General features: G+C 39.1%; 9 protein-coding genes and 1 pseudogene across 18 annotated transcripts; 4 read left to right on the forward strand and 6 right to left on the reverse strand.

The window, feature by feature from the left end:
• The first annotated feature begins 2,291 nt into the window (after positions 1-2,291).
• LOC132097013 (uncharacterized) lies at positions 2,292-5,971 on the forward strand (annotated as a pseudogene).
• Positions 5,972-12,421: 6,450 nt separating this feature from the next.
• olfml2bb (olfactomedin-like 2Bb) lies at positions 12,422-18,245 on the reverse strand. Its single transcript, XM_059502090.1, has 8 exons — positions 17,845-18,245; positions 17,140-17,406; positions 16,833-16,940; positions 16,030-16,191; positions 15,402-15,591; positions 14,019-14,462; positions 13,741-13,917; positions 12,422-13,320 (listed from the first exon to the last, which is right to left on the reverse strand). The coding sequence occupies exons 1-8, from the start codon at positions 17,989-17,991 to the stop codon at positions 12,722-12,724; spliced, it is 2,094 nt and encodes a 697-aa protein (XP_059358073.1). The 5' UTR covers positions 17,992-18,245; the 3' UTR covers positions 12,422-12,721.
• A 4,151-nt stretch (positions 18,246-22,396) lies between these two features.
• Positions 22,397-37,830, forward strand: si:ch211-267e7.3 (ADAMTS-like protein 2). 5 transcript variants are annotated; one of them, XM_059502091.1, is made up of 18 exons: positions 22,412-22,718; positions 25,938-26,080; positions 27,971-28,046; positions 28,263-28,365; positions 28,682-28,827; positions 29,015-29,138; positions 29,388-29,468; positions 29,560-29,735; positions 29,864-30,296; positions 31,723-32,065; positions 33,135-33,241; positions 33,322-33,448; positions 33,587-33,800; positions 34,857-35,012; positions 35,103-35,273; positions 35,494-35,670; positions 35,975-36,119; positions 37,290-37,830. In XM_059502091.1, the coding sequence occupies exons 1-18, from the start codon at positions 22,620-22,622 to the stop codon at positions 37,409-37,411; spliced, it is 2,943 nt and encodes a 980-aa protein (XP_059358074.1). In that variant the 5' UTR covers positions 22,412-22,619; the 3' UTR covers positions 37,412-37,830. The 5 variants fall into 5 exon arrangements, with proteins under 5 accessions (XP_059358078.1, XP_059358074.1, XP_059358075.1 ...); XM_059502092.1 differs by having other exon boundaries at positions 33,138-33,241; XM_059502094.1 differs by having other exon boundaries at positions 22,575-22,718; positions 25,943-26,080.
• Positions 37,831-37,970: 140 nt separating this feature from the next.
• si:ch73-14h1.2 (putative defense protein 3) lies at positions 37,971-41,062 on the reverse strand. Its single transcript, XM_059502096.1, has 5 exons — positions 40,882-41,062; positions 40,531-40,723; positions 40,210-40,334; positions 39,898-39,992; positions 37,971-38,307 (listed from the first exon to the last, which is right to left on the reverse strand). The coding sequence occupies exons 2-5, from the start codon at positions 40,721-40,723 to the stop codon at positions 38,145-38,147; spliced, it is 576 nt and encodes a 191-aa protein (XP_059358079.1). The 5' UTR covers positions 40,882-41,062; the 3' UTR covers positions 37,971-38,144.
• Positions 41,063-47,193: 6,131 nt separating this feature from the next.
• Positions 47,194-94,793, reverse strand: LOC132096630 (glycogen debranching enzyme-like). 2 transcript variants are annotated; one of them, XM_059502098.1, is made up of 34 exons: positions 94,713-94,793; positions 91,000-91,146; positions 86,497-86,707; positions 86,226-86,395; positions 85,459-85,662; positions 83,756-83,937; positions 83,543-83,654; positions 83,327-83,453; positions 83,130-83,232; positions 82,959-83,056; positions 82,720-82,859; positions 82,223-82,410; positions 80,773-80,896; positions 70,622-70,785; positions 70,440-70,541; positions 70,189-70,344; positions 68,154-68,304; positions 67,855-67,979; positions 67,429-67,541; positions 66,435-66,569; positions 61,306-61,436; positions 61,037-61,173; positions 60,750-60,883; positions 59,495-59,670; positions 59,186-59,288; positions 58,607-58,832; positions 57,788-57,899; positions 57,560-57,695; positions 57,314-57,426; positions 56,657-56,868; positions 48,177-48,274; positions 48,001-48,088; positions 47,785-47,918; positions 47,194-47,329 (listed from the first exon to the last, which is right to left on the reverse strand). In XM_059502098.1, the coding sequence occupies exons 2-34, from the start codon at positions 91,076-91,078 to the stop codon at positions 47,212-47,214; spliced, it is 4,602 nt and encodes a 1,533-aa protein (XP_059358081.1). In that variant the 5' UTR covers positions 91,079-91,146; positions 94,713-94,793; the 3' UTR covers positions 47,194-47,211. The 2 variants fall into 2 exon arrangements, with proteins under 2 accessions (XP_059358081.1, XP_059358080.1); XM_059502097.1 differs by lacking the exons at positions 86,497-86,707; positions 91,000-91,146; positions 94,713-94,793 and having other exon boundaries at positions 85,459-85,556; positions 85,624-85,662; positions 86,226-86,327.
• Positions 94,794-94,799: 6 nt separating this feature from the next.
• Positions 94,800-108,890, forward strand: frrs1a (ferric-chelate reductase 1a). 2 transcript variants are annotated; one of them, XM_059502104.1, is made up of 16 exons: positions 94,800-94,862; positions 102,310-102,543; positions 102,667-102,806; positions 103,458-103,552; positions 103,688-103,832; positions 103,917-104,099; positions 104,179-104,277; positions 104,424-104,571; positions 105,506-105,619; positions 105,911-106,026; positions 106,214-106,300; positions 106,651-106,748; positions 106,872-106,930; positions 107,054-107,197; positions 107,484-107,542; positions 108,533-108,890. In XM_059502104.1, the coding sequence occupies exons 2-16, from the start codon at positions 102,321-102,323 to the stop codon at positions 108,623-108,625; spliced, it is 1,803 nt and encodes a 600-aa protein (XP_059358087.1). In that variant the 5' UTR covers positions 94,800-94,862; positions 102,310-102,320; the 3' UTR covers positions 108,626-108,890. The 2 variants fall into 2 exon arrangements, with proteins under 2 accessions (XP_059358087.1, XP_059358086.1); XM_059502103.1 differs by lacking the exon at positions 94,800-94,862 and adding an exon at positions 100,967-101,898.
• On the reverse strand, positions 108,695-116,261 carry si:ch211-153l6.6 (uncharacterized). 3 transcript variants are annotated; one of them, XM_059502102.1, is made up of 4 exons: positions 116,142-116,261; positions 110,102-112,523; positions 109,727-109,815; positions 108,695-109,502 (listed from the first exon to the last, which is right to left on the reverse strand). In XM_059502102.1, the coding sequence occupies exons 2-4, from the start codon at positions 112,410-112,412 to the stop codon at positions 109,407-109,409; spliced, it is 2,496 nt and encodes an 831-aa protein (XP_059358085.1). In that variant the 5' UTR covers positions 112,413-112,523; positions 116,142-116,261; the 3' UTR covers positions 108,695-109,406. The 3 variants fall into 3 exon arrangements, with proteins under 3 accessions (XP_059358085.1, XP_059358083.1, XP_059358084.1); XM_059502100.1 differs by lacking the exon at positions 116,142-116,261 and adding an exon at positions 114,199-114,509; XM_059502101.1 differs by lacking the exon at positions 116,142-116,261 and adding an exon at positions 114,199-114,509 and having other exon boundaries at positions 108,695-109,529.
• An 8,263-nt stretch (positions 116,262-124,524) lies between these two features.
• On the reverse strand, positions 124,525-145,057 carry palmda (palmdelphin a). 2 transcript variants are annotated; one of them, XM_059502106.1, is made up of 9 exons: positions 144,929-145,057; positions 142,592-142,643; positions 142,380-142,460; positions 142,162-142,280; positions 139,453-139,567; positions 135,593-135,617; positions 135,364-135,480; positions 131,662-132,492; positions 124,525-125,033 (listed from the first exon to the last, which is right to left on the reverse strand). In XM_059502106.1, the coding sequence occupies exons 2-9, from the start codon at positions 142,634-142,636 to the stop codon at positions 124,993-124,995; spliced, it is 1,374 nt and encodes a 457-aa protein (XP_059358089.1). In that variant the 5' UTR covers positions 142,637-142,643; positions 144,929-145,057; the 3' UTR covers positions 124,525-124,992. The 2 variants fall into 2 exon arrangements, with proteins under 2 accessions (XP_059358089.1, XP_059358088.1); XM_059502105.1 differs by lacking the exon at positions 124,525-125,033 and having other exon boundaries at positions 130,973-132,492.
• Positions 145,058-174,676: 29,619 nt separating this feature from the next.
• Positions 174,677-191,260, reverse strand: plppr4a (phospholipid phosphatase related 4a). The gene is made up of 8 exons (XM_059502107.1): positions 191,173-191,260; positions 190,812-191,043; positions 184,628-184,813; positions 181,119-181,248; positions 180,663-180,858; positions 179,205-179,262; positions 178,898-179,071; positions 174,677-177,838 (listed from the first exon to the last, which is right to left on the reverse strand). Exons 2-8 carry the CDS (start codon positions 190,887-190,889, stop codon positions 176,336-176,338), a joined length of 2,325 nt encoding a protein of 774 aa, XP_059358090.1. The 5' UTR covers positions 190,890-191,043; positions 191,173-191,260; the 3' UTR covers positions 174,677-176,335.
• Positions 191,261-193,743: 2,483 nt separating this feature from the next.
• Positions 193,744-227,483, forward strand: plppr5a (phospholipid phosphatase related 5a). The gene is made up of 6 exons (XM_059502108.1): positions 193,744-194,313; positions 204,781-204,913; positions 206,913-207,163; positions 210,081-210,257; positions 223,158-223,292; positions 226,667-227,483. The coding sequence occupies exons 1-6, from the start codon at positions 194,110-194,112 to the stop codon at positions 226,694-226,696; spliced, it is 930 nt and encodes a 309-aa protein (XP_059358091.1). The 5' UTR covers positions 193,744-194,109; the 3' UTR covers positions 226,697-227,483.
• The last annotated feature ends 60,875 nt before the right edge of the window (positions 227,484-288,358 follow it).

Below are 288,358 nucleotides of genomic sequence, written 5' to 3' on the forward strand. Positions count from 1 at the left end.
ATCTTGTGTAACGGGAGTGTCCTGAGACGCTCATGGAATGTCAGTGGAAATCCTGGATGGGATGAAGGCTGATTTCTGCAAATCAGTAACTGTGTGTTGATTCAGCTGCACCCAAATGTGCCCTGATTTACAATACGTTTTAGATATAAATCATGTAAATAATTATAATAATATGTATAAAGTACTGTATCAATTTCCAAATTAATTTTTTACGGGTGTTTAACCAGTATTTAGAATTTTACACTTCATTGAGTTGTGTTTTAGAGTTAATGTAAATGTCCGTAGAATTAATGGATAATGAATGAGCCGAGTTACTTTAATGATTTACTTTTCACAATGAAGTGCTTTGGATAAATCCATCTGCTAAATGCAGAAATGTAAATGTTAAAATTCAAGTCTATTTCTCTATTTTTATTTTTATTTTATTTTTGTGGAAAAATATATATATTTTTTTTTATCAAAAATAATCTGGAAATAATAATAAATAAAAATAAACAGTTTTTTTCAGGATTCTTTAATAAACACAGTTTTTAAAAGGTCAGAATTGATTTAATATTTGTAACATTTCTTGAAAAAAATGCATTGTACATAGAAATAGTATGCTATACTATATATACAATATAGTATATTGTATACAGAGAATATGCTCATTTGCATCTGGAGTCCCTAGAAAGGGTTTAAAATAATAAATAAATAAATATTAATAATAATAAAAAAAGCAGTTCAATACAATTTGTTAAACCTGTATATAACTCTGATTTATTTTAAACCAGTGTTTAACCACCATTGTCATGGGCGCCGTATAGGGGGGAAAAGTTAGGACAATTCCAAGGGCCCCTGACTGACAGGGGGCCCAACAAATAGGTAAAAACTAATTCACTTTTTTTATTATATTATACACTATATAAACCATCATCATTGAGTATATTTCAACTAATAATAAAATGAATGATGTTTTTGATTTTACTTATTTTGGCAATACAAGTTAAATATCACCATTGACCAAAAAATAAAACATCCATATTGACCTACCACCCCCCTGTATCTGCATGAAATGGTTTGGTCCTGCCTTAGCGCACTCATCAGTGACGGTGTTTCGTTGCAGTCAATCAATGCACGGCACGCTAGCAGTGTTAATTTAATTAACGAAGACAACAACGAAAAATATTGCTTAAAGAACATTTTTTATGTGACTAAGACGAGACGTTGATGATCTAAAAATAATATCTGATGACGAAATTAATGCTGTCATTGGATTGCGATCGGATAAGGGCCGTTTGTATATCTAGTCAGTATAACAGCTGCAGTGGACTGATAGGCTAATAAAACGCGAACTAGCAATCTGAAACAATGGCCTCAGCACCCGAAGGGGTAGGGATGAGATGACCAGACGTCCCGTTTTTCCCGGGAGTAACAATTTGTTGTCAATTAACTTAAAGTTAGTGAACAGGTGGAATCACGCTGATAGAAGTGCTCTCTCTCTCGCGCGCGCGCACGCTCCACAACCTCAGTTCTCACATACACCGCGTGATCAGTTCTCTTTCATCATCTCGTGTTCGAGATCCACCTATGGGAAGGGCATCCGTACCTGACCTCTGCAGAAGCATCCAATTGCACCAAGTCTGGCTAGACAGACAGAAGCACGCAGCCAATGCCAGGTAAGGCCCCGCCCCCTTACCTAGGGGTATAATAATGGCTGCAGTGCTGCTATTCTCCAGTTGACATTCACTTCTCGCAATCTCTGCATTGACACAGTTCGGTTGGATTACGCTGCTCACCTTCGTGTCTTCAGGAGGACTTATCGATTAATCAGCCTCCGCCAGACGTGACTGTCGTCTTCTCAGCCTTCTGCTGTGTTCTGCATTCAGAGCCGCCCGTGCTCTCATCGTTTTCACCTGCTCCCACGGCTGCCAGCCACAGATTTTTCCGATTTCTTCTCCGGTATGTCGCTTTCTAAACCTACCACTTCTCCGGGGAATAGCCTATCACGGGCCTGCCTGGCCGCGTGTGGAGTGCTAATTGCTGCTAAGGACCTTCACCCGTTCTGCGTGGTTTGCTTGGACCTTAAACACGCTCAAGAAGCCTTGGAGAACCCGGAAAATTGCAGTCATTGCCTTATGCTGCTCAAAAAGCTTTTACAACGCCGTCTTAAAGTTGCAGCGACCTAGTGCGCCGAGCTCGGCTTTTCTGACTCAGATGGGGGACACGGTGATGACGACGCGCTACCGGGGGACTCCCGGGGCTCCTCCTCACTTGTTTGGGCTGACCAGCCCAACCGGCCGGTTCCGGCAATGAGGATGATGCGGCCCTTCTCGGGGACTCAGAGGACGAGGACCCAGGCTAGCAGCCACGCAGCCCTGCCTCAGTCCATCCACCTGGAAGGGTGTGAGCGAGCAGCTGCTCGCCTCAACATTGAGTGGCCGACTCCACAGAGCACCACCGACCAGGAAGGGGGTATATTTACAACGGAAATGTGTTGGGACCTCCTCCCGGTCCGAGGAAACAACTCTTCCCCGTCCTTCCAGCGTGCGCTAAGCATATGAGACACAATTGGAGCGACCCGCTCGACTTCAAACATGGCCTTTTGGGCCTTGAAGTAAAGGATATGGCAGTTCATGGTATGGGTGACCCCCCCACTATCGAGCCTTCCGTCGCCAGGCACCTTAACCCCGCTCAGGGCGGGCTGTCTGCTCCCCCTAAGCCAGTCTTGCCCAACAAGATGGACCGTTTTTCTGCCTCAGTTCACCAGGCCGCGTACAAGTCCTCGGCCTTGGGTGTCAGGGCCCTGAACGTCTCGTCTCTCCTCTCCTCTACGCTTACCAGGCGGAGATTTTGGACGAATTAGGGCAACAGCTAGAAAAGGGAACTCCTTCTCTACCCTTGTGGAAGGAGATCCTAACGGTGAACGACCTCGTCCTTCGTAACGCTCGGCAGGCATTAAAACAAACAAATCAAATGAATTCGTTATGGAGAGAGGATCTGGAGAGAGGAAATCTGTCTGAACCCCTGCATGTTGCCCCTGGTGTGTCCACTAGATGGTGCCATTGCATCACAAATAAACCAGCTGGGCTTACACAGCTCCGCTGCGGCTCGGATGGGAACACTCGCGAGTCACGAATGGGCTTGGCAAACTGTTTCGGCTCCCGAGTGGGTGATGCGTACTATAATGCAGGGATACACACTACAGTTTGCAATGAAACCCCCGCATTTCAACGGCGATCTCTCTTCACACACGGAAGAGAATGCCTCACACATTCTGAAAGAGGAAATATCCTCCCTCCTAAACAAGGGAGCGATTCAGGTGGTGCCCCCCAGTCTGATGAATCAGGGATTTTATTCTCGTTATTTCCTGGTCCAAAAAAAGGACAGCGCTCTCCGCCCTATTTTGGACCTTCGTGTGTTGAACAAACATTTGTGGAAATACAATTTCAGAATGCTGACTCATGGCTCACTCGCCCGTGCCATAAAACAGAACGACTGGTTAACATCGGTCGACCTGAAAGATGCTTTCTTCCATATAAGCATTTATCCACTACACAGGAAGTTTCTTCGTTTCGCCTACCAAGGCACATGTTACGAATCCACAGTTCTGCCGTTTGGGCTCAGTCTAAGCCCCCGGTGTTTCTGTCTGTGTGCGGAGGCGGGTTTAGCACCCATGAGAATGTCAGGTCTGAGGATTCTGACATACATAGACGATTGGCTCATCATAGCCGAATCGAAAGAGAAAGTGTTGCAGGACACCTGCCATGTGCTCACGCATATCACATCTCTTGGGTTCAGAGTGAATGTGAGCAAGAGCAATTTTACACCCAGTCAGAATGTCATTTTCCTGGGTTTGGAGTTGAACTCAGTCTCCATGCGAGCGCGTCTCTCTCAAGAGCGCATTCTCTCTCTAGTGAACTGTCTGTCGTACCGCTGGGACTCCTGAGAATGAGAGCGTTCATGAAATGGGTTTTGTCACTACATTTCAGCCCGACGCGCGATCTTTGCCGCTCTGTAATAGTGACGCACGCCTGCTCGGCAGCCTTGCGCCACTGGGAGAGCGCAGACTTTTACATACAGGGAACGTAAAAGTCGGTTATGATGCGGAAAGTTGTGACGACAGATGCATCCTTAACAGGCTGGGGCGCCACCCAGGAGGGCAGAACGGTGAACGGTCTGTGGCCGAGCAGACTACGTTCAGCGCACATAAATTATTTATAGCTTATGGCCGTATGGAAAGCTCTGAATCATTTACTGCCTCGCCTGCAGGGACATCATGTGCTCGTACGCTGCGACAATACCACGACAGTGGCTTATATCAACCTTCAGGGCGGCGTGCGCTCGTCAAAACTTCACGCTCTAGCTTACAAGCTTTTAGTGTGGAGCAGACGGGTTTTCCTGTCGTTACGCGCGACTCATGTTCCGGGCCTTCTAAACAGAGGCGCGGATCTTCTATCAAGGGGAAACCCAATCTACGGAGATTGGCGCCTTCACCCGCAGATAGTGGATATGTTATGGATGAGATTCGGACAGGCAACCGTAGATCTATTCGCCTCGCGCGAAAACTACCATTGTCCTATGTTCTTCTCGCTAAAGGACGTGGACGCGCCCCTCGGGGTAGATGCACTGGCCCACCCGTGGCCCAGAGTGCTGCTGTATGCCTTTCCTCCCCTGTGCCTGATAATTCCTACACTGGCCAGGGTGAGAGAGCAGGGCCTGTCTCTCATTCTAATAGCACCCAGGTGGCCCAAAGCACCATGGCTGGCAGAGATAATTCCTCTGTTATATGCCAAGCCGTGGCACCTCCCCCCCCGCACGGACCTATTGTCCCAAGCGAACGGGGAGATTTATCACCCGCACCCGGACAGGGTGGCTCTTTGGGCTTGGCCCGTGAGAGGACGAACCTAAGCGCACTAGGGCTTTCGCCGCGTGTGATTGCTACTATACAGAATGCCAGGGCCGTTTCTACGTGATTCTTGTATGACAATAAGTGTCAAGTTTTCGAAGGGTGGAGTGATGGGCGTTGTCTCACATCTTATCAGTGCTCAGTTCCTGATATTTTGTGTTTCCAGGGAGGTCTTTTTCCACAATTAAGGTCTCTTTTGCTGCGATTTCGGCCTGTCATGTGGGCTTTGAGGGCTCAACAGTCGGGCAGCATTCTCTAATCCACAGATCTATGAAGGGTGCCCGTCGCCGCTTGCCAGTCATCAGGAGATCTGTTCCTGAGTTGGACCTCTCCATGGTGTTGGAGGCTCTGTCTCAATATCCTTTTGAACCTCTTGGAAGTATTTCCCTAAAGCTGCTGTCCTTCAAGAGGCATCAGCCAAACGTGTCAGTGAGCTACATGCACTTTCGGTTAATCCCTTGTGCACTAAATTCTCTCTTAGTGGAGATATGGTTTCCCTTAAGCCAAATCCGGCCTTCATGCCGAAGTGCTTCCCTGCGTTCACTTCCGAGATGTTGGAGCTGTCCGCTTTTCACCCTCCACCTTTTTCCTCCCCGGAGGATGAGAGGCTAAATGCTCTGTGTCCCGTCCGTGCTTTACGGACATATATGAACAGGACCAGTGCTTACCGGAAGAGCGACCAGCTCTTAATTTCATGGGCACCCCCTCATGGAGGGAATCCTATTTCTAAGCAACGCCTCTCACATTGGCTTGTGAGTGCTATAGCTTTGGCGTATGAATCAAAGGGAATGCAGCCACCAGGGGACATCAGAGCCCATTCCACAAGGGGCATTGCCACCTCTTGGGCTTTGTTTAGGGGAGTGTCGCTAAAGGACATCTGCTCCGCTGCCAGTTGGGCTTCTCCTCATACCTTTGTGCGTTATTACCGGCTGGATGTCACCAGTATCTCGGTAGCACATTCGGTTTTAGGGGTGGGGTCTTCTTAGCCCTTCCCTGCAACCCCATTGGAAGTTATGAAGAAGGAGTGAATGGGCCGGCTGGCCATGCACATCCCTGTCACTAAGCATGTTTTTACATTCCTTTTCTGGGTGTATTTATATGCACATTGATTATCATGTATGTGATGCTAAAAATTTTCATGTGCTGCAAATGCAGAGCAGTCACGATTGTGCATCAGTATTGCAGGTTCATGAGTATGGGACGTGTCAGGCACCAACTCTCTGGGGTGATCGTCCTTCTCTGGCTTTCAGAACCTCACTGTGAGTGTATTGGGCAATCGGGGAGCTGTCCACGAACACGAGATGATGAAAGAGAACAATAGGTTATCGTAACCCTGGTTCTCTGAAACATCGAGTGGAGAGATCCACCAGCTTTGCCCCGCTTGCCACACGAGAAGCGAATATTCTTACCGGAGAATAGCAGCGCTGCAGCCATTATTATACCCCTAGGTAAGGGGGCGGGGCCTTACCTGGCATTGGCTGCGCGCTTCTGTCTGTCTAGCCAGACTTGGTGCAATAGGATGCTTCTGCAGAGGTCAGGTACGGATGCCCTTCCCATGAGTGGATCTCTCCACTCGATGTTTCAGAGAACCGGGGTTACTATAGTAACCTATTTTTCTCAGCACTCAAATACACACACAGCAGTCCAAATGTTTACCGTGTAGAGTCACTCGTAAATACAGTCGGTTATGGATTAAGTGAACGTAAATAGGTGTGTGAAAACTGAACGTGTGTCAGTATTTAATGCATGCCTTCCTTCTTAAAAGGACAGCATTCCAAATTAGATACCTATGTCATTAATTTTAACCAACAAAAGACGTAAATGTATACATGTTAAGTAAAACCTACAGTATCTGAAAAATGAGTTTAATTTGTATCTCTATTGTATTTGCCTTATTGTGCTTCTTTAATATATATATATACAGATATACACGCACGCACACACACACACACACACACACACACATATACACACATATATATATATATAATTTCTCATAAGCTTAACTGATTTGGTCTAAAGGGAGAAGAATTAATGATTATTTTAATTAGAAAACTACTTATAAATTAGCTACCAGTGTGTTAATGACTTAGCATCATTCCAGGGACTCCAGGGAGGCATACGTGCCTTTCACCCTGTTACGACTTGATGAACCACTGAAACGATTTTGGAAACATTATTTTAAGGTAAAAAATGTTACATAGTGTTGCTTTAAGGACATTTTTATGGTGGCTTTTAATTTTGCATCAAATAGCTAACTGCATACTGTATGCAGACTTGCATTTACAAATCACCAGCAGTAAATATTGTGCTAGTACTAGTATTGAACTACAAGAAGCAAGACAGTTGCAAGCCTTTGATTAAAGTTATGTAAAGCTTTTAATGGGACAGTTAGGTCTTAGAGATGTGGTGACAACAGCTGCGCAAAGGGGGCCCGATTAGATTTTTTTGTCATGGGGCCCAAAATTCCTGGCAGCGCCCCTGACCATTGTAAAACACTTAATGTCATGTTCTGCTTAAATTTCATTTAGTAACAATTTCCAGAGTTGGAAGCCCTTTACAGAAAAAGCGTTTCATCCTTGTGAGGTTCTACGATAATCAATGTGAAGTTGAGAGAATCATCTCTTATGCAGTCATGTCTGCAAGCTCCATAATTTTATTTTTTTTCTGCTTTTTAATTAAATGGAGCTACTGTAACAGGTGACTGACCATGGAAACATTGGAAGTATGGAAAAACAGAGTAAATGTACAGCTCTTTAGTTTTGTGTAAGCTGTCATGCAGAACGGTGAATCATCTTTCCATTTTAACTTCCTGGCTGATGGCTAAAGGTTATTCACGTCATTTTTTATCATCCATCTTCTGTCTAACCTGAAATGTTTCCCAGTCTCAGCTGAAACATCACTAGATAAGGATTCTGAAACACTCCAATTTACAATAGAAATACTGTTCATTGCATGTAACGAGTTTTCATACAGTATGAAAGGCTGACTGAATGGTCAGCAACACAGAGGCCCTTCAGGGGACTGTCCCAGATCCTTTTCCTGTTCAGTCTCGACACATCTGGCTACAGATGCTGGGCTGAAATATACCATTGTTGGGTGCATTGTGTTGGAAGGAAAGACTGTGTCCTGCCACTGCTTCTGCATTATCATGTTTGGATAATGCATTACATTCAGGTTGGAATAATTTACATTTTAAAAAATTGTTGTGAATATGAATGTTTTAAAAATCGAATGCTACCTACATGGTTTTATTAAATTTTCGGAACTATTTTGTGACAGTGTTTAACTGAGTAATGCAATGCATTCATGCCCACTTACCCACTCTTCATTTTTTTAAATGTAGTTAATTATATTTCCTTTCTCTTACTTACTATAACTTACTTTAAAATAATTTACAAACTGAAACTTGTTCTGCAATGTAGTTTAATATTTTATCAACACTTGGTTGTCCGTCAGGTACAAATTGAACATGAATTAAGACTCGAGACACACTCACCCCAGAAAATAAAATGCCTGAACCTGAAATATGCCTTAAATACCATATAAAAAACACACTAAAATTGATTATAGTTTGAAGTAGAAGAAGAAAAAAGCTAGCTTTTTATGACTTCTACATCCTGCAGTGCTCAGTGCTAGTAAAAGCATGCCTTCCTTTCAGCCCAGACGAGCATAATTGCATTCACTTCAAAGAATTATCTGTAATGCCTGATCTAATACAGATACAGCGTGTTGAGTTCCCCTCTGAAAGGTCTCCAGGAATGTTGTGTTTGATGGCTGCATTAACAGTCCGATGAGGTTTGGTAAAAGCATTCTCTTGATGCTAATCTGATAAATCACCATTGAGTCTTACAGTGAAAGGAGTCCTAATGCCATGCAGGGATAACACTCCCACAATTAGCCCTATTCAGACAGCTCCTCTGAAGTTTCAGACCTGATTTTCAGCCTTATTTCAAGCCGATGACTACTAGATGAGAAGACGAATGTGTTTCTGTGTGATGATATGCCAGAAAGGGGCTCATGGGAACTCGAGAGGGAAAATCACCATGCCTGATTTCAATCACTGGACTTTTTGAGTTTCCAGGAGTGGCAGTTATACTATGAGGGTTATATGCATGCATGTAGTTTTCTTTAATGCTAGTGACTGCTTATACAACATACAGTTATGTCTTTAAAAAAACTAAATCAAGTCTGGCCCTACTTTCAGCAGTTTCACTCAGGTGTTTTTCACAATAGGAAAAAGACACTCACAACTTCCATTTCATGCTGACTTTATTATGCACTGACCGTATAAGTAATTAATTTGCAGACTGACTGTAAACAATGTGAAACAAAATCCTAAACCGAATGAAATTTTACAGGCCTGGATGACCAGTTGTTTTGTCTGTGAGTCAGAGAAGAAAAGATACAGTTCCTTCTGATTCAAAGCTAAAGAAAAGAAGCTCTGCTCCCAGAACTTAAACTGGCTGATTGAATGGCCAGAGCACATTCACATACTGTACGTATACCACTGTTACAGTGATAGAAAGCACAGACTGTGACCACACTTTTTTGGTAATAACCCAGCTGCTCTGGGAATGAAAAGCTGGACCTAAAGGCTTTGTTGGAGAGCATTTGTGAAAATACAGCCATCCAATAATGCGCTGTTTTCCATAAGGGCTTAGTGTAATTTGCTCAGAGTTTCTCCAAGACCAATGACCTAGTGAGTATACATGTGCTAAATATCTTTAGTGACTGTAATCCTTGTAGTTTGAGACATAAGGACTAAATAGATTGATACAGAATGTCCTTCCCCAACATCCTATTTCACTTGGAATGTGTCAACACAGGAAAGGACATTGTAAAGCCATTTCATACAGTCAATAAAGACGCTCTTGAAAGCCTGAAGCAGTTTTTTTCATGGCCTAGTATTAGTGGTCCATGAAAGCCACCTGGTAAGTTTGAGTTTGAAGAGGCCCACAGTAAGAACCAGTTAAAAGCCCAAACATATTTCTAGGAGCTCTTGACAGTATGCTGGGATTTATGACCTCCCATTCTCATCTTACCTTGTTTTTCTGCACGACATCTTTAACCTCATTCGTCTGGAGTTCAGCTGAAGTGTGCTAGAGAATTATAGCTGAATTGGCCTCTGGGTCATTGTCTTTGGCCTGTTATTGTATGTTTTGTTGGCTCCAGAGGATTCCCCAGGCAAGTCCAGTGGCCCCCATTACTGTGAAGACATGTCTTTTTAAGAGAGTGCATGCCTGATGGGCTTAGATACGCCCAGAGGGAGAATTTCTCACTCCGGCTCATTGCATGACAACAACATCCCCTCACCATCCTCTCACATGTTAAGGGTCAGCACTCTGAGGAGCTTCTTAATATGTTCCCTCTTTCTTTCATCTTGGTCTTTCTCTACTTTTTCTTGAAATATATAAGGCAAAAATCGATAAAGTTCATTCATTTAAAGAGACTGTTCACCCAAAAATGTAAATTCGGTCATCTGCTCACTTTCATGGTGCTCCAAACCCCTAAGACTTTGGTTAATCCTCAAAACATAATGAGGATGTTTTTTTATAAAACCTTAGATGTTTCTATCCTTCCACTGAAAGATCAAGGAATCATAAAATCAATCCATATGAAGCAAGCCATTAAATAAAAGCCTAAATTAAAATGTAATTAAATTAAAATTTAATTAAAATTAAACATTTAATTTATGCATTTACCAGACGTAAGACGATTTTTACCTTTCATGTATCTATATAAAGTGTTTTTTGATGACCTTATAACCTTAACCCTGAATCTTCATTGAGGAAAAATGGTCATGACAGTTACTAATGATTTCTTTGGTAGACAGATTGATTTCGTTGTCACATGCGCTTACCTCAGTGAGGGTCATATTATCACTTCTTCAGTACAAATTAAAGCATGTGATGCTGAAATTCTGGCCAATTGGTGAGTTACTGTTTTCTTGGCTGAGGAAAGGTACATTTAGGGGTACTAATTTTGGACTTTGGTTGACATAAGTAATGTGCTAGGGCCCTAATTGTCTAGGGTTCATGGTAAAATGATACTGAGCTATCCAAAAGAAGGGCCTGAACCAAATGAATGACTCTACAGCAGTCAGGACAATATAACTATGTCAGAGGAATAAGAGCAGGGAAGCCCATTATCAACATGAGTGAATTACTGTGTTGGCTGACATCAGAGTTAGTTAGCATAATGAACTCTGTGGAGTATAGCGTGACACCATCAGCTCGCCCAGACAGACGGTGGACCTGGCCAAAGTAAAGCCTCTGTGGAGACCTCTTGGGTTTCAAGCCCTACTGTACTTTTTCAAAGCTCTGCAGATGTGGCCGCCATTCAGAGCCCTGTTAATATAGTTGTCTGAATGGTTCCCCACAGCCCGACTGCACAGCCAACGTTTTTCTCTGCCATTCTCATAATGCTTTAAGGCGATTTAATCCAAAGGTTGTCATGTAAGTCATATAAAGTACTTAGAGTGACTGTCACTGGCATATCAGAGCTGTCACTTCATCTTGTCTAACACTCAGACTCTGTCAGCGATTGAGCAAGTTTTGTTTTTTTCACTCAAGAAGTCATTTTCTCAAACCAGACTGACATTAATGGAGCAGCTTTAACTCTCACGGTAAGATTTCCCAAAAGGAAACTGATTGCACATGTTTGATAAGGAGAAAGACTGAGCATGATGTTTTCATTGAGATTGTTTCAACCAAGCTCAATGCAAATAACTGTGAGTCTATTAATAGCCTTCTATCATAACTGATATTCAGATCACAGGTCTCTATTAGATTTGTCATATATTATATTATACATTATAATATAAAATATACATGGTCTGGTCAAATGAAATAACATGGTAAACATGTAAGTTACTATTTTCTTCCAACTATATGTTTGCATTATTGAAAATGGTTTATAGTGTTGTCAAACATACAGTACTTGGTACCAATTCCAAAAGGTTTACTGTTAAATAAGATTCCTAAATAAAATTCCTCCCAGTTTTTTGCTACTGTACCCATATATGTACAGATAACTACAGAAGTTTTGATTTTGACAAAACTAGTGCTTTGTAATGGTGATGTGTTTGTCAATTCCACAAGGTGCTGTCAAGCTCAAGATCCTTCCTCTTTCTCATCTGTTTTTCTCAGGAATTCCTCTGAAGGGAAATTCAAGGAAGTGGAGATTACAGTAGAGTTTGCTGACAACAGATGTTATTTGAAGTATCAGTCCTTAAGAACAATGCACAATTTAATGCACAATATATGGTCTTTTTGTGCAAAATACATTAATGCAGGTTAGTCCAAAGATACAAATGTTTGCCGTTGTCATTTGTTAGCTTAAGGGGATTTTATTTGTGGCTGGCATCACAAATCCCTCTTACTTTACTGAAAGAAATTTACTTTTTACTCTCTCATTGAGTATATTGTTTCATTTTGAAGTATGCCATAATATGAAAGTTAAATGAGTTGCAAATTAAGTTTTATGCTGACCTCAAAAGAAGCTAAAGCAATGGAACTTGAAACAACAGGATTAAAAGAACTTGCTGTAAGGTTTATTTTTAATTACATTATATACACTTTATATGAGCAGTGAGAACCTTGTCATGAATAGCTCAATCCCATTTTTACCCCTTTGAGATCAATAAACATTCACTAAAAAAGCAAATACAAAGGACATGCAACAGACAAAATGACAAAATGAAATATCCATAAAAATATTTGTCATGTAGACTGATCTACAACCCACTAAGACACATAATCATTTTACTATTTTATACAGAAAGTGCTGCACGCAGTACATTGATAAAGTTTTCAAGTGTTTAAATTACTGTTAATAAGCAAATATTACATCATAGGTCACCTGATGGCCATTGTCCCATGCATATAGCATACGTTCCTTAGGATTGTAGTCAATTTGTGTGGTGTAAGTGTAGTTGTTTACAAAAGGGAGACGAGGAATCATCTGGGTGTGTGTGTGCGTGTCGAATGCATAGGAAATATTGGCATGCGTGTGCTCGAAACTGTCCACAGCATACAGAACACCGCAGATGATGAAGCAGTTTCCATAGAAGTTCCTCCTCAGGCCCGTCCTCCAGTTCTTCTCTTGGTGTAAGTCAGAGGGTCGGAGCTTGCTCAGGATGATCACTTCTTGGTGAAATCCTTCTTCGTCCAGAGCTGGGTACACTAACCATAACCCGTTCTCATCCACACCAAAGTCAATGTCTGAATGTCCTCCCCAACTCCAGGGAGCCTCCTCCTCCTCTAATACTGCGTCATGAAGGGTGGTCCAGGCTGCTACATACCGGAGACGAAGATCAAACCTGATTATATCACGAGAAAAGGCTCTGTTGTAGAAGAAAGAGCCACCGTAGACCACATGGCCAGTGCCAATCCAGTTATAGGGGAGTTTGTAGGAGTTGCTAAACTGCCCTGTGAGAAAAAGAAAAGAGGAACAAATGTCATATACTGCAGAGGCAGTTTTGTTTAAAACGGCTTAATATTTTTGTGGAAACTATGCTAAATATTTTTAAGATATTTAATGAATGGAAAGTTCAAAGTAACAGCATTATTTAATAATAAGTGTATGTTTTCTTATTATTGTTATTATACTGAATAAAAGGACACATTTCTTGAAAATAAACAAATAATAAGTCTGACGCTTATGAACAGTACTGTATATGTAAATGTGTTATTATTTTGAATGAGTCTGGAGTCTAACCAAGAGTATAAAGTATTATAAAAATATATATGTTTTTCTGTACAGTACAAAAAAGGAAGATATACAGTATGCTTCAAATGACTAGCCAAAGCAGCCAAATGCAGCAGTTTCTATTGTACAAATACATGTACCTTGTTTAAAGGTGTCCATATCACGGAATTCCAGCAGCTGGTTTCCATAGTAGTAGTCAGTTACATATATAACTTTTCCATTGCCTTTCGGGTCTTTCATCCATGCACCTTCTTTTTTGCCGTATGAGTTGTGTGTAACAGGATCAGCGATGCTTGCTAATGTGTCCTTGCAGATCCCTGTAAACAACAAATCCAGAAGGGAAGAATCTATATATCACAGCCCCTCTAAACTCTTTTAAGTTCGTTTTCTTCCAGTCTGGATCTGGAATCAAGCTTACCTTGTTCTTTGGGCTTCTTTGGAGCTTGCGTGCTTGTTTGAGTTGTAGCTTCATCCCAGCTAAGTTTGGATCTCTTTGCAGGTGCTGTAACACTGGCCAGATGAGGCACTGCAAGAGGAGTTGCAATGGTTGTTGCACTGATGCTTGGTGGCATTGTGGTAGTTAAAGGTATTGACGTTGGCAGAATTGCCCTTGCTGTTGTAGTTGTGCCTGACTTCTTGGCTTTAACAGTCTCTCCTTCGATATGCCTTGTTACATTTGGCATATTTGCAGCAGTAGGGTCTCCATTCTGTGTGTCGAGGTTCACTGACGGTGTGGGGGTCACTGTTGCAGCGGTTTCAGGTCTTGTAACAGTCGCAGGCAGCTCATGCTTATGGAGCTGGTCTTCAATTATTAAATCCACCGAGCCATCACCACTTACAACCTCATGCGCTGCAGTGGAAACTGTTGAGGGAAGAAACATAAAATGCTTAGTTTAACTTTGGCATACTCTTTCTTGTTTGTAATCTGAAAATGCTGCTGACTATGTAAGGGTAATTTATATTTTTTAATTCACATATTTATTCAGCCAAAACATACACATATAAAATTGACCAAAAGTGACGGTAAAACATTTACAATGTTTCAAAGAAACCTATTTAAAATAAATGCTACTTTCTATTCATCAAAGAAAAAAAAACATTAAGTTCCCACAAAAATATTTTGAAAACAACATTTCTGAAAGATTTTTTTTTTACTTATTTTTTTTAATCAAATAAATGCAGACATGCTGAGCATATGAGACTTATTTGAAAAATATTAAAATACAGTAATGTATTTATATGCAATAATGCTATATAAATATATTAATATTTAACAACAAATTTGAAATATACTGTTGACTTTAGTTTTCTATTGTATAACTTAATAATGTAAGCTGTAGTGCATTATTGGATTGTCGTTCATTTTAAGTAAATGTTAAATAAACAGTGTTGACACTTATTTGCATATATCTTTTTGTTTTAAATCAAATTGCACTTGAAATCAAATATTATCATTAATTTAAGAACTTGTTGGTTTAGTTTATGGTTTAGAACTTTTTGTTTCTTTTGTAGTATCCCTACAGATAAAATAATTGGGGAAAATACTTCCGGAACCAAGGTTGTTGAATGTTAATAATGTTAATAAATAAATAAATAAATAATATGAGCGGTCACTGTGTAATGATTATAAGTGATGCTGAACTAGCATTTAGCTTCTCAACATTTTTCATCCTACAATTTAACCCTAAATACAAGAGCTTATCGTTGACCCTTTTTAGTTTTTTATTCTCAGTCGAGAGCTTCAGCTATAAAAGCTGCATTTCAGTCATTATTACAATGAAATGAGCTGTCGAACACTCACTGTGCTCTTTCCCTTCATTGTCCTCCATTGTGTTGGCTTTGTAGAAGGTCATGCTTTTAATGGTCATGCCATTGGGACCTGCTTTGGTCTTTGCAGGTTTATGCGGCTCCTCTGGACCCTCAGAGTTGCTTCTCTTTAGCACAGGTTTGTTGGAGCCCTGACTCCCAACAAACTTTTCCTCATATTTCCTCTGGCCAGGAATAAATAGTGAAATTGTCCGTTAAATTATTATCTTCAAAAATGAATATAATTAAACCTGATCACATTACTGCATCAAATAAAAGCATCATTAATTGTCTCTTTCCAAGTCGCCCACTTTGTGGCTGCATAAATGTCCTGAATGAGAAGAAGGGGAATTTGTGGCCTATTAATGTCTTGAGCATGTTTTGGGAAAGTTGTACGGTTTTGATCGACTATTTCTCTACTGACGTGTCTTCCAGACTCATTGGAACAGTGAATTTGACCACTGTTTCCATTGGGCAAAGTTCGGTACTGGTGGTAAAGTGTGTGACATTTGCAGTGTGTATTTGTGCATACATGTTGGCAGTTGTCATCTGTGTGAAGTGAGACTAATAAGAGCCTAAAGGGTATTTATAATGGATTAAGCTAGTGTGTGCTGTATCTGTACCTCACTGTGAGCAAAAGCAGCTGCCACATTCTTCTGCAGTGAGGGCTCCAGCACGCTGAGACGTTTCTTCTTCTCTTGTCGTTGGTTGGAGCGAGGCCCCTTGCCTTGTGTTTTTTCACCTTTCACGTTCCCTTTCTCCTTTGTCAGGTTTCCGGAAAACGACTGTAAGGAGAATGTAAACACAATAGAGGTCCATGGGTGGCAGTTCCGCCCAACCACCTGAACTCAATTTCCCTTTGTCCAGTAGCAAAATTTGAAAGCAGTGATTTTTGGTGCCATGGTAAAACTGAATAGTGTATATAAAGCAGTGCGGTTGTTTGAGGGAACAGCATAATCAAAAATAAATACTGCCATACTCTGTACTTTGTGTGTGTGTGTGTGTGTGTGTGTGTGACTGGATTTGTTTTCCTGTGGTGACACTAATATGGAAAGAAGGCTCTAAATTATATATTCTGAAATTGTGTCAAAAAGTGTGTGGATATTATATTCACTCTAACAAAAAATGAAGGTTTCAAAAGAATATGTATATATATATTTTTTGTTTGTTTGTTTTTTGTTTTTGTTTTTTGTTAAAGACCTTTGGTGCAATGGAAAGTTTACATGGATGGTTTCTAATGAAAGCATAGATGGCAATAAAGAGCCTTTATTTTTCAAGCATGTGTGTTAATAAATGTAATGTATTTTATATTATTATAAGCATAAGATATAAGATATAGCTTCTATCAGAAGTACTGTTTAATGATCATAGATGCTTATATTTGCTATTAATTAATTCTGAGAACAAGTATCAGTATTGCACTCACTTTCTCTATGTTATCAACCCGTTCCAGAAGTTTTGTTGTGATGGAATGAAGCTTTAACAAGTCCATCCCATAAAATGCTCCCTCAAGAAGGTCCATTATGGTTGAGAGCTGAAACATCAAGATATAAAAAGTGGATAGAGTGGGTTAATAGAAGTTCTTTATAATATTGACTAATCTATGTCTAAAAAAGACTAAAAGTCATCTAATTAAATAGAACTGGTCAGTATTTTTAAGAATCATCTATTAACACCAGTGCATGATTGTTTCTGTCTCACCATGAATCCTGATTCAGTTAAAAAGCCTTTACCTTGATATCGTCCCGTCCAGCTTCTTGGAGCTTCTTGAATCTGAAGTCTCCCTCACAGGGGTTGAGGGCTGAGGGAGGGGCGATGCAGGCACACTTCTTACAGCTGGGTCCTGCAGTTACTGTCTCCACTGTGTAGAAGTCCTCAGCTTTTGCATGGCCCTCTTCAATGCGTTTGCATGCGCTCCTGCTCAGAGGCCTTACTACACACTTACACTGACAGTCTGAGCCCTCAGACAGAGTCTTCACTTTATCATAGTCTCCAATGAGCTATAAGAGTAAATAATGACAGTGAATAATGTTTTTTTTTCTTGTAATAGTTTAACATTTTGGTTTATATATATTATTATATTTATATACATATTTTACTTTTTTTTTTTGGCCAAATATCACTTTAAACAACTAGTAATCAGCCTATTAGTTAATAGCCTATAAATTCCAATAATAATCAAACGCATTATTACTATTATTTTTAACACTTGTTTGGTCAGAAATCACCTTATTTAATTTTAATAATAAAACATGTTTAAATAGAATCAAATAATATTATTATTATTACATTTACATAGAATATTTGGTCAAAAAGCACTTAATATAATTTAGTATTTACATAGAAATTTCAATAATAATAATAATAGAAATACTGCAAAATTCTCCTGTGATCCTGATATCATGTGATCATTTTAATATTTAATCAGGAAAAGTTACCTGTGTTAAGATGTTTTCTTGATTGTCCATTTCATCTTCTAGAGTTGGACGGTTGTCTATATTGTCAGCAGTCTGTTGCTCCATCACTTTGGCTCGTGTTAAACAAAACGAGCCCCAGCAAAAAATAAAAAACAATAATGCCATCATGCAAATTTATCAGACAAGATGAGTTGCCAATTTTAGTAAGTTACAGTTAAGTCTTTTCTTTTGGTGCTCGTCCCAGACAAAAATGCAATTATTCTTTAACCTATATATTTCCATATGTCAATCAATAATCCATTAATTACTGAATATGTAAAGAGTTTCCCTAATGACGTCAAAATGGTCCTAGGTTTGGTTAAAATCAGTTGCTTATGGTTTCTACAGACGGAAAGAAGACCTTCTTTGTGTTGGACTGCCGGTGATGAATGGATATATGAAAGGTTTGCTGTAAGTGAGTGGGGAGGAACCTAAAGACAGGGAGGAGTTCTGCCACTAGATCAATGACCCAAACCTTTTACTGCCTCACAATAAAGAACAAATTAATTAATAATGTTAACCCGCACACGTATAAATGTAAACATAAAATACTATGTTCATGACAGGCTAAAGTACAAAGCACATTAATTAATTATGACAACATGTCTTAATTATTAAATAATTCTCTAGAGGTGTTAGATAAATTCATTAGTTATTCGCGAGTCAAAAAAAAAATGCATCTATCTATTTTAGCAAGACATCAAGATTTACTGAATGAAATTCTCCCAAAGCCGAAGACGCTGCATCTGAAGTAGTGCTTTTTCTCCATCTACTGGCAATTGGATTAATTGCAAGTCCTCAAAAGTCTTTTTTTTATTTAATTTTCAAAAATAAAATAATGTTCCAAATATTCACCAAACCTTAATTTGATGAAACCTTAATTTATGAAAAGGTATTTTTTTTATTTATTACATTGAAACTGTGATATCATTTCACTCAATTTATCATTTTTATTCGGACACCCTTGCTACAAACAGGACCATGAAACAGGATATGCAACTAATTTGTCATTTTAAATCTTATTACTCTGTCTCTTCCTCTCTCACAGAAACATTAATTCATTTCTCATGTACACATGCTCTCACCACTGCATAAGAACAGTTAAATTAGGGCCCCAGACTGTCCTAAATCTCATAGTGAACTGTCCTGGATTACCAAAAGCAAACAAGAACACATTAAATATGTATATAAATTTTGCCAATTTCAGAAAAATGACATTTGTTTGTATAAAGTGTTTGGGTGACATCACAATTGATTGCAGAAGTTGAAAGTGTGTGTGTGTGTGGGGGGGGGTTTCCCAGATGACCTTAATTCACCCTTTTTTCTCCTCCCAGTTTTAAAATGTATGTTTTAGCAGAACTAATCTACCTAAACAACTTATTAAAGTGGCCACTCCGAATCTACAGCATGACTTCACTGTCCAGTTAGGTTCATCAACAATTACCCCATCAAGTTTGGTCAGAAATCTTGGTGTAATCGTTGATGACCAGCTGACTTTCAAAGACCACATTGCAAAAACAGCTAAATCTTGAAGAAAGATAAGAAAGATCAGGCCCTTCTTAACAGAGCATGCTACACATCTTCTTGTCCAGGCCCTTGTAACTTCTAGGCTGGACTACTGCAGTGCTCTTTTGGCTGGACTTCCATCATGCCCAGTCAAACATTTACAAATGTTTCAGAATGCAGTGGCACGACTGGTCTTTAACAAGCCCAAACGAGCCCATGTCGCACTTCTCTTTATTTCCCTGCACTGGCTGCCAGTTACGGCTTGCATCAAGTTCAAGACATTGATGCTTGCATATAGAACAGCCACAGGCTCAGCACCTGTCTACCTTCACTCACTATTACCAATCTACATCCCCTCCAGAAGTCTGAGATCCACTAGTGTGCAACGCCTTGTGGTGCCATCACAAAAAGGCACAAAATCACTTTCCAGAACATTTTGGTTTACCGTTCCTGGCCTGTGGAATGATCTTCCAACCCCTATCCGGAATGCTGAATCCCTGACAATATTTAAGCGACAGCCGGAAACTCAGCTCTTTCGTCACTATCTGATTTCATCTATCATGTCTAGCTTGTACTTATTTGAACAATGCTTGAAACTTGGTATGACGAGCACTTTCTGTGTCTGTTTGCCTCTTTAAGATGAATCACTTGATATATTCCCCAGTTGTAAGTCACTTTGGATAAACAGTCTGCTAAATGAATAAATGTAAAGGAAATGTACATGTAAGTGCATAGAATTTGTTAGTAATGAATACCTGAGCAGGATACAAACTCAAACGTTCAAAGAGCATGTGCAAACATGCACATTTTTCTAGCAAAACATATAAAAAAAAAAAATACAATAAAATCAGCAGAAGACAATGTCTGTAAGGGTTCAAATAATAAACGAATAAAAAAATGAATTTTTATGAATTATTTAAACACTTTCTGGATGTCAAAATTTGTAGAACATGCAGATTAATGAAGTACATCAGTGGATATGTTCTCTTCTAAGATGCCTGTGAACCTGAGGCAAACTGACTTGATAAATATCACTGTGCATATTTCTAAAAATAAGAAGACTAGAAGATTATTTCTGAGAAAGTTTTTTGTTGTTGTTGTTGTTAAAAGCAACAACAGTCCAAAGTTTAGTCATTCTAAATGCTTTATTTGTAAATAAGTCTCTTCTCTTTTGACGGGGTAATCTATGTATAATTTCTAAATCTGCTTGCATTATAAAGGCATATAAACACCTTACACTGTACTTGATTGCTTTACGATCCAATTATTAATCCAATACTGTCATAGCTGTCTAACATAATGATAGTGTCATGGATTTTTAAGTGTCCTGGATACTCCAAAATACCTGACAGATAGCTCTTTGTGTTTATTCATTTGATCATTACATTTCATATTATTTTAGTGGGAATGTCCATATGTCAGTGTCTGTAAGAGAAAAATTCCTCTAGTTTGGCAGCTCCATACAAAAGTCTATTGTGAAGGTACAATGCCCTTCAGCAGTGTGAACCAGCACTGAAGCTGTTCTTGTCATTGACTCAAACCTACAAGTATGCTGCCATAGGTCTTTAATCAAAAGCCATGTTTTTCATCACAGGTGTCTATTGTTCAATATATCAAGTATCTGCAACAGCCTGGCAATGTTCCAGTGTGTTCCAGATGTTCCAGAGTTTTCATCCTGTGTATGTCACTGATGGATCCTAAAAATACATCCTCATCCATTAATGGCTGTTTAAAGGAATAGTCCACCCAAAAATGATAATTTGTTGAAAATGTAGATAAGTTTGTTTCTTCATCAGAACAGATTTGAAGAAATTTAGCAGTACATCACTTGTTTATCAATGGATCCTCTGCAGTGAATGGGTGCCATCAGAATAAAGAGCTGATAAAAACATCACAGTAATCCACAAGTAATCTACACCACTCCAGTCCATCAATTACCATCTGCTGTTTGTAACTTTGCATGTTTTATCCAGAAGCAACATTTTGACGTTAAAAACGTCTTAATGGATTTGTTTATTATCAGCTTGCAGCTTTTGCTTTACAAGATGTTGATTGATTGACTGGAGTCAAGTGGGTCATATGTGGATTATTGTGATGTTTTTATCAGCTGTTTGGACTCACCCATTCATTGCAAACACTGGTGAACAAGTAATGATACATTTATGTAGGGGAAAAAACAAACAAACATCTACATCTTGGATGATGCCTGAGGTTGAATCAATTTTCAGCAATTTTTTCTGTTTTTACTGTAAAGTTAACTAAGTTATATTATATATATTTAGATGTTTTCTAAATCTATATAATAGTGTAATATAAATATTAATATAAAGTTATGCAGCTGTAATTTTTCAAGCCAACTGCACAGTCTAGGAAATCAGTGGTACCACACAGGTTCTTTGGTGGGGTGTCTGAACATGCTTTTGTTGTCAGAATCCTAAATTTATTGTTGCATGAGAACATAGCTTATGTGATTGGAATACAGTCAAAGTTGCAATAATGTGCATTTAGATTTTCCTCTTAACCTTTGTGTCTGTTAGTTACAAAAGGCTTTTAACCAGAATTTTCTGGTGTTGGTACTTTAAAACAAAACAAAACAAAACAAACAAAAAACACTATGATTATTATGATGAATATTTGAGGGCATGAATGTTTAGTGCAGTAGATTTGCTGTGAAACATTAGACATTAGTCAACACGATTTAAAGGTTAATTTGCATTTAAATTGGTGTTTAGATCTACATTTCTCTCACAACTGACATTAATTTATCATGTTTTCTATATGCACAGGGGAAAACATGCAAATGACCCTTTAAAATCCTATGATTTCACCTTGTAAATATTGTCTTTGCATTTCTTTGTTTGCAACTCAAATTAATTGGATGTTTTATGAAAAATATGGCAATAACATGAAAGCTGTGATCAGGTGATAAGGCTGCTACAAAATGCCAGGTGATTCCAAGTGCCTTTGTGTAACTGTCCTGTTATTAGTAGTTCACTCAGACTATTCACATGACTAATGTAGGCAGACGTCTGTTTCTGGATCCTAGTAGAGATGGATGCTGTACTTTGAAATCTACAAGGTCAATCACAGTGGGTCTGACCAGCCCCCTTTTCTTTTCTTCCAGCAGGTTGTAAAGCCATTAATGCATCAAGGGTTTCATTCACCGTTAGACCTCAAAGTGCGAGCCCCTCTCTCTCTTTAGTCTTTGGTTAAGATCAGGGGGGCGAGGTCTCCTTGTTCTCAAATGAACCATGTACTGTCTCTGGACTGCAAGATTGGGACATATTCTACTACACTACTTTGTCTTACACTTATGGATTAATAATACGGCAGCAGGTGCAAATGTTAAGGTAAATCGCGTTCATTTTTGTACAGATCGCTGTGAAACACTCTTTGAGCTTGAAGTCGAAGTCTTGATGTTCTAACGCTGGTTTGAATAAGCACTCAGTTACAAATGCCGGTTACAATGCGGGAAACGAGAAGAACCACTGTGGCGGGCTTAACATCAAACTTTCACCCTAAAACACGGCTTTGACCACGAGCACGAGCACGGCATTGCTCTTTTAAACCGCGTTTTGTGCTGTTTAGGGTTCTGAGATCAAAGCCCAGCTGGAGTTTTTATGTCTGGAATTTCCCATATTAAAGCTGCACATTATTTTTTTACGATTTTGATAGAGATTTATTAAACCGCGTGCACTTTTTTTATATATTTTGCGAGCGTATTTCAACAATTCGTGAGCTAATTAATGAATTACAAGTGAATAAATAATCTTGAAAATCTTTTTCACTTGGCTTCTGGACTCTGTGCCGGTGACAACTTTTCTTTCTGTCTGTTGCATGTTTGAGTCAAGAGTGAGTTGAATCGAGGTGAATCTAGTGATGAGAACTCCGACTCATTTCCGCAAATCGGTTCTTTCGAACAATTCAGTGACCACGTAATTACGTCATCAAACGGTCCCGTGTTTACGTACTCTTCTTCAAAGGTAAACATTCATTCTCTACTAACGGGGAATGTTCTCACACTTTACGATTTTTTTCTACATTAGGCTACATAAATACTTAATGATTATGGAACGTTCATATAACTTCATTAATATTTAATATACATTCTCACAATGTTGAAAAAAAAAACGTTCTGCGATCAGCATTCTCAAAATGTCCTTATGATGTTGTACTTGATGAAATAAGAAACTTTTTTTGTAACCTTAAATAATGTTCTAATCATGGGAAGAACATTTTAACGTTCTTAGCTAGCCCGAAAAAAATAAACATTCCGTTGTATTTTGGAACAAAAGTTTGTAACCTTTAGATAACAATCACATAACCTAGCTGATCACAAAAAAACAAAAAAACATTTCAGCTTTTTATAAACATTTCAAAGCATTTTTTAAAGTAACATTAGGCCTACATTTGACCTATTTTTGTTACTTTGTGTTGTTGCAGCCATGATTCATCTCTTAACATCACAACAATAGTCATTTAGATCGTTAAAAGAAATAGAATTTATACCGAATGATTCTAAAAATAATTTACTAATTTATTTATTTATTTATTTTAGTTTTTTTTCTTAAAACAAACTCATATATATATATATATATATATATATATATGTTTATAAAGCTGTCATTAAATTCAATCAAGTTGTACTGGTTAATATTTCTACCATTAAACTTACATTTCACCCAATTTGAAAGAGCCATTAGAAGTTGTTGACTAGATAACCGTTTATTCAGTCCGATTCATGAATGAATCATTCAAAGAAGTGTTGAATCAGATTCTACTGATTCACTGAAAAGATTCGAATCAAAAGAATGTCAATGTGAAGCTTTAGATCGTTTTCTGGTAGTAGTCCGTAAATAGCTTATTGTCATTCCCTCATTTGTTTGGTCTAACATTTATGAGCCTTATTCATCCGTGCTGTTTGAAAGCAATATTACTGTTGTGCGATAAAAGATGTTTTGATGCTCAGTTCAGCACGTTTATGACCGGTTCAACCTGACTGGCGCCGTGTTCAAGCATCAGCAAACTAAACACAACTGAAGTGACATGTCGAAACTCATCGGGCCCATGTGGTCTCCTTAGGGGGTCTCCGTTTTAGGATGCATTAGAAAGTGGGGAAAAGTCTATTGTATATTTAGAATCTAAACATCCAGAGGGCATTCAGATAAGAAACATATGGACATGCAGACTCTTGTTTGGACAAGATCCCCTTAACATCCCCTGCGTTTGGGGCGGGGGACACTGGATTTGCTCTTGCCAAGCTATTTGGGTTTGTAGAGGGGCTTCTAAACTCCCTTACAGCTAAACATACCATTATGCATTTCTGCAAGCCTGCTGGACAAGTAAGTGTTCTTGCTTTAAGATCATACTTTACTGTAAGTCTATATTCTGCCGTAATTGTGTTTCTAAAGAGACTCAGTCATGAAAAAAGACAGTAAGTGGACATCTATGTCAAAATGTCACTTTCAGACAAGTGGATTTCAAGCTTAAACATACCATAACTTTCCAAATGTCAGTTGAGGATTAAACAGCACACTATTCAGGATGGGTCAACGGGTGCATAAAGCTCTAGGAAGAAAATGGTCTTTGTGTAAATCCTCCTCCTTATACCAAAATCCGAACGTTGACCATTAAAGCTGGTTTGAGGAGATCTAACTCTTCTCTTTGAGAGCTTCACAAGACTTTCCATGGAGCCGTGCCTGTGTTGTGTTAAAGTTCACTGAGGCACGGCTTGAAGAGGAGCGATTAACCTGCTGTCTAGACAACAGGAGTCTGCTTAATTTGCCTACAGTCACTGGCCCTTTCATCTGGGCCATTAGGGGGGCTCCATTCACCTTCGACTCCATCTCTTCCCTAAAACTGCCCTCCACTGTGCTCTCTCTCTCAAGCCACAAAGTCTCTCTAAACTTTAATGTCTAGGCTTGTCTGGGCTTCTTCGATGAAAATTCATAGACAGCCAGTCTGTTTTAGATTTTAGCCAAAGATCTTTTTTTTACTGTCCTATTTTTCTTTTTTATTCTGCCCTCTATTTTCTATTCTCATCAGACTCTATTCTGCCCTTTCATTTTTACTACTTATAAATCAAACAAGCTATAAATACTTTATTTATTTACTTTATTAGTGTTAAATTTGCAAATGTGTTGTCTTAAGTAGCTTTCTGTCTTAAACCATGTAATAAAAAATGTTGTTTTTAATACTTCAGTGTAAATACTTAAGTAAACAAGATCCCAATGTTATCTATTTAAAAATATATACAAACTTTGCAATATGACAAGTGGTTTTAATTCTAATGTCTCTATATTCTGTATTACATAACATTTCTACCGTTCTCTTTAAATAAGGTGCAGTTTTTAATATTTTACTATAAATGCTTGAGTCCAATATAGGAAACAAGATCTGTACTACAACAACATTTGATTAATATTAGTGCCTTGAGAGTCATGACCGCATTTACCCACGAGTTACACAGAGAATTGCTTGTGTCTGACAATAATTACCATTGTTTACAGATTTTCCATGTTATCATGCAAGTGTGCAGCAGTGAAGCACTGTGTCTCTGTCTTTGCCAGGACAGCAGTGAGGGGAGGGAGGATTTCCAGAGGCAGCCAGACGAGGTAGCACAGTGGTGGGGTGAATGGAGCAGCTGGTCCACCTGTTCCCGTACCTGCGGAGGAGGAGTGCGTTCTCAAGAGCGTCACTGTCTGCAGCAGAGGTACACCGCTCACAGATATTACACAAGCTCATTTAGATCCAGCTCACCCGAGGAAAAATGACCCTCTGATTCTGTACTAATCAAAAGTGACAGGTCTGATGCATTGTGAGAGCTGTCAATTTGACCCTGGTCTGAACCCTCTTTTCACACCGGGTAATGTCACTCACGATCAACTTGAAGGTCACAAAATTCATTTAATGTGGGATTATTTGGCCCTGAATGCACAGTTTCTCTTTCATGTTGTTTGACTTAATTAACATGATTGATCTGCATCTTGTTTACATTTTAATTTAAATTATTTCATTTTTAAATGTATTTTTACATTTGTAGCTAGTCAATTTATTTAAATGTATTTTCTGTTTTAGTTTATTTTAAACAAGAAAATATGAAAACTGATTTTTTTTTTCATCCATTAAAGATAAAACTTGTATAGATCAACATATCCCTTAATCAGCCTATACAAGAGCACAGACTAAACCCGAGTGAACCCTCACATGAGAAAAGGGGGAAATGGGAGAGAATCCCCCCTTGACTAATATCCTCCAGAGCACCTAGAGGAATGTCATGTGGAATGAACATCAATCCACTGGCCCACATGACACAGGGCATTCTGCTCAGAATGACAAACATATACATAAAATGGCTTTTAGAGCAAATGGTCAAACATTTCGGGGAGATTCCACTGGAGATAAGGGCCCTAACTGAGCCAGTCCAGCTGGCTCCCATTAGCACTTCCCAGTATGGTGGAGGCAGTGAAAGGTGTGTGTGTGGGGGGAGGGGACAGAGAGAGCTAGAAAGATGAGGAGAATCATGTATGGAAACGTTTAGAGGGATCCCAGTGGCATATGCTGTGGATATGGATGCTGGTTACCAGTATGGGATGCTGAAGTACTCCTGTTACCGGTTAACAAGTTTACTGCCTAAAACTATGTGGAATTAATCTGAAATATAAAATAAAATAACGAAAATGAAACTAAATAAACAAAAAAGTTTTTTGGCAACTAACTGAAATACAGAAATAAGTTGAAGCACTAAATTTAGTAACTGGAATGAAAACTAAACAACTAAAAATACTTAACTAAAATAAATAAAACCCAAATTGTAATATTTAGAAAAGAAACACAATAAAAATGACAAAAGCACATAACAAAAAATAAATAAATAAATAAATAAATAAAAAGGAAAACAGAGAGTAAATAAAAGCTAATTAAAAATATTAACTATAACAGTATATCAATTATATTAAACTGGTCCCCAGCTGGGTAAACCATCCTGGACTGGTTTGGTTGAGTACTGGTGCAGGCAGTTTTTATTCAGTAGTAATGATAGAAAAGTAAATTAAATTCAATTAATAAATGAATGCATTTAGCAGACGCTTTTATCCAAAGCGACTTAAATTGCATTCAGGCTAACAATTATCTCCTAACATGTGTTCCCTAGGATAAAAGTAGAAAAAGTACGGATTTTCAAAGGATATTCATGTTTGATATTGTATATTTAATTGTGAAGCTCATTTCCTTTTATGCTTACATTTATATCGCCTTTGCACTCACTTAAAATTTATCTTTAAAAACAACTAATCATTTATTAACTGTTAAATACAATCTATCTAACAAGTCTGAAAATGAATATCATTTTTTTTATGTTGAGTTGACTAAATTCACTGATTTAAGTTGGAAGTGTTTTATTTTATTGAATTTATTTGTACTATTTTTTAAGACAAAATAAAAAAGTTATATCGGCTATGTCCACTGTAACAGTAAAATCATAATCAACTCAGGTAGGTGCATTCGTATAACTTTTAATATCTTCACATCATTTCATTAATGAGTAAATATTGAACGTCCCATCAAGATCTGGAGGACTTATATACAGAAAACCCTTTTTCAGACTGACGTCGACCCAGAACATCAACAGTTCCTTCTGCGCTGGACCGTCCAAACAGTATCAGCTGTGTACAAATCAGGTATGGCCAAACGTTTATGAAGATGTTTGTGTACACTGTAATTAAAGGATAACCCATAGTAATGTGATTGTGTTGTTGGGTGGAATACTCCATCCAAGCCATCTGGCATAACAGTGCATTTTTACACATGTTGGCTTGAGCTCTAATATCTGCAGGCTGTTTGACCTGCTGCCTGGCTCACGAGCTGTCTTTATTGTTGTCTGGATGTTTGCCTAGCCGTGCCCAAAGAGCAGAATCAGCTTCAAACAGCACCAGTGCTCTCAGTTCAATGCCAAAGCCTTCGGCAGGAAGCACTATGAGTGGGTCCCACTTTATCCGGGTAAAAAAACGTCCCTCAGTGTTTTCTTTTTCCATCTCTTTCTCTATGTTTTTTTTTTTTTTCAAATCACTTTAATTATCTCTGCTTCCTTGTCTTTCAGCCTTTCAGTGTTTTAGACTCTTCTGAATTTCTTGTCTTGGCCCCTGGCCAGCTCTATTATAGCTCACAGATGCCCCTTTAGGATTATTTCCTCAGCCAATAGTCCCTTGTTATGTACAAAAGAGGCCTCTCAATTCCATAAAGACCTATTATCTCTAAAGGAATTCTCTGAAGCCTAGATCGTAATGATGTTTTGCTGGTGTCACCTCCTGTTCAGATGATTACATCAACATCTCCAACAAGCCATGTGACCTCCAGTGTACCACAACCACAGGAGAAAGACAGCTGTTGGTGCCTGCCCATGACGGGACGTTCTGCAGGGATGGGATCTACCAGGGGGTTTGCATTGAGGGCCATTGTCAGGTGGGTCAGAATAATATTTGGTGCAAAGATTATTCCAAGCTTCAAGTAGCCAAGGTCATGTACAATAAGTTGAGAAGGCTACATTAATGCTATATATTAAGGATGCTTGACATTCTAGCCAAAGCAGTTTTATAATTGACAGTTCATGAGAAATCAAGTGTTAACTGTTCTATTCTCTTGGTTGCAGGTGGTAGGGTGTGATGGGAAATTGTATTCCAGTAAAACCATAGACAAATGTGGAGTCTGTGGTGGAAACGGAGGTTCTTGTTATCGTGTCTCAGGATCTTACCGGAAAGGGATCACACAGTTAGGTATACCTTATGTTAGCATTAAGAGTTGAATAGACCAGGCCAAATTTGTTACCATTTATCCATTTATTTATAGATTAAAGGGATAACAAAAATTGATGGATTCAGCCAAAAATTCTGTCATTACTTGTTGACCCTCATATCATTCCAAGCTTGAATAACTTTCTTTGTTCTATAGAACATAAAAGAAAATATTTTGAAGAACAGATGACAGATAATTCCAATTGTATTCATTTTTAATTGTGTCTTTAGGTTATGTGTTCATAACCAATATACCGGTTGGTGCTACTGATATCCAGATCATAGAGCGGCGGAAAACTGAAAACATCTTGGGTACGAGTTTCTTGGCTTGATCTGTCAAAATTCAGATGGGCAAAGAGAACAGAGAAAAAAACGATTAAATGTATCTTTGATCATGTTCTAGCTCTGTCTGATGAAGCCGGTCACTTCTTCTTCAATGGGAACAGCATGATTGACAATCCACAGAACTTTCATGTTGCTGGGACAGTCTTTAAGTATAGGAGGCCGGCTAACCTCTTCTCTGATGGCTTTGAGTACATCATGGCTCAGGGTCCCACCCATCAGGCCCTGAATGTCATGGTAGGTATATAGGTATGTAAAATCATCACAACCAAGTTTTTATTTTTATCTCATATGTTAATATCTCAGACAGCTGGTATATAGTATCATTTTGTCTTTTTTTAAGTTCCTGTTTTCTCTTTGTTCAGTATTACAACCTCAATGGAAAGATGCCTCACATCACATATGAATACACAGTTCCTCGAGCTCCGGAGCTGAGGGTGGCACCTCCCATGGTCTCTACACCTGAGCAACCTCAAATAAGCAACCTGATGTCAAAGACATCCAAGGACCCCTCAGCAGCAGAGCAGAAGGTGAACACGTCCTCTACGGAGCTCTCCTCCACTCATAATGAAATTGAGGCTCGTAGGGGGTATAGAAAGAAAGGCAACCAGAGCACTACACTGGGACCTCAAGATAATGTGGATGTGCATGTGGGTCATGAGGAGCTGCTGTGGGAGCTCAAGGCCTCTGTAAACTTCAGTGAGATGCCTGGTCTGGTATTGTTTAGACCTGCCAGTGAAGTCCTCCAGAACGAGCTAGATGATGAAATGCACCGTCTTGAGGCACAAGGTAGTTTTGGTAAGTAAGCTTTAGGGGAAACATTTTGGGTTCATTCACTGGCATTTCATGTTGCTTTCACTCTAGAAGATTTGGTACGGACTGACTGGGTTTTTGTCTGACCATAAAGTTTTACTTCATTTGATTTGTGTAAAAGCTGTTTTGCTTGAAACCTGCTTTTGGGTCTTTTAGGGAAAAGGGTGTTATTTTCAAAGGAACTACAGTATGGGTCATGATTGACGTAAACATGGGAAAATTATGACAAAAAGAAAAAATGATTTCAAACTCAGCTACTGTAAATGTAGTTTAAAAAAAAGCAAAGTGTGAAAGCAACATCAGTGTCAGAACTTGAATTTAAAGAGGTCTATGCACTGGAACAGAAAAAAGGCTCTGAAAAGTGTTCATATTACAATAATTAGGTGTACTGTACAATAATTCAGTTATAACTTAGTCTGGTTAGTTGTATTGCAGTTTATGATGGATGTAGCTACAGATATAAAATAATTTATTATTATTAGCTATATTAGAGAGTTTATTAAATACATGCTTAATATGTTAATATTATTTTTACTGTAAATGCTTAATATACAGGTGCATCTCAAAAAATTAGAATGTTGTGGAAAAGTTCACTTATTTCATTAAATAAACTCAAATTGTGAAACTCGTGTATTAAATAAATGCAATGCACACAGACTGAAGTAGTTTAAGTCTTTGGTTCTTTTAATTGTGATGATTTTGGCTCACATTTAACAAAAACCCACCAATGTAACCCACTTAATAAAAAACAGTAATATTGTTAAATATTATTACAGTTTAAAATAACTGTTATTTTTATTTGAATATATTTAAAATGTATTTTACTCCTGTGATGGCAAAGCTTACTACAGTCTTCGATGTCACATGCCCCTTCAGTCACTATAATTTGGTGCCCCTTTACAGTAAAAATAATATTAGCATATTAAGCATGTATTTAATAAACTCTCTATTATCAATATATTCTTAATATTTTTGTTGAAAACAAAATACTGATATATTTCAGTATTCTTTGGTGAATATATGTATATATATATATATATATATATATATATATATATACACACACACACACACACACATACACACACACACACACACACACACGATTAAGTTGAAAAAATAGCATTTGTGTAAAGAAACCTTTACATTATAAATGTTTTTACTGCCTTTACTGTCACTTTTGATCAGTTTAATGTGTCCTTAATCTTACCGAACCCAAATTTTTGAATTGTAATTTATATTTTGTTAAATACAGAGTACATTTTGTGAAAGTCATCAAAAATATCCATTTAATATTTAGTTTATGTACTGTATATATTGTACAGAAATTGAATACTATAAAGAAAAGTCTAAGACTAAGTTGTTTTCGATTGATTGATTTCACACTTAAACATGCTTTGCTGTTGTCCAGGCCCTGATTCCAACCTGATTGATGGTGATTCGTCTAGTTCCAGTGACTCCAACCACACATCTACACCGGTGCTGAAGAGTCTCTTCTATGATGGAGCGTCTTGGCCCTCAGGCTCCAGACAGCCATGTAAAGACGGTTCTGCACTCACAGGTTGTGCCGTACTCAAGCTCAACTCTTCACTGGACAACAGCCTGACACTGGAGATCTACCCAGGCAACCTGGACATGCACAATCCAGATGAAGAGTCTGAATTTGAGGCCAGGACTAATGACTCAACAAGCCACCGGTCCAACCTTCTCCACCTCCACCAGGTGGAGCCAGTGCAAACCCCCCACAGGGAGAGGTCAGATGGAAGGCATATGAGTGGATTGAGCCTTTAGATGAATGCTCGGATATATTTATTGCCACGGTCTGGCTTGAGTTGTTATGAATGGAAATGTGCGCCAATCTTTCAAAATGTCACTGCATCCTTTCCACAGATGTGCTTGTTAGGGTAGAAAAAAGGTAGAAAGGTTTTGTTTTCCCAGCCTTCAGTTCTCAAAGGGCAAGTTAACATGAAATTACGAAAAATAAATTACCCTTTTCTTAAATTATGGATATTTAGGAACTCAGGGATTTACATTTTCTGCTATAGAACTGTATTGATGATAATGTAGACCAGTGAATCAAACTCTTGTTCAGACGTAAGCAAACACACAAAGTGTGAAAACGTCAGGGTAGGTAATTTCAAGGGCTGAGTTATAAGTGCACTCGTTTTAGCCCATGTACTGTAAAATAACAAGCTTTAATTTTTTTAAGTAAAATTTTTGGCTTTTCTAGCTGTATTTGGGCCTTTTGAATTGAGAAGAGAACAGAACTGGGAAAGGACCACAAGACAACTCAAACGTGGACTGGCCAATTCCAATCTTACATTATTTACTTAAATGGCATATCAAATCTTGTAGCAATTTCTCAGGTGTATATTTTGTCTTGTCATAAATATTCATTATTATTATTATTTTTTTTGTCCAGTCGATATTTTGACTGGACTGACCACAAAAGAATGAACATTTTCTTTCAGGGCAATTATTTTTTATATATATTTCATATATGTAACTTTTTAAAATATATAAATGTACATTTTTGTTTCTATATTAAGCTTAATTTTTTGGACAAAACAATTTACTTTGCAAAACCATTTTTTAACAATGTGCAGAATTATATAGCTATAATGTAACTAATTTATCTGTTACTATTAAGTGAAAGCAACAAAAATTGTCAAATTTTCGTGTCAGTAGTTGAAACTCGTGAAAAACATTGTTTTAACATTAGATAAGAAAAATATAATATCTAATATTTTAATTGTGTGACAAGTAAAAATAAAAAATGAACCTGATCACCATCTCTTTTTTTTCTCTTTTCTCCTACTCCAGCAGTAATGAGTTTGAGGTGGAATCTCTAGATCGTGATATCAGCATGTCTGACAAGTACCGATGGAAGGTTTCTGCGTATGCGCCCTGCAGCTCAACATGTACAACAGGTGAAATCACAAGCACACACAGACAGTGCGACACTTTTACAAACCCACAATCAACCTGACACTATACACTGTGTCTGTAGGCATAAGCACATCTTATGCCTTATGTGTGAAGTATGACGGGTCAGAGGTGGATGAGAGCTACTGTGATGCCTTGACCAGGCCGGAGCCCACACATGAGTTCTGTACAGGGAAAGAGTGCCTGCCCAGGTTTGTTACTGAAAACTTCATGCGATTATTTGATTTCATTTGCTTTACTATAGGTCAATTCATAGGTGTAGATGTTTGGAAGCCGCAGATGCTGTTGATGACAGATCTTAATTTGTTGTATTCTGTATTCTGAGGCAGGTGGGAAACTAGTCGCTGGAGCGAGTGTTCCCGGACATGTGGAGAGGGGTTTCAGTTCCGCACGGTGCGCTGCTGGAAGATGATGGCGCCTGGATTTGACAGCTCTGTTTATGATGAGCTGTGTCAGGCTGCGGAGCTGCAGAAGCCTATCACACGCAAAGCCTGCAAGAGCAAAAGCTGCGGCCCGCAGTGGGAGATCTCAGACTGGTCTGAGGTCAGTGTGTAAAGGCTTTGTTTAAATTCATGTATATTTGTCACGTGGATTGAATATTAACCGCCAAAACTGATGCCTTTATGCACGTTTAGCTACTTTGATTTTATTTCAGTTTATTTGTGTATCATTTTTCACAATATAAAATGCTCCAAAGCAGCTTTATGAAGAAAACCCTTGTGAAAAAGAAGTAAAGTCAGCATGCTTTTAAAAAGAGCACCTATTACAGAAATATTATACTTTAAAAGAATATGCTGTAACACTTTATTTTAAGGTGTCCTTGTTACACATTACATGTACTTACTATTAAAATAACAATTAATTGTGCATAATTTCATGCAAGTAACCCTAAACCAAACCCCAAACTTAACCCTAACCATATAGTAAATGCATATTAATATTACTCAGTACTTACATGTATAATTACACTGTAACAAAGACACCTTAAAATAAAGCGTAAATCGAGTGTGAACTGATTGCAATATTAATTGCAAATTACTTCATGAAATTACTTCATGCATTTTGAAATATTTATTTATTTATTTTATATTTAAAATTTTAGTTAATACTTTAGTATAGGGACCAGTTCTCACTATTTACAGGTTGCTTATTTGCAGGCCTATTAATAACATATTAGCTGTTTAATAGTACTTATAAAGCACATATTCTACATGACCATATTCTACATCCCTAATCCTACCCAATACCTAAACTTAATGACTACCTTACTAACTATTAATAAGCTGCAAATTATAAGCTTATTGAGGCAAAAGTCATAGTTAATGGTTTGTTAATAACGAGAATTGGACCTTAAAATAAACTGTGTATTATATATTATAATAGTTTTATTCTTGTTTTAGTTGTATATTGTATTTCATTTAGTAAACTAATCCTTTACTAAACTAAAGTAATTATTTTGAAAAAGTTTTTAGATTTTATTATTTTTCTGTTAACGATGATCATGTTTCAAGTAATGAATTTTTTTAAATGCAAAAGTTTTAGTTAAGACCCAAATATTGTGTGAAATGCGACAGTAATGGTTGTTTGTCATTCTGACAGTGTTCAGCACGGTGTGGCGGTCGTGGGGTGAGGAGCCGTGAGGTGCGCTGCTCCATGGAGGCCAGACTCTGTAACGAGTCCACCAGACCGGACAGCCAGAGAGAGTGCGAGGGGCCGCCCTGTGACCGTAGATGGACCATCTCTGACTGGGGGCCGGTGGGTTTTTGAAAATGTCCTGTACAATATGAAAGTATTAGATTGTCCATTAAACATGACGTTATGTGTCTTTGCTTCTCCCTCTCTAAGTGCTCAGGGCCGTGTGGGGAGGGCAGGATGAGGCGCTATGTGGTGTGTAAGAACAGCAGTGGGAAGGTGATTTCTGATGGCCAGTGTGATCCAGAGCTCAAGCCGCTGGCCGTGCATCCATGTGGAGATAAAAACTGCCCCGCCCACTGGGTGGAGCAAGAGTGGGAACAGGTGAGCTGCCCCTATATACAGCAGTTTATGGTAACTTTTCCCATCCATCTCCTATGCATTGTTATTTTAGCATTATTTCTATGCCATGATAGTATTTATCAATATTTTGAGTTTGCATTTTTATATTTTCAGTTTTCATTTTAAGTAATCATGTTGTGTGCACTGCTCCTATTTGTTTAATGAGCTGGTCACTGCAGTATTTTGTCTTGAACATTCCCAGTGTAATGCCACATGTGGCCGTGGGGTGAAGACGCGTCAGGTGGTGTGTGCAGGGCTGGAGGGTGGCGTCTTCAAGGAGTTCCCTGAAAGGATGTGTGACAGATCCCTCAGACCTGCCGACAGTGCGGCCTGTTTTGAGAGACCCTGCTCCAAGTGGTTCACCACATCCTGGTCCCAGGTTAGGAGGGGTGTGGCTTCTTATTAAATTTTTTATCTTCTACAGAATTCAGGGGGTTTATGCCATGTTATAGTGTATTCATTGCATTGGGATGTTGACACATAAGTTCATACAGTGAAAATTATTATATACTATGTATTACACAAAATATTTCTTATGCCATTTAAAAAAAACGTGTTCTTTAAATAAAAGTGACTTTTGCACATCACTTTGAGAGTCATCAGTGCAAATAGAGATCGATCTGTTCTGGATAATGGCTCATTGAAATGTTTGCCTCTCACGTGTTTGTGTCTTTGCCCTACAGTGCAGTAAGACATGTGGGATTGGAGTGCGTGTGCGAGAGGTGAAGTGTTATCAAGGAGAAGAACTGGGGCATAGCTGTGATGCCACACTGAGACCAGAGGCCAGGCAGAGCTGTGAGGTGCTGCCCTGCACTACTGAGTCACCAGGTACAGCAGGTACACCAGTTTACAGCAAACCACAGCACTACACATACAAACTTACTGAGCTCTCCCATCTAAGCTTGGCTACGCATAGCAGACTTTCAGCAAGACAGGCCTTGAGTGAGTTGAAAAGAAATCCAATCTATCTTTATTTGGAAAGATGCTGTAAGGACGCACCCTGGCATTGCTGTTACTTGATCATGCCAGTTCTAAGTAGTTTACGCTGTACCTTTTAATGAAACACAGCAACGAGTGCGTGTTAAAATGCTCAGCTCAATTAAAAGCACATGTGAATTCATCTTTGCTCTACACAAGCTAATTCCTGTGAAATTTAGGCCAGATTAATGCTTTGTTGTTTTTAATCTTTGCAGAGCAAGTGCATCATGCATGTCATCAATTTGGCAGCTAATTTTGTGTTTTTGGAAAGCAATTACATTATTTGTTCAGCATTAGAGATTTAGTAGGCAGAACATGGTACAGTCCTGTGCTTGCTGATGTTCACTGAGATCTACTAAAGCATGTTTCTTGACATCCCTGCAAAGATTTGCCTTACAAGGCTGAAGTGTGTACACTGTCTGTCTGTCTGTCTATCTATCTGTCTATCTGGGATTTTAACATGGGAATAAATATAAATATTTAAATGTTTTATATTCTATTATTTACATTATATCTGCCATTAAACGTTTATTTCAACATTACACAATTCTTAAAATATTTAAATATATAATATTTATATATTTTATTGCTGTGTTTTTTATTCAGTTAAAGGGCAAAATAAACAAATAAATAAATGTAAATATTTAAATGTATGATTTAAAACTAATATAGCTTTCACTGCTATTAGACTTCTAAAAATATATATTTCAATGTATTTATTATGCTATTAAAGTAGTATTTTTTTTACATGAGAAGAATAAATATATTTAAATGCACGTATGTATAACTTTTAAACACTGAAACATTGAAAAAATAAATTTGCATATTTTATTTATTCATAGTATTTTCTTAGCTATTGTAATTTGAACATTTAAAAATTACTGAAATATGAAATAAACACATTTTAATAAATTATTTGATATTTATTTTGTATTTAATACGAATTCATTCATGATGTAATTATGTTTTCACATACTTCATGTGTTTTTAAACGGTCTACTTTGTATATTTTTCCCCAAGCTGAGGATGATTGTCAGGATAAAGCAACAGCTAACTGTGCCCTTGTCCTACGGGTGAAGCTGTGCACTCACTGGTACTACAGGAAGGCCTGCTGTCTGTCCTGCAAGAACAAGAGCCAGTGAAGGCTGTCTGGCTCCTCACTGTGACCTTGCAGTTAATGTGAAGACCCTCCTCCATATACTGGACGCACTGAACACAGAACTGACCATATCCAGCCCTTCAACCCCATTGCTGTCAACCTCTAAAAAAGGTGCTATATCAAAAGGCCACTGGCCCTGGTCATGGTCCTGCAGGGACCTGGTAAAGGCAGCTCCTGTAACTGGACTGCAGAGGAGCCGTGGGTCTACTGATGATAGAGACACACTGTCCTCTGATCAAACAACTGTAATGTGTACTGTTGAAGCCGTCATTCTGCTCGTACACACTTCAAAATACATACACACACATCGTATGATATATGTACAAAGTTTTTTTTATTATTTTGTTTTGGTTGGTGTTCATTTTTGCTCTAGAAGAAGTAATAAAACTAAAGGGGTTTTGAGATCTAAGTGGTGTTTTTTTCATACATGCATGTCATTAAATATTCTTAACATTTGATACAAATCCATTTGTGTCATACAAACTTCATTTTATACAGTAAATATAAACATAACAGTAGGTTACAATGAGGCCAGTATTTTGCTGTAACAAAATAAACATTTATATTTTAGAATGTAAAATCAATATATAATTAAAATATTATTTCTCATTGTACTTCAACAAATATATAACATGACTGAATATGAAACTAAACGCCAATGACATTGAACATTGTACATTGAACAGATATGATTTCTGAACATTTTCACCCGGTTTTTAAATAATTGCCAGCAGAGGTAAAAGAAGAAGATAGATTGTGAGAGACACTGATGGACTGGAGTCGTGGGGTGAGGTGACTGTTGTATTTGTGCCCACGAATCTAACAGGATCACTTTGAACATCAACCCAGAAGAGAGAGAAATTCTGCACAAATGTTGCCCTGAAAAGGCCAGTAAATTTCATTAATTCTATGACAGAGAAAAAAATGTATACCAGAAAAGTCACTGTATTGAATAATTATTTGTTGAAAGCATCTTTCAATGAGGCAAGTGAACTGAAAATCCTCCTGCAGAATTTTGAAAGCACTGTTTTCTAAAAAAACAAACAAACCTTAATTTATGTGTGTGTGTGTATATATATACACATACAGTATGTATGTATATATTTAAAGTGGATCAAAACCTTTCATCAAAGTTGAAACAAAACCAAAATGTGTTCTTAAGACAACACTGATATATATATATATATATATATATATATTTTTAATCCACTTTAAATGTTGACTACTATTTGTTTGTGTGTGTGTGTGTGTGTGTGTGTGTGTGTGTTTTAAACCTTCATCCTTCCCTCGGGTCATTTTGACCCAGAATTTTCTTTTCGATTTGTTAAAAAATGTATTGTTCATCTGAGTGGTCTTTGTGACTTCTGTTCCACTTGAATTTGGAATACACAAATACAGGTGCTGGTCATATAATTAGAATATTATTATTTTTAAAATAATTAATTATATTATTACGTTCAAAAAGTGATACTTGTATATTATATTAATTCATTACACACAGACTGATATATTTCAAATGTTTATTTCTTTTAATTTTGATGATTATAACTGACAACTAAGGAAAATATTCAGTATCTCAAATTAGAATATTGTGAAAAGGTTCAATATTGAAGACACCTGGTGCCACACTCTAATCAGCTAATTAACTCAACACACCTGCAAAGGCCTTTGCAAAAGAGGCTGGCTGTTCACAGAGCTTTGTGTCAAAGCATCAACTTTTTGATAATAGTCTAATTATATGACCAGCACCTGTATAAAAAAAAAGATTTATGTGAATGTAATTATTATTATTATTATTATTATTATATATATATATTTTACAAATCCTTCCCCCATGGGCCATTTTAACCCAAACCATAGGAACACATAGAGACACATTATAACACGTGTTATAAAACGTTATATTATTTAATACAATAAAAATCACCAAAATAATAATAATAAAAAAGCTACATAAATATTAGAAAAAAAGATCTAAACAAACTTTCTAGACCAAAAAAAATAAGAGTTCTGTATTAGTTTTATAAATTTAGTTATATCAGAACACTAAAAAATATTACAAAACAAAAAAGAACAATGCTGTTCAACTCTGCTATTACACCAAAGGTTGTAAACTAGTGCTGTCAAACGATTAATCACATCCAAAATTAAAGGTTTTGTTTACATTATTTATGTATGTGTACTGTGTATATTTATTATGTATATATAAATACACACACATATAGTATACATTTTGAAAATATTTACATGGATATACATTTATATATTTATATGTTTATATTTTATATTATATATAAATATATTTAATGTAGAAACAACAAACTTAAATATATACATGGATGTGTTTGTTTTAAATATACACAGCACACATACATATGTTATGTAAAGAAAAATTTATCGCACTTTTGTAAACATAATAAAAAGTAAGCATTAGTAAAATAAAAAGAACAAAGGTGAAATAAGTTTTACCTGAACCGAATATCTGTGTTGTTGTTGTTAGGAGCTTTCCATAGAGCCACAATAGTTGATTTGTTAACATTTGAAGTGTGACTGACAGCTGAGCCCTGTAAGATAAAGAATGCCGGTTCACATCAGTGTGTACAATACTGTCTGCATTTCCAATGTAAATATGTATCCAGACACTTCAGCAGAGATAAATAACAATGTAATGCAAAGCAAAACTTCTTTCTTGAAAGGAGTTTCCCTAAATCATTAAGGTTTGAACGACATTAGAGTAAGAAAATGATAGTAGAATTGTTCATTTTTACATAAACATCTTACCGCTGTTCCACAGCTGAGTAATTGAGCATCGCTTCCTGTGACTGTGAAAGTTCCTACTGGACCCGTCTCATCCCTGGCCTGAAGAAGAAAGCCCCTGAACCCAGTCTCATTGGCTTGCAATGTCACTGCCAATGAATAAAACAGTGATGCGAACTGTGAACTTGGGAGAAACTAACTCATACATTAACTGAAAATCACAAGACAGTTAGATGCTTAAAAGCCATTGCCAGGATGGATCTAGTATCATGTGTTTGTAGATACCACTTTGTTTGATATTTTATATGAAATTCAATTTATGTGTTTTCAGGTCCTGTCACAAACCTTTGATCACCTGACCCGCTGTGTAGTTTGAGACATCTGTGGTGACTCTATATGGAGGTTTTAATATAGAGGCAGTATTATTTCTATGATTAGGAGTCATAGATGTGCATGCCAGAGTCACCGCTCCATTGATGTATGCAGTTACAGCATGAAGATTCAGCCCAAAAACCAGGATGAGAAACTGTTTATTCATCTAAAACAGGATAAATCAAAAAGATTTACATTGTAATGGCACATTGACAGCAATTATAAATGATAACATTGACAATAATTACCATTTTAATTGAAAAAAAAGATGAAGTGCACTATTTTGGTTCCAGTTAATGTTTAAACCATGCAAGAGTTACTAACCTTCACAAAATCAAACAGCGATGTTGGGTTGCTTTCCAGAAAATATCAGTTCAGCTGATGTGTGTCAGGAATAAGAGGGTTTATATACGCTTGATACCAGGAAGGTAAACAATGAGCAGACAGGAAAACATCCTTATTGATGGGGGAAATCATAAAGTAAAGGGAGTGGATATGTGAAGTATGAGCCAGTGAAAATGGCGAACTAAATAAATGTTTTTTTTTTTTATTATGTGGAAATAAAATCTTGTACAGTGCTCACATAAAACTAACACATGAATGTGCAATCTGCTGTTATAGATTATATTCCATTTAAATGCCACACGTGACTAAATAAGAATAAGATTAGAATAAGATAAGAGGTCGGATTCATCACATGTAAATGGGTTGCCAGGTTACTTGGCCTACTTTCATTCAACTAAAAAAACAGACAGGCCTACAGTATATTACCTTTGTAGAACCATGTGTTTATATATATAGCACATCATTTAGCATTCAATAAACCAGCAAGAGTCAATTTTCAGCAGTTTTAAGATTCATTTTTTTTTTCAAATAAAGTTTTAAGAGGTATAACATAAAAACAAGCTCCAAAATTTAACAGCATGGCAAATTTATTTTTACATTTTATTTAATGTGAATTACTGAAAGATATAGGCCTCCTCTATTTTTAAAAACAGAATCTATGTATTTATTATTACAATCCAAACACAAAAGGAAAAACCTGAAAACTAAAACACAATATAAAGTTTGGACACATGCAACGCATTCACAGTCACAAACAAGAGTTTTTACACCCACTTGAAATTCAATCAGTCTGTATTTATGGGATAGATATTTCCTATTGCCTTCAAACTACTCCACGGTCCCACTGCTGCTTCTGGAGGAGCAAACATCTCACTCTTACACAGTAAGTTTTACTTTGCTAAGTTTGTCTTTGAATGAGAATCTAACTGCTGAAGAATAGTCAGTAATTTAAGTTAAAAAATAAATCTTTAATGTTTAATCATTTTATTGGTTACACTGCTTCATAATTGATGGCTACAAAAATATATGTAAATCAACATTTTTATTTTTTAAGTTCTCAGATTTCAAATACGATTTCGTGCTGTTTGATAAATCAATAAATCAATCAATCAATTCAGACAAATAAGCATTTGTTGTTTTTTAGATGCACGTTGAAGTTATCCTGCTGTTGTGTTTGTGTTGCATGAGGAGTGTCACAGCTTACTCCGATGGGCGAGTAGAGGATTCCTGTCAAAGCATCACCCAATCACACTGACCAGACTGATTTTTTCCTTACAAAGTATCTGTGAACAGTGCCACATTCACACCAGGACAAACCATCACTGGTGAGGGCAGTTTCTAAATGCTGCTGCTTCTTAATGAATTTTTAAGTATTAGGTTTTTAATTCAAGTTTATTGATAATCCATTGTTAAAGGAATAGTAAACCCCAAAATTTTAATTTGACACCCTCTGGCCATCCAAGATGCATATGAGTTTGCATCAACAAGTCCTATGCAGTGAATGGGTGCTGTCAGAATAAGAGTTCAACCAGATGGGAAAAACTACACAATCCAAAACATGACTCCACTCCATCAATTAACATCTTTTGAATTCAAAATCTGGATGTATGTAATAAACAAATGGATCATTAAGGCATTTAAAATATAATATTGCTTTGCTTCATTATAAGTTATTTCATCTGAATCAGGGGAGAAATACACACAGATCAAGCACTGTTTATAAGCAAAAACTGTCCAAAACAGTTCCAAACAAATATATTGGTGGATTTTGATATGAGTGGACAACACTGGATGCACTTTTTCACTGGAGGAAGAGTATTAAAGAGTGGTATTTTGGCCAGAAAAGACAGTTTAAAGTTAAAATGATGGGGTCATGTGAATTACTTATTGTTATGCTTTTATCAGCAGTGCACCCATTCACACTGGTGAGCAATGATGGCCTGATGGTGAGTGCATTTTCAACAAATTTTCATTTTAGTATGAACTATTACTTTAAATGAGTGAGATTTTTAAAGATGGACAAGTATATATATATATATATACACACACACACACACACACATATGTATGTATATTTATTTAGCTACACTAACATAGATTGTTCAAAAACTATATTTCTTTTTTAATTTATTGGGATTTTCTTTAGATTCTCTAAACAACTCTATCTTAACACTTTGAAATTATGCTGTATTATTAAGCGTAATTTCCAACAATCTCGTGGAAATTTGTAGCCATTTAACATTTTGGTGAATTTGTGGCTTATTTGTAGGAATTCAAACAAATTTGTACAATTTCATTCACGTTTTTTATGTTTACATTATTATTTTTTTTTTTATTTGAACAAATTCATATGAAATCACCACCTTGTAAAACAGCTGTCAGATGTACTTGGTCATTTCATGGTCTCATATTATCACCATTTTCTCAGTGATGAAAGCTCATGATTATGTAAGCAGCAGGGGTCAACAGACCTGGAGAGGTCAATACACATCTCTGTGTTTAACTCTCAGTAACCCTGCAGGCGGCAGAGAATGCCTCTGAATTCCAAGGCTTCATGTTACAGGCTCGAGAGGTGGATGAAAAAACTGCAGTGGGACACATTACATCAATAAATATCAACCAATCCCATGCTCTGAACTGCTTCAACATGGAGGTGCTCTATTGTTATTTTAAGATGGAGATAATGAATTACATTTCTCATTCCTATTCAATACAGACATTTAAATATTAGCTGCGGTATTTGCTTTAACGCTAAAATGAGGCATGAGTCATGGAAACGCTCTGATTTTGGCCTTCAGAACTCAACTCTCAGCCAAGCATCTGCAGACAAGAAATCCCAGTTTGAGGCTACATGGGAAGCACTGGCAAACTCCTCCTTTGGTGATACTCAGTGCTTGAATGTGTTTAACTTTTGTTTAAAGAGCCAAATCCACTCGTAATCTTCTCAAATGAAACACTTGATCATAATTCTCCATTATTTCAATGGCCTTCCAGTGTGACATTTGTCAAAGAGTATAAATTTTTTTGGACCTTTGAGTGGTACAAAACGAGCCAATGGTACACAAAGTACCTTGGGTCTGCGGGATTTGCATCGCGAGCTCTGCCCCGCAGAGTGGGTATATAAGGAGCAGCACGAGCAACTCGCATTCAAGCTTTTGCTTCGGAGCCGAGCACATCGCTTGCTGCTTTCACCGGAGTGCTACAAGCAAGAGCTGGTGTTAGTGTGACGGCGCGATTCAGCGGTTCATCTGGGTTTCCTGCGACAGCTCCTGCGTTCCCCTGAGTGCTTCAACACCTCTGAAAGAGCAAATTTCTTTTACAAAAGAGATATGGGCCGATTTGTGTCTTTTTAAAGATGTCATTTCGCCCCTGTGTTTCTGGGTGCGGTCGATACATCGCTCCTCGTGACGGCCACGAACGCTGTGTCACGTGTCTTGGCTTCCAGCACGCTGAGACTGCGTTTGTGGGTGGCTCATGTTCTCATTGCGGGGGCATGACCATCTCGGCGTTGAGATTGAGACTCGATTACCTTAAAAGGTATAGAGTCCCCTCTGCCACACCCCGTTCTAGCTCCTCTTCTCGTAAGAGGGCTACTTTGGCTGGTGGCCAGGGTGATCTGAGGGTTACTGTGTGGGCTTCCCTGACGAGCCAACCTCCTCGGGCCACACCCCCCTCACATACGCCGCAGCCGGTTGAGTTTCCGGATGAGTTTGCTGGACCCTCTCAGACTTCTGACATCTTATTCGGGGCTCGCGAAGAGGAGCGTATGTCGATCGCCGCACCACAAGGTGGGCTTGAGTCCTTAGGAGATGAGGATTCGGCTGCGTTGCCTCCCTTGGGAGTGCCAGCGTTGTACGAGTCTGATCCCGAGCTGACGGCCGTGCTTTCCCGGGCAGCGGAGAGCATCGGGCTTGAGTGGAATCCTCCACCCTGTCCCGAGCGCTCAAGGCTGGATCATTGGTTCCTGGGGGCTGCTCATGCGGATCGCCAGCACCCCCCTCTGGTTCCTTTCTTCCCGGAAGTGCACCAGGAAGTAACCAGTTCATGGAAGGCACCTTTAACTGCCCGAAACCGTTCTGGTACTTCCTCCGCTTTCACTGCCCTCGATGGACCCCGGGACCCCGACTTCAGTGGCATGTCAATTGCCTCGAGTTGCTAGCAGTACCGCTTGCTCTGCACCACTTCAGGGCCCTGCTGAAGGACAAGCACGTTCAGGTCCGTTCGGACAACACTGCGACCATAGCGTACATCAACCGTCAGGGTGGTCTACGCTCCCACCGCATGTCGCAACTCGCGCGCCATCTCCTCTTGTGGAGTCACAAGCATCTGAGGTCGCTTCGCGCCATTCACATTCCTGGCAGGCTCAATCGTGAAGCCGACGAGCTCTCATGGCAGCAGTCTCGCCCCGGGGAATGGAGACTCCACCCCCAGTCAGTTTAGCTGATTTGGGAACGCTTCGGAGACGCTCAGGTAGACCTTTTTGCCTCTCCAGAAAATTCCCACTGCCAGTTGTTTTACTCCCTGACCGAGGGCACTCTCGGCACGGATGCCGTGGCTTCGGTGAAGAGGGTCGGGGACCTGCAGGCATTTTCAGTTGACGAAGCGTGCCTGGAATTTGGGCCTGCTAACTCTCCGGCCTGGGTAAATGCCCAAAGTTCCCACCACTCCTTTTAGGGATCAGGTGGTGAACTTGCAAGCGCTGCCCCTGGAGGAGGCAGACCCAGCCCTGGCACTGCTTTGTCCAGTACGTGCGCTCCGCACCTACGTGGACAGAACTCAGTGACTTGGGACCTCAGACCAGCTCTTTGTCTGTTACGGAAGCCAGCAGAAGGGAAAGGCTGTCTCCAAGCAGAGGTTATCCCACTGGATAGTGGATGCTATTGTCCTGGTTTATCAGGCTCAAGGCTTATGCCATGCCCCCTAGGGGTGAGAGCTCACTCAACTAGGAGTGTAGCTTTCTCCTGGATGCTGGCGCATGGCGCCTCGCTAGCAGACATCTGTAGACCTGCGGGCTGGGAGACACCTAACACATTAGCGAGATTTTATAATCTCCGTGTAGAGCCCGTGTCCTCCCGGGTACTCGCCCCTTCGGGCCAGTAAAGACCTGCTCGGTGTCAATCCGCTTGTTGCACCATTCCACTCCACGGACTGGATGCGTGCGCTATTCCCCTCAGGTGAGTTTCTTCAGTCAGAACCCTGGGTTCCTCCAGCACTGTTGATGTCCAACACTTGCGTACATGCCCTTTGGTCAGCCCTGTGTGGGACTAGGTGCATCCATGTGTTGTGATTCCCCTTTTCTGGGCACGTGTGTATGTCCACAGTAAGTCTCTCCGCAGCATGTGTCTTTCCCTTGGCAAGCCCCTTGCCAGCTCTGTCGTTGAAACTTCCACCCTGCAGGCTGGGTACCTCAGAGTTCTTATGTATCACCACCTTGGTGGATACCTGCCTTCTGTAAGTCGTCCCACGGCCAGGCAGCCTGCTAGTATACATCCAGCTGGAATATGCTTCCCAGTGCTGGCCTCACGACAGGGTGCTATAACTCACACGGGTCGCTGGAAGACAGCCATGTGGCTTTTGTAAGGGACCCCATTCGTAACGTTGAACGTGACCGACTGAAAGGGAACGTCTTGGTTACATATGTAACCCTCGTTCCCTGAAGGAGGGCGGAGCTCAAAACGTGATAATAAAAGTTTCTACAGCATTCATAGAATATAGCAACGCAATAACTGTGGAGAATACTTAAATGTTATGGATATGTAATAACAACGAAAATGTTGGTGCTTTCTGAATTAAAAACTACAGTTATAGTTTAAAAAAAGAATATTTTCCAGATACCCAGTCTTTAAACATTCTTTTTATTTTCTCATCTATCCATTTTTAGTTTTCCTAATTATTCATTCATTTCGAAACATGCGAACAAAAACACATAGTGAGTTTCAAAAGTAACCTTACATCACAGTGAAAGATGTTTGTGTGAAAAGAAGTAGGACCATTACTACACATGAACTAATCATAGGTTATACTAGACATTCTGAACATTCTGACAGAATAACATCAACATTTTAATAATGTACCCCAGCTACATAAAATGCAAACTCACAGTCTTTAGTAGTCTAGTAAAAGCTGGATGGCAAGGGAGGGGAACATGAGGAACAAGGAATTCTAAAGTACAGGATGATGCGTTGAACTTTACACACTATCTGCTATGAGCTCTGGGTGGTAATGTGTCATCAGACCTGGTTAGGTTAACAGCACTCAAACAAGATTACACAGGAACACTTGTGGAAGATAAGGGTGCATGATCTCTGCTCACAGATCATGAAGAACCTCAAGCACGGCAGCAAGAGACCAGGCCTGAGTTTCACAGCTAAAAGGACAGTACTGGCCATTCTCATTAGTGAGCTCTGGCAGTCCCTTCCAGGATGACCTGAGGAGCAGAAAACAGATATATACATGGCCACATCATGTAGATTTGATCTCCATGTACAACATAAGATTTAATATGGCATTAACCATGTGTTTTTACAAGCCATTATCATTTTGCAATCATTTATTATTCCTTCAACACTTAAAATGTTAAGCATAGTTCCCCAGTTGTCGAAAATGTTTTATCAAGATTTATAAAGTATAGCAAAAGTTTTGTGAAAATCTGTAATGGAAATGCAACTATTGACAGACCATTATATTGGCATTATATGTGTTGAAAATGGGTGTTTATTAATATTTACAAAGTTGTATCTCATTTGCTAACTTCAAATTTTACTAAATATTTGTAATATTCCAGCTGTAAGTCATGACACCGGTGTTTTTAAAACCCATTTTGGTCAACCAATGATATTGTTTACTGTTTCTGAAGGCAATTACTGTTCATGTAGCGTTTACCTTTCCATGTGGAGATAATGGCGAGAGAGGACATTCTTCACCAAATACACTGTTTTGTCATAGGTGTCTTTTCCAAGCTTCTTTGCAAAGTAGAGCTTTGAACGGAGGAAGTAACCAATAGGCCAGAGCCACTCCTAATGAGGTAGATGTATAGAAATTTTATGAATCCTAAAAAAGCTAAAATTGGGCTGATGAAGCAGTACAAATGGATCTTACAGGGCCTTGATGGTAGTTGAAGCCTCTGGCGAGGTTGTACTTGTCATTTTCCAGAGAATTGTCATAAACGCCACAGTAAACCTTGTCACTGTTCAAACAAACAAATCATGAGTCACACACGGAAACCAGGAATAATGTTCCAGGTAATGCAATATAATTCATTTAAGGACTCTCACTCTGGGTCTAAAGTCTTCATTCCAAGAGGGCCAAGCAATTTTTCTTCTGAAATGGTCAGTGCTTCCCAAGCATGCTCCACAGTAAACAGCTCTGGAGCCTAGGAAGGAAAACCATTAGAAATATACGAATTATTTATAACTATTAAAGCTCACATATCGTGAAAATACAACTTTTTCTGTGTTTAAGTGGTTAAGTAAATTTTTTTGTAAGCCTTTCTCTGCAAGCTTGTGAAAAAGGGACGCTCAGATTTTGCTCCCCGTGACGTATAAAGGGGATCTTATGTTATTACATCACCTTAAACTGCAAGTTTCCACCCAAGGCGCCACCATTGCATGGCGACAGCGTTGTACCAATTCTAATGCCATTATGAAAGTTTGAGTAAAGCATGCTAACTGTTCTGTCTTTGACTGCATTGATGAGCACAGAACACTATTTAGAGTCCCTGCCTCAGAGGAGACAAGAGAGCAGTGGATTTATTGATTTATTTACTGTCTATTACTCCACACAGATCTAATATAACCGTGATTTCTTTCCCAGCTGTTTACTTTCACAGACATAACTGACTTTTTGGTAACTATTGTATGTTGTTAACTAAATTTTGTTTATTTGACAGTTTAAGTGCAATAACACATGAATGAGAACTTAGTTTATTACTTGCATGCAGTGTAACAGATGCTTTTTGTGCGAGTGCTTCAGATGTTTGGGCTCAGTGCAAATGCATTTGCGTACATTTGTGCGCCCATGGCCGTGCTGGTCTAAAAAAAAGAGGTGTATTTAGGCGCATTGCTATTTTAAGGAGCTGAAAATAGACTGTGCCATAGACAAACTAAAACCTGGTCTAAAGTCTAAATTCAATGGCGCAATATTCTTTTGTTATTCAAAGAGCGTGTTGGTAGAAAATGTGCCTCTGGCGGGTCCAAAGTGCGCGTTGACTTCGCTTATTACACACAGGAATGTGCATCACACAAACATGCCAAATATTAAAAACAAAAGGATTACAGTGTAAAAGAATATTATTGTGTAGGCTACATAAATATAAAAATGTAAGTGATGGATAGTCATTGCGTGTATTAGAATTAGGCTACCTATTTGCAATTCAGCCTTTTACTACTTATAATGATGCATGAAATTGGCTAATTGAACAATCGTGCTAATACACACACATATATATATTGACTGAGTCATCGTGCAGAGCTATTTGAAAGCCTGCATCCAACGCAGACGACTGAAAGATTGACTGACCACTTAACAGGTAATTTCAGCAGAACATCACTTGTTGAACTCCTCAGTTTAATCAGTGTGTTTAATAAGTCAGTGTATTTTATAATGTTACGTATTATGTATTATGAGGACACAATCACTGCTACTTCATCCCATGCCTTCTTCACATCGGGACGCTTTGGTGGATTCCTGCTTGTCCCGTAGATGATCTGCTCGCACGCTTTAACTTTGCGCACGAGCAGATCGGTTTCTTCACTTGAGAAGCATTCTGCTTTTCCACCAACAAAATCCACCATGTAAATAGCGATCCGCCATGACGCGAGCACATCTCGTTCTTAAAGGGAATGGGAGATGACACTCTGATTGGTTTATTGAATGTTATGCCCATTACTTATTAAGAGAATAGGGTACAACTCATTCCAAAAATGCGTCCCGGCACACGGACCGTTTTTCCATCGTTAAAATAGAAAAAGTGGATTTGGACACGCACTGAGTGCACCTGCCCCGTGCACTTTACACTTTGCTTTTAGATCATTAAAATGGGGCCCTAAGAAATATAACAAATAATACATATAGCAAATACATAAGCAACCAAGCAAATACATAAATAATATATAAATAAACAGGCGAATAAACGAATAATAAAATAAACAAATAAGCAAACACGCAAATAAATAGTAAATGATGTTTTATTAACAAGGTTCGAGAGGAGCATGATCAGATAATCATCCAATTTGGCACAGGTGCATCTCGTTTAGCTTACCATCTTAACTAGCACAACAAGTGAATATTTATGCAACCTTCCTACCTCCTGTCCTACAACAGTTTTTCAGCATTCGGTTTTGCTCCTTTGGCCTTAATATCACAGACTCAATTTTGTACTGGGGATTTATTTTCGTATCCTCTGTCGCAATCTGCCAGCCCTAAGCATATGCCTTTACACTTCAGCTCCAGGCTCCGTCAAAGCCGCCACTCTGCTCGACCAGCCACATGCACTCTACAAAGCCGAGGCTTAATCTCTCTTCCACCAGTGAAACTTCCAACTTCTTCCCTGACATCCCTGTATCATTCGGCAATGCAAATATATGGCCTTAACCTCCATTTCTTTCCACTCTACCTCCGGATGTAGATGCTAGCGTGAGGCTGCCTCCGCTGGCCGCTCAAGCACAGCCACCTTATTTTTAACATTCCACTTTTCATTTTCCCCATCAATGGCCAGCAGCATCCGCTGCAGATGCCCAAGCAAGCATACTGGCCTCCTACCTAATTTTCATCTTTCTTTTCCTATGGTCTTCCCCAAGCAGCAGGGGCTAATCCGTGCATGAGGCTGCCTCCGCAAACGGTTACGGCCCCTCCTTATTTTCCTTCTAATTTCTACTTAAACCAAACCTAAGTATACTCTATTCACAATGGCCCCTCTACCTACTCCACTTCCTGCGCCTAAGACCATCAAATCTCAGATTCTCGCAGAAGTTTGGCTTTTTCGGTTTTCAGAAAATCGGCTCAGAAATTACAATAACCCCTAAATTCAACCCCAAACTCCACCTGACAATCTCTGATTTGATTATACTTGATCGCAAAACTATCACTTACTTTATTTAATGAAGTAAGATGGACCAAGAAAGGAAAGGCCACTATATGCAATTTTTTTTAATCTCCCATCTCCAATTCAACCTTATCAGGCTCTCTTTTCTTATGTCCAACTCTGGAATGCTCAATCTAAATCTGCACTGAACCCTCTCTTCGTCGACGACTCTAACCATCCCATTACATGTTTTTGGTTCCAAAAACCCTTAAAACTGATCCTTGCTCAATCAGGCTTACCCCCAAAATTTTTTCCAGCCACTCATTTCGCATCGGCGCAGCAACTTCAGCAGCTCAGAAGGGCCTCTCACAAAATCAGACAGAGTCCCTCAGTTGTTGGTCAGTAGTCACTTTTAAAAATGACATCAGGTATGATCAACTCCATTCCAATAAAGGCAGCCCATGGAGCCCTGATCAGTTAAAAATTTATGCATTTTAAATCATGTTGTTTACTTGATTAATCAGAGGCTCTCCTTCCCAATGCAGTCAGTTATCGCTACTTTGGTCAAAGTAAGGGCCCTCCAGCCGTCGTTACAAATCTCTTCACCTATTCAGCATCGGACATGGCTCTCCCTTTCAGTGCAGCAGGGCCGTGGCTCCCTTTCATCGCAGTGTGAGCCTTTCGTCTGTCATTGAGTTGCGCTGCATGCTCAATGGTGGACGGGGTTCTCCCTCCGGTTGCAGCAGAGACACAGGCCCCCTTTGGTCTTTCTGACAGCCCTCCATCCGATGCATCAAATCAAGCCTCGTATCCAGTCTCAAGGGGGACTCTCCCTTCCAGTGCAGCAGAGCCGCAGCTCCCTTCAGACGCAGCAAGAGTCCCTCCATCAGTTGTGTTTCATTGCTAATTCAGCATAAAACGGGGCTTTCCCGTCCGGTACAGCAGGGCCTGCTGCTCCCTTCGGTCACAGTGTGACCCCTCAGCCTGTCGTTTTGAGTCATGTTGCGTGCTCTGCAGCAGACAGGGTTCCCACTCCCGGTGCAGCAGAGTCACAGGCTCCCTTTGGTCGTTGTGACAGCCCTCCATCCGATGCATCAAATCACGCCTCATATCCAGTCGCAAGGGGGACTCTCCCTTCTGGTGCAGCAGAGCCGCAGCTCCCTTCAGATGCAGGGTCAATCTTCAGTCTGTCATTCTGAGTATGATGCATACTCTGCGGCGGACTGGGGATCTCCCTCCCGATGCAGCAGAGCCGTCAGCTCCCTTCGGTCGCAGTGGGAGCCCTCCATCCAATGCAGCAAACCACGCCTCATATTCAGTCGCAAGGGGGACTCTCCCTTCCGGTGAAGCAGAGCCGCAGATCCCTTCGGACACAGCGAGAGTCCCTACATCAGTCGCGTTTCCTTGCTTATTCAGCATAAAACAGGGCTCTCCCCTACGGTGCAGCAGGCCCGCGGCTCCCTTCGGTCACAGTGTGACCCCTCCGTCTGTCGTTTTGAGTCACTTTGTGTGCAGCGGGAGACCCTCCGTCAGTCGTGTATCTTTGCCTTTTCAGCATCAGACTAGGGCTCCTCTTCTGGAGGGAGAGCAGACCCACGGCTCCCTTCGGTTGCAGGGTGAACCCACCGTCTGAGTTATATTGCATGCTCAATGGCGGTCAGGGATCTCCCTCCCGGTGGAGTAGAGTGGCTGGCTCCCTTCAGTTGCAGTAGGAGCCCTCCATCCGATGCACCAAACTGCGCCTCGAATCTCTTTGCCTATTCAGCATCTGACGGGGCTCTCCCTTCCGGTGCAGCAGACCCACGGCTCTGCAGTGTGAGCCCCCCATCTGAGTTATGTTGCATGCTCGATGGTGGCCAGGGATCTGCCTCCCGATGGGGTAGAGCCGCTGGCTCCCTTCGGTCGCAGTGAGAGCCCTCCATCAGATGCATCAAACTGCGCCTTGTACTCAGCCACAAGAGGGACTCTCCCTTCTGTGGAAGCATAGCCGCAGCTCCCTTCGGATGCAGCAAGAGTCCCTCATTTCATATCCAGCATTGAGCCAGATGCAGCAAGAGTCCCTCATTTGATATGCAGCATTGTGCTCCTCTCATAGCAGCACGGAGAGCCGAGCCGCAGCTCTCGTCAAGTACTGCATGGGCTCTCCTGGTCGCTCTGCGCCTTCTCTCTTCTCAGCATAAAGCATTTAAGCTTCTTTTGGGGAGTTCTTTGGGTTTGGGCTATGTTCCGGGCCCGGACCCCTCCCCCAGGACAGCACGCCAAAATATGCTTACTATTTGCTATCAGATTAGATTTAAGGGTGAACTCGTGAAATTATGCTTTATTAACAAGGTTTGGGAGGAGCACAATCAGACAATCATCCAATTTGGCACAGGTGCATCCCATTTAGCTAACCATCTTAACTAGCAGAACAAGTGTATATATATATATGCAGCCTTCCTACCTCCTGTCCTACGACAGTTTTTCAGCATCCCTCCTCAATCCCAACTCCTCACTTCTAATCTATTTTTATCCCAAATTGGGGATGGGGGAGTTATAATAATAATAATAATAATAAATTTTATTTGTAACGCACTTTACATCAATTCAATGACCTCAAAGTGCTACAATGCACATAAAACAACAAACTATATACTATAAACTTTAAAATTAGCGTAAAAAGAAAACAAAGACATAAAAATAGCACTTTTAGCCGTAGGCTTTTCTAAAAAGATGGGTTTTAAGTCCTTTTTTAAAAGAGTCAACAGTTTGTGGGGCCCTTAGATGGACAGGGAAAGCATTCCACAGACTGGGTGAAGCTGAACAGAAGGCGCGATCGCCCATAGTTCGAAGGTTTGTCCTCGGAGGCTGGAGGAGGTAGGCCTGTCCAGAGCGGAGATGGCGTGAGGAGGAAAGGGGGGTGATGAGTTGTTTGAGATATAAGGGGGCAGTTCCATTGAGGCACTTGTGGTTCAGAAGGGAAACTTTGAATTCAATCCTGTACTGGACAGGAAGCCAGTGGAGGGATTTTAGGATGGGTGTGATGTGGTGGTACTTCCGCACCCCCATCAGGATCCTCGCAGGACAGTTCTGAATGTATTGCAACTGCTGGATGTTCTTACTTGGGATCCCGATGAGGAGTGCATTGCAGTAGTCCAGCCTGGAGGATACAAAGGCGTGGACAAGTTTTTCTGCATCAGGGAGAGTGAGTATGGGACGAAGTTTGCAATATTCCTGAGGTGAAAGAATGAGGTTTTGCATAGCTGTTTAATGTAGGCCTCATAGGTCAAGTGAGGATCCATTCTAACACCAAGGTTTGTGACTGAGGATGAAAGATGGATGTCATGGCCGGAGAAGGTGATGCTGGTGATGGTGGATGACCAGGTCTGATGTGGAGTGCCAACAAGAATGGCTTCCGTTTTTGAGCTATTGAGTTGCAGAAAGTTAGCCGTCATCCACGCCTTTATCTCCTCCAGGCAGGTGGAAATTGTGGAGAGGGCTGCAGAGGGGCTCGGGTTTGTTTTAATGTAGAGTTGAGTGTCATCAGCGTAGCAATGGAAAGATATTCCATGCCGGCTGATGACATAACCAAGGGGGAGCATGTACAGTGTGAAGGGGGTGGGGCCAAGGACTGATCCTTGAGGGACACCACAAGTGACAGAGTGTGTGTCCGATTTAGCACCACCCAGGGAAACATACTCTGTTCTGTCCATGAGATATGATGTAAACCAAGCCAAGGTAGTATCAGAGAGTCCAATAGAGGAGTGGAGGCGGTGTAGAAGGATATGGTGATCCACGGTGTCAAATGTTGCAGTGAGGTCGAGAAGGATGAGAAGTGATGGAGATCCAGCATCAGCCGTCATCAGTAGGTCATTAGTGACTCTGACCAAGGCAGTTTCTGTACTGTGGCCAGAGCGAAAACCAGACTGGAACTTCTCATAAAGACTGTTAGTTATGAGATGGTTGTGGAGTTGGTCGGAAACTACCTTTTCCAACACCTTTGACAGGAAAGGGAGGTTGGAGATGGGGCGGTAGTTAGCAGGAACTTCTGGATCAAGGCTGGGCTTTTTGAGTAGTGGCTTGATGACCGCTTTTTTCAGAGACATGGGGACATGGCCGGACCGAAGAGACTGATTGATGATATTGGTGATCATGGGACTTATTGCAGAAGAGTGACTTTTTATCAGGGCTGAGGGAAATGGATCCAGGTCACAGGTGGATGGCTTCATCTTCCTTAGCAGGACTTCAATTTCATGCTGAGTGATATCCTTGAAACAGCAGAGGAGCTGGGTAGTCCCAGATTGAGGGTCAGTGGATATTACTGGGGGGGTAGAAAAACTAGGGTGAAGAAGGGGGGGAGGGAAGGCGGGGAAGCAGATACAGTTGGGGGGCTGGAGAGAATGGAGAGTATCTTTCCTACTTTTGTTTTAAAGAATCGGATGAAGCTGTTGCACCGCTCCTGCATATTATCGAAGTATAGGGGAGTCTGGGGTTTGAGGAGATGATTTACAGTTGAGAAAAGTTGCTTGGAGTTTCCAGGGCTATTGTTGATTATGTGGGAGTAGAACCGGGACCGTGTGTCACTGAGGGACTTGCTGTAGGCCTTCTGATGTTCCCGGTAGGCTAGCTTGTGAACAGCGAGTCCTGAGTCCTTGAAACGCCGTTCGAGGACACGCACTGTTCTCTTTTGTAGCAGCAGCTCCTTGGTGTACCAGGGGGCTGAGCATGTGAAGGTGACGGTTCTGGACTTGACTGGGGCATGGCGGTCCAGAAGTGAGCTGAGTGATGAATTGTAGAGATCCACAGAATTAGTGACTGAAAGGGGGTTTGCAGCAAAGAGATGGCAGAGGTCAGTAGTCAGGGTGACTGGGTTGATATTTTTAAGGTTCCTAAAACAGATTTTTCTGCTGGGCTTACTGATGGGGAACAGAGTGGGTAACTCCAATGTGATGGCCTTATGGTCTGACACGCCCAGATCGTGCACCGAGAGATTGGTGATGGAGGTAGAGTTGGTGATCAACAAATCAAGAGTGTGGCCTCTGGGTTCTTTGGGTTCGGGCTATGTTCCGGGCCCGGACCCCTCCCCCAGGACAGCATGCCAAAATATGCTTACTATTTGCTATCAGATTAGATGTAAGGGTGAACTCGTGAAATATATACATTTGCAAATAAATAAATAAGCAAACAAAAAGACGGAACGTGCCTCTGAGATGAAACAGAGCTGCTAGATAGCTTAGATAGCAAATAGATAGCTTAATTCTGATACATGCGATGACTATCCATTATGACATGTAGGCATTTATATATATATAATTTAATTAGCCTACAAAAAAATCTTATGCATTGCAATCCTTTAATTTTTTATATTTGGCATGTCTGCGTGCTGCTGTGCGTCCCTGTGTTTAATAAGTAAAAATTATTGCAGACTTTAGACCAGGTTTGAGTTGGTTTATAGCGTTGTCTATTTTAAGCTACTTAAAATAGCTTTGCGCCAGCAATGCGCCTGAACACATCTCTTTTTTTAGACCAGCACGCCCATGGGCGCACAAATGAGCGCAAATACATTTGCTAATTAAACGACGTGTCGCTGGACGGGAAAATGCGAACGATGCCGGAATGAAACTAGCAAACACACTTGCGCTGCACCTTGCGTCGCATTGCGCCGGGTGTATTATAAGGCCCATTGGCTTTTTTTTTTGCCCTGAGATCTTTCAGATCCAATCAAGTGTGTTTTGTTTTAGAACAAATCCTCACCACCACCATGGCAATGGGAAAGTTGGGTCTGAGCTGATAGTCACACCAGGTGCTGGAGGCTCCGTAGCTGTCTTTGTAAATCCCCCGCTTATGAACCAACTCGGGATGCTTCTCATTGGGGTCATTTGGGTCATGGGACACATAGAACATCTTCTCAAAATTCTGCTGGACTTTTCTGTCCCATTCTTCATAAGACATAGACAGCTGTTTGCCTACAGTTATAACATAAATGTTTGTGATTAAGAGATTCTGTATTTGCACATTTGGAGTAAATTGCAAATATTAGATTTGATCCAAAGCATAGGCAGATATATTTTAAGGCAGCATCCTATGATTTGAAATGGAATCTCGGTAAGTGATGCTCACAATTATTTCACAATTATGAGTTCCTTACATTTTTTTTTACTTTTCTGAGTCAAATTAAATATAGCTGCCATTACTCTCAACTTGTCTACCATCATGGATTAATTTTTTCACTGAACTTGTTGAATAACACATTTAAGAGGGCAGCATCATTTTGCTTTCAACCTTTTTGTAACAGACTGCACATTGGGAAGACTGCACATAGGCCTTAAAATGGCTGTGTAGAAAGGCAGATAGCTAAGTTTTGGAACAAACTTAACGTAATGAGAACTAGTAAGGACCATCTGAGCTTACTGTCTTTGTGTATGGCCACACTATTGTAAGGAAAGAGCCCTTGTTTATGTAGATCCACCAGCCAACGCAATGTAGATTTGCACAGACCCACTATTTCCACTGCTGATCCATCTCTGCATTAGGAACACAAGAGTTGTATTAAATGATGGCAACAGACATAGAAAGTGAGACTGAGAAAAGAGATCCACTTATAAATGGCATCTTATAAAAAGAATATATTTGGCTTTAAGAGATTTCAACACATGCCTGGGTGTAGCTGGTATCCCTTTGTTGCGGGCCCTCTCGCTTTCTCCCATTTTGTCCATCCAAGTCCCACAGTTGAACCGATTTCCGCCATACACAAAGCCAGTGTCGGCGTTCACCTTGGCCACAATGTTAAAGCCTGAGAAGGTTTAGAATAAAATAGATGAAAAATTTCCCCAAAGAATAATAATAAAAAAAAAAGTCATAAAAAATGTTTTAAAAAGGGTTTACCTTCGTCTCTTATGTTGTTGTCAATATGTGGTCCAGCGTTCCTCTCTCTGAACTCTATACCCTGCATGTGGCGCTCCATGGCTTCATGAATGACCTCATACAGCAGCTGATCCTGTGACATCACCGAAACAATACAATACAGGTGACATCTGGGTAACAGTAAAACCAAAATGTTCAAAATTGCGTTATATAGTCTATTATAACTACGATTATCGGCTTGGCTGAATATTGGTGCTGATATTAAGCATTTTTTTTGGTTACGACTAATGGCAATTTTCAAAACCAATTTGCAGATAAAATAATTTAAAAGCATTTAAAGAAAGCTTTTGTCAGATACTTTGTTATTCTTAATTTTGACATGTATTTTCATTTTTACAGCAGACATAGTATATACCAGTTCAAAAATATTGGTTATCGGACTTCTTGATCTGTAATAAACGGCATCGGCCCTGAAAAACATATTGGTTGACCCCTACTGTAACTACAATTGTAAATTTTTTTAAAAGAAGTTAATACTTTTAGTCAGCAAGAACACAAAATCTATCAAATGTGACAGAAATGTTTTCTAACATTAAGAATGTCTTAACAATGTTGCACTTTTTTCCCCTGCATTTCTGCATTTTTTATGACAGGACAGTAGAGATATTACAGGAAGTGAGTGGGAGAGAGAGAGATGGGGGGTGGGAACGGGAAAGGTCCACAAGGTGGGACTCGATCTCGGGACACCTGAAAGCGCAATTGCACCATATGTCGGTGCACTGCCCACATGGCTATCGGCGCCAACCATGTTGTTGTTTTTAACTTTGGTGGTGTGCTCACCACAGTGCCAGCTGTCAGGGGTTTGGATTCATCTGTGGGATACATCCTGGACACAGGGCATTGGAGGATGTCAGTGCCGTTGGGTACCATAGTACAGTAGTCCTGAATGCACTGCAGCCACCACCATACCGCGTCACGGCAATTAAAACGGGCCCCTACACCCTCTCCCAGCAGATTAGGAATCAGTCCATGTCTCATTGTACCAGCAAAAGCCAGGATGATGTTCCTGTAAAGCAGAATGAAGAGGAAAGAAATTAACTGAAAGGGAGAAATCTCAAGAATAAAATGATTTGATCTGTTTCTCAAATCCACAATCATCCATGGAGGGGGGAAATGATGCATCACACATCGTTCCCAAATGATTCTGGGTTGGTTGAGATTGATATTTTAAACTAATAAATTAAGCATGTACTAAATTTATACCTAAACTTGCCAAAAATTTGTCCATTTGCACTGTTGCTGAAAAACTGATATGCTTTGAGGAGCATTTTTGAATATGATGGCAATTCTCTGAATCAATATCAAACTGAGAAGTGGCTAAAGATTCTCATGCATTCTTGGTCTCAGTTAATTGAGTACCTGGCCTCCATGTGACGACCTGTGACCAGCATTAGTCCTCGCAGGGCGATGAATGTGTCCCTTCCCCAACAACGGAAAATTCCAGCAGAGAAATGAGGCAGGCCTGTGTAATGAAGAAATCATCGAGACCAGTAATAATAACAGTTCAATGTACTAAGTCACTGTTAAGTTTAATCCTACAATCCTGTGTTAGCAGCCCAGATACTTTCGCTACGCTGTAAGCAACACTTAACAATTCATATCCTTTGCCAACTTGTTGAACTTCATTCTGACATATTTAGGGTTTTCTGTGGGTTACTCTGGAGTCACCTGCAGCCATGGAAACACAGCACTGCTCTTTCTGCTTTGTGATCTCATTGACACGGTAAGGCACATCATTCAGGGCTGGTGAGAGAGGTGGAAGAGCTGGAAAACGTCCAACAGCACACATTTGGACTGATCCAAGAGCCAACAGCTTCACAAAAGATGAGCCATTCTGCACAAAACTAACAAACACACGCACACACACAATATAGGTAATTTTATAACAGCCCACAGAAACCTCTAAAATCATAGACACTTGAGCATACTTTCAATCATAACTTAAAATAGATTTTAACATAATTTTATATTAATGTAGGTAGGATTGATCTTGGCAGACTGAGATATGGTACGCTACTGAAACATGCTAATAATGACAGGGATTAGGATTTGTATTGCTTCTGCAAATTAAGGGAGATAGGACCATAGCAGATCTAGACAGGTGGTGCTGGGGAAGAGGAGGGCTTAAATAAATTCACATGGCACACAGTACTGAGATGGACCAGGTTCAAAGTAAATAGAAAGGTTGCTATATAACAGATTAATTGCTGGCTTGTGAGAACCAATTAGCTACTCATTTCAAGGATGGATTTATAGTAATAATCATGAGGGGCTTTTACACAATGTACTTCTAGAAAATGTTCTATGTTATAGGGACTAGGATCTAGGAACATTTGCACTGGCAGCAGGTAGCAACTCTGTAACAACTGACAGTGAAGTCTTTATTCACAACATTTAAAAACATAAACAACCAGTTATTGGAGGACACCTTGATTGGAACAGTTTTTGTTGTTTGTCATGGGTTTCATGATAACAGAGATTGAATGTAAAAGTACAATTTACATGATTAAAATAGCAAAAAGTTGGGCTAAGAGACAAAGTCTCCTATGACAACTTGCAGTGTTACATATCATCGAGATTGAAAAAAGAACACAACACTGCAGAAAACAGGTAACTGCCATTATCACTGTTTTCCATGTTTGTGAAGTAAATATGTTAACAAGGCTTTTTAAAAATGCTGGGTAACCGGTGTTTCGTATGCATTTGTCCAATCGGCGTACAATTACATCACTGGTAGTTCCTATAGGACTGTTTTAGACCCTATTCTGAGGAGCCAATTTAGTTCCACTAAACGGAGTTCCCAGATCTAAAATCGGTCCTAGTTCCTTTGGTGTGAACCTGCCAAAAAAATGTGTATTTCCGCTAATAGTATTTCCTTGACACAAACACCAGGATGATCTGTCTCAGTCCTCGAGACACTGACCTTGACATCTGTTTGAAGGTCACATCAAGTGCAGTAGTGTAGGCCCCTACCAGGATGGCATCAAAGTAACAGGGAATGAGGTAGCGAGGGATGTGCTTCAGGTATGCAAACATAGCCTGGAACCACTGACCCACCTAAGAACACATTAGTGACTAAATTAACTACTGGACATAAGAATAGGAGCAGCAATTGGTAAATCTGGATCTTTCCACAGAGTTTACCCACAGCTAACACCCTAAGATTATCAGCTACATACAGTATTTATATCGATCACTTGAGTCATTTACCTCGGCTAGTGTGCCCCCGCGTGATATCAGTCTATTGCTCACATAGTCAATCATCCAATCCCCTTGCCTTAGGTTGTCACAGAATGGGTGGCCAAGATCATTTTTGGGTCGAATGTCTGCCATCACTGACAACAGACCTGTGAGAATGAAATGACAAATTTTTTTGACAGTTATTATGATTTCTTAAAGACACCTGAAAAGATTTTAATTGCACAAAATACAAACCTAATTTGTTTTCTTTATGTGAAAAATGCAAGTTTCATCTGTACCTTGCAGACCACAGTATTTGAGTGGCTTCCAGCCGGAGACGTCGTAACAGCCCCCTCCATCTTCTTTCTCCTCTGCATCACAGCGAAACAGAAGAATGTTCATATCAGCTAAAGTCATCTCAGACATTATCCTGGAGTGGAGAATACACACAAAAAGCGTCTTGAGAACTCATAAGTGAAAATCTATATAAGAGATCAAGACTATAAGGGTGCAGTAGCTCTTAAAGGGATACTCCACCCAAAAATGAAAATTTTGTCATTAAACCACTTACCCCCATGTCGTTCCAAACCCTTTAAAAGCTTAGTTCATCTTCAGAACACAATTTAAGATTTTTGGGATGAAAACCGGTAAGGTTTGTGATTGTCCCATCAAGCCATTTTGGAGAATATCTGCTGAATGCAAGCAGCTTACGTTCTTCTGTGTCAGGCACGACTCAAGGATACATTTTCTATGTGCATTTACGTTTTGATTTTAACAAAAACAGCACATCTTTGCAGCGCTGCTGATACAGAAGAGCATAAGCTGCTTGTGTTAAGCAGATATTCTCCAAAATGGCGTTACGGTGGAGACGAATTGTTAAATGAAGTCGTTATTTTTGTTTTCTTTGCGTACAAAAAGTATCCTCGTCACTTCAGAAAGTTACGGTTGAACCACTGAAGGCAGATGGACTATTCTGACAATGTCTTTCATACTTTTCTGGACCTTGACAGTTTATTTTACTAGGCAGTCAATGGGACAGTCACAAACCTCCCTGTTCCCTATCAAAAGCTACTCTCGATGCTGCACTCAATAGCGCTAATGAGAACATTCTTTGTTCGACCGGTTGTGAAGCATGCGTGTCAAACACGCCAAGAATTGGCTTAAATAACCTCGGCAGGTGACGTCACTGATAACGTGCACCTGCAGGTTATAAATAGATTTGAAACGGAAACATCCTCAGGTTTCTTTGTCTTCAGAGACCGCATTGTGTGTGGGTGTGTGTCATGCTGATGAAAGTATTAGTTTAAAAGGAAGTTTGTTGAGAGTTAAAAAAAAAAAAGGAAAAAGAAAGTTGAACTATTCTTGCTGATTCTATAAGAGATGCGTGCCTCGCTCTCCATGGCCGATCTCTGAAGAGAAATCGCATGTTTATTGTTTGAAAAAAAAAAAAGGCTGCTTTCGCGTTCTAGAGTGGCAGTTGTAAGCACCGCGGTTCACTTCCTATCCGCGCTAGGCTCTTTGCTCTCACGAGGAACGAGCTGCTTCCCGCTCATTAAGATCGCGCTCCGCTAGAAGATAGGACGGTTCTCGCGCCCACCTCCGAAGTGTGCCCAGGCAATTCTTTGGATTGGGCAGAGGCTGCTGTAGCTCTTGCTCCTGTTTAAATGGACATTGAGAGTGCTCTCTCCTAGCAATCCTCTCGCGATTATAAGGACATGAGGAGTTACTAAGAAGTGACTCGTGCAGTGACCAGATTAAAGCCTTAAAATTAGATTTTGTACATTATGATTTCATAGGTGAGAGAGACGCTGGCTGCTATCTCTCCCCTATTGGAGCAACATCATTTAAATAAAAATATAAATTAAAAAATGATGGTGAAATGATGATGATGATGATGATGAATAACAAATATATATATATATATATATATATATATATATATATATATATATATATATATATATATATATATATATATATATATATATAGTTATACCAAACGTACTGTAGCAACATCTACACTTGGATGGAACCCATTTCATGCTGTGGGTCAGACTAGTGCTGCCTTTTTTTAATTAACTAGTGCTTTGTTTCTCACTCACTGTGCTCAAGTGTTGGGGCTGTCAAAAAATAAATAAATAAATAAATAAACAGTCCCGACCCGATCCAGCTCCTCTGGGGTAGGAGGTTCAAAGCAAGAGTGTGGCGAGTTGTGCGTCCCCTCATAAGACTGGGGAGCAGCTGGTAACACTTGGCAGCCGCAGATGGAGCTGGACTAAAGTACGGTCATCAAGACCAAATCAAGGGCCTTAAGCTGTGCCCAGGACAAAAGGTGTGTCCCCTCAGGGAGAGCCCTGGAAAATTCCATCAGAAGTGTAAGGCTCCTTCCTGGCACCCTTAGGGGATCACTGAACAACCTCCACCACCAGTGGTCTCCAGCATCAGCATGTCGTCCTAGCTCATCTCGAATCTCTGGGGTTGAGACTCAACGCCAAGAAAAGCGTTCTCTCTCCGGTTCAGAGGACAATGTATTTGGGTGTGGTATGGGATTCGATCACAATGCAGGCACAGCTGTCTCCTGCATGCGTCAAATCCATTCTAAATACCCTAAAGAACATCAAGCTAGGCCAGAAAGTCACTGTTCAGGTCTCATGGCAGCTGCATCCACGGTGATACCTTTAGGCCTCCTGCACATGAGGTCGTTTCAGTTGTGGCTCAGAGCCAGGGGATTTCATCCAAGGGCCAATCCCCATTGGCAAATAAGGGTTACGTGCCAGGGGCTTTGTACCCTATCTATGTGGTTCAGACCCCGGTTTCTGACTTTGGGTCCCACTCTAGGTCCGTGTTGTCATCGCAAGATGCTAATGACAGACGCTTCCCTCATGGGCTGGGGAGCGGCCTTAGTCGGCTGTCCAGCCCAAGGGATCTGGAGAGGTCTTCTCCTCGAATTGGCACATCAATTGCCTCGAAATGAAGACTGTATTTCTGGCCCTGAAATACTTCCTCCAGCAGTTGAGAGGCTACCATGTCCTAGTGCGGGTGGACAACACATCTGTAGTCTCTTACATTAATCGACAGGGCGGACTGCAGTCGCGCCGCTCGAACGAGTTAGCGCACCAGGTTCTGCTTTGGGCACAGGACAAGTTCCTGTCCCTCAAGGACCTCTGTGCTTCACAGGAGATGGCACAATGTCCCCTCTACATCTCTCTGACTCATCCAGCTCCCCTGGGTCTGGACACTATTGCCCATGCGTGGCCAAAAGTGTGTCTTTACGCCGTTTCTTCGATTGCTCTGCTCCCAGGAGTCCTGGCCAAGGTCCATCGACAGGGGTCTCGCCTCTTACTGATAGCGTCCCGTTGCCCGACCGGAGTTTGGTTCTTAGATCTAATATCCCTCCTCGATGGCTCGCCATGGGCGATTCCAGTCAGGAGAGATCTTCTCTCAGGCACAGGGGACAGTACTTCATCCCCGGCCTGAGCTCTGGAACCTTCACGTCTGGCCCCTGAGGGGGACCAACTAGAGAAGCTGGCCTTCCAGCCACAGTAATAGAGATTATTCTAAGTGCTAGGACTCCCTCCACTAGAATAACTTATGCCTTCATATGGAGTGTTTTTGAGGGCTGGTGCATGACACACCATGCAGACCCAGCTCACTGCCAAATTGTTTCAGTACTGGAGTTCCTTCAAGAGAAATTGTGCTCAGGCACATGCCATAGTACTCTCAGAACTTACATGGCCGCAAGTTTGGCTTGCCATGTTTTGATTGACTAGGTTTCTGTGGGGAAGCACCCTCTGGTCGCCCGCTTCATTCATGGGGCTCAGAGGTTGAGGCACCCACTAGAGCTACGGCCCCTTCAGGGGATTTAACCGTAGTGCTCGAGGGGCTTGCTGGCACCCCTTTCGAACCATTAGAATCAGCGCCTGCCAGGCTACTGACTCTAAAGATGGTTTTTCTTATGGCCATTACCTCTCTAAGGAGAATTCCTACCAGTCCTACCATCCTGTTCCTATTTTGCCCCTAAGCGAGTCAAAGCAATTTTGCATCCTCACCCTAATTATATTCTGAATGTTCCTTACTGCAGTACGTGCTCTTCAGACTTATGTCCACCGCACTAGCTAGTGGCATAAGTCAGAGCAGCTTTTCATATGCCATGGGGGCCGCAACCGGGGGGGGGGGGGGGGGGGGGTTGTCTGCCTCCAGGCAAACAGTTTCACACAGGGTGAGGGATGCTCCTGCTCAAGTGTGTGATGCAGCAGGTTGGTCATCTCCGCACACATTTGTCAGGTTCTATAGTTTGGATGTCCATCCTACTCATTTCCAAAGACTTCTGTCCTCCGCCATTTACAACACCGGAGGAGGAAAGACTTCACTTACTGTGTCCAGTATGTGCTCTTCAGATTTACTTCCACCGCACTAGCCAGTGGCGTAAGTCAGGGCAGCTTTTCATATGCTGTGGGGGCTGCAGTCAGGGGTGCGGCTGCCACCAGGCAAACAGTTTCACATTGGTTGAGGGTTGCTATTGCCCTAGCCTACGAGGCGCATGGTCAAACTTCACCTCTAGGAGTTATTGCCCATTCAACCAGTTGGGTTGCATCTTCAATGGCTTGAGCAAGAGGTGCGCCCTTGCAGCAAGTGTGTGATGCGGCAGGTTGGTCCTTTCTGCACACATTTGTCAGATTCTATAGTTTGGATGTCGATGCTACTCCGGGCTCGAATGCCCTTGAGTCCACATCCCAGAGTCATGTCTGAGACCTCTTCGATGTTTGTGCGCATACTACACAACTTTGGGGGTCCAGACACTTACAGTGCGGCGGCGTTGGTATTCTCGTTCCCATTAGCGCTATTGAGCGCAGCATCAAGAGTAGCTTTTGATAGGGAACGTCTCGGGTTACTTGACTGTAACCCTGTTCCCTGAAAAAGCGGGAACCAGATGCTGCGCCTCAATGCCGCACTGTCGACGTGTCCGGACGTCTCTTCAGACAAAGGGGTAACCTGAGGATGTTTCCGTTTCAAGTCTATTTATAACCTGCAGGTGCACGTTATCAGTGACGTCACCTGCCGAGGTTATTTAAGCCAATTCTTGGCGTGTTTGACACACATGCTTCACAACCGGTCGAACAAAGAATGTTCTCATTAGCGCTATTGAGCGCAGCATCTCATTCCTGCTTTTTCAGGGAACAGGGTTACAGTCAAGTAACCCAAGACATTTTCATCCAAAAACATCTTAAATTGTGTTCTGAAGACGAAGTAAGCTTTTAAGTGTTTGGAATGACATGGGAGTAAGTGCTTAATGACAAAATTTTCATTTTGGGACAAAGTATCCCTTTAAGCACAAAATAAAAAAAGGATCAGGATGTCCAATAGCTTTTTTGGTGGAAACCTTGATTCATAATGGTGGAGAGTGTAAATGGGGATGAAATAAACTCACTGTGTCAGTGGACTCTTCAGTATGTCAGGTGTGTTTGAATCAGGCAGACTTCCTTCTTTATACAGTGGATTGAACTGAATGAGATGGTGCCTTAAGACCCTAACCAGCTCCTGAGATTTGGGGTCCAGACTCACCCTGACAAAGAAAGACACTTCACCTTTTAAACTTATAAAAACAAATTGCTACTGTTCAAAATTTTGTGGTATGATTTTTTTAAAGAAATGTAGAAGTTTAGGAAGGCGTGGATGAGTATTAACTTTTATAAAGAACATCTCTTTGGGTTTGAGACTTTAGTCTTTATAACTTTACAAATCTTATACGCATGAACAGCTTGTAACACTCCAAAGACAAAGGAAAACTAGAAATCGCATCATATGACCCCTTTAATTAGGACAACTGTTTTCAACATTGAAAATAAGAAATATTTCTATAGCACTATATCAAAATATTCAAATAAAATTTGGAAGAATCATGTTACACTGAAGAGTGAAGACTAGAGTAATGACTTATGAAAATTCAGTTTTGCCGTCACAAGAATACATTTTTTTTTTGTTATTTTAAGGTTGAACTGCAATAATATTTTACAAAAGTATTGTTTTTACTTTTTTGGTCAAATAAGTACAGCTTTGGGAAGCATAAGAAATTACTTAAAGTATCTTCCCAACCCCACACTTTTCAAAACACTTTCAGTTGTTTGTTGTTGACCTCAAATATTGTGTTTCCAATTAAAATCCATTTTAGCAAGACAACTATCCAATAGTATTAAATGTCAATCCCAGTGTAAAAATGTCAATTGTCCTCTTTAGCCTATTACTTGTTTAATTTCTGTATTGTCAGGCCTATGCAGTTTAAGTTAATGTAGTAAATACATTTCAATGGCATTTTTGTTTCTTTTTGTAAGAATTTTAGAACAATGTTGGATCACGTCTTCATTGCAGAGTCTAGGTAAAATCCTAATTCACTTCATGGACAGTAAATGCTTTTGAAATCTAACCTGAAAGCAATAACGCTTCCAGGCGTCAGCTGCTCAAACACGATCTCCTGCACATATTCACCGTGTCCTCGAGATGTCACCCCAGCTTGCCGCACCACCTTACTGTCCTTCAGCTGAGAAAAGACAGAGACGCAAACATAGGAACTTCTGAGACCAAAAGATGAGACTGACTTGTGCAGTGTTGACAGTACAGGCAATCAAAAGGCCATGCAAGTCTGGGTGGCAGACATTTACAACCAGGCAGGAAAGGGGAGGTTTACCAGAACAAGTTGTTGCGATGAAACCAGAACTCTATGAGGGCTGTGGTCTTTAAACTGCAGGGTAGGGGTTGAGCTTAGCTGTTTTGTGAATGAGTGTTCTCAGTGGAGGGCATTGTGTTGGCTTAGGACACTAATAATTAGAGCAGTCTCACAGTACTCAGGTTACCTGGATGTGCTCTTTAATCTCCACCGTGTACCCAGGCATGCCATTAATGCTCTTCTCATCTTTTTTGTAGGAGTCCGTCTGCCTCTCTACGGTACGCACCTCCAGCACGACCACCTCTATCTTACCTGTGAGATTTCAGAACGATTTCAGGGTTATGCTTCCAGTCAGGCATTAGGAAAGGACACAATATTGAGACAGAACAGAACCTCAATGAGGGCAAGCGAGAGAGGAAATCTCTTCCCGTTAAACATAAAGAAGGTTCAGCCTCTCTGATAAGTAGCATGGGATTTTTGACACACCTGGGATGCACATTGGTGGAACCTCGTCTGTGTAGCATTGGTGTTTGGGGTTCTTGAAAGCAGTGTGGCACACAGCCACCACTGACTGGTGTGTACTAGGACAATGTCGGGTGACCGCCACAATGTCCTCATCCACCTGGTCTACAAACACCTAAGAAAACACACAAAGACATATTGATAAGCTTTTGAAAGGTTATTATAGTTTTGCATATCAGATTTATTTTTATTTTAACGTGATAGTTTACCCAAAAATTACAATTCTCTCATTGGCATTATATCTCACCCTCATATCGTTCCGAACTCGTAAGATATTCGTTCATCTTCAGGAACACATTAAGATATTTTTGATGAAATCCAAGAGCTTTCTTACCCCGCATAGACAGCAATGCAACTACTATGTTCAAGGCCCAGAAACATAGTAAGCATTTTTAAAATAGTCCATGTGACATCAGTGGTTCAACCTTAATGTTATGAGCTATGAGTATACGTTTTGTGTGCAAATTTCTTCTCTTCCATGTCAGTCTTCGGAAAGCGTTCACGAGAGTATCACAACGCATGTGTGTGATGCTGCTGACGCAGGAGCTGGTGTCCTGAACTAGAACATCCATCTCTCTTAGTTCATTGTCTGTATATTCTTTTTTTAATAAGTAAGACTGAGAAAAAAATCCTGTGGAAATCTTTATACATGTTTACAAAGACTGCTTTATGTACAGCGTTTGAACCTCTACATCAGAACACTGGTTTCCAAAGATGAACATGAAGTTCTTATGTGTTTGGAATGTCATGAGGGCGAGTAAGTAATGACAGAATTGTAAAATATTTGGGGTGAACTATCCCTTTAATGCCATTTACAAACTCACATCAAATCTTTTAAAATCATTTATAGTTTACAATTTTATATATACTGTACTATTTAACATTAATTGCCTAACAAATATAATACATAATATATAAATTGTTAAATACTATCTATAAATCTCAAACATTTATTTAGCTAATTAGTTAGTTCCAGCTGATTTAATTACCCAATTAAATTTTTTTATTTATTATAGTACAGCAAATTTTCAGCTGTATTTTAATACTATTTATTTCTAATTCTGTTCACTTCTTATTTTTTGTTTTTAATATAGTTTGTAATTTTGGGTTTATTATTAAACATGCATATTACACATATGTAACAACTATGGTTTTGTTTAATTCAGTGTTTCCCAATCCCAGTCCTCATGCCCCCCCACTCTGCATATTTCATATGTATCTCTTATCACATACAACGTTTGTTCTATTCGACCATATGTCCTCTGTGATGTGGACATCACCGGATGTGATGAATGAATGTTCAAAAGTGAAGTAAACTACAATGGATTTCCCTGCAGGGAGTAGGGAGCAATGAACACTGTGTAGGGATCATATCAATCGGAACACAGTTCATGCACTTAGCTTTCCAATAACGAGATTGTTATCTGAATCAGGACTGGGAGAACCAAGTTCATATGACAGTTCAGCATCTTTCATTATTATTAAATAAAATGTAATTTTAATGCACTCTTAATTTCAGTTTTTTTTAAGCTTCTATTTAAGATGTAATATTTAAATGCATATGTAAACATATTATTTTAATGTGTTGGTAAAACCTGCTAGATGAACTTTAAAGAAATATTGGCAATGTTAATTGTGTCACATGCCACATCGCCATCTGCAGGTGTGATGCCTTCAGAACTACTCCTACTCATGTGCAAAAAGCTCATTACACCAAAACTATTATGACTATTTTGGTTGTTTTTAACTTTGTTAATATTTCAACCATTCACCAGGTGCACTGTTTTATATTTGTGTTTACTTGATTTTCATTAAGCTTTTAAATAATTAGGGTTTTATCTTCATTCTTATTTTTATACATTTACACACATATGTGCCCCAGCTGCAGCCCTTCTGCCAAACCTGCACTAATGCAGACTTCACAGTGTACTATTACTAAATAGTCAATGTGGCATAACTGTCAATGTGGTCCTATAGGAGGAATGCAGACTGCATTTACCTGGTTGAAGCCTTTTGATGCCAGTTCCTGGTGTAGCCGGTTGAGGGCCAGCTTTCCGGCGATGATTCCTGACTGCAGGTTGACCTCATCAGGGGACGAAGGCTTAGTTTGAGGATTCCATTTGCTATAGAAGCGCTCCTCTGATACCACTGAGATCTGATGGCAGATACAAAAAAATAGGACTTTTGAGATGTGCTCAAAAAATTTACTCAATCCATGTTTTGTGAGTGTGTGTGAAGTCAATCTCTTGCCTGGTGGGGTACTAACTCATCATAGCCTCTGGTGCTACCAGTGGCACAGCAGGCCATAGAAACAATAGCAGAGCTGGGCAATAAATCATATACAGAGCGGATCTACAACACAGAGCATCAAAATAAGAGCTCATTGAAGTGGCTCCACTAACCCACTGTAATATGTGTTTGAAATGCTATACCTGAATAGGGCACTCATTATCATGTGTGACGTCTAGAAACATGGCATGGGCAATACTGGGCACCAGAGGCCTGAAACTGGGCTGAAGGAAAGCCCCCACAGGTTCCCCTCCGTACCGGTACACCAGCCTACCCTCCTCATGACTGTCTCCAGCGCTCATCGCCTCTGCAAAAACACAAAGGATGGCACTATACAAAGTATGAACACTGAGTGAATATGTGCTACTTATTTCTCGCAAAAAAAATAAATAAATCAGTATCAGTATTCATTTATTCATGTCATCGCAAACCTGCATGACCTTCATTTTTCAAAATTCTATATTATACTTAAATGTGTAATACGTAAATGTGGACCAGATCAAATCGATTATTTTAAAAGATCTAACAAAAAAAAGCTATGAATGAATCTGTTATGAATTAGACATTGCCACCTCTCATGATCACACCAAGGAGAGCTAGATTTTTAATAAATAATGACTTCAAATCAGGACCATTTTTTACGCAAATCTTTTGTTTGACATCATAAGACTTTGAATATAGTGTGCATTTCATTTGGAATACTTTCACATTTTTTGGTTAGTTTTAAAGGGTTAGTTCACCCAAATATAAAAATTATGTCATTAATGACTCACCGTCATGTTGTTCCAAACCCGTAAGACCTCCGTTCATCTCCGGAACACAGTTTAACCCTCTGGAGTCTAAGGGTATTTTTGGGGCCTGGAAAAGTTGTCACGCCCTGACATTTGTGCTTTTTACAATTTCTTCTACACATCTAAATGGCTAAAGTCTAATCAGCACAAACTGGGCTATAATAATATGTGAGCAGCATGTATGTACATGATTGTGTTTTTGAGAAAAAAAAAATTATGCGTGGTTAGTGAAAAACTAAAAATGTTAAATCACTTGAATAAGGCAATAAAACGTACTCGGTTACTTACGTAACCTCGGTTCTCTCTAGAAGAGGGAACGAGTACTGCGTCTTAGCTAAGACGCTACGGGTCTCTTTTTACGAAATACAAAAAATTATCCTTAATTTTGAATTTTTGCAAAGCACATTTGCAGCAGTACACAGCCATAGGTGAGACGGCTCGCTCGCTCATTGGCTGCTCTGCAGCAAGTGCACAGCCTATCGAGCGCAGGCTGATGCAAGACCAATTAGGACGCTTCGCACCCATCACGCCACTTCCCGCCGAAACGGGTGTGGCTCAACCCTATAAAAGGAGCTCGAAAAGGCTGACTCACCTGATTTATTTCATCGCCGAAGCGAACCAGAGTGAAATGTACGCACGGCAGAGAACGCAGTACTCGTTCCCTCTTCTAGAGAGAACCGAGGTTACGTAAGTAACCGAGTACGTTCTCTTACAAGAGTTATCTCGTACTGCGTCTTAGCTAAGACGCTACGGGAACCCCATGTAAAACGCCGTGCGCGCAGGGATCACACACCAATAAACCTGAAGCAACGCCCAGGATTTACAGTGCACAGTCACCCGAGGGACTCACAGAGAGTCCAGGACAGGAAAGGGGGGGGAAGCCCTCCGTCCCATATCTAGCAGCACACGTAGATGCGGCAATATAACATCACACAGTCGAGGCAAGGCCTGACCAATGTGGCAATGCGGGTGTAACGCAATACTGCCCATATAACAGTTGGCAGCACATAATGCTCCCGAACTCAGAATTCCCATCAGGGCCCTGATTCGGCTATACCGACAGCAGCCTTGCTTGCAAGGCGGGAACCTCCAGGTTATAGAACCTGATAAATGCAGACGGCGAGGCCCAACCTGCCGCCATACATATATCCTGCAAGGAGATCCCAGTAGACCACGCCCACGACGAGGCGACGCCCCTTGTGGAGTGTGCTCTGATGCCCAGTGGGCACTGAAGGCCCCTGGAAGCGTAAGCTAACGCTATGGCGTCAACTATCCATCTGGATAGAGTCTGTCTCGAAACAGCCATTCCCTTGGAACGTCCATTGAACGAGACAAACAGCTGCTCAGTCTGTCTAAAGACAGCGGAGCGAGACACATAAGCTCTTAAAACTCTAACAGGGCAAAGAAGACTCGAGTCTCCATCCTCTCCTGACACCGACAGGGCAATAACCTGAGCCCGAAACGGCGTGTTGAGGGATGTCGGCACATAACCGTGCCTAGGTTTGAGTATGACCTTTGAGTCATTAGGCCCAAACTCCAAGCGCGACAGGCTCACAGAGAGCGCGTGCAGGTCACCCACACGCTTCATTGAAGCGAGAGCCAACAAGAATACTGTCTTGAACGACAGATGCTGGAGGCTAATCGATTGGATAGGCTCAGAAGGGGGACCCTTCATGGCCTCCAAAAACCGCCGCGAGGTCCCATATAGGGACTGACAGAGGTCTGGGAGGATTCAGCCTCCTAGCTCCTCTAAGGAAGCGGATGACCAAATCGTTCCTTCCTATTGATTGAGGAGGGCTGTTCAGAAAACGCTGTGATGGCTGTCACATAAACTCTGAGCGTGGATGGGGCTCTGCCCTTATCCAACAGCTCCTGTAGGAAGGAGAGAACCTCCGTCACCTCACAACTAAGGGGTGAACATCCCCGAGCCGTGCACCAGCTGGAGAACTCTAGCCTGAGTGATGGTATTTAGCACTCCCACTGAGAGATCAGCGGGTAACCGTTGAGCGCCCACACATGAAGGGACCACAACTCCGGTTGAGGGTGCCAAATCAAGCCCCTGGCCTGCGAGAGGAGGTCCCTCCTCAACGGCACTGGCCACGGGGCGATGTCTGCTAACTGCATCAAATCTGGGAACCATGGTTGGTTCTTCCAAAAAGGTGCTACAAGCAGTATTGAACATCTTGTTTCTCTCACCCGTTCTATCACCTGCGGAAGGAGGGAGACGGGAGGGAAAGCATAAAGCGGGCAGCACGGCCATCTCCGTGACAGCGCGCTTTCGTCCTTGGAAAAGAACGCGGGGCAGTGAGCGTTTTCGTGGGACGCGAAGAGGTCCACCTCCGCCTTTCCAATTTTCTCTCCCACAACAACCGGACTGTTTGCGGGTGTAGAGACCATTTGCCCGTGGGAATGTTGCTTCTGGACAGCCTGACTGGACCCAGATTCTGTAGCCCAGACACATGAACTGCCCTCAGCGAGTGCAAGTCACGCTGAGCCCGAACCAGGAGGCGTTCTGCCAACCTGTACAGGTTTCTGGACCCGAGACCGCCCTGGCTATTTCTGTAGGACACCACAGACATGTCGTCCCAACGGACTAAGATGTGGAGTCCCTTGATTCGGGTACAAAAGCGCGTCAGCGCGTTCTCCACTGCCAGCATTTCCAGACAGTTGATATGTTGGAGCCTTTCCCGTTCTGACCACAGGCCAAAGGACGGTCTGCCCTCGAGCAGCGCTCCCCATCCCGAAGTGGAGGCATCCGTCGACACCATCTTCACTTTCGAGGAAGTCCCCAGGCTTACACCTGATTGGTACCAGTCGTTTGCTGTCCAGGGTTTCAGGGCTGTAACACAGCCCTGATTGACCCTAAGATGCAGTCGACGCGGTACCCGCGCTTTCAGCCAGAACTGCAGGGGGCGCATGCGGAGCAGGCCCAACTGCAGAACCGGAGATGCTGAGGCCATGAGACCCAGCATCCTCTGACATTCTCTGAGCGAAACGGTCGCGCCGCAGCGGAGTGAACTCGCCGCGCGCTGAATGCTCAACGCGCGCTGCGGTGACAGCCGCGCCGTCATGGAACGTGAGTCCAGAACTAAACCCAAGACAGTATCGTCTGACTGGGGTTCACCGACTCTTCGTCCAGTTTACACTGAGGCCGTGTTTCTCGAGGTGATCGAGTAAAACGGCCCTGTGCTCCACGAGCTCCGATCGTGATTGAGCCAGAATCAGCCAGTCGTCCAAATAGTTCAGCACTCGCATGCCTCTGAGTCTGAGAGGAGCGAGCGCTGCGTCCATGCACCTCGTAAACGTACAAGGAGCTACGGACAAGCCGAACGGCAGGACTGCAAACTGGTATGCCTGGCCCTCGAAGGCGAATCTCAATATCGCCTGTGACTTGACGCCATCTGTATTTGAAAATACGCGTCCTTCAGATCTATTGACATGAACCAGTCTCCTACCGAATATGCGCGAGGAGCTTCCTGGTCGTAAGCATTCTGAAAACTGCGTTTCACCAATGCCTTGTTCAGCTGTCTTAGATCCGGTATGGGCCTGAGACCCCCGTCTCTCTTGGGCACTAGAAAGTATCTGCTGTACAGCCCCCCTTCGCTTTGAGCTTGAGACACAGGCTCTACAGCCCCTCTGCTCAACAGTTTTGATATTTCGGCCCGAAGTATGCATGCTACTTCTGTTTTGACCGTGGTTTCGACGCGCGCTAAAAAGCGCGGAGGGCGTCGAAAAAAACTGTAGCGAGTAGCGTCTCCTTATAATGCCTAGCACCCAATCTGAAACCCCTGGAAGCGCTGAACATGCATCTGCATGAATGGCTAAGGGCTGGATGCGAAGCGCGCTCTGTTGTCTGAGCAACGGCTGCGCTTCGGTGTGCTGTAACATGGGCGTTACGCCTGTGGCATTTGAGGCGGGGAGCGCGCTGATCACAGCGGGCAGATCGCTCCTCCTCGACCCCGTCCCGGCGCCTAACCGATTGAGGGAGGGCTGAGCGGGTCCCGTGGGACTCTTGATGTCTGCGAGTAACTGTGGGCTGCAAGTGTGCACATTTACTGCTTTCGACTCGCTGTCTGCCTGGGCAGAGCGCACGTGGCCGGGTTTCGTTTTTACAGAAACCACGCGCCACAATTGTGGGCACTGAGGAGTGGGCACGTTTACTATGCAGTGCGCGCGATCGACTTGAATCGCTTTCATGTGCGAGAGCCCTGTGTGAAGGGCTGTGCTTATATGTGGAGATGGGCACTGAGCAGTGGGCATCGTCACTACATTTATAGCACCATCGCCTGTGGCCGGGACACCAGAAATTACACCTTTTTCGGGAAATATCTGGTTATCTGGAAATATCTGGCCACCGTACAGGCTTGCACATTGCAAAAGACGCTGAAACAGTCACAATCCCTGGAACTGAAACAGCGGCGCGCTTAGGTGAGAGTTCGGCCGCGGCGACTCGTACACCGGCGCTTTCCTAGGATGGCTTCGGGGCTCCCGGCCTCACCGTAATCCTCTGCCGCGGTCCCCGCGGCGCGGGGTGGGGGCCTGTAGAGCGAGAACGGGGGTCTCGAGCTGCGTTGCTGAAGCTGTTGTGATAACGGCTTTTGTGTGCAGGCAAGCGGGCAACTGTGCAGGCTTGCGCGTTGCAGAAAACGCTGAGACAGTCACAATTCCTGGAACTGAAACAACGTACACCAGCGCTTCGATGAAGCAGCCATCGTGTGCAGTGCAGACGCAGCCTGCTCAGCAGCAGAAGATTCGCGCGAGCAGAGGTGACGTCATGCAGCAGGTTTTAGATGGCAACACCGCTTTCGTCCGCCGTCCAGCAGAGGGCGGACAAAGGTGCGTCGCTATCGCCTGTTCCACCGGCGCCCGGGGAGCAGTTGGGGATTCGGTGCCTTGCTCAAGGGCACCTCAGTCGTGGTTTTGAGGATGGAGAGAGCACTGTAAATGCACTTCCCCCACCTACAATTCCTGCCGGCCCAAGACTTGAACTCACAACCCTTTGATTGTGAGTCCGACTCTCTAACCACTAGGCCACGACTTCCCCATAAACTGTGCAATTAATCCGCGAATCACATTTGTCAAGGGCCGGGGAGCAGCTGGCCTCTACGGTTAATGAATAACGGATCAACTACTACAGCCTACATCGCACATCCTACGATGTGACAATTGCGGATTCGTACATCGCGATATAGATGCTTAAACGACACATCGTGCAGCCCTAATAAATATCATTGTGATTTACACCTGAGAAGACAAAGGCCTGCATAATGAGCTGCATAATGAGCTTTTCAGTCAGCTGTATTACTGAGAGGGAGGAGTTACAAGAAAGAATGTGAGGACAAAATAAATCTATATAATTTTATGTTTGTAGTTTATTTAGAATATATTTAATTATCCCACAACATAATTTAATACCCACTTGGGAGTGCAGTTAAACAGTTTATTAGGAACAATCAAAGCTGACTTTCAAACTAAATTTTTTTGCATCATTACTCCAGTCACACAATCCTTCAGAAATCCTTTTAACAATCTTATTTTCTACAAAAAAAACAAAAAACATTTATTGTAGTTATTATTATCATTATTATTATTATTATTATTATTAATGTTGAAAAGAACTGAGAATATTTTTTTCAGTTTTTTTTAGGGGGGATAAATTGAAAAAACAGCATTGTGTTACATTTGTTACAGTTACATTTATTTGTTACATTTATATTATTTACATAAAGCTTTTGAACTGTATAGTATTGTATATTGTTATTGAATCTTCAGAATATTTCACTTGATTATACATTTAGTCAGGAATTATAGTTTGGAAAAAGTCTTTGGAAAAAGTCTAACTAATAAAATGTTTACACGTTATGTGAAAACTAGTACAAGTATATAAATAAAAAGAGACTCACTCATGTTTATGATCTCTGCTGAAAAAAGTGCTTCATTCTTTTTTTCTGAGGAAATCCAAATCTCAAATCCTCAACCACATCACATCTTTTTGGGGTGAATTATGTCTTATTCCTCTCATCGCGAAGCAAACAGTAAAATAAAAAGAACTTGAACAGTCTTGCTGTGTTGTCTTCTGTTGTGTGGGCGTATTCAAGCTGCGTGCTTCAGTGAAACATTAGAATCTGAATAGCGCATTCAGCGTGGGGGTGTGGTCGCATTAGAAGATAATCAAGGGAGACGTGAAAAATGGACATCGCGTTGTTTTCATATGGATTACTTTATCACAGAATATTTGTTTTCGGAAGCACTTGAAAAGTAGACACGTCAGGCTTTCTATAGATATATCTCTCATGTCTCTTCGTTGAGTATTCACTGAGTTACAGTTCATTGTAATGACGCTTGTCTGAATGAAATTCAGCACAGACAAAGGCTGCAGACAGAACACCACGTTTGTTATCTTTATTTTATAAGTGCACAAAGTTTTGTTGTTATTATGTCTGTATACAAAAAAGTAGACCCTTTACAGATTCGATTGATGTATTGCTCTTATCTGCAGGGGTTAAAGTGGAAAAAAATCCTGAGCCTGAACTTTTTTTTTAAGTCTGTCCACAGACAGACTTAATTCAAATATTGGCGATAATAACAAAAATACAGTAACAAGAGCTTAAAGTGCTTTAAAAAATGGTAAACAGACTGAGATAGACATGAATCTCTTCAATGATTATGTTTGGCACCATTTATTTAAAAGTACTGTCAAATAAAGTGATTTCTTCTAAAAAATAACAAGTGCTTAAATAATTAAGTGCTCAAAGTGCTAAAGAACTGAACTGCTAAACTGAAGATTAGAAGTGAAATCAAGGCTATTATCACTTTTTTTTCTGGGATGTACTTCGCATGTTGATTTGAAACCAACAGGCTAGTTAACGCTTTTTTTGTCTTCTGCCAGTTTTCTACACAGGGCGACCAGTGGCTGCGAAATTCTGAAGACAAATCATGTTCTGGTATAAATGTGCACAAACGTATTTTTTAAATCACAGACATGGTCAGTCATAGACAACGGTGTGCCAGCTAATAGTTGCTCCCATCTAGAGACCTGCTCTCCCGCGGGAGTACCGCGGGACCCAGCGCCACCGATTGCGGCGCGGGACAATATTTGATGGGTGAATGCGGACGCGGGCGGCTAGATATTATTGTGTGCGGGTTGCGGGAAAATAAAATTATTGTAAAATTATTTTATTTTTAAGTGGAAAATCTTACAAAATAAAATAACTAGAAACAAATAGACATTTATTTAAAATAAAATAAAATAGACTTTGCGGAATGGGAGGATGCGGATGATACCATAGACAGCGACGTGTAATTCGATTCCGAAATAGCGATATATTTAAATGGCAAGTTGGATGGATTAGAAGCACACAGACCGGATGATGTCCTCCAGTGGTGGAAAAGACGAATTTCCGAGATTAAGCAAACACGAATACTTTGCATCCTAGCTAGCGCAGGGCTTTCAGTATTTGCGGTCGCATACTGGAGCAGAGACGATGATGATATTCCTGCATGGGCACAAGTAGTCGTACAGGTTTTTTTGTCAATTCAGTTTATTTCTATTTATTTGTTTAGCTAAATATTTAAAATTGGTATATTTTGTTATTGAGGAATAAGGATATTTTTTGTAAAATGTTTGAAGGAATTGCTCAGGCCCCTAAGCTACTTTTCCTTTGAACATGAAATAAATCCAGGTTTATTATTATTATATAATTTATTAGGCTATATAGCCTAATTATTATAGGTATATGTTTTTATTTACATTTCTTACTTTTTTACTGTATTTATATGTTCTAAGTTCCTTGTTCATGTCCACACTTTTAATTAAACGTAAATAAAATGAAACATTTGTTTATTTTCCGTTTATTATAAAAAAAATTTTCAACAGGGGAGCAAGTGAAAAAAAAGAGTAGCCTAGCAGGCAGAATATGCAATGTATTTAAAAAAAGAAAAACTTCTATACATTTACCCGTGGGATTTTGCGGGCAGGAGTGGGAGAAAATAACATTTTTGCGGGAGAGGGACGGAAAAATCCCTCCCGCGCAGGTCTCTAGCCTACTCCCGGCAACGTCGTGGTAAGTTTGAGTGCACGGGCAGCGGCTGTGACCGGAGTCTAAATCATAGCAAGCAAGCACTTTCTTACCGCTGGTGGCATACAGAAGCTTCCTCGAGCAAATCATGCAGAAACAAGCCCCGGGTTCTCTCAGTTTCTTGCACCAAGTGCCAAAAAGCGCCATTTGTTTTTGAGTCCTTTATCTATTGCTAGGAGTCTAGGACATCATACCCAGGCTTCATAAATTTGCGCTCCATTTTTTTTTCTGCGACAACGCTAACGTTAAAATATTATTATATTTTTTTTTCCTCACGGCCACACGCCGGAGATCCGGCACAGTGCCGGAATACTTTAAGCCCTGTATCTGTATGATCAAAATTGAAAGTGTAATTTAAGTTCTTTTCGGGGTTATACATACATGGACATACATTTTCAATGGAGGGACAGAAAGCTCTCGGACTAAATCTAAAATATCTTAAAATGTGTAAACTGTGTAACTTAAACTGAAGATAAACGGAGGTCTTACGGGTTTGGAACGATATGAGGGTGAGTTATTAATGACATAATTTTAATATTTGGGTGAACTAACCCTTTTTACGTTGCTACCATTTTTTAAGTTTGAAAGCTCCAATCCAGAAAAAAAGTCATATAGGTTTGGCACAACATGAGGTGAGTCAAGTCAAGTCACCTTTATTAATATAGCGCTTTAAACAAAATACATTGCGTCAAAGCAACTGAACAACATTCATTAGGAAAACAGTGTCTCAATAATGCAAAATGATAGTTAAAAGGCAGTTCATCATTGAATTCAGTGATGTCATCTCTGTTCAGTTAAATAGTGTCTGTGCATTTATTTGCAATCAAGTCAACGAGATCACTGTAGATGAAGTGACAACCGCATTTACCCAAATGAGTAAATGATGAAAAGCTAAAGAACACTGATCAAAATAATTTTGTGTTTAAGCTGTCAAGCTAGGTAGAATCATAAACTGCAATTTTTGTACACACACTAACAATAAAAAGTTTGGGCTCATAAAGATTTGTATTTTGATAGAAATGACTACTTCTATTTAGCAAAAATGCAGTAATGTTTTTCAAAAGTAGCAGTAAATATATTAATAATGTTACAAGAAACTTCTATTTTAAACTCTCTTCACCAAAGAATACTGAGAAGAAAGAAAAAAAAAATCACAAAATTATTAATCATTGATAAGAATAAGAAATAATTATTCAGCACCAAATCAGCAGAAAACGATTATTTCAGATATATTCCTCTTGTCTTTTTTAACAAATAAATGCAGCCTTGGTAAGCATGAGAGATTTCTTTTAAAAACATCTTTCGGACCCCAAACTTTTGATTGGTGATGATGGAAGTGTAACAATTCAAAATATTTGATGGAGTTAGATTTCATGTCATACACTAATACCACAATGCAAGAGCAGGATTATTAAGAAGCCATACCTCTGATGAGTGAAGAGATTCCTAATCTAGTCACAAAGATATTATCCAGCTCCTCGCTGCCTGTGAAGAGCTCGGCCACCACGTACAGGTCAGGTCTGAGGGTGCGAGCAGCATCCAGCATGAACTGCAGCAAGCAGGGTTAGGGCACAGCCATGAGGAAACCAAACCACGGTTGTTAGTATGTCAGGTGGGGTGTGAAATTGGGTTCAGAAAGGGAGAGAGTCATGCCTCAAATGAAGCCAAAATGAGACAAGTAGAACACAGGTTTGAGAGTTTTTGGACATATTCAGGAGAGATAGTTCAGAGAAGAAATGACAGATGATGGAGTGCAAAAAGAAAGACAAACAAATAAGACAATGTGAGTGCCATGCTGAAAGACAGTCCAATACCTCTGATAAGACTGGTTATTCCCAGCCGGTTAACAAACACATTGTCAATCAGCTCGCTGCCTGTAAAGAGCTCGGCTATCACATAGAGATTGGGCCTGACTGATCTGGCTGCTGCCAACATGGCCTGCAGAGCACAACATGAGCAAAGTGAGAGGGATTGATGGCTAAAGTGTTTTGTTGGGAGATATTTATGTCAATTATAAACAGCTGCTACCGATTTAATAATCTCTACATTTCTGCTACATGGACATTACTTTGACACAGCCACATCTGATAAAAGGTCTATCTTAATTGTAATGTACAGTCATTCATTCAGCCATAAATCCTCTGCAGTGAATGGGTGCCATCAAAATAAGAATCTAAACAGCTGAAAAAACATCACAATAATCCACATGACTCCAGTCTATCAATTAATGTCTTTTAAAAGTGAAAAGCTGCATGTTTGTAATAAACAGATTCATAATTTAAGATGTTTTTACTTTAAACGATTGCTTCTGGCTAAAATAGAAGTTCTCTATCTACAATAATAATAATTTGAAAAGGTTGTCTCATCTGAGTCATGACAGAAATATGCACAGATCAACCCTGTTACCTTCTGAGGGTATAACTAATCCCAACATAGCCAGACGGTTCAATGCATTGTATAAAGATTCAAACTTATTAAATCTTTCATAACCCCCCCCCCAAAAAAACCCCAAAAAAACCCCATCATACTAAAATTGGAAATAGCACCAGTGGCATAGCATGACCCTTATACCATCACTGGTTTATCAATAAGCAAAGGATGGAGAATAAGCCACACTTAATATTTTTTGTGTGAATTATACCCAGTGACGGAGCAATGGGTGGATGGGGAACAATCATTATCCAAAATGTACTAATCAAGAGAGTAAATAACGATCTTGTCATATAAAAGTGTGTAAAAAAAAAAAAAAACAATCCTTCCTGCCCCCCCCCACCCATGTCTAATATTCATTTTTACACATAGTTAATCTCAAACACGTTATTCATTTGTGATCTAGCCAAAAGTAATAATCCATATTTTGACATTGCCACAGTACCTCAGCCACATGCAGTGGAGTTGAATGGCAGTTGTCCAGACGCACTCCCACAAAGTGCTTGGCCGTGATCTCTGTATATTTCTTCATGTGGGCCCACAGGTAGGGGCAGTCCTCGGGCCCATTGCCATACCGCAGTTTTACACTGTCACCCCAGCAGATCAGCTCCCTCCTGATGTAGACATTGGACCCTAACCAGAATGAGGTGAAAAAAAAGCAAATTTGATTAACCTTACTGCCAAAAGGCTTGGCAAGTGTTGCCAAAGATTAGGGTTTAGTAATTGTGTTGATATAACCACCTAATGTTTCCAATCAGAATGACATCACTGACCCCAAACATTTGAACAGTAATACATATTCAAAGCTCTTACATACTGCAATTTTAGTTAGAAATAATAACAGAGTTTCACATTCAGAAATGAGCTTTTGTCAGGGATGGTTGTATATTCTCGCCTTTTTCTATATATGTTTATGTGGATCAGAAAGGCAAAATAGTAAACCTGGCTCTGCAAAGTTCCTCAGTGGATCGTCCCCCATGACCCAGCCATTATGGGCCAGGAAGTGACATGACTTTTCTGGTTGATTCATCAGCTCCAAATCCTGCTCCAAAGTTGCTTCCTCAAATGGGAAAGTGAAATATCTGCATAATGGTGTTGAATATCACAGCAAACAAACTTTATTAGACAAAGAAATATGATTCTAAAACTTCAACGGGGGCTGATGGAATGAACTGTTCTACCTAGTAACCAGGGGATGTTTCCTGGTGATGAGGCACAACTTGGGTCCGTGGTCTGCCAGTCTTTCATAGCTCACAGTACCAGCAATGCAGTTAGTGGCCTGATGGTAAAGAAATTACATCATTGCATTGCTTTCCCAAGAAATCAGAGGGAAATGTATAAAAGAGAGTCACCTGCTCCTGATGGTCCTTAATTTCATGATACTGTTCATTATTGAGTTCCTCCAGTCTTCTCCTCAGCCAGTTACAACAATCTTCAATGGCACCAGGACTGCTCCTACAACAACATAAACCAATGTAGAATTCAACAAGATAAAATCAATAGGCAGACTACAGTGAGCACGTACTCAAACATGCAGCAGCATACTGACCCATGGGGCACATAGGTTTCTAGAGCAGAGTTCATGTCCACTGTGTTACCAAAACGTCTGCACAGAGGGTCCTGAATGATCTTCAGTTGCTGTTTGCCCTCAGTCTGGCTCCTATCAGATTTGGCTCCTGTGTAGACAATTTAAAACAAACCACTAAACACATTAAGATTTTCATTTCTCTTAACCTAAGTGTCTGAGAACCTTCCAGGAACTCACCACTTTGGAGTAAAGCTCTGAACTGCTCCACCATCGGTTCCACTTTGACTTGGAAGAACTCCCACAGTTTAATCTTAGGAAACACATCCTGCCAGAGAACTCCACGAATGGCCTGGTAAAAACACATTACAGTTTGTTCTGATGGAAATAAGAGCAGCTTATACTTCAAAATGAATTCTGTTTTAAAGCTTCCACAGATAGTTATTGGCTCACAAGGAGGTGTTGGTGATTCTGGATTAGGGCTGGAAGACCCCTGTCTTTGTATTTGCCATCAGCTATAGCACAGGTGACATGCCACAGGGCTCTATCCAGCACCCAGGCCGGCTTCAGATGGGGAGAGTTCACCAGGTTATAACCACACTCGGGATGTTTCTTAATCCATTTACTGTTAACAGCTGAGAAAGACAGGAAAACACACCGGTTATCGTGTCATTGTCAACCAAATAAACAAAAATGAACAAAGATGAAGAAACAGACATCACAAATAAGTGACTGAATATGTGATACAAAAAAGGTATGGATCTTTCTTTGACTTTATTAAATTTAAGTTAAAGCTGATGTATTTTAAAAGCAAACTGCTTGTCCTTAAGAGACAGAATAAACAATGATGGGATATTTTACAGACTATACACAACGAGTAGAAAAAGTTTGAGACCACTAATGAAGGTGTCTATTTTGTATTTTCCCAATTTAATGCAACAATAATATTTTCATTAGTGACCTCAAAATCATCCAGAACCATAAATATTTAATTTAATTATTATTCACACCTCAATTAAAAAGTTTTGAGTCGGTAAGATTTTTTTTTTTTTTTTTTTTGAGGAAATGAATACGTACTTAAGATTGTTTGAAGGAAGACATGCTAACATCACTGCTGAAGAACTGCTTCACTGCTACCTTCAATAAATTCTTCTCCCCACAAGAACTTTGGTCAAGCTTACTTATTTTATATATTAGAGTTAGGGGTACACAATAAATATCGGGCGATAATTCATGTGCATCTCGTCAGTAAATCCGGTTCTCTAATCAGTGGTAAATTCCATCAGGTGCGTGATTTCACATAGAGCAGCTGTTACTGACAAGAGCCGTTAACTGACAAGCTGCTCAAATTCACGCTGATAATGAACGTGGATTTGCACTTAACAACGGCTCTTGTATACACACACACACACACACACACAAACACTAACCCAACCTGTATAAATGCACATACAGCACACAGCACTGGACTTTCCCTTGTTTATTTGACTTTTCCCTTGCATTTGCACACAGCTTCAGATAAGGTATCATGCAGTCCTTGACCTTTAACTCTGCTGAGCTCTGGTAGAGGTAATGAACTATGAACTTTTGCCTATTAAGCCTGATTACTCTAACATATCCACGAACAATGTACAGAAACTCAAGGAAAATTTTTTTTTAGAATTGTCAATGCAAAGGCTTTTAGTGGGACCTTACAGGAAATTACAGTCAGTTTTGAACTGTGGCCTTTTACATTGGAATAAGAGGACCCACTATAGCTGGACCCCGCAGTCAGATGCAGTTGACATGCAATATAGGTACTTCTGGAAAATCCTGTGGGTGTGTTTAATCTTCTGTCAGAGAGTGAATGTGCTTTCATTCATCTCTCACGTGTTCCCCCATGTGCTTCTCATGGGTGCTTGTTTACATCAGAGAGCACAGCGTCTTACAGCGGTGATGTGCATTTTGACCAGTTGATGGGAATAGTATTCTTAAAATGCATTCCGAATTCTGAATAATTTGTAATATACAGTATAATTATTCATGGTATTTAGAAGTGCACACGACAACAATATCGTGCATATTCATTACCGTGATATATGGCATTACCTAATATGGCACGTCTACTAAGATGTTTAGAAACTTATAGAAAAGATAACGAAAGTGAAAACACACACCCGTGTGATTGTAAACCACATCTGTGATGCAAAGCATATTCCACTCATTCTTCATTTTCTCCAACAGGTTGTCAACATCTGTCCAGGTGTAAGTTTGTCTGGGAGGGGAGAAGTCTGGGTTGAGCTCCAACTGATCAGCCAGAGAGTAACAAGAGCGAGATTCACCCAGCGTCTGCAGTGGCGTGAAGTGAATCATATTATAGCCTAAAAATATGCATATGAAAAAATGAAATCAGTTACTCTGAAACCGATTACTACCTGAATGTTTAAAAATTTTCAGCTAATGTACCAATGTGATAAAACCACATAAATGCAATACATAGAAAACAAAACTGTTTACAGTAGTAACCGTTTACAGTAGTACTGTAACTTAGCAATATAACTTAATAACATAAATTAATCTATGAAGGCATTGCTCTTGTGAAACATTGTTCAGTTAACTTAGAGAATTTTAATCTATTTAGATTTCAACAATAGGACTTATTGTTAAACATGTAAAGTAATGCATGATATATATATATTGTCATTATTCTGAAATAAAGAACTCAAAAAAATAAAAATAAAAATAAAATATTTTTTTTAAACTAACTTCATCTCTGTACATTTATTTGCGGAGTTTCTCCATGCTTATTTGTTGGTTATTGATTAATGCATATAATCAAATAGACTGTTAAGTTAAGAAAGTTAAAATGCAGTCAGTGTCATTTTTTTGGGTAAACAATTGGGTAAAAGTGTAATTAATATAATATCACCAGCTGTCTTCTTACCTGCCTCTTTGGCAACTCTTAGCCTGTCCAGCCACTCATCCAGGGGCCCGAGGCATTTGGACAGGTATGTCTGGATACAGATGCAGTCTAGGGGCAAGACGTGGTTGTCTTCCCCTACCCGGAGCACTGGGTCCACCACAATATACCCACCACCAGACTTCTCCTTATCTCTAAAGAGTAAAAATTAATTATATTTTGTACAGTTTTAACAAAATGTAGATGTAGAACTAATTATAACCTTTTAATAAAAATGTTTAAACATCTAACTGACCCATGGCCAAAGTAATAATGGTAGGAGCCTGAAATCTTGAGTTCAAGGGTGCCGAACTTGTCTGAATCATCCTCTCTGCCAGTAGGGTTAATCCAGTCTAAGACGCGGAACTTGAGGCGCTCAAATCGCTCCCCTTCCACGGGGTAGTTGGTGTAAATGTGTACTTGTTTACCCTGAAGAGTGGGGCCAAGACGAAACTGGAGCTCAAACCCTGAGCAGAAACAAAACATAAAAGTTGCTCTGCAACTCATATTTTGCCATTTTTGGGGTACAATAAATAAATAAATAATAAATCAGTTACTATAAATAATGGTGGAATGTGTCCCAAAACATTTAATGACATACTGTATGTATTTATTAAACATGTTACATAATAGCAATATATATTTCCATCACATACTGTATCTGCATGGTGGCACCAGTGAAATTCTTGTATAAACAGTAGTACAGTAACAGTACCAGATGGCAAAACCATCGTAATTTATTCTGTGCGGTCCAAATTCCATTATTTACCATCATAGTAGTGTTCAAAAATTAATCTGTATTTGCATGATACAACTCCCCCCCCCCCCCCCCCCCCCAAAAAAAAAAAAAACTAAACAACTAAAACTAAACAAAGAAAGAACAGTTATCATTTAAAATTTACTTCCTGTACTATTGTACTTACACATATTATTAATATATAATATTATAAATATAATTATCAAGGCAAAAGCCTATTCCATATAGCCCCCTTCCTCAAATCTTGCCCTGGAGGTCCAATGTGCTGCAGAGTTTAGCTCCAACCCTGATCAAAGTCACCTGCTTGTGATTTTCGAATGATCCCAAAGACATTGATTGGCATTGATTAGCATGCTCAGATGTGCTTGATTAGGGTTAGAGCTAAACCAGGGGCGGACTGGCCATCTGTGTGATCTGGAGAATCACAGAACGGTCAGTACTCCAGTACGGCCGGCCCACCACCTACCACGCACGCAGTCATCACCAAGTACCGTATTTTTCGGACTATAAGTCGCACCCAGGGCCGTAGCTGGGGCTTGCGGGGCCCCGGTGCAGGTTGTACCAGTGGGCCCTGTTTGAATTTTTAATTTGTATGGTCGTTCTTTTTATTTATTAGTGCTATTTACACAGAGTTTACACAACTGTTAGTATGACAATATTTACACAACTATCAATACTTTGTTGACCAGTCACCAAGCAATGCTTAATTTTGTTCAGACTGTGGTGTGAAAAGGTTGCATTAGCAATTCAGGAAAAAACACATAAGCAAAACATGGTGCTTTATATGGTGCTGAATAATTTTTGGTCCCAATTCTATTATTATTATTATTATTATTATTATTAACACAGTTCGCTTTATTTTGCTATACTCACTTGCATAAATGTATTATAGTGTTCTGCACCTATATATAAATATATATTAAATTATATCTGGTGTCTGAATAATTGTTGGTTTGACTGTGCATTAATTCTTGTTAAAAATACAAAGTACAAGATCAGTGAGTGATTTTCTTTCTTTCATTTTGTTGGATTAACATTACAGCAGCTAGTAGCTAAATTAAACGCGGTAACTTTAAGAGACGATGAACACATACAATACAATACACAACCCATTTTTTCTAAACTGTTTACTTTCACTTGAGACATAACCGACAGTTTTTTTTCGAACATACTTTCCAAGACGGGTATTTTTAAATATTTTGTATGTATTTGTCGGTGCAAGAGCAAAACCAGGCAAATTCGGTGTTCAAGCGTTGAGACGCCTCTCTTTGCGTGAGCCTTGAACACCAGAACACCGCGGTGCTGAATTGGGCTCTTTCACGTCCTTTTCTGTCTGTTTAAACTGCGATTCGTATTTGTTCGTTCATGTGCATGGGGAACTTCGAGGAGAACTTCGCAAAGGAGAGTTCGGTTCAGTGTTGCTGTCCGCTAAACGCAGCTCTCTCTCCGCGTGCACACCGAACACAGCGCGCGAGTAACAGCTTCTCAGTTGAGCTTTTCCTCGTCTTGTGTTTTAATGCTTTAAACTCTTTTGAATGTTTAAATCAACAAGTGGCAAGGCTTAAAAACATGTGAAAATTATAAGCTTTCGTGGACACAAGCAGCAATGGTCTGTCAACTGTCCTGAGCGTCTTTTTAGGCTGGCCTCATCCAAATGGTTGAGATCGCCGGGGGCCCCCCCTCAGCCGTGGGCCCCTATAATCATCACCACCTTTCACCCCACTAGCGACGGCCCTGGTCGCACCTAAGTATAAGTTGCACCTAAGTATAAGTCGCATCAGTCCAAAAATACATCATGACGAGGAAAAAAACATATATAAGTCGCACTGGATTGTAAGTTGCATTTATTTAGAACCAAGAACCAAGAGAAAACATTACCGTCTACAGCCGCGAGAGGGCGCTCTATGTTTTCAGTGTAGACTACAGGAGCACTGAGCAGCATAGACTTTACTTACATTACTTGTTAGGGATGATGTTAGGAAGTGATACTCAGGTTGCTACATTTTTAATGATTACAGTAGTTAAAACAGCTAAACTTCAACATTTTAGCTGTAAAATGCCACATCCAGTAGCTAATATTAAGGCGCCTTCAGCTGGTACAGAATGCAGCAGCCCGTCTTCTAACTAACACACGTAAACGTGAGCATATTACTCCAATTCTTTCTTCGCTCCACTGGCTTCCAGTTACATAACTGAGATGTTAACTTTGCGTCAATCTAACAGGGCTCTTAGATCAACAAATCAACTTTTGCTGGAAGTCCCAAGGAGAAGGTACAGACTCTGGGGTGACCGGGCTTTTTTCTGTAGCTGGGCCAAGCCTCTGGAACAAGCTACCTACTGATATAAATACAATCACTGACTTGGGCCTCTTTAAGGCTAAGCTCAAGACTTATTTATTTAGATTATTTATTTAGTTGTTGTGGCATTTTGTGTTTTCTTTGTGGCATACATTTTGTTTTTATACTTTGTTTTGTGGCATTATATTTTGTTATCATTTTTTATTTTATATTTCCTGAAAAGCACTTTGGTTCACTTTGAGTGTTGTAAAGGGCTGTATAAATAAAGGTTGATTGATTGATTAAGAAATATTTTGTGCTTTTACTTTTTAAAATGTTGGTAACGTTACAGTTAATGCTTACAAACTTTAAAGATTTTGAATAGAGAAGTTACATTTGTAATGGTGTATTTTCATTTAGATGTGGTATTATTTGTGCAGTAAGATTAATTACTGCATAAATTAATTAAGATTTTTAAGAAATAAATTAATTTTAAGACAGCATGGAATAGACTAATATGCTGTTATAACAGCATATTATATAATCTATTCCATGCTATCTTGGAATAAAACCAGTTTTTTTTTTTTTTTTTTTTTCTATTTCATCATTTGTTTATTCAGGTTGAGCTTAGACCAAGAGCAGAGAAAGACACCCACTCCAGCTCAACTTTAAATTACTTTAAGCGCCCCAAGTCAGATAAGCACATCCTAGAGTTTTTTTTTTTGTCAAACCACCCCTCAGAAGAAGACAAAATACCTGACAGTACAGAGAGTGTTTAAACACAAAGATGGCACATACAGACTGTTGTCGAGTTTCCGCATGCCGATTGCTTTGGGCCGGGTTTAGTCAAAGTCCAGGGCCGTTTTTTAGTCCCAGTCCGTCCCTGAGCTAAACTGTGCAGGAAAGTGGATCTCGAGCTCCAGATTTGAGGATCCCTGCCATATAGGCTACAACTGTCCTCATCTTACAAATTTTACATTAAGAACTTGCATAAAACTTTTTAAAACAGGGACGTGTGTCTCTCAAAAGATCTGGAATTTAGATCTGGATACAAATTAGATGCCCACTATATTATTCAGCTCGTATTAAAAGCATTAACTGTATCTGAGGAAGAGAATGCATATGATTTTGAACAAATAAAGTAAGCCAAATGATAACCTCCTCAAAAATACATCCATGGAATTAAAAGTGAAAAGTTCTTAACACAATTTATTAGCTTGAATGTTCCATTATGACATGATTACCTTTCTCATAAGGAAGAATGCATTATAGTAACCTTTTCATATAGTCAGTGTCAAACTCTTCTGCTATATTTACTATTTATTAGTGCATGAATGAAAAGGTATTTAAATTAAATTAAATTAAAAATGTAATTAAATTAAAAATTAAATTAAATTAAATGTAATGTAATGTAATTAAATTAATGCATTTAGCAGACGCTTTTATCCAAAGCGACTTACAGTGCATTCAGGCTATCAATTCTAACCTATCATGTGTTCCCAGGGAATCGAACCCCCAACCTTGATCTCACAATGCTCTACCACTTGAGCTACAGGAACACTTTTACATGATTTATTTAGCCATAAAGTTGGCTCGTGAGAACACAACACCGTCTATAAATAACCACAAACGTTCAGCATGTAACACTGACTACTGGTCATTATCACACTACAATACACTCATATCTCAGGACGATGCAAAGCGGTAAACGTGAGCTGAAACTTGCCTTTTTCCAGACGGAAGAAGGTTCTTTCAAGTTTCTCCATGTCATTGAGCACCATCACTCTTATTTGCTTTGCTGTCATGTTTGCCCTCCTTATTTTAGAACGTCCTTAATACACCGAAGAGCAGGAGATCAACAGGACCCCTTTCACTAAAAAGGAACCAAAATATATGCAAATCATCACACTGTATTACTTAAAGGGTAACTAAACCCCTGGTCAGAGCCTGACTCCACCCACTGGCAATATTTGAAAAATGCTGAAAAGTGGGCAGACCACAGCAGAGATAGAGGGGATGAACGGAGGGCGGGGCTGAGTGCGTGGGGCGTAAACCTGAGACCCACAGTGACGGATTAATTGACAGCTGCTGTCAGAGTCGCTAAAATGGAGAATGACTGTAGTGACGCAAGTAATAATAGTAATAATAATAATAAGTTTTATTTATATAGCGCCTTTCCAAAGCTCAAGGACACTTTACAATAAACAAACAACAATAAAGGCAGTTGACAAAGAGAGCAGACAGAACAACAGTAGGCAATTGAGAGTGCAAGTACAGTAGTGAGAATTGGGTAGATTGGTCAGCAACCAGCAGAAAAAAAAACAAAAAAAAACTAAGAACTATAACATTCAGAAAATAGGTGTGTTTTGAGCATGGATTTGAATTCAGAGATAGTGTTAACAGAATGGAGTGATCGGGGGAGAGAGTTCCACATTTTGGGCGCAACAACACTGAATGATCCGCCCCCCATTGAAGCAATGCGATGCCGAGGGGCAACGAGAAGGCTGGAATCAGCGGATCGTAAAGAGCGAGTATGGGTGTAGGGGAGAAGCAGGTTACAGAGGTAGGGGGGAGCAAGGCCGTGCAGAGACTTAAAAGTGAGAAGGAGAATTTTGAATTTAATACGGCAAGTAGCTTTGCAACAGAGCGTTCATTTGAAGCAGAGGACTTTTCTCCCTCACATTCACCTGAAGTGGAGGATGTTGAGGTGTCTGTGGCCTGGGCCATATCAATTCGAGCTCAAACTGCGGTCTTAACTCCCGCACTGCATCGCTTTTCAGCGCGAGCTGTATAGAGAAGAACATTTCCACCTCCATTGCGTTGGAGAAGCAATCCCGCGTAAAATGCAGTTTGCACATTCAAGCTCTAGGTGGGAACTTGCGGTCTTCCAGGCCAAGTGCATGCAACCACTGGCGCCTAATTTTAAAGTCTGCTGAAAAACTATGCAGTCCAGCAGTGCTGTCGCAACCAGCAACACTACACATACGTACCATCCTGACCACTGTACTAAATACAGATAAATCTACGCCAACTTGAAGCTATCCTAACTGATGCAATACTATGCTACTAACTAACTATGCTTCTAACAATACTAACGTTACACTAACAACTATGCTAATTAACTACATTGGCTACACAAAATAATCTAAATAAGTAAATAAATGCTATGCTAAATAAATAAAATAAAATTAAATTTATGCATTTAGCAGACGCTTTTATCCAAAGTGACTTACAGTGCATTCAGGCTATCAATTTTAACATATCATGTGTTCCCGAGGAATCGAACCCCTAAGCTTGCGCTTGATAGAGCAATGCTCTACCAATTGAGCTACAGGAACACTATAAAAGTATAAATATAAATAGATGCTATAATAGTCTATCCTGGTCGTTTTCAATACTCGCAATAAAGCCCTGCATTTCAGCCCGAGCCCGACGGGCCCCGACTTATTTATGCCTCTAGGGCCGGGCTTCGGGCCAATTTTCACGTTATAGCTCACATGCAGGCCGGGCCTCGGGCCTTTTTTGGGTTATCCTTCTATTTATATTTTTAGACATTAATAAAAAAAAAAATGAGAAGTTGACGTCGACGATAGAAAAACAAACATAGACATTTCATAACCTCATAACTTTCGTAATCTGATAATTCAACCCGTTATAATTATACTGACATAGGCCTACTGACATGACAGTCTCACGCACGCACGCACGCACGCTTTTCCGTCAGCGTGACCCACGATTATACTTCACTTATATCCACTTATTGTAGTAGTAGCTATTATAGGCCTCTAAATTAATGTATTAATCATAGCCTAGTTGGCCAACTAATAATTATAAAATGATGATTCATGCTGCGGCGAGCATTTCTGTGTCTGCACCTGTTGTTGCGGGCCACGCAGGAAAGAAGAGAGCGCTGGCCGAGTTTGAAAACATTGTGGAGCAGGATGAGGATGACGACGATGAAGTACAGCAATACATGCGCCTCAATCACAACATGGAAGGTGATGGACGAGATGTGCTGCTATGGTGGAAACAGCACGAGACCCTGCTACCGCAACTGTCAAGACTGGCTCGCTCTGTGTTTAGTGTCCCGCCAGCAGCAGCAGCGAACGTGTCTTCAGCGCAGCGGGAAGAGTGATGGAAGAGAGGAGGACTGGGTTAAAACCTTCCACTCTGGATGCTATTCTTTTTCTCCACGATGCTCTGTAAGAGACTGTTCTAACTTTTCATTTGACTGGACTTTATTTTCGTTTAACTGTTGGAAACTAATGGAAAAAAGAATGGACATATTCTGTGGTGCATTTTTGAGGTAAGATAGCCTAACCTGCAAGTTTGTTTTTAATTAATTTAATTTGTTTGTTTCTATTTCTCATTTCGTTTGCGAGCGCTGTTCCGAGCCTGCCTCAGTATTTAATTTTTATTTTTTTTACTCACTGTGGTTTAATAAATAAACATATATTAAACTAACTGTCTGTGTGATATGCTTGAAGTGTTTTATATCTATGGATTTTATTGTAGCCAAGTAAAGTATTAGCGTTAACTTGAGAGGCTTTAAGAGGCTTTGAGAGGAGTTGATTAAATATGTTTTAGGCTACTCGCTGTCGGCTCGGCTGACAACGTAATTTTAACGTAAATTTTCATTTAAAAAAAAAAAATGATCCAAACATTTTTGTAAATTAATTTGATAAAGAAATGAAAAGAAACATAACACAAAACTGACCCCTTTTTTAATTGTTGCAAATAGGGCAGGCTTCTGCTGTGTAATAAAATAAATAAATAAATAAATAAAAACACGGGCTTGTGTCGGACTCAGGCTGATAATTCTGATGAGCTTTCGGACAAGGGTTGGGCTAGGGCCTGAGCGTCTTGGGCCAGGGCCGGGCTCGGGCCTAGATCTGAGGCCCGTGCAGGGCTCTAACTCGCAATTCCAACTCCTGACTCACTACAGTAATTTTGACGGAACAAGATGGTTTTATACTGCCAAGGGCGTGGTAGCTCGTGCCAAGGGGCGTGGTGAGCTGGAAACTGCTTACGTCACCTGCCACCGCCCACGTCACTTGCCACCGCAACATCCAATAGGAAAAATCAACTGCAGTAGCCACCGTTCAACCTGAAGAGGGCAGCACTCAGTCGTTTTTACACCGTAGAATTAAAACACGTTATAATCAAATGTCAAAAAAGTTACTCGAATCAATGAACAGCACTAATAAAGCCCCATTCTTACAGATCATTAACTAAAAAAAGTTGGTTTAGGGTTTAGTTACTCTTTAAAAGATGACAATTACATTTAACAGAAGCCCTAATGTAGCAACTGTTTCCTGTACAAGGGCAAATTATTGCAACATTTAACCGTCTGACAGAATGCAAGAGCCATATAACATGACATGAGTGACCACGCAAAAACCCAATCTGCCCGAATAGGAATAGGCTACATTAATATACCTCCGTCAGGAATTCTATCTGCACGGTAGTATCTAGCTCAATGCACCATCACCGCGCCATCTCTGGCAGTTTAACAACGGCCGGATCTGAGTCGGATCTTTTTAATCGGTTGAACTGGTTCACTGTATTTCGAAAACGAGTCAAGAACGGGTGAGTGAACAGTCATATTAATTTGGTTGATGGAGATAAAAGTTAGGCTACTTTAATAGCAACTGTAGAAATTATGGAATGCCAGAGCTGCCAATTTAAAAAATAAATAAATACATAAATAAATATACAAATAAATGTAAATAAGAATAAATAAATACATAAATATATAAATAAATATACATAGAAAAGCAAAAAAACGAAAATAAATAATAATTTATACATTTATTATTTATACATTTCCATATTTATGTATATATTTATTTTTTTCCATATTTATTTATTCTTTTATTTATTTCTACATTTATTCATTTCTACATTTATTTATTTATACATTTATTTATTTTTACATTTATTTATTTATACATTTATTTATTTCTTCATTTATTTCTTCCTACAATTCTTCCTGCGTAGGGTAATGAGGAGGGCGTGGTTTACCTCAGACATAGCAATCGAGCTCAGAGTAAGCGAAGGCGAAGGGTTGAGGCCACAGTGATGCCTATTGTGTGGCGAAATACAATTAGTATAGCTCACTGACGTTGATACGGTCTGTGACTGCGAGGTATATGGTCAAAATCCTAAATCTTACTGTGTGACATGGATAGGCTACTCTTTATTCCGGACATGGCCGTAGAACATCGTTTGGTCTGGATTTGTAAAATGTCCTGGGCTAACAAACATGAAACAGGGACTCTGCAGTGCTTAATTTGTAAATTGCGAGGTCCCGGAACAAAGCGGGGTAACGGATGCCGGATGCATGTGATTACAGGAGGGAGAGGTGACGGAGCACTCGCGCAATCACATTGGTCAGCAGTTTAAGTGATTGACTGCATGCATCAGTTGCTTTTAGGGTCTGTATGTTCATGAATAACATGGAAATGCCATGCAATTTTAAAACAACAATTTCCAGGCCTAAAAATGTTTTGAAAAAGTTGTGGAATTTTATTTTACAAATACCTGTATAATAGAGTCCTAAATTTCGGTGGGGGACTGTGTAGCTATGCCGCATGGTTTTAATAATTCTCGCAGCTTTCAAGTTTATAATGAGGAAAATTCCTGCATTTATTCAACATAGCTTGTAGGTTTGAATAATAAAATTAATCCACGCAAAATGTAAGATTAAATAATTCATTCGAAACCAGTCTTCGAATCCATGAACTCTCTCGCGCGCTTCTCATCAGCGCATCTCGTCTGCACAGTGACCTGCAGCATGCGCCGACACAAGACTTCACTCGCATCTCGGGACAGCTGACAGAACAGTCACTTGACTAATGGGGTCATTGTTGCATTGTCACAAAAATGTATAATTTGCACACATTTTTAAGTATTTTAAGCCATGGTAGGCTACTCACGCGCTCCGAAGGCTGTATTATGTGCCCCTCACAGTCACAAAAAGTTCACGCGTATAACTTGCACTTAACATGAGGCTATATGAAAAACAAGCTCAAATGGAGTAAACATCTGAGGCAAGTGCATCGCATTATACGCTTTCATCAACTCTTACAGGTTATATAACATTTATTGTTGCTGCCATAGTTTGACCAAACTCCCCGCCACAATAATTCCCTTTAAATAGACTCCATAATGGTTTGCCAGCTGATGATGATGATGATAACAATAGCCTAATAATAATAATAATAATAAAAAGAAAGAATAATAATAATACAAATTAAAAAGTTATGTAGGCTACTAGCTATTTTTTAGTTATGTTTTTGGCAGTTTTTGGCCTACAGAAATTTTTACAAAATTTAACAATAAATAACTTCGATATTTGATCACTATGGTTGGTTACAAAGACTTTACTATTCTGAAAATAATAACGAGATACAAACCTGTAAATATTCAATCGACTTTTCTTAAATTCAAAATAAAATATTAATGCATTCGTAATTTCCATTTCTGAATAGTTGCTATATGGTCATGCAGGTTTGCGTATTAAACTCGTGTCCCCGAAAAATAGTCTATCAACAATTATGTTGTTTCCCTGAACATGACCCATGAACATGACTTTTTGAACATTTGGTCATTTATTTATTATTATTATTATTTAAATAATGCATAGGCCTAAATAGAAATGATCAGAAACAAATCCAAAGCTGATCCGCTTCAACACGTCGAGTTGTTTTTGATTCGGTGTATTTTAAGGAATCAAACGAGTGGATTGAACGCACGCATTAAGACAAGTGTTTTTCTGCCAACTGGTGTCTGTTTTAGTTTCATATTAAACGTAGGTCTATCACTTCATTGATTCTTCAAAATGTAAAACACTTCATAATATTTCTATGCACTTGTAGGCTAATTGCTGTGTAAATGCATTAAGATCTCTTCTGTATTGATGGATCATATGAAGCTCTGGTTGGATTTTAGTGGTAGGCTAACTGCCCTACAGTCTTATCCTCTAACTGAATTTATCGATGTGGATTAACGTGACGTTCATACATTTAATAAGGTTGCCCCTGGACATGAGTTTATGGAGGGCTATAGTTTACCACCGCTTAATAGAATAAAAAAAATGTTCAAAAGCATTGGCCAGTATGCTTGCATCGGCTTCACTGTAGCCTAAATCTGCCCTGCTTCCTTTCCGTGAGTTCTGACCGAAAAATGGAAAATATCAAGCGCTTCAGTCTCAGAGTCCCAGGGCTTAATTTGTGCCGCAACACGACGGATCCGGCACCTCCGAAATCCGATCCGGCACCTCATTTTGGCGGATCCCCCTCCTCCAGGGACGGCGTTTCCATATGGCAGACAGAGAATAGCCAGATGTGCCGTGAATAACTATGCAAAATTCATATCTCTATTATAATTTGTTATTATTATTTATTTTCTTTACTCAAACACTATGTCTGTAAAGGCTAATGTTTTTGTGTGTTTGAAGACTGGTTTTTCGCAAGCCAATATAGCCTACTTTTGTACGTTTTAAATGTCCTGTGCATAAGCGCTTAATCGTTTATATCATGAGATTTAGGCCAAGTGAATTAAACAACAAGAAAAACAAATCGCCCATATAGCAACAATAAATGTTATGCTGACGACACAGTGTTGTTTAATTATAGATTTTTTCCCCTTTTCTTTATTTTTCCCCATGTGTTTAAGTAGCCTATAGAGTGTGTCATGAAATTGTTTTGTTTTTCAACACCCACAACAGACATCATATTGTGTGTATTTGATTGCTTAAAGGTGCCATGTGCAAAAATTGAGGTAAAAATATCCAAAAAATGACCTACACGCATCAAAAGTATGAGAAGAAATAAGGGCGATGATGTCATTAAAAAAATGTCAAGTTATAGTGCTGCAGAGATATCAACCTTAATTAGCAGTAGCATTACTAGCCCCGGCCCGACAGGTGTCGTAATACCAGTTTCGGCCATGGGAGGCGGTATGCGGGCAACATACCCACCAGCCAACCTGCAATACACGAATAACTCGCACGGCTTGTGGGCGTACCTGAACCTGATGTCAATCGTGTGGAAAGTACAGCCCACTACTTCATTTCAGTTCAGGGAAGAGAGCGGAAGGATGACTTAAGCCCTTGGCAAGAGACCACCACCCGCTACAGGGAAACAACCGCGCTCGGAATCACAAATCAAATCCGATAAGAAAAGGAGCCGAACCAGAGTAAACATCGGCACTGCGTTCAATCACTGGAGACAACTGATGGACCTGAAAGAAATGAGGTTCGACACCGAACTTGCAACATTTCTTTTGGATTGGTAAGTTAGATGCTGTTAGTAACCTGCTCTGTCTAGTCTGTTGGTCTCCGTGTCCTCTTTGCTTCGTGGTTTTTCTGTACGTGAGAAAATTGATGTGTGGCGTGAAAGCGTGTGAAAAGAGTCAATTGCGTGTGTCTCACGGTGAATGCTTGAGAGTTGGCAGCTCTGGTTACGTTGGTTGGCGCTAGCTTGGTCAACATCAGCTGTCTGATGTTGACCAATGATGTTGACAGAATGCTGTCTGTCAAATTAATTTAATTCAAATAATGTGTATATACAACTCAATGTAATATGAACAAAACGAATATGAACATATTCACTGGTAAAGGTGAAGGGGAGTAGCTTGAAGATGTCATGTTTCAAAATCACTTGACATCACCCAACGTTCCTCTGGAGGCAAAACGTCCTCTTATAGCAGCGGTTCTCAATTCCAGTCCTCCTGCCCGACTGCTCTGCATATTTTGCACGTTTCTCTTTGTTAACACACCTGATTCAGATAATCAGCTCGTTAGAAATGAACTCCGTGCATGAACTGTTTTTCAAATGTTCATTGCTCCCTACTCTCTGAGCAGGGGAAATCTGTTGAAGTTTACCTCACATCGAAACATTCATTCACTGATTTGTGCTGTGCAGCGTCTTTAAACATGGACAACTGTGACATCATATACCTCTGTAAATCAATACAATTTAAATTCACGTCTTGCACACTTCAATGGACTTTGATTGGAACATATAGCTACGTTCACTTCGAACTGGAATCATGGCTGAATATCCTGTGATGTCCACTTCGCAGGGCACTTATGTTTGAATAGAACAAATGTCTGAAGCGCTAAGAGAAACGTTCAAAATGTGCAGAGCAGTGGGCGCGAGGACTGCAATTGAGAACCGCTGTCTTATAGGCTTCAGCTATGCTCTAGGATTGTTGTGAAGGTAGGGGCGGAGCATAGAGACTATGGTTTCTCGTTTGTTACTCTAGAGTAGACCAATTCACTTTATTGAGGCATACTGCCCCCATCTGGTATGGAATGTGGAGTATGACTTGATTTTTTTGCCAGATATGACAGATGGCACCTTTAAGCTCAACAAACTATGAAAAATAACTCATATAATAGGCTACTCGCGAGGCGGCTATACGTGTGAACTTTGGTTGTGACTGTGAGGGGCACATAATACAGCCTTCGGAGCGCGTGAGTACCATGGCTTAAAATACTTAAAAATGTGTGCAAATTATACATTTTTGTGACAATGCAACAATGACCCGATTAGTCAAGTGACTGTTCTGTCAGCTGTCCCGAGATGCGAGTGAAGTCTTGTGTCGGCGTGTGCTGCAGGTCACTGTGCAGACGAGATGCGCTGATGAGAAGAGCGCGAGAGAGTTCATGGATTCGAAGACTGGTTTCGAATGAATTATTTAATCTTGCATTTTGGGTGGATTAATTTTATTATTTAAACTTACAAGCTATGTTGAATAAATGCAGGAATTTTCCTCATTATAAACTTGAAAGCTGCGAGAATTATTAAAACTATGCGGCATAGCTACACAGTCCCCCACCGAAATTTAGGACTCTATTATACAGGTATTTGTAAAATAAAATTCCACAACTTTTTCAAAACGTTTTTAGGCCTGGAAATTGTTGTTTTAAAATTGCATGGTATTTCCATGTTATTCATGAACATACAGACCCTAAAAGCAACTGATGCATGCAGTCAATCACTTAAACTGCTGACCAATGTGATTGCGCGAGTGCTCCGTCACCTCTCCCTCCTGTAATCACATGCATCCGGCATCAGTTACCCCGCTTTGTTCCGGGACCTCGCAATTTACAAATTAAGCACTGCAGAGTCCCTGTTTCATGTAGCCTATCCATGTCACACAGTACTATTTAAGATTTTGACCATATACCTCGCAGTCACAGACCGTATCAACGTCAGTGAGCTATACTAATTGTATTTCGCCACACAATAGGCATCACTGTGGCCTCAACCCTTCGCCTTCGCTTACTCTGAGCTCGATTGCTATGTCTGAGGTAAACCACGCCCTCCTCATTACCCTACGCAGGAAGAAATGTAGGAAGAAATAAATGAATAAATAAATAAATGTATAAATGAATAAATGTAAAAATAAATAAATGTAGAAATAAATGTAGAAATTAATAAAAGTAGAAATAAATAAGAGAATAAATAAATAAATATGGAAAAAATAAATATATACATAAATATGGAAATAAATGTATAAATAATTATTTTCGTTTTTTTGCTTTTCTATGTATATTTATTTATATATTTATGTATTTATTCTTATTTACATTTATTTGTATATTTATTTATGTATTTATTTATTTTTTAAATTGCCAGCTCTGGCATTCCATAGAAATGACTACACCCTAGAGAATAAATTAGTCTCCGTTTTGTTTAACCTAAATGCTAATTATATTTAGCTTGTAAAAGTGTACATGGCTGTAAAACACTAATGAATATAAACAAACAAAATAAACAGCAGTATGTCTATGTAAATTAGAAATCATATCATATAAAGCGCTATGCTAAGCCAAGAAGAAAAAAGAATCACTGAATCCTTTCTTATAAAACTGGTTCTTTAAAACAAACCGATCGAAAAAACCGAATAGCTGAAATGAATCGGACTCCCATCACTACAGTAAACAGGACTGGCATGTAAAGACACGGCCAAAAAGTATCCTCTAACTCAGACTGGTCGAGGTTAAGAATCTAGCGGATAAAGGCCATGCAATTCTATTTTAAATGAGTAATAAGGGCAACTGTAACATTTGCCAAGCCAAGACAGTAGCATGCTTACTACTATTCTCTTCCGATGCACGACAGTCTGAAATCTAAATCGATATAAACATTTCGATCATTTTTGCATGACAATACAGTGTTAAAGAGCAGTGTGATTAAAAAAACACACCAGTATTTTCCTGTTTTCGGTTAAGGTCGTTAATTCCTGTCGCTGGTGAAGGAGAGGTGTGCACGGCTGTAATTCTCTCCTTTCCTCTACCGTAAATACACTAGTATAAGACACATTGGCCAACTGGATTAAATGTTTTAGTCACGGAATATTTTTATGCAAATAATTAGATGATTAAATAGAAAAACAGTGTAGGCCAGTCAGGTGTTGACATTAAATTCACTTTATGAATAAACAAATAAGCATAAAATATAAAAACAAACTAACCTCCAGTGATTTCCTCCAGATTTTGTCTCCATCTTGTGGTTGTAGGTCCTAAAATGTGACAATACCCGCCCATTCACGTTCAAACCATAAAATTATTATCTATCAGCATTACCTGAGCAGACTGATTGTTGACAAGGTAAGAGCAGTGCTTACTTCTCAGTCTCTAAAGCCTGCACTCACTTTTTCCCAACATATTTATTTACATACTATATATTGTCATTGGTATTGTCATACAATTTCGAGCTGAATATGCTACTAATGTTTGTTGTTGTTTCATTAGGGAAAGTTAATGCAGAATGCAAAAATTAATGTAAAAAAAAAAATCTGATATACAAATAAAAATACACCCCGGCACTTTCTGTTGAATTAAAAAAAAAAAAAAAAAACATTTCCAGAAATTACGAACAACTGTAAAATTTAGGGAAAAATCATGGAAATTCATTAGTCAATATATGTGTGAATCCTGAATGAATTTTAATAAGCAAGTGTACACTATAACATCAGGAAAAAAATGGGCGTAATTTGACACGTACTTTTCTTCTCTTAGCATATCTACAGATGAGGATTGCATTGCCTCTGCTAAAAATGTGGAATCTACAAACTATTCTGGCAATTCTTGGGACTTTGTGTTTGACCTCTATAAGTGGATACAAAAATGGAAAGGTGGAGAAATCTTGTGAAAGCATGATGCCAGAACATCACAGCCAACCCAACACTACTGGCAGCCCATACACACTGACGGTGAATGCCAGAAAATTCAGCCCAGGGGACAATATCAGAGGTAAAACCTATATGAATTAACCAATCATTATAATTTTTTTTGCCAGTTTAAATGTCTTGAGTAATGTTGAACAATGACTGCTTCCCAGTTGCCTTTATTTATTACCCCTTCTAATGTCCATAGTCACTCTCTCCGGAAGCGAGCGCTTTGAGGGCTTTCTAATTCAGGCTCGAGATGCTACAAACCCTGATGGACCAGCTATTGGCTCATTCACATTGGTAGATCCTGAGATTTCTCAGCGTTTGACATGCAACAGCATAGAGGTACATAAAGTAAAGGCAATTTTCAATATAAACCCTGCAATACACATTACAGTTTAAAATATTAGCACCAGTAAGAAGAATTTTATTCAGTAAGGATGCATAAAATTGATCAACAGTGAGAATAAAGACCTTTAAATTGTTAACAAAATGATATATACATATTTTCTTTAAAGTAAATGATATTCTTTTGAGCTTTCTATTCATCAAAGAATACTGAAGAAAAATGCATCAATGTTTCTTCAAAAATATTAAGCAGCATGATGGTTTTCAGCATCGATAATAATAAGAAATGTTTCTAGAGCACACAATCAGCATATTTGAAGTGATTATTTAAGGATCATGTGACACTTAAAACTAGAGTAATGGCTGCTGAAAATTCAGCTTTACCTTCATAGAAATAAATTACAATTGAAATTATATTAAAATTATACATGAATCTTGGTGAGCAAAAGTGACTTTTTTGATTGTGCATTTAAGCAATAACACATGAGCAAGAGTGCTTTTGTACTAAATATCATTTGCTTGTAGGTGATCATCGCCGTGATGTTGTATAAATTACAATTCGCACTGATTATTTTGTTTACAAATTATTTTGTAGGAGAAATGTGGCTCAAGAGTTTCTGTACAAAGAAAGTGTGTTATCTTTTAAAGGGTTCTGCAGTTAGTCACACTAGCAATGCCAAAAAGACAGAAATTCAGGTGATTTGGAAAGCCCCGTTCAATGCTCCTCCCACTGTACAGTTTCTGTGAGTGCCATTCAGACTTATCTTTCAAAACTGAAAATTTTCGTAAACCATGTAGTGGATACATACTGGATATTTTCAAATTCAAAGAGATATTTGTGTTTATATTTATTATTATTATTATTTTTTTAAATCAAGTGCCACAGTTCTTGCCCACTACAAGATTTTCTGGCTCAAGCTTCCTGGTCCTATCATATCTCAGGGTGACGTGACTCCCGCTCCATCTCAATCAACCACCGTCATGTCTACAAACTCTGCAAGCACCTCTATACTTTCTCAGCCAGTGTGTGCCAAAATACAAATTATAAACGTATCAGCTTCTATAATTGGCATTACACCGCTTTTCATTGTAAGAATTCTCTTACAGTTCACCTCAGAGGGATGTGGCGTGTCGAAATCTTGTCTCATTGACCCCGTCAGCTGTAACCCTTCTGTGGACACAAACTGCTTCTTCCTTTCTTATTCTACTATGGACCAGACAGTTTCGTTTGAGCTCAGTGGCCCTGCACAGGGATATGTCTCCTTTGCTCTGTCCAAGGATAAATGGATGGTGAGCATGATGAAATTGTGTTTAGTGCATTATTAATTAGAACTATTCATGTGACCCTGAAGATCTTGATATTTGGTAGGGAGATGATGATACGTACTTATGCATAAATGACGAGGGTCGTGTAAGTGTGGAAGCTGCACACACAACAGGCCGGACATATCCAGAGGTATCATCCAAGGTGAGAGAGCACTTTATGGTTGTGATGCTTTTTTTAGTATTGCATTATGTTACAGATTAATTTTAAGACATATAAAAAAGATGTCAGCATGTCCTCTAAGATTTATGCAGTCTTAAATGTAAAAGCATGATACACTTCCCCTGCAGTCTGTGCTTACTGATATAGGCTGGAGAGTTTCTGATGGGGTCATTCAGTGCAAGTTCTCTAGGTCCATCTACACTCCTCAGGATCCGGTCCGTTTCAGTCTTAACAACAGTTACTACCTGTTTGTAGCACACGGGACTGCCGAGTATGGTGAGCTTTTTAACTGCATCAGTGACATACAGAAATAAAATATATTAATATTAGGGGGAAAACTTTCTTAGAAACCGACACAAAAATGATAAATATTGCCTGAGAAACTAACAGAAATATAATAATTTTAAAGGGATAGTTTTCATAATTTCCCTCATGTCAGTCCGAGTTGAACACAAAAGAATGTTTTTTTTTTTTTTTTTTTTTTTTAAATGTTGGTAACCAATCTATTGCTGGTAGCCATTAGAAATGTGAACCAGAAAACTGAATAGAAAAATAAAAAAATGTAAATAAATAAAAAAACTAAAATAAAACCTGAAAATATAAAAATAAAACATTACAAACAAAATATTAATAAATACTATAATAGTATATAAATATTACTAAATTAACACTGATGCCATACTACAATAGCTACTGTAGATTTAATGTTCTTATGTGTGTAAAACGATGGCTTTAAACAATAGTCCTTTTTAACTTCTAGATTTACAGCATGCTAAATTAAAGCAGCAATTGTCTTTCCAGTCATGGCATCCTTCTGCATTTTCTAAAAGGGCTTTATTTCTTCTCCTTGGAAAGTTTAGGCAAATGATTACGCGTCTCATCAGATACAGTGTCACGTGTAACCTTGTTTTTATGACCTCCTCAACTGCGTGTTACTCCGGAGATCCGGATTTCTGACTTTACTGTTTAACGAGTGTCTGTGAAGGCCTGCGCAATCAGTACTCGTTTCCTGTCATCTATTTTATGACCGGGTCACTGGGTGCAGAAACAAGCATGAATACATTTGTAAAACACTTCAATCGGGTGATGCACTGAATGGATCGGATACATTTTATTTTTGTTGATATGCTATCTTTATGATATGACCGAAATGATGTGTGTCATTAAGCTTTAGTCAAGTTATCTCATCAGTTTTGTTATCGTACTGCAGGTATGATCCACAGACACACGCGGCAGCCACTGATATCATCCCATAATCAGATCATTACCGGCCCTTCTGAGATACTGACAGGATCTCGATCTCCACTGCTCATGAAATATCATGGTAAGTGTTCTGCTGTAATTAAGTTTACTGTAGGACACTAAGAATCCCCCAAATGGTTAAATATATGGTCAGGAAATGGAAACATTGCATGTTCAAACCCTGGAATGGGCAATCCAAGAATTATCACCACTGTGTCCTTAAAAAGTGCAGCTGGTGTGGAAAAAGAACCAGTTAAATGACAAATTGGTTATTTAATAAACCTATACATTTTACAAGAAATTTGTGTAAAATGCAAAATACTTTGATTTGCGAGTTTGCAAATATAATATCAGATACATAATTTAAATGCAGGAGCTCTAATGCTGATTGCCTGGATGCTAGCAGGAAGCACTGGAAAATTAATGGCTGCCTATTTTAAACCTGACTGGCCAGAACAAACATTGTTTGGGGAAAAAATATGGTTTCAGGTATGCTTTTATACAGTATGTGTATACACTTATGTAGTACAGTATATAAACTTGCTTCTATTTCAATAAAATCTATGAAACCAGCATCTATGTTTTTGTAGTTGCTTGCATATTCTTTTTAACTTTTATACATTTTCTCCATATTTAATATTGTTTCATATTTAAATATTTTTTTTTCTGTTCACAGGTGCATCGCATGTTGATGTCTCTCACAGTTTTGCTGACAGCTGTGGGCTTCGTTTTTCCTTTTGTCTACAGAGGAAAGTGGAGCACAGTGAGTAAAGCCTGTGTTTTCTGCCTATGAGGCTATGCTCTGTAATACAATGCAATTTATTTTTAAAACAGTGACAATATTAAATATATTACATATCAAAGTGTCACGCCTTGCCGTTGGGGGGCCCTGTTTCATTTAAGACTAATGTCAGGATCAGAGAGTGTTTGTTATCCTGGTGTTGTATTACAATGTTGTAGCCTGTGTTGAATTGTCTACAATGTGTGTTTAGGTTCTATGAAGTTATTTTTGTATATATTCTAATATTTCAGCTTTATTTCAATGTACAAACATAGTTTTGTAATAGTTTTAGTTTTAGATGACAATACTGAAATGACACTGGTTCTGTGCAGAGAGCTGGTGCTCATCCATACCTCGGCTGCACTGTTGTGATTCTCACTTTCTGTCAGCCTTTAATGGCTGCATTCAGACCAGGTCCAGATTCCTCACGGTAATGACTCCTCAGTTCACTTGAATATGCAGCTCGGTAGTTTTAACCTCCTCAGATTATATCTGAAATTTAATAACATAAGAAGAGAACTTAACACAGGACAATCATTTCTTTTTTTCTCAGGCGATGGATTTTCAACTGGTTGCACTGGGGTGTTGGAAATGCTGCTGAAATTATAGCCGGTGAATTTGCTCTTTGTAATTTCGCTGTTTAGAAAGTTAATCTCAAATCAATTTCTGTCAGTAATATAACAATGAAAACTTTTTTTATATCAAATAACTTTATTATTATTATTATAATTTCAGTGGTTTCCATGTTTTATGGAATAAGGCAACAGTCTCTTTTGCTGCCTTATCCTTGGACCACAGGAGCTCTCTCTGCTTTTGTGGTTTGGACCATTGTGTTAAAGCTGGTGTTAAAACTTCTTAAGCATGATGTTATTAGAAAAGGTTTGTATGTATCTCAGTCTTATTTCTAATTTATTTGAAAGACTGCAAAAGCGGTTTAACCTAATTTAACTGTAATTTAATTTTATTTGTTTTAAAAGTTTTTGGTTCATACTGCGAGTTCCCATCTTATTCAGATGGGAGTACACGGTGCCTATTGAGACATGTTCTCTCTGCCTGTGGTTTAGACATAAATTGCAAGATGATTCAAACTGAGAGTGAAATGAAGCAAAATTTGTTGTTCAAAATAATGTATTTGTTTGTTTAGCAATTTCTCTTGTTTCAGCAGGGAGTGGAAAGGAAGATGAACTTCCAGTTCTCTCAGACATTTCAGAGGATGTTACCTGGGTAAGTTATTACACTTTAATCAAACATAATGGTGGAGATGAAAGGAACACACTAAAGGAGCAGTTCACTGAAAAATGGAAAGTTGGCTAAAATTGACGTACCTTCAAGCCATCCAAGAATTAGATGAGTTTGTTTCTTCACCTGAACAGATCTGGAGAAATTTAGCATTACATCACTTGCTCACCCATGAATCCTTTGCAGTAAATGGGTGCCATCCAAACAGCTGATAAAAACATCACAATAATCCACAAGTAATGTTTCAAGTCTATCAATTACTGTCCTGCAAAGCAAAAAGCTGTAAGTTTCCGGTAAGAAAGAAATCCAACAATGAGGCATTTTAACTTTAATCTGTCATTTCTGGCCCAAATACCAGTCCATGATCCATAATAATGTAATAATAATAAAATGTAGTGTATTAATAATAAAATCCATCAACATGTTTGTTTAGTACTGTTTTAACTTCTAAATTGTGCTTGATTTATGCATATTTCTCTCCTGATTGAGACTAGATGACTTTTTCACTGAAGAAAGCAATATTATGGATAGAGCATTCGTAGTTTATTTGAAAGCAACAATTTGAAGTTAAAAATGTCTTATTGATATATTTGTTTCAAGATTTTCATTTGATGAACTGGACACTGGAGTCATGAGTATTACCTGTGGATTATTGTGATGTTTTTATCAGCCAATTAGACTCTCACTGTGATGGCACCCATCCACTGCAGAAGATCCATTGATAGGCATATGATTTAATGAATTTCTTTAATAAATTTCTCAAAGTTTCTTTCAATAAAGCAACAAATTCACCTACATCTTCTTTATATATACACAATATTTTATTTTTTGGGGTGGACTGTTTCTTTAATATCATAAAAAAATTTGTATTGTAATACACTCAACAACAACTTAACATCAAGGCCTACAATAAGGCTCAAAATGAAGCATTCCTCTAAGCATCTTAACAAAATGCTCTTATTTTTGCTTCCACAGGATACGAAGTTTAGAGTGGCTGTCCTTGCTGTTTTTGTGCTTGGAAACTCAGCATTCTGTATCTCACTGCTTGCCTCCATAGGGGACATATAACCAACATATGAATCATATGGCACTACAGAAATTGGAATGAAGACCTAATTATTGATAGAGCAAGACAAATCATTATCAGTTTCAGTTTATTCAAGGTTTGAACAGTATTTTGCATCAGAAACATCCTGCAAGGAAGAATCATATATTTTAAGACATTTCAAACATGAATATTATGAATTAAAATTCACACATCTTTCAAATTATTTTCACAGAAGAATAAATGTTCACATTATATTCAGACAATAAAAGCATAAAACATTTAAAAGGCTCACAATGTAATTATTGTACAGAAGCCAGCTACTTTTCTTGTAGCACCTCTGGAAGCTACATCCACAATATACTCTGTTAGACATTACAAGCAGCGGTCTTCTCCTGTCTTAAATTGCACTTTTGATCAGATTAAATCAAATACAAATGTATTTTTATTTGTTTCTGCTCTTCACTTTATGGTTAATATGGTTAAAAATGTTATGTAATGGGAAATTAGAATAATTCATTTCTCAATCATGTTTGGCATAATTTTTTGTACATAGTGCAAATTTAGGATTATGTTACTCTATAAATTCTTCTTCTGCAATAATATAAAAGTGTATCCAGGATAAAATTCAGAGTGAAATACTAGCATTCAAAAAACTGAAAAAGGTATGACATCAGTTGTGAATATTTTACTCACCTATTAAATTCTAGGTTTGTATAAGTAATGAATGTTTTACTCTAAAACTACTTGCACATGCTTATACTGTAATGGAAACTTGATTTGTGCTTCATATAGGCAAATCACTCAGTCTTGTTGCTGATGATTGGCAAAGATACCTGCTTCCCACCTCTGGGCCAGGGCACTTTTCCGTCTGACTCGAGGGTAAGGTGCCTCAGGAAACTAAAGGAGAAAGCTTCACCTGTAAAACTGCATGCAGTTTCCAGTTTCAAGGTGAAATGGGCACAGATCAATGAGATGTCAAACACGTGCGTATGAAAAACAGAAAGATACACTGCAATGGAATTCATGACAGTTAAATATGATACATGAGAGGACAAACAAAAAAATATGTACAGTTCAAAAATCTGCAACTTTAAATCATTGCATGCCTAAATGCAATGTACCTTGTGGTCGCAGGACAAAGCGGAGCGATCCATTTTGCGCGTCTTTGATGGAGATGAGGGGGATGACTTGGATTTTGCTGGCACCACTCCTGTAAAGTGTCCAAATAAAAGAAAGGACATTTACTGAATCTTTATGTAATGACATCAGTGAAGTAAATGCTCTAATGCAGGGGTGTACAATCCTGCTCCTGTAGGCCCCTGTCCTGAAGTTCTGCCCCAATTAAACACTTGAACCAGCTAATCTAAGTCTTCCTAGGCATACTAGAAACTTCCAGGCAGGTGTGTTGAGACAAGTTGGAGCTAAACTCTGCAGGACAGTGGCCCTCAAGGACCGACTTTGGACACCCCTGCTCTAATAGTAGCTAAATGTGGTACCTGGTTTCTCATAAGTGAAATTCTGCAGTTGGTTGGGGGACACAAGGACTGTGTCGTATCTCTCCTTTACATATAGTTGTGCTCTCTGCCTTCTAAGCTCCTCTTCTCTTTGCTTCACGAGCTTGATCTCCTGATCCACCAGAGACTGGGTGCTGTGGGAGCGCAATTTGAAGAATGGGTTGTTCTGAAAGGTGCTCTCTTGTGTCTCTTGACATGCAGAGCTCAGGCAGAATTCTGAGGCACTTCGAATGATGAGATTTGATGTCTCCAGGATAATGACTTTATTCATGTCTGATGGCCATTCTTGGAAGCTGCTTGTCCCTGGAGAAAGCATCCCTCCTTTTCCTCGGCTCTGTGGGCTGGTGGGGTACGAATCTGGATCAAGTATAATGACATTGTTGGCAATCATTTCGTGGTACGAGGGACTTTTTCCAGATGTACCAGTGACAGACAAAGTTGGAGTCTTTGCACTAGGAGACCTCTGAGATCTGCTTCTGTCCTCTGGAGTGTCAAATATGTGTCCTTTATCTCCAGGCTCTGACCTGCTTTGGTGCAGAACACCAGGCCTGGGTTTAACTTGCATAGTGTCACCAACAGACATCTTTGCCATTTCTCTTTCTCGTCTGAAATTTTCCTCTCGCTCGAGAGCTTCGCGGATCTCTCTCTCCACTGGAGTTTCTGGCTCATCATAAGGAGACCTGTAGCTTGTATCATCTAGACCAGAGTCCTCTGAACAGGGGCTGAATTGAGTGTACTGGTAATCCCCCAGACCAAGAGTCTCAATGTCAGGGTCTCTTTTGGGGCGATCAATGTTGCGGACAGGTGTGTACATGAAGCTGTGTCCACCCTGGCAAAATGTCTGCCTCATCACTGGCCGGTGCACCAGACCCTTTGTTTGCTCTTCCATCTTCTGCCACTGCTTGCGAGCCACCCTGAAATCCAGGTGCTCTGTGCTGACATTCTCACTCTTTATTTCCTGAACCACACAGAAGTCTTTTGGCAACTTTTTGTCAAGCTCTGAAGTTGAACAAGACAGACGCTGAAGGTTGTGCTTTGAGGTTTTACCAAGCTCTTCCTCATCTTCTGCAATCTTTGTTAAACTACAGTACTGGGAAGAGGACTCCAAAGAAATATCTTGCAGCTCACATTCAGTGGGACACTCTGGTTGTTCTAGAATCTCACTTTCATTAATGTTCAAAGCCAGAGCTACTTCTTCAAGTTCAGCATTGCTTTTAATCACCTCATTGTCTTCCTGCCTTGCTTGGTCTTTTGAGTTTACTGCTTCATCCATACCCAAGAGATCACCGTTCTCTTCAATATCTTCTTTATCAACAGCTGATGGAGCTAAAGACCTCCACGGCTCCTCAACATCACTGTCTGATGAAATGATGGCCATTTCCACAAGCAGACAGTCACTTAGGTCATCTCGATCCATATCCGGACAAGATTCAGATGGGACTACAGAAATCACAAGCTCATTAATTTGCTGATCCAGCACAGCTTTTTTGTGTGCTTCCAATACAGATTCTTCTCGTTCTTCCAGCTCCGTTTCTTCTTGTTTTTCCAGCACAGATTCTTCTTGTTCTTCCAGCTCAGTTTCTTCTTGTGCTTTCAGCAAAGATTCATCTCGTACTCCCAGCACAGATTCATCTCGTTTTGCTAGCACAGATTCTTCTTGTATTTCCAGCACAGATTCTTCTCGTTCTTCCAGCTCAGTTTCTTCATGTGCTTCCAGCACAGATTGCTCTTGTTCTTCCAGCACAGATTCTTCTTGTGCTTCCAGAACAGATACTTGTTCTTCCAGAACAGATTCTTCTTGTGCTTCCAGCACAGATTCTTCTTGTATTTCCAGCACAGATCCTTCTTGTCCTTCCAGAACAGAATTGTCTTGTGCTTCCACCCTCTCTTCAGGTTCATCAGGATCTTCCTTCTGGGCATTATCCAAATTCTTGATTTCCATCTCTTCTTCTGGTTTGTTGTTCACAAGGGAGACTTCATTAGACTCAAAGGCCAAAGACTCTCTGCTGTCTGGGTCATCTTGTTCATTGACCTTGACCAGAATACCTTCTTGAGAGTCTTTGCTTTCATCAGATTCACCTGAGCTATCACATCCATTAGTTATGGCTATGTTTTCTTGCCCACACAGATCTTCTTGTGGGTTGCTCTGTTTGGTATCCAGGCACTCTGAGAAATATGTGACAACACATTCATTCACCTCCTCAGTGAATTGGCACGTCTGGTCCTCTGTAAACCCAGGATCCATTTTACAGTCTGTTAGATCAGCCATTTCTGAAAGCTGGCTGGTCTCCATGGTGACTGTTTCAGAGAGGTATTCCTGCTCTTTTTGTTTCTGATTTACAGAGGTGGTTTTGCCGTCATTTAGTTCACTTTCATATGACCTTCGCACACCAGCTGTGGCTCTCTATGGAAGTTACATCGAAAAGAGCTGTTTAGATTTAAAGGTACACCAAGCTTAGGGATACTAAAATCATTGAACATTTCAAACACTAACAATATATATATATTTTTTCCTATTCCTGCTCCTTCTGGATGCAATTCATATAGACAACACTGAGCAAGGAGAACCAGCCTTGTGCTGTTTCTAGTGGAACTGTAAAGTGTCAGTGATCAAGCTATTCTTGTATTCATGCTGTGCGATAGAAGTGGGTGGACCTCTTTGATAGCAAATAACCATGAGAAGTGGTTTCTAACAGTATGCAATCTCAAAGTGGGCTGAAAATCTACATTAAAGTATGTTTTAGAATCCTCAAAGAAATTCAGAGCCACAAAATATGTGGCTTCTAGAGAACACATAATTCTTCTTTAATTTTACATGATTTAAGTAGGTAATATGCTGATGAGTTTTGGGTTCAATTGGTTCAGCTCAACTGGGTTTAACAAGAGAGAACTCTATGAATAGTCTTGAAATCCCTGCTCTAATATAAATCAAAAACATATATGGCAAGTTGTGATCACAAAACTTCCTAAGCTTAAACAAACTGAAGAGGAGCACTTCTGAGGAAGTACACTTCATTCTTGAAAGTACTAATCCAAAATCTAATGAGATGACTGCATATAGTTACAAGAACTATAGCTAAAATCATTTAAAAATTCTGTTTTATTATTTATCACTTATTAGTTTGCCGTCTCCTTCTCTGTGCTGCTTCAGTGTTTCACTCAAACAATATAAAGCTAACAGTATGTGGAGGATCAAAATGTCATTTCATATGATACTGTCATAGTCATAATTTATTGGCATGATATGATTTCAGAGTCTGTTTCGAGTTTTTTCCCCCTGAAGAGTTGTGGTTGCTTGGCAACATGCTGGATCTGAGGAGGCTGTCCTGTTTATGAGCCATGTGAGCAGCTCACTAGTCAGAGCCAACCTTATCAAAGTACCATGCCGTAGGTTTATTATGGCTATCAGCCTGAGTTTATCCAGTGAGAGAGATAGAAACAAATCTATTGCTCATATCGAGTGGTTGGGGTGTTCTTTTATGCATGCCTGCTGGTGCTGTGACCACCATTAACCCCTGACCCATCCTGTCTGTTTTGAAAAATACATTTCTGATGTCTGAACATTACAGTACATCCACTTTGCCAGAGGTGGAATTATGCAGAGCGCAAAATGGTGTCATCAGTTATTATCCAATAAAAGTGACTGTTACATTAAAGAGATAGTTAATCTAGAAAAAAAAAAGAAAAAATGCGAGATGCTAGTCATTCTGCCTAACATCTCTTTTCGTTTTCCATAGAACGTGACATGGTGAGTAAGGTGAATTATCCCTTTAACTTCTCTCTTGAAAATGATACTGAAGTGACTATGATTATTGAAAAATCGGGGTGTGTGTTTGTATCAGTGCTGCACTGACACTGCAAGCAGAGAAAACGCATTAACATTCATTCACTCACGAAATGTCGGATGGAGACAACGCAGCATCACAACTTTTTTTTTTAAAATACACTGCACACAAAAATACAAATGCAGTACATCGAATTCCTGCATCATTCCCTCTTCGTGCCTTGCGCATGCAAATGTTCGAACAAGCAGATTTGGATGCAACAGATGCACAAAGCTTCAGTATTTTCATACCTACCAGCAGCTTTAAAAACAGGAGCCAAACGGATATCATCTCCAATCTACCGCAATACGCACATGCCTGTATAATTTGTACAGATAACGCGAGTAACCAAATGGCGACGCGTCGGGAGTAATTCATATGGTTGCACTCGAAGAGGGAAAATCAGGCTAGCGACAAACTCCAGTTCAGACCTATCGATCCTTCAGCGATTGTCAGAGGTGAAATAGAGCAGATAGAACAGATATTGACAGAAACGGTCGCAACTGAATGCCTGAGCCCCGCCAGCACTGGTTGCACTGAGCTACAGAGCCGCTCTGTCCCTCTGGGCGCCCACACTTTCTCAACCAACTATTGAACGCTTTGCCCACGCGATTTTGAACATATAGTCCATAATTCTGACCAAGGTCACTCTCGCTGTGCAACATTATCCTCATGTTTATATATATATATATATATATATATATATATATATATATATATATATGTGTGTGTGTGTGTGTGTGTGTGTGTGTACTTTCAAGGACGAAAAATGTTTAGTTTACATTTTTAATACTTGATTCTGATTGGCCAATCATCATCCAGTGCCACAAATTTTGGAATAATGTTTCAACACGGTACAGAACGCTCATCCGATAAACCTACGAAGCAGTTTATTTGATCTTTTTTTTTAAATTAATGAATTTACTTATATAGTTACCAAAAACTATTAGCAATCAGTCGTATATTATATGTTTATTAAAATAAAAATCTTGATCGCTGCACAGGTTAAAGTATTTACTGTATCAGTATTTTAAATTAAAAATGTAAATAAAGTGTGAACGTGCATTTATATTGTGCTTTTTCAGAAAATAAAAGAAAAAAATGTCTCTGGAGAAATCCGCATTTGTAGGCTACTTATAAATCCTCAGAGGCTTTTTTTCCAACTTTGAATCATATGTGCTGATGTATCTTTTACTTTTGGTTTTTGAATTATAAAGTTAGATTTGATGCAGTGGTATGTTGATTGACTGATTTTTTTAAAAACACATCTTTTATGGTCAAAACCTATCCTCCATTAATAATGTCAATGACTTAGACTAAGCCAAATCAATCCTCATATTATCATGTTTTCCAGGAATTACCCAGGAATCTGTATTACTCACCTGCCACATCTGTTCTATTGCAGTGATGTCAGCTCTGATGCAAACACTATTTATTGTGTAATACCACATTCTAACTTCATATCCATATGTATTTTTAAAATAATGCCAAGATTAGCAAGGTTTAATTGTTTCAGTAACAAAAAAATAGTTTTAACAAATAATCATAAAAAAAATCAAACTTATCCTGGTCCTTAGACCATTTACCTATTAATATTATCCATCTTGGGTGATCTGAATGTAAAACTGACAAATGTAAATATCCAGAGAATCTTGCAAATAAATTGAAATCATCTTTGGATGTGTCAGGAAAAGAGACAAAGCTTTATTCCAGAATATGCAGTTCCAATCTGCTTGCAGAACAACATGGTAAAGATAACAACAGTAAGTTTGGTGAAGGATATTCTGTCTGTTTGCTGCCTGTGTTACTGGCTCAAGCTCTGTATGTCCCCCCCCCCCCCCCCTACATCTTCAGTGTTTTTGTAACTAGCATCCCACGCAGTTGACAGAAAAGCAGCATGAATACACTCTATTAAATTGTAACTGTAACACCAAAAATGGCATCATCTTTCTCTCCTCCCTGTCTTTTCTCCTTAAGACCTTCCCACCACAATACACAAAACTGCCAAAACTCTTTATTGAAAATCTGACCCCTTTTTAAACTGTTATAGATGCAAAAAAACAAACAAACAAAAAAAAACAAATCTCACCAGATGCAGGTGCACACAGTGACTCATCTCTGTCCAGAGACTGACAGGTGTGTCACATAGCCTATTCCATTGACATCAAAAGAAAAGTTTGGAATTTGGATGTACTTACTGTCAGTGATGGTACTTTGAGGTTGGCTGCTTTAACAGTGAAGGTCTCGTTTCTTCCTCTGAGTGCATGTATGTGTGTTAGTGTGTGTGTGTGAGTGTGTGTGACACAAGCCACAGCTTTGACTGAATCCGTGGGAATGGACCAATGGCAGCACAGTTACTCCAGTGACAGACATGACAAGCTCCAGCTATCACACAAACACACACACACACACACACACACACACACACACACACACACACACACACACACACACACACACACACACACACACACACACACACACGCACACGCGCACACACAAAAAAAGTCCAATATTTCTGTTGTTATAAAAGGGACAGTTCACCCAAAAAGTATAGATTTATACTGTTATTATTTACTCACCCTTATGTTGTTAAAGAAAAGTTTTTTTCTGTGAAATACAAAAAGTAGATTTAACAGATTGTCCAAGCTGCACTTTTCTATATAATGAGAATAAATGGTAACTACTACTATCCCCCTTGTAAAAAAAGTAATATATTCAAAATACATTTATTTCATGTGAAGTATAGTTAAAATCTATTAACATATTTACTGATATATCCTTTGAGACTTACTGATATAAAAGTTATAATTTAACTTTGAGTTACTACATGTGCACGATGCACATTTCTTAATATGAAGCCTAAAATGTGTTTTGATGTCAGTATTAATGAGAATTGCATGATCTTTGAATAATTTTAGTCTTTAAATGTACCAGTCGCATACCATACTAAAAGCACATAAATATGTAAATGTATCTGTAGTATATACTAAGCATGAAATAAATGTATTTCAAAAACATTTTAGCATATTTATTTTTAACTAGGGCCTTGTCCCAATCTATTTTCATTGTACAATAAAAAGGAGTTTAAAAATATCTAATTAAAATCAGAAATTTCAAATATTTAACATTGAAAATGTAATTCAATAAACTAATAAAAAATAAAAATAAAAAAAGTTTAATTTTTTAATTTTCTTTTTGCTTCACAGAAGAGAGAAAGTCATATGAGTCATAACGAGGCTGAAAAAGTGATCATTTTCATATTGGGTGAAATATCTCTTTAATATGTGTTAGTTGTTTTAATAAAGGCACCATTTATTTTATTTAATATTAATAACATTATCAAATAAGGACTCTTAATCTGATAAAAAAAGAAAATTGAAAAACAAGACAAATTAATTCTTTAGCACAGATAATAGAGGTGTCTGCAACAGCTGTCAGCCACATACACACACGTCATGAGGATTGATTGTCATTCTGAAAGGATGCCTCATACAGTATTTTGACATATAACAGCAAATGCATAGCTTTCAGAAAATTTGCTGTCTCAATTCAAAAGCTGCGGCCTCCAGAGGTCACATTTGTTGGCCAAATATGTAATTTAGGCCATCTCATTTCAGAAAAGTAACTACTACATTGAAGAGTATGAAAGAAATCACAGTAATTTATGTCTCACAAGGAACAATATTAAATGTTATAATGGTTAAAGGGGTCATATGACGTTGCTAAAAAAAACATTCTTTTGTGTTTAAGTGTCAAAAAACCCTTTTTTTAATAAACATTATCTTCCACATTATGTACATTATTGTTGCTCCTCTATGCCCTGTCTTTCTGATACGCATAGATTTTTACAAAGCTCATCATTCTGAAAAGCGAGTTTGCTCTGATTGGCCAGCTATCCAGTGCATGATTGGCCGAATACCTCAAGCTTGTGACGTAAATGTTAAGCTAATAACAGTACTGTGATGCCATGTCCTGGTGCGAAAAGACAAAAACAATAAAACCTATTACAAACGAGGCATTTGTTGCATCCAGTTGGGACATAATTACTGATTATAAATGACTCACACTGTCTTTTTACGCGTTGCGTATCGCGCCGCATAAACATGAAAGCATTTGTCTACATTTGGGATAACTACACTGCACAAAACTTGTGTTTGAATCATCAGTGGCAAATTCTTTAAATATATAAACATACTTAGTTAATTTGGTTTTAACTGTTCTGGGGTGCGTTCTCCGATAACGTTGTCTCTTAGCGCGCTCCGAAGACTCAAAAGGTACACCTTAACTACAGATATACCTTTCCTACGTGTGTTCTCCGAACTATACCTTAGGATGTTGCTTAAGGTAAACCTTCTTAAGTTCGACCTTAGCAGGCGCTGTTCATGATGGAGGCGCTGAATAGGTTGATATCGACGCCTCGATGATCGATTGTGCGCTCTTTCCTTCACAGTGGTATAGGTAAAGTATTGAGAAAACAATGTTCTTTATAAAGAAGTGTTTTAGAAATAGTACAAACTGCATTTATCGGGGCTCATTGAAATATGTAAATGCAGAAATAAATATGAGTAGGTGTTTATAATTTAGCAAGTGTGCAATACCAAACCCTCACGGCCATAAGTGTGTTAATGTTCTCCACAACGTATGCTGATTATCCACCAGCCATGTAGTTGACGTACACTAACTGGCTCCGCAGACGGTGCCGTCTTTGATTTAAAACGAGTACTCGCTGTCTCGCTGCCATAGCTATAAAGTTTATGTAAACTCATCTTTCTTTATATAGACTCCTAAGCCTTTTCTGTCAAATGGTTCGCCAGCTGATGTGCCTTAGGATAGTAATTATAAAAGCTAACAATTAGTGTATGGAAACTTTATTAATGAAAACACTTCCATACATTGGGTGTAGTAGGCTATAACAACTCAAGTATTTTATGTGTAAAATTTTAAAGTAAAGTAAAAATGTAATTTTAATACTAAATCAGATTTTATAATAAATGTTCATTTAAAATTTTCTATGTGTAATTAAACTGCGATGTAAATAAGCTTTTTGTGTAGTGGTGGCCACTAGCGGTATGAACCGTCAGCAGCGATAAGGTATAGCTAAGAGCGCTCCAGACCAACCGTACAAACGTATGACTTACAGAAGGTATACTTAACTAAGAAGGTTTCGGAAACCACGTATTAACGATAAGGTACTTCTTAAGGTACAACTTAAGAACGACGTAGCGTTAAGGTAGTTTCGGAGAACGCACCCCTGAAACATTGTTGTAAATACAACTTAACCACTGATTTCTAGTTGTGCCCTCTTTCGGAAGACCAAACAAAGTAATTTCGCTTTCACACCGAAACACACAGCGTCTCCACGACATGGTGTTGGCGGCAAAAATAATACTACAGCGAGAATCAGAATTACACCCTCTTTCTTTATGTGAACATTTGGGCGTTGTTATGCAAATCTTCCCACATTGTGACTAGACATGTGGGGATGTGTTTAAACAAGGCATTTTAGGAGGGCATGGACAAGTCTTAAAGGGGTCATATGATGCAATTTCAATTCTTCCTTTATCTTTGGAGTGTTACAAGCTCTTGGTGCATGAAGAAGATCTGTAAAGCTGCAAAGACTGAAGTCTAAAATCCAAAGAGTTATTCTTTATCAAAGTTAAGACTCTGCCCCTCCCCCCAAAACGGCTTGTTTAAACATGCCCCCACATGTCTTTGTCACTGTGGAAATATTTGCATAATCCTGCCCAAATGTTCGTGCAAAGAAAAAAGGCTGGTTTCAGTAACCGCAGTTAGTGTTGAAGCAGCCATGTCAGCAAGGTGCTGTGTGTATCTAGGCGAAAGCAAAAGCACTTTATTTGGCCTTCTGAAAGTAGATGCAAGATTACTTACAACAGAACAGCAACGCATTTTGTGGACGACTGTTTCGTGAACCTAGGAGAGGAGATAATTCTGACTTTGCTAAGTAAAAATAACATTAAAGAGGTGTGTGAACTTGCAAGCACGATGTCAGACACTGTAATATGCTCTGGTCCCCTCCCTGCTTACCGTGGTGATGAGATGCATAGCAGATTGTCATCACTCAATGGCTGGATGTCTAAGTGGTGCCCACAGAATAACATAGGTTTCATAGACAATTGGACGAGCTTTTGGGGCAGACCTGACCTGTTTAAAAGAGATGGTCTTCATCCCTCCTGGGGTGGCGCCACTCTTCTCTCTAGAAATATGGCAAATAGTCTTAGTGTTTATACTTGACTAACTGGGGCCCAGGTCAGGAAGCAGACAGACTGGCTAAACCGACCGTCTGCTAGCTGCCTCCCGTCACAGAGGTCAGTTAATTCTCAGCACATAGAGACTTTCACCTAGATATCACACTATAGAGACTGTGTCTGTTTCCCGAACTAGAAAATACAAAAAACGTCCAAACCAAGTTAAGATTAACAATTTAATTGAGGTTCAACAAATAAAAAACACAAGCAATATGGATAAACAAATGATAAAGCTTGGCTTATTGAATATCAGATCCCTTTCTACGAAAACACTTTTTGTAAATAATATGATCACTGATCATAATATAGATGTACTCTGTTTGACAGAAACCTGGCTAAAACCTGATGATTACATTATTTTAAATGAGTCCACCCCCCAAGATTACTGTTATAAACATGAGCCACGTCTAAAAGGCAAAGGTGGAGGTGTTGCTTCAATTTATAACAACGTTTTCAGGATTTCTCAGAGGGCAGGCTTCAAGTATAACTCGTTTGAAGTAATGGTACTTCATATAACATTATCCAAAGAAACAAATGTTAATGATAAATCCCCTGTTATGTTTGTACTGGCTACTGTATACAGGCCACCAGGGCACCATACAGACTTTATTAAAGAGTTTGGTGATTTTACATCCGAGTTAGTTCTGGCTACAGATAAAGTTTTAATAGTTGGTGATTTTAATATCCATGTTGATAATGAAAACGATGCATTGGGATCAGCATTTATAGACATTCTGAACTCTATTGGTGTTAGACAACACGTTTCAGGACCTACTCATTGTCGAAATCATACTCTAGATTTAATACTGTCACATGGAATTGATGTTGATGGTGTTGAAATTATTCAGCCAAGTGATGATATCTCAGATCATTATTTAGTTCTTTGCAAAATTCATATAGCCTAAATTGTAAATTCTACTTCTTGTTACAAGTATGGAAGAACCATCACTTCTAACACAAAAGACTGCTTTTTAAGTTATCTTCCTGATGTAACCAAATTCCTTAGCATATCCAAAACCTCAGAACAACTTGATGATGTAACAGAAACTATGGACTCTCTCTTTTCTAGCACTTTAAATAAAGTTGCTCCTTTATGCTTAAGGAAGGTTAAGGAAAACAGTTTGACACCATGGTATGAGCATACTCGCACCCTAAAGAGAGCAGCCCGAAAAATGGAGCGCAGCTGGAGGAAAACAAAACTAGAGGTATTTCGTATTGCTTGGCGGGAAAGTAACATATCCTACAGAAAAGCATTAAAAACTGCTAGATCCGATTACTTTTCTTCTCTTTTAGAAGAAAACAAACATAACCCCAGGTATTTATTCAATACAGTGGCTAAATTAACGAAAAATAAAGCCTCAACAAGTGTTGACATTTCCCAACACCACAGCAGTAATGACTTTATGAACTACTTTACTTCTAAAATCGATACTATTAGAGATAAAATTGCAACCATTCAGCCGTCAGCTACAGTATCACATCAGACAGTGCACTATAGACCCCCTGAGGAACAGTTCCACTCATTCTCTACCATAGGAGAGGAAGAATTGTATAAACTTGTTAAATCATCTAAACCAACAACATGTATGTTAGACCCTATACCATCTAAGCTCCTGAAAGAGGTGCTTCCAGAAGTCATAGATCCTCTTCTGACTATTATTAATTTCTCATTGTCATTAGGACATGTCCCCAAAACCTTCAAACTGGCTGTTATTAAGCCTCTCATCAAAAAACCACAACTTGACCCCAAAGAACTAGTTAATTATAGACCAATCTCGAATCTCCCTTTTCTGTCCAAGATACTAGAAAAGGTGGTATCCACACAATTATATTCCTTCTTAGAGAAAAATGGTATATGTGAGGATTTCCAGTCAGGATTTAGACCGTATCATAGTACTGAGACTGCTCTTCTTAGAGTTACAAATGATCTGCTCTTATCATCTGATCGTGGGTGTATCTCTCTATTAGTTTTATTGGATCTTAGTGCTGCGTTTGACACAATTGACCACAACATTCTTTTGCATAGACTTGAATACTTTGTTGGCATCAGTGGAAGTGCATAAGCATGGTTTAAATCGTACTTATATGACCGCCATCAGTTCGTAGCAGTGAATGAAGATGTATCCTATCGATCACAAGTGCAGTATGGAGTACCTCAAGGCTCAGTACTAGGGCCGCTACTCTTCACGCTTTATATGTTACCCTTGGGAGATATCATCAGGAAACATGGTGTTAGCTTTCACTGTTATGCTGATGATACTCAGCTCTATATTTCTTCGCAGCCCGGTGAAACACACCAATTTGAAAAACTAATGGATTGCATAGTCGATATAAAAAACTGGATGACGAGTAATTTCTTACTGCTAAATTCTGAAAAAACAGAGGTGTTAATTATAGGACCTAAAAACTCTGCTTGTAATAACCTAGAACACTGTCTAAGACTTGATGGTTGCTCTGTCAATTCTTCGTCATCAGTTAGGAACCTAGGTGTGCTACTTGATCGCAATCTTTCCTTAGAAAGCCACATTTCTAGCATTTGTAAAACTGCATTTTTCCATCTCAAAAATATATCTAAATTATGGCCTATGCTCTCAATGTCAAATGCAGAAATGTTAATCCATGCATTTATGACCTCAAGGTTAGATTATTGTAATGCTTTATTGGGTGGTTGTTCTGCACGCTTAGTAAACAAACTACAGCTAGTCCAAAATGCAGCAGCAAGAGTTCTTACTAGAACCAGGAAGTATGACCATATTAGCCCGGTCCTGTCAACACTGCACTGGCTCCCTATCAAGCATCGCATAGATTTTAAAATATTGCTTATTACTTATAAAGCCCTGAATGGTTTAGCACCTCAGTATTTGAATGAGCTCCTTTTACATTATAATCCTCTATGTCCGCTACGTTCTCAAAACTCAGGCAATTTGATAATACCTAGAATATCAAAATCAACTGCAGGCGGCAGATCCTTTTCCTATTTGGCGCCCAAACTCTGGAATAACCTACCTAACATTGTTCGGGGGGCAGACACACTCTTGCAGTTTAAATCTAGATTAAAGACCCATCTCTTTAACCTGGCATACACATAACATACTAATATGCTTTTATTATCCAAATCCGTTAAAGGATTTTTAGGCTGCATTAATTAGGTAAACCGGAAACACTTCCCATAACAACCTATGTACTTGTTACATCGTTAGAAGAATGGCATCTACGCTAATATTTGTCTGTTTCTCTCTTGTTCCGAGGTCACCGTGGCCACCAGATCCAGTCTGTGTCCAGATCAGAGGGTCACTGCAGTCACCCGGATCCAGTACGTATCCAGACCAGATGTTGGATCAGCACCTAGAAAGGACCTCTACATCCCTGAAAGACAGCGGAGACCAGGACAACTAGAGCCCCAGATACAGTCCCAGAGCCCCAACTGAGCCTGGTTTCTCCCAAGGTTTTTTTCTCCATTCTGTCACCGATGGAGTTTCGGTTCCTTGCCGCTGTCGCCTCTGGCTTGCTTAGTTGGGGACACTTCATCTACAGCGATATCGTTGACTTGATTGCAAATAAATGCACAGACAGTATTTAACTGAACAGAGATGACATAACTGAATCCAATGATGAACTGCCTTTAACTATCATTTTTGCATTATTGACACTGTTTTCCTAATGAATGTTGTTCAGTTGCTTTGACGCAATGTATTTTGTTTAAAGCGCTATATAAATAAAGGTGACATTGACATTGCTATGATAATCGGTCACTTCTGAATCAGCTACTGTAAGTGTTTTGTTAATAGTTTAAGTATTTGCTATTGAATGTTCAAATGCAGAGTTTTGTGCGTCCCGTGTGTGGTATGCACGAGTGTTTGTGTGCGAGAGAGAGAGTGAAACGGTCACACAGTGGAGTCAGTGGTCTTAACTATTGATGGCTTGTGTACTGCAAACACATACAAGCTTCATCACTGTCTGTCACTCCACTCTGTTTCCCTTTCGGTAGTAAACTGATGGTAAAACGAAGGACATTATTAACTGTCTTTACATTTATTTTGAAAAATTAAGCTAGCAATTATGGAAAGGGATGTTACATTTCCAATGAGTGCTTGCGGTGTTCGGCCAATCACAATGCACTGGGTCACTTGGCCAATCAGAGCAGACTGTGCTTGTCGGAAGGAGGGACTTTGTAGAAAACGACAAAAAAAAAAAGTTTTTTGAGCATTAAAGCTTGTCAACATATACTGTTACACCAAATAATGATCTTTCATAAAGCATCATATGACCCCTTTAACTTTTATAAAGAATATTTCTTTGTCTTTGATCTTGTCTATGCACGAACAGCTTGTAACAATCCAAAGAGAAAGGAAAACTTGAAATCGCATCATAAAACCCCTTTAATTTTCTTAAATGAGACATCCTCGATGAATGTGGCCTTCAAACACATCCTCCTTAAGGTGCAGCCTTCAAAATGGAACATAGAGCGATTGAGTTTATTGACAAGTCATTTCAAACATTAGTCAGTGTCATATAGCTTACAACAGATATGTGTGCGTTGTATTTCTTTCAAGCACTATTGTCATTAAAACTGTACGTAAATTATGTATAGGAATAGATTAAAGTTGTCAAGAGTAAGAATTGAAATATTTTCTCAAAAAGTGTTAATAACACATCCATATTTCACTTTCAGAAGACTCTGCTGAGATGTTGGTTCACGTTTCGTGTCTCGCTGGCCGCTCTTGACAATCGTACAACAATCTCAGAGTTCCCAGAGTGTGAATTACACAAAATGTGCGTGTTATGCAGATTGGCCCAGTTTCTCCATCTGTATCTGTAATGCTGTAGGGAGCATGAGAGAAAAGACATTGATTTAGCTGCTCAATTCTATCCTCCCAACCAAACACAAGTTAAAGGATGCATACTGGATCCAACACCAGTAGCTTTTCACTGATAGCTCTCAGAAGCAATCCACCTCCTCAACGTTTAATCTTTTATTGGCAGTTTAAGTAAAGGGTAATCTTAATAAACTCCAGCTATAAAGACATTTGTCCTCAGAAACACGCTATCCCCATTTATATAATCCCCAAGATTGATTATAAGAGTGTTTCAGCATACGACCCAGCCTTCTTAAAAGCCTCTTAAGGTTTTGAAGAAATGCACAGCAAATTATCTGCCCACCACTAGTGTGTGTTTCTGAAGAAGACCGACATGACTGGATTGTGTATTCTTAATGAAGAGATGACACAGAGGGGGTCATGTGTGTCCACCATTCTTTAGATAAAACATGCTATATCATTCATATTTAGTCTATAGCAGCAAAATATTGTCATAATGGCAAGTTAGTTAGTGTGGTGTCGAACGTGAGTCATTTATCTTTTCATGCAACATTTGTGTGGGCGGTGATGTTGTAATCATTCTGTTTTTCAGCATTAAAGGAATAAGTCACTCAAAAATGAATATTCTGTCATTTTCTGTTCCTGTGGCTCAGTGGTAGAGCATTGCGTTAGCAGCGCAAAAGGTTGTTGGTTCAGATTCCCAAGGAACAGACATGATGGTAAAACAAATGTGTAGCCTGAATGCACTGTATAAGTCACTCTAATTAAATGCAAATTATCTAAATTTCTTAGATTAATAAATTCTATAATAGTATATAAAATAAATAATACTAAAATAACATATTAATAAATGTTTTTGGGTGAACCATCCTTTAAGCATAACTTATCAGAATATAAAAAAAGAAAAGAAAATGGCAAGAAAAAAGGTTAATCTGCCACGCTTTTCACAAAACACTCATATACACAAAGTCAAAGCAAAAAAAAGAGGATGCTTGAAAAAAGAAGCACAATCTATTACCGCAAGCATGACTGTATGTCAGAAGTCAGTCAGAAATAGCTTTATTGCCAAGTATGTTTGCACATACAAGGAATTTGTCTTAGTGTCACAAGCTTCCAGTACACAGAGACACACAGATAATAAAAATAAGATGTGAATAAAATACACATGCATAAATATAAATAAAACAGGAAAAATAATAAATTGTATGTACAAGTGTGCTATAGATAGAATACGCGGCATGCAATCTGCTGTGTCACATGCTAATTATTGCAAGTGGCAAAAGCACGGCTAACAAAATGTCTAAAGAAATAGCATAGAAAGTTTGGCAGGTGAAATAAAGGAGAGTAAATTATTTCGAAAGAGATGTGAATTTCCGTCCTTTTACCACTAGAGGGAGGTACAGCTCTAAATCAGGGGTCTTCAAACTTTTTCCAAGGATCCCTTGGTGGATATTTAGTCAGATAACATGTATATAGGGCAGTGGCGGACTGGGACAGTAAATCAGGCCGGGAATTTGACTTCACCCCAGGCCACCTCTGTTGCTGCAGTCACCACCACCCAATTCACGTGTCCACCAGACTGCTAAACTTTTTGGCTCTTTCAGTTGTTTGAATTGGGTTATACTTAACTAAATCAAAATCCTTAGTCTGTGGATGGTATCAAGTAGTAAGTATCAAGAAGTATCAAGGCATTCACTGTCTCTATCATCTTTCCCTGAATCTCCCTCTCTCTCACTCTGCTCATTGAGTTTCTCTGCAATATGAAATAAGCACTTTCAATAATCTATATTAATTATGCAGCCATCAATTGTATGTCCCAATGATCACAGTCCTACTACTGATAACCTTATAAATCATATATATATATATAAAATTTGTTTTTAATAGATTTTATCTATTGTAAGTCGCTTTGAATGAAAGCGTCCATCTGCCAAATGATTATGTAAATATTAGGGTGGAACAGTTCAACTTTTTCACAGTTCGGTTTGTTTCACGGTTTTAGAGTCACGGTTTCGGTATAGTTGTATGTGCTATGTTTATGGAAAAACTATACTTTCAAAAAATATATATATTATCATATTATTAAGAATATTCTATCTACAAGCAACAGCACAAATAAATACAATAGAGTAAAGATACAAATTAAATAAACTGATTTCCAGGTGCTTTTTTAGGTAGGTCTTGCATTAGTTTTTAGGTACAGAAATTAAAGTAATCAAATGTAAAACAGCATTGCATTTTGGACTATAAATTAAAGATTATTTTTTATTAAAGTAAAAAAAGCTTTTTAAACAAGAGCAGTGAGAGATTTCTTGGTTGTTGCTGCTCGATTAATATAAAGACTGTCACTTTAAGAGAATGCACTGATACAGTGTTCGTATTAGTATTGAACAAAAGTCAATGATTTGTACAGGTTTTTTTTCATCGCTTTTGTAATATCTGGGAATCCAGAATGCCCACGAAATCAACAGAAACATATATTAGCTGAACCCTGTTTGTTTTACGTGTTATTTATAGTAAACCATATTACAGATGCTTTGTCAGATTTAAGTTGAACAGCGGTCCCAGCGCGTGCCGAACCGTGTGTGGTGAACAGAACAGTTCGTTTTTTTCAGTGAACCATAGTAAATATAAATGTAATTCTGACCGACCTGCTCCCATGGCTGGGATTTTGCAGCAACTTGCTGTGTCTGTGGCCAGGGCTTTTCTCCTTTTTATATGTTTTTTATTTTTTTTGCGCGATTTTCTAAGAGAAAACCTGTCTCTGGATATAGCAGTGCTTCGCTGATGTTTGGTCATGTTGTGGTGTCATTTTCACTCCGCGATCGCCTGATTCCTAGATTCATAAGACCGTCAATTAATTCGCAGTTGCATACCAGCCTATTGCTCGTCACCCCCAATTTCCACCAGATGCGTAACGGCTGCGTTACGGCTCCGCTGCGTGACAGCTCCGTGTTCCGTCGTCCGTATTTGTTGCGGAACGGCTGCGGTCATGACTGACAGCTGACGTCACGATGCCCCATATAATCTCGCGAATTCTGGTGTGATCGCGCGATATGTAGTTTCTATCAACAGAACTACCAAACCAGGAACAGTTTTCCATCCGAAGGAGTATAGGATAGAACGTCTCCGGTTACTATCGTAACCTTTTCTTTTCTCTTTTCATTTCTTCATCGATCGTGTCAACGGGGTTAAAACTTCAACAAGCCTGTCTCCGCCCATTATGACGTTTTCAAGGTGTAGTGTAGGGAAATATGAGCGCGGTGTATTTTATTTTGAAAATTACACGGATCTTTTATTTTGTTTCTGGCTGTTCTGTTTTGTCACTCGACTTCCTGTCCTGCGTACTCTGCCCTGTAGTGCTGCGGAGCGCTCCGGCATCCGGCAAAAATAGAAGCTCTGCATATCTGCTCCGGAGGGCTGCGGATCGCCGGAGTCGGAACGCAGCTGTAACGCATTCAGTGGAAATACACTCATTGACTTTAATGGAAACCTATTGACTCCGCCGCCGTGCCGGAGCCGTAACGCAGCCGTTACGCATCTGGTGGAAATTGGGGGTCAGCCTGATCGACTGCACAGCGGCAGACTGCAGGCCAGAATGACCGTTCATTCGATGGCCAGTCCGCCCCTGAAATAGGTCCTACATAATATATTTGCATACCTATGATACTTATATTGCACATTCAATAAAAATCTGTACTGATCACACTTATGTACAATAATATGCATCTTAATATGGGAGCAGGTACAATAACATACAACACTGCTCAAAAGTCTGGAGTCAAAGATTTTCTCTGTTTGAATTTTATTCTGCAAGAATGCATTTACTTTATCAAAAATGACAGTCTTTAATCAACAGCAAGACCTTTTGGTAACGAAAGATTCCTATTTCAAATATATATATATATATATATATATATATATATATATATATATATATATACAGTGTTGGGAAGGTTACTTTGGAAATGTAATAGGTTACAGATTACAAGTTACCCTATTTAAAATGTAATAGTAGTGTAACTTTTTTAATTACTTTAATAAAGTAATGTAACTAATTACTTTTGAGTACATTTTGATTACTTTTATAAATTTCTAATGAATGTTAATTTGCAACTGTTAATCATCTTCAACCATTTTACACCATGCAGGTTTAACCTTACAGTAGTGCTCAATACTGTCAGACTTTCACCATCCTTCATCACTTAAATTAAGATGATCACATTTGAACACATCCACCACACAATCAGACTTTACTTAGAGATTGGTCTGAAGTTCAAAGCAGATTTAAAATCAAAATAAATAGTTTATAGATACTGTTTTTGAAACCAAATCTTTGCATAACTACAGGCATCTAACTGCATCTAACAATGGTTTGGAGAAAAATAGTTAATAAAAAAATAAAAGCATATACATCAACTCAAATACGGTTATCTAATAAGCATGTGTACTATTTTGTGTACTAAACTCCTGAAACATTGGTGTCTTTTTGAAACACTGCTGTCTCTTTGTATATGATATGATGATAGTTTCTCAAAATAAGTAAAAAATGCTCATGAAGTGACCGTTCTAGAGATTAATTTCCATGAGGGGCGTACTGGGGAAAAAAATAGGATGGGAAATCTCACACTCATACACCCACAACCCATTCTGAAACATGGACAACCCTATTTTTTTTTTTTGGACCTGACATCAAAAAGATTTGAATCCTTAGGTTGGGGGACTTGCAACGTAATTAAGAGTTCTCTCCTGAACTGCACCTTCACTTCCATTATCCATCCATCTCTCTCATGACTTTAATACTGAAGATTTTTATTTGACTTTTACCATGTTTTGTAAGTGCAATTTTGTTTTTTTGGCAAATTAATTACCACTTGTATTTATTTTTACTACAAATTCCATAATTAAACCACGGTTAGTGCCATACCATAGGCTATATTAATTTTCCTAAGGGTTGTGTTTTTGTATCCACTAGCTCCCCCTAAACCTATGATAAAATATGATGATTTGTCTGCTAACTTACTACTGTAACATTACAATAGATAATAATGACGTCGTTTATACAGTATTTTGAGTGATTGCGAGCAATGTGCTGCTGCTGCTTGACTAAGTAAACAAAGACAAAACTACATTAGCATATTTACAGATGAAACTGACCTGCACCTGAAACCCTGAACAGAAGTGTCGCTTCTCTGCTCCAGCTGTGCGCTTACACAGTTCACTCCGGTCTCTCTCTCTCTCGCATTGATTACTCGGAGTCTGATCCAAACCGTTCGGCGGAGGCGCGGAGAGCGCGCGAGCCCAACCATTCCCAGTCACGACTAACCGATTCATGATTTATTAGAGATTTAATTATCGAATGGCGGATTCGGAAATAATCGCTTTAGTATATTCGGCCTGCAATTATACAATAACAATATTAAAGTAGAAGGCCAAATCGTCTGCCAGGCCACCGGGAATAGTCCCGGTTCTCCCAATGTCCAGTCAGCGCCTGATTTCCACAGACACGCAGAACGTGCAGGATTCATATTCAGTCTTTTTGCGGCTTAATATTCACAGACATCAGTCCATATCGGGTTTTGATTCAAGTGTACTGACCTACTTTTGATTTATTCGTCCAAAATGTGGCATATTGCGTCATTATAGGCTGAATTCCATTTTTATGACTGGATTCTACGAATGTGTTTTCCGCGTCTCGGAGATTATGGGCCATATGTCTTAGTGCAATTTGGGAAAGTATAAGCTGTATGTGGATGTGTGTAAATATTCAAATGTAATCCTCTTTGTAATCGTTACAATTTTCATAAGTAACTGTAATTTAATTACTCATTTTTTCTTAGTAACTGTAACTGATTACTGTTACATTTATTTTGTAATTAAATTACGTAACGCCGTTACATGTAACTAGTTACTCCCCAACACTGTATATATATAAGATCAGTATAAGATCAGTATTTCCACAAAATATTAAGCAGCACAACCATCTTCAAATATGATGAGGAATGTTTCTTTAGCACCATATTGGTGTATTAGAGTAATTTCTGAAAGATCATGTGACTGGAGTCATCACAGAAATAAATAATATAAATATAAAATAAATAAAATATATTAAAACAGAAAATAGTATGATTTTACAATATTTAAGTTTTTTACTGGGGTTTTGATAAAATAAATGCAACCTTGGTGAGCAAGAGATTTAAAGGAAAAAAAAAAAAATCTCTTGGCGACTCCAAACATTTGAACAGTAGTGTTTTAGATGAACTTCAGCAGTGATTTTTAGTTAATTTAATACCGTTCTTTCACCAACAAAAAATTTATTTGAGATTAAATGATTATCGCAGTACCGCCAGTTGAAGACCCCTGATCTAAAGCTACACCTATACAACAGTGTGTTTCTACACACATTGTCAGACAACATAAGCAAATGCCAACATGAACAATAGAAAGCAGTTTGTTAAGACACTGAAAAACTGAAAAGCACAACGTAAGACATCAGTGTCCAGCATGCAGAGTGAGAGAAGCCAGTCTGGTGAGAAGCTGCATCACAGAAGAGCCGATAGCGTGTTAGTGAAATTACATCAACACACAGCAGGGCTTGTGTCTCCTTTTGACCTTTTTAATCTTTGGGGTACCTGTAGTGGACGGGTCATCCGTGCCGTCTCTTTTGCCCTTTCGTCCAGCAGAGGAGATAAAGGCATTGGAGTTTTGATGGGGGATCAAGCTCTTGCTTGCTTCATCTTCACCGTCTCCAATGATCACCAGTTCTGCCCGAACTGAGGCCTCACAGCTTTGGCTGTCATCTTCGGCATTCTTGTATCCCATGAAGATCATGGTGACAGGCTCGTCCGATGGCATGGCATTCAGCACGCTGAGTTTGGAGTCCTCAGAGTAGGCCGAACATGGACTGTGGTTTCTGATGTCACAATCCAAAAGTCGCATTCCCTGGTGGTTCTCTCTTTGCTTGTAATACTGTCCATGTGTGTGTCTTTCCCCTCTGTTGTGATAGCGTTCATCTGGTCTATCATTGTAGTTAGGCATAGGCAGGAGAGGAAGTCCATGACCCACATTCTCTGGATAGCACACACCATTACTGTACACAAGCTCAGGCCATGCCGATAAGTCAACGCTATATGGATCTTGGTATCCGTTGGATTTGTGGCTCTCTTGGAATTTACTGGCCTCATGGGAGAGGTTGTAGGAATCCTGAACCTGATTGGACCTCTTTTTTCTCTCAGACGCCTGTCTCAGCAGCTCCTCGACCTCAACAGGACTGAGTTCATCCACTCCGTTCGCACCAGGCTGGTGGCCATCCGTACGCAGGGCGTAGACGGACTTACGGCCATCATCATATACTTTGATGCCTTTCTGCTGGAGCTCTTGGGGAGAAATGGTGGAGGTGGAGAGGACTTGGCTTTCACCTGTGCGCAAATCCTTCTGAACGTTAATTTCCATGGCGAACAAAGCTGTAAGAGACAAATGGATTGTGTGTAATATATAAGCAGTGTTGGGTAGGTTACTTTGGAAATATAATAGGTTACAGATTACAAGCTACCCTATTTAAAATGTAATTGTCACTGTCTGGTGAGATACCACCATGGAAAACCAGATACCACCATGTCCAGGTGCAAGTAAAATTACTCTTTAATGAACAAAAAGGCCAACAGGGCAAAACTAAATGGGTTCAGGAATTGGATACAAATTCGACAACAGAAAAGTGCTCAGGTTTATGTATTTTGGGGAATGGCGTCTGGGAGATGGTGACTTCTGGTTGAGAGAGGGAGAAACGCAGGGCCCAGACTCATGACAGAACCCCCTCTCCAAGGAATGGCTTCCAGACGTTCCCAAGCACCCAACCAGGGGCGCGGCAAAGCGGGGAGGGATGGAAGGAGTGGGAGGAGGAGGGATGGGAGGAGTGGGAGATGTAGGAGTAGGGATGGGGGGCCAGGTCCACTTGCTGGAGGGGGACCTAGGGACTGAGGCAGAGCCGGCAAGATATGGACCCAAGGCAGAACCAGCGGCCACCACAGTGGCCACCTGACACCGCTGCCTCGGTGGAACTCTGAGCAGTCGCCGCCACCTCTGGAGCCTTCGGAGCGGACGCTGCCACCTCTGGAGCCTTGGGAGTGGACGCCGCCACCTCTGGAGCCTTGGGAGTGGACGCCGCCACCTCTGGAGCCTTCGGTGCGGACGCCGCCACCTCTGGAGCCTTCGGAGCGGAAGACGCCACCTCTGGAGCCTTGGGAGCGGACGCCGCCACCTCTGGAGCCTTGGGAGCGGACGCCGCCACCTCTGGAGCCTTCGGAGCGGACGCCGCCACCTCTGGAGCCTTCGGAGCTGCCGCTTCTGGAGCCTAGTAAGCGGACCATGTCATTCACACCAACATCAACGGGAGTTCCTGAATGCTGCGTATCAGCCCGGGTTGCTTCAGGAATGAGCGTAAGGTACTGGGTGTGGCAGTCGAGGCCTCTGACACCCCTTGGATTGCCACTTTGGGAGAACTGTGAGCGGGCTCTGCAGCTAACTCCACCCTGACCGCTGAGCTGTTCAGATGCAGGGCCAGGTTAATGTAGTCCTCCAGCTCGGCTAGACCTCCCCAGAACAAGAACATTAAGACCATAGCCAACCGGCGAGCCGCTCCAACAAAGTCCCTGATGTAATCCTCAATGCTCCAGTCTCTCTTGCAGATGTTGAGAAACTTCCCTGCTGGACTCATGTTTGCTTGCTGAATTCTGTCACGGGCTGGTGAGATAGCACCTTGGAAAAACAGGGTCTGGGTCCAAGTGCAGGTAAAACTACCCTTTAATAAACAAAAAGGCCAACAGGGCAAAACAAAACGGGTTCAGGAATGGGATACGATTACGGCAACAGAAAAGTGCTCGCATCCACAACCTACAAACAAAAAAACACACACCATACAATACTTTTACAATTACAAATAATTCAGCCAGGCATAGCGTTGAGTGAGAGGCGAATATAGAGTTTGTGACACTGGGGAACAGCTGAGGGTGAGTGTAATGAGATTAATGAGTGAACAGGTGTATGGAGTTTGGGGTTTGGGAAATGGCGACCTCTGGTGGAAAGAGGACGAAATCCAGGTCCTGGACTCATGAAAGTAATAAGTAGTGTAACCAGCGGATTACATTTGATTACTTTGATAAATTTCTAATTTTTTCAACTGTTAATCATTTTCAAACATTTAAAGCACCTTACAGTAGGATTCTGATTACTGTCAGACTTTTAAAATCCTGAAGATTATAATTATTTAATTTTAAAGAACAGCCACCACTAAATCAGACTTTAGCACCTTTTTACTTTGAGCTATGATACTGTTTTTGAAATAATTATTAAAATCTTTTAATAGTTATGACAGGAAACACTGCCATCTAACATTGTCTCCATGGGGGGTTTATCTTAAAAAAATAAAATAAAAAAGTATAAACATGAACCCAAATAGGAAATAAAATAGTTTTCCTTACAACAGCATGTCCCCTGTTTAAACTCCTAAAACACTGGTGTCCCATATTTTAGAGCAGTCAATACAATTTGGGAAAGAAATCAATTCAATCTGTATGTGGGTGTGAAAAAAAAACAGACAATTGTTAGTGATAATTATAATTGTTAACACTTTCATAAATAACTGTAATTTAATTACACATTTTTTTCTCAGTAACTGATTGCAGTTACATTTATTTGGTAATTCATTATTGATATTTAAAATTACATTTATTTTTTTACGGAATTACGGAATTATTACAAATTTCCTGGCACTTCTAAGCTCTGTCATTGTAGAGGGCGGTGTTTCTGTTCATCAGTCCAAAACGCATTAAATAAAGCACGCACATCCATAATGAAACATGCCTCACATGGCTCTGGGGGATGAATGTGGTGAGTCCATGCATTTTTGTCAAAAGTAATAAACACTTTTCTATCACTTCCTCCATCTGTCATACGCAGAAGCAGTTCCAGCAGATGACGTACAGTAGGATGTGACGAACACAGAAAGAAAAGAAAACTCTTGGATGCGCGTGTTTTGGACTTTTGAAGAGAAACACCCACTCTCTACAATAATAAGTCTTCGCCATAGCCAGGCCAATTTTAAATATAACTTAGATTTCATTTGTCTGAAATAAGAAGGTATTATACCCCGAGGATGCCTCGAGGGAGAGTAAAACACAGGCTAATTTTCATTTTTGGGTGAACTAACCCTTAAAGCATCTCATGAACTCCCAGGGATTTGTTAACCCCAGTTTGGAAAAGCCTGTCAAATATATTTATTTTGCTGTTTTACATTATATAAAACATTGAAAACAGTCTGTAGTCTTCTTTCAGTTTACCAGGTTTGGGTTGGTCGGTTTTTGCTTCAGTTTCCAGGTCTTGTTTCTTCCTCTGATTTATTAGGGGTGTGCTGGGCTTTCGCATGTTTGGAATTGTTGACTGAATATAGATTGGCTCTGCAAAAGGAGTGAAAACATGAATAAATATGGCACAATGTATCCCAACAATATGCTTACAGTTTGTTTTTATGGTCTGTACAGCATTGTGATGGAGTTTTACAATATTTACCTGTTGTGAAATCTGCATGCACTGCCTGTGGATATACAAACAGAATCACATCCAATTTTAAAGCCTATATAGTAGTTCATCAAAGCAAAAAGCAGTGTGTGATCATTTTAATTAATTAAAGGGACACTCCACCCCAAAAGGAAAATTTTGTCATTAATCACTTATCTCCATGTCATTCCAAACTCGTTAAAGCTTTGTTCATCTTGGGAACACAATTTAATATATTTATAAACATTATATGGGGGTGGTGTTGGCGCAGTGGATAAGACACATGCCTTTGGTGTGAGAGACTTGGGTTCGAATCCACTGTGAGACACCAATGTGTCCCTGAGCAAGACACTTAACCCCTAGTTGCTTCAGAGGCGTGCGACCTCTGACATATAGCAATTGTAAGTCGCTTTTGATAAAAGCGTCAGCTAAATAAATAAATGTAAATGTTATATATTTAAGGCTTGTGACTGTCCCATTGACTGCCAAGTAAGTTACACTGATATGAAAGACATCGTCAGAATAGTCCATCTGCCATCAGTGGTTCAACCGTAACGTTATGAAGCGATGAGAATACTTTTTGTACGTGAAGAAAACAAAAATAATGACTTCATTCAACAATTTGACTCCTCTGTGTCTCGCATCACTGTAGCACCATTTTGGAGAATATCTGCTGAATGCAAGAGGCTTACGCTCTTCTGTGTCAGCAGCGCTGCACCGATGCGCTGTTTTCGTTCAGATCAAAGCCTAAATACAGGTAGAAAATGTATCCTTGTGTCACGGCTGACACAGAATATCGTACGCAGTTTATGTTCAGTGGATATTCCCCAAACCAGGGGTTTTCAACATTTTAGGATATGCGCCCCCCCAAGTTTGTCTAATTACATTCGCGCCCCCCACCCTCCCAAAGTGCGTGCAAACGAACATCATTGCTATACAAGAGTCATTCTACGAAACGGGTGCCATTTCCACTTTGCAATTTTCAAAATTTTCATTAAGAAAAAACTTATTTTTGAAAAATGGTTCAGTGTTGTGAAGAGGTTCAGTGTTGGGAAGGAAGACAGGGTCGGCGTGACTGGGACTCGCACGTTTTATTTACAAAACTCAAATCAACAAACAAAAGTCGCGCCAACAGCGCATTCACCGTAGCCTTGCTACAGCATACAAAATAATCTCACAATAAAACTTTTTCCACTCGTCACCTGTATTATGTGCTGCATATAGCGTGCATAAAAATAGTTATATTGAAACAGTACATATCTAGCTTACCTAATGTGATGGCTGAGCCTGTTTCTGGGAGCACAACATACCAATCCGTGGTTTGATACCCGACACGGCTATCCGCAAATCATCGTCCACTGTCAATAAGCGTGAGCGATACTTGCTTTTGATGTAAGTTAATATAGAAAATGTTGCTTCGCAGAGCCAAGTTGAGGCAAAAGGCAAAAGTATATCAATTGCAAGTCTCGCAAGTTCAGAGTACTCTGTCTCCACTGACAGCCAGAATTCCGGCAGTGTGTTTGAGTCAAACAGTGTCTTCAAAGTTCGGTCACTTGAAAGGTCCAGAAGGGCATCCTGCTGATTTGATGACAGACTCACTGCGCATTCGATGAAGGGGTTACGAACCCAGTCGTACTGGTTCCAACTATGCTGCTCAGGAAAATACTTATTGAAATGTGCAGACAGGGCTTGTAGATGGAGAGTTATTTCTTTTTTTGTATCATCCCAATTAAGCTCGTTTTCCGTGAGAAATTCATCCAAGGTTGGGAACATGTCTACATTACCCCCATCAACCTGCCCTCTCCATCGCTCCAATTTCCTCACAAACCCCACAATTGTATTGGACATTGTTAGTAGGTTTGAATTCGGGCCCTGAAGAGATGAATTAAGGGTATTGAGTCTATCAAAAATGTCAGACAGGTATGCAAGATCTGTGAGCCACTTTGGGTCAGTAAAAAAATTTGCAAAGGAAGATTCACAATCGAGCAGAAAAAGTCTTAGTTCGTCACGCAATGCAAATATCCTCTGCAATACTTTACCTCTGGAGAGCCACCGTACCTCCGTGTGCAAAAGTAACGATTCATATTCTGACCCCATTTCTTTGCATAATAGGCCAAACAGTCTTGTTTTTATGGGGCGAGTCTTGATGAAATTGACAATTTGTGTTGCTGTTTTAAGCACTGCGTTCAATTCGTCAGGAAGAGTTTTTGCTGCAAGGACCTCCCTGTGGATCATACAGTGGGTGAAACGCACATGCGGAGCTACTTCACGAACCAAAGCAGCGAGCCCTTTATTTTTCCCTAACATGGCTCCCGCTCCGTCTGTGCACACACCGACACAGTTGTCCCAACAAAGACCAAGTTCATCCAATTTACCATTGAGTTTTTCAAAAATATCTCTTCCGGTGCATGTTTTTTCCATTGCTGAGCAAAATAACAGATCTTCAAGCAATTTTCTCTCATGACGGTAGCGAACAAATACAAGTAGTTGCGAGGAGTTTGAGATGTCTGTCGACTCGTCTAATTGCAATGAAAAAAAAATTCCGTCCCGTATTCTCTCAATTAGTTGACATTTGATGTTGGTTGCCATTTCAGTAATACGGCGGCTCATAGTGTTGTCTGATAGTGGAATTTGTTCAACGTCACTGGCAAACTTATCTCCAAACATATTTCTACAGATGGCCATTGCTGCTGGACGAATGAGGCTCTCTGCAATTGTATGAGGCTTTTTGTCCTTGGCAACTAAATACGCCACCTCATATGATGCTGTAAGCGCTTTGACTGCCACAGTGGTTTGGCTAGTCATAGTTTGTTTTTGATTTTTTAATCCTGATTCTTTACGGCGAAAAAAGTCAACCGGTTTATCTTTTAACGTCGGGTGTTTGGTTTGTAAGTGACGTATTAGTTTCACAGGTTTCAAACTGTCATTTGCAAGCACTTCAGAACATACAACACACTGTGGACGTGGTTCGTGATTAAGTGTGATGCACGTGAATCCGTATTTTATGTACTGTTCGTCATACTTTCGTCGTTTTGATGCACCCAGGCCTTTGGTTTTTGCTATTAATCCTCTCTGCGTGGAAAGCCCCGTTGACGTGGAAGGTTCGACATCAATTTGCGGAAGTTGTACGGGTTCAGTCGGACACTCTTCTTCTTTTTTGCCTGACGGTTCACCCGTTTTATCACAGGAATTATTACGTTTAAGCCACCGGTCCATTTTTGTTTTGTTTTAATATTTAGCTTGAACTCGATCGCGTCAACTCTGCTCCTCTGCTCTGTAGCCAACTAATATATCACCATGGCAACGTCACAGAGACTGAGGTCGCCCCGCATGATTAGCTGCGGGACTAATCAGATTGCCCCCTCTAGTGGATGACTAAAGATTTGCTATCTTAAATTCACGTTTCACTTAAGCCTCTGAATTCACAGTTTCTCGCGCCCCCCTTAACAGGTGTTGGCGCCCCCCTAGGGGGGCGGGCCCCACAGGTTGAAAACCCCTGCCCCAAACGGTGCTCTGGTGATGTGGAAAGACAGGGGAGATGAATTGTTGAATAAAGTCGTTATTTTTGTTTTTGTCCTGTGCAAAAAGTATTCTCATTGTTACATAATGTGATGGTTGAACCACTGATGGTGGCACATGGACTATTCTGATGATGCTTTTCATACTTTTCTGGACCTTGACAGTGTAATTTACTTGGCAGTCAATCGGACAGTCATAAGCCTCCTGGTTTTCATCAAAAATATCTTACATTGTGTTCTGAAGACAAATTAAGCGTTTATGGGTTTGAAACGACATGGGGGAAAGTCATTAAAGACATAATTTTAATTTTGGGGTGGGGAAGTAAGCCTTTAACCACATCAAAAACAATGTACCTTAATGATGTCCTCTGGAGACCTTTCAATGACTTTGAGCCTCTTTAAAATCAGCCCCTCATTTGTTGAGATGTTAATTTCCTCTCTCTCCAACGCTTCAATCTCTTTCTCTATCCTACAGAGAATTTGTTACAATAATTGTTTAAATAAGACTTTTTAAATATGCATAAATATGTCCTAAAGAGTTCTCCAGGCACACACACACACACACACACACACACACACACACACACAGAGAGAGATTGAACTCTACTAAGTCACACAAGAGTGCCATCCCTTACAAATCACCTATCACTTTGTTTGCACTCTTTGTTTCATAGACATTCTAGACCCAATAAGCAATGAGTTGTTAAAGGAGTCATACCCTCGTATTACCTTGGATACCTACTGCTGTATTATAGTCTTTCAGGCCCTTCTAAAAAAGAAAAGTGGAAAAAAAATAAACACAGAGCTCCTCAGACCCTTATCTCTGTAGGCATTATTGTCTCGTGAGATCTGATGCGATATTTTGGCTGTCGTGGACGGTCATTATAATAATGCAAATGAGGGGCACGTTGATTGGTTGCAGGAAGGAGGGGGGTTGATACCGCAGGTAACACTTTAGCATATCATTACAAACTGACATCATGGCGCAAGTTGTGAATGAACGCGACCGGCTTCCCGGCCAGTGTATAAGTATGAGGCGCCGTTTAGGGCTTAAATCAAACTTCATTCACGCACACATATGAAACACGCTTGCATATATACTAAGTACTATTCACACATACATGTATATGAACTATCTACGCACATAAAGTTACTCATATGAGACGTGAGCACAGCACACACACACAAATATAAGACGTGAGCACACACACAAACTAGACGGGGCCTCATGTAAGCGTTAGGCAATAAATAAACAATAACCGAATTCATGATGATCTCAGTCATTTGTTTTTTGCAAAGTACGTTAGCAGCCATTCCCCATACCTCGCAGCTAATACTCCCGCCAGAGTTGTGCCTGGACGCGTTCATTGAACGATAATTCATGAACTCGTTCATGTTTTGGACTGAACTGAACGTACCGCATTACTGCCTGATGAACGTTACTGTGAACTCGTTCATTCTGGTGTCTGTGAACGCCACGCTCTCTCAGTTTAACTTCGTTCAGTAGGATGCCAGATTTCCAGGCGAAAACCCACCTAAAACCCACCGTAAACCGGCCTTAATATGTAGCGGAAAAAACACCCAATATGGCAACGCCAGACTCTCTTGTTCAAACTCGTTCATCAAAATGAACAAATCTTTTTTCGAGTCATTTCGTTCATTTAAGGGGCTTTAAATGTTACTATTAACTGGCAAATTCCCTGAACACATCAACCTACGCAATCTTGATCATATTCTGAATTAAGAAATCATTATAATGCAGTCAAAAGTCCGTTTTTGCAGTCCGTTTACAGGGAACATAAATAATTACTTCACCTCCAGTCTTTCGTTTATTTGTCTAGTGACAGACGCAATAGCATACAATAGCCGCATTAGCAGTTATGCTGTTTGTTACACACAGTAGAGCAATAAAAACACAGTCTTACCGTTTCAATTGCAGGCAATTTTGTTGGAATGGCGCTTTTCCCGAGCTTCGATGCCAACTTCGCCTGATATTGCCCCAAATTTGTGAAGGATTTCGGCGTACAATGTTTAGCACAAACACGTAATGATAAACCAGTGGAAGGGTTGAAGGAACCGCGTCATTAAAAATGAATTTAATCCACTGGTCTCTGATAGCTAGGTCCATTCTTGGTAGAGAAAACACATTTACATGTTGATTCTGGCAGTCAACCACAGAGCAACTCACATGTGCACTACGTTCCAGCGTCTTTCTCGACTGAATATGAGGGGGAGAGGGGAAGGGCGAGCTTCCTGCTGCGGTGTCCATATATGGTATATCCTGCCTCGTCTTGACGTCAAGACGGGGAAGAAATCAAAATCTCGTATTTGAGTGCGTGTGCACGTGGGCTATTTTACAAACCCTGAGGTAAACAAACGCTTCACTTTTAAATATCGGCTTCCCGGCCAGTGTATAATCGTTAGGCAATCATAACATACATTGATTCTCGTGGAAAAGTGAAAATTGTGGGTCATGACTCCTTTAAAAGGTTATTAAAGCAATATAAACAAATATATAATAAAAGACATTTGAATTCATTCATGCAACTGATGTTCAGTCAGAATCAATCATCAGTCTGAATCATTTAACACACTCTCTAATAATAAAACCGACAGCAATATTTGTGCTAGGTTGCGACCTGCATTTAGCAGCCTTTCAAGGACATTGGAACAGCTTTTTTTTAGCATCCTTCTCTGACTTCATTGCTACTACAAAGCAATGTGGTTACAAAGCATTGCACATCTCTTGCCTCATACTTCACTCTAATAGATTTCATTACGGCACCACAGGGCACATCACACTAGCTGAGAAACATCACACCAGCACTGAAGTTCTTTGAGTTAAACACAAATGATTTTAAGAGATTGAACTCTTAACACAATGATAAGACTGAAAATTATTTGCATTCAGGAGATGGCAGTTCATCTGATTTGCACTGATTATCTAGCTATTGGCTGATTTGCTAAATAGCAAAATGGTTTAGATCACACAGTCACTGGCTTAAATAGAGTGTAAATAATGCTACGATAATGAAATGTAAAAACTTTATTCTTTCATCTTACCGATGTATGGTGCTCTTGAGATGCTTAGTTTGCTGTGCATCTTCAAGAGCTTTTTGTGTTTCCTGTGCATTACTGCTATTCATCCCATCCATGAGCCACAGATCTCTCATGGATCTTTTCTATGAAAGACATATAAAGATGCTTCAAATCCCAGACCATTACAATTCATAAAAATGCTGATGAACAGGAAACTAAAACTTCTAACATCGAGAAGGTACCTTGACATGTTGAAGCTTTAGTTTCTCTCTGTCAATCTCAAGCCGTTTGTGGGCAATTTCTTCTTGGATTTTTTTCTTATTCTGTGAAAAAATGAATATAAGAATTTATATAGATACATAGAAGGAGCATAGCTACTGTATGTAAGTGGTTGCAATACAGTTATTGTAAATTCAAGAGAATTAAAAATAAGAAGACAATCCCATGTGGTTACCGTAATAGCTTGAAGGCGCTCCTTTAAGAGCTCTGCTTCTTCCATCCTACAACTGGAGAATAAAAAAAGAAACATTTATCCTTTATATGACACTACAAAATCATCGCTAATAGTAGCAGGGCTGCATTTTGACATCTGTCTAATGTCTCAAAGGGTTGTTGGGTGATATGTAGGACAAACTCCATACAGTGACACTGATATTTGGCTACTTGATTTAATGTCCATTCATCACCACTTGCTTCCTGCTTTCTAAAGATCACTGTGGTTCCATGAATAGCAGCAGCGGTAAAACAGTCTCTGTGATGCACCATAAATAATCTGCCTGACAGGGTTTGGTAGCCCATGTCTGAGTGGGTGACCCCTCGTAGACACTGCCGGGTTTCATAGACATCCAAGTAAAGCCTTAGGCTAGAACTTGCCCCTTGAAGTAGTTTCATGCTTCATTCACCCGATTTCCAGTTAAATATCTCTTACAATAGGCCAGATGTGACCTCCTGTTACTGTCACATTAGGTGTAATGCAGGAATATGAAACAATATTCTAAAGTTACAAGTAAAGCACTGCCAGATCAGTGCTTCCTATTAAATTCTTCATCAGCATGTACAGTTTTAATAAGGATCACTGTTATTACTTAAATTATCATTGACATGAATGGAAGTAATGCTGACTTAAGCTACAATGGCTGTTAATATGTTGATTTTTAACAAGCAACCACAAAGACAGCAAAACTAACAACATGCTGTCTTTGTTTTATTTTGCACTAGGGTCAAATATGAATTTTATTTTATTTTTTGCCATGATTATATAAATTTAGAAGTACCTGAAAAACAGTGCTATGGACTATTATAGAGAATACATTTTAATACACTTTACATTTAAAACTGATCTATTTACCTACTTCACTTTCAGTCATATCTTTGCTAAAGATACTTCAGTTTTAAGTTTTAAACCAACACAAGTACTTGTCTAGAAGACTAACACTGTCATGTGAGAGCAAGGCCAGTGTCCCCAAGCTGCTTTTTTCCCCCAAGGAATTGTGAGACTGGCTCAAGACGTCCTGTCTCTGTCCATGTTTCATACTATAAGGCTGCTCACTGCCCGGTTCATTAACATAATAAAAAACTCTCCTGGATAGTTGCTTAGTATTTGCCTGTAGGTAATAAAATGAAATGTATAGAAAATGACTGTCCAAAAACATTTCCAGGAGAGACATCATTTCTTTTGATCTTATCGATAATTTCAATTAATATCAAAGCATCATCTACAGATCTGTGGATGTGTTTGGTAAACCCTAATGCTCCAGAATTCCACTAGACTCAGGAACAATCGAAAAATAACAAGGCCACCCAGGGGTACATTGCCTAATAAATTCGACACAGTGGCACACCAAACCATTGGGTCGCTTTTCTCCCTGACACAAAAACCCACAAAGTGTTCAGAAATTAATGCATATAAGGGCCAGAGAAAAAAACTGCACAACAAAAGTGAAAGAACAAAATGAGGAATTAATTAGATTATTAATAGATACCCTCTTTTTGAAAACTGTCATTGGTGAGGGCATGGTCTAAAACCCAGTAGAACTGCAATGTAAATTTAACCACTGCATTTTACTGTGTAACTAGAGTGAAAAAGGCACAAAAATGTATTCTTACAGATTAAGATTCATTTTACAGTTTTATAGAAAAAGCACTGATTTCAGCACACATTCAAAGCAAACCGAACAAGCTGATTGGCAGATAAAATCGTATATAATCAGTTGTTTCTGGGGTTGAAGACTACATGCTTTGCAGGCCTCTCCTGCACATGGTCAGTTTTCCTGTGAGTTTTATCCTAGAGGAAGTTTCTCTCTAATCTCCTCTAATCTGATTAGCAGTCAGTTAAGATGTAAATCTCTTGTGGCATCTGCTCAAATAACAATATCCTGACTGGAGAAACATCCAGGAATTTTACACTTATTATATTTGAATGCAGATATTGGACATCTTAAACTTTATAAAACTATGCAATATTTTATCCAAAATTCATCAATATATGTAAAACAACTGTTTGCTAAATTTTTGTGTGCATGCAAGGTGTGCTCACGTGTTTGAAAACATAGAAAATGGGGCATGAGTGTCAATTCAATTAGTTTTAAAATGTCACTGAATATTTTAATGACTTAAAATAATGGGTGAAAGTCTAAACCCTCGCTTTCCCCCAAACTAAATATCACCCAATCCACAGACAGGTTTCTTAGACCATCGATTCACGTACAAATGTACTGTACAAAACAGCATGTTATGGGATTAGTTAATTGACCTTCAATAAGAAAAGTAAAATAGCAGAAAACACACTTACCGGGTGGCTGAAGATGAACGGATATCCAGAAGGGTTTTGTGAGTTCACGTGCAGCCGTCAAGCGGCTAGGAGCACGCAGGTGCTATAGACAAGACTGACAGTCGTCTCTTGAGCCAATGAAATGCCAGCAAGCTTCAGTTATTCAGTCTCTATAGTCTCATCAGTGAACGACGACAGCCCACACCCTTTTAAGCTTGGGACAATTTATGCCTCTGTGTTTGTTATCTGTGGAGATTGCATTTTCTTGGAAGGAAACACACCATAATAAATTTTTAATAAATGCTCTTTCTAATTGTCTAACTGTCCAAATACAGACATTAAAAAAATAATAAAGTTAATGATAATAGTAATAATATTAATAAAAATATATAAAAATATTTTGCCTTACATCCAAATATGATCTGTCCTGTGAGTGAGAGATACAATGCTTATGCAGACAAGCTGTTCTTTTAATCTAGTTTAGTTTAATAGGAAAACTTTTTTCCTGGGCTTTAGAGTGTACACAGCAATCACTCACTTCACTCAAAACACCATTAGGCTATACACTTCAGAGCTGCTTTCTGAGTAGAGAAAAACAGTGTCACAAATCATTTTGACGTGAGGCGACTCACAAGCTGCAGTCAAGTGTCAGACATTCTTACATGCATACTTTCCGTTTATTCACACTAGCTGTAGAAAATGAGACCCACAGCAGGACGGGACATTCCTACTGCTGCATCTAATGAAGAGAATGATCTTTCATGAACTTCCCAGCTCAAATTGATATCCTTCACAATGTTATCCTTTAATGGTGATTTTTATTTACTAATAAAAAATTGGCCAATATATATTCAAGAACATGCACTTTTGTGTTAAGGACAGACAGAGAAAATGTAAAACAAAACGACACAAGCCTCCGTACAGCATCTGTCATACTTTCTGCTTTCTGCTCAAATGACACATGCTTTAAGATATTTAGGGTGTGTGAGGTGGGGCATTCACAGCCTCGTGCCCTACTGACAGCTGAGGTCACCCAGTGCTTTTACAGAGACCTCCGGAAAAAACAGCAATGGTCATCAGACTGCAAGCCTGCTTCATAGCATACTGATAACAAATGTTACCATTGTTTGTTGTAAAGGTTAAAATAGAGACTCTTCATTGTAGCTGTTGGTAAATTTGGTTACTGTTCATTTAACTGTTTTTTTTTTTCTTTTTTGAGATAACATGAAACATATCTAATACAATATCTGCCAATGTTGCTCTTATACTCTAAAACTGGATGTACAGTACATGAATAAATCAGGTTTTAAAAATACAATTATTATAATAATATATTATTGTTATTATATAAAATTTGAATGAATTAATACTTGATGGATGAATAAATATTTATTTAATTAGTGTAAATTTGTTCTAATACAAGATTCACTGATCAAATCATTTGTGGCAGACTAGGCCTATTATTTACTGATGTCTAAAGATTAGACCTCTTGTTCTATCACTTTTAATCCTCTAAATTTCTACAGAATTCAAGGCCTATTACTTTTGTCCATGTGACAGAATGCACCTTTACATCTGATATATCTGTGGCATCCAAGAAGGCACTTAACCCACTTTTCTGTCCTAATCCAATAAGGCTGTCACTCTTCCCACAGGGTATTGATCAGACAAGTGGAGTGTGTGTTCAAAGGTGCCGTGATCCTCATACTTAATTCAAGCCCTTAGGAACTGTATTTCCCTGTGTGTGTGTATCTGGTATTTCCTACGTTGTAGGGACCAAATGTCCCCACAAGGAAACCAGTAAATTTTCACCTTGTGGGGACATTTTTGATCCACATGAGGAAACTTTTAAATCACAGAAAATTGAAATAGAACAAAATATATTTTTTTTTGTGAGAGGTAGTGTGAGGGTAAGGGTATTGAAAATACAGTTTGTACAGTATAATTACACCTTTAAAATGTCTCCATAAAAATGGAAATGTGGGTGTGAAATGTATTTATAACCTATATTTGATCATATCAGTTCAGCTTAGATTTAAGTCCATTTACGTTCTGTGCACTTTGTAATATTGCAGTGTTTCTAATCTGCCATTTACAATATAATAAGCATACAGTGTCATATTTTCCCACAACCTGTCTTTTTAAATTCATAAATCTGTGGGTGCCACATGTTACACAGCAGAAAGGCATTTGTGGGGTTCTTGTGAGACAACCAAGGTCTGGTCATCCCCATAAAAATGGACATCTGATTTTCGAGCTCTGCTGTCAAGTCATACAAGATGACTTCAGTGAGCCCTTGCTTCTCAAGAACATTGTGATGTAACACTTTGAAGAAACAGAACAGTGACAGGAATTTAATGAGAGGTGAAGAAGTGCTTTTTGTAAAGTTTAAGTGGATATTCTAAAGCTGATTTAACCCTTTCATGCATGAATTATGATAACCTCAGTCAGAATTTTTTTCCTATGTGTTTTTATTGCTCTTAGGGCATGAAAAACAAGAATTGATTTTTATTTTATTTTTTTACAAATTTTTCAAAGAGATCTTCAGATGTCCACTTGAGTGGACAGCATGCGGTTGGTTTAAACTGAAGATATACTGTATTAAATATAAGACAATAATCAAACAGATAAAGTATGTGAATTTAACAAACTAATCAATGCAATTATATCAAATAATGTGAAAACTATAAAATATATGCAAAAAATATAAATGCAAAATATTGCAATGGCTTCATACAACTTCATACAAGTTGCACTTCGCGTATGATATCAGAACACGAGGACGTGATTCCATCAGAATTTTCTACAGCCTGTCAAGGTACAACTGTGGAAACCACTCAGGGAGCCTCCAGTGCACCAGAGTATGGAGATTTACCCTTATTAGCTGATAATTATGATTATGTTCAAGATGGACATGCACATTTCTATCATAGCCCTCCTCTGAGAAAACCTAGCGATACGTTTTTTCAATCTCATCTGAAATGATCAGTGTTGGGGGTAACGCATTACAAGTAACATGCATAACCCATTCAGATTACTTTTTTGATGTTAAAAGTAAAGTAATGTCTTACAAGTAACATGCATTACCTAATCAGATTACTTTTTGATCTAACAAGTAATTAACTACAAGTAATGTGCATTACCTAATCAGATTACTTTTTGATGTAACGAGTAAAGAAACGCATTACAAGTAACATGCATTACGTAATCAGATTACTTTTTGATGTTATGAGTAAAAAAACGCATTACAATAACGCACATTACATAATCAGATTACTTTTTGATGTTATGAGAAAGGAAACGCATTACAAGTAACATGCATTATGTAATCAGATTACTTTTGATGTTATGAGTAAAGAAACGCATTAAAAGTAACATGCATTGCGTAATCAGATTACTTTATGATGTTATTATTAAAAAAAACGCATTACAATAACATGCATTATAAAATCTGATTACTTTTTGATCTAACAAGTAAAGTAATGCATTACAAGTGTCATACATTATGTAATCACATGACTTTTTTCGATGTCAATGAAAATTACATTCTAATAATACAAATACATTTATTTACAGTAGAAAAAGTCAATGCATATTAAGTTTTTATGTTTTAAATTTCAAAAACAATATTCACATTATAATTATGAATTGTAGCTGAAATATAGCCATTGCATGCATGACGTCCACTACAGTGGACATGTGATTAATCAGAGTTTTCTCTCAATCTAAAATCAAAACTTGGAAAATTTTACTGTGATATGACTCATTAGATATTGCTTTATGCTGCAATATTTTTTTTACATACAAGAGTCTCCTAGGATAGAAGGAATGGGTGGATATTCTGGAGCAACTTGGCATGTCTGACTGACCCTTGGCCATCTTGGTTTGGAGGGGGAAAAAATCGAAACGCAAAGGCTTGCCACTTGGTTGCAATTTATAGGATGATGCACCAGGGTCCAATGAAGAGATTGATGTCCAACTTTGCCATAAAAACCCGTGCAAATTCAAGAAAATGCTTTTTTAATAGCTGTCCACTGTAGTGACCACTATGCGTGAAAGGGTTAAAAAAATAAAATAAAATTCAGGGTGGGTCGGACACAGACAGTGTGATAAAAAAATAAAAATCTAATTATTCTGAAGTGTTACCCATATTCAAATAGCAAATGAGAATAAGGCAAACCCAATAGCTGTTGTTCATTGTTGTTTTGATTGCCATGGACACCCCATTCTACTGTAGCATTCTAGCAGCCTGTCATTAATCACTAACAGTGAACTGGACATCAACAGACTGAGTCTGGCACTACTTTTAGAAGAAAACAAATGTGGATTTAAAATTTAAAAACTGCACCTTTAATTTATTTGCCCTGATTGCTGAATGATGAAACATCTTGTTTCAATAGTGAGTTCCTGTGTTATATGTATGAGAGTATCATTTCTTCCAATACTACCAAAAATAGTAGGGGAGATCTTTAGCATTAACAGACTTAACAAAAACAAATTTAATGCAAAAGTGTTGCACTTGGCCCAATTATGTAACAGTGCTTGGAGATAAAGAATTATAAACAGTTTGAAGTTAAAATGTCTTAATTATGAATTTGTTTAGTACAAACATCAAACATGCAGATTTTCACTTCACAAGACTTTAATTGATGGTCTAGATTACTTGTAAATTATATGAAGAAACAAACTTATATGCATTCCGGATGACCTTAGGAAGAGTACATTTTCAGCATATTTTCATTTTTGGTCACTTTGTGGCAATTGTTAAGAAACAGTTCTGTGCTTCACTTTTTTTAGATCTGACAAAAGCTTTTGATTCTGTCGACCATGCTGTTTTAAAGAACAGATTAATTTGCTCAGGATTGTCAGAGCATGCAGTTGCATGGTTTTCAAATTATCTGAATAACAGGACTCAATGCATTAAATATGAGGGACTCTGTTCTGATTTTTTTTGTCCATAAGGGGGTGCCACAGGGCTCAGTTTTGGGGCCCCTCCTATTTAGCTTGTATATCAATGATTTGGGTCAAAATGTTTCTGATGCTAATATGCATTTTTATGCTAATGATACAGTCATTTACTGCTATGGATCATCCCTTGCTCAGGCCATTGAAACCCTGCAGAAAGCTTTTATTGCTGTCCAGCATTCACTTCTTCAGTTAAAACTAGTCCTTTATGCTGACAAAACTAAGCTAATGTTGTTTTCAAATTTTACAATGGTGCCTCAGACTGTTCCAGTACTGTCTACACTTGAAGGGAAAAATACCTTGGTTTCTTGATTGATAACTCCCTCACTTTTAAACCACACATAGAACAACTTGTGAAGAAATTAAAATTTAAACTGGGGGTTTTCTTCCGTAATAAATTGTGTTTTTCTTTTGAAGTAAAAAAGTGCCTTGTCACTGCAACTTTTTTTATCTGTGCTAGATTATGGTGATCTTTTTTATATGAATGCTTCTTCTTCATGTCTTCAAATGGTGGACACGGTTTATCATGCTTCTTTGAGGTTCATTACTAACTGTAGAAACCATGTGAATTGTATTCACGAGTGGGATGGCCCTCTCTGGCCACTAGGAGGCATGGACATTGGTACACTTTTATTTTCAAAGCTATGCTTGGATTACTGCCTCCATACATTTGTACTTTAATCACACAGAGAAGTGTTGACTCCTACTCCCTGCGATCAAATGATCAGCTGTTGCTCTCTGTTCCTTTTGCCCGCACTGAGTTGGGGAAGAAAGCCTTTGTCCACTCCGCTCCTTTTGCTTGGAATATGCTGCAGAAGGACTGGAAACTGACTGAGCTCTTGTCCTTACACACTTTTAAAACTAAGCTGAAAGCAATGGAGACTGCCTCTATAATGTGCAATTGTTTTTCATAACCTGTGTTATTTTAATATTTCTTTGTATGTTTATAATTGTGTAAATGTTGTTGCCTCTTGGCCAGGACTCCCTTGAAAAAGAGGTTTTTAATCTCAATGGGACTCTCCTGGTTAAATAAAGGTTAAATAAAATAAAAATAAAACATCCAAAATGAATAATATTATTATTATTATTAACTGAGTAATAGTTTTAAAGGTGCTATAGAATACATTGATACAACATTTTTAATTGTTCTCTGATGTCCCCAGATTGTGTATAAAAAAGATTTATCTCAAAATGCCCCATAGATAATTTTTTATAGCTTCTTGAAATTTCCACTTTTAGGGTAAAAGTCAAAACGCTCTGTTCATTTGTATGTCCCCTTTAAATGAAACTGAGCTGGTGCTCCCGCCTCCCTTCTCAGAAGAGTGTGGAGCTTCAAGAGCTCATGGTCGCAGCATACCGGTGTTACGGTAGTTTCAGCCTCAGACGAGACGGGCGAGACGCCCACGGACCACTGGCTGAGTGTCTGATGCATACAGTATGGCGCACAAAAGTGGAAACACTTCAGGAGTGTCGAAGTCCTCATTGGATTGGTTGAATTCTACAAGATTTCCGCGAGACAGTGGCGCCAAACCCCCTCACGAAAGAAGAAAGCCTAGTGTTTACAACTGTAAACGAGTGTTAGTGATACGGGGGTTGATGCAAAATGAGCGTGTGCCTGCGGTCACCTGCGGTTATGAGTCATCCAAAAATATTTTTAATGATATTCGGGTCGTGGTCGGTCGGGTCATTTGAAATAAAGATGCCAATTAAACCTTTGTAATTTATATAGTACTAGACACAATTTTGAAATACATACAAAATTTATGTACACTTTATAGGCTGAATAACTGGTGCGAATAGAGTGATCACTTGTCCCGCTTTATGTTGTACTGTACAGCAATTTTACCCTTTGTCCCACCTCACGCAAATTGAGCATCTGTCCCACTTTTTCATTCAACCCTGCCTACAATAAATACACGGATACGTCCATAGGCGTACACATTGCTTCCAAACGCAATTTTTAACTATCACATTTTTATTCACAATCATTCTGGTAGCATGTGAAGGTATCATTAGTGAAAACAGTCACTGCCAATAGTAGCTTTAGCAACATTAGCCTTACAGAGAGTTGAGAATCTCTTTTGGAAAACAACATATGATGCGTGATGCTTACCTTGTCTGGAATCTGAATATTTGCGCACAAAGCATTGGTATCGATTCCTCTTTCAGAAGCAATCTTTGCACAACTCCGACACTGAACTGCCCCTCGTTTGTGAGGCAGTTCGGTGTAAAATGTTAGCGCAAAGTATAGGACTTTTATATAGGACATATCCTTTGAAAATAAAATGTAACCACCGTGTCCTTAGCAGTCTATGGAGACTCATATTTTCGTTGGTGCATCCCAACACACAACATTTTTAAAGGCTCTTTGGCGCTGACATTGTACCTCCAGCAGATACAGTGAGAGAACAGTAATAGCGGACCACAGCTTCTCACTCAAGGTTGTGTATATGCTAATAGGGCAGAGAGCATCACAAATGGGCAGGACTTTCACTGACTATGTCGTCATAGTCTGGAACTGCTCATGTGGAGAGACTGTTTAAGATTTTTTGGAATTATAAAACAATGAGTGAGTGGATTTTGTGGATCTGAAATAATTTTTTTTGAGTTAAATATAATGATGAGCTTCGGTCAAGAAAATTTAAATTCAAAGACATCAAAACTTTACATAATAATGGATGGACATAAAAAATAATAAAAAGAAATAAAGGTAACACTTTAGGGACCAATTCTTACTATTAATTAGTTGCTTATTAGTATACCTATTATTAACATATTGGCTGTTTATTAATACTTACAAATCACATATTCTGCATTACCATATTCCACATTCCTAATTCTACCCAATACCTACATTTATCAACTACCTTACTAACTATCAAAGGGTTAATTACCCCAAAATTAAAATTCTGTCATTAATTACTCACCCTCATGTTGTTCCGAACCTGTAAGACCTTCATTCATCTTCAGAACACAAATTAAGATATTTTTGATGAAATCCGAGAGCTGTCTGACCCTCCATAGACAGCAATGCAACTGAAATGTTCCCAGGTCCATAAACGTAGTAATTACTGCATATTGGTAAAACAGTCCATGTAACATCAGTGGCTCAACTTTACTTTTAGTGCTACGAGAATACTTATCCCCCGAGTTATGTCTCCTGCCATTTTGGAGAGTAACCAAGAACTTCGAACCACATCCTCTAGGGGTCGCTATGGGGTAGAGTATACCCATGCCACCATGCTGAGGGGAGTGCAGGCCAGAACTATGGCAAGTACTAAGTACCAACTCTACTATTTCCATGGGAGTTGCCCCTGGAATGTTAGACGGCTGTCCGTGACATTATCCCTTACGGCATAAGGCCTAGGCTACATACCCAACTTACCTGTTAGGGCCAGACTCCTGGGCCCAGGGTAGAGCTCAAGGCTTGGAATCAAGATAGATTCCTTTAAAGGGATACGACCAAGAGCCTAGGAAGTCTTGTTCTGTCACACAGGGACTACTGATTGCTCCTGCATATGCTTGTCTCAACAGATCCCTAGTATTAACACCCTGTTTAAATAGGTACCAGTGTGGATTTTAGAAAGTGTGCAAAGATTTCTTGTGCACACTTACCATAACATGTATTTTAAGATACTGTTCTAAGGGGCTTTCGTGGGACTCCATTAGATGGAAAGGTGCTTCCCAAAAACAATATGTTTGAGAGTCATCAACTCAATCTATGGTAATAATGCTGGAGCAGCTAGCAGTTAATATCTAGCTGAGGGGAAGGGCAAACACCCAACTCTCAAACGAGTAGGGAGCTTGACCAACCCAAAACTAGAATGGCTAGTAATAATTTACTTAACTGAGAGAGCACAACCCAACTCTCATGAGAGAGGGGGCTCAGCCTGCAGCATGTTCCAATGAAACCATAGAACCATCCAAAAACATCATATGTCCAGCATAGGAGACTGTCATGTAAGAAGTTCCCACCTAACCTCGGTCAGGTGGAGAGCTGGTGGTTATAGGGGAATTAGAAAGGGGAAGATAAGGGCAGATGTAAAACCCCCAAAGGGAACGAGTCAATACTCAAGTATTACTCTGATTCGGACAAAAGCACTGACGTCTTGTCTGGATCACTTCTCTTAGGTCTTGCCTACCTTCTTGCCCATGGCGAGAGGGAAAGTCCCTCTCTAAAGTCCTCAGCCAGATCCACCTGTCATCCCCACAAACTCATTCTCCTCTGTGCCTCAGAAGCAGTGGATCCTGAACTGTGGGAAGCAGATGGCTGCCCCTCTTTCCTCGAAAAGAGAGACAAACAAGAACAGAGCTTTTTCATTGAAAAACGCTTGCAATGCACGCAGATCGCCATGATTGATAGAGAAAGATCACTCGTACCACTTACAAATGCATGCTTCAAACAGAACAGTCAGTGAAGACAAAGAAGAAAATGACGTGTTCTCCCGGTGCCTATTTATTCAATAGTCACACCAGTAGTGACGTCAGTGGCTGTCGCCGGCCAACTTATTGGTGTTTTTTCAATGTATGCTTTAAAAACGGGTCACGATGAGGCCTTCCCCCATAGTGACCCCTGGAGGACGCAGTTCGAAGTTTCCTTGAAAGGGAAACACTAGAAGTGTTATATATCTTGCTGACTTATGTACTTACATTATTATGGACCTATAATGATACTAATTTGTATATCTCAGGAAAATCTCCCAGTTGAAAATATTTTTTATAAAGTTCCAGTAGATGGCACTGCTCTGCATGAGATGCTCAAACCAGGTTGACTGCTCAAAAGGTAAAGAAAATAAGTAGCATATCTACAACACTGATAGTGTTGTTCTCCATAGCACTCTCATAGCACTTATTTGATACGGGTTGTGATGATAACACACCTACACCTGCCTACCTTCACATATGCACACTTACACACTCAGACACACACCAAAAAAATGCCTACTGATATCAGCACAAACAATACATGACAAAACATGCATGCAAATTTTCAATGTATGAATGAATAATTAATTGTTCACTTAATAATTCAAAGGTATACTGTACATATTAAAAGATATGCAGGGATGTGACTGTATTTGGTCTGTGCTATGTCAAGCTGAGTCGTCTATTGCAGTGAATGACGCTCTAGTTGCTTTAGTGGCATGGTTGCTATGGTGAATTTTCACATGGGCAACGGTGGATTGCATGAATAAGGGTTTATGAATAAGATTGCATTTCTCTACTAGTGCCCTCCACAGTATGTCATGCTGCTTTGGAAAAAAGAAAGTCATGATTCCAGAACTTTGTTTTTCTCAATTATGTAGACAGATTATTTGAACATTATTCATAATCACACAAGATTAGAGAGATGTAATTACAAACAGAAATATAATGTTATTTTTTTTATATATTGTATAGATGTAATAGTGTGTCACACTAATTGGTAATTATGGGATATATTGATTGAAAACCAGCATGCAGTGACCTGTGAAATGTCATATCTGTAAAGTCGCATGTGGTATCCTTATTCACATATTTCTTGAGTCGATGTGTCAAATTCTGTTTTATTGGTTCAGATTTCCATAAGTAAACTATCGAACTAGAAACCTATTAAAGAGACATTCACAAAAAAAAAACACATAGAAAGTGCTGTTGCATACATAAACTGTGTTGCATTTCAAGCCTGGTCTATAATTACATACATAGAGAGGCATATTAATGTATCCACTGTAAATGGTTTACATTAAAATAGTCCTTATTTATTACAGTCACTACAGTTTTTATTAATATTCTTCTTATTATTATTTTAAAATCTCTTATGCTCACCAAGGCTGCATTTATTTGATAAAAGTGCAATTGTAAAATACTATTAAAAAATGAAATAACTTTGATGTTAAAGCTGAATTTTCAGCAGCCATTACTCCAGTCTTCAGTGTCACATGATCCTTTAGAAATAATACTAATATGATGATTTGCTGCTCAAGAATCATTCATTATTATCAATGTTGAAAACAGTTTGTGCTGCTTAATTTATTTGTGGAAATGGTGATTTTTCTTTAGGGTTTTCAAAAGAATATAATTTATTTGAAATAGTTTTGAATACATTATAAATATTTATAACACTGTAAATATCTTTACTGCCAATTTGAATCAATTTAATGTGTCCTTGCTGAATAAAAGTATTAATTACTTCAGTGTACTTTTATTGTATGGTGCTTTTATTTCCACATGATACATTTTAGCAATACATTTTGATGACAAAAAATTGCTGTACTTCATTTGAACTTCAGTTAACATTTTTCCCTTTTATGCTTCATTTTTGTTTATCCCCCTCCACCAAAACCTTTGAGATCAAACAATTTTTGGGGCACTCCCTGCAGTACCTCCATGGACGCCCTGTGAAGACTGCTAGTTTATTCAACTATACAACCATGCATTCTTGCTGATGCACAGAGTGTTTCAGCCAAGTAGACACAAGCACACAGTGTAAGTTCTTCATTCAGAGATTCTGTCCCTGTCAGGACGGTACTTAATGAGTGTCATTCATGGATGAGCTGAAGATGATTGGGGGTCTCAGCAGGCCATGTCCTGTCTCATCAGTCTCCTGCAGTCTCAGGGTATCATTGCCACTTCATCCACTTTCTGTATATTATACAACAGGGTCATCAAGTTTACAAAGTTGGAAAAATCTGAATGTACTTAGATGAACTCATATTGCACAAATATAATTTTTGTGTCCCCACATTTATTTATAAAAATTATTCATGTGATAAATCATATGCTGTAGGTGACTATATACTGCCACTATATACATTACAAGATAATTCTGTCATCATTTACTCACCTTAAAGTCACTCCATGTGAATTATATATATATATATATATATATATATATATATATATATATATATATATATATATATATATATATATATATATATATATATATATATATATATATATATATATATATATATATATATATTTAATGAAACACAAAATGAGAAGTTATGCAGAATATCCAAGCTGCTCCTTTCCATAAAATAAAAGTGGAAAGTGACTTTTATACCTGCCCTTCATGATACAATAAATCACATGATGAATACCATTTAACACAAATTAGATGTAAAATCTGACATTGGATTATCAGTGAAGAACAGCAATAATTTCAGTCACATAAAACTCTTTTATTAATTCATACGACATTGAATATAGTGGACTAGTTGTTTTATTATATTTTAAGATGTAATTAATTATTGTGATGTCGAAACTGAATTTTCACCAGCCATTACTCCAGTCTTCAGTGTCACATGATCCTTCATAAATCATTTTAATATGCTGATCCGCTGCTCAAGAAACATTTCTTTTAATTATTAGTGTTTAAACAGTTGCGCAATCTTGTGATACATGTAGTTTTAGAATTTTTTTATAAGTACCTTTACCGTCACTTTTGAGCAATAAAAGGTATCTAATAATATTTGCTGAATAAAGAATTTATTTTGAATGGTAATGTAAGTCCAATGGTATGAACAACTGAAGCTCTCCCTTTGTGTTTCACACAATAATACAAAATAATACAAAACTGAAAAGACATGGAAATGACTAAGCGATTAAAAAATGTTTTATATAATTGAAAGCTTTATATCTATTTTTCCGTGGGAACTGCAGCCCTTGTGGGTTTGAGATCTTCCATCACAGCCTGTAACACACACCTACTTTACCACTCAATACAAACTCTTCTGATTCTTATCCAGGCCAAGGCTTAACTTCCTACATACAATCTTCTGCCAGTTCTGTGCGGCCCAGCAGGGGGAGGCTAAGAATTTTTTGTTGTTGTTGTTGCTGTTACAAAAAGCCTGCTGCACGTTCACATGCATGAGAACAGTGTCTTCCCCTGCAGGCATAGAAACCACCTGCCGATCATTTCCAAGCAAACACTATAAAACATTTCTCTTCAGCATTACAGACGGTCTTCACAGAAACCAAACATGACACATAAACCAATAATTAGAGTATTTGTCATTCACCTTCAAATTCAAAATGCTTGCTAAGGGTGGATTTTGTGTGTTGTAAACAGATTTATAAGTACTTTGGAGTATTGGAGTAAACACTGGCCACATTAGCTAACTATAAGTCTATAGTATAGCTTTTGAACATATTTCCAAAATTTATAAATTCCCCTCAAAATCTGTGAAATGTGAAAACGAACCACATACAGTATTCCATTGTAGCCTACAGTATATACACCTGAAATGAACATTTGCAGACATTTTACCCCGTCCAAGATGTAGATGTGTTTTTTGTTCATTGGAACAGATTTGGAGAATTTTTTTTACATTATATCACTTGTTCATCAATGGATCCTCTGCAGTGAATGGGTGCCGTCTAAATCTATGAGAGTCTAAACAGCTGAAAAAACAAACAAACAAACAAACAAGCAAAAAATACACAAGAAATGTACAGGACTCCAGTATGTCAATCAATTATCATCTTATGAAGTGAAAAGCTACGTGTTTGTAATAAACCAATCCTACATTAAGGCATTTTACAGTACCTTTAAACCACTTCTGAGTTTATAATCCACAATAACGCTTCCTCCAGTGAAAAAAGTCCATCCCCTTCTGTTGTCCTCTCAGTTAAAAATCCACAATTATATGTTTAAATAATGCTTGATTTCTGCATATTTTAACCCTTATTCAAGATAATTTATTTATTTTTATTGTTTTTCCAATGGAGAAAGCAGATAGAGGACTCCACCAGCTTTAAGTTAAAAATGTTATGACATTTTTTTATTTATTACAAACACACTTTCACTTTCCACTTGTATTTATTTACTTGTTTATTTTTATCAGCTGTTTTCCAAATTTCATTCCGACGGCACCCATTTACTACAGAGGATCCAATGGTGACCAAGTGATGCAATGCTAAATTTCTGCAAATCTGTTATGATGAAGAAACAAACGTATTTACATCTTGGATGGCCTGAGGCAGAGCAAGTCTACAGCAAATTTCATAAATATTTTTCACCAAATGATTCCTTGAAAAATGTGGATCAGCATACTTTAGTAAACAGTCGGGGCACTTGGACTCGGGACTTGGATTCAGACTGCAATTATGATTGAATTTGGACTCGGACGGACTCAGACCTTAACATTTTGGATGCAGAAAGTTTTTTTTTTTTAGAATACAGAAGAATCCACATCATGTGTTACATGAAAGATTAAACAAATATTGTAACAATATAAAATGAAAACAAAAAGACATAATGTCTCCAACTCAAACTCACTGGTCAAAGAACAGGACTCAACACTAGCAAAGAGCTAGATATCTGTGACTCCTTGTTACAGGATTCGGGGGTCTCACGAGACATGATATAGATTTTCCATAATCAGTAGTTGCAGGTGTTTCAGCCGAAATGACACACTGCTATGACCTTTCACATATGAAGATACGTTTGAAAGCCTAAAAAATGTGAAACAGCCATATCAACAAAAATAGATGCCCAGGATGAAGAGCATAAATGGACTGTTGATCTGGCTAAAAAGGTGAAAAGCAGACAAAACTCTGACTTAAATGAACTTGTGTCTGTTCTGAGAACATGGTGCTCACTACACGTGGCACACTGAGGTGAGAAACATATAAAGCAGCAGGGTTGATCCATCCATACCACTTCATACCAGCACATTTGAGATCAGAGGAAGAAACTGAATTTCTAAAGCGACCAACACATCAGCTCATGCCATATTTTGCACACAAAGAATATTGTTATTGTTAAAAAAGTGACAGTGAAAAATGATAAAACGTTAAAAAAGCGATAGATTAATGCTGCATCCCAGGGGAAACATCTAGACCGATAACACTGCTACATCATCATCCACAGTCTCTCCTAGATTCACATGGGAAAGAATAATATTATAATAGCCAAACGACTTCATTTACATGCCAGGTTGTGCATGAATACAGTTTTACAACTTATTAACGCATCACTATTCCCAAGTAGCTCTTTGCGCCTCCCAGGGCGATCCCATTAAATTAGGAAAAACTCTGCAGGAAACAGAAATACAATTTCCTCATTCAGCTCGAGAGAGAGTTTTCATTTTGTGGTTAAACCCCAGGCTTACCATAATGGGCTGGCTTCCATTAAAAGTTCAGTTTTATTTGCCTGCCTCTATTGCCTCGCACTATAATGTGATGTTGTAACAGGAGGCATATAGGCTACTGTAGACATGCAAATATTCACTGGCTTGAGCTACAGTGTGTAAAATAATCTTCATCTGAGGATAAGTGTAGGCGTCCTGTCCTTCTGTTAACCTCAATATGTCTGCACAAGTTTTTTGCACACTTGCTTGCATCAAGCATGAGGGTATGAATAGTGGTCTAAAATACATGTTATTTTTCAGAAGCGGCACCGCCAAGGCCATCGGCTACACAATATGCTCTCTCACTCATCTAAGAGGGGAAAAAAAACATTGATTGGAAACACTCTCCTTCTATCCAGAGTCTGCTGCAGAGTTGCCATGACAACAAAAAGAGAAGGCAAAGTAGCAGTTCTTTGCCTCACAGATTCGTCGTCTGGTGCTGGTTAAATAGGACAGTATGTTGTCCTGTGTTGAGAGCACTGTGTGTGTTGGACGGACCTGATGAGGTTAGGTACATGCGCTTGATGTCTATACCTCTTTTTGAGGCATTATGTGGAGGTAGGAGGGCATCAAAGCACACCTGAATTCAGTATTTACGTAACATCCTGAACACTTAGATGTCTTCATATTGTCTGATTTTTTAGGAGGCATGTCCATGTGTTGATATCCCACAAGGTCTGGCAGATGGTGTGAAAACAAACAAGCAAAAAACAAAAAAACAAATAGTATCTGATGAATATGTTAAAAGCAAATTCACAAATATAATTTTTTTCTTAAAGGGCACCTATTATGTCCCAATTTGACAAGAATTGTCCCCAGAATGTGTCTGTGAAGTTTCAGCTCAAAATACCTCACAGATCATTTAGTATATCATTCTGAAAATGCATATATTGAGTGTAAGCAGAAACATGCTGTTTTTGTGCATGTGTATTTAAATGCAATGAGCTGCTGCTCCTGCTGTCTATGCTGTTAATATGACCCTAACAATAAAAAAAAACTGAAATCACTCACTGCTCTTGAATGAATAATTTCTGCAGTTATAATAAGAAGATATTTCTTACTTGAATCCTGCTTTTAAATGCTCTAGCATGAAGGTAAACTAAATCTTCACTTCCTCTAAATAAAGATAAAGATGTGTGTGGCTCACTCAGGACGGGGTCTTTGCTAATATGGCATTGTCTGTCAACAGTTGTGGGTGGGGTTTGTAAAAATAACTGCTTATGATTTAAGAGGATTAAAAAAGGAGAGGGTGGATATTTATCTTTATAGGATGGTTGTGCTCACACACTGCCAACACACAATTCAAACAATGTGTAAAAGAAAATTTGCATAAAAGTTGCCCTTTAAAGAAAAATTCTGTCATCATTTACTCACTATCACGTTGTGCCAAACCGACAAGGCTTTGTTTATTCTTTGAAACATAAAATGAAAAAAAAAAAAAAAAAAAAAAAATTAATGTAAGATTTACCTTGAAATATTAGTGTCAAAATCATTCTGATGGTAAACTGTTTCCTACTCACACTCCCGTAAAACTTTTCTAAACTTAAAACACTTTTTTTTTGCATTCATATTGTTTTATTACTTGCTAAATTATTTTATATTATATGTTAATTATATTATTTACAATACACAGAGTGGATTGTAATGATATTTTTAGGGGGGGCAGCCCTCAGATTATTATCGGGTTCCGTTTGTAAAGCTGCTCATGCTGAAAATAACAGCAACATTTTGTCACATTTAGCTTAAAACAATGTTTAAAAAACTGGTATGAATTTTTGACGGTCACTTTTTAGCACATTTACAACAATATTTGTCAACTTAGAGATATTTTAAATAGTTAAATATAAATATTAAATGTTAGACCTAAATGTTAAATGTTAAATCTAAATGCTAAATCTAAATCTAAATGTTAAATCTAAATCTAAATCTAAATCTAAATGTTAAATCTAAATCTAAATCTAAATGTTAAATCTAAATGTTAAATCTAAATCTAAATGTAAATATAAAATCTAAATGTTAAATCTAAATGTTAAATATTAATTTAAATCTAAATGTTAAATCTAAATGTTAAATATAGATATAAATCTAAATGTTAAATCTAAATGTTAAATATAAATATAAATCTAAATGTTAAATCTAAATGTTAAATCTAAATGTTAAATATAAATATAAATGCTAAATGTAAATCTTCAATCTAAATGTAAAATCTAAATGTTAAATCTATATCTAAATCTAAATGTTGAATCTAAATGTTTTGGTTGAAACTAAATATTTAGCTAATATGCAAATTCAAAATGCCGGAAGTGCCAAAATAAAAGCGGATGAGGTCAGTGTGTGTTTATAGCATCGTGTTAAATAAGGAATGAATAAAACTCATCTCATCCGAGGAAATGGACTCTTGGACATGTATTATCTTGATAATGACTACCTAAAGTAATAAACACGTTTGGAGAAACTGTATTTGAAGAGTACGCTAGTGTATGTAGATATTAATGTTAGGGAACAATGTGAGTGATGTGTACGTTTAGTTTTATTATCTCATCCACACTCCGGAACAGAAGAGGGCGGTATTGCGCCAATAAGCTGGATGCCAACCGCCGTTAAACTGAGAAGAAGACGAATATAACGGCTTGCTGTGAGTTACAATGGCGAGAATATATTTTTTTCACGAAATAATTATTTAAATTTAAGAGTACAAGTTATTTTCATACAGTGGTATTGATTTTGGAGTTAATAATCTATTAAATCTAAGGTGTAAAGTCAGCAACATATAAGCAAAAGGTGTAAAGACGCTATTCTCCGGTTTCACAGGCAAGATCTTGAGCCATGGCCTGATCCTGGCTTAATCTAAACCCTTTTTGTTACTTACATAATATAGCATATTTGTGATTGTGCTGTAAAAACACGTTTTATAATGAATAACTAACAGGGGAGCTCCATTAAGTACACGACTCAAAAGTGGATTTACATAAACCATATATACATCTTGAAGACTATTACTAAATGTCTATCATGTGACAGGATAGTCTTTGATAAGTATTGCAGGTGAGCACATTTAACAGACATGAAACCGGCATCTGAGTTCCCTCATTGTTGTCAACACTGCTTTAGATGAGTGTAAGTCATGTAATCAAACACGTCTACATACAGTAACTAAACACAGGTTATCTATTTTATTTGTCCATTTGCAATATTGATAATTTTAGGAATATTTGTGTTGCATAAAAAGCGAGTTACATCATTTACTAACTCAACATGTAGATGCAGTATATCACAGATAAATCACAGAGGAGACTGACTCTTGTCTGAATGTTACAGGAACAGATGAGACACATGTGTGTTTATCTGGTGAAGAGAGACTGATGAAGGAATGCTGCCATCAAAGGATTTGTGTAAGTACACTACAAAAATAAATGAAACATTTTAATTAGTGTAATTTCAAAGAGTTATAACAGCACTTTTCTTATTGTTGATTTCTGTGCATTTGCTGCAGATCTTTTGTGGTGGAGCAGGACCTGCAAGGAAAGGGGAAAAAAGGAAATACCTGAAACAAAATAATAAAGTAATGACTTTTTGTATTGTGTGTGTGTGTATTTGTGTAGGTTATGAAAATGTCTGCAGCCTGGTGTGTGCACTGAGGATGGAGAAGTCCACTGCAGCATCCGGACATGGTCCAGAGATATGGATGAGATGCTCCATCACTCCAGCTCTCATCAGGACCAGATGCTGCTGTGGTCTCTTCCTCATCGGTGGCCCCAGAGCAGCGAGAGCATCTAGAGAAAGACCGAAAGACACTGAGGATTTGATTTTGGTAAAGTTTGTTCTGCTGGTTTCTGTTTATACAATGAAGGCTGACTTTCATTAGGTTCAAAAAGCATCATCAAAAAATGTGATGGAGCTTTTATCTGAAGTCATTGACAGTGTTCTTATTACAGGGGCCTACAATCCTCTGATCCACCTGGAGAAAAGAGCCGTGCTCAAGGACATACTGCTGGTTTTGAACCAGTTCAGTGGTTTAGCCCACTACAAAAGTAATAAATTAATGCATGTACTTGTAAACTATGTGTAAATGTTTTAAAGGTAGTGGTGCTCGTGGAGAGCAGGCACACGATTGTTTGGAGCAGACACAGCAGCAGTCAGATTGTCCTGCACGTGTTCTTTTGCTCTCGCTTCAAGGTTGTGTGCTTCAGAGAGCCGACATCATGGTCTTCCTCATCCTGTTGCTCAACGACATCCCCGTTGAGAAGAGTGAGACTGTGAAGCACAGCGCAGGAGCAGAATCAGAACAGCTGTGTTGAGATGATAGTAAGATGTGGGGTTCACCATCTGTAAATACATGATTGTTAGAACAGTAAGTTTGAATGAAGCTTTGTTTCATGTGTTGTTGACTTGTACATGTATGCATTTATTGTGATTCTAACATTTATACATTCTATTAATCATTTAAACATGTTTCTTGTTGTCAGTAAATAAAATATAAATATTTTATCTATTCGTGTATTAATGAAAACTGATGCATTCACATCAACTGCATTAGTGTATATTCATGTATAGCTATGTCATGACAGAAAATACATTTGGCTTCTTTTACTAAAATGTAATTTTAAGGAAAAAAATGTATATAATTATTGATTGGCATTTATCATTATTATTGCATGTAAGTGTTGGTGTGGGCAAAGGATGCAGTTCATTATGGGGTAATCTTCATTGTTGAGTAGTAATACTTACATTTTTAGAGTATAAAAATCATCAGTCTTCTCCAAAGGTGAGATCTTCGAGCAGCTGTTCGACGTGTGCAGACATTGCAGAGTCGCTGAGAGAAACTACTGGACTGTGGAGTTAGTGATGCTGTGAAGTGGTAGTGCACCTGTACCTCTTTTTATTAATATTGCCAAACTTATAACATAAAAGATCAGGCTAAGACGGTTGTATTTAACAATAACAATCATAACGCCATAAAACAGTAAATAAAAATGTAACGTGTTCATCATATGAGATCCTATACAAGAAAAAAAAAAATCACATAAAATAATTGAAAAAATATTATAGAGATAACGATTTGGGGTTTTCTAATTCTATATATAAAAAAATAACATTAGTGGAGTTAAAAATATAAAAACTACAGGAGCATTGAGCAGCATAGAGCGCCCTCTCGTGGCTGTAGACGGTCATGTTTTCTCTTGGTTCATGTCAAATTAATTTTGATAAGTCGCAGGACCAGCCAAACTATGAAAAAAGTGTGATTTATAGTCCGGAAAATACGGTCGTCATTATCAAGATAACACATGTCCAAGAGTCAATTTCCTCGGATGAGATGATTTTTATTCGTTCCTTATTTAACACGATGCTATAAACACACACTGACCTCATCGAGCTTTTATTTTGGCACTTCCGGCATTTTGAATTTGCATATTAGCTAAATATTTAGTTTCAACCGAAACATTTAGATTCAACATTTATATTTATATTTAGATTTAACATTTAGATTCAACATTTATATTTATATTTAGATTTAACATTTAGATTGAACATTTAGATTTAACATTTAGATTTAGATTTAAGATTTAGATTTAACATTTATATTTATATTTAACATTTATATTTATATTTAACATTTATATTTAGATTTAACATTTATATTTATATTTATATTTAACATTTAGATTTAACATTTATATTTAACATTTATATTTATATTTAACATTTAGATTTTATATTTAGATTTAGATTTAACATTTAGATTTAGATTTAACATTTAGATTTAACATTTAACATTTAGGTTTAACATTTAATATTTATATTTAACTATTTAAAATATCTCTAAGTTGACAAATATTGTTGTAAATGTGCTAAAAAGTGACCATCAAAAAATTCATACCGTTTTTTTTACATTGTTTGAAGCTAAATGTGACAAAATGTTGCTGTTATTTTCAGCATGAGCAGCTTTACAAACGGCGCCCGATAGATTATGCCCCTACTTGTACATGCTTGCAGCAGAAGCAGCAATAATCTACAACTACAGCAATAACCAACAGCAGCAGCAGCGTAGCAAATCTATTCCACCAAGACCAAATACATTAACATTGTCATATCCATTACCATGCTAAAATCTTCAGAGAGTTGTCATGATACAAATTCACATGTACAGCCAGAGATGGTCTCATTATTGGAAGATACAAAGGTCTACCAATAGAGTAATGATCAAATAACTTAATTTATAAAAACACATATAGCTGTTTTAAGATATTTTTGATGAAACCTGAAAGAAATCTGTACCCCCATTAAAAGTTCAGGTACATAAAACTAAAGGTGTCATAAAGCTTATCCATATTAATTGAGCAGTTTAATCCAAATCTTGAGATCATTTTAGATATTTTTTTTATTTTTATTTCATCACTATAATTTACATATAAATACACAGATCATGGTAAATGTAAAAAAAATATGGTAAACATGGAAGAACAAACCATGTGCAAATCTCGTGCATCACACATACATTAGAGATTGAAGGTCACAAAACTCCCTAAGGTCACAAAACGCTGGACTTTTGGTAGTTCCTAGGATAGCAAAGTCCACTAAAGGAGGTAGAGCTTTCTCACATTTGGCTCCCAAACTCTGGAATAGCCTTCCTGATAATGTTCGGGGTTTAGACACACTCTCTCTCTTTAAATCTCTTTTAAATTAAAAACACATCTCTTTCGCCAAGCATTCGTATAATGCATCTCATAATTTGTGACTGCAGTTGCATCTGATCAAATGCATACTGTATTATTATTCTTTAGCTTGGGTTAAACTAATTAATTTTACTTGGTTGGAACAGCAGCTATGCTAATGGTGTCTCTATCTGCTTCTCTGTTTTGCCACAGGATTTACATCCCATGGTAACTAGGATTTACACAAGCTCCAGTCTGGATCCAGAACACCTGAGGAGAGATGATGCCAACCCCTCAGATGACCTCAGATGATGCTAACCCTGAAACAACATACAGAACTAACAAATATTGATATCTTGTATTAATTTTTCTGAAAATTCCTGTCATATGCTGACAGTCACCACTTATTAGCTACTTCTACATTTTGTAGAATCTTAATTTTCTGTAAAGTTGCTTTGCAATGATTTGTATGGTAAAAAGCGCTATACAAATAATCTTGAATTGAATTGAATTGAGTGTTTACCATAACCTTTACCATATTTGATATGCTTCGATGTTTGTTGATCATATTGGACGTAAATAAAAGCCTAAAATAAATCTGTTTATGATATAAAGCTATTGTATCTTCACATGATTTGGATTAAACTACTTCATTCATAATGAATACTTTTACATTAATTAATTCGTTCATTCATTCCTTCATTTTTAGGTTTTGGTTAACTGAACTTATAATGAACAGAAACCTGTCAGGTTTTATTAAAAAAATATTTTAATTTGTGTGTTCAAAAATAACCTGAAGTGGGTTGGGAACAACATGAGGGTAAGTAAATTATATGGAATTTCAATTTTGAACTATTCTTTTAGGATTGCTGGTAAATTAGCATTGTAGTCATTAAATATTGCTTGGTTATGTCTAAAGCTCACTTGAATTTGTTTCTAGCTCATTAGAAGTGACATAATGGTGCCTTGTAAACCATCAACAAGTCACATTCTGTATTATAAGACATCAAAAGAACAAAAAATATTTTCAGGCATCTATTGTTGCCTGTGAATACAGTCTAGAAGTAATGCAACACAAAATATAGTCCTAATGCAAAGCATAAGTAGAGGTCATGCTGTGCAGAGACAGTTATGTCTTGACATCACCTTGACAGGTCATGTCTGACAGCCATAAAATGAACTTGACATTATCTCTGCCCCTCACAGCTGATTTGTGGATGCATTATCTTTGCCAGATGACCCCCACCATCTGTCTCCCTCAGTAGACTGTATTCAGCCTGTCCTTAAATAAAAACATTGCTTCGACCAACCATGCAAAGGAAGTTTACACATTCATGCATGAATTGTCGCTAAACTTACTTCTATTAAGTATTTGCTGAAAGCAGAGACATTACAATGAGAGTTAACGGGCCATTTGTACATATGTGAACGGGAGAAACTAATACAAAATCTGTCCTCTGTAGTCCTGCCTTACAGAAAAAAGAGACAATCACATGCTTTTTTACTTATAATACATGACCCTGCTTCCAAATAGGCATACTACTATTGTACATAGTTGGTGGAAAACAACTTGTGAGTCAATTAGAATCATGAAACATTAGGCAAAATGTACCTGGATGATTTATTACTTCTGGTGAGATACTGAAGTGACAATGACTGTGAAGGGACACAGCTGACACCGTAAGTCACATGACAGTGACAACATGGTGGTTATAGTATGTACTTACATACCACTGACAATTATTCAAATAAATGGCTCCTTTTTAAAAAGCCAAATTTGTCTCTTTAAAGTATTTAGTAAAAAGTCATAATGTTAATAATAATGGCAAAAAACTAATAAAAAGAAGCACATTATTACTGTGTAATACTGAGATCAGTATTATTACAGGCAGTTTGCTGTTACTGGTAAATGGGATGAATCCATATTCCTTGCTCATTTTTTGTCAAGTAAACTAGGGGACAGATGGTTTGGATGTATACTACATGAAAAGTTTTCTTTCTGCCAAATGACATGCTGATACCCAAAAACACAGAATAAACACAAAGTGTGCTTTACATTGTCAGCTTTCATGTTTGAAATGACAGTTTCATGGAACAAATGATATAAATATTAAAAAAGCAAATCAAGATTTTCAAAAATACTTCCCAATGTTAGATGATAAGAAACTCAAACATTGCTCACCTTGAACAGATGCTGTGCTGTTGTTTGCATTAGCCAGGTGACATAAAATGTTTTCATGTTGCAGTATTTTTTTAGTGAGTAATGGTTCTTCGCTTCAGGGCAATAACACAATGTGCATCTGCCCAGTGATAAGCCTGACAGTAATAGATCAGGTGCTATCTGCAGCATTGTTGATCACTTATTCTTTTTTAGATGTCTCCTTGTTGTCTTGGTCTCTGATACATTACAGAGCTGTTTCCGCTCTACTCCCCTCCCAACACAATGCATTTGGCCTTCAGGGGATACTGTGTAAAATGAAGGGGAGTAAGAATCTCTTCCTAAATTTAGGTCAGCTTTCTGACCTACTTAGGACCCACTGATTGGATTCAGCAATGCTAACCAGACCCACTTTCCTGGCTTTCAACAGTTCCTAGAGGAATGTGTTTAATGTGCAAAATTCCACATGTACAGTACAAAGTCAAACACTGAGCTTGGCAGAGCATATAAATAAAGTTGAAGTGGTTGTGAAGTAAAAGGAGACCTTTGATTCTAGCTATGAATATAATGTGAGGTCATTTGCTAGAGCTGGTCAGTGCATTTACTTAAGATGTGCCCTAAGGACCGACAAGGTTTAGATACATACACTTGCACAAAGACATGGATACTACAGCTCGCTGGTTTTTAGCACAGACAGACTGATGGAATCTTTATGGAAGCCTGTTTGCACAGAATAAACGAATAAAAAAAATGGTGAAGTTTTATCTCACAATCCTGCCTTTGTTTTCTTTCAATTCTGAGTTGTGAGAAGAAAAATCTGAATTGTGACATATAATGTCGCAATTACTTTTTTTTATTCCATGATGGAAACAAAAATCTGTGGAGCCCCGCACATGGCATGCAGGAAGAAAACAAACAAGGGAACAAATTAGTTAATTGTGCACACAATTTATTTCTTTTTTTCTTACATATCATGTGCAGGGATCTGAAAAAATTAGTTCCTCTTCAGGAACTCGAGCTGCGTCGAAACGCTTTGGGGAGTGCGTTTAGTGTGAGCGACTCTGAATATCATATCTAATCTGTCTTATAAAAGAGCGTGACGTCACGGGCGGGGTGACGTAAGCGACCAGGAAGCTATAAAGGCACGAGCCGCGCAGCCGGCATCAGCTTTGCGTTTTTTAGCAAGCGCTCTGTGTGTGCATGTCATTCTGACTTGTCAGTCTTATTTATTGTTGTTTGTCACTATTAGCTCCTCAAAGAGTAAACAATAGTCAAAGAGCAAAGCTAAGATGAGACATCTGAAAGGCGAATCCAGATCGCGTTTCAGATTGTGTGTTCCTCGCTACATCACGAGTGGGGATACATGGTCTGTGCGCGGTCTGCCTGGGATCGAGGCACACTGTTTCGGCTCTTGAGGGAGCCGACTGCCTGCACTGGTACAAGCCAGTGTGGACGCTTCAATCCCAGAGGACTCTTCACGAGAGGGAGTCTTCGCCAGCGTTCTTTGCGGTGTCAGTCCCGCTTTCGCCGAGGCGGAACCTTCGCTGGGTTCGCAGAGAGATCTGCTGGAGGGTATGGAGATGGGCGCGTCCCTATCTCCTACCTCAGCCACCAGAACTGCCCGATCTCCGGATTCGGAAGCCCGAGTGTTGCGGTCCCCCCCCCCCCGAGTGATGGCCGTGACACACCGGCTTTTTTTCTCCGAGGAGCGTCGATGAGCTCGCAGTTGCACAAACATAAGCTGCATAAACATCAGTTGCACAGACAACAGTTACACAAGCATCAGTTTCACAAGCATATTATGCCTAACTTTATAACGAGCAGCATTAATGAGGAGCGCAGCTCACGCAGTCAGCTCTCGGGAAAAATAAGGGGGCTGACTGTGCTTCTCGCATATCTGGGGACGGGTCGAAAGACGGCTCTGCCTATCTCTACCCGTGTTCCCTAGATCTAGAGTTCGTTCTCGAGGTTCAGAAACACGCGCAGCGTTTCCTTCTGAGGAATTAAATTCAGTATTTATCTGACTATGAGAAGTTAGATGTGGATTATATCAACAAGGCAGACCGTGTTTACTCGTCTGATTGTTTGTTTGCATTAAATTCAGAGGAATATAATGACATTTATCTCACTCTGAGAAATTATATATGCCTCCAGTCTATCATCAGAGCATTGCCACCCGCGCTCCCTCGCGTCGGGACCGTAGGCGGAAGCAATGCTCTGTACCAGGGTTTTCCCAGCCTAAAGCGGATCTGAGGACCGTACTTCAGGCTGGGAGGTCCTCAGCTAAGAAGTCCTGACACGTTTGGTCACGACTGCAGAGGGCGGCCCCTACTGGGGTAGAGCGGCGTACACCGCATTGCACGGTGCCCATCTCGCCTCAGCGCCCTCTGGGGGCCGGTCTGCCAACCCTGCCAGAGTTCCAGGGAGCAGCGGCCTCCAGCAAGCAATGTCCTCAGTATTTTCCGCCTGCGTGTGTAGCCCCTTTGGGGGCCTCTTACACCAGAGGTCAGTCTCGAGAGACTGATTCCCTTAGTAGATTATTTAGCAGCGTGGAAACTACTGCCAAATGTATTTCAATGGGTCCTGCGCACAGTAGAAAAATGCTACCGTATTCAGTCCAGCTCTCCACTGCCGAGATTCAACGGGGTTACTCTGATGTTAGTCAGCCCCGAGCAGGCTCTGGTTATGGAACAAGGAGTGAAAACCCTATTAGGGGAGGAGGCCATCAAGGTGGTCCCTCCTCAAGACAGGGAGTGCGGGTTCTACTGTACAGCCGGTATTTCATAGTTCCAAAGAAGTATGGGGGGTTGCATCCGATCATAGATCTGCAGGTCTTAAATCGATCAGTTATGAAACTGAATTTCAAAATGCTCACGATCACGCATGTTATAGCTCAGATCAGGTCCGAGGACTGGTTTGTCACAATAGATCTCAAAGATGCATACTTCCATATATCCATCCTTCCACAACACAGGACGTTTCTGAGGTTCGCTTTCTGGGGCGAAGCTTACCAATGTCGAGTACTTCCATTCGGCCATGCACTCTCACCCCGCACGTTCACAAAATGTGTAGATGCGGCTCTGGTCCCCCTGTGCATGCAGGGCATCCGCATTCTCAACTATATCGACGATTGGTTGATTTTAGCTCAGTCAGAGGAGTTGTTCTCACACATATGGGGGAGCGGGGTTTGAGACTGAACGCCAAGAAGAGTGTACTTTCTCCAGTTCAGAGAACCACCTATCTAGGCGTAGTATGGGATTTGACCGCAATGCAGGCACAATTGTCCCCTGCTCATATCGAGTCGATCCTCACCTCAGTCGAGAAAGTCAAAGAAGGCCAGTCACTCACTGTCAAATGATTTCAGAGATTGTTGGGTCTGATGGCAGCTGCGTCCAACATGATACCTCTTGGCCTGCTGTACATGAGACCCTTACAGTGGTGGCTCAAGACCAAGGGATTTTCTCAGAGGGGCAATCCACTTTGAACTATCAAGGTCACGCGGCGCTGCCTCCGTGCCTTGGAAATGTTGGAAATCTTGGTTCTTGAATCAGGGCCCGGTGCTGGGAGCTCCTTGTCACCGTGTAATACTAGCGACGGATGCACCCCCCACAGGTTGGGGCGCGGTTATGAGTGGCCACCCTGCCCGTGGTCTGTGTAGCGGTCACCATCTGACATGGCATATCAATTGTCTAGAGATGCTAGCAGTTTATCGTGCACTGAAGCACTTCCTCCCAGACCAAAGGGGTCACCATGTGTTGGTGCGCACCGAAAACACATCGGTGGTCTCTTATATGAACCACCATTGCGGCCTACCATGCCCTTCTCGATGGTCAGTCTTTGGGAAGACACCCCTTAGTTACACGTTTCCACCGCGGTGCGCTGAGGCTGAGACCTCCAGTACGGTCCCGTATTCCCCCATGGGACTTGGTTGTGGTGTTAGAGGCTGTTTGCAAATCTCCATTCGAGCCGATTCAAGATATCTTAGACAGACATCTGACTCTTAAAACCTTCTACTTTTGCAAGATTATATGGCTTAGACATGCCAGTCACTACAGACGCTTCAGTCCTCTCGTCCTAAGCTGTGCTCTTCGGATACACACTAGGCAGGGGTTTGGTAGTCTGGCAGCATTGGTACTCGTTCCCCAAAGCGTTTTGACGCAGCTCGAGTTCCTGAAGAGGAACGTCTCTAGGTTACATATGTAACCTTAGTTCCTCGAGGGAACGAGACGCTGCGTCTCGAGGCCATACCCCCGGCACCCCTGCCAGCGCTTGCTGGTACTCAAAGCTGATGCCGGCTGCGCGGCTCGTGCCTTTATAGCTTCCTGGTCACTTACATCACCCCGCCCGTGACGTCACGCTCTTTTATAAGACAGATTAGATATGATATTCAGAGTCGCTCATGCTAAACGCGTTCCCCAAAGCGTTTCGACGCAGCGTCTCGTTCCCTTGAGGAACTAGGGTTACATACTTAACCTAGAGACGATTTGCGAGATGTAAATTTAGACTTAATAGGAGTCTGGCACAGCTGTGGCTTAGAGATCTCAACTAGGGCAGAACCTTTTGACAAGTAACACTATTAAAATTTCTCATGGTAAAATGAACTATAACTAACCTGATAATACTCTTAAGCGAGTAAACACTTAGTAACTACCAAAACACCATGGCTTCCACCTAGCAACATGCTAACAACCACATTTGAAACTGCATAGCAAGAAAGATCTGCCAACCATGCCGAACAGCCTGGCATAATGGAAGTAGAGTTTAGTACGTGCCAACACAGTTTACATTTTTTTTTTCCTGTAGATTATTCTGGCCAAGAACCGCTCACTTAAACAGAAAGAAACTAACATGTAAATCAGTCACTCATAGGTTTGTGCATATGTGCCATTTGGAGGAAGATTACATCACTGTATATATTGAGCTATAATATACCAAAACAATAGACCAGCACAGCATTTTTTATGATGGCATGGCTCTAGGAGTGTACAGAAAAATAAGCTGAAATAATAAAATGAAATTAAATAAAAAAAAAACAACAACTTTATTTTGCTAACATTGCAAACGGTAACACTACTTTCTTTTATGAACTGATAAAAAATAATCTGGTCCATACAGCAATTCCCAGTTTTGTGTGCAATGAGCATCAGATGGTAGTGAACGGATTGTGGGTGGTCTGTAGGAACAAGCATCATCACATATACTGTAGAAGAACTTTTTGCTATAAATAGGGAAAGAAACAGCACTTTACAAAAAGGCACATAAAAAAGTGATTATATACTTTTTGATAATTTATGACACCATGCTGGAAAAAAAATGCTTATTTTGACTGTGATACCAAACATTTATTTCAATATATATTAAGACATATCATCCTCAGTCAAAATACATTGCTAAACAAAACCCCACAAGGCGAAACTTCCAAATATCTGTCAACAGGTTCAAATGAAAAAAGCCATTACTCTGATGCACCATATCTGGATTAGAGCATAAAGCAAGTGTCTCTATGACACAAATAATAACCCACTGATCTGTCTTACATTCCAACAGTTTGTTGGCAAAGTTACAAATACCTATTTACACGGGTAAAAAGATTTAATAATTATTCGGTTGATTCCACAGAATGAAACAGAGTATAAATCAAGGGACCAGCCATCACTATCAAAGGCATCATTTACAAAAGAAAAGCAAAACAAAACAAATCCTTTAGTTACAGTACATACAGTATTAAGTCACCATGCACATGTAAGGACAGGTTAAAGCCATAATGTGGGGTACAATTATACTATATAAGCATATATAAAACTTTAAATGAAATGAACTGTTGGTTCAGAGTCACTCTTTTAAAACAGACACATCAAAATATGTATATATATATCAATGAAAGTTCAATAATAATAATAATAATAATAATAATATTAATAAAACAAAAATAACCAACATCATATGGATGACACTGTACATGAATCAACTACATGTATCTGACACCTTGTTCAACAAACATTCTTATTTGGCCATTTTTATGTATATATTACAAAATGGTCCTAACAAGGATGTAAACAATGAGCTAGAAATACAAATACATAGTTTAGAACGGTTTAGAAATATACACTCCACACAGGACAAATCCTAACATTGTCTATTTGTGTATTTTATTAAAACGCCTTAGTTTATGCAGCACTTGTCATTATGCAGTGACTGTGCCCCTTCTTCAGTGCCATTTGATGGCACAGACAGTGGATATTTAAAGCAAAGTCACAAAAAGCAAAGTGAACATCTGTCAATTCTGCACCGTAATCATTACAGCAGCAACATTTTTGTACAGTTACTGCAAGATGGAGCTAAGTTATCACAAGCTAATAGGCATATAATACTTTTTGAGGCACTCTATGAATATGATTATTAGTATTTTGTAGACTTTTACAAAAATAAGCAATGAATTCCCATAGTACCTTTGGGGGCCTCCTATTGCTCTCATATTGTGTATGCTTCTCTGCAATGTGCAGTGAAGTATGAGTCATTTGTTTATGCCCACACTCTTAAAAATAAAGAGGGCACACCTCAGTAGCTATATAACCCCATCCTGCCAGGCAAAATGGGGGGACAAGTAAGAAAATGATGCACAATACATCACTGTAAACGTACAGCAATGGGCCATAAAACAATTATACCTGTGCTCAAAGCAGAGTACAAAATAAGGGGGCTTGCAAATCAATATGTATGAGTAAAATAGAACTCATTGGCCTAAGGAACCAAATAAAAGTTTTATATTACACAAAGGCAATATGACATTAGTGTTTGAAGTATGTATTGTCCTCTGCTTTATGATGCCAAAGGCTGAGTCTCTACATTTATTGTCTCTATGCCAGCAAAGAGCACTTTCAGCTGTTTGAATGAAAATTGCTCATTCATGGTCACTAAAACACACAGTACATATGGTTAAATAAGCCCCCTAAACAAAACATCCATTTGGTTAATACATTTTTGCTAAAACCCTCTGTAAACTTCACAATAACATTCTCCTATTTGTCTAAAAGCTATGAGTCTGATTGAAAGCCCAGCTAAAATATTTAAAAGCAACATTTTCTCCTTAAGCATGAAAAGATGTGATTGAATGGTCCATAATACATACAAATATTTATATTGAGAAAATATATATAAATTTGCAAAGTTTTTAAAAGCACCCACGTTGCCATGAGACAACAGACAATTCCTATAAGACAATGGATTATTAATTCGATAACAAAGCTAATTCGAATGAGATAAGCAAATCAAACAATCACCTTTACCAAACAGCCCCAAATTTTATATTTTGTGCTTATGTTATAGTAAAGAGGACTACAGAATGTAGATTGAAAATGCACAATGTTGCCTTACGTGTTCTGGAGAGTGCAGTTGTGTCTAACGGTCAGGGAATGTACAGTACATGTGTCCAGAATCACTGGCTCTGCGCAGTCCCCTAACAGAGCCTCTATTCTTCAGAGTTCAGAGAGCAGGACAACTCTTAGAGGATTGGTAAGGAAAGGGGTTTCTTTCACTCCTTGAAAGTCAAAATGGGGGGAGGTGTAGGGGAGAGTTTGAAAAAGTGAGGCAGGTTTCTAGCATTATCAGGACTAGGTCCTCTGTCGGGCAGCAGGATGATGTTGCCTTTCCTGCGTAGTGTGGAGTCTCGACTGGAGGTGGAGGAGAGAGTTTCTGAGGTGGCTTCACTGCTGGCTTCCACCGGTGTAACTCGGATGGTGGTGATACTCTGTTGGTGGTGGTGATGGTGGAAATGGGGATGATGGGGGTTGCTCATGTCAGGTAGGCTCCGGTTGCCATCGAAGGAGCCGTAGCCATCTTTCAATGACTCGCAACTTTCGGAGTCCCGATTCAGGTCGTTGAGCTCAAGGGACTGCCGGATGCTTCCTCGCTCCTGCGGTTTCCACCTCCAGGACCCGCTGCCATCTGTAGATGGTGGTTTAACCACAGGCTTGTTCTCAGGGTGGGCCTCCACTCGAACAATGCCCGCGCTGGGTTCCTGATCCATGAGTGCTTTGTAACGGATGGATCCAGTACAACTCACGGTGCTCCCCTCACTTTTAGGACTGCCGTGCAACATGCCCTGCTGCTTAGACATTGCGATGACCTGCATGATACGTGGCTGGCTGTTAGTCCGACAGGCGGTGCTCTTCTCTGCCACCTTCAGCCATTTCGACCGTGCATTTCCGCCCCCTCCCCCACCATCATTCACCTCCCCACCATCCTCTTGAGGTGAGGAGCTCACGTTCTCTTGGGTCTCCTCAGGGATGTGCACCAGTTGGGACGATCCTGGTCGTGACTGGATCGATACCCTGGCTCCACCAGATAGGCCACCAGAGCTATTATGATTGGCTAATGGCACAGCACTAGCAGCTAGCTTCATGTACTGCCCAGGAGGTCCACCACGGAGCTCACCGTCTAAGCCCATGGCTGAGGGTTCAGAGCTGCAGCGGAGCTCCATGTTTCGCTGGGGAGAAAGCTGACCAGCCTCAGCCTCCATTACCTGCAGAGACAGCTTGCGGTTCTCGTTCTTGGTCTTCCATTGTGAGAGCAGCTGCTTAGAACGTGTGGAGTCCATGGAGGCATGGATAGCAGCATGGCGGCGAGGCACCGGTTCTTCAAATCCAGTTGAGTGCACACGGGGCAGAGTGTTACTAAATGACACAAAGCTCTCCTGGCAGAGGGGACTAGGAGGTGTAATGCACTCTACCTCTGTGCTTGCCCTTTTCAAACTGGACATGTTCTCTCTGTGGGATGGGCCACGTAGCAGGATACTCTCAGAGCGAGCTGAGGTGGGACGTTCCCGCATGCTCAGGCTCTTAGGGGGAAGTAAGCGTGGTGGATCTGTGTTCAAGTTTGGTAGAGGTCTCAGAGGCTCCCGCATGGCAGGTGGAGGCACCACTGGCTGGGGCTGTGGTGGAGGTTGCGGTGGTTGTGGTTGCCGGAGAGGAGGATGTACATGTGTCTTTAGAGATGTGTCTTCACTAGGTTTAAAGTTTCCAACTGCATACAGACCCTAGGGTAGTGCAAAAACTTAGAATATATACAGCAACATCAATCAATAGATGCCATATAGATCTTAGTCGTGATATTGCTATTTTTTTTTTGCAAATGAAAATTTGTATTTGAGAGACACTTGTATAGTCTATTCAAATTGTTAAATGGTCTCAAAGCCTGGTCAAGCTAGTCTTTAGCTGGTTTTTGCTGTGGACTGACTCGGTCATTAGGTTTGTGCTTATTTCTGACTGTCAAAGGCTAGAATATTCTCCAGGAAATGGAAACTGTCTTTAAGAGTGTTGAGTCCAGTCTTAGCTTTAGCTGGGTAGCCAGAGAGTCTCTCTATCACCATCTGTGAAGTACCCAAAGGTACTTGTCTCAAGGTCCTGTAATGTTTCACAACAAATTTTCAAAAGATTACGTGTTTTTTTTTTTTGTAAATTAAAAGTAATTGCTTTGCCAAGATATATTTTCAACATTAACTTTAGCTGAATGACCGACAGACTTGTTTTCATTCTCCAAAAAAGTAATACATATGGTGCCTACATTGACTGAAGTCCATCTTAAGCCTACATTAACTTTTAAGAGCTTTCCTCATATCACTCACAGCCAGAGTGTCAAACAGCATTACATAGTAATTCGCTTGCCCTGATTAGCATACACTATGCTCAGCAAACAATAAAATCGGAACCTGATGTACTGATTTAACAGTGTTAATTCCAGTGTTAAAAGTAGTTTTGGCATTGTTGTTAATGTTAGAAATCACAGGGTGTACATAGCCCTCAAGAGCAGATTGAGCAGGAAAAGAAGGACAGTTAGTGAGAGAGAAAGAAAGAAATGGTGGGAGGAATGTGAGGGGTTTGTGTGGGTGGAGAGCAGAAAAGAAGCCACAAGGGATCTGCATGTGTGAGCTATTTTTATCTCCATTAAAACAGCATTGTCTTATAGCACCTCAATAATTCTCTATGATTCTTTTCCAGGGTCAGGTTTCATAGAGTAATATGGATTTGTCACAGCAATATGTAAAGTGAATTATTATCCACACAGCGCCTTTAAAAGCCTCAGCAACAAGACTCACCAGGTAGACGGCTATGCCCCCTCCGATGAGAAAGCCACAGTAGACATCCACAGCATGGTTCTTGAACTGAATGATGCGAGTCAGACCACAGATAATGCCACAGATGATGAAGGAAAACACCAGGAGTGGCTTCAGGAGCTTAGTTGAGTCAGTCAGAGTGGCATTAAAGTACATCTGTGGAAGGAGAACAGCCTTTTGACTGAAGTTTAATGAAAATGCCTTATAGTTGAAAGGACAGTAGGATTATTTGGCATGCAGTTTGATATCGCTTGAGTCAACTGTGCCACGAGTCAAGTGGATTACTTACGGAGATGTACACAGCCGCAAAAGCTGCCAGAGTGGCGTGCTGAGATGGGAAGGACTTCCTGTAATGAGAGACAGACAGACAGCCTTGTTAGATTTTCAGATCATTTTCACACTGAACACATTTGAGGTAGTGTACCATGCAAAAGGACAGATGGGAATGGAAAGCCACAGATAATCATGTCTATAGTCCCCAAACCCATATATTGCGCCAAACAAGATCAGAGCTTTTTATTTCCAAGAACTAAATATTCTGGAGACACGTTTCAATGTACGTAACAAAAGCGTAAGCTTTTGGACACACACACACCACATCGACCCTCTTTACGTCTAATTTCTACGTTATACAAAATGTCTGCGTTACATATAATCATGGCTATTGAGAGTGCATGAAACGAGTGGAAATTTGAAAAGCAGAGCAGCACAAATGGATGTGTGTGGGTGTGCTGGAATGGGCAGCCGGGTTGTGAGCGAAGCAACAAGACTGAACTCTGTGTGGGTTTTACAGGAAAGCCATGTGCCATTGGACAGCGCCACATTCATTCTGCTGCCTTCACATTTACCTACACTGTTTATAGCAGGGATTTTTTGTTATATTATAAGGGACTTATATTATAAGAGTTGCCGTGCCGCAGGTCCATTAAAATTTTGTCAGCAATAATATGTCAAATAATCTTTGTTTGGGTATATTGTTAGAGTGAGGTTTTCATACAGTCAGTCTTGAATCATTGCATGACACAGGTATTTTAATTGCAGATTTTTGATGAGAAATCCTGAAATATTAGAGACAAGTCTCAATATGTAGTAGGAGTGAACAAAAAAAATTAAACAGATTATTACAAATAGAGGCAAATCTCAGTCCATTGAGAATGTTTTTTTTCATACAGACCAGATAAAAAAGGACTCTATTTACATTCTTAATGCATGTTCCCCATCTTATTGTGGTTGACTCGTTGTATGCTACTATATAAAAAAAAAAAAATCTATATATATATATATATATATATATATATATATATTTTTATTTTTTGTTCATAATATTTAATCAAAATGTTTGGAAACAATTTAATTGGGAACACATAAACACTATTAATTAAGAGTTTCTCCTCAATAAATTCCTACTTTGTTGTTTATTAATAGTTAGTAAGGTAGTTTTTAAGATTAGTTATGGGGTAGGATTAAGAGATCTAAAACAGAGACTTTATTTCATACCAAAAGTAAACTTGCGTGTTGTCAGTTTTCTCTTCGCTCCACAGAAAAAAAAAAAAAGCCCATCCAAACAATTCCCAATGGGTAAAATGATATCCGGCCCTACATGATTTCTTGTTCACAACATCACAACGCCATGTATGCAATAGTAAACATGCAATAGTATGTAATACTTGGTCCAAATTTAGACCATTTTTGGGCATGATCATGCATGTTGACGAGCTACAATCTGACACAGATACCGCTCTCTGACCTGCCAGAGTTGATTGCTGCTGGATCAGGCCCAGAGCAGATGTCATCCACAATGAAAGAGTTTTCATCACACGAAGTGTTGAGGCTGGTGTAGTTGGGCTTGCACACAGTTAGGAAGTAGGGGGCATGGTATCCTGTGGCCAGCTGGATAATATCTGTGATGAGTGCGGTGATGCACAGGCCAAAAACATGGACCCCTGAAAATGAGACAAAAGTAGACGCACAAAGTTTTTTTCTTAGTCATATAAAGTGAATACAACATTTCATAAGCAGCAAGAAGACTTCATAAGCTTACAATAAAATAGATGGCGCTTTCATTATTAATGGCAAACTCGATATAGTACAAGACTATAAAACACACAGAATGAGTCAAGATCAAAAGAGTATTCCGAATAATATTTATACAAGCTATATTGCTTTTTAAAGAGTTGAAAAGATCAGAAATATGTACACCCACCCACAAACCTCACAGCTCTTCGGATGTAAGAGTTGAAATTGCAGCCGGCGGCATTTATGTTAGCCTCTGTTTTGATGCCGATGTTTCTTCTGGCCAAGCAGCAGTACAGGATCCCTTCCCCAATCATAATCTGTGGGAAGATGGTCATCTGTGTTTACCCAAACACACAGCACCCCCTTTTTACCGCCATTCGTACACTTTCTAGTGGCTTCCAGGTGTAATTTCTGATACAATCACTGATACATCAACTCCATTACTGTAATTAAAGTAATCCCTCCAATCCATCCATTCATTCATTCATAGCCATATGCGAGGGATTTCATTCAAATCTAAAAAAAAATAAAGAAAATGATTGATGTGGGAAGGGGGTTTCTTGAAAGTCACCCAGACCTCCCCTATCGCAATGACTAAACTGTTTCATTCCATGTAAGTGAAAAGCTGAAACCCATAGATTTAAGTAAATGCTTCTGAAGGGGGCATCTGCTGTGGAGTACGATATAGAGAGTGAGAGAGATGAACAAGATCAAATCCTCCTGAGATCACACTTGCCGCACACCTACAGTCAAGTACAGCATTCGAGTGCAGCAGGCGCTGCCATAACAGCTGGAGCTACCAGCAGGATACACATTCACACGCCGCCTGCTAGCAAAGGCTCAGCTATAATACTCATACAGTACTGAGGCCCAAAGTTCATTTGGGTGATTTAGCATTGTGAAATGTTGTCAAGAGATTCAACGTGGAGCAAAAGTAAAAAATATGATGCAAATGTTTGGGCTGAGGTGGCCATTTGTACCGATGCTTCACTGCAGACCAACCACAGACTTATTTGCTGTGGCTGACAAATGCAAAATTCAAAGGAGAACCAACAGTGATAGCACTCAAATGAGCATAGCCCGCCTTGCAAAATTAATTAGGCCAGATTGTTGGAGCACCTAATGTGACGAAAACACCCAAGCGATGTGCTGGGGATTTGATGAAACAAATATGTCATTAAACATTAAACGGATCTGCTCTCTGATGAATATAGGTGGAGCGAAGCAATTTTAAGATGATGTTGATGAGACCAACACTGGAATAACAAACCATTGTGAATATAATAAACAACTGGGGCAATGACAGTAAGCTTTTATTTTTGGTTCAGATTTACTGATTTATAAAAAAATAAAGAAATAAATAAAATAAATTAAACTCACATACTGAAATTCATACAAATAAAATGTAATAATATTAATGAATGAATAATTGGTATTTGTAAAATGCTCTTTATGCCTTGAAAAATTTTTTAGAAAAATGTTATTACTTTTATTTAATGGACCACAGCACATGACATTATTAAATTTAGGGCCAGTTTTACTAAACAGGGCCAATTAGCGCCAGGGAACAATTCCAAAACTGCACTGATGGGCGTGGAAATTTCTGTGGTTGATTTACTCAGGAAGCGTAAATGAAACGAACACAGATGCAACATCTAATTTACATATCGACCAATGAAATATTCCAAGCTCAGCGCGAATTAGCAAAGTCACAAATGAAGAATAAAGAGATCCCAGTATTTTGAAAAGAACTGGAGGCCAAAAAAAAAGGGTTGCAAGAAGTTTTGATAGACGTGGTATGGCATGACTCCTAGTTGAGGGTTCCAAAAAGCAAATAAAAAAATAACATGGCTTGCCAAACGATATGTTCAGATAATGTGTTCTTCTGGCATTCTAAATGAAAAAGTGTGGAAAAAATTCCCTTCCCTTTCAAAAGTTTTTTGTTATCTGTGGTGCCTCCTCCTAGCAACAACAATTGCAGGCATTTCAAGTGCAAAACTGTTTAAGATGTGCTTTTTTTTTTTTTTTTTTAGAGTTAAATAATGGTGTGGTGTTGGTGCAGTGGATAAGACACATGCCTTTGGTTAGAGAGACTTGGGTTTGAATCCACTGTGAGACACTTAACCCCTAGTTGCTACAGAGGTGTGCGACCTCTGACATATATAGCAATTGTAAGTTGCTTTGGAAAAATATAAATCACTTTTGAACGATTTTAATGCATTCTTGTGGAATAAAAGGATTAATTTAGTCATTAAATGTAATTTGATATTACTGACCCAAAACTTTTGTACAGTAGTGCATTTAAATATGACTCTCAAAAGCCACAATACTGAAACACTTCCAAACTTCCAGCTTTTGAAACCCAGAGGAAATGTGACAATAGGTTCTTGAAGATTTTTCCAATCTGCCTTCGCAATGACAATCTTGTAAATCTCAACATGTATACAGATGGTAAAATGCAATTGAGGGCAATTTATTAGACTCAATTTCAACACCTAGGGTCTTGGTAATAGACTCACAACATGCCTGGAGAGGCTTAGTGCCTTGTCGCCCAACTGATGCTCGAAATGCATGCTGGGTGGGTGGCAGACAAAATTTCACTGACAGTTTGGGAACAACAAAAACATGCAAGAGACAGGCAAAAAATAATAAGAAAAATAAATACAAATGGAGAGAGAAAACACAAATAGAAATACTAACAACAATTTAGCTGAGGTGAAAGCAGAGAAACCCATACTCAAGGTGAATTCGTTTGACAAATTTGCAGTCGTTCCGTGTTTTTAAGTTGCTTTGGAAGTATTGCAAGTAAGTAAATATTGTAAATGTAAGCAAAAATATAACTGACTCATCCTGCACAGATTTTCAGTTGCGAGAATGAGAATGTCCCTCTAATACTGCCTGTAATTGACCAGCAATCAGCAAATCATGGTTCATGGCTGAGACAAAGCTGAAGCCATCAAGTGATTTCTTATACATGAACTAGGAATGTGTGCGCAAAGCTAGCAACAATTAGCAACTTCGGGTGACTACAATGAAACTGGAGACACACCATCAAATACAGATGAATTATAATTCACTGTAATATTCATACTTCCCCCTCTAAATTGAAATCAAACATTAGGCCTGCATGAATAAGTAAGAGTGCCGTCTAGACCAGTGGTTTTCAATCCTGGTCCGTGGGAACCACCTCGATGCACATTTTGTGATTCTGATTCAGATTATCAGTTAGTTAGGAGAGAGATCCACGAGTGTGTCAGATAAGTGAAAGTAGTGACATTTGCCAAGTGTGGTAACCCATACTCGGAATTGGTGCTCTGCATTTAACCCATCCAAGTGCACACACACAGCAGTGAGAAGTGAACACACCGTGAACATGCACCCGGAGCAGCGGGTAGCTATAAATACAGCGCCCAGGGAGCAACTGGGGGTTCAGTGCCTTGCTCAAGGGCACTTCAGCCAAGGGTATTGAGGGTGGAAGAGAGCGCTGTTCATTCACTCACTCCCACCTACAACTCCTGCCAGCACCGTGACTCAAACCTGCAACCATCGGGTTACAGTTCCAACTCTCTAACCATTAGGCCACAGATGCAGTATGGAAGACATACAAAATGTGCAGAGAAGTGGGTCCCCAGGACCAGCATTGAAAACCACTGCTCTAGAGTCTAGACTTAACAAGAGTGTCAATCTGGCATTTACCGTCACCGCTGGCCCGGCAAAAGCCAGACTGAAGAGCATGAGGAAGGGGATGACCTCCTTTGTGGGCTCAATGTAAGGCATGCTGAGACTGCGGTCATTGCAGCTGTAGCCTGAACGCACTGGCTTAAAAATATCTGTCAGCTCCAAGAAGTATAAGCTGACCACAGAGGACACCAGAATTGGGAGCTGTAGAGATAAAACAGAAGAAATATGATATATTAGATGTGTCTTGTTTACTAAATATGCAAGATGTGTTGAAAGCAACAATGAAATTATGCAAATTTTATCAGGCAAATGGTGCACTGTCCCATAGTTTACTAGTTTGACTCATCCAGGCTAATTTGCAAACATGATAGGTGTTAATTATTCCATTGACAAGGTAATCAGCTTATTATATCACAATGAAGGTACTGTATCTGATCATGTGACTTCTCATCTGTATTTTGCCACTGCATGTATTTCCCATACTATGATGTAACTAATAACTACTATAGTATGAAACTAACAAATTAGTAATGTTCAGTTTCCTGAAACCATAATAAGATGGCCATACCTCTTTTGAGCTACATTGGTTCAACAATACAAACGTTAATGGCATCAAGTGCAGATGGTGGAAAAATAAATTACGCTAATTAATTGATTTGAGGTCTTTTGAGATACCGCTCTAATGAATATCATTTTGCATTATTTTTTGCTTGACTTACACATTTTTGCACAAGTACACTGTTCAAAAACAGCACTGATTGTTGACACATTAGAATTTTTAGACTGAGACATATATGTATGTATGTCGCTAGTATCTGTACTGTAGTGTGAAGATGCTCACAGGCTTTCCTATGCTGTTGCTCTAATATTATTGGTAGACCGCACATCTGGCAATATCTTAAGAAAATGCAATCACAAAACCATTCTATTTTGACTTAAAAGCTATAATTATTATTCTAATTAGACTTATGAGAATTAAACGTAGCATTCTGCTGTTGAAGAGTGTTGTTATATAAACTACAGCACTGCTCACTTATATAAACTTATATATTATGTAGTTATATAAACTACATCACTGCATTAAATCATTAACTGGATTAATGACTGATCAATCAACTAATTAAACTCGTACTGCAAAAAATTACTAAAACGTCATTCAAATTTGACAAATAATTGTCTAGTCCTTAATAATCAACATTATGCAGCATAAACTGTAAATATGAACTGCAAAACTGCTCACTGCATCACATAGCTAACAACACAAACTTCCTAGTGGTTGTTGCTCAGGAAATTCCCTGCTCATTTGCATAAAGTTAAACTTTTCTTAACTTTGTCACATGACTCACTCAATGGTACACTCTGCATAGGTCACTGGTGCTCAAGTCGCAGGAAGTAACCAGCTCTCCACTGAAAATGTATGGGATCATGTTGTTGCTGAGTGTCACTGGTGGTGTGAACTTTAGTGTGAAGATCATTTCAATAATCTGAAGAACGTTTTACAAGATAAAGTACCTTTTGAGGAATGCAAAGATTCCATGGATGTTAAAGTTTCTTCATGTAACAATAGATGTCAGTTAGTTTGCTTAATGTTTAAGAGTGTATATACAGTACTGTGCAAAAGTCTTAGGCCATTAGTATTTTCACCAACAAAAAATGGTTTTAAGTCAGTTATTTCTATCTTTTGCTGTAGTGTGTCAGTAGTAAATATCAGTTTACATTTCCAAACATTATTTTTGCCATTAATTGTAATAATCCAGTGAGATTTTTGCTTGCACAAGGAGTTTGACAACAGCCAGTGCTCCACACAGAGATCGGATCTCATCATCATCCAGTCTGTCTGGAATGACATGAAGAAACAGAAGGAACTGAGACAGACTCAATCCAGAAGAACTGTGGCAATGTCTCCAAAACGCTTCAAGAAAACTGCAAAGCTACATTACTCTGCAACGTTTTAGGCACTTGTGTAAAAATGCTGTAAAGTGAGGATCCCATCAAAAATAATGCCATAAATAGATTGTTATTAATTAACTTCTATTAACTTAACTAAATTAAATCAACATTTGGTGTGACCACACTATGTGCAGGTAGTTTTGCAGGTAGGTTTCTTGAAATGTCATGGAGAGATTACCACAGTTCTTCAGAATTTAGTCTCTCTCAGTTTGTTCTGTTTCTTCATGTTATTTCAGACAGACTGGATGATGATGAGATCAGATCTCTGTGTGGAGAACTGGCTGCTGTCAGACTCCTTGTGCAAACAAAAATCTCACTGGATTATTGCAATTAATGGCAAAAATAATGTTTGGAAATGTAAACTGATATTTACTACTGACAGACTACAGCAAAAGATATAAATAATTTTTGTTGGTAAAAATACTAGTGGCCAAAGACTTTTGCTCAGTACTGTATATTCAAATGTAATGGACAGTAAAGAATGTACTGCATGTTAGGATTGCTTGCTGTACCCAACAGAATGATCTATTTAAGTCCATATTTTATAGTTGGCTAACAATGCTTTGGGGGAACACACCAAAGATCCGCTGTTAGACTTTTTAATCATATTTCCTAAAATTAGTTCATAATACCCCAAATTATGTCTCCAAAAAAGAAAAAAAAAGAAAACGCTCTTGGTGCCGAAGCAGAAAATGCAGAAAATCTTGGGAGATCCTTGCTTCTAAAAACCTAAATGACAAAGGCCGTGTATCTGTGCTTGTCAAGCTAACTGCTACAATCAGCATTATACATATAAAGAGTGTTTGGATGAAGCTATGCTGGAGTTACATCCCCTGAGGCTTTTCACACTCGTCATCGGTACTAGGTTCATGCTAAGGTTAGACAGAAGATGTGTGATTACGGGAGAATCAAGGTTATTCTCAGGTGAATATGCAACTTCTTTAGATATCCTAGAATTACTGTTGTCATTGACACGGTTCACCCCATAGTATCTCAAAGAACAAGAATCAGCTGGAAATGTCTTCGCTGCTGCAGCTCCCATGAGGAAATATATTGCGCTGTGCTATGCAAAGTGAAAATATGCCTTCATACTGAATAATTACGATAGCTTGAGCAGATCAAAGGTGGGGGTAGGGGGTTTAATTACTGTAATCAAGCCCCTTCTAAAAAGGGGAGAACATCTGCAGAAAAAGCCCCTGTGGTTTAAACTCCAGAGCCCCTTTCACACTGCACGTCGGATCCGGCATATTGCCGGAACATTGCCGGGTCGCCTTCTGTGTGAAAGCAACCACGTCCCGGGATTGATTCCAGCATTGAACCCGGGTCGGGGACCTAGTAACATTGCCGGGTTCGACCCGGGACGAGCGCTGTGTGAACAAAAGCCAGATCTAATGCCGTGTCGAAGTGATGACGCGTGTTATCGCGCGACTCTTTTACCGGCTGTTTTGAAGAAAGATCAACGTTTCGCTACAAAAAAATATGTGCAAACTGTAATGAAGGAGAGATCCGTTAGTTCCTTACTTTCCGAGCTGACACCGAGATCGTTTGCTTGCTTCAGTGAAAGTATAACGTGCCTAGCGTTTTCGACTCGTACATTACACGTCATGCCCTGATGTCACGTGTCGTTACGGGATCTTTACGGGTTGTGTGTGAAAGCACGCACATATCCCGGGTAATCACTGGCAGTGTGAAAGTGCAAAATCTAGCGACCCGGGAACAATTGCCGGAACACTTTACCCGTGTATTTGCCAGAATGGCAGTGTGAAAGGGGCTCTAGGTGAAGCTGAATCTTACAGCACAAATACTAATAACCTCTATGACATTTTCACTGGACCAATTGGAAATTGTTCTAAACTGTGAATATCAGTTATTGTCTACGGTCCACCCATAATTCTCTAGCAAACAAATTAATTCAGTAGTTTTACTGTATATTTGCAGATGTTTAGCAGTGAATTGCAACTGAAGATGTCTTTAACCTTAAAAAAAAAGGTTAAAAATATTTACATTTTTTAAATATAAAAAAAATATACAGTACAGACCAAAAGTTTGGTAACATTACTATTTGTAATGTTTTTGAAAGACGTTTCTTCTGCTCATCAAGCCTGCATTTATTTGATCAAAAATACAGAAAAAATATATCACAATATTACATTTTTTTCTGTATTTTTGATCAAATAAATGCAGGCTTGATGAGCAGAAGAAAGTTCTTTCAAAAACATTAAAAATAGTAATGTTTCCAAACTTTTGGTCTGTACTGTATATATTAAAATTTGACTGGTTATTGGCTGTTTTTTTAATCATCGTTCAATAATATATTGTCTGATATTTAATATTTAAAGGTTTAGTTCACTTAAAAATGAAAATTCTGTCATTAATTACTCACCCTCATGTTGTTCCAAACCCGTAAGACCTTCGTTCATCTTCGAATAGGAATGACATGAGGGTGAGTAATTAATAAAAGAATTTTCATTTTTGGGTGAACTATCCCTATAATTGTTCATGCTCATTTTGCCTATCTTTGCTGTCTAATACTCACCTAGTCTTTAAAAACATATTAAAATTTCTGTTTTGATGGCTAAATTGACTTATAGCACCTTAAACAGTTTACTTTAGTTTAGAGCTTTATTTTTAGGTTTCACTTTATTTTAAGGTGTCCTTGTTACAGTATAATTATAAGTACTGAATAATATTAATTAATTACATGTACTTACTATGGTTAGGATTAGGGTTTGTTTTATATTAAGTGTTACTTATATAAAATAATACACAATTTTAATATTTGGTATTTATTAGTTATCGGCTAAAAATAAAGTTTATCTGTGTTTTTATATCAGTGCATCTGTAGCTAAAGCTCAAATTAAAATTATATTATGCATTTTTAATTAATTACCTTGCTAGCTAAACATGGCTGAACAATTGAATAAAAAGCTATTTGATATTTAAAAAAAAAAATGTCCACATATATATTTTTTTTTATAAAATAGGAATGTATTGGCCAGACAGCAGTGTGGAATAATAACTTACAACCTAAACTAGATCTGCCAGCATATTGTGTCAAAATAATTGTATTAAATTTTTTTTTATGAGAGGACAAATTAAACTCAGTCGCAGTTCATTTAGTAAACTGAAACAGTGAATCAGGGAAGTTAATTAGGCAAAATTAGTGGAGCGAAGCATACTAAATTACATCATTTTTAATTCATTCTCATCTTAGGACAGAAACAAGGTCTCTGCAGCAAGGCTACTCTATAGAAGGCAACCAGGTCACACCTGAGAACATGATATTAATTTCAGTGCAGCCAAGAGCTTTGATTCTGTCTGATTTGAAAATACAGAGTCTATTACATTTGATATCTGGATGAGGACACGTTTGTATCATGAAATCTTTCTCACTACTAATTACAATATGTGAATTACAATATTTTTGCAATGAGGCACTCGCAAGTCTTGTTAGAAAATATCTTGTAGTAGTGCATTATGCCCTCATTCAAGATGAATGATTTTTGTTACAACTGAATAGAAAGCCAATAGTCTATAGTTCATGACCATGGTTTTTAATACATACAACAGAATAGTTTAATATTCTTTGATATTCAAGAAACATGCAATTCAGCACTGCAGCTTGACAAGTAAACAAGACAGATCAAAGACTGCAAAGATGCCATCTCCATGACACCAGTGATCAGCACTCATTTGTCTGTGATATCTAGGCCATGTCAGATTAGCCTTCATATATTAACTGTCTAAATTACAACCCCAATATCGCCCTCTTAATTCTATGAAAGACAGCAGTGTTTATACCTTATTTTAAGACATATATTCATAAGGTTTCCAGTCCAGTGTTGATGATCTTCTTCACTTAGACTTTAAACTAACAGGCTACTATATTAAGGCCATGTTGACTGTGCCAGTGCAATTAGGAAAAGAGTTTTTTTGAATGGCAGGCATAAAAAAGCAAGACAAAATTTGATGGGCAAAAGCAAGAACACAATTTTTTAACCGTGACATTAACATGACATACAACAAGTGTAAAGCATTTGACCTTCTCAGTTCTCACGACCAGAACAGCATACAGTAATCCTATGTAAAGTTAACGAGCAGTCATGAAGAATCGAACGCTGACTTGGTTACAATCCGCTTGACTGCTTTGATTTTGAACGTGACCATCGCGTGAATGAAGACTGTCTTCTATTTATTAGACATGATACAAACAGGAATAGCTCTCTCAGTGTGTTCTACGCTCACTTACCTCCACGAAATAAAAGCAGGGCAGCAAGGTAACGCTGTCTTTGGTCATCTTGCTTTTGAGTCTTTCCTTCGCAGACATGATAAACGATACGTCCCTTAAAAAAAAAGAAAAAAAAAAAAAAGAACCCGGTGCACGGAGAGAACACTGAATCCCAGCTGGTGTAATTTCTCCCCCTGTGCAGTAATTGCGCTTCTTTAGGCTGTCGCTTTCTCCATCCCCAAGTGCGCTTTTACTGCGGATACAGACACACGGAAAGATGCAGTACCAAACCTGGCGACATCATGACTGAAACCATGACAACACAATCGCCATCCCCTGAGGACGCGCCGATGTCCAACACCGATTAATGTTTCAAGCCAACCTTCAGCCTTCTGATTAGAGGCAATATGCTGACCAGATGACGTCAGAGGTGTGCTAAAAACCCATTTTCACTAGAAGCGAGCGCGCGCGCACTTGCGCGTGAGAGAGGTGGGGGCTTTCACGCTTCTGCACAGTGTTATGATTGTCAAATGGGTCTCAGATGGGTTGTAGATAAGGCGTTGTCTTTAATAAATACAACGTATTAGTAATATATTGGAGAAATGGTTTTTAGACAAGACGCTTTAATGATTTGCAAGTCATAAATCAAAGTAGTACTCAAAACATTGTAAAATACCTATCCACATTTAGTCTACAGCGAAAGAATTGCATTTTGCTATTGCATTCCATGTGAAAGTTCGGTCCCTAAAATTATCGCAGAGCGTCAAAGAATGCTTCTAAGTTGAAGTGTAAAAGAAACTGCATAAAGTATTCATAGTTTATAGTAGCCATCTAACTTGCTAATGTTCCTAAATAATAAACATGCTATGTTCTTCCTTCTATTAAATAGGCTTATGCATAAAGTGATATGCGAATAACAAAACGTCAAAATTAGAATATTTGTCTGGAGCCTGTTTTATTCAGCATGACTCGGGGTTATTTTACCTCCTTAAATGTTCCTCTAAACTCAATTTCCTAAACTTATTCAGAGTGAACTTAGAAATAGTATAAAGGCGACATAAATCTGCTTTGAATTTTGTTTTAGTGTACACACGCGCCATCTACTGGATATTTAATTACAATTTTACATAGGATGAGTGACGATTGAATTAAATTTATAATGAAGTTCTAGCTCATTTCTAGCTCCAGTTTTATCCTACTGTGCAGGAAGTTTTTTTTTTTTAAATCTGAATTCTTCTTCTTCTACTACTTTTTATTTTCTTCTTAGCTTTATTTGCTCTACTCACAAAAGAGGTTTATTTTCCTCATCAGCATACTTGAGTTGTTTTGATGTAGTAAAAGCAGTCCATAGGTCAAAGGTGCAAGATAAGTGTGAGAAAATAAATGCTATTTTACACCTACTAGTAAGTTTTAAAGCAGAATCGAATAAAGTTCTGTATTAATTGTCAGGATGATGTTTCACAAACTCCATATAGGGTCCTTTGGATGCTCAATCCCATCATGATTTTCTCTGCACCAAATCCAGTACCTGATTCAGTTTGTTTATTCATACATTCAGCTTGATATGTCAATTGAAAACAATATGCATATTAGAAAAAAAAACATTATGTGCTGTACTTAAATACAGCATTCAGATATACAGTAGGTTAAGATATAGATATAAGTGATGAGCATCATCATGAAATGAACTTTCCAGTCAAGCTGTTTTGTCTCCCTCTCATGGGTGCCATCATTCTGGCATCACATGACAAGCCTTATAGTGTTATTAGCAGAAGTATTACTGCTTCTACTACTATTACTTACTACTACTACTACTACTACTACTACAGCAGCTGCAAAAGTAATAATGAGAAATTATTATAATATGCGAAAATCTATAGGCACAGCAGCTCAAAAGTTTTATGTCCATGCTGAGTATGTAAAGCAGTGGTTTCCAACATGTGGCCCTCACAGTCCCTTGCACAGGGCACAATACTATGCTTTATGGTCAAAAACGCAAAATGGTTGTCTTTGACTGAAAGACTTTTGGTCCAATGCCTTTGATACACTTAATAATGCTCTTAATATAAATTTGGGCCCCAATCCCTTGACTGCTCTTTTTGGCAGTATCTCATTCTCGATGTCTGATCTCGCCTGGTTATTGCCTTTACGATTGTTATAGCTAGATGAGAAACACATCATTCATTCATTCATCTTTGTTTAATCATATCTTATGTTTAATCACACCTTAGGGTTGTATTTAATATCAAAGATTTAGTTAAATTAACACTATAGGTCAAAAGCTTGTTTATCTCTTCCTGAACACTTTAGTGCTATCTCATAACATAAAAAAATAGTCTTTTTAACGAGTATATTTAACGAGGCGCCACGCATGCTGCATCAAACCAATGATAGTTATACACTACATGATTTTCATCTGATCAGTTCCTTTCACCCTTCAGAACTGTTTAGGTTGTCATGAAGTTGCTGTGGTTGCATTTACACAATTACACACATTACAAAATATTTCACTAGTAAGAATCCCTGACAACATGACTACAAGTGTTCTCCAGAAATTTCCCATTTACATTTTTAACATGTAGATTTTTTTTCTTTTTTCCCTTTATTTGTATTTATTTTTTAAAGTGAAATTGCAAAATTATTTTCAAAGCCTGACTATTCTCCATTCACAAGAGGGCAGCAGCGCACAATTCCTGCCTCATCAGACTTGAGAAATACACTGAAGCCTCTACTTTCCTACATTAGTCTCAACAGTATGCCAATGACATATCCTTAAAAAGAAACTCAGCAATGTATCAACCCAATTTTTTTTTTTTTTTTTTTTTTTTTTTTTAGATAGGCCTATCATTTCAGTTTAGAGATTGAACAAAAACACTTCAACCGAGCAGCTGTATGTTGGTCCTCGAACTTTTACCATATTATGAAGAGTTTGTTTGACAAGCTCTCAGCATAACAAGCAGCAGCAAATTGAGACTTCGAGTAAAAACTATATGACATATTTGGAGTCTTAATGGAGCACGAACTGAAGTACTCGATAATCGATAACATTGCAAGATAATACAGTTCAAGTCCATGTTTTTTAGGCATCCCATCACTTATTAAATTGAGACCCGCCTACAGCGCGTGCGGCTGCCCAGTTCATTCTCACAGACTACAACGCACTTTACAGCGCTCAGACTGTTACTGACACAATACGCTCCTATTTCTGGCGGATTTTTTTTTTTTTTACGAGCAGTGACAGTGGAATAAGAGGAAATCATGACAATTCTATCGTAGGAGACCGAAGACCCTGTTCTTTTCTGTTTAACCCTTATCCACAATGCTTTACTTTCAGCTGGTGATCATGGCAGGGACTGTCATGTTGGCATACTACTTTGAGTACACCGATACTTTCAACGTGCACATCCAGGGATTTTTCTGTCATGATAATGCCTATTTGAAGCCCTATCTCGGACCAGAAGAGACCAGTGCGATCCCGCCTGCCATCCTGTATGCGGTGGTCGCAGGGGTCCCTGCACTGGTGGTGAGTTAGATCTATCTATCTAAATGGAATTATTTTTTATTCAGCTAGGATGCATTCATTTGATCAAAGGTGTCAGTAAACACATAATGTTGCAACAACAACAATTTTTTTTTAAATATATAGTGTACTTTTGGATTTTCCAATCATTAAGAATACAGAAAATGAACCCATGATTTCTAAAAAAATATTAGAAGCAGCACAACCATATCTCAGAATTGAAAATAATAATAATAATAATTGTTTCTTAAACAGAATGGTTTCTGAAGGATCAAATGACTGAAGACTGAAGAGGAATAAATTCAGTTTTACAGTGGTGGCCAAAATTATTAGAACACCTGATAGATCTGAAAATATTGACTTTGGCCTCCAAAAAACATGAGTACATTTCATAATGTTCATAAAGCAGATAGTTGCACTGAGCATGACTATCAGATGAAGTGAGTAGTGCTCCATGTGATTAGTGTTCCATGCCTTCTGCAACTCAAGCCAAAGGCTTTCTTTTGAATATACAATAGATCTGTCCAGTTTATTTTCCAATTCGCCCTAAATTTGCTCGATAGGGTTGAGGTCTGGAGTTTGAGGGGGCAGTCCATAATTTTCAATGTTCCAGAACAGAAGATTCCTTCCATCACAGGTAGTTTAGGCAATAGTTAATTTTATGGGTATTTTTATGGTCAATTCAACAAAAACAACTGAAACTTCTTAAATATGCCAAGTATTCTCATAATTAATGCAACCACTGTAAACATATTAAAAGAGAGTTATTTAAAATTGTAGAAATATCTCACAATATTAATGGAAGTCGTGGCCTAGTGGTTAGAGAGTTTGACTCCTATGGGTTAAATGCAGAGCACGAATTCTGAGTATGGGTCACCATACTTGGCTGAATACCACATCACTTTAATGTCTTACTGTATTTTTGGTAAAAAAAAAAACAAAACAAAAAAAAAACGGTTTGGTGAACATAAGAAATGTCTCTCAAAAACATAATACGAAATAAATAAATACAGACCCCAGACTTTTGAATGATAGTGTACCTCAGATGCAAAAATAGAAAACAAATGAAACAGTTGTTGACACTTAGTAAGAGAATAGGTATAAAAATAACAACATAGTTCAAGAGTTGTGGGTTTTAATCGAAAATGTTCATGATGAAATCTTTAACTTTAAGGAGGGTTTGTTATATTGTTGAGATCTCTTTTAAACTCTAAAGGTGACACACGATTACTTTGTATGAACATGAATCATGCAAAAGTCAAAATTTTCATCCTATTTAATATAATTGCTATGCAGAAGAAATGAAGAAATGATATATGACGGATTTGAAAAGCCTGCATCTGCAGGGCACCACTGGTTAGTGTTTGCTAGGGTGGCCACAGTGAATGTCGGGATCTGTCTTTGAGAAGTCACTTTTTGGCTCTAGGCTCTAGCTTTCTGTGCCTACAGTATATTAAAAGAGAATTTATGATGAGCAAGATATTGGCAGCTCCAAGGATCAATTAAAGAGCACCAGGATCACCACAGAGCCTCCCTGCTATCATCTCTCATAAGAATTCCAATGGATTTGCTCAATCGATCTGAAAACACTCTTCTTGTCTTATATTAAGGCCACACAAATTCATCCCCCAAATTAATGTTATTACCACCCATTTGCTGAAAGAATCACTTTTGAGCCAATTATGGAGTGAATCGATCTGGCCTCCAACGTGCTCTGCAGTGGACAGTAAAGGTTAGATATCATCTTGAAGTGCAGGCTTAAACAGTGTTAGTCCAAAATATTGCTGGTATGCTGAACTTGGGCATTTCTGACAAGGCAACTGATAAGTTTACAAAATCTGAGACTTTAATGCAAGTGCATTTCTTACCCTCATGCTATTTTAAACTGTGTGATTAAATTATTTTGTGGAAAACAAAGGAAGAAAGTTTTAGTTATTTTCCCCCATGCAGTTACAACTAATGTTGACTGGAGTTTATTAGGAGTTTCCATTACTACTTTTTTAATTCATACGATAGCTTTGTGTGAGGCAAAAACCGAAATGGAAGTTGTTTATAACGTAAAATTACGTGTTAAGCCATGATTATGATGTCAAATTGAAGCTTTTATGCTTCTACTTTCTGTTTCTGAATTCTCAGTTTTTGTAATAACTTGACTTTTCACCTCATAATTCTGACTCAAGATGTCCATCTCGTCTAGTGCATGTTAAAGTAGTGAAGGAGAATGGAAAAACACATTCTGTGTGAACGTAAAATAGCTTTCCATGGCATTTCTGATACAGTGTGTGTCTACCGACCAGTGGTATTGCTGGCATCAAGCATTCAGCTTTCATTAAAATATTGAAACCAAACAGCCCCTATTTCTTGTATGATAGTGGTTATATGTGCGTTCAGAGCACTTATATGCTGTTGACCTGCCAAAGCCACAATCATTTTCAATGTGTTTTTACCTATGTATCTACCCAGTTTTAAATGACACACCATTTTTCACCCTTTTAACTGTCAATGTAGAAGATTCTTGAGCAAACTGAATGGATTCATTATTGCAGTTGCACTGACTGACCTTTGGCAATTGTTCCAGACAGATGTGAAACCTGTCAGACAGAGTGTTTTAACTGTTATAATTGGATTTGATTCACACTACTTTCCCTAATTTCAATGTGACCAACCACAAATAACAAGAAATATAATTTGAACACTTTTTCTAAAGCTTGAACTGCTCTTGAGGCTTTTTAAATACTTGGTCTGAACCTGAGTATGATCCACCACCCTCCCTCTCCCTCCGCTATTCATTTGGAAACAAACAACTATGAGAAATGTATTATACTATAATTGTGACATAAAGCATGCAAAGACGCAAATTATATGTTAGGATGGATTATAAATTGGGATGAATTGCTTTCATACTAATTGCTATCTGTGTCAGAGCTCTTGAATAAATCGAACACTAGACTAGGACTTTTAAAAACTTTGGTAACACTTTCTACGAAGCCTGTATTTATAATACATTATAAGGGTATTCTTAAAGCATTATAATGAATGCATAATGCATTATAATAAAATGTATAATATGTTGAATCATCTCATGAATATTCATAAGAACAATTTTATATATATTATAATATTTACTTATTTGTGGTTATAGCTTTTAAGAGTATTATTATTTATAACACAATGAACACGTTGCATTCACTTTTACAATGGATTATATTTCTCATAGTTATAATGTATTATAAGTCTCATATCTTGCCATTTTTCTTATGCTACTTTACTTAAAGCGGTCAAAAACCACTTATAAGTAGTAGTAATAATAATAATAACATTTTTTTTTATCTCAAACAGCCATAAGATCAGATATCAGATCAGATGAATGTGTAATATGACACATTTGCTTTTGAATTATTTTTATTGCAATATCAGTTTCATTATTTTGATGGTACACTTTAGACAGCTGTTGAGAAGTACTATATCAACTAGTAGTCACTGGAGTATGTCTGCTACTGTAAATATATGCTATTACTTTATTTTGATGGTCAACCAACAGATAAACTGACATACTGTAAGCGTCTTTGCAAGTATGTCAGCTTCTTCTACTAGATTCTACCATTATTGAGCATACTAATACTCTAATGAGAGTTAGTTGGCATGTAGTTGTAAAGTTGCTTATAGTAGACTGATTAAGGGGACCATCAAAATAAAATGTAACCATATAAAATATTGCATTTTTTTTCAGTTGGCGTATTAGGCTCACATTAATTAATTAACATTAGCTCCAAAGGAAACACTCAAATAACACTCAACATCTAACCACTCACAGGCTGTAGTAAGATACTATGCAGATCTTAAATAAACAATTTCAAGATACAGTACGGCACAGTCCATTATACTGTAAATGAAGTTATAAATATCAGTATAAATATCATACTAAAACTTAAAACTAAACTTATAACCAAATATTCATAAGTATTATGATGTATTATAATTGTTTTTATGATTATTCATGAGTTGATATAACATATTATAAGTTTTTTTTTATGCATTCATTATAATGCCTTAAGAATACCCTTATAATGTATTATAAATACGGGCTTCATAGAAAGTGTCACCAAACCAGTTAAATGCCATAGACCTTAAATAAAACGATCCTGTAAAAATATAAAGCTTTTATATGGCAATACCACGACTGAGGTGCCCATGAGTAAGGCAACAAACTCCCAACTGCTCCCCGGGTGCCACTGCATAAATGGCTACCCACTGCTCTGAGTGTGTGTTCATGGTGTGTGGGTGTGTGTTCACTGCTTTATGTGTGCACTTTGTATGGGTGAAATGCAGAGCATTAATTCAGAGTATGGGTCATCCATACTTGGCTGTATGTCACATCACTTTCAGAATGCCTGATATAAAATATAAATATGAAAACAAATAAAAAATAAATTAAAGAACTTTTAGAGACCCCATATGCCAGTAAGAGAAACTGTCTCACTCATCAGGTTTGGCGTTTTGACATTCATAGGCCTGGATGGCATGGTGTCTATTAGAACTGAATAGTGAGTCATGCCAATCCACATTTACAGTACAATTGTACAAGTCATGAAAGGATTTGTTGTCTCCTGTTCATTGACAGATCAGACCATATTAATCATTGATCTTGAAAAAGTATATTGCTAAATCTCAGAGTTGGCCAGTTTTTGTATAAAGGAATGTGTCTTGAAAATGAAGTAAACATTTATTCTACAACAAATATTCTATTCTGTAATATGAGTCTTGGATGATCTATACAACACCTCTAACTTTCCAATTCAAAGTTTCTGCATTTAATCAATGCAGTTTGTCTTTTTAAACTTATTGTACATACCTCATATGTAATCGATAAAGAACAGAGATTCATGCTGCAGTACTAACAAGTGATGTCAAAGTGATATATCCTCAGAATCTTGATGTAGGTTTCCCATTTCAACAGCTCGCTCAGCCGTGCTAATATTGAGATATCACCGATGTTGTAAACCCAGAGTTTGCTGCACTGTTGAGCTGGCTCAAGAGTTCACAAGTTCACCTGTCACTTCCTGTGTTTTTTCACATTGGTAAAAGTTTTGGAATAAGGGCGTCAGGCTCTTCAGCAGCTGTAGTCTTTACATGCTGTGAACCGGTTAGTCACAGACACTTTTATCCTAAGTGACGTAATACAAAAGTGCAAACGAGCAATCTGTTTATCATTTTATGAGGTTTCTATATGTAGCAAAAAACCTTGGCCAACGCAGCTTTGGGCCTCTTAAAATCAAAGATGCAATCAAACAAGATATCAAACACAAAGCGCACGTCATAATCCCATTGGAGGCAAAAAATTGTGTACATAAAACAATATTTTCAAGTAATAGTACAAATCTATATATATATATATATATATATATATATATATATATATATATATATAACACTCATCACTAAAAGGACTTCTTGCTGCTCTTCTTATAATGCAGAAGAAGTTATAGACATTTATAAAAATTCATACTTTTGTTTCTCTATTTAACAACATTAACTTACAATAGTGAAATACAGTACACCTTCCCTCAGGTTTTTGTATTTGTATTTACTAAGCAGAGATCTCTAAGCAGCAATTGACCATAGTGCTGTACAAATAAAATAAAAACCAGTAAAATGAATAGCATCAGTAAACTCAAAAGATCATTTAACATATAAAGTTTACTAATCCAGTAACAAAATATGATTTCAATTTAGTTTTAAACTCATAGACAGAATTTGAATACAGCTGGATGTTGTGCTTACTATCAATAATCACGTCTTTGAAGCGGGAGCGACTAGGTGCCAGAGGATTCCACTTGGTCTTAATGCCTTCCTGGAGTTGTCATGGTTTTGTGACAGAGCCCTGACACTCTCCTCATGTCATTGTTTTCATGTGAGCACGCGACTTCGAGACCGTTTGAGCCGTGCGCTCTTGTCTGCATGTCCTGTTTCATGTTGGAGTGTGGTGTTCGGATCCCGGCACTCATGTTTTGCTGAGTTTCGGTTTCATGTGCTCTTGTCAATTGTCTTGACCCCACCCTTGTTGTTACCTGATTATTGATGTAATTTTCCCCACATGTGTTCCCTCGTTACCCTCCTCATTAGATCCCTATTTATTGTCCTTGTGTTTGCAGTCTGGTTGCTAGTTCATTGTCAAATATTTGTCTGTGCACATCGTGCCTTGCCTTGCCTTGCCTTGCCTTCCTTGCCTGTCAAGTTTTGTCTGTTTCCCCTACGGGGTAGCTTTTGTATGTTTATTTTATTATTATTAAAGAGCCCTTCCCTCTGCATCATTGAGTCCTCGCCTCATCCCTCTACCCAAACCCTGACAGTACGAACTTGCCACTATGAGGATTCAGCGGAAGAAGGGTTTGCACCTACCATCAGCCTCTACTCTCTGGATCAACTTCTTGGCACGTTCCCCAGCTAAGGAGGCTGCAGTGCTGCCTGTGGTCCCCATCAAAGCTGCAGTGCCCTCTATGGTGGATGAAGGAGCTGCAGTGCCCCCAGAGGCGACTTGTGACACTGCAGAACCCCGAGAGGTGGCCGAAGAGACTGCAGCACCTCACTCTCGTAGACAAAGGAGGGGAAGAAAGAGGAATGGCTCTGCCCCGCCACTGCCAGAGGTGCCTGATGAGGCTGCAGCGCCCCCAGAGGTGCCTGATGAGGCTGCAGCACCCCAGTAGTGGCCGACGACGTTACAGTGCCCCAGTCTCGGAGACGGAGGAGGAGGAGAAGAAAGGCTTCCTCCATCCCACATGGCCCGGAGGCCATTCAGGAGCCCACTGCTGGCCTGGAGGCCATTCCAGTCATGCGGCAAGGAGCTTGGGCATGACTGGAATGGCCTCCAGGCCAGCAGTGGGCTCCTGAATGGCCTCCGGGCCCTGCCCTGCCCTGCCGGCTCCGCCCTTGATTAGTGCCCTGCCATTAGTGCCCTTGATTTTGCCCTCGCTATCTGTCGGGGTCCCTGTTTGACTGGAGGCCTCCTGGTCTCTCCGTCTGTTTCCACCTTTTAGGCCGGAGCCTCGCTGGTCTGTCCCTCCGGTACCGCCCTGGTGGTCTGTTGGGGTTTCTGTTAAGCCGGAGCCCTCTTGATCTCTCCCACTGGTTCTGCCATGCTGGTCTGCCGGGGTTCCTGTTAGGCCAGATCCTCACTGGCTCCTCTCTCCGGCTCCACCCTGGCCCACTGCTGGGACTCTTGGACTGCCTGAGCCTCCTTGGCTCAGCCCTCCCGCCTCTCCCTGGTCCCTTTTAATTTTTGGGGTTTCCTGCTGGTTGACTTGGCTCCCTTCCCTCCCTCCCCTTTTTTGTCTGTGTTTTGATTTCCATGTCTTGTGTTCTGTTGTGTACCGGGCTTATGTTGCCATGCCTGTACTGTAATGTTCCTGTCTTGTTTTTGGTTGTTCCTCGTTAGGGACTCCATGTGGCATCCCTTTTGAGGGGGGCTAGTGTCAGGGTTCTGTCACTTCAGTCTAGTGTTATTCATGGTTTTGTGACAGAGCCCTGACACTCTCCTCATGTCATTGTTTTCATGTGAGCGCGTGACTTCGAGACCGCTCGAGCCGTGCGCTCTTGTCTGTGTGTCCTGTTTCATGTTGGAGCGTGGTGTTCGGATCCTGGCACTCATGTTTTGCTGAGTTTCGGTTTCGTGTCGGGGACTGGACACTCGCGCTCCATGTTCTGTCTTGTTGTGTTAGCATGCGGTCTAAAGTGTTGTCTTGTATTGTAGCATGCAGCTCGAGTTATCGGCTGCATGCTTTCTTGTTCTATTTTGTCTTGTTGCACGCAGCTTAGTTTTCGCTGGCTGCATGCTGTCTTGTGTGAACACGCAGCTTATAAGTTTGTTTATTAGCTGCGTGTTTGTGTCTAATTCAAGCACATGCCTTGTGATTGGTTTGCTGGCCATGTGTTTTTGTTTTGTGTGAGCACATGGCTTTTGTCTTAGTTCCGATGTGCCATGTGCTCTTGTCAATTGTCTTGACCCCACCTTTCTTGTTACCTGATTATTGATGTAATTTTCCCCACATGTGTTCCCTCGTTACCCTGCTCATTAGCTCCCTATTTATTGTCCTTGTGTTTGCAGTCTGGTTGCTAGTTTGTTGTCAAATATTTGTCTGTGCACATCGTGCCTTGCCTTGCCAGTGAAGTTTTTGTCTGTTTCCCCTACAGGGTAGTTTTTGTTTGTTTATTTTATTATTATTATTATTAAAGAGCCCTTCTCTCTGCATCGAATCCTCGCCTCATCCCTCTACCCAAACCCTGACAGGAGTGGCTACCTTTCACTTTGGAAAAATAATAATTTATTTGTTATATGTATGATCTAGGTGGTCATACGCCATATGAAAGTTCCTCTGAAACGCTTCACCTTCCCCAGCTCCACCTGTATAGATCTGCTACAGGTTATTATAAATGCTACTTGTGCAGCAGCAGTCTTAAAGGTCCCATGACATGGATTATTTCCTTTTCTTTAAATGCTTTTTAATGTTTCCTTAGGTGTACTTATATTGTTAGTATGATTTTTACATTTAAAATTTAGAAATAAAAAGCATTTTTATATCCTGGTTTTAGTCCTCTGGCTTGAATGCTCTGTTTGAAGGGGCGTGTCTGCTGTGATACTCAGAGTAATCGACAACTGTTGTGATTGGCTGACATATTTGCATTCGAAATGCGCATTAAATGTGGAACCCCTATATATATATATATATATATATATATATTTACTATTACAGCTGTCGAGATTAACGAATCGTGGAAGTGTTGATTGTATAATTATTTTTTCGATCTTTGTCCATCACATGAAAGGCTGCAGTGATGAGCATTGAGTAGACAGAGTCTGTTTATCGCGTGAATGCAGTGATCTCGTCATTATTGCAACACGTTTTCTTTCACAAAATGCTTTCACCACAACTAACAGCAAACACATGAATACACCACATGAATACAGTAAGAGCTTTGTTGTGCAGCATAACAGCGTCATTCATTGTAACGGCAGTTTGGGCAAGTGTGCAGATATACTCGCGATGTGTGATTGACAGCTTCAAACAAAAAAAAGGGAGCGTTCTTTGATCGCTCTCTGTAGTTAAATCACAATTTAAATAACAGATTTGTTTCATGCTACTAAGAGAAACAACGTGAAGTTGATTGTTTAGTTACTGGCTTTATTCACTGATGCATAAACAGTATTAAACGATTTAGAAAGAAAGTCTGTGTGAACTTGAATGATTAGCTACAAATTAGAAATCAAAGATCAGTCATTAATGAACACTGTTACTCACTGTTTGTGGCGTTGCTGTCGAATCCATATCATAAAAGTCTGTTTGTAACGCCTCTGACATTGTGACTGAATTATATGTAAATATTTGGGCGGGCAAAGCAGAGAAAGGGGAGGTAACATTTCTCCTTATAATGTCACAAGGAGGAGATTCAACATCAGCCCGTTTGAGCTTCCATTTTCTCAAAGGCAGAGAAAGATAGCAAAATCTCACTTTACACCGATTAGAATTTCTAGAAACTTGGGGACCATATACAGGCTAGGGGAACTCATTATAATGTTAAAAAACCTCAGAAAGTGAAATTTTCATGTCATAGGACCTTTAATTACTCACAGCATCATATCGGCATATATACTGGCAGTAGCAAGTTGCTTTTCAGCAGCAGCAATAACCAACATCAGAAGCAGCATAGCAGATCTCTGCCAAGACCAAATATACATTAACATTATCATAACCATTACCATGCTAAAATCTTTTGATTAAGTAAGTGAAACCTTTTAGTAAACATTCACACCCGAATGGATAAAGTAAGTCAAACCCTGGATTTAGTAACCTTTATCAGCAAAATCTTCACCAAATGTATTGTGTAGCTGCTTAAAAGAATTTTGGCAAATTTTGGACCATCCCTCCCCACAGATGTTTCAGTTTATCAATATGTCTGGGTTGTTTTGATAATGCAGTATTCTTTAGTTGATGCCATAGCGTCTTCAGTGCATTTGTTATTGATGCAAGCCATTTGAATGATCCTGAGTTGCTTATGAAATGGACTGAACCAATTTATAGCAAGTTATCACAAAACCCGCATAGCCTTCTACAACTTTATTCTTTCAAACCCATTCAGGACTAATTGCGAGTGGTTTTTTCATGCTTTTTTTGACCCCGGTGCACCCTGCCAGTTTGGCAAAATCAAGTTCAAGACCTTGCTGGGAACTGGCACCTGGCTGGCACAAAATCAACTTCTAATCATTTCCATTGTGTTCATGAATTGGTCTTTATGCATGTTCGAGTGTTACAAATACAGCCTGATTTTGTCTTCAAGCCTAGAGAATTCGATTTTTAGCTTCATTTAGATCTTAGTTCTAAGTAAAGATCAATGAAAAAGCAGAAAAGAGAGAGTATCTACAAACAAAATGTACCATTAAAAGCCTCTTATTTGATTTTTGTTGCTGTTTGTCTGCAGATTACAGTGACAGAGTCCATACTCTTCTTGCTGCAGTATGTCTCTGAGGATCTAGACAACCGAGAGAAGATCATTGTGATGGGCGACTGTTGTTACCTAAACCCTCTGGTCCGAAGGACATTTCGCTTTCTTGGTATGTCTTCACAGACAGAAGCACACTAATTAGGGCAAATGCAGATTCAGACTTTTTCCTTTCTTTGTACATCTTTGCCTGCAGCAGAAGAAAGGCAAATCGAGATGTCAGACGCACATACAGTACTTGCAAGTTTCTTGTGTGGGGCAGACGATACACTCATGGTTCATGGCAAAGCATTCTCTTAAATTATTTATAATATTTCTTCTGCAGAGAGGAGTTGAGGGGGAAAAATATGGATATTCCTTTCCCCTGAAATCAGACCAGAACAGATATTAACTCCCACAAATCCAGTAGATGGTAAAAGGAAGCGTTGCTTTTTTAATAATCATATAATCTGACAAAATCAAGAAAATAGGTTTTACATTTACTTATTTTAAACACGTAAAACAATCACTGACCACCTGGAAAACATCTCAACCAGTCAGTAAATTTTTTCTAGTTAAGAAATAGCCATTCTTTTCAAGACAATCACACAAAATTGGTTCATAGAAGGTAAACAGTCTAGTTAATATTATTTATTTTTTCTTAGCATCTTCTATTGAACATGACAACAGTTATTTATCAGGATTGACAAGAACACTATACATTTAACATGTTAAAGAACTGATTCACTAGTCTGAATTGCAGTTGCAAAGCAATGTTGTATATATAGTTTTAGTAAAGTATGCTATATTGTGGTAGTCTGCTCCATCTTCCAGTATCTAGCTTTTAAAAGACAACCTACAAAAAGATGAATTAAAAAAAATCTGTGTCCTGAGCATGAACCTTTAACAAGTTCATCCTGAAACAAACACTGTAATTATACTAATGCTGTAAGTGTTAGAGGGAAATTGTATAGTTTTTGCATTATTCCTGCACAGTAAATTGACTGGCTTGTCTGTTATGCTGCTCATATTGCTTCCTATTTAAGTGTGCAATCATGTAGTTTTACGAACCATATGATTACACTTGATTTGTGTTGTGAGAAAATCTCAACTGAAGTTCAGTGCTGCGCCACATTAGATTTCTGCTCAAAAGACGGAGTCCTCTGGAGCATAATGAATAAGCTTGTTAATGTGGGGGCCGACGGAGGAGCTGTGAGAGTATACTGACAGCGGTAGCGCTCATTGTAAACTAGTTTCAGTCTGCTGCTTCTCCAAGCTCTACTCATAGACAACATTCAATGTGACAAAGCTGCCCACGCTTACATCAAGATTTGAGTACAGTTCCTCTGCTTTCGTGCCTAATATTCTGGTTGTAAAAAATATGGAGACTCACCCAGCACTGAATGGGCTGTCATTTTCCATGATGTGATTACAGTTTGGCATCACTGAGCTTTTCAGGATTAGTTTCCTTTTTTAAGTGTTATATTAATTATGAACAAATAACGTGCAATTAATCATCCCACTTGACCAATATTCACACTAATGTTCAGAAGTTTGAGGTCAGTAAGATTTATTTATGTATTTTTTTTTTGGAAGAAATTTATTCAGCTAGCATGCATACAATTAATCAAAAGTGACAGTAAATACATTTATAATGTTTAAATATATATATATATATATTTATATATATATATATATATATTTCAAACAAATGCTGAAGATTCTATTTATCCTGAAACAGAATACTGAACAAAATTTATAACAGTTCCCATAATAATTTTAAGCAGCACAGCTTTTCAATACTGATAAAAATAATAAATGCTTCTTGAGCACCAAATCAGCATATGAGAATAATTTCTGAAGGAGCATGTGGCAAAGAAAAAAAAAAGGTGAAATTTCAGCTTTGCCTTTGCAGGATTTTATTTTATTTTTTTATATATATTAAATAGGAAAGCATTATTTTAAATTGTTATAATATTTCACAATAATGCTGCTTTTACTGTATTTTTTGATCAAACAAGAAGTCTTTTTGACCATAAGAGACTTCTTTCAAAAAATATAAAATCTTAACAACCTCAAACTTTTAAACAGTAGTGTTAAAATCCTAGATTTGTGTCTTTGTGTTCCACCAGGTGTGTACGCATTTGGCCTCTTTGCTACAGACATCTTTGTGAATGCCGGACAGGTGGTAACAGGAAATCTGTCTCCATACTTCCTGACAGTGTGCAAACCCAACTACACAGCGCTGGGGTGCCAACAGGTGGTGCGTTTCATCAGCCAAAAGGAAGCCTGCACGGGCAATGAGGATGATATTTTACATGCTCGCAAATCGTTCCCATCCAAAGAGGCGGCCATCAGTGTTTATGCGGCTCTTTATGTTGCTGTGAGTAAACTTGGCATATACACAAACACAAAAGAAAGAGACAGATCAAACTCAGTGGTTTTTAATTCATTCTAATTCATTTTTTACTCTAAAAAAAAAACAAACAAACATGAAATGCAAACCTGATCCAAAGCAACATGCAATGTAGTTTGATCCTGCAGTGTATGAAGGCTGTTTATGAACAAGTTAAATCAGGGTGGGAAAATGTAGCATGTACTGTAAATACGGGTCAGACAGAAAGTGGAAACTGATTATTTAAAACTAAATTATGACTAGTCTAACATTATAAGAAGAGCTCAGAGAAAAATAAAGCAATAATTAAATAGCTTAATGTAATTTAATATGATGTATAAATTCAATAAATAATATACTGTCACCCATTTCTAAAGCATATGCATAGCTTTTGCAAGTAGTGCTGGGTAGAGTTTATAAAAGCATAGTATCTTTAATGCCTGAGGGCATTGTGTCCTTCTTAATATTTAGTCTGAATATTACTGATTATTCAGACTGACTTGTGATTATGCTTATCTTATAAAATTGTTGTCCGATTTAAGATTTTAGAAAGAGCATAAAAGGATTTTGCTCCAACATGCCTTCAAATTCAAATAAGAGAAGCCTTTTATCCATGCTATGGTATTGATCCAGGCATGAATTAGGCTTCATAACATGTTTGTTTTTTTATGTTACCACTTTTTATAAGCATAAAAAGCCATTTTCCATTTATTCTTGAAGTCCAAAGTCTTCAAGGCCCGTCCCAGCTACACAGCACTCATTTTTTTACACAGAAAATTGATTTTCATTTTCCATCAGTTCTCCCGAGGTCTTTGATTCTCGATCATGTTAACATCTGGGGTGATCTGTAAGATTTAATACAGGGGTGTCCATTCCTACTCCTGGAGGGCCAGTGTCCTGCAGAGTTCAGCTCCAACCTCAATTAAACATGCCTGTATCAGCTAATCAAGGATTACTAACTAACTTCCAAGCAGGTATCGGAGCTATATTCTGCAGCGCATTTGCCCTCCAGGAGCAGAACTTAGGACCCCTAATTTAATGCAGTCCAAAGCTTTGTAGAAATGCATCTAAAAGTCCTGAGAACAAAATTATACAATATTAGACCCATTAGATGTTAGGCAATGTCAAAAGTTGTACACAGCAATGTACACAGCAAGCATCACATTTTTGTGCAATGCCAAAAAATGTCTATATCAAGACATGGAAATAAATAATCAATCAATCAAGTTAACTACTCAGCATGACTGATAAATAAATCAGAAATAGTATGCTATCAGCTTTATGATTAATGCTTACATATTAACGATTACACTATCAGCTTTATGATTAATGATTAATGGTAAAAAAAAAAAAAAAAAAAAAAATTCCTAATTGCTCTTCTAGAGATTAATTTAATGGGTCCTATGACAATAATACAATTAATAACTTCCCTATGGACAGAAAAAAACTTTCATCTGTCATATCCAAATGGCATTATGACATATAGTTAGAGGAGAGGAGGAGAATCAATAGATCTAGCATGCCTAAGGGCTGCTCTATTACTTAATTGCTTCAGTTGGCCTTTGATGGAATATAAAAATAGCACTTTACCTGAAAATCAAAATTCTGACACTATTTACTCATTCACCTTAGTTCAAATCCAATTTCCTGTTATCTTTGTCAAGTGTAGCACAAAAGTATTCAAAACCTCTAAAATATGCCAGAACACTGGCAAAGTTTGAATTTAGCTCACATTCAGATAATACATTAATAAATAAAAATCTGCCAAGTTTAATTTAACAGATATTCATATCTGCTTTTGCACTCCAAAATGTGTTTTGAATAAAATAAGAATGAGTAATGTCAGGGTATCTGCAGGTCTTAAAAGGTCTGAATATTTTGTTTGAATATGAGATGTTATAAGAAGTTTGATTGATTTCTTTACTTAAAAAAAGGTCTAAAGTCTTCACTTTTACAACTATAAGATCTGCAGAAACCCTGCTAATGTTTATGCACTTGTTACATATTTGATTATTTAATTGCACATGCTTATGTACACTTCATTTTCAAATTACATGATCTTTGCGTCATCTAACATTCACATAGTTAATCTCTAAAAACACCACCAGTAATTTTTAACACTAAAACTGTTTAGTGTGATATTTAGCTCATCTAAATATCAATTTCCATACTGTACATTATAATGTTGTGAAGCCTAAATCACTTGCAGCATTAAAATGGTTGATTTACGGGTTTAGTGTTTTGTTTTAAACCTGTTAATTATAAAGTTATAACATTGATAATTTATTTTTAAATGGTCATACCATGGAAAGAATTATCAAGCGTATTTCATTGACCATCATTTTAATCAATGTATTCCTAGGCCTATAAAATGCAAGCTTCCTCAAGATTATAAGGAAGCTTGGAGAGGACATCTGTCTGAATGCTCCCAGTGCTTCTTGCTCAAGACATTAATAGTTGAACTCGATCAAGTCATCACAGTGAGATGAATGCCAGACTACCCCACCTTCCCTCTCTCCCCTAAGGCTTGATTCAGGACAAAAGCAAAGCAGGTTGTCTTCAAATACAACCAGACTAGCCTTCAAATGCAACCCTTCCAGTCAATGCCAATGTCTTGGATAAATGAAATGATGTAGCTGAACCATGGAAATGTATTTCATTTTCAATGCACCTGCAACAGTATCAGATACATTCAGATGTTTACTTACTGTACACTGCTCACAGTAATGGGTGGATGTTAGCATGCCATTTATTATAGTGAAAGCCACTGTTTAAACGATTAAATTGAAATCTGTGTTTTCAGACAAACATGCCCACATATGAGCAGGGAATGAATGAGCTATGAAAAGCATTTACACAGTGGTTAGGATGAAGATGCATTACAGAGTGCTCTGTTTTTCCTCAGATGTACATCACATGCTCTGTGAAGGCCAAAGGGACAAGGCTGGCCAAGCCGGTGCTCTCTCTGGGGCTCATGTGTCTGGCCTTACTAACTGGGATTAATCGAGTGGTGGAGTACCGCAACCACTGGTTTGATGTCATTGCTGGCTTCATCATAGGAGGAGCCATTGCTGTCTTTATGGTGAGGTCACTTTTGAGAACACACACTAATAGTAAAGATGCATATACAGTTCATATGCATACTTGCATAAATATGCGCACTTAGAAATTCAGTTGCTGATCTTACTGAATATTTATTTAAGTACTGAGTGATTTTAATTAACTGTTTGTACTTTTTTGTGAGGATACTTTTAATTATTTTTAAGTTATATATAAATTTAGTTATGGCAGTACAGACAATACATTTGATTAGAGTGGGTTCGAACTTTTTATTATTTTTGGAAGAAGTCTTTTATGGCTGCATTTATTTGATCAAAAATCTAGTAAAAACAGCAATATTGTAAAATATTATTACAATTTAAAATATTTTTTTTCTATTTTAATATTTTAAAATATAAATTATTCCTGTGATGGCAAAGCATATATTTTTTTTAGCAGTCATTACTGAAGTCTTCAGTATCACACAATCCTTCAGAAATCATTCTAATATTTTAAAAGTTGTGCAAATTTTTTTGAAAAGTTGTGCTGCTTAATTTTCTTGGAACCCTTTTATGGAATACTTTGATGAAATAAAAGTAAAGAAAAACAGCATTTATTTGAAATAAAAAATTTTGTTACAATGAAAGTCTTTAGTGTCAATTATTATATTATTATTTTTTAAGTACTGACCCCATACTTTTGAACAATCCTGTATGTAACATGGATAATGTATAGTATTATGCAACATTGTTCCTTTTGACTTTTCTCATTTTGTGAATCATAAAACATGCAAACGAAGTTATATAAAGGTTATATAATGTGATGTGCTCAAATCTAAGTGCCTATGAAGTCACCAACGATGAGAATTGCTAAAATAAAAACTAAAATAATATGTTGCAAATCCTGTTCAATCTGGTCTCATGTAAAAATCAAGCAGACATGTTTAAGCATTGTTGGGGAAGTGGGGAACATCAAAAGTTTGAAAACACCTGATTTAGACAAATTATAAACAACAAACATCATAGTACTGAATAATTTAGCAGTGCTTTAGCAATACAAGCATACAATTTCTGTTTAAATGCCTCATAGATTTGAAAGTGCTTTACTGTACGTATTATAGTACACATTGTATCTTTGGGGAGGGAGTTTGGGGGGATCTGCAGCACTGAGTTGCCCTCAACATCTTAAATTTAAAGAAGCCACATAGCAGCAAACTGATGTCATTCTGGTTTGACTTTTTGCCCATCACACCTTGCTCATGACTGCATACTAAGACAAAAGGTTTCAGATGTGTTTGTCAGTAAATACTCTATGTGTGTTATTTATATGGGGAAAAAAAACATGAATCATGAAGTAATGTTTTATACTGAAGATGAAATGTGACAAATGGCTAGGTAATTAGGTCAGGGCACAGGATTGGGCACATGTGTATCCTTCCTCTTCAACAAAACACTACCGTTTGTGCTGTGCTGGGCACACTGTTATATAAAGAGTGAACAGTGAAGATGAGAAACCCAATGTGAGCCTAGAGAAAGGTCACACATCAGCTCATGCCTGCTTGCCTCACATTAGGCATAACAGCATTGTGAGTGACTTTGCGGAAGCATGGATGTTTTATTTTCTGTGGTGCTGTGGTCATACTGTATAGGATATGCACTGACCTATTTCTGCTGTTAGGATGGTTTGAGGGAGGGGGTGTTGTGGGAGAAAGGTGAATATAGCCATCAAACTCATGGTCAGATAAAATCTTATAAAAAAAAAATCACATCACCATGAGGCAGTAAAGGGGAAGACCAGTTTGTGCTTTATTGCAATAATCTTGCAAATGTTTGTCTCCTGATTCCTCAGAAGTTTGTTTTGCAAAGGAGTTTACAGGTAGTTCAGGGCTCAACAATAAGAAGTCTTTTTTCCTGTTAATGTTTTCGGGAGAGTATTCAGATTTTATTTTAGCTTTGTATGTATCAGCAAAAAATATTTTAGAATATTAGCATCAGAAGTTCATCGGTTGAGGAAATTGTTACAAATAATGCCAAAGCAGAACATGTCTGTGAACAATACACAGTCGTTTAATGAGAGTAAATTACAGTAAATTATTTTATGATTCAAACATAAACATAGTTACTTTTTCTGGTTTTAAATTAATCAGTGTTTTGAATGAACTGATTGAGTAAATGATTCAATGACTCAATTAAAGAGACTATTGCTGCAACAGGATATACAGTACATGCTTGGCTACTATATTGCAGGCAACAAACAGTATGTGAAAAGAGGATTATGCCTGAATTTATAGTAGGTGCACATGTAAGGCCCACCTCCCATGCAGATTTACATCTGCTCAATGTTGCACCAGAAGCATTTTTACAGTGTTGCGCATTATAACCAATCACACACATCTGTTGAGCTTATGAATGCAATGGGAAATCAGAGGCGTTCAGATGAGTTTTTTGTTCACTGCACGCGCTCACTGACTGAATTAAGCTCTCATGTGAATTCTCTCATCATAAACAATAAAGTACAGATGAAGTTATGATGTAAGAGATTTATTCATAAAACCGTGTATAGACAGTTTAAACCTCTTAACATGCACCCCGACGCCGACGTACTGAACTGCCCTTGTTTGCACTTGTCAATATTTACGAATAGATTAAATGAAACTGGACAAATTTAATCTTGACAAACTATATATCATTATAAAGATCTAAGCCTCAAGCATCGACGACAGATTGCTGTTTTTCAATGGAAAGCTTATAAAGAATGTTTTTGCTAAATTTGTGTAAGCAGTACAGATCAAAACATTGAGAATAAAAATGCAGTAGAAAAAATGGCATGGTTTTGTAGCGTACAGTGTCACAAAACAGAATGAGATGATCCACCAAAAAAAGTGAAAGATAGGCAGAAGATTGTTTATTTGAATTCTGGCGCTCTCTCGTGGCGGCTCTTGACGTGCACTCTGAAAAAAAACTTAGGGATCGCCTTTTCTTTCTTTCTTTCTTTTTATTTTTCAATTTTTTTTTATATATGTGTGCTTGTATCTGCATGATTACCATCTGTTTGAGTGCAAATCAGCTCGCTATTACTGTGTACTCACGGCTATCAATGTGAATTCCATCTATATGAATAGAGTGTGATTATTATGGCGCATCTCTATGATTACCATCTCTATAACTTTCCATCAGCACATTAGCATGAGATAATTTAGTTATTATGACCAGAATTCATTGTTCAAGTGCTGCATTTCTAGCAATCTCAGGATGTTCTGTAATTGGCATGCAAAGTTAAATCCAGGGCTTGAAAATGAAAAAAAATAAATAAAATAAATTCAATCGGTTTACTCCGAGCAGAATCGATATTTTAACGTTTCTGTTCCTGCGTTCCTCTGATATAATTACCGTTGCGAAACCGGTTCGGGTAGAAGAAATACCGGTTAATAACGTTATTTTTTTTTAAACAATATTCTTTGCCTATAATTTACCTAATAATAATAATACTAATAATATAATAATAATAATAAAGTACAGGATTTTCCTTACTCAAAAAGAAAAGGAAAAATAGAGATCTAACGTTAGCCAATAACCCGCTGCGCTTAGTCACAGCCAATAGCCTACGCCCTTCAGCATCATCTTTTCTAGATTTTGGCCAAATGTTGGCTACAAAAAAAAAAAAAAAAATCTATCAACACTTTAAAGACATCAAAGTATGTTTAAGATATTTACAAATGTTTGCTGCATTGTGAAAAAAACAAAACAATAAGATTGTGTTGTGAGAGTGAAAAAAAAAAAACTTAAACTGCGGCTCAAGTCGCATTTTATCAGCCCTATTACTTTCCGAAATAATGAAGGCTAAAATGACTGTAGTCTAAAGCTAAATGTTTACAAACATTATAAAAACAGTTATTTGTTCCTCTCCAAAACAAATCCTCTAAAGTTTAGGCTTTAAAAACTTCAATCCAAAAACAAATTAATTTAAGATGCCTACTTCTCTCATTCGGCACAAATCCAAATGTTTCCATTTTCCTGACGTATCTGAATGCTGAAGTATTATTTATTATATAGTGTTTGTCCTTTCATCGACATAAAACATCATCCTTCACATCGGCTATATCAGTACAGTGAGACGCGGTCATGCTGAACGCAACATTTTGTACAACGAGATGGGTAACTTTTTCTTTGTTTCTTTAACTGTATTTTATTTTGATAATGAACAGGCTTCAATATAGCAAAATGATGTTGTGTTTGGGCGTACGTCATCGGCACGATGGTCATACCAATGCTTGTTGGTTAGCCTATAGGCTACAGAAGCAAGACATTATTCAAAGCTGTCAAGCTTTTGCAAAATAATTAAAACTGTAAAGCTTTTGCAAAATAAAGAAAACTACTCTCTGCTGTTTTTCGTTTTCCTTTCTGAAAACTTTGGAATGTGTCACAATGAACCATAATTTAGCACATTATTTCTTTCCTTTCGTTAATCTGTCAATATGATTTAAGTGAAATATATTTAGTGTATATGCCTATATTCCTTTTTATGTAATCCTATAGTTTTTCTGTTTTCTCCATTCACAGAGGCGCTGCAGGTGCGTGTGATCTGTTGAATTAATCTCAGACTATCCAGATAAACTCTTAAGTGCATTGCATTGCATTACCATTGCGACTTGCCTATGATGTGTTAACAGCTGAGCAGACATTTCACTCGTTGGCTTCCGCGTCACATTTACATAGGACGTATACTGGAATTCATTATTGGTTGACAGCGAATTTCAAATATTAAATGGAACGATAAAATAACGTTATTAAACGGTTAGTGGCCATTTCAAATTTTCGATTCTGTTCGGAACTATAAAATTTGATTTCGTTAGTTACTGTTTCTGGTTCTATCCCTGTCAAAATTTTGTTTGTTTCCGGTTTTCGTTTCTTGAAACCGTTCAGAGCCCTGGATAAATCTTTTTTATTTTTCTTACTCAAATTATTCTTATTGTTGCTCCAGGACTGATTCTGTGTATTTTTATATCAAATAAAAAAAAAAATCGGTGTGGTAAAAAAATTTCAAGGCACTTCAGTGTCTATAACTTTTAATATTTTTGAGCATTATCAACTCTGGTTGATGAAAAGTACAGCCCAAAGATTATTATGTGTGTAATTATTAACTGTTACAATTTTAAGTTAGGTGAGGCACTTTCAGCTGTGAGTCCCATAATGGGGGGTGCTGGCTAACATGTTAACTGATTGTAAGGGGAGTTTTTGAGAGTGCTTAAACTTGCATTAGACTTTAGTCAGACATAATGTTCTTTGACAATGTAAGTTCTTTGCTAACATTCTATGTACAATTTATTCGTTGTTTGAATAACTGTGGAAAGTACAGGTAATAAAAAAAAAACATTTTGCAGAATACAGGTAAGAACATGATGAAGTACAGTAAGCAGGGTGGACATCCCGCAGCATCCTGAAGGCCAGTTTCTGGAGGACTGAGCCTTGACCCCCAAGGGAGAGAGGAGATCAGTGGACTCAAAGCTATGGAATAGCATCCTGATCCACCACTTAGCATAAGTCTCAGCGCACCATGGAGGAAACATGTAACTAGTGGGTCTTTCCCGAAAGACCGACCACCAAGAGGGGCATGGTAAGCAGCTAGGGCCACCTACCTCAACAACCTCAGTTGAGAGACCAAAACCTACGTATGAGCTGTGCCCCCTCAGGGGCCACACCCAAAGTTCCAACACTCTGGGCAGGGAGGAAGGCCCTGCCTGAGAGAAGAGATCCCTCCTGAAGGGAATCCCCTACGGAGAGCGGTCGAGAAGGAAAATCAGGTCCAAGAATACACTTAGTCCGGCCAAAACAGGGCTCCCCGTCCTGGCGCACTCTCTCCAGAACTTCCGGGAACAGAGCAATCAAGGGAAAAGCATACAGACAATGCCTCAGCCAAGTCTGTACCATAGTATCTAGTCCCAGAGAAGCTGAATGTGTCAGAGAGAACCAGAGGAAACAGTGCGAGTCGCAACAGATTCATCTCCAAATCTGCTTCACCACCTCGGAGTGAAGTTTCCATTCCCTGGGCCTTGGCCCCTATCGCAACCGGAAGTCTACTTCCATATTGAGATGCACAGGGATATAAACTGCTCTCACAAGAAGAGTTTTCCCTGGAATCACAAAAGGATCTGGTGCTCCAGCCTGTAAAGGGGTGCTTACGCAGACCTCCTGGGTAGTTGATGTAAGAGACCACTGCTGTGTTGTCGGTGCTCACCAACACATGGCGATTTCTTAAGTCTGGGAGAAAGTGTTTTAATGCTAGAAACAAGGCCAGCATCTCCAGGCAGTTACGTGCCACGAAAGATGGTGGCCGCTCCAGAGACCGTGGGCCAAGCTGCCACTCATGACCACTCCCCAGCCAGTGAGGGATGCATCCATCACTAGCGTTATGCAGCGACAAGGAGCTCCCAGGACTGGGCCCTGAGACAAGAATGTCCTAAGGCACAAAGGCATAACTACGTGACCTTGAAAATGCGAAGTGGATTTCCCCTAAGGGGAAACCCCTCGGTCTTGAGCCACCACTGTAGGGGTCTCATGTACAGCAGGCCAAAGGATATCACGTTGGACACAGCTGTCACCAGACCCAGCAGTTTTTGAAATGCATGAGCCACTCTACATTGCAGCAAGAGCAGAGCTACACATAAATAGTGCGCATGCCCACCCCTTATTTTAGCATGGGCAGGGAGAATTAGTGATCTAAATGCAGTCTGCTCATATGCAAGCAACAACTATCTCCTCTGAGAAAGACCACTCAAAGGGGGAAGAGACCACAGCGCGAGCTTCCAAACCCAGAGAGAGAGTGCTAGATCTTGGGAGAGAGGCAGAGAAAGGGCAAGCCCATCTCCAACCCGTCCGCAAGAAGCATTTTTGATCCCCGCAATCTCAATTGCTGCCGTGCCTCAGCAGCAGTGGGACAGGCACCGCAATGATCACAAACACGGACACACTCCTCAAAGTGTGCCCGACGTGAGCAGAGTTTTTGCAGTGAGCAGAAGCACAATCTAGTTCCCCCGTGAGCTGACTGTGCAAGTTCCGCTCCCAAGCAAACAACACACAAACTGTGTGTATCCCCACCCGTAATGTAATGCGGACAGGGAGGAATATCATATTCACTTATTGCAAACCAGATTGGCTGTTTCATACGGTACATGGTGTCATGGTTTCATATGGTGTTCCCTTTAGTTGGGTACTTGCTCATTGACTTTGAATTAACTCTGTTTCAGCAATTTTTGAAAGTGCACGCTATCACTATGTTCAACAATATTTCATGATCCAGACTGCACTGACATACCTTTTACTATGTTCACTTTTTCAAATCAGTATCTGACAGCTAGATTTGGACATATGTGACTTCCCAGATAAGTAGCAATGTCTTTAAAAACAACAACACATTTTTTTACTTTCATTGTCAAGCTATTAATAACTATCCCAATGAAAGAAATCTTCTCATAACCCATGTTATCCAATGAACACAAGCCTTTTTTAACTGATTTTAACTTTTTTTGTTTTGTACAGATCTTATGAAACAGGAGACAATTCATATGATGCTTGAAACATTTTATGAGTTTACCAGTGACATTGATTAATAATATAATCATAACTAAAGCAATTTGACATTTTCAGCTCTACTTTTTTAGAAGAGGGAGCAAAAGAAATGATAAAGTTATCATGTAATTCAATAAATTATATGTTTTAACCTTACATTGTTTTTCCTCTTACATCATTATGTTTAATAAAGAAATATGCAAGCAAAAACTATGTTTGTCCCCAAAACACTACTTGCATACATACAGCTGGCCAACTGTAACTCAACCCTGCAAGACCTTGCTGGTGAACCAGCACCAGCTCCATTTTGTTTGAGACCAGCATGGATATGCTGGTAAACCAGCCTGGACCAGCACTCTACCAGGCTAAACCAGCCTAAACCAGCACTATAGCCGAACTAACCAACATAAACCAGAACTATACCAACATAAACCAGCAATTTACCAGCACTATCCAGCATGGCCCGACTTGGAATCCACGCTGGTTTATATCGGATTTTTCAGCAGGGTACTTGGCTCAATTTTTTTTTACATAATATAAAGTGGGATATTATGAGATTTTGAATGCACCTGATCACTTTGTTCCTGAATTAATCAGTTTTTTTTGTCGTTGCGTAATTTATTATTTTATTAAACAGTACATTTTCTTGATAAAAAGCTACAATTTAGCTGCATGACAGCTAAAAATTCCTAATCACTTTTTCAGGAAAGCATAACATTATCAACTGATACTACAACTGATACTTCTGAGTCTATCACAAGTCATTCTGTAACAGTTTACTTAAAGCCTGTATGTATAATGTAATCATTTTATAATGTAAATATTTTTCATAAATAATTGTAACCAAAGTTCAAATGTATTTTTGACGAGTGGGGTGGGGCAGAGAGCCATGGGAACAGAGCGAGGCCGGTGGAGTGATTTGGAAATGAGCAACACCTGCTCCACTCACCGGTCTCGAGACCCACGGAGGAGATTGGAAAGATACAAAAGAGGAGTGATGACAGTGAAGGATGAGAGAGGACCAGGCCTGGGTTTTATTTTGTGTTTGGTTTTAGTTTTTTTTGGATGGGCGGCTACCGTCTGTGAGGGAGCGGAGGAGTTGGCGCCGTTCGTCAGGGGGCCGGAGCCTGCTGCCATCTGCCTGAATGGGGAGGAGCAGGGAATGGGGGACTCCTGCCGGCTGCCCGAACACGGAGGAGCCGTCTCCGTCCATCGGGCAGCGGAGGAGTGTCGTGCCATCCACCGAGGGCCATCCAGTGCCACCGCCAGGCTCCACCTAGTCCACTCACCGGTCTCGAGTCCCATGGAGGAGATCGGAAGTATACAAAAGAGGAGCAACAACAGTGAAGGACGAGAGAGGACCAGGCCTGGATTTTATTTTGTGTTTGGTTTTGCTTGTGCGCGACGTAGGGAACGAGACACTGCATCCTCTAGGGGGCGTGATGGGGACACATCATTGTGACCCATGTCTGAAACATTCATTGAAAAAACACCAACTTTTTTCCCTTTCAAGTGAACTTCGAACTGTGTCCTCTAGGGGTGCTATGGGGAACAGTATACCCAAACCGCCATGCTGAGGGGAGTGCAGGCCAGGATCATGGCGAGCACTAACTCTACCATTTCCATGGGAGTTGCCCCTGGGATGATTAGACAGCTGTCAGTGACAGTACCCCTTACGGCCAAAGGCCTAAGCTACATACCCAACTTAATTGTTAGGGCCTCGGCCCGGGGTAGAGCTGAAGGCTTGGAATCAGGAAAGATTCCGTTAAAGGGATACGGCTAAGAGCCTAGCATTTTATACCAAGCCTTGCCTGTCACACAGGGGCTACCGCTAGCTTTTGCATAAGCTTGCTGAAAGAGCTGTCTCAACAGTTCTCTAGTAGCAACACCCTGTTTAGATAGGTTTAGAAGCCCTCACCATATAGGATTTTAGAAAGAACGCAGAATACTGGCATGCGAACTTACCACAGTGTGGATTTCAGAAAGTGTGCAAAGACTTCATGTGCAGACTTACCATAGCATGGATTTTCAAATACTGTTCTAAGGAGGGGCTCTCGTGGCACTCTGAAAGAGCAGCTCATAGATGGAATGGTGTATCTTAAAACAGTATGTTTGAGAGTCATCGACTCGATCTATGGAAACAATACTGGAGCGCTCTGGGGAATAAACAGAGAACCTGGTCTCATATTAGAGGAGAACTCATAGGCGACCCTTCTTAGAAAAAGGGGAGCACTGCTAAACTACCACGAGAATCACCCAAATAGCCCCTCATGTTGAGGGAAGCGATGCTTGAAGTGTATAAACAAATACACAATGGCTGAATGGAGCCCAAGGAACCAAGGTCTAATCATCTCAAGAAAGGGAACGAAGCGGAGCGCGAAACCCTTACCATACAGGATTTCAGAAAGTGCGCAGAGTCTTGCTTGCACACTTACCACTTAAGTGGATTTTAGAAAGTGCGCAAAGTGTTCACGTGCACACTGACCACTATGTGGTTTTAAGAAAGTACACAAAGCTTAGCGTGTGTACCTAAAGGTTCCTAAGCATCGCAGAGGTGCTGAATCGCACGGGAGAGACAAGCTCAAATTTTACAAACCTCGGGCGAGAGGAGCATCAACTGAGGCAGCATATGCAAGAAGACTTCTGTAACTGCCACCTCCACTTCCCGCTAGATGCGACAGCACCACTAAGCGGCCAGGAGACCCCTCAGGATTACCTGGCCAGACATCCATGAAATTCCCTGCAGTGCTGTGCCAGGCCTGATGATCAAGAAGGCTCCCACAGAAACCTGTGATCTCAGCCGCCTAATACCGGAACATGAAGCCGGATGGCTGGTGCTGGCGAGTGTTTAGTAAACACTGTAATTGAGCACTGCAAAGGAATCTCACAGAGTTTATTAGTAGACACATAACCACCAGCAATTTAATACACATAAGTATATACAGAGAGGGTTACATACTCACTCACCCTCCTGCGCTGGAGCCCCGCTCAAGGGGCGCCTCCTTTTAGTCCGGAAGCATCAGTAGGGTGGTTGCTATGAACATAGAACCAGCCGAAAACATTATAGGTCCAGCATAGGAGACTGTTATGCGAGAGGTTTCCACCTGGGCGGCAGTGGCTCAGTGGTTCATGTAGGTTGTCTACAAACCGGACGGTTGGTGGTTCAATCCCCGGCTCCACCTGACCAAGTGTCGAGGTGTCCTTGAGAAAGACACCTAACCCCAGCTGCTCCCGACGAGCTGGATGGCGCCTTGAATGGCTGACACCGCAGTCGGTGTGTGAATGAGTGGGTGAATGTGAGGCAACTTGTAAAGTGCTTTGGATGGCCATGAGGTCTGTTGAAAGCGCTATATAAATGCAGTCCATTTATCTAACCTCAATCGAGATTTGGTGGTTACAGGGGAATTAGGAAGGGGAGGATAAAAGCAGAAGTTAAAAATCCCTAAAGGGAACGAGTAGATACATTGGTATCACTCTGATTCAGAGTGGACTCATTTGGATCACATCCCTTAGGTTCTGCTTACCTCCTCGTGACCCTTGATTCCTCTTTCCCCTGCCCGCCAATGGGGGAGGAGCGCAAGTCGCGACACTAGCCTTCTGTTCAGATCGAGACAGGCCAGGACCCCTATGTTGTTTGGCCTCAGACTTGGACCTTCGTGGAATGAAGGATCTGAAAGTAGCAGAGCGTGCCTTCGTCTCCCCAAACTTCTCTATCACCGTCTCAACGGAAATACCAAAAAGTTCAGAAGGTGAAACCTGAGTATCGAGAAGAAAGCCTTTTCTTTCTTCCCGATGTCTGCCAGGTTCATCCACAGATGTCTCTCTGCTGCCACCTTGGCGCCATAGTCCTGCCCATGGTGGAGGCAGGCTGCTTGGTAGCCCGGAGAGAGACCTATGGTGCGGCGCAGCTCGGCTACCTGATAAGGAGAAAGGCCCTTGCCTCTGTCCAGGTCTCTTAGCAGATCAGTCTGATATGCTTGAAGCACCACCATCATGTGTAATAAAGCCACAGCCTGAACTGCTGCTGCGTATGCCTTGCCATTTAAGTGAGATGAATTTCTGAAGGGGCTTAGATGGCAAGGAGGGAGATTAAGAGAGGAAGTCTCCCCTGCAAAAAGAAATTTTTCTTGACGAGGTTCTCTCTCGTCCGCCGCCATTACGAGCGCGAAAGTCCCTCTTTAAACCATTCAGACAGATCCACCTGTATTCTCACAAGCTCATTCTCCTCCGTGACTCAGCAGCAGCGGGTCCTGAACCGCGGGAAGCAGATGGCTGCCTTTTTCCCTTTTTTTTGGATGAGAGACTAACTAGAGCGGAGCTTTTTTTTATTGAAAAAACTCTCACCGTGCACACAGATTGCCTCCTCAAAGACATCGCGTGTGTGCTCTTCACCCAAACAAATGACGTTAATATTGCATGTTTCATCGGGTGTCAAATAACGCCGACACGGATGCACACATTGTCTAAACGGTTGCTAGTAGTCGCCATGATATACAGAGGAAAGATCACTCTTACCGGTTCTTTCAGATGCACTCTTCAAACAGAACAGTCAGTGAAGACGAAAAAGAGAATGACGTGTTCTCCAGGTGCCTGTTTATAGTCGCACCGGTAATGACGTCAGAGGCTGTAGCCGGCCAACAAGTTGGTGTTTTTTCAATAAATGCTTCAGACACGGGTCACAACGAGGTGTCCCCATAGCGCCCCCTAGAAGATGCAGTTCGAAGTTCCCTTGAAAGGGAACCACATCTATATTAGCCAAATGGACATTACATAAGCACTATTGGACAACAGTGTTCAGTACATCAGAATTTATTAAGCATAAAAACATTTAGATAATTAACAAACAAAAGACAATGACAATGACACTCTCAAACTGGCCCAGCATCATTTTTATTGTTGAGCCCTACTGTATAGGGTTATAAAATGGTAAGGGCAGCACACATAGTGCAGAAAATTAATTCTTCCATCTGTTTAGTTCAACTTAGGGCTCCATGAGTGGAGAATGCCCTGAGATGTCCTCTGTTGAAACCCTCCCATGCGTTATGCCGCTGTCTTGCAGAGGCAGAGCATTGCCTGTAGTGTCTCATTGAAAGTATTCATTTTGGTCTGATAATGGATGAATCTCCTCCAGGACATGAACTCGCATGTGTCCTCTTCCCAAAAGATCACAGAGTCTTTTTACTTTGGGCAACAAGTCATGTGAGCATCTTTGCCCTTTCAAGACTTACATAAATCATAATTTATCATTTATATCATCATATCATTATCATTTATCATAATAAGCCTGAGAAGCTGTGTATGTGTGCTACAAAAAGCCTTTCAGAGGTGTAAAACTTCCCTCTTTCCTTTTGTTTTCCCTACGGGCACTCTTTTGTTAGGTGGTGTGTGTGGTGAAAAATTTCAAAGGGAAGCCCTTACTGAGTGAGATACCACCGGAGGAGAGTGTGTCCAGTGGTCCCATGATCACTCAGCCCAGGATGGAGCACACTATGGAGAAATACATAGCGTCCCAGGTATTTTACTACAAGCATTCATGTATACTAGAATGTACACTAAAACACCTTGTTATTGTGACCAGTTTCTATGTAAAAAGACATTATTAACTTTTTCAAAGATTTTTGAAAATTGTAAATAATGATCATTAGTTTTAGTGTGTACAGTACATTAGTTTTTCTATTTCCCGTTTATTTTTTAATTACAGTAAATGTGTTACTTATCTGTGAAATTTATTAGAAATGTCTCAGAAAACATTCAAAAGTGTATTAAGGCCTGTTTACACCAATAACGAATGTTTTTTGCAAAAATTCAGTCCACTTTTAGCAAGTGATGTTTTCAATCACCAGTGCAGTTGGATTCTTCTGGATTCTTTCTCTGATATTCACTGTCACTTAGCAAAATAGTGCATCCATGTATGCCATCAAGTCATAGTTTTATGTAACAGCAGAGGCTCTGGACATGTGACCAAAGGCATTAATCTGATTGGTTGGCCAGTTTTCTCCACAGCACGGTGGAATAGAGATTAGAATTAAAAACTTTAACAGACCAGTATTTGCACTGAACATTCATCTTGGTGTGAACATACCTTTAAATATCAAGCCCTGTTCATACCAAAAACAATAACTGTAAAAAAAAACTTAACTATAAAACACTAACATCCACAACAATGGATAATAAAATTCTGTTTATTATCTAAGCATGTACTGCAGTTACTTTTTGCAAGTTCTTTAAAGGTGATGGATTCTGATTGACTGACTGACAATATATATTTTTTTCGTTCATTAGCTGGAAAAAAATAATTAAGTGATTCTAGCAATATTGTTCCTCTGTGTCATTATTATTTTAGCTGTGGTTTGGACTTCAAATCTTGAAGGTTCCATGGGGCTCTTCTATGAACTTTTATCTTTAGTTCTTTCCATAGATTTTCTATTTGATTCAAATCAGGTGATTTGATGGGCCATTCTAACAGCTTTACTTTCTTTCTCTGAAACCAAATGAGAGTTACCTTGGCTGTGTGTTTGGTATTATCTTGCTGTAATGTCCACCCTTGTTTTATCTTCATCATCTTGGTAGATGGCTGCAGATTTTAATCAAGAATGAATGTACATTCTTTCATTCATCCTTCCTTCAATTATATGAATTTTGCCAGTGCAGAAATTATGGCCCCAACAGTGCCAATGCCATCAGTATGTTTTGCAACTATATGGTTGCGAAGGTCTTGAGAAAGCTCTTTGCTTTTACCCATCATGAAATGTTTCTTGTGTGAGACGTTGGTCATGAGACACCTTTTATATACCATCCTTTGGGACTGAACCAACTAATATTAATTTATACTGACAAGGGGCAGGATTGCTTTCTATTTACTGATAGATTTGTATGGAGTACTTGGATTGTTACCAGAATCTGGTGAAAATTTCATGTCAACAGCACCTTTAGAAGTATATTTACTGAGAAAAATGGTGGTGTTCACTGCTTAGTTTACCCACTGTAGATGAGATTCTTACAAATGTCTTGTACAAGATCATTCATCCGCACTTCAAAAATTTGCAGAACAACATGTCATCTTTATGTGGGTCATCTTATGACTTTGCCTGTGGCAATTTTCAGTTTGCAGCATTAAAATTTTAACTCTTACTGTATGGCTGTGACTTTAAAACCTTAAACGGTATTACATGTTTTGGTAATGGGGCTTAAAGATGAAATCTTTAATGTTTGAGAAACAGTCCTTTCCTTTTAGCTTCTTTTTTTTGTCAATCTCAGTTCAGTTTATTTTATAGAATAATAAAATACTTATGATGACAACCATCACACTGAACAGCCTTTGGACACTGAATATTATGTTCTGAATGTTAAATGTTCTTCTCTGGTAAACCCCATTATTTCTTTTCAGTATGTTCATTCGGCTGCTTTGCCTCAGGCCAGAATTTCTTGTATCTGTGTCACAAGAGATCAGAGTTAGTCAGTGGGTTTATCTTCCAGTCTCTGAGAAAATAGGCACATCCAGCTGAATATATCACTTCTACAGTACATACTGCTTTTGAGCTAAAACGTTCGATTAGACATGCAGACCTTTTATTGTTGTTGTTTATTTTCAAATTTAATGATTTTAAATCCCGTGTTTCCACATTACCATCCATCCTCAATGTCATCCACTGATTAATGTTCGAACCTCACTGTCCACAGATCAGATGTGCACTGGTAATTGTTTCAGTATTCAACAGAATTGTTCAGTAGGGCTGCCATACAATATTCAACAGGTAGTCAGTCCCCTTGAGGTCATGGTCCCACAGTCTGGTAAGCAGATATTGTCACCTTCGAACTCTATTATGCACTACAGTCAGCAGGAGTCCCGCCCATCTTTGATTAATAGTTCAATATGACTTCCCAAGATTCATTTTGGATTCATATAAGGGTGAACCCAGGGGCTCTGTGAGGCAGTTCATCAAGATTACCTGTAAGCCCAAGACATATGCACCTGCAATGCATGGCTAGCACTCACACCACACTTGGTTATTTCAAGGCTACATCATTAATCTTTAAGGTAGATATTACTTATTCCCACAGCCTTAAGTGTGCACCAGCTCTTTAACATTTCAACGAAATGAAGGTAGAAAAGCAATTCATGTCCAAATGACTTTAATAACAGTCCTCGAGTCTCAAACACCAAAAATCGTAAAATTTTTGTGAAAATTTTCAGAGCAGGTATCAGATTCTTTTTTTATGATGTGGCTTGTTTTTATGGCTTGTTTTTGTGACGTCACACAGACAGGCATCTAAGATCGGCTCAATTTGAGAAAGGGGTAAAGATATGAGCAGATTAAAAATAAATAAATTCTTAATCATTTTAGGGTGGTTGTGTACACACATTGACAACACACATTTCAGTTCTAACAGTTTGTTAAAGTGCATGTAGCATCATATGAACCTTTTAAGGAGTAGTTCACCCCAAAATTTTAATTTACTCACCCTTAGTTCATCCAAGATGTAGATGAGTTTGTTCCCTCATCAGAACAGATTTGGAGGGATTTAAATTACATTACTTGCTCACCAATGGATCATCTGCAGTAAATGGGTGCCTGGTCCAGATAGCTGATAAAAACATCACAATAATCCACAAGTAATCTGCATGACTCCAGTTTAACAAATAACATTTTTTTTCTTCATTATGATATTAGGACTGTTGTATCACCCTGACATTTCTGACCTAATGATGAGAAATATTTTAATTCAGACATCAAAAACATGGTCAGCATGTCATATTCTACACCTACTATTCAAATGATCATATATGTATAAACTACATTTGAATGTTTTGAACAGATTCAGACAACAAATGAGTGTTATGTAATTGACCTAGATGTTAAACAAATTTTTTTTGTCTGATTTTCAGAATTCCATCACCTATGCTGAGATCACATGACAGTGAAAAGCCTACTAGCCAGAATGCTGTGGATAATGTTGCTGCTCTCCAGTGCGACTTCTTACTTTGAGTGCAACGTCGATATGTGCTATTTTTACACTTCTATTTTCAAGTGCGTGGAAAAAAATCTATACCTTGTTGTCCTCCTTTTAACTTTTTGTTTGGGGGGGGGGGGGGGGGGGGGTTAGTTAGGGTAGGGTTGCATCCCTGTTTTTATACAAACATATTACTGTTATCATTTTTTTTGTGGTTGAATATGCAGGGTATTGTGTGAATGTGAAATTACAACATGATGTCCAATGAAATGTTTAACATATCCTAATGTACTATTTAGAACTATGAGTCCATTGTTAAATTGTTAAATTAAATTTGAAGAGGTTTCTGACTGACAAGAATTACTGTTGTTGATCCTCAAAGAAACCAGTTTCTTCTTTTATCTTTCTGCCTGTCAAAACATTTCGCATCAACACATTTAAAGAGTTTTTCTTATTAGAACAGCAAACTGTTCTAGTGTTGCATCAGATGTTATGCTATGTATTTCTAAGCATGTTTAAATAGCCAGTAGGGTTTAGTTATGTTACAATCATGAATTATGATTTGCTATTTTCTAGTTGAGACAATATTGGGTGAGGGACATTCTAGTTCTAAAGAGCATCTGATTGGTCAATACTCAGTGTAGTACAGGATGAGTCATTAATATCTTTGCTCCGTTTTCTAGGAACATATAGGAATATACTAGCAAATACAGTACATGGTCTCGATGGGATTAAAAAAATAATAATAATTTTGAATTTAATTGTGACTGGCAATTGATTACAGGACTCACAAAAGATTAGATGCTCAAGCTTTTGCCCAAAAGAGGCTGTAGGATGTGTATGAAGGATCCCTTTGTGTGCTTTAACCTGGCCAGTATGTGTATGTTTGTGCTTATTTGTGAGTCTGTCCTTGATGTCGCCTCAGTGAGAACGCAGTCTCTAGTGGCTTAGAGAAGGCCGTTTGTTTTCTTGATAGAGCTGGAATAATACCTGTACCTGTGAAAAAGCGAGAGATTTGGAGATGGAAAAAGAGAGGGGATGGACCTTCATTGAATGGAAAACAATGTATCTTAGTGAGTTCACACAGATATATCGCAATATTTGCATTTGGATTCATTTTCGATTTCACAATCATATGTGTTTTTGTTGTATCATAGACCTCATAGCATCAAAGCTCTGCAGTGTTTGGTGGAATTTACATTCTTCAGAGTGATCTTTTACACCATACTAAGCATATGTTTGATCTCTCACTGACTAGTGAAGAGATTTGATTTTCAAGTTCATGCTTGAATACATTAAGTTTCTCCTAATGATGTAAATCATTTATCCAATTCATTTCACTCATGTACTACTACTGAACATCCTGAACCCTTTTATGTCCACTGTTTGTCTCATTAGGCTAGTTGATTCTTTCATCAAGGAAAGCTTTTGAAAATACCTTTTTTCAAGCTTTTGAGAGTTTTTTCGGCTGGCTTATTGAGGGGTTTCTAAAGAACTCTTTGTAGAGTGCTATATAAATTGAATTTACAATTATTTGGAAAGAGCTACTGCATTACCTGCACACTGACTTTAATTCAGCATTATTTCCAGTGACAGTTGTGAGATCCCCCACCCCCCATCCCCCCATAAAAAAAAGGCAAGAAAAAAGAACTGGAAACAAATATGTGCAATGGAATGTGATAAGCATATACGTTTGATATTATGTTCCAGTCATAAAAGCAATGAGGTAACAAACTCAACTGTAAGATTTTTTTTTTTCAACAGGCTTTAAAAAAGTTGGTATACAGGATAGGCTATTTCCATTATATTTGGTTTACAATGGATTTGATGCACCAAACCCAAAAGCTGTGAAAGGAATGTTGATTGTGAAAAAGCCTGAAATGTTTATATAACCGTATTGTATGATAGACAGCTTGTGTTGATAGTCTGGCAATGACCTCAGTGACTGAACTGGAAAGGAAAGCAGATCTTCCCTGGGTCCACGATGTCAAACAGTAATAAAATATTTACCCTGACACTCACTGTCACTCTGTATCTTTTATGTATGATGACTATATAAAACTATCTCTTATTTGTTTTATGTATATTTTTTAATTCCTTAATATTTAGTTTGAAGATACATTTTCACATTTTAGATTTATAATTTACTGTTGTGTGTTTTTATAAACAGTACAATATCCATGATATATCTTATACAGTATGTGCATTGCATTTAGCATTTTTTAAAATTTTTATTTACACTGAAGAAAACTATAAAACGCAACACTTTTGTTAAAAACAGGTAGTATCTGGTGTGACCACCATTTGCCTCACACAGTGCAACACATCTCCTTCGCATAGAGTTGTTCAGGTTGTTGATTGTGGCCTGTGGAATGTTGGTCCACTCCTCTTCAATGGCTGTGCGAAGTTGCTGGATATTGGCAGGAACTGAAACACGCTGTCGTATACGCCGATCCAGAGCATCCCAAACATGATGTCTGCCATCTGCCCTGTACAATGAATCCATGAAGAGAACAAGTCAAGTCAGTTACGACGACGAAGTGCAGTCAGGTCTGACTGCACATATTAGAGTGGCCTTTTATTATAGCCAGTCTAGGGCACACCTGTGCGATAATCATGCTTGCTAATCAGCATCTTGACATGCCACACCTGTGAGGTGGATGGATTATCTTGGCAAAGGAGAAGTGCTCACTAACAAAGATTTAGACAGATTTGTGAACAACATTTGAGAGATATAGGCCTTTTGTGTACATAGAAGAAGTCTTAGATCTTTGAGTTCAGCTCATGAAAAATGGGGGCAAAAGCATTGCATCTATAATTTTGTTCAGTGCATATTTATATAATATTGTTTTTAATAATGACAATGCCTAATGAATAAAAACAATTACCTGCTACTTGTTAAAGAATGGCATGCAGAGGCTGAATAAAAACTTTTGGGTGTTTATTCCTGAGAAACATAGAAGCTAGGCTACTTGATAAATGAGTTCCGAAGGCATGCCAGACACCACGATCGCCGGAAGACAGGCAAGCTTATATTGTTTGGCTGAGCAAATTAGTAGACTTCTTTAGAAGTCATTTGCAACTGCATTTAGAGTTAAAAAGTTGTTATTCACTGAAACTAAATGAACCTCAACCTAATGAGGTTTAAAGTAAAGTAGGGATGCTATGAATTTGAACCACATTTAACTTCCCATGAATACATTGGTGTATATAATATATCTTTACCAAAATAATTTAATAATTTTACGGATGTGATGATAGGATGATCACTCAAAATGTAACATTGCTAATAGCAGTCAGTATCTGTCTTCCTGACAATAACAAACATTTGCATCAAATGTGCTAAGAGATGTCGGAAGATGTTGTTTTCTTGAATGTATTTATGATGTGTTTGTTCCAGGTTTATCAGTTCTCTGGTCATGTTACAATATCAGACACAGAATGGCTTGTCCAAGCAAAGGATGCTGGAGTTCAGGGGTCCTTAAGGACTTGCTGCTTTCATCTCCTCCATTAATGTTGCTCATGTGTGGTGGGTGAGTCCCAGTGCATATGCCCACCACCTCCCCTCTGCCTCATTTACAGTGAAAGTCTTCCATGGACAAAATGTAAATTAAAAATGCATTGGATGTTTCAGATGACTTTTCAAGAACTCTGTACCCAGGGGGAATCTATCTTGATTCCATTTCTGAAGATTTCATTCAGGCTTCTCATAAAATGAATTTAATTCAAAGGAAGGGCATGGCAAGGGCATGAGTCATTGTCCAGATAAGGGAATGCAGTACACAGTGTGTGAGATATATATATATATATATATATATATATAAAATATCTTTCATAGAACAGTTTTCATGTTTACACATCACTGTAATGTAATCTTGATCTATTTTAGTGAGCAGTAGTTTAACTTCTTTGGAAAAATGGTATATTATTTGGGGGAATTTGCTATTGTGTACCACTGAAACGTATTGTACTTTTACTCAATTAAATTTAAGGAAAATACAAACTTTTAATAACTAAATTGTATTTAGATTTTCAAAGTAAAAATAACATTTTAGTCATATACTGTATATGTCAGGGGAGAGGTAAATAATGAGCACATAAAAGAAGAAAAAGAACAGAAACAGTCTTTAATTAATCAATCCACACAGAAGGCAGGCAGGTAACACACTCACAACTCAACTTTAACATTGGATGAGGGAACACAGGACAGACTAGGAACTAAATACACAGGCAAAAGAGGATATTTAACAAGACACAGGTGAACTGAATTAAGTCAGAGAGCACATGAGGGAAGAAAAAAACCCCACAAACAGTCCTACGCTGTGGCAGTTCGCCCCCCTCCTGGAATGCGTGACCTTGTGCTGCAGACACAAAGGGAGGGGCGGAGGGGGACTTAGGAGGAGGACAAATGGAGTGGAGAAGGGATTCCTCCATGGTGGACAGAAGGGCTGATGCAGAGGGGCTGACAGGAGACAGCGGCGGCGATGGTGAGGACTGCTGGAGAGGTGGTGGGAAAGGGAGGCTGGGCGGGTGTTCAGGATGATGGCTGACACACACACCACAAGGCCAATTCCAGCACTGTGATCACCAGAGACAGGGGGAACAACTTCCGTGGTCATTATAATACAGGCATATAGTTCACAGCAGAAAGGTAATTCCAGGTAGACAAACAGTTCAAGACAGACAGATAGTTCAAATACGACCTCCGTTGTCGTTTCAGGATAGACAGATGATTCCATCATGACCTCCGTGGTCATGACGGGACAGACAGATGATGATGGCGGGAGAAGATAAGGTATATCTGCATATAAATCCACATTGTCCTCAGAGTTCAGCGATAGCTCACCCTCAGCGGTGGTGCAGTGGGCTGGGCTTTCGTCAGCACCCTAATGCTCCATAGTAATATCCACGATTGCGTGAGTAGCAGCCTGCTCGCACACTGGGACTGATGTTACGTGATGCTCTGGCTCCGGTGCTATCCTTAGCTCTGTCGCTGTCTCAGGTGATGGCTAATCGGTCGTGCCAGGCTCTGGCTTTCTGTCAGCGGTGGGCTCAAACTGCTCCACAAAGCGGGGTGATAGCTGGCTGAGCTCTGGGTCGAACATAACTAAAATAAAAACTGTCAAAAAATTAAAAACAAAAGGTGAGAAAACATACCCATTCCTGTCAGGGGGTGCAGTGTATAATGAGCACACGAAGAAGAAGTTAAACGTCTTTAATGAATCCACAAAGATGGTATCCACAGAAGGAAGGCAGTTAACGAACACACAACTCAACATTAACACTGGATGAGGGAACACAGGACAGACTAGAACTAAATACATGGGCAAACAAGGATAATTAACAAGACACAGGTGAACTGAATGACACAATCAGACCTAGAAAACTAGGTCACGGAGCAGAGTAGTATCTATGAATTCGTCGTCTGATGATCTAAAAGAGAGTGTATATTATATGTTGGTACATAGACAATATATTAGTGTTCTAAGAATCTTTAGTAATTTTGCATCAACATGCAATTAAGTTCCATATGCAAATTATCAGATAGTGGATGAGTGAACGGCATCTTGTGGTGCCATCCCAGAGAGGTTCAAAATCACTCCCATGGACCTTTTCCTGGACTGTGCTCTGCCGGTGGAATGACCTCCCAATTTCAAGTCTTGAGAGTCTTTAGACATTTTTTGCCAGCACTTGACCAAGTAATACTAGCACTAGTATGTCCAACCTCCCACTTGTAATGTCACCTTTTCTTATTACACAAGCACATCCTGAGAGGCATCTTCTCAGACCTTAAAGGCCCTCAGATCAGTGAACCACCTTCAGTCTGAGGTTCTTTTAGATGCTGAAGATGATGATGTGAACAAGAACACTTCTAAGGACACCCTAAGTTCATGCAAGGCCTCATGCCTTGACTTTCCATTTACCAAAGATCCTAGGATCTCAGCTGACGTCTCTCTTAGATCTTTTTCACTTTCCACTGGGAAGAAACTCCCAATCACCATCGAGTTAGAACATCTTTGGAATTAATCACTTTCCAAACCCAAGTGATTGTGATTGTGACTCCTACAGCATCGACCCTCCAAACCATCAAGACTTTAATCCGAGACTGCATCCCGATGCTTGTTCCAGGCCAAGGCAATGCAAGTATCGTCTCAGGTTATGCATGTAACCATGGTTCCTCGAAGGAATGAGACGCAGTGTCTGAGGGTGCTTTGGGAACACCCTTTAGCATGACCAGCTCTGAACCACATGTGTAATCAGTCCAAAGGATGGGAGAGACATCACAGGCATAGCGAACAGGAAGCTTAAAAGCAGATGTGGTGAAAACACCGTCAGCCTCTAGGAATGAAGCAAGCACCAGCAGGGATGCCAGAAGTATGGCCCCGAGATGTAGCATCTAGTTCCCTCGAGGAACCATGTTTACATGCATAACCTGAGACGTTCCTCTTCAGGAACTCGAGCTGCGTCAGAGGAGGCTTTGGGAACGATTATACCCACACCGCCAGCCTTTCAAATCTCTGCCTAGTGTGGAAGAGCACAGCTAAAGCGAGAGAAGGAGCCAGGAGTATGAAAAAAAAATTGGGAACATCCTGTCCAATGACCAAACGTCTGAAGAAGCGAGTTTTGACCCCCAAGAGAGGGGAGATCAGAGGACTGGAGGCTTTAGGATAGCATCCTGATGCACCCCTTAGCATAAGCTTCTTCTGGCCAGAGGCCTCAGCCTCAGTGCACCGTGGAGGAAACATGTAACCAGAGGATGTCTGCCCACTGACTGGTCACAGAGAGGGACATGGTAGGCCGCAATGGCCGCCATGTATACCTTCAAAGTGGATTGGGTCAACCCTGTGGAGAGAAGGGCCTGGAGGAACTCCAGAACTGTACCAACCTGGTAGTAAACTGGGTCGAGCTGGCGGTCTCCACACCAGGAACTGAAACATTTTCACCTCAAGGCATACAGTTTCCTCGTGGAGGGAGCCCCTCGGGGGCTACACTCATAACTTCCAACTCCGAGCGAGGTGAAAGGAGGTCCCTCCTGACGGGTATTTCCCCTGGAGAGCCGTCTAGGGGGGCTGTCTTGAGCCACCATTCTAGGGGTCTCATGTACATCAGGCTAAGAGTTTTCATGTTGGATACCGCTACCATCAGACCCAGCAGTCTGGAATAGCTTGACAGTGAGTGACCGGCCTTCTCTGACTCTCATGACTGTGTTAAGGGTCGACTCTATCCTAGCAGGAGACACATGTGCCTTCATCTTGGTTGAATCCTTCACCACGCCCAGATATGTGGTTCTTTGTACTGAAGAAAGCACACTTTTTTTGGCATTAAGTATTAACCCCAGCTCTTTCATGTGATCGAGAACAACACCTCAATGCCGAACTGCCATCCGCTCAAATTGAGCTAATATCAACCAAATGTCGATGTGATTGAGTTGTAAAAGCATGGGGTGAGAGTGCAAGGCCAGAGGAAGAACCGAATTTGTAGGCTTTTGCCCCCAAAGGCAAACCTCTAGAACCTTCTATAATGAGGAAAGATGGAGATAATTGCATCTTTTAGATCGATTGTGACAAACCAGTCCCCCTGTTTGGGGCTTTTATAGAATGCACTATGACTTTCTGTGTGAGCTGCTGGTATGGAAATGCTTCAGAGGCTCAGAAGAAATAATTGAGGAATGTAATAAGAATGATAAGCAAAATGTTGAGAACTAAGTTACCAAGTATAGAGAGTATATATAAAGAAAGTGTGCTGAGTAAAGCTAATATCATTGTGAATGATAAGAGGCATCCACTTTCAGATGCATTTGAATTATTACCATCTGGCAGAAGATAATGTGTTCCTCGATGCACTAAAAACAGGTCCAAATAATCCTTCATCCCCCAAGCAATTGGATTTTTAAATTCTTCTTTTAGACATTTATGACAAAGACTATCCAGCGAGAATGACGGTGCACAGAACTACCTTACACTAGAAGCCTTGGGCCTGGGAGTGCCTATCTGACTCTAGACACTGTGGAGTACGAGAAGTAACACCCCCAGCATGAGGGACTGGAACACAGTAGGGTTGGGACTGCTCCTGCCCAGCAGCCCTTGCTGACCGCCTCAACTTCCTCAAAGGAATAGAGGTAAATACAGGCTCTCACTCAAGAAATGTTTTACCAATATTTCATTTTATTCCTCAGAATTAAAAGTTGTTAAAGTAAACATGGTCTGGTGTAGAAAAAATCAAAACAAAAACTGAAATGAGACCATATACGCATTGCCTCGGCAGCGCGCACTTATCATACTTGAGATATGAGTGAAACTGAGGCCTGAGTCAGAGTTAAGGGAGGAGAACCATTAACTAAAGAATCATTATACCTGTACATATCTAACAATAGAGGTGCAATAAGTTTTGTAAACCTTTTGTAGAAATCAATCAGAAAGCCTGGACATGCATAAGCTAAAGTCCTTTGAAAATCTTGTCTAACTCTAGAAGCTTATCAAGATCCTCTGCTACAGCTGCATCAATGTGAGGAATATTTACAGTAGACTGTCTAAGAAACAATAAATTTTATTAAACATTATTATAGAGTAACTTGGGTCAGATTTACTAACAGCTTGTGCCAGCGGAAACCGTCTTTTGGCATAAAAAACAGTACTGTCAGGATTTACTAAAGCTAAGAATTAGTACTGAAAAGGTGTGGACAGTTTTTTTTTGCGCCTAGCTGTATTGAATATGCATCTGTTGGAGTTTCCCTTTCAGATGCAAAATTAATGGGAGGAGAGTATTAAAATGAATCACACTACATTATTTACTAACATTTGGGCTCGTCAGATTACTGGTATTTGCGCCATTATTTAACACCCCAAAAGCACGTCAGGCGGTAATTTGCACTGCTGTTGCGCTGGTCATTATGTTAATTAGCTGGCTGCATCTTTGTTCTTTAATGTGTGCATTGTCAGTAAATTCACACACAGAATTTTCCCCTCCCACTGGCACTTTTATGGGATTGCACTCTAACGCTAATTTGCACTGTTTAGTAAATCTGGTCCCTTGACTCAAGTTGACTCAATGTGTTATAGACATAACACAGTGTCAGACAAATCCTGCGCATGATTTAGCAAATCAAGGGAACGAATTAGTAAATCGTGCCCACAGTTTATAAATCGAGTGAACGAAATAGTAAATCGAGGGAATGCAATAGTAGTCATGTGCACGTTTTAGTACATTGAGGGAATGAATTAGTAAATCGTGCACACGATTTAGTCTAATATTGTTTCCTACATGTCATGTGCGGGGCTCCATAGCTACTGAATGTATTGTAGTATAATTGCATATGTCAGGTTTCCAAAAATTTAATCTAATAAAGTCAAGATATTGAGAAAATTATCAAGAGAAGATTAAACAGGTAAAAAAAAAGGTAAATTGTCTTCTAATTTAATCAGTTTCAAAAGCTTAATGTTTATGTTTGTTTATATTTGACTGACATATTTGATGCCAAATTGGCTTACAGTTCATTCAAGCTGGACATTTTATCTGATTGTGCATTCCTTTGGTGTTCTTCCCATGACCTTGGAGTTGCTAGTGCCATGCTCTAGTTGTGCTGCTGGAATTCATTCTTCCTTTAAAGTTTGGTAGAATTAAAAGGAAACTTTGCTACTTTACGTATTAGATTTTGAGTAAATTGATTACATGGAAACTGAATTACAAAAGATGAAGAGCTGGTTTGATGCAAATAAACTAACACTGAACTTAAGTAAAATTAAATTTATATTTTTTGGTAATCGTGCTACAACTTTAAACAAAAAGCTTACAATAAATGATATTGAAATAGAAAGAGTAAAATAACTTTTGGGAGTAATAATCAATGAAAAATTACCTTGGAAGCCACATATGCATTATATCAAGGCTAAAATATCCAAATCAATTGCTATATTGTATAAAATCAATTACCTATTAAATCAACAAACATTGTACACGTTGTATTGTTCCTTCATACTTCCTTACATTACTTACTGTTTGGAGGTATGGGGAAACAAAACCAATACTGAACCAATATTTATGCTTCAAAAGAGAGCCTTAAGAATTGTAAATAAAACCACCCATAGAGCACCAACTACTCCAGTGTTTATTAAATTAAAAGCACTAAAATTCAGATATTGTTGACTTCAAAACTGCACAAATTATGCATAAAATAAATAATCAACAGCTATCAAACAGTATTCAAGGGTTGTTTCAAATGAGAGAGAGCAAACATCTCTTAAGAGGAACATTTGGATTTAAAATCTATAAGAACAAATTTTAAATGTCACTGCATCACAACCAAATAAGTTATTGTATGGAACAGCTGCAGTGAAGAGAAGAAATCATGTACAACGAGTAATTCTAAAAGACAATTTAAAATGAATATATTCAATGAATATGAAAAGGACTTGAGGTGATAGTATTGTATACAGGTTCATTGGTCTACATGTTAAGTCTAGTATGGAGGTGTTATTATTTGATTTGCTATAGATATAGATGGAAATGAAGAAGATAGATGGAAAAGAAAGAAGAAAAAATGGGAATGTGTGTGTATGCATGTATTTATGCATCTGTATCTATGTGAATGCATGGGTTTATGTGAACAGAAGGTAGGTAGATATACGGTGTGTGTAAAGATGTATGTACTGTATAAAAGAAGGATCAAATTTTTTTGTATTTAACTAAAGGATAAAAATAGAGAAATGGGGTAGGACCTCGAAAGTTTGTTATGAACTTCTTCCTACTCCTTTTTGAACATGGGAATTTCTAATTTGAATTACTTACAATAATTTTAGAAGATTGTGCTGAGAAGTACATGACTTAATTTGGCTGTTATTTTAATTAAAATTTTATATATGTATGCATGTCTGTATATATATATATATATATATATATATATATATATATATATATATATATATATATATATATATATATTAATTTTTATTTAAATTTATTTATTTACATGTTCAAATAAACTACTACTACATTAAGATTACTCTGAAAGAGGGAAGTCACATACACCTAGGATGCATGAAGGGTGAGTAGAAGATGGACGAATTTTCATTCTCGGGTGAACTAACCCTTGCAAAGATGCGTGGAGCTTATCTCAGATCAGATTTGCAGAAACTTAATATGTATGTTCTGATCTCTTCATAAGTAACTCATGCTCTGACCTTGAGAAAGGTTGTTGATGTGTCAGTCAGCCACAGTGTGTCTTTCATCCTCGACTGTTCTGCCATTAATTTGTAGACCACATAGCAGAGAACTACACAGGCGTATGTATCTAATAGTCTGTGTGTGAAGTTCTCATCTGTGAGTAATGAGTGAGAAGCATGTGTTGGGTGATGAACACTTACCCCATCGTCACTGCTATTGACAAACTAGAACAATAACATATAATAAAATACAAATACATATATATATATATATATATATATATATATATATATATATATATATATATATATATATATATATATATATATATTATTACGGGATCTTAATGGAAAAAGGTTTTTATGTTAAGTTTAAATGGGCTTAAATGTGCACTTTTTACAACTGCGAGATTTTCTAGTTACTTTTTGCTACTCTGACCAATATGATAGTGATAGATCTGGGCATTGAGGCTTCAGCAACGTGATTTATCTGTGATTTAGGACTTAAGATCAGGATTAGATTAATGATATTGATCCAGAAAAATGTCCTTCTTGGTTAAGTCACAAAGCATGGCACAAACACACTGCCGAGTGGGGTGAAGAACAAACACACATCTGCCAGTGACAGCTGTGCACTAAGGTCTCACAGCACCGATGCTTCAGCAGCCATGTGTACAGTATTTACACTTTCATTGAGGCGCAATAATTTGATGTTTTTCTTTGCTGAGACACAAACTCTGTATTGCAGGAAGGAAGGATTTTGACATAAATCAAGACCTATTTTTTATTTTTTAATCAGGCTGAGGACCTGAAATCAGCACAATGTTTGATTTTTAAAATTACCAATGTTATTGCATTTGGTATACATTTAGAGCTGGTTCCTCCTTTGTTGTATCTATTTTTAGCCAGTGTATATATAGGTTAGAGTACATAAAAAAAAAAAAAAAAACACCTGCTAAATTTTTTCCTTAAATTCCTTAGGAAATCATACAGTGAACTTCTTACCTGTACAGATCAAAAGTAAAAAAAAAAACAAAAACAAATAATAATAATAATAATAAATTTTTTTACAAAGGTGTAAATATTTTACTAAACTTCTAGCTGAATAATGTATATTCTTTTATTGAATACATTTTAGACAAGAGAAAAACCTCACTTGCTGCAGACAGTTTGAATATACCAAAGTTGGTGTGCTGCAAGTTTTTTATTATTTATTATCATTAATAATTAAGTCCATATATTAGAGGCTGTGTCTGAAGAACTGAAATAAATATTTAGATTGTTTTCTAATTTTCTAACATTTATTCAAGTATTTACTCAAAACCTGAGGAGCTTTTATTGTAAATCTTTGAATGAAAAATTATGTAAGCAGGGTGCAACTGACACGCTATTAGCTTAATGCATATGTTTGCTTATCTTGTAATGAAAGCTCATTTTACCTGCATTGGGATGGTGATATGTCTTCAAACTCTCCGGTTTGAATTTGAAATGCTTTTAATGTTGTTCTGTACCAGAGTTTCCAGCTTTAATTAAACCTGTACTATCATTCTGGTATATTCTGTCGGGAATGATCATGGTGCTAGTTCTCTTAAATTCATTGGATTTTGGGAGATCTAGTTTCTTTAGACACTTTTTTTTTTAAAGCCAAAAATAATGATTGTAGATTTTTACACAAGTAAAGGGTTTGTTATGTAAAGTAAAAAATATATTTAATGTGAATTTTCTCCCTCAGTAAGCAGGCTGAATGTGTTTATTAGCCTGTATGCCACAGAGCTGGGGGCTTTCAGAGTGCTGAAGCAGAGAGAGAGAGAGAGAGAGAGAGAGAGAGAGAGAGAGAGAGAGAGGCACAGAAGAATGGTCAGACGATGGGCTGCCTGTCTCTCTGTCTCTTTGAATCAGGCGAGCATCTCAGTGCCCCAAATGCATCCTCTCTTACAATGAGAGTTTCCACTGTAGAGATAAAACAGAAAGCTGAGTGAGCAGAGAGCTCCCATGGCTTATACTAACATGCATTACTCTCTCTATATACACCGGCCATTTGCACAGAGACATAATGGAATGCACTGTTGTTTTTATTCACCTCTGCTCATCTAGATAGTTTGGGGCAACTTTGGTACAGAGGATATAAGTTGTTCAGTGGGTTATCAAAATAGTGCATCATAATCTAGAAATAAAAATCTAATTCATAAAAATATATATTCATCTAAATGTAAGTTTTCATTTTAAAAAAATGTAAGATGAAGAAATGTTATAGAAAGGAAAATTTCTGACATTGTCAAATGTTGTTTTTCCACTGAAGCACACAATGCTTTTTGGATCATTCTTAAATCAGACTGAGTACTTGCGAATCATGTTTTATTCTTAAAGTAAAAGAGAGGCAAACCAAACATTAAGAAATTCTGATAGGCCTATTAATTTTAATTTTTCAATTAAATTCAATATATTTAAATATGTTACCTTCAAATGCACAGTTATACTAGACTTTTTAATTTTCTAAATATGTTATCGGATTAGTGTAAAATTGTTGTTAATGTTAATTTAAACTATCAACAAATCATTTCTATTAATTGAAATAAAGCTGAAATAAAATATAATTATTAGGAAACCTAAAAACTCTCAAAATTAGAAAGTGTAAGTTAAAGTGATGACTAAAAGTGAGACTAAATAAAAAAATATATATAAATACTAAATACTAGAAATACTAAAAATAAAATTAGAAACTATTTTTTATGAATATTATAGTAAACAACACTAGCACAAAACAATAAAGCTGAATCATTTTCCCTTTCGTTTTTGTACTCTCAACATCTTAAAATAACGATTAAATAACAGAAACAATTGCCAAAATCCAGTAGGGTTTATGAACTTAAAAAGTTAATATTTAAAGTGAACTTTATCGATAATCTCTAGACTTTGAGCAACTCTTTATGTCATCCATTTAAAACCAAGGAAGTACTCCATAAAGAGTTGCTTTGCACTTTCATCCCAGCCTTAAAGTCTGTCTTGTTTAAGCTTTTGACAGACACATGGTTAAAAGTTGCATTACTTCTGGTCTAATTAATGGTGTTCATTCGCGTAACCTTGCTATTGAATTACACTGAATAACAGTTCCTCTGGTCAAGGTGGTTGATCATGCAGGTTTTGGTTTATCTAGTGGTGTCACCAGCCTCCAGGTCTCTTCTAAAGGGAATGCCTTGTGTGGAAAGCACAAGTGTCTCCCCTTGACTTGTTTCTCTTTGTCATGGTGAGGCACTGAACCACTGTTGGAGGTGCCACTCAATCCTGTGTCTATCTTTCTGCATCACAGCTATTGCTGATTTACTCTGACAGGCTGAGCAACAGCCTGACATCACATCTGCCTCTGCTCTCTTATCAACAAGGCAGCTGAGGGTCAGCTCTGTGTATCGACGACCAGCTATCGTTCTGAGGATCTGAATGGGACTGTCCAGCACACACATCTGGTTAAGAACTCGTTTCACAGTCTGTCACGCTGCTCTTTAATCAGCTGTGCTTAGTATTTGTCAACAGAGCTAATGAGTCATTAATTTAAAACCAAGATGACGGCCCGTCCACACGCAGCGGCTTCTCTCTGTCCCGACAGAACAGTGTTTTCATTTTTTTTGTCTTGTGAGTCGCAGTGTTTTTGTAAGTCGTCGTCGCGTCTACCTGTCTGTAAGCGCAAATACAGTGGCGAGTTTCTGCTCGATGTCGGCAGAACCGCATTTTTACAGTTAAACTCCGAGATCAGCTGCGGGATCTCGGTCTGCTACGGAGGCCTTCACCATCACCGACCCCCACTACTGCACCTCGCCCACAGCGGAGGAGCCACAAGCGGTGTGAGAGGAAGCAGAAGAGGGGTAAGTGCAGAGGTATTCGGGCTAGGCTAACGGCTAACCCACACAAGCCATCTATCCCCACCATCGTACTGGCTAACGTACGCTCGTTGGACAATAAACTGGACTACATTCGATTACTACGCTCAACTCAGAGGACTGTAAGAGACTGTTGTGTTTTTGTGTTCACGGAAACACGGCTCAGCAACAGCGTTCCAGACTGCACTATTCAGCTAAACCAGCTGACGTGCAATCGAGCGGACAGAGCTCTCGTCATGGGAGGAAAAACCCACGGCGGCGGGCTTTGTGTTTACATCAATGACGCATGGTGCCAGGCCATTCTATCTGCCGAGGGAATATACTGCTATACTGCTCATTTCGGTGTACATTCCCCCGTTCAACATCATCAGCAACAGGAACGACTCACTAAATGAACTGTACCAGCACATCAGTGAGCAGCAGACAGCACACCCCGATGCTTTTCTCATCATAGCTGGGGATTTAGACCATGCTGACCTAAAGAGTGTGTTTCCAAAAATACACCAACACATTAACTTTCCAACACGAGGTAATAACATTTTGGACTTTGTTTACACCACACAGAGAGGAGCTTACAAAGCCCTCCCCCTCCCCCACCTTGGAGCCTCAGACCACATCACTGTCATGATAATGCCTGCATACAGACCACTCATTAAAGCTGCTAAACCAGTTTACAAACAGATTAAAGTGTGGCCAGAAGGATCATCAGAGGTTGTTCAAGACTGCTTCAACACAACTGACTGGGACATGTTTAAGCAGGCTGCCACATGCAATAACACCACTGACCTCCAGGAGTACTCAGAGACTGTCACTGCCTACATCAACAAGTGTATTGATGATGTAACGGTCACAAAAACCATCACTGTCCGGGCCAACCAGAAGCCATGGATGACAGGGGAGGTCTACAGACTCCTGAAGACATGGACGCTGCCTTCAGAGCTGGAGATGAGGTGGGCCTGAGAACAGCTAGGGCCAACCTGTCCCGTGGCATCAGAGAGGCTAAGAGACAGCACTCCAGGAGGATAGCTCATCAATTCAGCGACAGCAGAGACACTAGGAACCTGTGGCAGGGGATACAGACCATTAGGAAATACAAGCCCCCACCACGGACCTGTGACAACAACATCTCTCTGCTGAATGAGCTGAACACCTTCTTCGCTCGCTTTGAGCAACAAAACAGCACCACTGCACAGAAGACTCCACCTCCTCCCGGTGACCAGGTGATGACGCTGACCTCAGACAGTGTGAGGAGATCCTTCAGCAGGATCAATGCACGCAAAGCTCCAGGTCCTGACAACATCCCTGGGCGTGTACTGAAAGACTGTGCAGCAGAACTCATTGATGTCTTCACAGACATTTTCAACATCTCACTGAGTCAGGCTGTTGTTCCCACATGTTTCAAAACTACCACCATCATTCCAGTTCCGAAGAAGCCATCTCCATCCGGCTTCAATGTCTACCGTCCTGTTGCACTCACCCCCATCCTCATGAAGTGCTTTGAACGGCTAGTCATGCACCACATCAAGTCTGCCCTCCCCCCCCCCCCCCCCTCCCTGGACCCCTTCCAGTTTGCATATCGGTCCAACCGGTCGACCGATGATGTCATCGCCACTGCCGTCCACTCAGCACTCACACATCTGGACAAAAAGGACTCATATGTCAGAATGCTGTTCATAGACTTCAGTTCAGCATTCAACACAATCATCCCTCAACAGCTCATTTAAAAACTGATTCAGCTGGGGCTCAACACTTCGCTGTGCAACTGGCTGTTGGACTTTCTGACTGGAAGACCTCAGGCAGTACAGGTCGGCAGCAACACATCCAGCAGCATCACACTGAACACTGGGGCCCCTCAAGGATGTGTGCTGAGTCCCCTCCTCTTCACTCTGCTGACCCATGACTGCACACCATCACACAACTCCAACCTCTTTATCAAGTTTGCAGATTACACGACTGTGGTGGGTCTCATTAGCATCAAAGATGAGACAAACTACAGGAGTGAGGTGAGCCGCCTGGCCAGATGGTGCAGTGACAACAATCTCTCTCTGAACGTGGAGAAGACAAAGGAGATTGTTGTAGACTTCAGGAGAGCACACACTCAGCACGTTCCTCTGACCATCAATGGTGCGACTGTGGAGAGAGTGAGCAGCACCAAGTTCCTGGGTGTGCACATCACAGAGGACCTCTCCTGGATTGAAAACACTGCAGCACTGGCCAAGAAATCACAACAGTGTCTCTACTTCCTCCGCAAACTGAGGAGAGCCAGAGCCCCGGGCCCCATCATGTACACCTTCTACAGAGGCACCATTGAGAGCATCCTGATGAGCTGCATCACTGTGTCGTATGGCGCCTGCAACGCCTCCTGCCGAAAGACTCTGCAACGCATAGTGAGAGCAGCTGAGAAGATCATTGGTGTCTCTCTCCCCTCCCTCCAGGACATTTATGGAATACGTCTCACCCGCAAAGCCCTCTGCATCACAGGTGATCCCACTCACCCATCACACAGCTTTTTCAGCCTGCTACCATCAGGGAGGAGACTGTGGAGTCTCCAGGCCATGACCAGCAGACTGAAGGACAGCTTCATCCACCAGGCTGTCAGGAAGCTGAACTTCCTCCCGAACTTGCCCCCCCTCCCCTCTTCTGCCCCAGGCAACACTGAACTATGAACCCCCACCCCACACTAATTATATGATGGCATGCACTAGTCACTTTGTGCAGCATTGGTCTGCTCACTACCTCATTCAGCATGGAACTGACATCATTCCACTACCTCATCAGTCAGTTAAATAATAATAATAATAATAATTTTTAATAAGGGATTTTTTTTTGCACTAAAAATCTTTTATCTGCACTGTTGTTCACTTCATTGATTTGCACTCTATCTGTCATTTGCCTTGCGCTGCTTTATTTAACTTTCTTTTTAATTTTATTGTATGCCTTTTTCTTACATTCCTTTATTGTATAGTTGTATCTTCATTTTATATTTGATCTAGATTTTTTAGGCTTTAAAGTTAATGTTATCTGTATGCACCAGGGTCTGAGAGTAACGCAATTTCGATTCTCTGTATGTGTGCACTGTACATGTGGAAATTGACAATAAAGCAGACTTGACTTGACTTGACTTAAGAGTCAACTGGTGAATTAGTACATGATTAGTGACACAAATTCCATTATAACGATGAATTCAAAGGGTTAAGGTCTGCCAGATCAGCTCGTCAAGGTATGTCAGACCCAAAAAAAAAAAAAAAAAAGGCAAAAATTGCTGTATTACGCATGCCAAGCCAGTAGTTGGCGATGCGACTTAGACTGAACATGTAATACATATGCGCATGATGTCACTGTTTTCACAGATTCATGTTTTTGCAATTTACATAGAAGTGATAACAGCATTGAAACCCACTTTGAAAAGTTTGCGTTTTCAAGTCCCCGAATGTAAACGAATGACCAACACACATAAGTTTTTAGTTGAATACAGTGCTGAGTAAACACTTCCTCTGTCAATATTTATTTATTTATTTTGATAGTCAAGGGTTTGGGTTAGCCAGTCAGTTGTTATAATTTAATCACCTGTGTATCCTTGCTCATGACTCCACGGGAAGCCTCATCACTCCTCAATCCTCGCCCCTCGTGGTTCAGTTAGAGAATAGCCACAAGATGGTTGAGCTTGATCCGTTTCTGGGTCATAGGATGGAGGACAGAGGAGTAAGGAAACAAGGAGGAATATTGAGAAGCACTCAACATCTTATAGGGAGATGAGAGGGTCTGTATTACTTACCATTGGAAAAATTGAAACGGCTAACTTGAATCACGTGTCCCTTAATAACCAATTTTTTTAAAATAAAGGAATTTTATTTATTTATTTATTTATTTTTTATGGCTAAAAACCATATGATTATATTGGTCTAAGTGAGTCTACTCCACCAAACTACTGTTATAAGAATGAGCCCCGTCAGACTGGTTGTGGCGGAAGTGTTGCAATAATATAAACAGTCGTGGCCAAAAGTTTTGAGAATTACATAAATATTGGAAATTGGAAAAGTTGCTGCTTAAGTTTTTATAATAGCAATTTGCATATACTCCAGAATGTTATGAAGAGCGATCAGATGAATTGCATAGTCCTTCTTTGCCATGAAAATTAACTTAATTCCCAAAAACCTTTCCACTGCATTTCATTGCTGTCATTAAAGGACCTGCTGAGATCATTTCAGTAATCGTCTTGTTAACTCAGGTGAGAATGTTGACGAGCACAAGGCTGGAGATCATTATGTCAGGCTGATTGGGTTAGAATGGCAGACTTGACATGTTAAAAGGGGGGTGATGCTTGAAATCATTGTTCTTCCATTGTTAACCATGGTGACCTGCAAAGAAATGCGTGCAGCCATCATTGCGTTGGATAAAAATGGCTTCACAGGCAAGGATATTGTGGCTACTAAGATTGCACCTAAATCAACAATTTATAGGATCATCAAGAACTTCAAAGAAAGAGGTTCAATTCTTGTAAAGAAGGCTTGAGGGCGTCCAAGAAAGTCCAGCAAGCGCCAGGATCGTCTCCTAAAGAGGATTCAGCTGCGGGATCGGAGTGCCACCAGTGCAGAGCTTGCTCAGGAATGGCAGCAGGCAGGTGTGAGCGCATCTGCACGCACAGTGAGGCGAAGACTTTTGGAAGATGGCCTGGTGTCAAGAAGGGCAGCAAAGAAGCCACTTCTCTCCAAAAAAAAAACATCAGGGACAGATCGATCTTTTACAGAAAGTATAGTGAATGGACTGCTGAGGACTGGGGCAAAGTCATATTCTCAGATGAAGCCCCTTTCCGATTGTTTGGGGCATCTGGAAGAAGGCTTGTACGGAGAAGAAAAGGTGAGCGCTACCATCAGTCCTGTGTCATGCCAACAGTAAAGCATCCTGACACCATTCATGTGTGGGGTTGCTTCTCATCCAAGGGAGTGGGCTCACTCACAATTCTGCCCAAAAACACAGCCATGAATAAAGAATGGTACCAAAACACCCTCCAACAGCAACTTCTTCCAACAATCCAACAACAGTTTGGTGAAGAACAATGCATTTTCCAGCACGATGGAGCACCGTGCCATAAGGCGAAAGTGATAACTAAGTGGCTCGGGGACCAGAATGTTGAAATTTTGGGTCCATGGCCTGGAAACTCCCCAGGTCTTAATCCCATTGAGAACTTGTGGTAAATCCTCGGGTGGACAAACAAAAACCCACTAATGCTGACAAACTCCAAGAAGTGATTATGAAAGAATGGGTTGCTATCAGTCAGGATTTGGCCCAGAAGTTGATTGAGAGCATGCCCAGTCGAATTGCAGAGGTCCTGAAAAAGAAGGGCCAACACTGCAAATACTGACTCTTTGCATAAATGTCATGTAATTGTCGATAAAAGCCTTTGAAACGTATGAAGTGCTTGTAATTATATTTCAGTACATCACAGAAACAACTGAAACAAAGATCTAAAAGCAGTTTAGCAGCAAACTTTTTGAAAACTAATATTTATGTAATTCTCAAAACTTTTGGCCACAACTGTAGAGATATTCTCAATGTTACCCAGAAAACGTCTCTAGGTTACGTATGTAACTCTAGTTCCTTGAGGGAACGAGACGCTGCGTCGAAGCGCTTTGGGGAACGCGTTCAGCGTACGCGACTCTGAATATCGTGTGTAATCAGTCCAATGGAAGGGCGTGACATCACCGACGTGGTGACGTAAGCGACCAGGAAGCCATAAAAGCACGTGCCACGCGGCTGGCGTCAGCTTCGAGTACCAGCAAGCGCCGGCAGGGGTGCCGGGGGTATGGCTCCGAGACGCAGCGTCTCGTTCCCTCGAGGAACTAGGGTTACATACGTAACCTAGAGACGTTCCTCTTCAGGAACTCGAGCTGCGTCGAAGCGCTTTGGGGAACGAGTCCTAACGCCGCCAGACTACCAAACCCCTGCCTGGTGTGTATCCGAAGAGCACAGCTCAGGACAGGAGGACAAAAGCGCCTGGAGTGACTGGCATATGTAGGCCATAGAACCTAACAAATGTAGAGGGCGTGGACCACCCTGCAGCGTTGCAGATGTCCAGCATGGATACACCTGCTAAGAAGGCCTTAGAGGCCGCCATACCCCGAGTAGAGTGAGCCTTGGCTCCCGACAGCGGGGGATGACCAGAGGACTCATAGGTGACGTTGATAGCCTCGACTATCCAACGACTAATAGTCTGCTTAGAAGCAGGAGAACCCCTCTTGGGGGGACCGTAGCACACAAGCAATTGGTCAGTTTTTCTCCACAGGGCAGCTCTGTGGACGTATGCGTCTAGTGCTCGAACCGGACACATACAGTTTAGCTTCGCCTGGTCGGGCTCCCGAAAGGGAGGAGGACAGAAGGCCTGCAGCACTACAGGTCGTGGTGTAACAGAGGGAACCTTGGGAACATATCCCGCTCGAGGGTATATGAACGCTTTAGTCATGCCTGGTGCAAACTCAAGATAAGAAGGGGCCACCGAGAGGGCCTGAAGATCTCCTACTCTCCGCAGAGAGGTAATAGCTAACAGAAAAGAGGTTTTAAGTGTGAGATACATTTATACATTACATTACATTTATTCACTTAGCTGACGCTTTTATCCAAAGCGACTTACAATTGCCACATATGTCAGAGGTCGCACACCTCTGGAGCAACTAGGGGTTAAGTGTCTTGCTCAGGGACACATTGGTGTCTCACAGTGGATTCGAACCCGGGTCTCTCACACCAAAGACATGTGTCTTATCCACTGCGCTAGCTCCACCCCTATGTCTGTCTGAGATATCTTGAATAGGTTCAAAGGGGGGTTTGCACATAGGCTCTAACACCACAACCAAGTCCCACAGGGGAATACGGGACCGTACTGGAGGTCTCAGCCTCAGTGCACCGCGGAGGAAACGTGTAACTAGGGGGTGTCTTCCCAGAGACTGACCGTCGAGAAGGGTGTGGTAGGCCGCAATGGCCGCCACGTAGACCTTCAGAGTAGAGTGGGTCAACCCTGCAGAGAGCCTAGCCTGTAGAAACTCCAGAACTGTACCAACTGGGCAGTTTGCTGGGTCTAGCTGGCGGTCTCTGCACCATGAAGTGAAAGCTTCCACTTCAGGGCGTACAGTTTCCTCGTAGAGGGAGCTCTGGATTGGAGTAGGGTCTCCACAACCTCAGTTGAGAGACCAGCTGCTACCAGTTGTGCCCCCTCAGGGGCCACACCCACAGCTTCCACAACTCCGGGCGAGGGTGAATTATCGTGCCCTGCGCCTGTGAGAGTAGGTCTGTCCTGATCGGTATCTCCCACGGAGAGCCGTCGAGGAGCGAGACTAGATCTGAGAACCATACTCGGCCCGGCCAGAACGGGGCTACTAATAACAGACGGACCCCGCCCCGGCGTACTCTCACCAGAACTCCCGGAAGCAGAGCGATAAGGGAGAAAGCGTACAGACGAAGCCTCGGCCAGGTCTGTACCATAGCGTCCAGTCCCAGAGGAGCTGGATGAACTAGAGAGAACCAGAGGGGACATTGTGACGTCTCCTGAGTCGCAAAAAGGTCTACTTGAGCCCTGCCAAACACTCTCCATATCTGATCTACCACCCGTGGGTGAAGTCTCCATTCCCCGGGCCTCGGCCCCTGCCTCGACAGTATGTCTGCTCCCATATTTAACTTCCCAGGAATATATACTGCTCTTAATGAGAGGAGTTTGTTCTGGGACCACACCAGGATCTGGTGCGCCAGCTTGTACATAGGGTGCGAACGCAGACCGCCCTGGTGGTTGATGTAAGAGACCACTGATGTGTTGTCGGTGCGCACCAACACATGGTGACCTCTCAGGTCTGGGAGGAAGTGCTTCAGTGCACGATAAACTGCTAGCATTTCTAGACAATTGATATGCCACGTTAGATGGCGATTGCTCCACAGACCACGGGCAGGGTGGCCACTCATGACCGCACCCCAGCCGGTGAGGGACGCGTCCGTCGCTAGTGTCACACGGCGACAAGGAGCTCCCAGCACCGGACCCTGATTCAAGAACCAAGGTTTCTTCCACATGTCTAAGGCACGGAGGCAGCGCCGCGTGACCTTGATAGTGCGAAGTGGCGAACTTGGTCTTGAGCCACCACTGTAGGGGTCTCATGTACAGCAGGCCAAGAGGTATCACGTTGGACGCAGCTGCCATCAGACCCAACAATCTCTGAAATTGTTTGACAGTGAGTGACTGGCCTTCCCTGACTCTCTTGACTGAGATGAGGATCGACTCGATACGAGCAGGGGACAATCGTGCCTGCATCGCGGTCGAATCCCATACTACGCCTAGATAGGTGGTTCTCTGAACCGGAGAAAGTACACTCTTCTTGGCGTTCAGTCTCAAACCCAGCTCCCCCATATGTGCGAGAACGACATCTCGATGTCGAACCGCAATCTGCTCTGACTGAGCTAAAATCCACCAATCGTCGATATAATTGAGAATGCGGATGCCCTGCATGCGCAGGGGGGCCAGAGCCGCATCTACACACTTTGTGAACGTGCGGGGTGAGAGTGCGAGGCCAAAGGGAAGTACTCGATATTGGTAGGCTTCACCTCCGAAAGCGAACCTCAGAAACTTCCTGTGTTGAGGAAGGATGGAGATATGAAAATATGCGTCTTTGAGATCTATCGTGACAAACCAGTCCTTGGACCTGATCTGAGCTACAACATGCTTGATTGTGAGCATTCTGAACTTCAGTCTCATAACTGAACGATTTAAGACCCTCAAGTCTATAATCGGACGCAGCCCCCCATCCTTCTTTGGAACTATGAAATACCGGCTGTAAAATCCGGACTCCCTGTCCTGAGGAGGGACCACCTCGATGGCCCCCTTCTCTAATAGGGTTTTCACTTCCTGTTCCATAACCAGACCCTGCCTGGGGCCCACCATCGTGTGAACGACCCCGTTGAATATAGGCGGCACGGAGCCGAACTGAATGCGGTAGCCTTTTTCTACTATATGCAGGACCCAACGAGATACATTTGGCAGTAGTTTCCACGCTGCTAAATAATCTACTAAGGGACCTCTGGTGTAAGAGACCCCCGCAGGGGCGGCGAGCGTCCCAGCCCCGCTACGCGCACGGGCGGAGGATACTGAGAACGATGCTCGCCCGGGGCCGCTGCGCCCTGGAGCACTGGCAGGGTTGGCAGAACGACCCCTAGAGGGCACTGAGGTGGGACGGGCACCGTGGACTGCGGTGTGTACCGTTCTACCCCAGCGGAGGCTGCCCTCTGAAACCCCGGGCCATTGGCGTCCATGAGGCAGACCCTGTCCCGTTCTTTCATATCGGACAGGGTCAACCATAAGTGTGCCACCATAGCTGCCATGGACCGCCCAATCGCTCGGGCGGTCTCCTTGGTGGCGCGGAGGGAGAGATCAGCGGTCCTTCTTAACTCAGAAATATCATGGGACTTGATCTCCTCTCCCTCGTCTAGCTCCTTAAGCAGGTCGGCCTGGTACGCCTGTAACACCGCCATGGTGTGCAGACACGCACCAGCCTGACCTGCAGCCGCATACCCTTTGCCCACCAAAGCCGAAGTTGTTCTTAGTGGCTTTGAGGGCAATGCCGGGGCCTTCAGAGACGATGCCGCGCCAGGGGACAGATAGCTCGCAAGCGTCTGTTCCACCCGGGGCATCGCTCTATAACCGTGCTCTCCCATCCCCACTACATTTCCGTAGTAATCAGACGAGGGGATGTGTAGAGGCGGGCCGAGAATGGACGTTTCCACGACCTGGCGATCTCATCATGCAGGTCGGGAAAGAATGGAAGGCCCCGGCTGGGAGGTGGCTGACTCGCGCGCAGGAAGCGTTCATCCAGCGTGCTTCTCTGCGGTTCGGTAGACTTTTCGGCGGGCCAATCGATACTTAATTTGGCCACCGCGCGAGTAACCACCTCTAAGAGCTCCTCATACTGTAGCGAGTGGGGTGGGCGAATCCCTATCGTGCGACTCCACATCGACCTCCTCGGAGGAAGAGAGGCAGAGCGTCGATCCCTCACCCTGAGTGGAAGGAACCGCTGTGCGTGCTTCCGACTCTAGGGATTGGGTGCCGGATCTGGCAGAAGTGGAAGGAGATAGGGACTGGCCCGTCTCCATTCCCTCTACCAGATCGACTTGCGAACCCTGCCTCGGCAGAAGCGGGACCAGCACCGCGGGAACGCTGGCGAAGGCCCCCTCCTCGAAGAGGGCCCTCCGGGAACGAAGCAGCCGCACCGACATTCGCTCACAGTGCGGGCAGTCGGCCCCCTCGAGAGCCGACTCAGCGTGCTTCGAACCCAGGCAAACCACGCACAATGACGTCACGCCCTTCCATTGGACTGATTACACACGATATTCAGAGTCGCGTACGCTGAACGCGTTCCCCAAAGCGCTTCGACGCAGCTCGAGTTCCTGAAGAGGAACAGGATAAAGGTTTAACTCATTCGAAATACTTCAGCTTAATGTTAAGATTGTCAGATATGCAAAATAAATCTATTGTATCTCTTGCTCTGGCTACTGTGTATAAACCACCAGGAAGGTTTGCAGAAGTTTATTAGGGAAAGATCTCAGAGACAGAATCGCTAAACCAGGCAGAGGGTCAGTAACGTAATAGCAGTATAATCTTTCAACATACACAATGGGAATCCACAAGGCAGAGACGAGTAGGCAGGTGAATGGGTCAAACACAAACATAGGTCCAATCAGGCTATAAATCCAATGGGTCAATCCAACAATCAAAAACGTGAAAACAGGCAGAATCATACACAGAACAGGCATGCAGAGTAACAATGAGAAACGCTTTGTAAGGCAGGCAATACTGGCAATACTTCGCAGTGAGAAAACACTCTGACTCGTGTTAAATACTGTCAAACATGAAATTACTGTAAAAGCAGAGGGAGTGGTAAACAGTACTCAGACGAGGGCTCCCTCTGCTGGTGTGGCGTTACAATGGGCTTATCTGTTTCCACTAAAATAGCAAAAATATTTTATCTTATCAGCAAAACTGCATACATTTGATTTGAATTGTTTAAAATAATTGAAATTCTATTTGGCCAGTGTAAAAGAATGTGATAATCTAAAATATATCTCAAAATTACTTAAAACCATTTTGTTTTTATAGATATTTTCATAAATTTATTCTAAAACATTGCAAGGATACTATTTCCCTACTGTCTGTGTTAAACATGGTGTCACGTGCATTGGAATTCGCATGGAAATGATATGCAGATGAAGTTATGCATAGTAAAACTAGGTGTTGTAAGCTCCATATATGGTGATTTCAGGGAGGAGAGGAGGTGGAGATGCACGTACGCACAATCTTCCCCTGATTGGAATTTATAAAGAGATTTTTGCTCAGGTTCTAGTGTACGCATGGTTTTATAAATCTGAAAACTTTTGGGCGTATGCAAAATCTAGATTTTGTGCCTACGTAAAATTTTAGGATGAAATCTACAGAGTTTTATAAATGAGACCCCAGGGCCATAAACAGAATTACTAAAATAATTTGCAGATTTCCTATCAGACCTATTGGTTACTGTTAATAAAGTGCTATTTTTTGGAGATTTTAACATTCACGTTGATAATATTAATGATGCATTAGGACTCTCGTTTACCGGCCTAATAAACTCTTTTGGAATCAAGCAAAATGTCATATTCTCATTATCTTTAGGTCACGTCCCAAAACCATTTAAGCTGGTGATTATTAAGCCTCTTATTAAGTCAAGTCAAGATGAGCTTTATTGTCATTCCGCTACTTGTGTGGATTAGGGCTGTGAATCTTTGGGTAGGCAGTGATTCAATTTGATTCACGATTCATAGGTTTTAGATTCAATTCAAGAACAATTTTTGCAAATTTACAATTTCGATTCACAATTAAATTTGATTCAATTCGATTATAACAATGCGATCCTGCATTCTTTAAGTGCATTCACAGGATTATTTAAATGCTTCCCCTAAATTCTTTAAATGCTTAGTCAAAGGGGAAATTACACAGCAGTATTTATGGTTAGAGAACCATATTAGAGAGAAAAAAAAAAGGAAAAAACACTTTTGTCCATTGTTAAATGCTAGTTTAATGATGATGTAGCATGACATGGCATATATAAAAATGTATGTAAGCCAAGATTAAAATAAAAAAACTTTTTACCTAATGGCAATTAGATTGTTTTTTATTGTATTTATGAACCTCTGCACAAAATAAGGTAGAGAATATACTTTATAGTTTCTGTACTGTAATAAATGATGTCAATTAGCATTGCATCATTCATAAATTTTATTTGTTTATTGTGTTTTTTTTTCTTAACGTTTCATCAGTTCATTCTGCTTTTATTCAGTTTAGCTGCAGATAAAGCCTGGCACGTCTATGAGAGCAAGATCACTTCTCTTTCAGTGTGAAAACTTCTTTATCTTATTTTCACAAAATAAAATCCAATAGTTGTTATTTAACTTTTCCTATCCATCAGCGAATGATGATTCTGAGAGAAAATGTGCCAGATGTCTGTTTGCTAAAGCAACGAACGCTGCTTTCATGCATCTGATTATCAGATAAACCTTGCACTCTTATTTCAAGGTCGTTGTTAATGCTGTGGTTATTTTAACAGTTTCCTTAGTACATTCGGTACATCAACATTGTTAAAACACATTTATCATTCAATGGAACTGTGCATATTATTTAGAAACTTACATTTCTGCTCCATCCATGAAATAAATACGCAGCTTTTGACTACTCAGGTAAAGCCGTCGGTAAGATGCAGAGAGCCATTGAAAAACTATAGAAAAGTACAGCTACTTCACTTTAGTATTACTGGCTATGAGTCCTAAGGAGAGATTACACATCAGCTGCGTCAGTGTGAAGGAGTGATGTGACATGAACACTGTTCAAAGTCTCCATTAATTCATGCTTGTAGTAATTTGCTGTGTATATATTTTGAAAGCATTGAATCGCTATAGAAATCGCGATTAATTCGATTCTTAGCATGTTAAATCGATTACTGTCCGAGATTGGTGATTCACAATTCAAAAATCACGTTTCAAGATCGATGCATATGCATCATCAGGAATTGTAAACAATGCATTGAGAAAACGAGTAAATCGTTACACCCCTATTGTGGACATATCGTGCCTCACAGGACCATGGTGCTACATAAATACAGACATGCAACAATTAAGTAAAACAGTATAAACCTATACACATCTAACCTACAGACAGATTTGTCTGGAAGTGAGATGGCATGTTTCAGGAGGTATGAGGTTTGTGTGGGGTTTCAGAGCGGGGCGGGGTGATTTGAATTCAGGGCTCTCACAGCCCATGGGAAAAAGCTGTTGAGCGGTTTAGCGGAGCAGGCTCTGATGCTCTGGTACTGTTTTCCTTGATGGTAGGAGCTGGAAGAGACTGTGGGAGGGATGGGTGTGGTCCTTCATGATACTGTTGGCTTTGCTGGAGCATCATGCAAGGAAAATGTCCATGATGGAGGGGAGAAGGACACAGATGATCTTTGCAACTGTGTTTACTGACGCTGGAGGATCTTGCGGTCTGCTGCACTACAGTTCCCGTACCAGACAGTGATGAAACTGGTCAGCATGCTCTCAGTGGTGCCCCTGTAGAATGTAGTGAGGATGGGTGGAGGGAGACTTGCTCTTTTAGCCAGCAGAGAAAGTGTAGGTGCTGTTGTGCCTTCTTGGAGAGAAAACCATTAAGAAGCCACAAATGGATCCTAGTGAACTGGCCAATTACAGACCCATTTCAAATCTTCCATTTATACCTAAAATTTTAGAAAAAGCTGTGTTTGCTCAATTGTGCTCCTTCCTGAAAAAAAAAGATCTCTTTGAAGAATTTCATGGTTTCAGGCCCCACCATAGCACAGAAACTGCACATGTTACAATTACAAATTGCTTGCTTCTTGCGTCAGACCAAGGCTGCATCCATTGCTAGTTTTACTTAATCCTAGTGTTGCTTTCGACACCATAGATAATGATATACACATAGATCGATTATATAACTATACATGTATTCAAGGGCAGTCTCTAAGATGGTTTAGATTCTACAACTTTGTTTATTTAAATGGGGAGTCCAGTAAAATATCACCAGTAAATATGGAGTGCCACAAGGATCTGTCCTAGGTCTTCTGATATTTTCAATATACATGTTGCCCCTTTGTAATATTATTAGAAATACGGGATTAGTTTCCATTTTTATGTTGATAATACTCAACTATATATCTCAACGAGACCAGTGTTAATTTCGTTAACGAAGACTACGACAAAAAAATATTCGTTAATGAACATTTTTTTCTGTGACTAAGATGAGAATTGAGAGCTAAAATATATCTGGTGACGAAATTATGACAAAATTTATGCTGCGTCAAAATGCATCCTATAGGCTATTGTCCTTCAAAATGTGCTTCCCTGTCATTGGATTAAGTTTGGATAAGGGCCGTTTGCATATCTAATAAGTACAGCAGCAGCAGTGGATGGATAGGCTAGTAAAACGCGAACTAGCGATCGGAAACAATGGCCTCAGCACCCGGAGTTGTAGGGATAAGGTTCATCCTGTTTTTCCAGGGAGTCACAATTCGATTAACTTAAAGTTAGTGAAGGCGGGATAGGTGGAATCGAATCGTGCTGATAGAATTATCTCTCTCGCGCACGCACGCTCCACTTCCTCAGTTCTCATATACCAGGGGCAAGTCTAGAGGGGGGGCACGGGGTGGCACCGGCCCCCCCTGAAAAATGATCGCCCCCCCCCCCCCCCGGTGCCCCCCCCTCCAATCTTATTGGGCTAGATTTACTGTCAACCTGAAAATGCCCGCCGCACCATTGGACCAGAGCGCTGTCAATCACTGCTTGCTTTGAGACTGGCGCGAACGCGAAGAAGCAGCGAGCACAGTCGCGGAGAGAGACACCACGTCCACGACGCGTCAGTGTTTACGGTATGTACACCTCAAGGTATATTGACAAATGTCATCTTCAAGTGTTTTAGGCCATTTTAGTAGTATGAACATTGTTAATGTTGAAATGACAGGGACTAATCTTTGCTTTATCAATATGTCTATTTATTTAGATATTTCGCAATCCAGAGCGGTTGGTCCTGTGCAGCCTAACTTAGCGATGTTTCCTAGAACACAGCAAGGAAAAAAAAGTAGGGCATTTAATTCTACATGGTATAAAGAATATCCATGGATAGAATATTCACAAAGCCAGAACTCGGCTCATTGTTTTGTATGCAGACATTTTTCACTCCCTTCTGCCCCCCAATCTGCCTGATGGAGCGTCTGTAATGAGTGGAAAACATACAGGTGTTTCTGCACGCATAAAGGCAGTGGCAAAACATGCGTTCTATGTGCATTGCAATGTACATTGCCTGAACTTAATTTTAGTTGATACGGTCAAGTCAGTACCTGAGGCATCATGTTTCTTTTCTTTACTGGAAAAACTATATGTCTTCATGTCAGGCTCATACATTCACCACAAAATGGCTTGAAGTTCAGAAAGAAATGTATGGAGGTCAGCCTAGAGAGCTTCAGAAGCTTAGCGACACAAGATGGGCGTGCAGGCACTTTGCCTGCCGTAATATGATGGACAGGTTACCTGCAGTGCTGTGTGTCCTTGAAGATATTGCTGAAGAGAGAAATGGGGACTGGTCTGTGGAGGCACGGGGTCTTCTTGCCCAAATTGACTTGCCTTTCATTGGGCTTCTAACAACATTCTGCAAAGTGCTGGTTGACACCAAGCTTCTATCTGATATGCTTCAATCACCATCACTAGACCTAGCGAGAGCTGCTGAGCTTATTGAAGCACTTCAAGACACATTTAAGGATTACAGAGAAGAATCCTTTTGTGATGAGCAATGGAGAGAAATCTTAAACACAGCTCAAAATGTAATATCAGCATTGAAATTGTGAAAAAAGGCAACGTAAGACCAGCTCTAGACTAGAAGGATCTGTAGTGACATCCACTGTTGGCACGCATACAAGTGACCAAGATGACAAAGATGGTTTTAGAAAGAACATCTTCTATCCAATCCTTGACTCTGTTATTGGGGAATTACAGAAACGTTTCTCCAAGCCCAACTGCAACATAATAAGCGGTGTTCAAGCACTCCATCCTAACAGCAACAGCTTTCTACAAGAGTCACCCCTTTTTTCATTCGCAGAGATCTATGAGTCAAATTTGGATGATCTGAAGCATGAGCTGCACAAAGCCAAAAGGATTTTGAAGAGGAAAAGGAAAGAAGGCATGCAAAGCCTCACCAGCCTATTGGAGTTCACAGTGTTTCTGGAACCTTTCAAAGATGTGTTCCATGAGCTTTTTTGGTTGTGCAAAATTGCCATCGCAATACCTGTAAGCACTGCTTCTTGTGAACGGAGTTTTTCCACCCTGAAACTAATCAAGAACCACTTACGAACAACCATGTCTGATGAGCGACTGAGTGACCTGGGAGTGCTCAGTGTAGAGTCACGAAGAGCCAAGTCCCTGGACATGGATGAGTTTATCCGACTATTTGGTAGCCAGCACAAAAACCGCAGAATACAGCTGTTCTGAGGCAGAGCATAACACATGTGATGAGACAATGTTTACACACACACGCACACACACACACTCACTCTCTCTCTCTCTATCTATCTCTCTCTCTCACTCTCACACACACACATACACACACACACTCTCCCTCTCTCTCACACACACAAACAAACACACACACACACACACACACACACACACACACACACACACACACACACACACACACACAGACACACACACACACAGACACACACACACACACACACACACACACACACACACACACACACACACACATACTCTCTCTCTCACACACACACACACACACACACACACACACACACACACACACACACACACACACACACACACACACACACACACTGTCACATACTCTCTCACACACACTCTCATTCACTCACTCACTCTCTCTCTCTCTCTCTCTCTCTCTCTCACACACACACACACACACACACACACACCCACACAATTTTTGTTGAAAATGTGTAAAGTAAATAAAATAATGTTTAATTACTAAATAATGTCTGTGTGATTTTTATTTTTTATTTATTGGAACAGAACTGTGTTGTATAATCCATACAAAATCTATATCATATATCAAATCAAATCATATCATATCAAATCATTTACCTTGGCACTACGTGGCATTACACAAGATTTTGGAAATCGTGCTTAATATTTTCTAAACCAGTATTTATTTTCAGTTTAATTTTCTGATTGGCCCCCCCTGACTGGTTCTTGGTCCCCCCTGTGCCCCCCCCATTTATAAAATCCTAGAATCGCCCCTGTCATATACAGCGCGTGATCAGTTCTCAGCGCTCAAATACACACACAACAGTCCAAAAGTTTATTGTGTGGATTATCTCACGTAAATACAGTAGGTTATGGATTAAGTGAACGTGAACAGGTGGGTGAAAACTGAACTTGTGTAAGTATTTCATGCATGCCTTCCATCTTAAAAGGACAGCATTCCAAATTAAATACCTATCTGTTATTAATGTTAACCAACAAAAGATGTTAAATAAATGTATACATGTTAAGTAAAACCTACTGTATCTGAAAAATGAGTTTAATTTGTATCTCTATTGTATTTGTTTTATTGTGCTGCCTCTCCTTCTTCTTCTTCAACATGATTAATGATTATTTTAGTTAAAAGACTACATATAAAAATAATAAATACATTTTGGTAACTACAATTTGGCTTAAACTGTTGACTAAAAGTAATGATTAAAAGTTGACAAAAATGCAATGACTTTTCGCCGACTAAAACTAGACTAAAACTATGAAAGACTCAAATGACTAAAATGTGACTAAGACAATTAAGCATTTTCGTCTCAAGATTAAGACTAAATCAAAAATGCCTGCCAAAATTAACACTGAACGAGATGAAGACCAGATGAAACTTCTAAATTATCTAAGCTGGTCTGCCAGACTGGAAGCATTAGCTTTAGCCATTACACTTTGAATGCAGTGCTGCATATGGAGGATTATTTGATGCAGAGAGAGGTTGAACACAGCATTTATCTGAAAGAGAATTAGTCATTTTTAACCTTATGTGTTTACCATATTTTTTCAACCAATTCACATATGTGAATAAAAGAGCCAAGTTCAAACAGAAACAAAAACATTTCCAGACATTTAGTGTATTTTAGATTTATCAGATTTATCCATATACCGACTCCTAGCCTTTTAAGACTGTATTAGACTTTCTTTGTTGAACTAAAGAAAAAATACTCTTCAATGTCATGTCAGAAATAGGTGAACAATTATCGAATGTTGTAATTTTTCTGCTTAATTGAATTTCCATCAAAAAACAGACTTGTGCTTCTGAAACTATGGTGTCCTTTATGCTGTAGTTTTATGACAAGTCTTTGAGAATGAGGGTTTTTAATCATAATTGCATGTCATGTTTTATGACATTATTTATGTACTATAAAAGACATATTTGAGTAATTCAACTGATGGACTAGTCATTCTGTGTTCTATAACAGTAGGTCCCCCTTATTAATCTTCACATGGCCGTGAAATATTGACATTTCAATGTCAACAGACCTCTGGTCTGCCTATAAAAGCTTTTTAGATTGATTTTAATCAGCGGCAAAATTAATTCTTCTGTGTTTAAGGATTAGATTCTATGCCACAGTGTTTTAGCATCTTCAGTGTCGGGAAGAAAATACATATTTATCTAATGTGAACCACATGCACAATGAAGTGTAGTTCTCAGGACACAACACCTCTCACATGTTATATTAACCAACCTGACACTGAGCCCTCTCCATTTTTAGATACTGAACAGCACTCTCAATCCAGCTTAGCAGAGAGTTCTCTTCATTATCATCAGATCAGACTTACACATGCTCTTGTATGACAGGTAATGTTCAAATTCTTATCTTTATCTATTTATATATTTACTAAAATATTATAATTCCAGTTCTTGAATTTGATTGGTCAAGCTACATTTCTACAGTGATGTAAAGCCCAACAGCACAGTGACTGTTGCAGTACTTAATGTTTGTGTGCTCCAGACAGACTGGCTGTATCCAAAATTGCACCTCTTTCACTATTCCCTGTTATTCCACTGATTTAGTGAGCAAGATAATGAGTGAGCAAATATGGACACTGAGTGCGCCAGAAGTGGCATCCACTGGTGAGAGACGGGAATTCATGTGGCATGATGTGTCTTTTCTAGCTGCTAGACATTCAGTGTACATCGTTGTACAATCATTATTGAGGTGCATTATGGTATTTAATAAGCGGAGTGACTGTCAGTACATAGTGTATGGTATACGTGCAAAGTTTATAGTTTATCATTTGAGATATTTGGGCCTGTTCACACTTATACCTTTATCTATAAAGACAACTACATTAATGTATGATTATGTTTTGATAATTATAAGGTCACTGATATTATATTGTCTGTTGCTTTACAGTTTTTTACAATCACTTTGCTACTATTTTCAGAACCTTGATGTCATTTTTCACAACTCTAGACACAAAACTCAAAACGGTTATCACTTGTAACACAGGCTGTCTAATGTTCAAAACATTGCCTTGCTCATTCACATCTTTAAAGAAATCTTGCACTTGCACAATCATTGGTTCAAAACACAACTTTACTGTGAAATACCATTGAAACATAACTATAGATCACCCACACACAAGCAACCGATAGTTTCACTGTGTCATTGTTCGTACAATCATTAAATATTGTAAAACAAAATAGGTGATACAGGTTTCATTATGGTATTACATGTACAGTAAATACATCTCTGTAAAAGTACTGCAGTAGTAGAAAGAATACTACAGACACAGTGGAATCATTGAACAAAGTTTGTAATATATTGATGCAAAACACTACAGTACTGTACAATTACAACATAGGTTTATTTGAATCAAAGCAAAAATAATTAGCTATGAAATTGAAACACATCACACCATCTTCTGATATAGCTGCAGACATGGTAATGTTGGCCCCACGTTGTCCAGGTACTTGGATGGTTTCCCACTGGCCAATGAAATTCCAACCTCTCCCCCTTATCTTGGCCAGATTAAAACCTGCCTCATCCAAATATATGAATTTGTGATGGTCATCATCAGCATCCAGCTCCGTCACCCTCTGAAAAAAATTTTTAGAAAGAGATTTAGAGATTACTGTACAATGTAGAGTTTTTGGGAATGTTTTTACAACAGCCATCTTGAAACTGAACTTACCTGAACATACTCCGTCCTCATTTGCTTCACTCTGTCTGCATTTCTTTCGAAAGGCACACGGTATAGTTGTTTTATAGATACAGTACCTGGTGCCTTTTCAGTATGCGTGCAATAGTCGGTAAACTTATGGATCCCACATTGTTGAACAGGTCTTCATTGTCCAAGATATGCTGGCAAATTTCTGTAAGGCGAATATCATTTCTGGACCGAACCAAATCGACCACAGCCTGCTCTTGTTGGTCAGTTAGAATTCTGCCTCTGCCTCCACTATTTGGCCTGGTCACAAAAGTACTGTCAATACTGTAAATAGTCTGAAAAGGTGTTACAGTATTTGAGGCCATAGACACAGTTTCTAATGAAGCATTATGATAAAATATTAGGCTACATCCATGGATATTGTAGTCTAATTTGTTCATGCTTCGCGCTAATTGGTGACAATGAATCTCGTTATCTTGAAACGTTCATGATTTACAGTAAACATGGAAGATTGTTTGTGTGTTTCCATACTAAGAGTAATGCAACAGTTACTTATCATTTTGAGCAGTTGTATCAATTGATAGTTAGATCATTGTAAGGAAATGAATAGGCACTCATTTGAAATGTAATGTGTGGATTGCCTTTTGAAATAGTAGCACTTTGATGTTAAGTTGTGTCATATTGAACAGGTGATTTTTGTTGAATGAACAAATGATCTAAGTTTTATGTGTATTGTATCCAAGCAATTGAGAAAAGGGTTAGAGTATGAAAAATGTGCATTTTGATCATTGGTTGTGAGTTTTGTGTCTAGAGTTGTGAAAAATGACATCAAGGTTCTGAAAATAGTAACAAAGTGATTGTAAAAAACTGTAAATGCTCAAGGACATTCTGTTTGGCTGTCAATGTTTAGGAAAAAATAGTTCTGAAAATGATTCCAATGACATTGTTCTGTGTTGTTATTGTTATAGTTGTGGTGTGGACTTCCCTACTCTTAACAGAATTAGAATAATTTTTAGATTGTTATAGTTATAAATCTTTGGTGTTGAAGGATCTTTAAATGTGTTGCTTCAAGAGAGCAACCATACATTTGTGTTGTGTTTTAATTTCTTTCTTTTATATTTGTTTATTTTTCCTTCATTCACACACACACACACACACACACACACACACACACACACACACACACACACACACACACACACACACACACACACATATATAATATATTATATATATATATAAAAGAAACATATGACGTGACATTCAGCCAAGTATGGTGACCCATACTCAGAATTTGTGCTCTGCATTTAACCCATCCGAAGTGCACACACACAGAGCAGTGAACACACACACACACTGTGAACACACACCCGGAGCAGTGGGCAGCCATTTATGCTGCGGCGCCCGGGGAGCAGTTGGGGGTTCAATGCCTTGCTCAAGGGCACCTAAGTCGTGGTATTGAAGGTGGAGAGAGAACTGTACATGCACTCCCCCCACCCACAATTCCTGCCGGCCCAGGACTCGAACTCATAACCTTTCAATTGGGACTCCGACTCTCTAACCATTAGGCCACGACTTCCCCAGTCGAAACATATTTTATCCATAAAGGCTCCTCTTTTGGTTGTGGCATTAATATGGTTAATATGGTGTATGATCTGGGCAGCCTCTGTAAAAGAGGCCATGAAAAGAACTGCTAGCTCCATCAGAGGGGTCTCATCCAGATGGCTGAGCCATCACAATGGATTCTGTCTTCATCTAACCTTTAATGATCTATATCTGAGATGGTCTGCTGTGTAGTTACATTAGTGAGCAACCCAAGTGAGGCATTATAAAAAGATTCAAAAGAGAAGGCTGAGAAACAATGTTATGAAGTAATTAACAGTTAACAAAGGTTTATCCATTCTCTCAAGGCTGTAAAGAATTCTAATACTTCATTACCATTAATTGGAAAGGAGGTTCCCATGGTATCACCATGTCAATAACATTAGATGACAGCAAAGTATGAAGTTAGCTGATGAAAATATATATCGCTGAGAATAATAAATATTTGTTATCTTAGATCCTGAAGACTTTTAGGCCAATGTTACAAAATGAGCAAAAATTAAAAAGTGAGAAGAGCAAAGGGTGAAAAGCAATACTGAAAACATAATGATAATATTTCATAGTTAAAGTCCTGATAAGAGTCATGTGCCTGGGACCTTGACATTCTGCGTTAGTTTGTATATCATATTCACACACACGTTTGATACCCCGCCTTGCCAAAAAACTGCCATTTGAATTAAGCAAATAGTCAAGTCTAGGACTGGATCATTAATGCAGTAATTAATCTAAAGTTCTGGCATGAAACTCCAGATGGTGCTGTCTGATAAGTCTAACTAAATCTGACCTAATGACATCATTATCAGATGGCGCAGCTAATTGTTATTTTTTGTATCAGCAGCCAATGAGCTTGTTGCTCAACATTCAAATACTTGGCTAGTGCTTGCTGTAACAGTTGCAATGTGCTTCAGAAACCCTCCACCTTCCCCAGCTCCACCTGTATAGATCTGCTACGGGGTGATTCAATTATGCTATAGGAGCTAATTTCATATATGTTATTTGTGCAGTTGCTTTATTTCTTACATTTCTTACAACAGCATGTTGTGATGTATTTGCAGTAGCAAGTGGTTCAATGCTCCCATTGTCAATCCAAGATCAGCCAAAACTTAATGCAAATATTGATGGAAATATATGTTGTGGTGTTGTATGATATTGTTGAAACAATGTGGCAATGAAAGCACAGTGTTATCAAATCGAAAGGCACTCCAACAAAATATTTTGGACTGACAGTTTAATATCAACTTCAGCACATCCCAAAGTCTTTTACTGGTTTTAAACTCAGGACTCAGGATGTAGATGTATCTTTTACAATTGCTTGATGAATCTGGAAATCATCATCTGGAATATAGACAAAGGTGTGTTTTCCAACATGGTTGTTTAAGAAATAATAGCTACATACTGCATCAGTTAGGGTTAAAAGAACTGTTACATACAACATGCCAGAAACACATTAATCACTTCAGTAATGAATCAGTCACAAAATCGTAAGCATTTGATATGATAATCCAGAATTATATATATTTTTTTTGGCCAGGCAGTTGAACAAACATATGGCTCCTAATGTGGCCTTAACTGACTCATTTTCTAATCTAGACTCTTAACCAAATGGTAAAACACGTCTTAAAATCTGATCTATCACATTATTCACTCATCTCTCTTATTATATTCACTATGTATAACTTTCAAACACATACTGTATGCCATGAAGTGAATTCATAAGCCCTCTTTAATTACATATTGGGTCGTTTAAAATAATCAAATAAACCGTCATATTAGTGTAAAAGCATGAGAACACACAAAGCATAGGTTTGAAATTTATATTTAATTTATTTAATATAAGACGTATTTGTCAGTGTTTTTTTTTTCTTTTTTCTCCTTCAACACAGACTGAAGACAGGCAGTCTCTACTGCAACTAGCCCTGCTCAGTTTAAAGGCCATATACTACCATTCAAAGATTTGGGTCGGTAATATTCATTCATTCATTTAAATAAATGAATATTTCTGTTAAAGATAATGTCTTTAACCTTAATGATATTTCTCTTAAAGATTTGTAATGACACTTGTTATGTAAAAAAAAATCAATTTTAAATAAACACCATTCTTTTGAACTTTCTATTTATCAAAAAAAAAAAAAAAAGTGTCACGGTTTCCACAAAATAATGTTTTCAGGATTGATAATATATTTCTGAAAGGATTGTGTGACACTGAAGTAATAGCTGATGAAAATTCAGAAATCTCTCTCTCTCTCATGCACTGTGCAAGTTATTCTGTGCAAGACCCCAGAATCAGTGCTAATTACCACACATTAGCAGTAATTCACACAGCTGTCGGTGAGGCTGCTGGGACACACATATTGAACTATGTTAATACTCCTGAATCCAGACAAGGACAGTTATACTAAATTTGGCAACCTAGTTGGTTTTATCTGAAATGCAAGGTCATAGCACCATGGAAGGTAAAATTAAGAAAATATACTGTATGATGGCATTATAGGACTAAATATCAACTTATTAAAGGAATCCCAGTAATAAATGCTTTCGGATGAGATGGTGAGATTTCTCTTGTGGCCACACAGGTTATGTATTAGTTGCATATTATACATACCTCTTTAATGCATATTAAAGTATCTGTGTATTTGTTACATTTCCATATTTCTGATTGTAGATTCTCCTGACCCCTGTCATTTGTACCTTTTATTTCTCATTCAGTTCTTATTTAGGACAATGCAAAGTTGGTCAAGATTCAAAAGTAAATTTAACATCTAAAACATGTAGTTATGTACATTCAAAAAATATTGTATTTAATGCATTAAATCATTCAAATTAAATGTTTTAATCTGTAATACTTCTAACACATTTTACTATTATTTTTAATCATTAATAAGTATAAATAAATACCTTAATTAAATGTATGTTCTAATATATGCAGGATCCAAAAAGCTTAATTTCTGTGTTGTTGAGAAAAAAGAACAATTATTTTACTAAATGATTTCAGTAAGGCAAGTGTGTCGGATATCAGCCCATCTCTCCACAAATCAATTATCTGTTGATTAAAGAGCTTTACAAAGACATTTTATGAGGATATATCTAAAGTGATTTGAGATGCGGCTCCAGGAAGCACCATCTTTGTTGTCAAGCTATGTGTAATGAAGTGCTCTTGTGTTGTTTTTCCAAATCTTCACATTCTTCACAAATTCTCTCCAGCGCTTTGGGACTCATCTGTTGATGCAGCCACTTGTACGACAACGGAAACAAAGATGGAGAGAACTTTAAATGCCAAATCAGACTGAAGTACAGCTAAAAATACATCTTGTGCTGGTATATGATGGATGATGCAAGGGGCTTTTTTACAACGAGATTTAGCCATTTAATTTGCTTCAGCTCACAGGGCTCTTTTCCATAAGCATAAAACTGCTATGAGACCATTCAGAGTGTGGGAATGGATTGATAGTGAATCAATTACAGACCATTTCATCCATTTATATCTATAGATAATATAGTGCTGTGTTAATTGGATTTACTCATGGCACAAGATACAGTATGTGATACGGAGAGACTGGGGCAATTTGTCACGCATTACTCTAATGAAAATTTCTCAGGAACACATACATTTGAAATTAATTTGTAGAGGTGTACCTTAAAGTATAGGTTACATTTTATAAAAATAATTTAACAGTTATATGTAGTAATAATAAATAGTAATAATAATAAATAGCAAATTACATTTGTTAATATAATGCGAATGACAACATGCCCCCAACTTGATATTTATGAAAAATACCCATCCTGAGAACATATTATGTTTAAAATCTACCATAGTCATATATTTGATTATGGTTATGTTTAATAGATGTAAGTGTAAAAAAGTGTAAGTATGAGCAGTTCTGCTGTGCTCTGTTGATTCCTCAGGCTGAAGTTCATCACTCCACTGAACACAGCTGAGATGATGACGTCAACCTGGCCCCAGGAGGGAAATGCAGGACCAAGCAGCTGATTTGCTGGATTTCAAGTCTGGAATGTGAGTTTTTGTCACCCATTGGCTAGTGCTCTGGGTGAATGGGCGGGACCTTATGGTTGACTGGCTGGACATACTGATTGATTAGACACTGTTATGCTTTTCTTTCCAATTGAGACTCTGGTCAACTCATCATCCACAGTCAGTGAGTCTGCTGTCAGAAGCACAGCTTAACAGTGACACCTCCTAAATGCCTAATTACATGCATTTAGAGAAGCTGAATTTTGATAAGAATGTGGGTAAATTTAAGCAATTAGGAAGGCTTAATTGCCCTGCTGTGCTCATGAAAAAAATAAATAAAATAAATAAATATTTGGAACCTTTGTGCAAATCATTATGGCTGCTCTGAAATTAAACTTCAGCATAAATGGAAGGAAATCAAGACAAGGGAAATATTATGTTTTAAAGTTACCATTTAGAATTTTTATTTTATTGATAAGATTTTCCTTGTGATACAATCAGGATTTATGGCTACATGATCTAACACTTTAGAGGAGACACATCTATGGAAGTGTTTTATTTTTACTTGATCTGTGCCTCCCTCTGTTGGAAAAAACTTGTATTACAATGTTAAATGTAGAAAAAATAAATAAATTAAAAATAAATAAAATAAAAAACGCCTATGTACATATCTGCAGAATCAAGACATTGAAGGAAAATATGGAAATTATTAAAGTAATTATTAAGTAATGTTAAAAAAGTAAATTACTGCATTCAGTTTATTTAATTATTATTAATCTAACATATTTATCTCTTTGCAGTTATAACAGTTTGCCCTTAATGTATATTTATGAAGACATAAAACAGCATTTCTTCCTTTTTTTTATTAAGTTTTCTGCAGACATATAAGAGGTTTTACAACAGATGTAAGAAAGAAAGAAAGAAAGAAAAAGGAAATCAACAGAGCAGTTCCACAAAGCAATATAGACCCCTACCCAAACCCCCCCGCCACCCCACCCCTAAAGCCACCCGTAGTACTCACAAGTAGATTCAATTATTATAAAAAAAAAAAATAATAAATAATAATAATAATAATAATAAATAAATTAAATAAATAAACAAAAATAAGAAAATAAACAAAAATAGACCAAAAAGGCCTTCAATAGTAGTCAGTACAGGGCTCCAGGTTTTATGAAATAATCTCAACAAACCTTTAAGAGAATGTCAAATTTTTTCAAGGTGGATGCATTGCAATACCTGTCTTATCCATTCGTCATGTGATGGAGGAGAAGCATAGCTTCCATTTGAGGAGGATGGCACGCTTGGCCAGCAAAGTAGTAAAGGCAATGACGCAGTGCACCCTAGCTGGTATACATGAGATTGGGGAAAGGCCGAACAGGACAGTCAAGGATTTAGGGACAATAGTGTAATTGAGGGCCTGTGAGAGAGTTCTGAAAACGTCGGACCAATAATCTGATAGCACCGGGCATGACCAGAACATGTGAAGATGATCTGCTGAGGACTGTCTGCATCTGTTACAGGCGTCACTTCTGTTAGGAAACAGTTTAGCCAGTCTGGCATTAGTGAAATGAGCTCTGTGAAGCACTTTAGATTGTATTAGGGCATGTCTTGCACAAATAGATGTAGAGTGAACTAAACTGAAAATGTTTTTCCACTGGTCATTGGAAATGTCAATGCCCGAATCATGCTTCCAGGTTAGCTTAAGAGAGTCAATCGGAGAAGATGTTAAGGAGATTATTTTACCGTAAATGGTTGAAATCGTCTTTGACCAGAGTTGAAGGTGAGAATTGAATCAATTTCTGATTCGGGTGGACGATTGGGAAAATGGGGAAATATGTTTTTGAACAAAGTGCCTCACTTGAAAAAAACGAAAAAGATGACTATTAGGAAGGTTAAATAAAACAGCATTTTGCTGGAAAAAAAGGAGAATTAAACAGGCTTCATACTAGCATGAAGAAAAGGTGTGTTACAGAGGAAAACGTCCAGGGCTTAATTTGTGCCGGAACCTCCGAAATCCGATCTGGCACCTCATTTTGGTGGATCCCCCTCCTCCGGGGGCAGTGTTTCTGTATAAAAAACGAAACAAAATTTAATCACTTGCTATTACATCCACAACTGAACAATTTTAACAGTAGTAAAAAGCTGTTTGGTGAAAGTTATATATTAACTTTATGTAAGTTAATAAGTTAATAAGTAAGCAATGCACTTGCCTCAGATGCGGTCGTGCTGTTGACAGACAAAACACAGATCTCATTCGCAGGCAAAAACCTTGTTAACTCCATTTGAGCTTGTTTTTCATTTAGACTTGTGTTAAGTGCAAGTATCCGTTGTTTAATTATTGACCCCCCCTTTCTTTCTTTTTTTTCTTTCTTTCTTTCTTTCTTTCTTTCTTTCTTTCTTTCTTTCTTTCTTTCTTTCTTCCCCCCTGTATTTTAGCAGAGTGTGCCATGAAACAGTTTTATTTGTCAACACCCATCAGACATCATATTGTGTGTATTTGGTTGCTTAAACTCAACAAACTACGAAAAAAGAACTCTATAATACTCACTCGCGAGGCTGCTTTATAACTTAGCTTAACTTGTTACTTAACTGTAACCTTGTTCCCTGAGAAAGCGGAACGAGATGCTGCGCTGCTCAGCACATTGGGAAACGTCTTATTCATGACCAGCTGTGAATAATGTGTGTAACTAACACGTCGATAGAATGGGCTACTTGCATATCTCCGCCATCTTGGATTTCCGGTCTTGCGAGTGTGTGCGTAGATATTTCCGGTTGTGCTAAACGTCAGTGCAAAGAACCGGAGAAGTCCAAATATTACCTTCTATATGTTTACAGGATTTATAATATCACTTCAAATGCAAATAAGATATACACTGCTATTATTACTATACTATAAATGTTAACTGAGCCAGTGGATTTGAAACTAGTGTATGTTTGGGTCTGGTGAATGAATTAAATACATATTTTCCCTCAGGGCAGGCTCTAGGTTATTTGGTGCCCAAGGCGAGAGAGCACCTCCCACCCCCCATTTTCATTTTATTACGTGTTTTCATTTACCCCATCATTTAAAGCGCTAAAACCAGCTGTCAGATGTTTTCGCGCCGCTCCCGGTTGCTGAGCAGCTGAGTTTGACAGAGTGTCGTTTTTTAGGATTGTAAATCTAGAAAAAGAAATGGACAAATACAAGCAGTGTGTGGACAGTGCACAGTAAAAGTGTACAGCGTGTGCGCAGCTTTCATAATACGATACATACATTTAATTAACTTTTTTTTTTTAAATTCTGCAATTTTGCACCCCGTCCAGCAGATGGCGCCCCAGGCGGCCGCCTGTGTCGCCTGTCGGCAAAGCCGGCCCTGTGTTCCCTACTGTTCACGAGATGAAAGTTGAACTCATGGTGTGTATACACCGCTACATAATGTATTTTATCTTACCAAATATGTGAATGTACAAATTACTTATTTCTCGAAAATGTTTGCATTATTATTATTATTATTTATATTAAATAGTTACCTTGTGAGACGTGGGCTTCAATGTATCTTCAGAAGTATCCATTTCTCAATTGTACACATACATCAGTCTGTTTTATCGTTATTTTCACAACATATTTTATTATTTTACACAGTAAAAAATACGTGACTAATTTTAATATCTGTTTAATCTGATAATTAATGCAGAAGAATAACAATATACATAGCTGCTCATAGACAGATAATGATTTATGCTGCAGATCTTTCACAAAACAAATAAACATAGATAAAAACACACATGAATGCAAACAGCAATCTTTTATTTAAGGCAAACCTACCATAATTATATTACGTTTAATTGTACAGTTAGTTATAAATTGTTATCAAATAAAATTAATAAAACATGCTTCATCAGAAATCTCTGTGCGTCTTGTTTGACAGTCAGAAACATTGATCTTACATAACAGTCAGAACAAAACCAGCTCTTCGGAAATGAAAAGTATTGCATATTTGAGTGGTTTGTGTTTGAAAGAAGAAATCCCTGTGGACCTGATCTGACGCTGATCCGCATAATCAACAGAAGAATAAAGCAATCTCTGCATTGTATCTTGATGAATTTCCACACAGAGGTACGCAAAAATGTAGGGAGGATGTTTCCCCATGTTTTTGATATACCACTATCGGCTGTTAAATTTGAAAATCATTAATTATATACATCTAGCCAAGTTTCGTATGTAAGTTTCCCTTACAGTCAATGCGAGCGTCGCAAGACCGGAAATAAGTATGGACACACTCGCGTCGCTGAAGTTCACCAGCGCCATCTTGTGCACCTAGCCCATTGACCTGGCGGTAAAATAGCCTCGGTTGATGACGTCATCGGAGTGCGCCCGCAACACGGGGCTATAACATAGACAGTAAAAGAAATGGACACAGCGACCCCATTGGAACTCAATTGAGACAAGTGAAGCCCGTTTTTATCTATTTTTAGCACTTCCGTTTCTGACGCGCAGACTCAAACTAAGCTTGATGACGTCAGCAACCTGTCTGACATTTGTAAATCTTCTAGTAGCTGTGCGTGAAAACTGCCATCGTTAATCTGGCAGAGACGGCGAGCTTGAACGGGGAGTTCTTTGGCGTGAGTGAGAAGGAGTAACTATTCTGATTAATTATTTTGTATAGTATTTTAAAATGTAATGCCAGTACGCCATATTAAGTTAATTGCCTGCGAGTGTCTCCTCCTGTCTGTACGGTAATGCGACAGAGAGTCGAGTGGTTATGACGCAATCGTTAGCCTATTTTTACAAAAACTGTTTCTACGGGCCATAATGTAACATAGAAGGTAATGGAGCCCTTTATACATTGTCGTGTATCTTTAGAAATAAATAATGGACAAATGGAGTCTTTAAAAGCCTCAGATGTAAAGTTATTCGCTGTCAAAGTGACGCCAAAATGAATGGGAGGTCAATGGGATGCTAACGCAAGTGAAGTTCTGCTACAAGATGGCGGCACCCGGTCGACTTCAACTTCCGGTCGACTTCCTTGCCGCCTGGGCTATAAATAGATAAGCCACAGGTGCATCTATAGAAATCATATAGGTAGACGCCCTATTGGCCGCTGGGCGACGAGATTTGCGGCCGCCATCTTGAACCGGTCGTACTCCTAGTTTCGTTGCGTAGCAGCAGTTAAAATCCCAGAGCACTGTGCAGCATTTTCCTGTTCTAATCGGCGGACCATCGCAAGTACGGCTCGGGATTACTTTTCACAAGTAAGATTTAACATTACTATTGTACTATTGGTTGTAGTTTGTCCTTAAATCCAGAGAATTGAGAAGGAGCAAGGATCTTTGATAGTACTGTACTGAAATCGTAGCTAGCTAATGTTAGTTAGACTATGTATCTCCCTCCCTCAACTCAAGTGTTTCTCACATAACTTACTACTCAGATCAGAAAGAAGTTCGAAAAAGCACTTGTTAGACGCACGAAACTTACTTTTAGCGTTAGGTAACGTTAAGTGCCTATTACCAACACAATCCAATCTGAAGTTAATACATACATTGTTCGACAGAACATAATAACACTTATTTGAGTTTGCACACGTGATATCAGGAAGTAAAGTACAACCCGAATTCCGGAAAAGTTGGGACGTTTTTTAAATTTTAATAAAATGAAAACTAAAAGACTTTCAAATCACATGAGCCAATATTTTATTCACAATAGAACATAGATAACATAGCAAATGTTTAAACTGAGAAAGTTTACAATTTTATGCACAAAATGAGCTCATTTCAATTTTGATTTCTGCTACAGGTCTCAAAATAGTTGGGACGGGGCATGTTTACCATGGTGTAGCATCTCCTTTTCTTTTCAAAACAGTTTGAAGACATCTGGGCATTGAGGCTATGAGTTGCTGGAGTTTTGCTGTTGGAATTTGGTCCCATTCTTGCCTTATATAGATTTCCAGCTGCTGAAGAGTTTGTGGTCTTCTTTGACGTATTTTTCGTTTAATGATGCGCCAAATGTTCTCTATAGGTGAAAGATCTGGACTGCAGGCAGGCCAGGTTAGCACCCGGACTCTTCTACGACAAAGCCATGCTGTTGTTATAGCTGCAGTATGTGGTTTTGTATTGTCCTGCTGAAATAAACAAGGCCTTCCCTGAAATAGACGTTGTTTGGAGGGAAGCATTTGTTGCTCTAAAACCTTTATATACCTTTCAGCATTCACAGAGCCTTCCAAAACATGCAAGCTGCCCATACCGTATGCACTTATGCACCCCCATACCATCAGAGATGCTGGCTTTTGAACTGAACGCTGATAACATGCTGGAAGGTCTCCCTCCTCTTTAGCCCGGAGGACACGGCGTCCGTGATTTCCAACAAGAATGTCAAATTTGGACTCGTCTGACCATAAAACACTATTCCACTTTGAAATAGTCCATTTTAAATGAGCCTTGGCCCACAGGACACGACGGCGCTTCTGGACCATGTTCACATATGGCTTCCTTTTTGCATGATAGAGCTTTAGTTGGCATCTGCTGATGGCACGGCGGATTGTGTTTACCGACAGTGGTTTCTGAAAGTATTCCTGGGCCCATTTAGTAATGTCATTGACACAATCATGCCGATGAGTGATGCAGTGTCGTCTGAGAGCCCGAAGACCACGGGCATCCAATAAAGGTCTCCGGCCTTGTCCCTTACGCACAGAGATTTCTCCAGTTTCTCTGAATCTTTTGATGATGTTATGCACTGTAGATGATGAGATTTGCAAAGCCTTTGCAATTTGACGTTGAGGAACATTGTTTTTAAAGTTTTCCACAATTTTTTTACGCAGTCTTTCACAGATTGGAGAGCCTCTGCCCATCTTTACTTCTGAGAGACTCTGCTTCTCTAAGACAAAGCTTTTATAGCTAATCATGTTACAGACCTGATATCAATTAACTTAATTAATCACTAGATGTTCTCCCAGCTGAATCTTTTCAAAACTGCTTGCTTTTTTAGCCATTTGTTGCCCCCGTGCCAACTTTTTTGAGACCTGTAGCAGGCATTAAATTTTAAATGAGCTAATTAAGTGGATAAAAGTGTAAAATTTCTCAGTTTAAACATTTGCTACGTTATCTATGTTCTATTGTGAATAAAATATTGGCTCATGTGATTTGAAATTCCTTTAGTTTTCATTTTATTAAAATTTAAAAAACGTCCCAACTTTTCCGGAATTCGGGTTGTATATTAAGGTTGCTTTGATCATATTTTCTCTGTTCTGTAAAGTGTATTTGAGTATTGTGTAAAGCGCTAAAGAGTGTGTGTGTGTGTGTGTGTGAGAGATGGAGAGAGAGAGAGGGAGGGAGGGAAAAGTGTGTGTGTTGTGTGTGTGTGTGTGTGTGTGTGAGAGAGATAGAGAGAGAGAGAACCAGAGAGAGTGTATATGTCACAAATTAGAATTAAATTGTTTCTTCAACTTATTAAAATATCTTATTTTACTGCAACTATCTGTTTCTGCTTCTTTATCATATTTATAGTGTGTGATTTATAAATATCCTACCTCACATATTTAGAATTTGGGCGTCAGGTAACTTATATCTTATATCAGAATATAATATGTAACTGTAAAGCCTATTATGAAAATTAAAATACGCTGAACCATGTGTCCTGTATCATAGCTGCATGAATGACCTTTGCAGCAAAAATACCCGCGTCAAAATCAGTTTGGTATTCAGTGAGATATGATTAATTTAATGCGCTGACAGCTCATTGCACCTGGCAAACAAGTTACACTGAGTGGAGCTGTCGACCGGTCCAAGATGGCGGCTCCACGGCTCGTTCGTGCCAATAGGCAGTAGCGTTCGATGGGGCGTCTACCTATATGATGTCTATGGGTGCATCAACAACAGGACATTTTGTCTGAAGAGCAGTCCTGGGACATTTTTAGCCGTGACGTCTCTCCGATCCACTGGACTGATAACACACATGATTCAGAGCGTGGTCACGCTGAAGGCCTACCCATAGCGTTTCGACGCAGCTCGAGTTCCTGAAGGGGAACAGCTTGAGTTCCTGTTGTTAATGAGTCAGATGATGTGACAACACAACAGGTCAACCCCCACCCCCAAACCTTTTGATGCAAAATGTTTTTATTTATTTATTTTTCATTAAATTAAATTAAATTACAACACATCCCCGAAAGGATGTCCAGCACTCTAAAAAATGCTGTGTTAAAAAACCCCAATATTTTGACCCAATGATTGGGTTACTACCCAACGGCTGGGTCAAAACAACCCAATTCCTGGGTTTGTCCGTGTTTTACACAGCACTCGGGTTGTATTTAACCCAGCATTTTTCAGAGTGTACTGTAAATCTACATTGTTTTGGGAGTACAACAGGTCGGGGATAGTGATTATTTACTAATTAAAGAATCATTAAATAGGTTTTTATATATTACGAAATATATATTTAAAAATATATATATCCTTTTCTGTTTGAATAATTAATTCATGCATCAGAGAGTTAAAGGTAACCCTTCAATTAATTTTTTATGTTTTATTTTTTTTTTTTTTACATAAGGTAAACACATAACACAACAAAAGAACACAAAAACAACAATAAAACAGCAGTAATAATAACAATGAAAAAAAAAAAAAATAATAAAATAATAAAAAAAACGACAAATAATAATAGTAAAATGTAGAAGTATTAAGTAAGTGATGATGTTGATATTGATAAAATCAATAATAACAATAATAACAATAACAACATTTATATCAATAATAATAGCAACAGTAATAACAGTAATAATAGTAATACTAAATATGGCGATGATAATATTTTGTATTGAAAGTACAATTGCAATAGTTATTTAAAGGTCCCATGACATGGATTATTTCCTTTTCTTTAAATGCTTTTTAATGTTTCCTTAGGTGTACTTCTATTGTTATTATGATTTTTACTTTTTAAATTTAGAAATAAAAAGCATTTTTATATCCTGTTATTTGCCCTCTAGCTTGAATGCTCTGTTTGAAGGGGCGTGTCTGCTGTGAGACTCCGAGTAAACGACAACTGTTGTGATTGGCTGACATCTTTGCATTTGAAATGCGTATTACATGTGGAACCCCTCTCAAATATATATATATATATATCGTGGATTTGTTGATTATTTAATTATTTTTTCAAACTTTTCCCATCACATGAAATGCTGCAGTGATGAGCATTGAGTAGACAGAGTCTGTTTATCGCGTGAATGCTGTGATCTCGTCATTATTGCAACATGTTTTCTCTCACAAAATGCTTTCACCACAACTAACAGCAAACACATAAATACAGTAAGAGCTTTGTTGTGCAGCATAACAGCGTCATTCATTGTAATGGGAGTTTGGGCAAGTGTGCAGATATACTCGTGATGTGTGAGAGCTCCGAAAAAAAGGGAACGTTCTTTGATCGCTCTCTGTAGTTAAATCACAATTTAAATAACAGATTTGTTTCATGCTACTAAGAGAAACAACGTGAAGTTGATCGTTTAGTCACTGGCTTGATTCACTGATGCATAAACAGTATTAAACGATTAAGAAAGAAAGTCTGTGTGAACTTGAATAATTAGCTACACATCAGAAATCGCTGATCACAGATCAGGCATTAATGAACACTGTTACTCACTGTTTGTGGCGGTGTTGTCGAATCCATATCATAAAAGTCTGTTTGTAACGCCTGTGCTGACATTGCGACTGAATTATATGTAAATATTTGGGCGGGCAAAGCAGAGAAAGGGGAGGTAACAATTCTCCTTGCAACGTCACAAAGAGGAGATTCAAGATCAGTCCGTTTGAGCTTCCATTTTCTCACAGGCAGAGAAAGATAGTAAAATCTCGATTTGCACCGATTAGAATTTCTAGAAACTTGGGGACCATACACAGGCTAAGGGAACTCATTATAATGTTAAAAAACCTCAGAAAGTGAAATTTTCATGTCATAGGACCTTTAAATAATAATATAATAACAACAACAATAGTAATAATAATAATAATAATAATAATAATAATAATAATAATAATAATGATAAAAACAATAGTAATAATAAATAATATATATATATATATATATAATAGTAATGCTAAAGATGGCGATTATAACACTTTGCGTTGATGGCGACAGTGATATCAATAATAATTATTGTAGTAATAATGATAATTATAATAATAATGATAATAATAATAACAATGATAACAATACACACACGTGTGACACACACCCACCACATACCACACCTCTAGTTTCTGTGTCAGTGTGCAAAAAAAAAAAAAAAAAAATATATATATATATATATATATATATTTTTTCTTTTTCTTTTTTCCTTTTCCCCTTTTTTCTTTTCTCTTTCTTTTCTTTTTTTTTGCCCTTTTCTTTCCCTTTCTTCTCATTCACTGTACAGTAACTATTTGTATGTATGCCTAAACTAAGGTTTCAATTAATTCTTAAAACCATGTGATACCACCACAGTTATCTTATTATATATCATTTATCAACTCAACGAGTCATGGAGTAATTGTTTGTAGTGCAAAATGAAAGAATTTCAGTTTCATTTGTTTCCTTGAGGAACAATCCTTTTGTACTAAGTTGATGTCACTATAGTACTCTGGATGTCCTCTTTTCTGAATGACTTTACACTAAGAAAAACAGTCCAGGAGTAAGCTGATATTAAGTGTCTCATTCTAGGCCACGATGCAGAACAGGTGAACTGAAACTTGTTTTTCAGTTATTAGTTCTCTTACCAATAAATTATTAGCTACCACCAAGACACAGAGTCAAGCCTGGGAAATGTCCTTATCTGCCCCTTACAATTTCAAACTCAGCCTTATGCATTATAGATGTGACACCATCACCCATGAGTCAATGTTAGCTAGAGACTATAGACTCATCAGTGATGTGAAAGAATGTCAAATTGCTACTGAATATGAACTACTATATGAACTGTGAATAGTGCAAATATTACAATTCTCATCCATTATACTATTATACCAGAAAACGAATGCTCATTTTGGAAAAACTTGCTTCATGCTGCAAGTTCAAGCTGAATAAAGTTTAGTTGACTTTATAATTATTTGAATCTGAACTTGAAAATGAGTCAGCACACATTAAGAGCTCAAGAGGAGGCACGAGTTCCCAAATTTCTTAGGGAGCAACGTTTTTTAAGAAACCCATTTTACCAATGACTGACTGTAATGAGGCTGAAATTGGAAAGGCATTCGTCAGATGGCTGCTTTTTAAATGTCTTAGCTGTCTGTAACTCTCTTTTTTATCCGAAAGCAGCTCTTTTAAATAGACTGAAAAGTGCCCGTTTTTATGACTGCGCTGCTAATTAGGTAGTAACACAGAGAAAAATGAGCTCAATAATGTGGTCTCAATGATGTGTTTCCCAAAATTCACAGTGTAAAGAAATTATTCGAATGGCATTTATCAAATTTCCAATCTATATAATTATAACTGAGGAAGTTCAAAATGACAACCTGTACTCCAAAAATGAATTCTACTGAAACTTCAGTTTGAGCACTTAATGCGATTTTAAATATATTTTTTTTCTGATCACAACATTATGTTTTAAATTATATATACAATGTTATTTACATACATGTAAATAATATTTATGTCGATGTTTTTGTGCACGGTTGGCCTACATTCTATTCTGTCATGATTTTATGTAATATGAGTGTAACACCAGCAGATGTCACTGTTGCCTGCTGCATTGTATAGTAATCATGTGGAGAAGCTGAAAAAGAATCATGTAACCTTACATCATATTTAGAACATATGTCTGAACATCTGTTGAATATTTACAGTGTGTATCTCCATAGATAGACAGACAGACAGACATACGGACAGATGACTCTCAATGCTATGTAATCTCAGTAATAAGATGCGCTCCTCACAAATAATGCTAATTTAATAACCACATTTGTAACTGATAACAGTTTCTTGACAAACAAAAATGTCTGGGTATGTGTGAGTGAGAAGGCCATCATCCTGATTTGTATTTTGTCTAAATAGCAGTACGATTTCTATATCACTTGAATCTTATAACTCATTCCTGTACTTTGAATAATCTTTTGTTGATCTGTAATTGGCCAAAGGGAAAGATCCACTCAGAAGGTCATTCTTTTGTTCAAACCGTGCAGACCGCCTGCTTCTGATTTTCTTGTTTTTGATGCCCCGAGATATCTCTATTCTACTATTACAGAGTGATTCGGCGCACAACCTTCTGTTCATATGCATTTATAAAGGGTAATTCTAATGAACGTCCTCAAAGGCCACATCTTAAACTGAGTAGATTACAGTTCTGTATGAAAAAGAGCACTTCAAAGGTCACCAGAAGCCAGCCATAACTCTTTCAATAGATTTTTGCTTTGATTAATTTAACCATTATCTCTTTGCATTAATTTAACCATTATCTGTTACCATTATAAATATGCATTAACCCTTAAGAATGCATGGACGCAAGCACGAACGAAGGCCGTGACATAAATAAATTCACGTTTCTGTCATGACCTCTCATCACATTGATCCAAAACGTCATCTCGACATAAATTGTTGGTACGGAGGAAAGAAGTCAAACCCTGAGGGAGCTTAATGCGTTTACAATGGGTCTTGCTGGACGATTCAGGGACAAGATGTTACAAATGCTTAGGAGAGAAAATATTAAGATGAATGTTTCCTGGGATGCCACCTAGCAGATGCCAATAGCGAGAAGGAGAACCATGCATCCTGATCCCGATTGAGCCTGGTGGCACTGTCCTGCCCCTGGAGTGAGTCAGGGCTCCGTACTCGGCCCTGCTTCATCACTGCCAGTCTCTAATCAGATCAACACTAACCTCCCCCTCAACAACAGCCTCCATACATCAGTTCCCTTTCACATGGCATTTCCGTCCATTTGCTTCATTAGCGTGGCCAGTGCAGACAGTCTCTGTTCGGAGCATTTCTGGCCGAACCACACTGAGGTGAATGGGTGCATTAGGACCTATTAGGTTCTGTGGTCTAAAAACCACCAACAGGCTTTTGCTGACTGGGTTTTTGATGGAGTGCTAGTGCTAATGTGTAGGCCTCAGCTCTACATAGTTGCAATGAGCAAACACATTGAGGCGATTTCATTAAACAGCCTTTCAGTGCAAATAAAAAACTGCTTTTATTCACTGGACGCCCTCAATCTGTTTTAACCAGCCACTAGATGTGCTGCAGTAGTGAGTATCAACTGAATAATGCATGTTCACGATAAAGAAAAAGGAAAATCGAATAAAAATCAAGTATAAAACACATTTTTGACCCACAAATTTTATGATTAAAGGCAGGCACACAGACACACAATGTTATGAAGTATTTTATTTTAGTTTCTCAGCTACCATGAAGTTGGCAGATGCTTTATCGGAAGAAATGGACACCGTATTGAAGACATACAAGTTTATGTACTGTATGTGATTTTTGATGGGAATCAAACAAACACTGAAAAAAAATAATTTGAAACCATTTTTCACTTTGAAACCATAAATTTCACAAATAATTACAAAGAAACAGTATCACATCCAAATGAATGTGAAAGTTTGAAGTAAAACTTATAGTATTTTTCTTGTAAAATCATATCATATCAATGGCTCTTTTTTATCATGATATCACGACAATTGTATCACTGACATTTTGGACTCTATTAAAAAAAAAATTAAAAACTCATAAAGAAAAAAGGTATAATTAAGTATATACAAACTGCTTATTTTGCTGCTGGTGAAATCGACAGAGGCTACTACACATGTCGTGTGCTCCAGAGATCAATGCTAAACATGAGGCACAAAAGATGAAAAAATGATTGTCACAATGAATCGGGGGAGGGGAGTGTGCTCTCCCAGAATCCTCTTCTCCTTGTCTCCATCCTCCCACCTCCCTCCACCAGCCATCTCGGTCTCTTTTCTCTCTCGCCCAGATCTCTCAGTTCATTTCCTGTGAACACATTCTCCTAATCCTCTGTGTGCGCGTGGCTCCTGCATGCTATCAGACAGTTCACAGGAGTCACATTCGCTTCAACACACACCGGCCAGGCCGCCTCTCCTCTTCCTGCCGTTACTATAGCAACCTGACCAGAGCCGTGTTACAGTGGCTGCAGTGCTGCTGCCAGTGCACTAAATGACTCCAATGTACAATTTGAAATTGATCGAGTTCCCTAGCACTTTGATTTGCCAGGTCTAAATTACAGGCCGTCTTTGGCAGTATCACATCACAGGTTAAAGAGCCCAGGCCTTCGATTGCGCACGGCTACTTGCCATTTATGTCAGCCATGTGCGCGCATGCTAGTGGATCCAATCTACATCGAAAGATAGGCTATGCGGTGAGCGCTTACATCTATCAAGGGCATATTAAGTGGGAGAAAAGCAGATTTCGAGTTTCTAATATTCATTTACAAGTCCCTCAGGATCTAGGCACATAGTATCTAAAGCAGTCTTCCATTAATAGCACACACAGAGATTTCTCTAAAACAACTAATGCCTCAAGTAATTACTCTATGTGTTTTTCCCTGAGTTGCTGGAAATCCTTTTCAGCGCTAATTTAGCTCTTTTAGTTTGCCGGTTAATTAAGGGATATATTGAATAGCGGTCAATTCTATTCTCATATAGAGGTGTCATCGCAGTAATGAGTTATTATCCCGGTATAGATTTACCTTACAAATAAATTAGTTCCAGTTAAAGAGAGTGGGTGTTTTACATACCGATAATACTCACATCAAATTAGCTCTGACAGCAGAATCAAGAAAGTTCTGATTTTCTCCTGGAAGAACAATGAAAACAGCGTGGCCTCTTTTGAAAGGTGTGTAGGATTAATTAATTGGTGTTGAACGTGTGACGTGATGCTTTCAATTCCTTCAAATCCTAAAAATGTCTTGATTGGGTCAGGGCTGTTAGGTGATTTGTTTTGAAATGAACCAGAATAAACACATCTGTAATGGAAGTTTTACCAAGAAAGTTTAGGTTAATGTGTTATTCCAATAAAACACCGGCACAAACAAAAGTGAAGTAAGAAATCAATCAAGCTTATATGTTGCACACAGTGTAACCATACAATCCAAGTTGCTGCGAGCAGTTTATTTTTTTGGAAACACCACGCATAAAGTCCCAACTACCTGACAGATATCACTGAAATAGGTGTCCTGAGAAAACGCACCTGTCTCTGTGGCAGCTCTAGGCTCTGTAAAGAGAGAAAAAAAATTGCACACTATGTTTTTTTTGGTTTGTGAGAAACATTGTCTGCCTGTCAATCATTCTATAGGTTTCTGGTTACTACCATCAGGTTGGCTGACACTCTGTAGGGCGGGTTTTTTAGGGCATGTGGTTGAAGAGATGGCAGTCTTAATATGGAGAGATACCACCCTCAGCTAGACCATTGGAGAAAAAGTGTAATATCAGCTTGGATCAAGTGTGCCTTGATAACCAATCACGCAACAGCTCTGATGTAATCAACCCGCTGTCAACGACAATCAATCACTGTTTGTGGATACCATCAAATGAATAAATAAATATGTAATAGCAAAGATGTTGAGGATTATCCAACAGGCTGTTGATTTATTAAATGATACGGAAGCCTATCCTCTATTGCAGCCTTCAATTGCACCTAGTCATACTTTTTATTGTGCATTTGTTGTTGTAATTCAAGTCACACATTCAAGTCAAAAACAACTTGGAAGTACCCGCAAAAAATAAATAAATAAATGTTGTGAACAATCAACAATTAAATAGTAATGTAAAAATAAATTAAATAGTAATGTAACTTTTGTATGTATGTTAAACTTAGTTGCCAATATACTAAGCTACTGTAGCAGGTTAAACAGTTAGCACATGGTGAGATGGTTAATCAGTAAGTGGTATGAAAGCTGGTAAGCTAGCAGGTTAGCTTTCAAGCTTACTGAAAAAAAAACAAGCTAGAAATGTTAATTTGTATTTACAGATATCCAGGCATTTATTTAAAAATGACGTTAATTGTCACATACACAAATCAAACGAGCACAAACGTGCAGTGCTGAAAACAATCTGCGTGGTACGATTCAACCTAATTTTTAAATGTAGGATTGATTTCAACATAGTTCTAGCCAGTTCTTCTACAAACCAGATTCCAAACAATTTGGGACACAGTACAAATTGTGAATAAAAACAGAATGCAATGATGTGGAAGTTTCAATATTTTATTCAGAATACAACATAGATGACATATCAAATGTTTCAACTGAACAAAAAAAAAAGTATCATTTTAAGGAAAAAATAAGTTGATTTCATGGCATCAACACATCTCAAAAAAGTTGGGACAAGGCCATTTTTACCACTGTGTGGTATCCCCTCTTCTTTTTATAACAGTCTGCAAACGTCTGGGGACTGAGACAAGTTGCTCAAGTTTAGGAATAGGAATGTTGTCCCATTCTTGTCTAATACAGGCTTCTAGTTGCTCAACTGTCTTAGGGCTTCTTTGTCGCGTCTTCCTCAAGGGCATCCAGTATGGTTTTCCGGCCTCGACCCTTACACACAGGGATCGTTCCAGATTCTCTGAATCTTTGGATGATATTATGCACTGCAGATGATGATAATTTCAAACTATTTGCAATTTTTCTCTGAGAAACTCCTTTCTGATATTGCTCTACTATTTTTCGCCGCAGCATTGGGGGAATTGGTGATCCTCTGCCCATCTTGACTTCTGAGAGATACTGCCACTCTGAGAGTATCTTTTTATACCCAATCATGTTATCAATTGACCTAATAAGTTGCAAATTGGTCCTCCAGCTGTTCCTTATATATGCATTTAACTTTTCCAGCCTCTTATTACTACCTCGCCCAACTTTTTTGGAATGTGTAGCTCTCATGAAATCCAAAATGATCCAATATTAGGCATGACATTTCAAAATGTCTCACTTTCAACTTTTGATATGTTATCTATATTCTATTGTGGATAAAATATAAGTTTATGAAATTTGTAAATTATTCCATTCGTTTTTTACTTACAATTTGTACAGTGTCCCAACTTTTTTGTAATTGGGTTTGTAGTTATTTAAGCTGGACAAAAACAATCTGTTATGCTGCTTGATGTTGCAAACTGACATTTTTATTACATTTATTATAGAATAATATATTATCGGATATTATACTTCTGGCTTCACTCAACCATTGTCCATTTAGCACCTGGTTACACTAAATGATGGGCGGTTAGTAAATAAGACTGACTGAAATGCCAAATGCAAAAATGGTGTGATTTTTGTAAAGTTGCCCTTAAAGTTTAAATCACTTTTGATTTTCACTTTTTAACCAATTCTGTCATGTTATTTTCCTCCTTTTCCCCTCTCTGTCCTAAAATAAAGTTAATTAGCACACCCTCTTTCTTTTAAAGTTAATAGAGGGAATTATGCATGATTGTATGATTGTGTGTGTGTGTGTGTGTGTGTAGCTGCAAAGGAGGAAAAGAGAGTATTTCAATAATTGGACTGTGGCAAGTCTGCAGTTCACCCTTACAGTCTCTCCCATTATTTTCTGACCCCTCACCAGATCCAACACCCACTCCTCCCTTTTCATCCATCTCTTCTCTCATCTGCTCTCATGCACTTTGTTTCCAGGTTGCTTTTATTAGCGGCAGGCAAGAGAAATGTTTTCTCCTTGTGAAACATACGGGATCCCAGCTCAAGTCCAAATGTATGGATGACAGGAACTACAGCGCTCTAAAAACATGCATCGCATGGGACCCGAACACAAATATCCGTGAGTGAGAAGGGATAGGAGGCTGGCGGGGGTGTTGAGTGGGAGGCATCATGGTAGCTCCAATCTTTAATGAGGCCTTTGTGAGCACACGGCAGTTTGGATGAATTTCATCGCCTCCTTCCCTCAAAGGTATTGATTTAAACTCTGCCTGCAATTAGCATACACAAGGGAGCGATGCTAACAAAGACAGGCAGGATGTGAAAGCCAAAATAATGGTTGGCTACAAGAACACCAGTCATAATTTTTAGAGTCTATGTTCCTCTGCTTAGATCAGCTTGTTTGTACTGCTAAAAAGCTGCTATGTCTCTTTCTAGCACCACCTTACAGTTTATGCTACATCATGTCGTGCTGTAATTTGATGATAGTTACACATAATTATGTTAGTTCAACCCACAGTGGTTTATCACACTTGCAATGGTAAATGTTATCCCACAAGCGATAACAGGATGGGGGAAATAAATGTTTTTTTTTGGTGCATGTTGTGATAAAAAAAAAAAAAAGCAAAAAGAATTTTTTTATTTATTTATTTATTTATTTTTTTTGAAGTCACTGTGTGTGTAAAACAAAATACTCATTTCTCAAAACCAGTTCATTATAAAAGCTGGTCAACAAAACATGAAAAGTTTGGAAATGCTGTAAGTTTCAAATTTGGGTTTTGTACAATATCAGCTACATTTTTTTCCAATGATCTCAATGGCCAAGAAATGTCGGTAATCACAGCGTGCCAATATACAGCCATATTTCACAGCTATACGAGTGTAATATTGCATTTATACAATACATTGACAGCACAAATGTGTAAATACATAAGAAACAACAATAGACCCTTTTCACAAGACTGTGATGATGCGTTTAATGGTCATCAGTATCATAAATCCTCAAAAGATTTTCATATTTGTATTTTTTTATTTTCTTTTTATGTATGTACATTTATAAAACTATTCTTTGTATTATTTCACCTTTGAAGTTAACGCTAATGCAAGGGTGTTTCTAATGCAGCGTCTATGGGAGGGACGGTAAATCATTCTCTCTTCTGACAGCCATTAACGGTCTCTCTATATGTTTTTTCCTTTTATTGAATATCATGAAAACAGTATTTTTTTGTATTATTAGAAAATGATAATGAATTTGGGCATCTGCCATGATACTCGCTGTGGGGAATACTGCAAGCAGAGTGATACAAACAGTGGAATGATTGGAGCTCTTTTATCACTATAATATTTGTGTGTATTTGAATTATCAATCACAATTAGCTGCAAAAGAAAAGTGATCGATTAATGGGTGCTATTTCCATGATATACTGTATATCAACATATTCCCCAGCCCTAAATTATAAGAATTTATGCTGATATTCAAACTTCAGATAGTATTTTGCATAAACCATTTTATGATATACCTTGTGTTTTACCTTAAATGTCAAGTGATTTAGCGTAATCAGTGTAACTCACTGAATATTAGCTTCATGTCAGTTTTCTATTTCAGTAAATTATTTATTCATTAATCTGACTCTGTGAGTCTATTGTAGCATTAATTTGATTACTACAGGAATACACAAATTAATGAGTGCAGCTTGGAAGATTTATTTATTTATTAATTTCTGTTGGCTTACTTTTCAAACTTGTACTAGTTTGCTCTGGTATAATGGTCTATGTTTGGGCACACAAACAAAGCAACCACAAAAAACTGCTTGCTGCTACAAAAACCCACATGAATCCTAAAACACACACATTTCTTCGAAAAACACTTGTTTTATACTTTGTTTGCTGTTGCAACCCCCCCCCCCCCCCCCCAAAAAAAAGAAAAAAGCATCAAAAGCCTTTAAGAAAACAAAGTCTGGGACAGCAAAACAGTGCAAAGGGAATACGAACAGCTAATATGTCAGCTGGAGATGTGAAAATGTTCACAAATGTGCAGGGAAACACACTTTAGTCAGTCAGTAGCGCAATGGATGAGTCACCTGAATGTCTCTCTTTATTTTGATGTGGAATTCCATTGTCTTCTCATGGGTACATGAGAACAAACAAATATTAATAAATAAATAAACCACACACAATACAACAAACAACCCACAGCTATTTAGAAATGTGACAGAACAGCTGTGGCGCCTGCTTCGCCTAAGCGCCTAGGCCTGTTAATAAAATAGGCTGGATAAATATTTAATCCCCAGTTGAAACGAAACAACCTGTGCTTTTTATTTGTCCTGCATCTGTGTATGAAATGCATGCCGTCAGAGTCAGAGAGAAACAGGTTTCGCCGGGTGTTTGACAAAGAGTCTTCCCATGGGTTGGGGAACAGCATGGCTGATGTGCTTCCTTGAATTACACACTTCACAAGCCTCCATCTCTTTCTCAATCAAGTCCTGTTATCTCAAGCTGCTTCGACACTGATCACGACCTGGTTTTTACACCCGATCTGCGGCGTTGGGACTCTATGGTCTCTTACCCGACAAGAACTCTTCATGTTGATGCCAAGAAAGGAGATGTTACTGATTTGTCTTCGTGAATTGATTTGGCGCAAGGAAAGTCTGGGTTTGGTGGAAGGGTTTTGAAGATTTGACACGGTCTTGGGTCAGTGGGTTAAAAAGAGTGAGGGCCATCTAGCAGTGCTTAGGTCAGTGTGGATCAGAGGCTGCTGGGAGCGTGGCGTCACTCATTAAAGCCACTCCTCTGATGCAGTCCCCCATCACAATTAACCACCGCCCCTGTTTAGAGCAATTAGTTAAGCTATTAGCACTCCGCTCGTGACTGCGAGCATGGAAATGAGATGAGCGCAGCTGCATTATTTATGAGGCACGAGTGGGGAAAGTGCCTCAAACAGGCCTTCGGCTCACTCGTTCCTCTTGGCCCTCTCAGCAGTTCTGCTCTTCCACCCCATTGCTTCTGCTGGAATTTGAACCTATTTAGCAATTCCACTTTATGGAAGATGGCTCCAGTCTTTCTAAACCCCTCTCATGTTTAATGTATCGCTACATACTGCAGGCGCACGTTAAACAATAAAACTGTGATCTTTAAAATCAAGGATGTAACCACATATTGAGATCGAAAGTACAGTAGACACTTAAAAATCAGCAACTGAAAAAC

This window comes from Carassius carassius, chromosome 20, assembly GCF_963082965.1.
Source record: "Carassius carassius chromosome 20, fCarCar2.1, whole genome shotgun sequence".
In the NCBI taxonomy this organism is placed as follows: Eukaryota; Metazoa; Chordata; class Actinopteri; order Cypriniformes; family Cyprinidae; genus Carassius; species Carassius carassius.

Bases quoted from the DNA above. Each gene is read 5' to 3' on its own strand.
- olfml2bb (XM_059502090.1), bottom strand. From the start codon at position 17,991: ATGATGGCATTATTGTTTTTTATTTTTTGCTGGGGCTCGTTTTGTTTA. The intron at 16,192-16,832 runs GTGAGTGCAATA...TTCTCCTTACAG, and splicing joins GGGTTGATAACATAGAGAAA to TCGTTTTCCGGAAACCTGAC. The intron at 14,463-15,401 runs GTGAGTGTTCGA...TTCCCTCAACAG, and splicing joins CAATGAAGGGAAAGAGCACA to TTTCCACTGCAGCGCATGAG.
- si:ch211-267e7.3 (XM_059502091.1), top strand. From the start codon at position 22,620: ATGTACTGTCTCTGGACTGCAAGATTGGGACATATTCTACTACACTAC. The intron at 28,828-29,014 runs GTGGGTCAGAAT...TCTTGGTTGCAG, and splicing joins GCATTGAGGGCCATTGTCAG to GTGGTAGGGTGTGATGGGAA. The intron at 33,449-33,586 runs GTTTGTTACTGA...ATTCTGAGGCAG, and splicing joins GGGAAAGAGTGCCTGCCCAG to GTGGGAAACTAGTCGCTGGA.
- si:ch73-14h1.2 (XM_059502096.1), bottom strand. From the start codon at position 40,723: ATGAATAAACAGTTTCTCATCCTGGTTTTTGGGCTGAATCTTCATGCT. The intron at 40,335-40,530 runs GTTTGTGACAGG...ATTCATTGGCAG, and splicing joins AGCGGGTCAGGTGATCAAAG to TGACATTGCAAGCCAATGAG. The intron at 39,993-40,209 runs GTAAGATGTTTA...TTTATCTTACAG, and splicing joins TACTCAGCTGTGGAACAGCG to GGCTCAGCTGTCAGTCACAC.
- LOC132096630 (XM_059502098.1), bottom strand. From the start codon at position 91,078: ATGACAGCAAAGCAAATAAGAGTGATGGTGCTCAATGACATGGAGAAA. The intron at 83,938-85,458 runs GTGTGTGTTTTC...TGTCTTTCTCAG, and splicing joins TGTGGTTTACAATCACACGG to CTGTTAACAGTAAATGGATT. The intron at 83,057-83,129 runs GTGACTCTCTTT...CTTTACCATCAG, and splicing joins TTAAGGACCATCAGGAGCAG to GCCACTAACTGCATTGCTGG.
- frrs1a (XM_059502104.1), top strand. From the start codon at position 102,321: ATGAGGATTGCATTGCCTCTGCTAAAAATGTGGAATCTACAAACTATT. The intron at 102,807-103,457 runs GTACATAAAGTA...TATCTTTTAAAG, and splicing joins TGACATGCAACAGCATAGAG to GGTTCTGCAGTTAGTCACAC. The intron at 106,931-107,053 runs GTGAATTTGCTC...TTATAATTTCAG, and splicing joins TGCTGCTGAAATTATAGCCG to TGGTTTCCATGTTTTATGGA.
- si:ch211-153l6.6 (XM_059502100.1), bottom strand. From the start codon at position 114,321: ATGAATTACTCCCGACGCGTCGCCATTTGGTTACTCGCGTTATCTGTA. The intron at 112,524-114,198 runs GTAGGTATGAAA...TAACTTCCATAG, and splicing joins TCCTGTTTTTAAAGCTGCTG to AGAGCCACAGCTGGTGTGCG. The intron at 109,816-110,101 runs GTACCACATTTA...GACACTTTACAG, and splicing joins TTTCACTTATGAGAAACCAG to GAGTGGTGCCAGCAAAATCC.
- palmda (XM_059502105.1), bottom strand. From the start codon at position 142,636: ATGGAAGAAGCAGAGCTCTTAAAGGAGCGCCTTCAAGCTATTACG. The intron at 135,481-135,592 runs GTAAATATTGTA...CTCCTTTTGCAG, and splicing joins GCATGCAGATTTCACAACAG to AGCCAATCTATATTCAGTCA. The intron at 132,493-135,363 runs GTAAACTGAAAG...TGTCTCTTACAG, and splicing joins AACCGACCAACCCAAACCTG to CTTTGTTCGCCATGGAAATT.
- plppr4a (XM_059502107.1), bottom strand. From the start codon at position 190,889: ATGTCTGCGAAGGAAAGACTCAAAAGCAAGATGACCAAAGACAGCGTT. The intron at 180,859-181,118 runs GTGGGTGTACAT...TCTCATTTTCAG, and splicing joins AAGAGCTGTGAGGTTTGTGG to GGGTCCATGTTTTTGGCCTG. The intron at 179,072-179,204 runs GTAAGTAATCCA...CTCCTTCCACAG, and splicing joins TTGCGGCTGTGTACATCTCC to ATGTACTTTAATGCCACTCT.
- plppr5a (XM_059502108.1), top strand. From the start codon at position 194,110: ATGCTTTACTTTCAGCTGGTGATCATGGCAGGGACTGTCATGTTGGCA. The intron at 207,164-210,080 runs GTGAGTAAACTT...GTTTTTCCTCAG, and splicing joins ATGCGGCTCTTTATGTTGCT to ATGTACATCACATGCTCTGT. The intron at 210,258-223,157 runs GTGAGGTCACTT...CTCTTTTGTTAG, and splicing joins GAGCCATTGCTGTCTTTATG to GTGGTGTGTGTGGTGAAAAA.